Source organism: Caretta caretta, chromosome 10, assembly GCF_965140235.1.
Source record: "Caretta caretta isolate rCarCar2 chromosome 10, rCarCar1.hap1, whole genome shotgun sequence".
Classification (NCBI taxonomy): Eukaryota; Metazoa; Chordata; order Testudines; family Cheloniidae; genus Caretta; species Caretta caretta.
The window spans coordinates 30,817,044-31,065,923 of NC_134215.1; the positions used below are offsets into that span (position 1 = coordinate 30,817,044).

The following is a 248,880-nucleotide window of genomic DNA, read 5'->3' on the forward strand; positions in this document are numbered from 1 at the left end:
AACCCTGACAACTGTGTTACAAACTCTCATGAGTCTTGCAATAGTTGATATTTTTCTTAAGCTGCAACTCATGGGGTCATTTCATTATGTGAGCATCTCAGCTTTCTTTCTTTTCTTTCTTTCTTTCTTTCTTTTTCTTTCTTTCTTTCTTTCTTTCTTTCTTTCTTTCTTTCTTTCTTTCTTTCTTTCTTTCAATTAAGCTTTAAACCCTCATGGTTGAAGAGAAAAGCTTGAAAGTGTGACCCTAAAGATCAAATAAAAAGAATCCCAAATGTATTATTTTTTAAAATCTTGTGACTTTTAAGGCAATCTCATGATTTTCAGGGCCGAATGAGGTTTGAATGCCTGGGGCAGGCTATAACACTCTCAATGGTGACTTGATATGGGATACAGCGCATTGGACCCAACGTAAGGGAATTCCTTAGAATCATAGAATATCAGGGTTGGAAGGGACCTCAGGAGGTCATCGAGTCCACCCCCCATCCAAAGCAGGACCAATCCCCAACAAAATCGTCCAAAAGAACATGTGCTCCAAGTGAGGCACAAACTCACAACTTCAGCATTATAAGTCCTTAAACAATAGGGTCCATGGCAGTGAAAGAGCCCCAGATTGACTGGGAGCATTGCAGACCCATGTGTTGATAGGCGAGGCTGCATGCCAAGCAAGGTCCCAGAGCATTCCCACGGCACAGCCATGCGACCTCATACCTGTTCCCACACTGTCACTGTGTGAGGTCACAGCATGTTCCCATGGCACTGCCAGGTGAGGACACAGGCATGTCAGAGGGGTTATGTCCCTGGCACCCTAGGCTGCATGAGGTTATACCCCTCGGGGCCCCACGCAGCTGGAACCAAGGTCCTGTTCTGCGCCAATGAAAGCACTGGCCAGTCAGTCCAGGGCTCTGGTGCCCGCCTGCGCCAGCAACCAAAATGGCCGCCTGGGCCTCAGCCCCAGCTCAGGAGAGAGGCTCCCCGCCCCCTGCTGCCCACAACAAGCGTGGCGGCTGGAGAGTGGACGAGAGAACACCGTCACGTGCCCTACGGGTCGGGAAAGGGGCGAAGCAAGCGCGGGAGTAGGGACGGTTGCTACGGTTACGGAGGACGCGCCCCTGAAAGGCATCGTGTCACTGACTCGCTCCTCCCCGTCCCAGCCGTACGCGGTGAGCACCCCCCGCTCACGTCCCCGTACACCCGGGACCAGGGGTGGCCCCTTACCCTGCCCTGGGGTCTGCCTCCTTCATGTGCACCCGGCGGGGACCCCCCGGGAACTGCCCCCTCTGGGTATCCCCCTGCCCCGGGAACCGGCCTCCATCGGGTATCCCCGCCCCCACCCCGCCTATCCCCTGCCCTGGGAACTGCCCCCCGTAGCTGTCCCCCGCCCCCTCCTCCCGGGAACTGCCCCCTCTGGGTATCCCCCTGCCCCGGGAACCGGCCTCCACCGGGTATCCCCGCCCCCACCCCGCCTATCCCCTGCCCTAGGAACAGCCCCCCGTAGCTGTCCCCCGCCCCCTCCTCCCGGGAACTGCCCCCTCTGGGTATCCCCCTGCCCCGGGAACCGGCCTCCACCGGGTATCCCCGCCCCCACCCCGCCTATCCCCTGCCCTAGGAACAGCCCCCTCCAGCTGTCCCCTGCCCCCTCCTCCCAGGAACTGCCCCCTCTGGGTATCCCCCTGCCCTGGGAACTGGCCTCTACTGGGTATCCCCACCCCCACCCCGCCTATCCCCTGCCCTGGGAACTGCCCCGCCCCAGCTGTCCCCTGCCCCCTCCTCCCGGGAACTGCCGCCTCTGGGTATCCCCTGACCTGGGAACTGCTCCCCCCCCGCAGCTGTCCCCCACCCCTCTCCTCCTGGGAACTGCCCTCTCTGGGTATCCTCACCCCTCTATCCCCTGCCCTGGGAACTGCGGCCCCCACCAGGTATCCACTCCGCTCCTCCCCTTCCCCCGGGAACTCCCCCCCCCCCCGCTATCCCCATCCCTGGGAACTGCCGCCTTCTTCCCCCCCTCCCTCCGCGGCTGTCCCCTCTCCCCCCCACCCCAGGCCCTGGGAACTGCCTCTGCGTACCCCGTCCCCCCCTGCCTCACTGGCTATCCCCTGCCACAGGAACTTACCCTCCAACACACTCTGGGTATCCCTTTCCCGGGGAACTGCCCTTCTTTGGGGATCCCTTTATCCCACTCTCCCTCCATAGCTAGATCCATCACACAAACGTTTGACATGCTCCCCGTCCTGTACCATACTGGGTTTATGCTTTCCATAAGATGTTTTTCACTTTGAGCTTCACTGAAGGAAACTGAACTGTAAAAAGTGTTTGTGTGATCAGTAAAACTCTGTGCATTTTGTGATGTTTCAACATCCAGGTCTTGAATCTTGTTCGAACGTGTTGCTTCTGTGTATCATTTACATTATTTTGAATTTGATTAGCTGGGAGAGGGGGTACTTTTAGAGAAAGTAGAAGAGCTCACAACACAAGGAATAGTGCCTCTGAGAGCATAGCAAGAGGCTGTGCTGAATTACTGCAAAACAAAGCCCAGAAGAAAGAGTATTGGTATGTTTAATTTTTTTCATTCCTTATTTCTGCAGAGACATGGCTCTTCTTTCTGGACAGGCTAGTAAAAGAGGATCCCTTATACTGGCTCCACCTTTTGCCACTGAGGCATCTCTGTCCCCAATCAAACCGGTACAGATCACAGTGTTCGAGGGATGTGACCTGGTAAAGGCTTTTGAAATGTCTCAGCTTGTTTGTCATTAAATATATCTGCTTTAGTAAATGGGGCAGGCATGAATTTTTATACTGTAAACCCTTCAAAAACTTGGTATGAGAACACAACACTGAGCAATCTGTAATGACACCAGGACCTCAGCATAACCCATAGTTACACAGCATACCTCTCTGTTCCCCTGTAGTGGCTAGTCCATATGTAGAGTAAAGGAGCTTGTTTTTTGGTCCAAAAATCTTGGGTTCAATCCCCATCGACAGCCCATCCAGGAATATTGCATTGCGTGAACATTAATTTGAAACGTGGCCTGCCAAGCCTCCTCCTGTATTACTATCAGTATCTTTACAACAGAGTTTTCTAAGCAATGCACGATTGCTAACATGTTCTTTTCTTTTTTGAGTTCCACACCCTTTTTTGAATTCCACACCCTCACCAACAAAATACAGAGACAAATACTTATAAAAAAATTTTTTTTAAATCCCCTCCATTGTTTCCTGATATGTGGGAAGATTCTGATCTCAGTTACAGTAATGTAAATCTCAAATAACTCAATTGAAATTTGTGCCAGTTTACTAAAATCAAAATCTGACCATTAGTGAACTCTGTGTCACATTACATTCCTGGCTGTCCTTACTCTCGGGTTCTCACAGCGTATTTTTTGGTGGCCTCAGAGTGCAGCCACCAACTCTTGCTGGTGGCAGTACTGACACCTTTTCCTAACCTTATTTATTTTTCCTAAAGTTAGTGAAGTAATATGCACAAATATACATCCAAATCTTTGTAATTTATTTATGTAAGGTTTTGGGGTTTTGTTTTCAGACGCAATAATAAAAATAATGCAGTTATCTCTATTCTTTATTGGACCTAACAGAATAGAAACATAAATAAGGTGCTTTGCACGTTCTTGTCTTTTTATTATTGTTTCTTTTGCTTTTTTGGTAAAAGTGGTTGTCTGTATAACAATTCTGAAGTGAATTTAAAAATGCTTTGACATAATAGAAGTCCAAATAATAATGAAAAACATATTTGCGTGGCTTGGGTCTGAGAAGGGAAGGGAAGGCATGGCTGCGGCTGGCCGGAGCTCCTCTGGGCAGGTGGGGGGACTCGGGGCTTTGGCCAGCCTGGAGCGCCTCTGGATGAGGGTACTCTGGGCAGGTGGGGGGGGGAAGACACTCAGGGCTTCTCCGGGTGGGGGCTTGTGGCTCCAGCTGCAGGGGGCGCAGGGAGTCTTGGGGTTCTGGCTGCCGTGGGGTGGGGGCGCGGTGGAAGGGGTGCAGTCGGCAGCTAGCCTCCACAAAGGGGGGGCTCCACCCGCTGCCCATGCACCCGCCGCTTTCCTCCTCACCCCCCGCTTGCCGCTTGCCTCCTGTGTCCCTCCTCAGTCCCCCACCCGCCACTCACCTCCTCTCACCCCCACACCCGCCACTCACCTCCTTTCTCCCCTGCCACAGACACCCCTCTGCCCGCCGTGAGAATGCCCCACTCACTCATGGCTCATTGCTCACCTCCTCCCTCCACCGCTCGCAGCCAGATTCTCCCCCCACACACACCTGCCTCCTCACCCTGCTGCTGGCTTGCCACTCGCCTCTTTACTCCTCCGCCAGGATCTCCGCAGGCCCGCAGCTCACCTCCTTCCCCCCCCCCCGCCTGCCTCTTGCCTCCTCATTTCCCCCACTCGCAGCCAGCCCCCTCTTCCCCCCTCCGCTGCCCACCTCCTCACCCTGCTGCTGGCTCACTGCTCACCTTCTCACCCCCACCCCTTGCCTCCTCTGCTAGCTCCTTAAGCCTTGTGTGTCCCACCTGTGTCTCTAGAGAGGCGGTGCATGCAGGAGCAACAGGGAGGAAGGGGATGGGGCTGATGCTCTCCCCCTCTCCCCCGAAACTGCCATTGCCACAGGGAAACCCCCCCTGGTGGCCACATGAGGCCATGGTGGCCACAGTTGAGAAACAGTGGTCTAGAGTAATTGTAGGTTTCAGAGTAACAGCCGTGTTAGTCTGTATTCGCAAAAAGAAAAGGAGGACTTGTGGCACCTTAGAGACTAACCAATTTATTTGAGCATAAGCTTTCGTGAGCTACAGCTCACTTCATCGGATGCATACCGTGGAAACTGCAGCAGACTTATAACAACTCAAGAAAAAGACCTGGGTGCCACAGTGAACAGAACAATGAAAATCTCTGCTCATTATGTAGCAGCAGTTAGAAAAGCAAATAAAATGTTGGAATGCATCTAGCTATCTGTCTAAGCATTTATACCATAGTATCAAAATACCTCTCACGCATTCATTGATTTATCCTTGCTAAGTCTTTGTGCAGTAGGGAAGTATAAAAAGGAATGAGATGGGAAATAATACTGAAAATATTATAATGTTATTTTATAAATCAGTGGTACAACCTGAACTGGAATACTTCAGTTCTGGTCACCCCCTCTCAAAAAGAAAATAGCAAGTACAGAGAGGGCTAAGAGATGGACAAAAAAACCCAAAATGTTAAGAGATATGTAAAAACTTCCAGATGAAGGAACATAGAAGAAATTTGGGAATGTGTAATTAGAGAGGAGATGAATAAGAGAGGACATGAGAAAGGAATACAGAATAATGAATGGTATAGAAAAGGTAACTTCTATTTAGGCTTTCTCTTAATGGATTAATAGGGAGACATTTAATGAAACTGAAAAACAGGAAATTTAAAACTGATAAAATGATATATTGATTACACAATACACAATAAAATCATGGAACTCATTACCACGAGGTATCATTAGGCAAAATTGCTTAGCAGGATTCAAATAAAGATTTGGCTTATATGGATAAGCATTAAAGAAAAGTTTGGCGAGGATATCAACTTTTGTGTTTTAGGGCATAAGCCAACCTCTATCTTGAGAGGGTTAGGAAATTTTTTGCCCCTGTGTTGAGGTTATGTCATAATTGCCCACCTCATCATTTCTTGCACTGTCTTTGGAGGCATCTGCTCCTGGCCACTGTCAGAGAAAGGCTAGCAAGGTAGGTGGACTATTGGTCTGATATACTTTAGAATTTCCTATATTCCTGTGTTTAAGAACACTGGTAAACACATGCTAAAAACTGTACCCTTCTTGAAAGCTACTAAGGTAGAGTTAATGAATCCATAGAATCCAAATATTTCCAAAAAGCTTGCTAAAATTCTCACTAGATTTCAAGGAGTTCTTTAGCTATACAGTATTCTAGAATTTCATATTAACACAGCCATGCCATTTGTGAGCTACCTCCTCAGTTGTTTACAAAAATCAGAACCTTTCTTGAAATTATTATTATTATGTTGCCCCTTTGGATGAAAGTCAGTGTAGTTATGCTTATCTCTCTTCATCCATGTTGATGAAGACTATTACTTCTAAATGCCCCTTCCACAGCTGGGTGCTAGTAACCTCTGGGGCGCTGCAGAGGGATAGAATGGAGAAAAGAGGGTGAAATCTCAGTGAGATTAGAACTTTTCCTCATAAACCCATTCTTGTATGTGGAGTAACTGAAAAAAAACCTTTCCCAAAAAAGCATTCCTTAGCTCAACCACCTTCTGTGGACAGCTCTGGTTGTGAGCAGTTTGAAATCTGCCTTTTGCTTTAGAATAAAATAATTAACCTATTGTCGGTTTGTGTTTGACAGAAAGGTGTCAAAGGAGACACTCCAGTGACCTATGTGCGTGCAGAGTATAACGGTGTTATCCTGGGTGACTCCCTGAAAATTGATGTTTCTTCAGATGGGACAGTGAAATATAACTTCACCACTAGCTTTGAATACAACTCTGATGGGCCAAACTCTCTAGATGACATCGCACACAAACCCTTATTCTGTAAGTAACTGTCACTCTAACTATCCATTCATATTTTCCCAGAATGAATCACTAGAGAATTGAAAGGAGCTCTGGCCGTGGGGAGCTCTCACTATTCCATCCCATCTGCTCCTAGCAGGAGTCACTCATTAGAGAATGACAGGTTTCAGAGTAACAGCTGTGTTAGTCTGTATTCGCAAAAAGAAAAGGAGTACTTGTGGCACCTTAGAGACTAACCAATTTATTTGCGCATGAGCTATCACCAGCAGGAGAGTGAATTTGTGTGGGGGGGTGGAGGGTGAGAAAACCTGGATTTGTGCTGGAAATGGCCCAACCTGATGATCACTTTAGATAAGCTATTACCAGCAGGACAGTGGGGTGGGAGGAGGTATTGTTTCATATTCTCTGTGTGTATATAAAGTCTGCTGCAGTTTCCACGGTATGCATCCGATGAAGTGAGCTGTAGCTCACGAAAGCTCATGCTCAAATAAATTGGTTAGTCTCTAAGGTGCCACAAGTACTCCTTTTCTTTTTTCATTAGAGAATGGAGTAGAAGCATTGCTGTGGGAAACTCTCAGCGACAGTACTCTATTCTCATCCTCGTCCAGCAGGACTTGCTTGAGAATGAAGTCTGAGCACTGGCTGTGGGAAACGCTCAGCTACTCTATCCCCGTCAGTCACTGGGGAATCAAGTAGGAGTTCTGGTTAAGAGCTAATACACTTTTTAAGCATCCTGAATTATCTCACTGTTTCCAGCTGCTGTTTTAAGGGTGATTGAGAAACATCTCCAGATTCTATGTTTTTCCCCCCCCAGTGACTGTGATTGAAGTTTTACCAAAGGAGAAGAAGCAGAAGGAGGAAAAGACTGTGGCTCTTGGTCAGGCTGTTGTGGACCTTCTACCTCTGCTGGAAGGTGCAATGTAGAATTCATACTGTGTCCACATCCACCTCTTGCTCTCACAAAGCTTCTTCATCGTAGCTTCACTTCTGTTGACAAATAATATCTAGTGCTGTCTTTAGAAAGTTGGATTATATGGGGGGCAGATAGCACAGTTTTTCCATTCAGGGAGTGATTTCACTACAGGAAGGCTTCAGACTTTATGCTGATTCTGTCTTTGTTTCTTCACAGGACAGTGTTCATTTAGAGCAACAGTTCCACTGCATCCAATTCCTGGCTCTCCACTAGAGAGCTTTCACCCAGATGCCAAGGTATTTGGAATTTCCCAGGGCCATTCACTCAATAATTCAACTATGCAGCTATATGGTGCAATTTAAATCAAAAGCTATGAATATTTCTGGAACTATGACTCAGCCATATTGCAAATTATGTATACATTATGGCAATACATATAAAAATTTGGGGCCCTGTCCTTCTCCCATTGATTACAATAGGAGCAGGATTGGGTCCATAAACCCTAATATATGCTGTACAAAAAACTACATTGAAAGAGCATTAATGTTGCAAAGTGAAGCACTGACAAATCAGAAAATGGCCTCATTTAAGATGCCTGCATAACCTTAACTCTGTCCCTTTGTGCAAACAAAATATTACATGGTCTTTTATTATTTTATCGTATACTATTTTTACTACAGGATCCCTGCCTTATTCAGCACACTGGTTGAACAGTGTTCAGTGAATGAAGCAATGATACATAGTGATATAGGAAGTGTGTTTAATTTTAATCCAAATTCTGTTTACAATTACCAGTGTAAATTCATTGAAATCAATGGACTTTAAATTTACACTGGTGTATCTAAAAACATATTTCTGCCATCAGTAGACAGGTCAATTGGTATGTAATAAATGAGGCAAGTGCCAATCACACTGAACAGTGAAGATAACAAATATTCAAAAGTTACTTCAAGTTACTGAATGCCATCCATCCTATATGTGATCTTGTGATTAAATACTGTGTAATAATGTATATAGATAAAGGGCTCAGTTGAGGTTGCTTGTGTTAACTGTGGCATCTCCTGAATATTGAGTGATTCATTTTGCATCCTTAATGATCTTTCAACACAGCTAAGTTTTATTTAACTTTTCATTTGTTTATTAAGCAGTGACTGTGAGAGACATGGTCCCTGTCCTGAGAAGCTTACATTCTAAATAGAGAAACATTACAATTTGGACACAAATCATTTAATTGCCATAAGATTCATTTAGCACACAGTAATGCCCATTTTTTCATTTGAATCAATGAATAAAATAATATTATAGATTTCTAGCTTAGGCAGACCTCTACTCATTTCCTCTGCAAAGACAGATGCATGTAACTGTTTAATAACTTCGCTGTTTCCAGTGGAATGTCACTTCAGTTTGCTCTTGTTTTGCAGTGTAGCCTTGAAGTGTCAGTGTCCATCCAAGAGCCCCTGCTTTCTGTATCGAAACTTTCAGGTGGCAACCTCCTCAGGGTTACATTGGAGGCTGCTTATTCTGTCCCTGAAGTGTTTGTTCCCACAGGACCCCAGCAAAACTACATGGTTTGCTTGCAAGTACCAACTGTTGGAGAGGTGGGGAACTGTCAATGAACTCTTTGTACATGTCCCAGATAGATCTTTGCTTCTGTGGTTGTGGTTTCTAAGATGTTAATCTGCATGAGTAATGAATGCCTATGCCTATTATGTGAGTATGTCCAACCGTTTCTGTGGCCACATAACTATATTGATATTTGTCAATGATTTTTCAGCTGTTTGTGTATGTATATTTCTGTGACTTAGATCAAGCCCATTGCTGCCTGGTCTATGCGTCTCCATGGCAACTCCCATGTGCATGTGTGTTGAAATGGGTGGGATTTTCCTGTCTCTGTCAGTTCATGCAGTTTGATGCTTATACTTTGTAGCTTCTATACCTGTGTGGGCTGGAGCATGTTTTCCCAGCTGTGTTGCTATAATGCTGCTTTTTACTTGTTGGTCACACTTCACTATAGTGTTTACTTGCTTTTGCTCAGACCTCTGAATGAAAATCCTCTTCCTCTCTATCTCTCTAGAAAGAGTACCCCTTGATGTTCAAGAACGGTATCCTGAAGCTTGGTGGGGAAAAAGAGCCAATACCCCGGCCAAAAAAATGGCCCATTAGCAACATCCTGGCACCAGGAGCTCAAAACATTCCAGGCTCTTTTATTGTTGGTGGCCCCTATGAGGAGGAGGATGGAGAGCTCAACAAAACAGAGGTGAGGAAGAAATGACCTTGAAGCAGCCGGGAGAGAGCCGGAGTGCGTAGCAAAACTAATGACTGAAGACCTACTTTAAAAGATACAAAACAGGAGAAATGGGAAGCAAGGTCTGGAGGAGGAGACCTGGTGCTTGTCCAAGCACCATCACAAGCCAGGCTGCTGGTGACACAAATAAATCTAACTTTAATTGGCCCCAGAATTGTAGTAACCGTTACTAACTCATTTTGTTCACCTGCTGATTGTTTCTGAGTGGAGTCGAATTCTGCAATAAGTTCTCCCCTTGGAGGAGATAAGCATTTCACTGCTAGGCTAGGCACTGCCCATCCGTTGGAACACAGTGTACTCTGTCAGGGTGTGATCTGAACATCTGACTCTTTCTCCTAGGACAGGGAATTTAGGATTCAGGCAGAGAGCATAAAAAAGAGAATTGTTTGGGACTTGGAAAGACGCTGTTACCTGGACCCTCCAGCAGTACTCAGGTAAGAAAACAAAGGAAAATTCCCTGGGCAAAAAGTGATGGGGATGGGGAAGAACATATGAATTTCCAGACTGTGTGAGCCCTATGATTCATCTATTTCAGTATCTGTCTCTGGCAGTGACCAGCACCAAGTGCTTTTGAGGAAGGCACAATAGACCCCACTATAGATGTGGGGTAATCTGCCTAATCCCTCATAGAGCTTGTTTTAAATCCTGAAGCATGAGGTTTTATATCCCTTTCAGTACTTATAATAGTGAATGCTAAAAAAATTAAAAGTCTGGATATTTCTGTTTATCCATATAAATATCCAGTCCCACTGAATCTTGCTAAGTTTTTGACCTCAGTGTCATACTGTCACAATGAGTTCCATAGTCCAGTTATACATTATGTGTAGAAGTATTTTCTTGTATCTGTTTTGAATTTGCTACTTTTCAATTTCATTGAATGTTCCCTTTGTTTTTGAGCTATAAGACAGGAAGAATGGACATGCTTACTCTACCTTCTCTATAATTCATTATTTTAAACTTTTGTCATGTCTGCTCTTATTAATCTATTTTCTAAAGTAAAGGGGAGAAAAGAAAGAAAAACTCCAACATGTTTCAGACTGATTTGACAGTTAATAATAGATCTATATCAAATGTGCCATAGATGCAGATGGCATTGTACAGTGAATAAAATGTGCCAAACAAATGAGAGTCACAGCCCCAAAATGCTTATTTTCTAAAGTCACAAAATGGTTTGTTCTGTCCAGTGCAAAGGGTCCCGAACAAACAGAGAGGAGTTTGATCTTTATAGTTGGATGCTTTTCAGGAGGGGGAAGGTGGTTATATTCAGGAGTGTTTTGAAAGAGAGGGAGGACTTGGCTCACATTAAATGGAAGGCTATTCCAGGCATAACAAATAGCATTAAAGAAGAATGATCTGTTATAATGAACTTTCCTCTTTAAACCTGACTAGCTCTCTCCCTGCCCTAAGTGATCATCCTAGCTTATCAACAGAAAACTATCCTGATGCAAAGATAGGAGGAATAGCAAGAGGCCATCATGGCTGCATTGGGAGTTCTTTAATGACCTGAAAATCAAAAAGGAATCCTAAAAAGTGGAAACCTGGACCAATTGCTAAAGATGAGTGTAAAAGAATAGCAGAAGCATGTAGGGACAAAATCAGAAAGGCTAAGGCACAAATTGAGTTATGCCTAGCAAAGGTCATAAAAGGCAAGAAGAGGTTCTATAATACATTAGAGGCAAAAGAAAGGTGAAGGAAAGTGTAGGTCCACTACTTGGTGGGGAAGGAGAGCTAATGGACAACACAAAAAAAGCTGAGGTGTTTAATGTTTTTTTGCTTCAGTCTTCCCTAAAACATTAATTATGACCAGATGCTTAACACAGTTAATATTAACAACAAGGTGGAAGGAACACAAGACAGAATAGGGAAAGAACAGGTTAAAGAATATTTAGGTAAATTAGATCTATTCAAATCATCAGGGCCTGACAAAATGCACCCCTAGGGTACTCAAGGAACTAGGTGGAGCCATATGCACCGACTTCCCCTCTGCCCCGTGAGTGCTTGACACCCCCCTCGCCTCAGCCCCATCCCTGCCGCCCCTGCACCACCCTTGCCCCGCCCCAATTCCACCCCCTTCCCCCAAGTCCCCACCCCTGCCCCACCTCTTTACCACTTCCTCCCCTGAGCATGCCACATCCCCACTTCTCCTCCTCCCTCCTGGAAAGTCCTAAGCGCCGCCAAACAACTGTTAAGTGGTGGGCGGGAAGTGCTGGGAGGGGAAGGGGGAAGGGTGGGGATGCGGCGCGCTTGGGGGAGGAAGAGGCGAGGAGAGGGTGGAGGCGGGGAGAGCTTGGCTGCTGGTGGGTACGGAGCCCCTGCTAATTTTTCCCCATGGGTGCTGCAGCCCCACAGCACCCATGGAGTCGGCGCCTATGGATGAAGCAGTCTCGGAACCATTAACAATTATCCTCAAGAACTCATGGAGAATGTGTGAGATCCCAGAGGAGTAGAGAAGAACAAACAAAGTACCGATCTTTAAAAAGAGGAAGAAAAAGGACCCAGGGAATTATAAACCAGTCAGCCTAACTTTGATACCAGGAAAGATACTGGAACAAATTATTAAATAATCCATTTGTAAGCACCTAGAATTTGTGGATGACACTAGGCTGGCAGGGGTTGCAAGCACTTTGGAGGACAGGACTAGACTTAAAAACAGTCTTGAGAATTGTTCAGAATCAACAAGATGAAATTCAGTAAAGACAAGTGCAAGGTGCTACACTTACACACAACTACAAAATGGGGAATAGCTGGCTAGGCAGTAGTGCTGCTGAAAAGGATCTGGGGGTTATACTGGGTCACGTTGACTGTGAGCCAACTATAGATGCAGTTGTAAAAAAACTTAATATCATGCTGGGCTGTATTAACCAGAGTGTCATAAGTATGACCTGGGAAGTAACTGTTCTATTCTACTCAATGCTGGTGAGGCCTCTCTTGGAGTACTGTGGCCAATTCTGGGTGCCACACTTTAAGAAGGACATGGACAAGTTGGAGAAGGTCCAGAGGACAGTAACAAAAATGATAAAAGGTTTAGAAAACCTGACCTGTGAGGAACAGTTTAAAAAAACCTGGGCATGTTTAGTCTTAAGAAAAGAAGACTGAGAGGGAGCCTGATAACAGTCTTCAAGTATATTAAGGACTGGTGTAAAGAGGCCAGTGAGCAATTGTTCTCCATATCCATTTGAAGGTAGGACAAGAAGTAATGGGCTTAATCTGCAACAAAGGAGATTTAGATTAGATATTAGCAAAAACTTTCAACTATAAGGATAGTTAAGTACAGGAATAGGCTACCAAGAGAGTTTGTGGAATCCCTAGAAGTTAGACAAACACCTTTCAGGGATGGCTTAGGTATACTTGGTCCTGCCTCAGCTCGGGATGATGGACTAGGTGACCTCTCAAGGTCCCTTCCAGCCCTACATTTCTGCGATTCTATCCTGTGATTCTATTCTTTGTGATTTTTACAGCTGAATGCTGTGATATCACAGCCAAAGCACTGCAATTTACGATGGAGAATGAGCCATAAGAGCTGATGAACTCTTAAGGAATAACATTCCTGTTTTCATGCAGCTGTCCCTGCTAATAAAAACTGAAAGTTAGAATAGAACATTTCACTGGGGGCATTGGTAGATTTTTTTTTTTAAAGAAAAGTATTCTACCAGTTTTTCTTTCCATAGAGCTTACTGTAAATGTGTAGCCTCACTTTCCCTAAGTGGCACAAGCTAATCTCTGGACTGTTTTTCTATGTCTCAATTGTCTCCTTTGGTGTGGCAGCTTACAGAAGCGCATTGCAGAATGCCGGTACTGGCCAGTGGAGATTACCAGGGTCCCTATGGTTACTTCCACCAAAGGGAAATCTAGCAAATTAGACAAGGTAAATATGCCTAGAGATTTGTGTATGTGCGTATGATTGTATTTTGGTGCTATTTTCCATCAGAGGTTCTGCTAAGCTAAGAACAGTTTCCAAATGGCAGAGGTGAGTTAGGGAGGGCTAGAGGCTTTGGTAATGGAGTAATAAGCCTTACAGAGCTGTCAAACAAATAGCAAGGTTTCAAGTTACAACACAGAACTATCTTGTTAGTGCTCTTTAGTGACAGGTTTCAGAGTAGCAGCTGTGTTAGTCTGTATCCACAAAAAGAAAAGGAGTACTTGTGGCACCTTAGAGACTAACAAATTTAATTGAGCATAAGCTTTCATGAGCTACAGCTCACTTCATCAGATGCATTCACTGGAAAATACAGTGGGGAGATTTATATACATAGGGTATGTCTACACTACGGAATAAGGTCGAATTTATAGAAGTCGGTTTTTTAGAAATCGGTTTTATATATTTGAGTGTGTGTGTCCCCACAGAAAATGCTCTAAGTGCATTAAGTGCATTAACTCGGCGGAGCGCTTCCACAGTACCGAGGCTAGAGTCGACTTCCGGAGCGTTGCACTGTGGGTAGCTATCCCACAGTTCCCGCAGTCTCCGCTGCCCATTGGAATTCTGGGTTGAGATCCCAATGCCTGATGGGGCTAAAACATTGTCGCGGGTGGTTCTGGGTACATATCGTCAGGCCCCCGTTCCCTCCCTCCCTCCGTGAAAGCAAGGGCAGACAATCATTTCGCGCCTTTTTTCCTGAGTTACCTGTGCAGACACCATACCACGGCAAGCATGGAGCCCGCTCAGGTAACCGTCACCCTATGTCTCCTGGGTGCTGGCAGACGCAGTACGGCTTTGCTGCACAGTAGCAGCAACCCATTGCCTTCTGGCAGCAGACGGTGCAATACGACTGGTAGTCGTCCTCGTCCTGTCCGAGGTGCTCCTGGCCACGTCGGCTGGGAGCGCCTGGGCAGACATGGGCGCAGGGACTAAATTTGGAGTGACTTGACCAGGTCATTCTCTTTAGTCCTGCAGTCAGTCCTATTGAACCGTCTTATGGTGAGCGGGCAGGCGATACGGACTGCTAGCAGTCGTACTGTACCATCTTCTGCCAGGCAGGCAAGAGATGAGGATTGCTAGCAGTCGTATTGTACCATCTTCTGCCAGGCAGGCAAGAGATGAGGATGGCTAGCAGTCGTACTGTACCATCTTCTGCCGAGCAGCCATGAGATGTGGATGGCATGCAGTCCTTCTGCACCGTCTGCTGCCAGCCAAAGATGTAAAAGATAGATGGAGTGGGTCAAAACAAGAAATAGACCAGATTTGTTTTGTACTCATTTGCCTCCTCCCCTGTCTAGGGGACTCATTCCTCTAGGTCACACTGCAGTCACTCACAGAGAAGGTGCAGCGAGGTAAATCTAGCCATGTATCAATCAGAGGCCAGGCTAACCTCCTTGTTCCAATAAGAACGATAACTTAGGTGCACCATTTCTTATTGGAACCCTCCGTGCAGTCCTGCCTGAAATACTCCTTGATGTACAGGCACCCCCTTTGTTGATTTTAGCTCCCTGAAGCCAACCCTGTAAGCCGTGTCGTCAGTTGCCCCTCCCTCCGTCAGAGCAACGTCAGACAATCGTTCCGTGCCTTTTTTCTGTGCGGACGCCATACCAAGGCAAGCATGGAGCCATACCAAGGCAAGCTCACTTTGGCAATTAGGAGCACATTAAACACCACACGCATTATCCAGCAGTATATGCAGCACCAGAACCTGGCAAAGCGATACCGGGCGAGGAGGCGACGTCAGCGCGGTCACGTGAGTGATCAGGACATGGACACAGATTTCTCTGAAAGCATGGGCCCTGACAATGCATGCATCATGGTGCTAATGGGGCAGGTTCATGCTGTGGAACACCGATTCTGGGCTCGGGAAACAAGCACAGACTGGTGGGACCGCATAGTGTTGCAGGTCTGGGACGATTCCCAGTGGCTGCGAAACTTTCGCATGCGTAAGGGCACTTTCATGGAACTTTGTGACTTGCTTTCCCCTGCCCTGAGGCGCATGAATACCAAGATGAGAGCAGCCCTCACAGTTGAGAAGCGAGTGGCGATAGCCCTGTGGAAGCTTGCAACGCCAGACAGCTACCGGTCAGTTGGGAATCAATTTGGAGTGGGCAAATCTACTGTGGGGGCTGCTGTGATGCAAGTAGCCCACGCAATCAAAGATCTGCTGATATCAAGGGTAGTGACCCTGGGAAATGTGCAGGTCATAGTGGATGGCTTTGCTGCAATGGGATTCCCTAACTGTGGTGGGGCTATAGACGGAACCCATATCCCTATCTTGGCACCGGAGCACCAAGCCGCCGAGTACATAAACCGCAAGGGGTACTTTTCGATAGTGCTGCAAGCTCTGGTGGATCACAAGGGACGTTTCACCAACATCAACGTGGGATGGCCGGGAAAGGTGCATGATGCTCGCATCTTCAGGAACTCTGGTCTGTTTCAAAAGCTGCAGGAAGGGACTTTATTCCCAGACCAGAAAATAACTGTTGGGGATGTTGAAAAGGCCTATATGTATCCTTGGGGACCCAGCCTACCCCTTAATGCCATGGCTCATGAAGCCGTACACAGGCAGCCTGGACAGTAGTCAGGAGCTGTTCAACTACAGGCTGAGCAAGTGCAGAATGGTGGTAGAATGTGCATTTGGACGTTTAAAGGCGCGCTGGCGCAGTTTACTGACTCGCTTAGACCTCAGCGAAACCAATATTCCCACTGTTATTACTGCTTGCTGTGTGCTCCACAATATCTGTGAGAGTAAGGGGGAGACGTTTATGGCGGGGTGGGAGGTTGAGGCAAATCGCCTGTCTGCTGGTTACGCGCAGCCAGACACCAGGGCGGTTAGAAGAGCACAGGAGGGCGCGGTACGCATCAGAGAAGCTTTGAAAACCAGTTTCATGACTGGCCAGGCTACGGTGTGAAAGTTCTGTTTGTTTCTCCTTGATGAAACCCCCCGCCCCTTGGTTCACTCTACTTCCCTGTAAGCTAACCACCCTCCCCTCCTCCCTTCAATCACCGCTTGCAGAGGCAATAAAGTCATTGTTGCTTCACATTCATGCATTCTTTATTCATTCATCACACAAATAGGGGGATGACTACCAAGGTATCCCAGGAGGGGTGGTGGAGGAGGGAAGGAAAATGCCACACAGCACTTGAAGCACAGCACTTTAAAAGTTTACAACTTTAAAATTTATTGAATGACAGCCTTCTTTTTTTGGGGCAATCCTCTGTGGTGGAGTGGCTGGTTGGCCGGAGGCCCCTCCACCGCGTTCTTGGGCGTCTGGGTGTGGAGGCTATGGAACTTGGGGAGGAGGGCGGTTGGTTACAGAGGGGCTGCAGTGGCAGTCTGTGCTCCAGCTGCCTTTGCTGCAGCTCAACCATACACTGGAGCATACTGGTTTGGTCCTGCAGCAGCCTCAGCATTGAATCCTGCCTCCTCTCATCACGCTGCCGCCACATTTGAGCTTCAGCCCTGTCTTCAGCCCGCCACTTACTCTCTTCAGCCCGCCACCTCTCGTCCCGGTCATTTTGTGCTTTCCTGCACTCTGACATTATTTGCCTCCACGCATTCGTCTGTGCTCTGTCAGTGTGGGAGGACAGCATGAGCTCGGAGAACATTTCATCGCGAGTGCGTTTTTTTTTCTTTCTAAGCTTCACTAGCCTCTGGGAAGGAGAAGATCCTGTGATCATTGAAACACATGCAGCTGGTGGAGAAAAAAAAAGGGACAGCGATATTTAAAAAGACACATTTTATAAAACAGTGGCTACACTCTTTCAGGGTAAACCTTGCTGTTAACATTACATACATAGCACATGTGCTTTCGTTACAAGGTCGCATTTTGCCTCCTCCCACCGCGTGACTACCCCCTCAACCTTCCCCCCTCCCTGTGGCTAACAGCGGGGAACATTTCTGTTTAGCCACAGGCAAACAGCCCAGCAGGAATGGGCTCCTCTGAGTGTCCCCTGAAGAAAACCACTCTATTTCAACCAGGTGACCATGAATTAGATCTCACTCTCCTGAGGATAACACAGAGAGATAAAGAACGGATGTTGTTTGAATGCCAGCAAATATACACTGCAATGCTTTGTTCTACAATGATTCCCGAGTACGTGTTACTGGCCTGGAGTGGTAAAGTGTCCTACCATGAAGGACGCAATAAGGCTGCCCACCCCAGAAACCTTTTGCAAAGGCTTTAGGACTACATCTAGGAGAACCGCAAATGCCAGGGCAAAGTAATCCTTTCACATGCTTGCTTTTAAACCTTGTATAGTATTTTAAAAGGTACACTCACCAGAGGTCCCTTCTCCGCCTGCTGGGTCCAGGAGGCAGCCTTGGGTGGGTTCGGGGGGTACTGGCTCCAGGTCTAGGGTGAGAAACAGTTCCTGGCTGTCGGGAAAACCGGTTTCTCCACTTGCTTGCTGTGAGCTATCTACAACCTCCTCCTCATCATCATCTTCTTCGTCCCCAAAACCTGCTTCCGTATTGCCTCCATCTCCATTGAAGGAGTCAAACAACACGGCTGGGGTAGTGGTGGCTGAACCCCCTAAAATGGCATGCAGCTCATCATAGAAGCGGCATGTTTGGGGCTCTGACCCAGAGCGGCTGTTCGCCTCTCTGGTTTTCTGGTAGGCTTGCCTCAGCTCCTTCAGTTTCACGCGGCACTGCTTCGGGTCCCTGTTATGGCCTCTGTCCTTCATGCCCTGGGAGATTTTCACAAAGGTTTTGGCATTTCGAAAACTGGAACGGAGTTCTGATAGCACGGATTCCTCTCCCCAAACAGCGATCAGATCCCGTACCTCCCGTTCGGTCCATGCTGGAGCTCTTTTGCGATTCTGGGACTCCATCATGGTCACCTGTGCTGATGAGCTCTGCATGGTCACCTGCAGCTTGCCACGCTGGCCAAACAGGAAATGAGATTCAAAAGTTCGCGGTTCTTTTCCTGTCTACCTGGCCAGTGCATCTGAGTTGAGAGTGCTGTCCAGAGCGGTCATAATGGAGCACTCTGGGATAGCTCCCGGAGGCCAATACCATCGAATTGTGTCCACAGTACCCCAAATTCGAGCCGGCAACGTCGATTTAAGCGCTAATCCACTTGTCAGGGGTGGAGTAAGGAAATCGATTTTAAGAGCCCTTTAAGTCGAAATAAAGGGCTTCATTGTGTGGACGGGTGCAGGTTTACATCGATTTAACGCTGCTAAATTCGACCTAAAGTCCTAGTGTAGACCAGGGCATAGAGAACATGAAACAATGGGTGTTACCATATACACTGTAACGAGAGTGATCAGGTAAGATGAGCTATTTTACCAGCAGGAGAGCGGGGGTGGGGGTGGGGGTGGGGAAGTAACCTTTTGTAGTGATAATCAAGATGGGCCATTTCCAGCAGTTGACAAGAACGCAGACGTCCTCCTTTTCTTTTTTTAGTACCATGGCAACTGAAGAGGGATTACTTGAGAAAGTAACTGCTTGGGAAAGTGATTAGCTGATCTTTCCTTTGGCCAAGATGTTCCTTGAGCACCTCTCAGATGTTCAGGATCCTAAACTGGCCATATGATTTTGCAGCAATGACTATGTTCTCCTTGCCCCATAGAGGACACTAAGCTCCTCATAACTCTAGCAAGACATTCTGTTTCCTAATCAGATGGTGAGTGCCTTTAGAGGCTTATATTTTTGAGTGCCACGGTACAGCCCACCAGGAACAGAGCACTTGGCTTCACTAAGAAAATGTGTCCTTGACCTGCAGAGATTGGAATAATATTGGGTATGGAAGGACTACAGCATATTCTTTCAAGCTGACATAGCTTTATGCCAGCTGGGGAAACTTCATAGACAGGACACCATTGATATAACTTTATTTTATTAGCAATTGGTGCAGTACGCAGAAGCCTGCAGTGATGGCCTAAAAACCTTGCAAAGAACAGTCCTGATAAGTCATTTAGCTAACTCATGCCTGGTCTTGTTTGCCTTTCCAGGGAGATGATGATGGACAGATTTTCTTCCATGGCGTGGCATACGTCAACATGGTGCCTTTGCTGTACCCTGGTGTGAAGCGCATACGAGGAGCTTTCCGTGTATTTGCATATCAAGACAGTGAGGTGTTTGGGAAGGTGAGAATGGGCTTGTACTGTACACTGCAGTACAATCTCCTCGTCCATCTATGTTCATGCGTCACATGTTTGGCAGCAGTCAGGGCTATCAGAATGGTACTTTAGGTTTGCCTTTACAATAAAGCTGGCTCTGAGACTTCACTGGATTTGCAAGTGCTCCAGGGAGAAGTAATAAGACAAGCTTATTGGAGCAGTTTCCTAAAAGAGCAGATTTATTTCCTAAGCCATAGTATGAGGCAAACATCCTGAGCAATGGGTTTTGGGGATTGAAGGGACCCTTAGGACATGACTTTTCTGCGCTCCTTTCTCTGGCAGCAGCTAATCAGTGTTGTAAAAATCCTCCTTCCCCCTTATGGTAGGTGTTTTCCCACCACTTCCTAGTGAGGCAGGTCCTCCCTAGGAAAATATAGTGGTTACTGGATCAGTGTAGTTACCAATAGGGATGCTCAAAAGGTTTTAATTTAAATAAAAGGACCACATTGAGGTTGTAATTCATACAGTTTTTTCTGTTTTAGTTTCTCTTCTCCCCTTCACCCCAACCATGTTATTTAGGCAAATATTAACATTCATGTTTCCCACAGTAATAATAGAATGTTGAACTTGTTTCCATCTTTGTCCCAAGGCAGGAGAGACGCACACACACAGGAAAGTAATTTGGTTTTACTGGTCCCCTCGTTCACCTTAACTGTTGACTGAGGATCATAAATATCCCAGGTGCAGTCTAGTAGCTGGACCTGGATGAAAACACCAGCCCTTTCCTGTGTGAGTCACACAAACTTTGTCCTTCTAGGAGATGTATTATTGAAAAGCAGGTCCAGGCAGACAGCTTTCCTTTAGTCTCTGCTCTCCACAATATCCCAGCAGTGCTTTGGTGATGTCTTCTTTCCCATATGGTACTCCTCCCCGGGTCACAATTATAAAAATACATTGTAACTTGCAAATAAAACAACACATGCTCTCTCTGTCTCTCACATTCTCATTTCCTGGTCTCCTTAATGCCATGGGCTGGACCTTATGCTTGATGAGAGCTGTTGTCCAGATGATGTAGCTAATTCAAACCAACCTAAGTTATTGCACTAACCATAGCTTTTAAATAGGTGCTAAATTGCACGTGATGTAACCCTCCTATGCAGAGATAAAGTGTTATTTGAAAAGGCAACCTCTGAAAAATGTTTAGTGATAATTTAATGATTCATTGCTGTGCTCTAGCATGTGAAGGGTTGAGGCAAGAAAGGTGATGTCCAGTCCATCAATCTGCATTTCTTTTTTTGCCTCAATTTTATAATTTCCTTCTTTTTCAGACTAAGTGTCTATTCAGCATTTTACGTGATCTTGGGCATCAAGCCAATCTGAACAAATTAGGGCCAGTGATCGCAGCAGCCAGCTCCCCTCATTCAAAAGCTATTCCCAGTAGGAACCAGAAAGAGGATAAAATGACCAAAGAGAAGGATGTTCTAAGAAAGGTAAGTGTAAGTTCAGACCTCACTGAAAATGCCAAGGTCAGGGCAAGCTGCAAAAGGGAGAGCAAATACACCCAAAGCTGGTGTTTAACACTGAAGTTAAGCTCATCAACCAGTCACAAACTGTGCTTCTGATCCCCCGACACTGGTTATCAAGAAGCTAAAAAAGAAATCACACAGCCCCTTTAGTGCATTCCAGTTCTCTGGCTCCCAATCAGCACCTAAGTCCAGTATAGTGAGAAGTTATTTAAAAAACTCCACTCACGATATAAAATGTTCTTCTGACCCCAAAGGGTCAGCCACGTTACCAGGTCAGTATAGGTTTGGTTCTTAACCGAAATACTACGCTGCCAGCCAACCCTTTAGTGTCTAAAACTAAAAGTTTGTCATAAAGAAAAAAAAAAGAACAAGAAGAGAGTTGTTAAATGGTAAAGCACTCAGATACATACAAAGACTTCAAAGTCCATATATCAGGTTCTTAGCAATATTGATGAGATTGCTGGCTTGAAAGTCCCTCTGGAACACATCCACAGCTGGATGGGTCATTCAGTCCTTTGTTCAGAGCTTCATTTGTAGAAAAGTTACTCGAGGGTAAGAAGCAGGAATGAAGACAAAATGGAGAAGATGCAGCTGCCTTTTATATTCTTTTGCCATGTGGCTTGTACTTCTTGTGTCCCAAACACAAGCTTCACAGCACATGGCATGGAAAAGCCTCAGCGTTTTCTGTCTACCGGCGTGCCCCTACATGCCTTGCTATCTCATAAGGTGTATCCCTTGCCTGCTTTCAATGAGTCAGTTGTATAGCTGATGACCCTTGATGGGCCATTGAACAAGCTGGGCAGTGCTGATGCCAATCTGTCTGGGGGTGTTACCCAGATACACAGCACAAGTTTGGAAATAACAGATATACCCTACATATCTATAACTCACCATACAAAGGTGATGCAAACATATAAACAAGATTATCTACTTGGCAAATTATAGTATTTTCACAGATACCTTTAATTGCATATCTGGTCAGATTCCTTGCAATTTTATAATATGGTATCAGTAATAATCAGTAATACATTAATCTTGAGCACTACACATTTGAGAATTATTAGATTCAAGATGCTTTGTCATTTCCAGTGTATGCAGCAGATAAATCTGCGGCAAAATATTACCACTTTTAAATCACATCTTTGTTCATTGTTTTTATATTCTGTGCTAAAAGTAAACCCTATGATGACTGTTACAGGGTAATCATTTTCGTGCATTTGGTAGCACATTGTGTAAAGTCAGTTTAATGGTTTTTCCCATTAAAAAGACGCTGCAAACTGTATGGTCTGCTGTGCTGGGTGCTGCTGAATCTAGGCTATCTGGCACAGTAGACCACTGAGTAAAGGGGTCAAGGTGGGAGGGGGACACCCTGACATAAGCCATCCTCTAGGTCTCTGCAGGCATTTTGTATGCTCTTGTGCTAGTCTTCAGAGAACTAAAATCTCAAAATATGTAAAGAATATGATTTTTTTTTCATGTATTGAGCCTTGCATATCGCAGGGACACTTGTCTTGCAGGCTGTTGTCTCCACCGCTGGGCAATGAAGTTAAAGCAAATTTCTCTTTCATCTCAGGCCACAAATACAGTGTTTGTTGTCAAAAATGTCCATTTGGGGTCTCTTGCTTGTCCATCTATAAACACAGTGTTTGACTAACAAATAAAAAAAACCCCAAATAAAAAAATTTGATTTAGTTGGGGATTGGTCCTGCTTTGAGCAGGGGGTTGGACTAGATGACCTGAGGTCCCTTCCAACCCTGATATTCTATGATATCACAAAGCGTCCCACATATTAGATGCTGCGTCACAGTTTGTATAAGAGAAAGCAGGTTTGCGGAGCTCAGAAACTTGGAAACGTTGCATGTTATAGGACAGAAGGGAGGCAGGGGGCCAGCTAGTATTCCTTCTTCCTGAATGAAAAATCGTCATCACTTTGAATTTCCTAATACATGATGCATGAACCAAATCTAACATTGAGAATGGCATGGCTATTTAATATTTATGGCTTTCAAAACTGTAGCATGGTAAGCAGGTAATAAACCTCTGTTTTACTGCTCTCTTGGTGTCACAGGGACTGGATTAATTTTGGGAAGTGTGAGGATCTTTGAATACTGAACAATATAGGCCTTCTTTCTCTTGCTAGATGTCCACTACGCTAAAATCTCAGACGTCAGAGAGTGCTATAGAAACTGAAGCAACAGTGTGTCAGAACCTGGAAGGACAGGTAAGTGTGTGCTTTAAACAGATGGAAAGAATATGTAGACTGTCATTGTGTAAGTTCCCATAGCCCAGATTCCAACATCATCTACATAATTGACTTCTGCTAGGAGAGCTGAGGACTGGGGACTTTCATCTCTTTTGCAGCTACCACAGTGAGATCTCTCCAGTGACATCTGTGCACACATTATCGTTCAAGTGGGTCAAAAATATCGGGGACTGAATTTAGGAGGGTTCTTCAATAGCTTTCATATTTTGGCTTCCTTCTCAATAAATAAATAAATAAACTGGTTGCACACACTAAATCTCAGAGGAGATTTTCTCCAGACCTGTGCATTTCTCTAACTGGATTTTGCTGTGATATAAAATCTTGAGGGCAGATAAGAAAACGAGCTGTTACTCTATGATTCCAGCAGGGTCCTTGGTAAACATCTGACATTGAGCTAAGGGTTTAGTCATGGCAGCAGTGACACTGAAAAATGTGACACTGAGAGAGCAATGTCTGTCTTCACAGCAATATGTAGATGCAGGGACATTCCTGGTGATGGAAATAGAGCTGGCCAAGGCCTTGGTACCAAAACGATTGCCGGAGGAGCTCGCCAGCCGGTACGTAAAGGCGTGACTGTAACATTGGAGTCAGTGGTTTGACTGTAAGCTCCTCAGGCCAGGGACTGTTTTGTAATGTATCTGTTAAATGTCACGCACACTTGTGGTGCTGTGTAAATAATAATGGGCCTGATCCAAAGTCCACTGAAATCAACAGAAAGAATTGCCTTGACTTCATTGGGCTTTGGATCAGGCTCATTAAGAACAGGGAACTGGTGTAGGCTTGGAAGTCAGGAAGATAGATTCACATTTCACCCAGCCGCGTATGGTTCTTTTTAATGTATAATTTATTGAATAGGAAAGAGAGAATACTGAAAACAGATAAAATCCAACATGTGTGGAAGAAGAGTCTCACAAACTCTCTCGTTGCACAATTGAATCAACAGACCTAAGGGAACAGCACGGGGGGCAGAGAGATAGGAGAGGATGTGAGAGGAGCCACTTAGACTTGGCTGAGGGGGTGGCAGCCCACTTCAGGCTGGGAAGGGTGGTCCCAGCAGTTCCTACCTACTCTCCAGGCCTCTGGGTCCCACTGTTGCTTCCACCGCTCTCACTTCCACCACCCCATGCCCCCTTGTCCCCCCATCTCCATGCACAAGGTTACATGGGGGCAGAGCCCATGCAATAATTCCTTTGCAGGGGCACTACGCCCCACTGCCCCTGGAACAACACAGGAATTGCCACAATTCAGTAGGTCATTGGCCTACATAAACTGGTATGCTGTAGCAATGGTCTATGTCTGGTGAATGAGAGGAAGTTGAAACCCCTTTTTAATAGTCTTCAGTGTAACTTTGTTTACACCAGTTCTACTTCTGGGCAATTTGCTGAATTTGGTGTAATTGGTCCTGATTTATACTGGGGTAAGAGAGATTGGAATTGGGCTGAGGAAGCGCAGCCAGTTGTATAATGCTGAATGTTGGGCAGGAGGTCAGACTAGGTGACCACAGTGGCCTTGGGATCTGGGAATCTGGATTTTGGGTTTGAAATCTGAATCTATTCTGGCCCTGGATGGTAATCAGGTTACACCCAGAAGCGTGCTCATCTAATTGCAAATGTTATTCCTGTGTATGTCAATACTGAATCCTTTCTGGACTCATGTTTAAAATACTGTGAGTTCCACAGTCAGCTTCTGTGGGCTGAGTTAAAGATTCTCTAGCAGTCTAAACTTGTATTTCCAGCTTTCTTTGCCTGATCGTTGACCCTTAACAATATTTTCACAATGTTCTCTAATAATAAAGTAGATAATGCTGTACAGTTTTCATTCCTGTCAGTAGTCATGGATTCCATGAGACTGGTATTGACAAACATACAAGATCTGACCTGTGGGGGTTTCATAGGACAGCAGGTGGGTAGGTAAGTGGGGTAGGGGATATACTTTGAATATTTGTACTGATGCTGAGCATTTTCAGAGACCAGCCCATGGCAATGCACAGAGGTGGGTGCTAGAGATCAGTTAACCCATTGCAGGAATAGAAAGGGCCAAGAACTAGACACTAGACTAGATAGTACAGGACAGTCAGGTTTGTGAAAAGAGCCTAGGGACTTTATTCGCATTCATACTAAGCCCCCTCTACACCCTTTAATGTAAATGAAAATCAGGCCTTGGGCCTTTAGTGAGGTGTGAGACAAGAACTAGTTAGCCAAGAAGTCATCATGAGCCACACACACTGAATGTAGAGATTTTTGTCTGCAGCAAGTTGTTCTTGGTCTATGGTATGTCTACCCGGCAGCTGGCAGGGTAATTTCCAATTCTACTTGAGCTGGCACACTGAAAATAGCAATGTGGCTGTGATGGCACGGCAGCAGCTCAGACTAGCTGTCCAAGAATTTACCCAGGAGGTCAGGCAGGATTGTACTTGGGCAATTAGCCCAAGCCACCACCCGTGCCATCACGGACACACTACTGCTTTTAGCATGATAGCTCAAGTGCATGTGTGTCTGGCTGAGTTGGGAATTGCCCTTCCAGCTGCTGTCTGGACATTTCCTGTGAGGCTTCATAATTTCTCCCATGATCTGATTGTTTCTGTGCCTTATCCCCATAACTGTAACAGGCCGATAACCCTAGAAATACTTGGGTCCAGGACAGATTGGGGCTGCTTTCTGCACATTGAATAGCTTCCTTCTGCTCCCTCTCACACAGAGTTAAGGAGATGATTCCTCCACGCCCTCAGCTACCACGCCGGAGTGCAGGAGCTAAGAAGGTAGGTCCTTTCTGTGACTGTTTTCCACTCCACAGGTGTCTAGTAACCCTCCATGATCCTCGTTTTCAGATCAACACTACCAAGAAGTCAGTAGTAGAATGAGCTAATAGGGCTATGTCTATACTACAGCCTGTGTCAACATAATGAATAAACCACCCCTCTGAGTGACATAGGTTACACCGACATAAGCGCTTTTGTGCACAGCGCTATCCGACATAGCTTTGGCTGTTCACAGAGGTGGTTTTATTATGCTGACGGGAGAGCTCTCTCCTGTTGGCATAGAGTGTCTTCACCAGATGTGCTGCTGCAGCAGCACTGTACATGTAGTCATGCCCTAAGATTTGCAGGGAACACGTTCCTTTCTAGAGGAGAAACAGAATGAAGAAAGCGTTTAGGGATGTATTTTGTATATGGTACTTGCATCACACCTTTAAGGAGCTCCTCCCCTAATCTGTGTTAGCTAGACTCATGGAAAATCAGAGAGGGAGGAAACAGCAGTAATTGGGTTTTAAGTGAATTTAATGCTGGTGAAAGGTGTCAAATTGACAGCTCTAGATACTGACACCTTCTGTTTATCCCCAGAACAGTCACAGCCTGGGAGAGGCAGGGCCAGCTTCACCTTTCCAACAAACCAGTGTGCCTCAGCTCAGACCTGGAGGGTCCCACTTCTACCAACAAGAACTGAGTTCAGTTTCACTAAACCCACTCAATCCATGGCCTCTCTGAGATTGCCAACGAGTCCAAGTTTTGTGGGGTTTTGTGTGAGATATGGCCACTTGTTTTCTGGAAACTGGACTGAGACCACTGACTCATTTCCCATAGGTCACCAAACAACCTTCAGAAAAAATGGCTTTTGATCATGGTTAGCTAGGATTGAGTTTGAACGTATGCCCTAGAAATGAAAGATGTAAGATAACTGATGCCAAGTGCTGCTATTGAATCGACTTGTACTATTGTGTCTGGTGTAGACAGAATGATATGTTTTGATAACAGCAGTAGTTGGAAGCTTCTGCCTTTTATATGCTAGAGATTACAGACTATGCTGCAGAGTCCATGACTTTAAAGTGGTCCTGACAAACAAAATATATTTTATGTAAAGCCTATTATACTACCATGGAAGAGATGATAATGTCTGATATACTAGATTATGCTGGAAAAATAAAACAGGAGGAATATCTAATTATAAAGGAGAAAGCTTCTATTTATACACAGACACCTTAGTAGTTATCAATCACTGATGGGAAGGATACGACAGGTTAATTGAGTCTGAGTCAGTCGTACTTAGCAGGAGGAGTGGTCTCTGTAACATAAGTCAATTTCAAGCTTTGTACTAGAAGTTACCTTTAAAGTCTGAATCCCAAGGCCGGATTCCTGTTTCAGCTCCAGCTTCTCTGTTTTCTAGGCCGTGGAAGATTACCACAATCAGATCACTAGTATTGCTGGAGCCATCCTGGATGAGTACCATGAGCTGTTTGGGAAGCAGATGGTTGATGGTGGTGTAATAGATCATCACACCCTGGAGGAACAGAAATGTCAACTGAACTATGAGCTCAACAGCTCAGGAAAATACTTTGCTTTTAAGGAACAGCTGAAGGCAAATCCTCCATTTGTATCTCTTTGATTGCCTTGTCATTTCCTTCCTGACTCTTTCTCTTCAGCAGAGAGCTTCTGTACTTCAATAGGAACTTTAAATGACAGGTGCCACCTTACTGCAACTGAGGAATCCCTTTCAAATAGTCAGTACCTGTTCCAGCAGGAGCATAAATTCTGAGGTTTCTGTTCTAATGGGGCAGGCAGTTGTCCAAACTTTGGCTGCATGTCAGGAGAATCTTTTCTGTCAGTGAGGTACAGCTCCAAGCCTGGACTCACAAAGGGCATGTGTTTGCACCACATTTCTAGGCAGGTTTAGTTTAGTTTCGAGCTAAAGAAAGGAATGGATAATCAGCTTTCCACATGCAGTAATCCTCTGTGTACAATTCTGGACCTGAACCATCCTACTAAGATGAAAAAAAGAGTTCACTTCTTTGATTTAGTTAGTCCTGGCCTATGCTTGTACCGCTCTGCCAACTGACCCCAGCTGTTGGAGGAACTGCCCTTTCTTGGGGTAAGAGCAGAATTCAGTCTCCATGTGTATTTATCCAATGCTCCACCATGGACTGCTCCACCAGTGGACTTGGGTCTGTCCAAGAGGGACCATAGTCTGGTAGGCTGAAAGTGGAATTCAGCTGCATCCCCTTAATCAGTGCTATACATGGCCTTCTTTCATTAAATATGTGTTATGGGTTCACGCTAAATGAACTTGGTGTTTTTTGGCTCTCTGCTGCTGCCACAGGGGAAAGTGGTAGGTTGAAGGGTGGGGCCCTATTGTTAAGTAGTTGTTTTATGTTCTCTGCAGCATGCAGTGGTGAAGATTGTGAGAGAGAAGTACTTGAGGACAACAGCATTCAACAACTTGGAGCAGCTACAAGCTTTCCTGAGTGAGCTGTATGTGTACCTGGTGGATCAGATGCACATTGCTCTAAACCAGGTAGGAAGACACCCCAGTCACATAGTAAGAACATTGTCAAGTGTGACTTGGAATGTATTTATTTCACTATGGAGCTGAGGCCTGACATGGCTTTCTTAGAAATCAGTGGGGGCAGGATCAAGCCCTGAATATGCAGCTACTACAATTAGCCTAACATGCAGACCCTGAGACATTTTTAATCTACATTATCTAGGTACTTCTATGGTCCCTGAAGGAACAAAATATGGACACCGTGTAGAATCAAGCACGTGGGTTTATTACGCACAGCGCTGGCGGAGTGTCACCTTGCTTATTAGGCTCAGAGACACTGCCAAACAATTGATTACAATGGATTATATGGATTTTCCATGGGCAGAGGGAAATGACGGGGTAGGCAGTCCCAAACCCCTGGATAGGTCTAGCAGCAAGACAAGATAAGCACAGTAGCCAATAGTCAAAGATTACATGATGTCTCCCCCCATGGTTTCAGGTTAACACATGACACATAATTAGTACACAGGTGTTTTCCTTTAAACAATGTATAGAGTGTGTTAGTATAATATATATGTTGAATTCTGATTTGGGGTCCATAGGAATGAAGTAGCTCCTCTGATTGTCCAACAGGTACATACCTAGGGGTTAAAGCAAAGAAACATTGAAAAGTATATGGCAATAGAAATTGTCTTTCAAGTTGCTCATTTGTGCTTCTAAGGCAGGGACTGGTATCTGGGGTGGGGAAGAGGATGCCATATCTCATACTGACATGTTTGAACCTTTTCCATAAACTCAAGGTTGGTATGTGGGGAGAGCATGGTTACCTCCTTGCAGAGGAGTATACACACAGATCCAGACATAGGGCCTCTTTCATTCCTTTGGTCTGTTTGCAGCTTTTAGATAAAGCCACCAATTTACAGCTCCCACCTGGCTTTTGCTGACCAAGCTTATTTTAGCAAAAAGCATGGTTGTCTTTCGTTTGTTCTGCTCTCTTAGCTAATATTGTCCACTATTTGCTAGGCCTCTGTCCTCTTGACCAAACTCTGGACTTTGGGCCTGTAAAAAGAACTGACACAGCCTATATCAGATTTTTACATAAACAGCATATGGATTTCGGCCCTTCAGTCCCATAGCCATAGAGTATGTATGCGTATGAGGTGTCTTTGGGTTGATGTATTTTAGGGGTGGATGAGGAGATGTCAGCTAGCAGACTCCTATATATGATACAGATCTTTCATTGTGTATCAAAGACCCACACTGGTGACATTACACAAATTACTAAAGTAGGAAGCTTGCAATATTCTTGGTCCATATGGAAGTCCTTAGATGTTTCTTCGGTTTTTAAGATTGTGACCTTCTGATACCACTAGACCACAGGTGTAAATAATGGGGAAGACACCTGGCTTATATGGTGAAGATAGCTTGAAGTCCGACATGATTTTACATACCTGATAGTGAAGTACAGATGAGAGAGATGCAGGAGTGAGTCCCATTTGCCATCAAAAGTCGGAATGATTTATAATTTGTCACCCCGCCTGTAATGTATTGCATTTTGTATCACACTGGATTTGTACAGTGATGCCACAGAGTGACCTAGTTCATCCTTGCCAAACTTCTGTGTGCTGATTTGACTTAATTTTATCTCCTGTGTCCTTGTCTCTTAACAGATACTGTCACAAGAGAGTACTGTCGTTGCCTCACCCACCTTCACAAGCTGTGAGCAGCTCCGACTCTTTGCTCATGAAGCCGAAGTCAATGAGGACTATGCTCTGGCATCTGTCTACTATCACGAGGTAAGGGAGCTTCTCCCTTCCCTTCCTTCTCTCCAGGCATATTGTTTGGCACACAGTGTGTTATAGGGATGACAGTGGGGCTGAAATCAATGAAGACCTCAAGTTTCTTACTGTAAATCCACTGTAGGCTGGGCACAGTGAAGGAAGAAAGATGCTGCTCAGTAGGCGTAGCACTTAGCATTGTGAGTTGTTTGTCAGGATAATGTTTATCTCAGGCTGAACCATAACAGAGGCTGACCATGTCATTGTGGGCTTTCATCCTGATGGGGAGGGGAAAAGAAAGGATCTGATGAGCTGTCACAAAAGGCAGCTAGAGTGAGAACTGGAAGATTATGTCATCTAACAAGAGGGGAAGGAGAGCTAGAAGGAAAAGCAACAAGACTGGCTAAAGATGGAGAAGTCTTTGCTCCTTACTGCCAGGTGAAGGAGGCAAAAAGACTGAAAGTGGGTAGACTGAAAATTGATACTGGTCATGATCCCTGCTTAGGAGAAACTCTAGCTCATAGCAAATAAAGGCTGACAGTTGGCAACCAAATGTTGGGGTGAAGGTACAGAAAGGGAAATTAGCATAAAACTGGAACCCCTCATTCTAAACTTCTTCTGCATCAGCTAAAACTCCAGGAATCCTAACTGTAGCAATGATATCTTATACCTAGAGGCTGGCTCGTGACCGCCAGATTGTCCAGCACTGGCTAGATTATGGGGCATTCTGCCTCCTGATGGAGGAAAATATCAAAGCCCAGGAGTGTTTTCGTGAAGCTCTTTCTCTGAACCCAAGTCACCTGCACAGGTACTGCTGGTTCCGGCTAGGAGGGATGGCAGGGAGAGGGGTCTGTTTAATGTCACTGATTTAATCAGTTGTGGATCTTTATGGATAACCTGTTTGACACCGTCTCTAGCTTGCTGCTGTGTGGTATCTTAGCTGTCATGATGGAGCACTATGAAGAGGCAGAAATCTTCTTTGAGGATGCCACCTGCTTGGAGCCATCCAGCATCGTGTCCTGGACTCTCTTAGGTATGAGATCAACTGAATATGTACTTTTGATAAACTCTGTAGACCTTATGTTTTGCTCCTTATTTTGGTCCTGATCCCCATTGCTAGCTCTGGTGCTGTAAGAGCAGGAGTATGGAACCCAGCAGAACAGAGGGAAATAGCTGCAACAACTCCTCATTGTGCAATTTTTTTGTCTCCTCTCAGGTTTGTTCTATGAAATACAGGAAAATGATATTCGGGTGGAGATGGCCTTCCATGAGGCTAACAAACTACTGAAGGCACAACTGGCCAAAGAGAAAAATATCGCTGAAGCTGCTGAAGAAGGAGGAAAAAAGCTACACTCTCTTTCTGCCACAGTTCTAAGACCTGTCACTTCTCCCCAGGAAGACACCCTACCAGGTAAGTCAGCAGTGTAGCCAGCAGCCAATCAGAGACTAGCGAGAAGGGCACTCAGATTTAATGTGGAGGGATGGTGTCCAGTGAAACACATGAGAGGAAAATTAGTGTTGGCTCTTTTGACCCAAGCAGTCAATCAAAGTGGGGGCACTGGGGATGTTCCAGTTGGAAGAAGAAATTGATGGAGTCTGGTATATTCTTTATTGTAATCTTGTTTATTTAAAAAGAATATGCAAAGTCCTGTTTCTCTGACTGCAGAAGGAACCAAGAACAAAAGGAGCAGCTTCTTAGCTTACCACCCCCAAGTCTACCAGCACCAGATCTGAAAGTTCTAGCTTTCTCTTTTAAGGGCATATCTACACTTGCAAAGTTACAGCACCACTCAGAGAGCGCAGAAGGGAAACCGCTGTTGTGTGTTCACACTGACAGCTGCCTAAGCAATAGCGTGTTCACACTTGCAGCACTATTCAGAGTGGTGCACTCTGGGCAGGTATCCCACAGAGCACCTCTTTCTCTTCTGCCGCTAAGACTTGTGGGAAGGCGGAGGGGGTCACAGAGCATCCTGGGTCCAGTCCCAATGCCCCGTGATTCATTGCTTTGCATTCCATCAATCCCTGTGCTTCCGTCCGCATTTGGCGCCATCTTTCAACCGTTTGTGTACTGCGCGCCCTGCCTCTTTCAGGGTGCATGAATGGATCCCGAACTGCTGACCAGTATGCTGCTCGCTCTTACCAACATGTCATGGGTGGTAGTGGAGTTATTCCTTACACTCCTCTTGCCTTTGTAGTTTAACATGGATTTCGCCACATGTAGTAGCTACGACACAAGATTGCTTCTGGCATTCACAGAGGTGCCGACCACAGTGGAATGCCGCTTTTGGGCTCGGGAAACAAGCACTGAGTGGTGGGATCAAATTGTGATGCATCTGGGATAACGAGCAGTGGCTGCAGAACTTTCGCAGGAGGAAAGCCACATTCATGGGACTGTGTGATGAGCTCGCCCCAGCCCTGCGGCGCAAGGACACGAGAATGAGAGCTGCCCTGTCACTGGAGAAGTATGTGGTGATAGCACTGTGGAAGCTAGCTACTCCAGACTGCTACCGATCAGTCGCTAAGTAGTTTGGAGTGGGAAAGTCGACCATTGGAGTCGTGTTGATAGAAGTGTGCAGGACCATTAATCGCATCCTGCTCCGAAAGACTGTGACTCTGGGCAACGTGTGCGACATTGTGGATGGCTTTGCACAAATAGGCTTCCCTAATTGTGGCACGCACATTCCAATTCTGGCACCAGACCACCTAGCCACCGAGTACATTAATTGCCAGGGGTATTTCTCAATGGTTCTCCAGGCGCTTGTGAATCATTACAGACATTAACGCAGGCTGGTCCAGAAAGGTGCATGACGCACGCATCTTTCGGAACACTGGCCTGTTCAAGAAGCTGCAAGCAGGGACTTTCTTCCCGGACCAGAAGGCCACCATAGGGGAAGTCGAAAGCCCATTGTGATTCTGGGAGACCCCGCCTACCCCTTAATGCCATGGCTCATGAAGCCATACACGGGGCAATTTGACAGCAGCAAGGAGCAGTTCAACAACAGGCTGAGCAAGTGCAGAATGGAGTGTGCATTTGGCTGTTTAAAAGCCCACTGACGCTGCCTTGATGGGAAGCTGGACCTGGCCGATGACAATATTCCTATGCTTATAGCTGCATGCTGTACACTTCATAATATTTGTGAAGGAAAGGGTGAAAGTTTCACTCAGGGTTGGACCGCTGAGATCAGCGCCTGGAGGCTGAGTTTGGACAGCCAGAGACCAGGGCTATTAGAGGGGTGCACTGCGGGGCCATAAGGATCAGGGATGCCTTGAGGCAGCAATTTGAAGCTGAAAGCCACTAATATTTGTTGCTATGCACAGGAGTGCAGTGCTTGTAATGCTAGGAGGTGATTGTGATTGGTACAGACAATGCAATATGAAGGTTTAACATAATTGTCTGTTGCTTTGCAGGGCTCTGTTTGCTTTCAATTAATAGAATAAAGATTGCTTTCAAACCAACACAATTCTTTTATTAAAAAATAACAACCAGAGGACAGAGTCAAACAAAGAAACCATCAGCAGTGAGGGGGATGAGGGAAGGAAAGGTCACAGGAGGAGGTGGGATCCTGGAATGGCTAAAGATTTCTATATGTCCAGGGATCATATCCAGTCTTCTCCTTTGGAGTACAATGCAGCGGGTACTGTACTTCAGCAGGGCCAAACTGCAGAGGGATGGGTGTTGAATGCAGTGGGTAGTGGGAGTCCGGAGTGCTGGACTGTGACGGGAGAGGAGTGGAATGCCGCGGGTATAGACTGGAGCCAGGAGGTAGATAAGAGCGTGTTGGCAGTGTCTGCAGGGAGCATGGGAAAGAGTTTTGTAACAGTGGCTTTAGGAGAGGGCGGGCGCGGAGCTGCTCGGTTTGCAGTGCTAGTATCGCCTGGAGAATGAGCCGCTCCGTGGCTTCCTTCTGGCTTGCTGCGTTCTCCTTTCAGTCCCCTTCTCGCTGTCCTGCCACTCCTTCAATTCCTGTTTCTCAGCGGTGGAACGCATCATAACATCATGCAGAAAGTCCTCAGTTCTTTGTGGCCACTTTCTAATTCTGCGTAGCCATTCAGCCGCCGATAACAAAGAGGGAGGCTGGGCTCCCAAGGTAAAATGCAACATTTTACAGAAGCAGTATTGTTTGCAACACACAGACAACAGTGATTCAGTGATTTAAAACACAGCCAGTACTCACACCTGTCACTAACTGGCTGACCCCAGGCAAGCACACATGAGCCACAAGACCCCCAAAATGGTGAGTAGCCACAGGGGCAGGGTAAATCACTCTTCCCGGACCCTGCTGTACACTGGGCACGTGTCTCTTGGGGAGAGCCGGTACTGTAGGGGAGCCTGATAATCATTTCTGTCCCCACATTTTCCACAGGATGTGATCGTTATGGAAGATATTTCACTGCAGAGGGTGAGCAGGGAATCAAGGGAGGGTCTTCTCCAAGACTGTGGCTTCTGCCCTGGCACTTATGCAGCTTGCCTGTGTGCAGCAATGGTGTCCCCCATCCCCCTCTGGTGATGGCACAGTGGCGCGGGAAAGTTACTGTTAATGGGGCAAGAAACAAAGCAACTCTGCCGAAGAACCTGCGGCAGCGGATTGTCCAGTATCTCCATGAGAGTTTCCTGGAGATCTCTGAGACAGATTCCTGTGAGGTGAGGGAGTCAATCAACAGCCTGTTCTGCAGCTCAGACTAGGCATGCAGTGGAAGACAAACCTGCTTTCTGCAACCCTCTTGCCCCCAACAACTCGCTTTAGTGAGTCCCAAAATCAAACCCACTCACCAGGGGCCTCCTCTCTTGTTTGCGTTTCGCCAACATCCAACAGCTGTGACTGGCTAGCCTCCTCTGGGGTAGAAAAGAGCTCCTGGCTGCATGCATCTCTGGCCTCCAAGTCTTCCTCTGCCTCTGGGTCCCCCTCCCCGTCCATATCCTTGTCCAAGATTTCCTCCTCCTGGCTCGGTCCACTCTTGACTGACCCGCGAGCCACCAAAGTATCCGCAGTGGTCTTTGCAGTGGAGGTGGGGTCACCGCCGAGTATCGCGACCAGCTCTTTGTAGAACCGGCAGCTCGTGGGCACAGCACTGGAGCGGCGGTTTGCCTCCCATGCCTTGTGGTAGGCGTTCCGCAACTCCTTCACTTTGACCCTGCACTGCAGTGTGTCCTGGTCACGGCCCCTTTCTGTCATGCATTGTGAAATCTGTCTGTAGGTATCATATTTCCTATGGCTGGAGTGAAGCTGGGACGGGACAGCCTCCTCTCCCCAAACGCTGCAGAGGTCCAGCAGCTCGGCATTGCTCCAAGCGGGGGATCACCTGATGCATGGAGCAGGCATGGCCACCTAGAAAGACGCGCTGAGACCACTGTGCGCATCACCAAGAAAACAGGAAGGGGACTTTCAAAATTCCAAAGGAATTTATGGGGTGGGGGGTGACGGTTGGTCACCTAAGGGCAGGGCAGTAGAGTTCAAACCGATGACAAGAGAAGTGAGAAGAGGCATTGTGGGACACCTCCCGGAGGCCGATCACAGCACTGTAATCGACCAGGGTGTGTGTGCTGGCACTGCAGTGCTGTAGTCCCGGCGCAGAAAACTCAACGCCTCTTGTTGGGGTGGTTTTTTTACAGCGCTGCAACTGCGCAATTTCTGCGCACTAAGTGGCTTGGCCGTGTGTACACAACTTCGGAGTAACAATGCAGAAAGCTGCTTTACTGTGCAGAAACTTGTCAGTGTAGACAGGGCCTTACTGATACTTCATTATAGCTTTGCAAGGTATTAATGTAACGAAAAATCCATTCCCAGTGATTTGCATCCAGGGCAGTATTTTCCCAGCAGACCTGGAACTGAGCTAGTTCTGCAATTTTCTGAGTTCTCTCGGGTACAGCATCTTGCTAAGAAGTGACCAGTTTATGGAGAACTTTTCATTGCACTTAATCCATTGTGGGGTTTAGTTTCAGATGAGGTTCCAGATGGCTCCCTGAAAGTACAGCCAGATTCTGTAGAGCCTGTTGTAACTATCCACCTGCCAGAAGATGACCCTGCAGTTAAACTGACCAAGAAGCTTTCTCCCACTCTCAATAAGAACAGGGAGACGTCCCAGAAAGGTTAGAAAGTGGGGTCCGTGGCTTAGAGTACCGGGGCAGAGGGTTGGGACTTCACAGCAACCAGTGGCAAAGATGTGGTGAGATTAAGTACAGATAATATTGGAGATAGTCAGTAAAAGCTAATTTACTTGCCGTTCAGTTCATCCAGATAGGGTACAAAGCAGCAGGGTTTGCTCTCCAACCCAGGTTAGGAATCTTCAGCAAAGTGGATTATCTTGTAAACGGTCCAGCCAGAGCCCCGCAATTAAACAGCGCCTGAACCAAGCCCCGCAAGCCTGAGTGAACTGTCACGGGCCAGCCCTGGGTTTTTAATTGTACTATAGATGCACCCTTTGTGACAATAGTGTAGCTTCCTTTTGCATCATTTATCAAAACTTAAGCACTTAAAAAATCAAAGAAATGACTAGTTAAGGTCAGCTGAGGCCTATCTGGCTCACATAATAAACAAATACTTGATTTGGTTTTGGATTATCACTGTTATTCTGAACCTCTGGTCTTTACAGCACCCATGAGCCTCTCTCTCTTGCTGTTATTTCAGTAATGAAGAAACCTAGTGGAGGAGCACTTGATCCATCACATGCGGTGGCTCCTGTCCCCATTTCTGGACTTTCACAGCCCTCCCACACAATCTTCATGGAGACCATACACTTCTTGATGGAGGTCAATGCTCTACAGGTCTGTGCAGCATGAACTGGGGAAGGAAGGTGGCATTAGGATTTTGAACTCATTTCAATGGGTGACATTTACTTCCCTGTGGTATTAAAATAGTGAGATCATGGCAGCTTCCAGTAGGATGTTCTTATGGGTTTAAAGAGTGGGCTATGCAGACTCAACTCATCGAATATCAGTCAAGTCAACATTACTGTCAAGTGCTGATAAGATATGGCTGTTTAGAGAATTCAGAACTGAAATGATCCTAAGATGCATCAAAATAACCTTAGCTAGGCAAAGTAATAGGAGTGTTCAAACCCACCACTGGCTTGTTGCAGGAAGAACAAGTAATCCAATTTTTGTCCATAACACGGCCTCTTTCAAGGATAGTTTTGAGAGGAAACACCTATTATTTTGATGCATCCTACAGACCAGGTGGTCACTTCTTGGATCAGAATAGCCATCCAGGCACTTCTGTGTGCATCTGAGTAACCTTTCACATGCATCTGGAGTAGGCCCTTCCAAAACAATGGCTCCCTGTGGGTTTCATCAGCTGGAACTCCCCCTGTGACCTTGGATTTCACAATAGCCAACATATGTTGCATTTAATCGTAGCGGTACAGAATAACTAAAAGAGTTGTGAAGAGGACTCCTGGCACATATATTGTTCCATAGACTTTCACCTGTCCACATCATTCTGATGTATAAGCATATACTTTTGACCTTAGTGCTCCTCTATCACTGATGCTCTGGGCAGTCTAGTTCCTCCTTTGATTACGGTCACTCACTACTTGTAGTATTTCTTCCCAGGTGATGCCAGCGCATTCACTATCTTCTGACACTGTCTTCTGCCGTTCTTCCTTTGCCTTCCTCATTTTCGCTTTCCTCTCTCAGGCACCCAATTCAATGCTTTCTTATCATATTGCCTCATGCATTAAAACCATGCAATTTTAATATCCCAAAGGAGCAAAAAACACTTTCCAAACCAATATACAATAAAAACAGCAGCTCTAGGAAAGGGTGTGCAGTGGGAGGCCATGCAGGTACCTGGGAGACTCACTGCCCAGACCTCCTCCTCAGTCCCAGTGCCAACTTGTATGTGCCCCACATCCCCTAATCCACATTCTGTCTCTTACACATTCATCCTCCCTTCAAGTTAAAACCAGCAGCACCAGTATCAGTCTATTGGACAACCCTTGTCCATTAGACCAGAGACACTCTGAGCAACCACTGGGGGTTTGTCAGAGGAACCAGACATAACAGCACTCCAAGCTCCTCTTGTCTGGCAACTTGTCTTTCAGTTCTGTCCTCACTATCTCCTAGCCTGTATTGACAGGGACCTCCTCGAATGCCGTGACTTCCACATTGTGCTGTATGACGTTAACCTGACAGAGAAGGGATAGAAAATCTTCTGAGTGTTAACAGCAAACAAAGAAAACTAAAAGCAACTGAAACTAAAATTTCAAAGGAAAAAATGTATCTGTCCAGGGTTTGAACTGCTAATGAGACACCCTATCATTAAATCAGAGGGTGCCTTGAGGGAACATGTAAAGTCATCTTGAAACATTACCTGTGTGTTCCGAAATGTACAGTGCATGGTGAGCATTCAGATTGTCTGTCACAGAGGAAGCTGCCCGTTTTCCCTTTGCTCCATGCTGGGAGCAGAACAGTGGTTGGGATGTCCATGGCTGGGGTTAGTTTCATTACAATGCCCGTGTGTGGCTTTCTCTTTCAGTTTGTTCACAGGGCGCTAGCACATGAGCTACTCTGCCAGCAGGAAGGACCCAGCTGTGAGTATTACCTAGTGCTGGCACAAACACACTTGCTCAGGAAGGACTTCTCTAAGGCTGAAGAATGTCTGCGAGAGGCTATCCAGACTGACTACCTGGTAACTATGTTTTGTAGCGCTGTGCTGCCCTGAGCAGTCACCATGCTCTCTCAGAACACAATGAGCTTTGCAGAACAATACAGTCTGTCCCCTGCTATGTTCGTTCCAATGGGTCAGATCCTGAGGTCTTGACTCAATCTTTATTCAATCAAATTCCCATTACAGTCAGTAGGAGTTTGCCTAAGCAAGGATTACATGAAAGTTGAGTCAAGTATCAGGGTGTAGCCGTGTTAGTCTGTATCCCCCAAAACAACAAGGAGTCCGGTGGCACCTTAAAGACTAACAGATTTATTTGGGCATAAGCTTTTGTGGGTAAAAAAACCACTTCTTCGGATGCACCATAAAAGTTGATTAAGAACATCAGGATTTGGCCTGTTTCACTTCTCTCCCCCTTTATTTAGTTCATTATTTTGCATTCTAGTTGATCTTCTAAAGGCACCACAGCAGGGTGAAGACGCATATCTCTGTCTTTCTTTCCCCTCGGTGTATATGTTACTCTTGGGGGAATTCTGTGCCACTATGCAATGCAGAATTTTGCAGAAATTAACATTGTGCATGCAGAATTTCCTCTCCCCCACAGAAATGGGCTGCAGTGCTGCTGGCCGCAGAGCCCAGCTTGCATGTTGAAGGTGGGGGGGAGGGAAGGGGGGGAGCTAAAGGGTTCCTGACAGCTGCAGTTCCCAGCATGCCCTGTGGGAAGGAAAGGGCAGCACACAGCAAAGGCTATGCAAGCCTGGGATTGAGCATCAGGCTGTTTGTGCCTCTGGATCCCTGTGCTCTGGGGGCCAGGTATCTAGGCCGGATGGGGGGGACGGACCACAGCTGGGCTCTGGTGGGGAGGGGGGCAGATATCTGGGCTAGGGGGAACCCATGTCTGGGCTGGGTGGAGAGGGGGTTCAGGTGTATTGGCTGAGGCCCCCTCCCCAGCTGGGCTGTGGAAGGGAGGGGTTGTGGGTGGCTGAGCTCTGTGGGGTGGGGGGAGAGGGGGAAGGGGACAGAGAAACAGAAGTTGGGTTGTCATAGGGCTTTCTTTAACTCTCTACCCTGGGGGGAATTTTTGTGTGTGTTTGTATTGTTACAGACATACTTGCTGACAGGCATTTTGAAATAAATTACAAAAATAATTGAAACTGGCGTGATTATGCAGTGTTATTTTCACAAATAAAATTTGCAGAATTTTGCAGAATTTAAAATATTGTGTGCAGAATTTTTAATTTTTTGGTGCATGTCCCCAGGAGTAATATGTCTCTTTCTCCCTGTGTGAACACGTGCACTTCTCTATTTCATTCATTATATATATGAATGAAATAGAGAACTGCAGATATTCGGATGAAAGGGAGATGGATCTTTTGTGAATGTCAGGTTGAATGGAGCACGCAGACAGCAGCAGAACTAATATCGCTACATGTTTTTTAATATTTGTATTTGTCACGGATTAGGCCCCCATTGTGCTAGGTACAGTAGTTGTTGTGCAAGTACTCCTTGCTACAAACTCAAACTTGCTTGTATGTAAAATACGTATCTGTAAGCAAATAGCCTTCATCATCTCCCTTACTTCTGGGCTTAGATGCTAGCCAATTAATCTCTTGCCCACTTTGCCCTATCTGTCTCACTTTGTCTAACTACTGGGTTTGTTTACACAGAATCCAAATGTTTGGGCACAGAAAGGGCACCTGTGCTACCTGAGTGGAAATCTTAGTGAGGCAAAGGAATGCTATGAGCGAACCATCAGCTTTGTAACAGATGCTTCTGAGATGCATTTTGTTTACCTGCGATTGGGGTCCATCTATCTGAAAGAGAAAGAGGTGAGGAGCTGAACATGGGATCTAAGAATGGGAGATAAACCAATGCAGGGAAAGTAACTATTCTGGGTGAATAAGGTGAATTACAACTTTTATTTTCCTAGCTGCAGATCAGACAATACAATTAAGTCTTTTAATGAACTCAACTCTTTGGAGCAGAGATCTGTTTTACTTCTCATGGGGGGGAGGGATAGCTCAGTGGTTTGACCATTGGCCTGCTAAACCCAGGGCTGTCAGTTCAATCCTTGAGGGGGCCATTTAGGGATCTGGGGCAAAAATTGGGGATTGGTCCTGCTTTGAGCAGGGGGTTGGACTAGATGATCTCCTGAGGTCCCTTCCAACCCTGATATTCTATGATTCTTTGTGTGTACGTGCCTAGCGCCAATCCTGATCAGGATCTCCAGGTGCTGCTGTAATAATAACCCCAATAATTTTTCTAGTGCTAGATAAACATTTCTTATTAGCTTGTTAATCTGAGGCTCTCAGGGGCTATACAGGCAGAACTGCCTGCTATGGGAAATGTGAGTAGGTTCTTGGACACAACCAACAGCAGTTGGATGGTAGTGTCCCCTCCCATATGAGCCCTGTTGGAAATATGGTGGTTTTAGAGTGCCTGTGGAGGAAGAGCAGCCAGGGTGCAGAGTGAATGGTTACCTTAGAGAGAGCAACTTACTGATCTCTTCTCCTGGCAGTATGATAAGGCAAAGCGCACCTATATGCTGGCCTGTAAGAAGTCCTCATCCTGCCTGACCTGGCTGGGAGTAGGAATCGCTTGCTACAGGGTAAGAGAGTGAAAAGCATCCGTGCTTGTCCAGTCTTTAGATAATTGCATGGATCTTGGGAAGATGAGACTATGACTTGACTTTCCACTGTTCCCCTTTCCTTAGGTAAAAGCTTTTCACCCAAACTATCTGGGGGACCAGAGTTCTCTACAGCTGTTCTTAGGGTAAAGACCACATTGCAGTGAGTGCCATCATGGTTACAAGCATGAGACTCACTGATGCTAGAATGGAAAGTGTGTGAGAGAAAAATTACTCTAACCAGCTGTACAACAGACAATCACTGTATAGCAATTAACTCCTTCTGGGGCTAAAGTCTCTTTTCCCGGTGTGATGTCCTGCTTGGGGTACCCAGATCTGGGAGACACTGTCTTACCCCTCAGCCTCAGCAACTGAGAGCTTTGGTCTCTGACACTAGCTCATCTGCCTTCCCAGCAAACTCTCCAGGATTCTGCCAGTCCAACCTTTGCCTTGCAGGTAACAGTCAATGAACCCCAATTCCCGAGTTCCCCAGAAACATCTCTCTGAGATGTCCAGTCCTTCTCACTGGACACTCACAGAAGTTAAGTTTGCTGCCTCTAAAGAGACAGAACACACACCAGCCTGTTAGGTCACCTCAAGATTTACACTTTACTGTAATACACAGCATACTGAGATGGCTTTGAAATAAAACAAGAATAAGTTTATTAACAAGGAGAAGACATAAGTGTTAATAAATAAGAATAAAAGAAACAGGTATGATTACAATTGAAACCAAACACAGCACACTTTCAAGTGACTAAAACTTAATTTCACAAGTTACTATCTTTGTCTAAGCAAGTTAGACACCTGTAGTTAGTTTCCAGTGACTCTTGCCTTTCAGGCCAAACAAATCCAGCTTTCATAGGCTTGGAAGATGCTGAACACTAAGTCCCCTCAGTGATGGATAACCAAAATGGGATTTTGCTTGTCTTTATATCCCCTAAAGTTCATTGTCTCTGGAGCCAGGAAAGCTTCCTGAGGTGCGGATTCCATCCCCCATCATGATTGTTAAGCAGTTTCCTCCCTTCTTGTTAGCTTGATGGCTTTATTTAGTTTAAATATATATATATTTGCATTGTCCTCTGCTTGTGATCAAGCTGGTGAGACAAATAAATACACATTCCTTTGTCTAGGGAAGGCTGGGCTTACGTGCTGCCTCCCAAACATATCTTAACATATTTCCAGCACACATCTATAACTTTTTGTATACATACATACATACACACACTATGCAATGATTTTGGGGACCAGCATGTTACCAGTTTGCATAAGATACCTTACGTAACACCTATTAGATACAGGTTATGACAACAATGTTTCGGGGCACTGAGTGTGTCAGGCCTGCTGTGAATTACAGTATGACATGCCCTCTACCAGTTGGTATTGAGGGCTCCCAGAGTCACACTCAGTACGTTGTCACATAGGCATGCAATCACTGTGCTGGACTTCATTCTAAATGAGCACCTACCTGTATGCAACCTAAGTGTCAACAGGAAGGATCCTTTTTCTTTTGGCTCACCTTGCTTTCTCCCTTGGAAGGAATGTACGGAAGTCAGCAGATTGGAAGGGCTACCAAGAATATTCCTTTCTTTATTAAAGATGTGAGGATTTTCAGAATAGTTTAATAAAGACAGAGACACAGGCCTGAGATTCCTGCAGACATAAAGAGTGTAGCATCTCCCAAGGGGCTGCTTTGCAAGGTTCCCTCATCTGAAGAAAGTGAATGGGAGGGTCAGGGTGACTCTACTTTCCTCCTCAACCATCGTAAGGGTTCCCCAGTAGTTTCCAAACTCTAGACACATGGAGGTGGAAGAGTGATTGTTGCTTTCTTCGGTGAGAATAGTCCATGGGTAATTTGTAAGAGGACAGGGCTCCATTACTGGCTGGCTAAATCAGTAATGAGGGGCTTGCCCTCCAGTCAGGAGAGCTGGAGAGTCCGACATTGCAGTTGTCTCACTCCCTCTGCTCTAAATTTGTTACACTGTGTCATTATTACTGTATAATTCAAAGGAGCCCAGAGTGAGGATCACTTCTGAAGGTTTTTGTCACACTGATTTCTTTAGCTGTTGTATACCAGGTGCGTGTTAAACTCTGGGCAATATTTCACCTGCTGTTTGGTTTTTGCTCTCATCTCTCCCTCTCTCTGTAAAGCTGAAAGAAATGGCGGAGGCAGAAGATGCCCTCTCTGAGGCCAATGCGCTGAATAACAACAAGGCCGAAGTGTGGGCATATCTAGCGCTAGTCTGCATGCAAGTGAGTGTCCTATCTCAAGATCAAATGTGAGGAAACATGTTCTGCTTTATCTACATCAACATCTGTCTATATGTCTACAAGGTGCCTCATAGATTCCATTGGTAAATATAGATAGGTTTGGGGTTTGTTTTCTGGAAAAACAAAATGTGGAAGCATTTAAATGCCAAAAGAAACAATCTTCCCCTTTGTTTCTCATTACCCTTTCTCCTACTGAATACTGCAGAGCTGAGGTATTCCTGTCACCCAGCCTTGTTAAAATGTGTCTCTTGACAGTAGCTGAAACACCTGATTTTGCCCTGTCAAACAAGCTTCTCACTGACTACTGGTGTTTTTCAGGGAGGAAGGCAGTTGGAGGCAGAGCAGTCTTACAAATATGCATTGAAGGTTTGTATTTTTCTCATCCCTTCTAGTTTGGGGGAAAAAAGCAGGATGCAGAGGTCAGCTCATGGTCTGTCGTCAATTAAAAAGGAAGACATCTATTTTTCTCATCAGAGGGTTCTGAATATTCCTATGGTGAGACGTACTTGCCCTTTTTCAGGTGTGAATTATATTTGAAAACAAGATAATTAAAGGTGACTGAGGCCTCTCCTGTCAGCTGCTATCATCTTGCTGGCATGTGATATCAATTCTGATATCAGCAGTAGGAAAATATTTGGTACAATCACAAAGAGGCTATTTCTATTTCCTTTATAGTCTCTAAGTGGGATTAGTTGGTTGAATCCTCCTTCATGGCCCAGAGTATTCTAGGAAGATGTATCTTAGGTGCTTTAAGACTTGTTCATGTGTCCCTGTTTGAGCCTCTTCTTTTCCATACAGTTAGAGCTGAAGAATGAGGAATTGCTCCAGGAAATCCATGAGGTACAGCGAATGGTTGGCTTTGGTAATCCATCATTCTGAGCACTTCCTGTTCTCTGATCTACGGTCTCTTCTGTTCAGTCAGGGGATGGGTGAACATCATGGTCTTGGCTCTCATTCAGTAATGAAACATTCCAAACTTCCAAACTCCTGCTGCTATAGTGGATCATCAGGTGGTCTGGAGAAATTAAACCCCTCAATGGTGCTGGGGGAAAGGGGGTACCCCTAGATAGAAGACCATGGGAATTAATTCCCCTTTTATGATGTATTGGTTATGTTCAGTTCCTTAATACATTCATCAGCCCAGTTCACATGCTTTATGAAAAATAACTCTCATGTATAAAATAAGAAATAAAATAGCTTAGAAGCAATTAACATGGGGTGAGACTCGGAAAATTAACTCTAAAAATGGTATCATGAGGTTACAAGTGGATAGTTTGTTGTTAATTTCTCAGATCCCATTCTCTTAGTTTAGAAGTAAAAATATTTTCCTCCTAACTGCCAGTTCTATAAACTCCATCTGAGATCCGAAAGTCAAACTGAGTTCTTTCAGGGTTACTCATCTTCACCAGTATTAAAGCTTCTGCAGTTGACATGTAGTTAACAGTTTGGTTGATAATGCATGAGCCAGAATGGATTCCAGCTCTCTCTCCCATAGTTGTGTTGTGTAAGCAGTGGCAGAAAATGTATAAAATAGTAAAAACTTCTTATTGTCGGTAAGCAGATATGACTTGAAATAATTACAGTGAGCAGATTTATTGAGTAAGAAGGTACCATTTTTACAGTCACTTTTCAGAGTAGAACCATATTTTAAGGGCCATTATCAGAAAGGTATCTTAGGAAGTGATTATAGTCAAAAAGTAAGTAAGTGAGTGGTTTTATTATAATACACTGACACCTGACCATTAGATAGCCAACCACCATCGTTTTCTGTTAGGGTGGGGTTGGTAAAAGAAAACTACTCCTAAACCAGCAGTTAACCACTGATATTTCCATCATTCAGAACTGAAGCCTGGTTTCATCAGGATTATACCTTTAAAAATTATTATACATCTTTTCCTTATTTGGAGTCTTGTTCTTATTGTAGCAGTTTTGGCAGCCATATGGAAGGGAGGGTAGGAGAGATTATAATGCTGTGTTAATTTTATTCCTAATAAAATTAAGTTTCTGTACTTGAAAAAATCTTTGTATGCTTCTTGTTTGTAAAGCCTCCAGCTTTGTCCTGATGGGCTTCTGTGCTCATATGCTACCTGCCTTTACCGATATATCACCAGCAGGTCTTAAATCAGCAAGAGGCTGTGCTTTTGTTTTAGGGCCTCCCCAAGGGTGGGATTCTATTTGCACCTGAAATTAATCTTAGTCCATTTTTTATGCATCTAAAAACACCAAAAACCTTTTCCCCAAAGAGTTTATGTGGGTGTTCAAAAAACAAAAGGACACAAGCCCCGTATGTATTATCTTTCCCTCCCATCCCCTTATAAAAAAATCTACTCTCTTGCTTGGGTTTGACTTTTAAAAGGGCTGTTTTTGATTAATTTCTTTGTACTATGTTGTACACCACTTACTGGTATGTTTTACAACCTAGAGGTTGAGATGGCACTTCATAAACAAACATTATTATTATTTGTATTGTTGTAATGGTTGGGGGCCAAGTCATGGACCAGGACCCCATTGTGCTAGGCACTGTACAAAACACAGAACAAAAAAGACAGTCCCTGCCCACAAAGCTTACAATTACTGATTTTTTTTTAATTATTTGAATTCTTGCTATCCTAAGATAGGCAGGACTTTTATACTATTTAATGTCTAAAATGATGATTTTCCATCCTTAGTCAGATTGATACTTCTCAAAAGAGACGTATGTGTGTTTCTTTTTCCCACTTATTTTTGTTTGATTTTTAAAACAGTTCAGTAATTATGAGAACTGCTTATGGTACCAGCACCATAAAAACACAGACCAATGTGTATTGAAGAAGAGTCCACCTCACCTAGAAAATTACCAAAGAAAGATACAAAATCAACACAAAAAACAGAGATGCTTTGTAAGTCAGCTGGTTGGGTGGTGTAGTTCACCTATCAAGCTGAAGAGGGCTTTGCAAACTACAACAGATGCAACAGTGATTGAAACTGCTGGAGGTTTGTCCTCCTGCATTGTTATCATTAATAAACATTTATGTAGTGCCATAATTCTGCCACAAAGAATTTTCCATCTAAATTAGCAAGTATAGACCATGAAGTTAGATAGTGGAAAGGGGGTTAAAGAAAGGAGAGATGAGGGTTAATTATTATACAAAAAGAACGAGGAGTACTTGTGGCACCTTCGAGACTAACAAATTTATTTGAGATTAAGCTTTCGTGGGTTAAAGCCCACTTCATCAGATGCATGCAGTGGAAAATACAGTAGAAAGATAGATAGATATACAGAGAACATGAAAAAATGGGGGTTGCCATTCCAACTCTAATGAGACTAGTCGATTAAGGTGGGCTATTATCGGCAGGAGGAAAAAAAACTTTTTTTTGTAGTGATAATCAGGATGGCCCATTTCAAACAGTTGACAAGAAGGTGTGAGTAACAGTAGGGGGGAAATTAGCATGAGTAAATAGTTTTTAGTCTGTGTAATGACTCATCCACTCCCAGTCTTTATTCAAGCCTAATTTAATGGTGTCCAGTTTGCAAACTAATTCCAGTTCTGCAGTTTCTCATTGGAGTCTGTTTCTGAAGTTTTTCTGTTGAATAATTGTGACTTTTAGGTCTGTAATTGAGTGTCCAGGGAGGTTGAAGCGTTCTCCGACTGGTTTTTGAATGTTATAATTCTTGACATCTGATTTGTGTCCATTTATTCTTTTGCATAGAGACTGTTCGGTTTGGCCAATGTACATGGCAGAGGGGCAATGCTGGCACATGATGGCATATATCACATTGGTAGATATGTGTGTGTGTGTGTGTGTATAATCTAATCTACATCTATCTATATATATATATATCTGATCCCCAATCAGTTGTCATTCTGGGGCAGCGCCCTGCCTCCCGAAAGCGTGCTGAAAGGAACCGAGGAGCTCGAAGCCTACTGTATTTTCCACTGCATGCATCTGATGAAGTGGGCTTTAGCCCATGAAAGCTTATGCTCAAATACATTTGTTAGTCTCTACGGTGCCACAAGTACTCCTCATTCATTTTGCTGATACAGACTAACATGGCTACCACTCTGAAATTATTATACAGCAAGTGAATCTCATAACTTCTGATGCTTTTAAGTAGAGACTGAGTGAGACAGGAGAAAGAGAAGAGTAGAGAGTACAGGAGTAGAGGTCTCTGGTAAAAAGTAAGGCAAATGCTATGTGTTTTGAGGAGGGAGGATGGCAAAGATGCTTGATACACAGGAAGACGGATACTGTATGGGGCAAGGCGGGAAACAATAGCAGGCAAGAGATGAAACATGGGCAGGGCGCAGAGCTGTGCAGAACCATAAGTGAAGATGATTTTGATCTTGACACAAAAAGAGACAGGAACTCGATGAAGGTACTCTGGGGGTGACATTACCAGAGAGGTGGGAAAGCAAGTATATTTGAGCTACTGAATGGCGGATAGATTGATGGGGAGAAAATCAGGGACACTGGAAAGGAGGAGATTAGTTATCCAGGCAAGATGCAACAACGGTGTGAACCAAGATTTTGGCAGCAGGGATAGAAAGGAAAAAGCAGATTTTAGAAATGTTAGTGTGAGAGGTTTGGCAAAAAGCTGGCTCTAAGGACAGAAGGAAAGGGAGGAGTGAAAGATAGGATGTGGTATAAGCAAGTGATCTGTTAGTTCTCTGAATCCTTTTGTGCCACTAATTGTCAGTGAAACATCAGCAGTCTGTTTCCCAGAAGAGCATACAACCTTCCCCACACAGCAGTATTAGCTATTGGACTAAAGATTTACTTCCTGTTTCCAACATTAACCCTATTTTGGAGGAGGATTGTTTTAATCTGCAGTGAATAGGCAGAATTGCCTGTTTAAATAATGGAGGAGTGAATCATGTTGGGAAATTGTAACACATTGAGAACAGAACTGTATTGCTAGGTCCCTACCAAATTCATGGCCCTGAAAAACACATCAGAGACCGTGAAATCTGGTCTTCCCTGGTGAAATCTGGTCTTGTGTGTCCTTTTACCCTATACTATGCAGATTTCACAGGGGAGACCATTGTTTCTCATATTGGGGGTCCTGACCCAAAAGGAAGTTGCAGCGGGATTGCAAGGTTATTTTAGGGGGGGTTGCAGTATTGCCACCATTACTTCTGCACTGCCTTCAGAGCTGGGTGGCGGGAGAGCAGCGGCTATTGTCCAGATGCCCAGCTCTGAAGGCAGCAACCCGCCAGCAGCAGCACAGAAATAAGCTTGGCAATACCATACTATGCCACCCTTATTGCTGCCTTCAGAACTGGGTGGCTGGAGAGTGGCAGCTGCTGAAGGCCTAACTCTGCAGATAGCAGCACAAAAGTAAAGGTGGCAATACCATACCATGTCATCCTTACTTTTGCGCTGCTGCTGGTGGCAGCTCTGCCTTGAGAGCTGGGCTCCCCGCCAGCAGCCACTGCTGCCCAACTCTGAAGGCAGTGCCACCACCAGCGGAAGCGCAGAAGTAAGGGTGGCAATACCGCAATCCCCCCCCCTACAATAACCTTGCAACTCCTCCCCACAACAATACCTTTTTGGGTTAGGATCCCTACAATTACAACACCATGAAATTTCAGATTTAAATAGCTGAAATCATGAAATTTACAATTTTTAAAAGCCTGTGACCGTGAAATTGACCAAAGTGGACCTTGAATTTGGTAGGGCCCTATGTATTACTGATGATCACTTAACAGGCCAGCTGCACTACAAGAGCGATCCTGTGTACATGTGTTCTCTGATGAGAGGGATATACATGGGGCTTTTTTCTCCAAGAATCTATATTTTGCAGATTCTTGATTGAGCACTTTTGCTTTTGTCTCATTCTCTGATTAAATACACTTCAAAGTAGAAGGCAGTAGCACTTCTGTGTAAGAGCAGAGTGATCTGCGCTTCAGGACTATTAAATCTTCTGTGAGTAGCTAAAAAGTGTCTTGACGAATAGGTCTCATGTCCGCTATGTTGATGCTGGTGTGTGTCTCTGGGCAAGCCCTTAAACTCAGCTTCCCCTTGTGAGTGGTGTAGTGAAGCTTAATTCACTAAGTGCTTGGAGATCCTTGGATGGAAGGTATGTTGTTTTATTGTTATAGTGGTGTTCTGGTAGAAAATCCCTACATAATATTCCACCTGTCCCACGAGTTTTTCAGGGTTTGCAGGTGTTCCCTTGGCTCTGATGTAATGGGATGGTTCCTGAGTGTGGGACTTGGGACATACCCCAGTACCCACTGACATTTTTAAGCCCACATGCAGATAGCATTCTGTGCTACACCCCCAATTGCTTGGTGACATTCCCAGGCCCACCCTGAGGTGACCAGCCCGGGCCCACCAATGCCACCCTGTTGTTGCCACAGGCTGATGTGCTGCCAGACCATCCTAGGCACGATGCCCGCAGCCAAGTGTACAAGGATCCTTATGAAGGTGGCGAGCCTTGCAAAGGTGGGCGGGTACAGGGAGCTGGGGGACAAGGTGGGACCCGGACTGCCCAGTGAGGGGTGACACAGGGACTCTGTGCCGCCAGGCTGCCAGCTTGGGGGGAGGGGGGTTGGACCCTGCCAGGGAGGCGGTCACACCGCCAGCCAGAGCATCGGCATCCCCACCTGGAGTGCCCCAAGGCGGCCATGACACTTACCGTGGCAGAAGCGCAACAGTGGCCTTGGAGGGACCCACTCGCCTCCTAAGGGGCGCTCCGTGCGCGCTCGCCTGCAGGCTCGCGGCACATCGGTCACGTGGCTCATGGGTGCGTGCCGCGCTAGCCGAGTGAGCTCTATGGTTACCGGCGGGCCGGCTGGCGCGGGTTGGCGGGGCTGGCAGCAGCGGGGCGGTTGAGCCGCGGGCTGTAGCGGCAGGAGAGAGCGGGGGAGCAATGGCCAAAGGTACCCGGGGCTTCGCCGGGCGGGGCTGGGGCAGTGGGACCCGGTGGCGGGCCGAGGGGTAATGGACTCCCGGTGCGGGGAGGCGGGGCTGAGGGGCCAGGCCCCCGGGCGGGGAGTCCGAGGGAGCTGGGGGGTTCCTGTGGGGGGAGGCGGGGCTGAGGGGCCAGGCCCCCGGGTGGGGAGTCCGAGGGAGCTGGGGGGTTCCTGTGGGGGGAGGCGGGGCTGAGGGGCCAGGCCCCCGGGCGGGGAGTCCGAGGGAGCTGGGGGGTTCTTGTGGGGGGAGGCGGGGCTGAGGGGCCAGGCCCCCGGGCGGGGAGTCCGAGGGAGCTGGGGGGTTCCTGTGGGGGGAGGCGGGGCTGAGAGGCCAGGCCCCCGGGTGGGGTGTCGGAGGGAGCTGGGGGGTTCCTGTGGGGGGAGGCGGGGCTGAGAGGCCAGGCCTCCGGGTGGGGTGTCGGAGGGATCCCTGGGGGGAGTCTGACTGGGGCCCAGTGGGGCGGAGCTGAGGGGTAGGACCTGGAGGAGGGGGCTCTGTGGAGCCATGCGGCTGGGGGCACCTGCTGGTGGGCAGGGATCTCTCTGACACAGGCCCGTCCCCCATCGCAGCCTTGTGCTAGAGCATGAGCGCCTGACAGGCCTTGGGAGCTGGTTATAAACACAGTGAAACTGACTAGTCTGCTCTCCATGTTCCACTGGAGGAAGGGGCAAAAGTCACACCAGCAGCATCACTAGTGGAAAGACCCCTGGCTGGAGGTCTGGGATTTACCTGCCCCCAGGGTATTACACTGGTCTTCTTAAAGGACTGCTTGGCATTGTTTTGTGCTGTGAGGTACCAGCTTCTGCATTTCAGAATAATTTCTGTCCTGGCCTCATGGAACAAATAGTGCATGTGCCAATAAAACAGGCTCAGAGGCCAGTACAGTCTGGCAAGTGTGCCAATGGATTGCTTTAACTCCCTGCTGTGTGCTGATGAATCAGTATAACTGGACACATTGATGGTCATCGATATCCTAGCATCTTCACTCTCTTCTGATTCTCTGCAGTGTGGCAGCATCCATATCTGAATGTCTTCAAGCACTTCAAAGTGGAGGAGTGGAAAAGATCAACTAAGGAGGGAGATGTGACAACATTTATGGTAACACATTGTATTCCTAATGTTTCCTGATTGGACCAGCTATACTGCAGAGAGACAGGCACTCTGTGATGCTGAGAGAGAGAGGGATTTCCCAGTCCCCCTGCTTTGTGATGTCAAAAAAAGAGGAAGATTTCAGATTCCCTTGCTCTGTGTCATCAAAAGAGAAAACAATGAAATCTTTCCATCCTGCCTCCTGCTTGTTGCAACAGAGGTGCCTAAAGAGGTCCAGAGAGCACTTGCTGGTGGTCCCCAGAGAACAATTGGTCAAATGGTGCTGGCTGTCATTTCTCACTTCTACATCACATTCAAGACAACTAAAAAATACATTACATCCCTAATGTTACCTTTCCATTTAGGCAATCACTGTAGTTGCCACAGGGGATGTAATGTAATCACAAATGGGAAGACAGGTGGTCATGGGGTAATGTCTCTGTTAAGATGTGGTCCACCCAGAAAATGTTTGAGAACCTCGATGTATGGCACCAGAACTTTCTACCCCTCATTCTCCAGAGCTTTATTAGACTAATCTTGTCATACACTTGACTTGGAGCCAGTGATGGAATGTGTAATTGCATGAGTCGAGTGAACAAGCAGTAAGACTTCCACAACTGGATCTCATCTCTTACTTTACTGTAGGGCAGAACTTTGCATCAATGCATGTTCTCTTTTTTTAGGACAAGACATTGAAGGGAACAGTATATCGCATCCGTGGCTCCATTCCTGCCAGTAACTACATCCAGCTTCCCAAAACCAGCACACAATCATTGGGGCTCACTGGTCATTACCTCTACCTGCTCTTCAAGCCCATGCCTGGCAAATGTTTTGTGGTGCACCTGGATGTTACCACGGAGGTATGTGAGAGAGTCTGTTGCATGGCCCTTGGTGTAACTGGTTTTCTAATATGAGTAGAGGAGTAGGGATTGAAATACTACTCTGAACATAGTTTGAACATAGAGCTTGAACATAGAGAACTGAACTGTGTCGCCTGAGCGTTCTAGAGCAAGATAATCATCTGCCATAAGTGTCCCATGCTGAAGTCCCATAGACTGCTATAGCAGCTGTTAAATGAAGTTAAAAGAGAGGATTGCTGCCTTTCTTGATCACCTTTGTGCCTCACTTCTTAGAGTTTGAGAGCTCCAGTCATTTCTCCCTTGGCTCTTAATTTACTTACTAGAAGGCTTGCCTCATTATTAGTGGTGATTGCCCTGAACCTCATATGATTCGCATTTTGATCTAACATCTGTGGACTCGAGGTAAAAATCTCAAACCCACTCTTCCATGACCTTACTGTGTGTTTTCTTCTCACTTCACTCTTCCCTGTTTAGGGCCACATTGTGTGGGGTAGACCATATAGAAGGCAAGCTGGCAGTAGTCCCTTAGCCTTGGTGGGTATCCAAGCTCGACAGAGTAGTGTCAACCAAGAAACTATATCCTCCGTTATCTGCAGCATTTCCCTAGTGGTCTACCAGGTGGATAACATTGTGTGTGTCTTTGTTCTCAGGATAGCCAGGTTGTCCGCATCTCTTTCTCCAACCTTTTTAAGGAGTTCAAGTCCACAGCCACTTGGCTTCAATTTCCCTTCATCTGTGGAGCAGCCAAAGGGTCGGTATATGAGTGCACAGCCAGAACTTCAAAGCAAGGTAAAGAAATAGTGTGAATAGTGTGGCTGGTCCCTCAGTGTGGGAATTAGCGCTATAGTAAAGAGAAAATAACGTATCGTACACCAGTATTACTATAGTCACATGTGACCTGAGCTTTGAAGTCATGGATTTAATCAATTAATTTTAGGGGACAACGAGGGGTGGATTATTAAATCCATGTTTCATTAAGTATTTTTAACACTAGACTTTACAGGGTTTTTTCATTTTACACAATGTAGAATTAACCTGTGGAACTCACTGGCTCAGGAGACTGAATTAAAAAAGGATTACACACGTTATGTGAATAACAGTAGCATCAGCAACTGTGCTAGCTAGAATAAAAATTACTAGGATGATCAAGCGACATAAACATCTCAGTCAACCACCAGTTGGCATCAGGAAGAAATTCCCTCAATGTATAGTAAGAAATAGTTATGCATTGTGGTTATTTGACACACAACTCAGAAATCTCAGGCATTGGCTGGCATTGGACACAAGATACCGGATTAGATGGGCTTTTAGTTTGTGATGGAAATTATGTTCCTAAAAGGATGGTCAGTTTGGACAAAAAAATTGACCTGTTTTGGAAGATGTTAAAATGTGAGGAATCGTAACTAGAGTCTAAATGTTCAGGAATGAAGGCCATGGGATCCATGCATAAAAATATTTGTGCAATTAATTGTCTTTATTCACATGCAGCTACCACGGTTTGTGCTGCAAATCAACATACGGACTCAAATGATCACTAGAAATCTAGCTATCCATTTTCCTAGTGTGGCAATTGTCTCTAAATGTGCATGTGCACAAGTGTGCACACACACATCAACCTCATGCCTCCCTTTCTGTAAGGATTTCAGTACGTGTGTAAAGCTGGGTTTCTGACATTTTTAAAGTAACATGTCAGTGTTTAATGCTGGTTTTGACACTGGTTTTTCTGATCCTCAGATTTGGTGGGTGTGGCCCCTGCCAATGTGCGCTGGACCTGCCTGATGCTTGACCTCCACTACATCCTCTCCATGTACCTGAATAGACGTTACAGCCATCTGAAGAGCATCAAACTCTGCTCCAACTTGTTGGTGAAAAACCTCTATACCAGTGACTTACTGTTTGAGCCAGGTAAGGAGTGAAGCTTTGAAGCTTTGTATGATATTTAAATCAGAGCTGGCTGCTAGGATGCGCTAGGCCTAATCCATTCTTACTGCTGCATTTCAAGACATAATTCCACCAGGACCATTTGGCCATGTCTGTTGCTGTCTGACACTGTTTTCAGCCAATAATAACAAGGCACTGTCAACAAAACCATTACCTTAAAAACAACACTAATAATAATGACAGTAATTTTCCCTTGTTTGGTGCCTTCAATCTGAGGATGTCAAAGGGCCTCATAACTTCTCCCATTCTGTAGCTGGAAAAACTGAGGGACAGAGAAAGATTAGGTGACTTGCCCAACATCACACATCAAATCAGTGGCAGACGAGAGAATGGACCCCAAATTTTCTGTGTCTCAGTCCTATCACTAGACCATCCTTTCCGAAAAGCTTCTTTTCCTTGTCACTCTGAAATCCAGATTTCCTCCAGTGTTTCTTTATCCAACTGCTCAGTGCAGCAGAGAAACTTCAGTCAAGACCTTTATTACTAACACATTATCCTTTGTTTGAAATCTGCCCAACTACAGCACATCACAGGAAAGGAATCTTACAGACATCGTAGTGGACCACTAAACAGGTCTCAAATGTGCTGTTGCACACGAAAAGCACTTTAGTTCCATAAAGTTGCATATGCATCAAATGAAAAAAGAAAACAGAAAAACTTAGATCACATAGAACTTCAAAAAGAATCACCAGCTGATCCACTTAGCAACCTGATATGATCATCAATATTAAGTTCCAAATCCTCTTGTAGAGCGTTTAAGCTACATTTTAAGGAAGAAAAAGATAATCTTTCATAACAAAGCTCTAAACTTCCAGGTCTTATTGGAAGCTGAGAGTTTCAAGGATATTCCCACGGAAAGGCTTATGCACTTGCTACAATAATCTTTGTTCTTTTTTCATGTTGTAGCCTTTCTTTTTCAGACTTACAGAAAACTCTGTTCTTAAAGTATTTGTTTGCACGTGGTCTGCTAAGAGTGCATGGTTCCAGCCACCTCTGTAAACATCTTCAGATGTTCTAGGAGTGCTTTATGTCCTTATCTGTCTACTTTTGTGCTTTTAGGGGTGATGTTCTCTGAGGCCCGACAAGCTAAGCTGGCATTTCATGGCATTTCCCCCATGCCACGAGAAATGGCATTTCCTGTGCCAAAGGGAGAGAACTGGCATGACCGCTATGACTATATCAGGTATGTTTACGAATTGCTGCTTTTCAAGGAGGAAACCTGGAGTGCTTTTTGATCTTCCTTAGTCTGATTATTTTGTGTACGTAACATACTTCGTCAAAACACTTCTGTCTGAGAATATGAAGGCTGCAGAATTAAGCATGCAAAAGTAAGGAAATGCAATAGTTTGCATAAAACTGGGATTATAGCGGAAACACTGTGGCCACTTTAATGCTGTAGTTGTAATGATGGGGACCAAGGCACAACTCGCATCTTCAGCACTTAATTGTTGGCAACTAATATTTTGGGTAGGTAAAGGGCTGTTTAAGGTATCAACCATAGAAACTGCCAGTTCCTAATCAACAGGTCAGTAAGAACATACAGTTCACACCATACTTCTAATATCACCGCCATGCCCTGGAAATGATCCAAATTTCCCTCCTCTGTGGGGTTTGCTTGTATTGCTAACTTAACCGCACATGAACCTTTCTCCCAAGCTTGGTTATTCCTAGGGAGTGCTGTGGCCCTGCCCTTAGTTCTCTTTGCCTTAGAGGCTTGGTTTACATTGACTGCTAGTTTGTGGTCAGCATTACGTCAGTTAATGAATGTTCAGACACAGAAAAATTTCATAGTATAAATCAGACCAGAGAGAGACTCCAACCCTTATCCTGAGTTGGAGCTTATAGGACCCACCTATCCAGATGTCAGGTTGAGTCAGCCAAATAATTCTGTTTCTGTGTGAATGAAGCCTTTTAGCACCAACAGTAAGTCAGCAAAATAGAGCCCTGCATACCTGTGAAGGGTCCTAGAACCTGCCACCCGTTTATGAGGTGACTTTCCTCTGATCTTGTTGTTCAGGTTTCCCTCTGATGGATCCAAGCTGCCATATGACTCAATTCAAAAAGGCTGTTCCAATCCTGCAGAAGGTAGGGAGTCTGAAGTAAATGACCATAGGCTGTGATACCCATTTGGTGTCTGACTGAGCAATGTGCCAAGCTGGCTTCCAGATTATCTAAGTTATTGTCCTACTTAAAACAAAGTATGACATGGTACAAAGCCACCTGCACCATTTACTGCTGCTGTTAACCAAATAAAACTCAAAGTACAACTTCGGTACAGCATGGTGTAGAAGATCCATCCGTTCACTCATATGATCAATATGATAAGTTAGCAACTGTTGACTAGTCTTCCCTACATCAGTGTTCTGCTCCTAGCATATGCCATCAATCTGTTGCTGTGTCCTGTTAGAGATCACTCTTGCAGCAATAGGGGATTGGGTGATGAAGGTCCCCTTTTTGATATTCCCCTCCTGCCCTCATTAGAAACACTCAGCCCAAGGAATGTGGAGCATCTACCAAGGATTAGGAAGAACTTGTGAAAGTTCTCCGGTTATTTTGTGGGTGGTAGCTCTCCCAGCTCAGGCTAATTGGCTTTCTGCAGGCTATGGACTACCCAAATGAACTGGATAGTTTTGCAAGGGGAAAATCAGTGTGCATGGGCTGCTGAGAAACAAATGCAGGATCTCTAAAGTGCTGCTGAATTTTTAGAAGGTAACTGTAGTAAATACCTTAGTTGGCAAGTAAACTTCAATCGGCATCTTCAGGAAGCTGCTCCACAGAGCCCTTGTACAGCACAATGGTATAGCAAGCAGACCTGCAGTGATCCTTCTGGGAACTCTCCTCTTCTGCCCTGCTTCATCTACATCTTTGTCAGAGCCATGAGGATTCCCCGTCTGTTGCTTATCTGTTATGACATCTTGTTGCAGCCATTACCCTAGTCAAGGGATCTGATGGAGCTCCCACTGGAGTCCATTAACACCACTTCTTCAAGGGTAGAATGGTTGCTGTTGAGTGTCACAAAGCACTTCCTTCTCCCTGAGCACAGCATGCTGCCTTGGCAGCACATCCGATCCCTGTTGACACAGGGGCAAAAGGAACAGGATTTGAACTTGATCTCCCATGTGACTAGCATCAGGCCAGCCCCTTTGGGTTTTGTGCAGTGTGTGCCCAATAGATAATGTGTCCTTTGTTTTCCTCTGTTGCGACATGGCCTGTGTTTCCAAATTGTTCCTTGAGTTCTTTAAGGAAGGAATAAGTAGTAGAATGAAGTAGCTGTTCAGCTACATCATCTGCAGCTGTGTGATCAGCAGGAGGGGAAGCAGATTGTAGGAAAGAGCCAAACACTTTGCTGTTATAATCTAGGTGTTCAAGTGCTAGAAGACCCAATCCGTCATCTTCCACGGCCAGTGACGCTTACCAAAGCTGTCCGGGACCGAGTGTCACTCATCCAACAGATAACCAGTCCCAAGGATGTGAGTATGGCCTTAGGCTGTAAGTGTAGCTTCCTGTACCACCTCTAGCCAGAGGGTTTCCACATGTCCTGCTTTGTGTTTGGAATGTTTTGGGGTTTTGTAGTGGCTACTTTTTGTGTTCTATGGCCTGGGCTGTGCCCCGTCCTACAGTCAATAAACTCTGCAGTTTAATGACTTTTGGGGGTCAGTCTGTCAGTCTATCCAAGATGCTTATCTGGCCCCCATTACCGTAATATATGAACACCTCACAGTCTTTTAATGTAATTTTGCTCCTGACACCCCTGGGAGATAGGGAAGTGTTATTGTCTGCATTTTACAGATGGGGAACTGAGGCACTGAAGAATAGTGAAGTTCTCAGGGGCATGATGGATCTGTTTCTGGTGGGGTAGGATGGGGGAGGGAGAGTCTGTGTTTTAGATATTTTTGTTTGCTATCATACAGTGGAGAGAGAGAAGTTGCATTGTAAACCTAGTAAAAGCAGTGATTCTGCCATTCCAAATCAGAAAGTCACACAGAGCACTCTATTTTATTCTCCTGCATCACTTGGCATGCCTGAATGTTTTTGACATGTTGGATGTCTTGAGTATTAGGTGACTGAGTAAGAGTCAGTCAAAACGTAAAATTAATTTCTCCCTTTCTCTCCAATCACAGCAATCGTAGGGAGCTGTGGGGCAGGCCTGATCTGTTGTCATTTGTTTACTCTTTCTCAGATGCCTCGCTGGTCTCCCTTAGTTACAAAGAGCATCCCTGAGGTTCACTTAGCAACCTCTGGGCCTCTGGAAGAAGTGTACTCTGGAGATCAGGAGTTCAGCAGGGTAGAAGGACTACAAGCTGCTGGGGATTCCACTGTACCGTTACATGCAACAACTGATGGTGGTATTCATGTGTATGCTCACAGAATGGGTAATGTCGCCATCCATGCTGTTGGCATTAGCTCAGATGAGGTAAGTGAGAGAGCATCGCTGGACTCTGACAACCTGATCTTATTGGCTATCCTCTGTGTAGCTCCACATCCCCCTCTCTAACTTGTACAGAATCTTCTTAACTCTTCCCCCAAGTCTGCCCCTGTGATGGCTCTGAGAACGCATGATGCTGTCATTAGAAGAAAAGTGTGCCTTGCGCTGAACTCTACAGCCTAATGGCTCAGGCTTCCTTTTCCACTACTCCCATAAGTTCCTCACACCAGATCCTCAGCTGGTGTAAATTGTTGTCGCTCTGTTGACTTCAGTGTAACAATGCCAATTTACACCAGCCTCCATCTGTAAATATCTTCTCAAGGAAGAATTCAGGTAGAACAGATCAGTTGCCTTTCAGACCCACATGCTGCTGCCCTGTGCACTGGGATGCGGAAACATGATTATCCCAATTCTTGGGGCTTGACTGGTGGGTTAGAGAGCATTAGGCCAAGACTTCATATGGAAACAGAGCTCCTGAACCCAGACTTCTTGCTCAAACTCTTACTGACCATAGGAGAAGATATATAGAGGTAAGGGACTCCAATGTACTAGGAACAAACAAGTTAAACTGCAAGTTTGTTCCTGTAGGATGGGTCTGGAATGCTTGTTGCTGGTGCTCAATAACTTGGCAGAAAGAGCAACAGGAATACCCACTCCTGGTTGGAGCTGGCAGAGATGATTATTTTATACTAAGGGCAGTTGTGAGCCATCTTACCTGGAATTCTCTCTTGATCTTGTTTCTTTATTTCACGTATACGTTAAGCTTATCCAGGCAGAGCTAATGTGTTTTTTATAGAGATGATCATGCTATTAGCATTTCACAAATAACACCTATGTATTGATTTGCCCAGTCTGTGTACACAAAGATTACTGGACCAGAAGTGCTCTCCAGCAAGAAAGCATCTCCCTGCAGGGTAAGAAGAAAGATTCCCCCCTCTCCAACTTTACAGATGCTCCCTTGAATTTTCAAGGCATTTGTATGTAACCATGGGGAAGACTTGGCTGCCCTCTTGGAAAGGTGATTCAGGTTAACCGAGTCATTCCATTGCTGAGATTATTCCATTTAGCACTATCCACTGTGTGCTTTGGTCCTGGAGGAGATGGAACTCCTGAAAACAAGACTTCAGTCGATTCCTGCTCTTACTTCCTTTTGGATTTGCTGTAATGATGATTTCCTACTGAATAAACTCCTCCCTTAATGTGAAGAAATTGAAGTAGAGAGACAGCCCTCTCACTTCAGGGAGAAACATGAAACCGGTCCAGAGGGACACAGATTAATGTGGGGCAGAGGGAACTTGGTAGATCACTGGGATGTAAGTTGCAGTTAGTGCTGATACAGTTTAGGGCTCACATGCTTTATTCACGCTGGTACTTTTGACAATATCTTCTTCTTTCAGAGACTCTTACCAGATCCAATCCTGAAGCTGAGGACAATTATTGGCTTTGGGGGTTGCAGCACCAAATGGGTCAGTAACGAAGAAGCTTTTCAGAATGTAGTTGCAATAGGGGGAGATTTTCAAAGGCACCGGGGGCAGTTAGGTGCCTAACTCCCATTGACTTTCATGCTTAACTCCCTTTGCCTTTGGAAATCACCCCACACTACCCGGTTTCTTTCGACTACAAATTTTTTGGGGTGAAAAGCTCATTTCCCGACATGGAATTTGCCCCAGTAAAATTCTGAAATTGTGTGCCCCATGCCAGATCTTCTTACAGATTCCAGACTGATTAATGTATCACACATCTAGAATTTCTTTGGAATCCAAAAATGCATTGGTGCCTTAGGCTGGTGTGTCAGTTTGTCCTCCAGTGGTATTGCCTTCGGATCCTTCCAACCGTCCTCTTAATGATCCATGTTACAGTTTAAAAAAAAAAATCCTGTTGGGTCATCTAGTCCATTTCCTGTGAACAAAGGATTGTCCCCTTCTTACATATTGCATATATGATGTTAAACATGACTGGGATGGAAGATCAGCTGAATTAATTGGGATGTACTATAAGCTGACCACTCAGTTTTCCTTTGATAGTTATAAATTTGCATCTGTGTTTGTGTGAAACAGCAATCATCTAGATAACATACACCTGCATATTTTACCAGATATCCAAATATTTCCAAGTGCCTTAATTCTATGCATGTCCATCTGTGTAAGCACAAGAGGGCTCTCCTCTCAGTTTGTAGACTGGGTCACATCTGTAGTATCCTCTCTTCTGCCCTGCTCTGATTCTTGCCTTTGACCTGCAGGCTCTGTGGACTAAGAACAGCTCTGCAGTGGTTTACCCCTGTCATGCTATTATAATAACCATGCAGATTGAAACTGGAGAGCAAAGGTTCTTCATTGGACATACAGATAAGGTAAAAGTGGATTTCTTTGCATGAACAGATATGACAACCCCCCAGAGAATATGCAACAACTGTAAATATCTGATGTGTGAGAGAATACAAAACTACTCCTATCGCAAGCATGGTTCATTCTAGGGAATTGTATCAGCTCACTGGCTGGGGGGAAGTTACAAGAACTCCAGCTCCTAGCAAGAGTCATTCTAAGGAACGATATTGGATCGACAACAGTGGGAGTTTCAGCTACTCCAGTGCTAGCCTCTCCCAGCAGCTGGGGGTTATTTTTGCTAACATGATGTTTCCTGCAGGTATCCGCATTGACATTTAATGGAAACAGCGCATTGCTGGCTTCTGCACAGATGGGTCACCTGAGCATGGTGCGGCTTTGGGATTTTCAGAAGGGGAAATGCCTATCCATGTTTAAAACCCATGTCCATTCAGTCTCATCCCTCAGGTACATTGCAGGCATGTTCTGGGCAGTGTGTGTTGGGGAGGAGTTGAGAGTGGGCTTTTAATTTTTCCCATTGAGATCCAGGCAGTGTGTAGGATACTTCATTTCACCCTGGGTTTTCTCCTCTTGTAGCCTTTCCTACAGTGGAGCTGTTCTCTGTGGCATTGGGAAAGATGGACATGGCAAAACAGTGAGTAATAAAGCTCTTGGGCTATTTGGGTTCCACTTACCCAACAACATGCATGACTTTGGACAAAAACAAGTGAAATAATTGTTTGTTTTTCTTCTGCACATAGAACCAATCATATGTCCTTTCCAAGACACAGTGGCTAAATGCTAGTTTCCTTAAATGTCCTTAGGCAATACCATTCATTGTAAATCACGTAAAATCGTCTTATCACCAAACTGGTTAGAAAATATTTGAATATTTACTTTCTTACTTGATATTTATACATCTGTGAACACACACCTTTGTGAATCACAAATTCTACTGAGTAAATCCTGGTTCTTGTAGCTAGTCACGACTTTTTGTTGGTGTGGAAGCCTGTTCATGCTGAATCTCAAGAACTTCCCTGCTTCACATTGTTTATTAACTAACTTCACAGTTAATGAATGGGTGGGACTGCTTTTAGAGCCTTTTTGGTTCCACTTACATCCTACTGGGGTCACTACAAGTGACACAAGGCATTTCCTTCTGAAGGTGCTGAGCACATTCCTCTACAGTTCTCCTAGCTCCTACTCTTACACACCTTTGCTGCTCTAGCACTCCTTGTAATTAGTTACACACTGGTTTCCATTCTTTCTCAGTTTGCAAGTACTGTATCTTAGTCCCACATTCAAGCCCTCTCCAGCCAACGCTGCAGGTAGGGAAACTGATTATCAGACAGGCTAGCCTATTAAAATGAAAATCACCAGGCTCTCTGGGATTGTCCTGAATCCTCCTTTCTGTGAGAGATTTTTCTCCACTCTGTTCACAGCAATGTGGGTAAAAGCCCCAGTGCACAGTACCAGCATCCTGGCAAATGGGAGCAGTATCTGCAGTTTCACCTGTTGTGAGAAGGCTAGCAATCTTCTCCATTGCTTCTATGGTCTAAGGCCTAAGGTGTTATGTTTTCAGCAGTTCTACTCTTGCTGTCCTGTCTCTGCAGATGGTGGTGGTGTGGAATACTGCTCAGGTGAACCAGGGCGGAGAGGTGGTTGTGCTGGCCAAAGCTCACACAGATGTGGACATCCAAACCTTGAAGATTGCTTTTTTTGATGACACCAGGTAATGTGCGAATTGGTGAATGTGAGAATAAGGTAAAATAACCTAGATCGGGGTGGGCAAACTACGGCTCGCGGGCCGGATCTGGCCCGCAAGCTGTTTTAAGCCGGCCTGCGAGCCACACCATGCGGCTCAGCCTCACTCCAGTGCTCCGGCTGGGGCGCTGGGTCAGGGGCCGCACCACGTGACTCGGCCCAGCCCTGGTGCTCCGGCTGGGGGCTCTGGGTCGGGGGCCACACCACACGGCTCCTGGAAGCCACAGCATGGCCCTGCTCCGACTCCTGCGTGCTCCAGTGGGAGCTCAGGGGGCAGTGCCAGTGAATGGGGCAGCGTGCAGAGCTGCCTGGCCGCGCCTCCGTGTAGGAGCCGGCGAAAGGACATGCCACTGCTTCCAGGAGCCTTGAGGTAAATGGCACTCGGAGCCTGCACCCCCTGAGCCTCTCCCCATGCCCCTACCCCACCCACGCTCCAAACCCCTAGCTCTCAGCCCAGAGCACACTCCTGCACCCCAAACCTCTCATCTCCAGCCCCACCCCAGAGTCCGCACCCCAACCCCAATTTTGTGAGCATTCATGGCCCGCCATACAATTTCTATATCCCCATGTGGCCCTCAGGCCAAAAAGTTTGCCCCCCTGGCCTAGATAAAGGCAGTGGTAGTCAACAGGTGGACCGTGGGCAAAATCCAGATGCCAGACACTTGAACGGACCCCAAAATCTTTTTATTTACTTATCATTATTGTTGTTATTTTTTGATTATTTTCTCTGGAGTCTGGACTTGACTATATCTTGATCAAGAAATTTGAGCCTTGACAAAAAATAATTGACTACCCCGGTATTAAGGCATTGCTGGGAGGAAGCTCACTGCATTGCTGGAATTCCAGTTTGCAGACAAAAGGTACTTTTGGAAGGAAGCTGCTGTTAGCCTTCCTTTTCTCTCCCCTGGTGTCAGTGTGTCCATTTCAGCTGCTTTCAGGGAGCAGGCCTTTTGTCAGTATAGAATGAGTCTTCCCTGGTTCCTTACTCAGCCTCTCGTGTAACAGGATGGTGTCGTGCGGCAGAGATAATGTGAGGCTGTGGCGAGTGCGGAGTGGAGCGCTGCGCTCGTGCCCAGTGAATTTGGGGGAGTACCATTCCTTGGAGTTCACCGACCTGGCCTTCGAGAAAGGGCATTCCGCTGAGCGGGAACCTGAGGACCGGACACTGTAAGGATGGAGCCACTTTTTCTTTCCTTAAATCACTTTCCTTAAGTTAATTTTTTAGGGACACTGTGATTCAGTCTGCCTCTGTTCCTCGGAGCTGTCTACACTAGCATGCTGAGCTTTCGATTAGTAAGCATAAGGAAAAGGTTGAACAGTCATTGTTTTGACTTGCTCATCCCTGTCCTTAACTTGAGCATTCTACAGTCCTTTGTCTGCATTCTCTCTGCAGAAACAAAGGTGTCATACAAAGCCAGCCTACCCTTTAGTCTCCTCCTTTCTAAGATTTCAGATCCTAAAAGAAGCTTAAAATACCTTGTAGAGTTGCACAAGAAATCTGCCCATGGATTTGCTGTTAATGTTCATTTGGCAGTGGGAGGGGTGTGGTGTAATTACATTCCCCGTGACTTTTTTATACTTCAGCTTAATCACGCAACCAAGACTGCTGCCACCGGAGAGATATTACAAAAACAAAGAATTGCCAGGTCTGTTCATTTTCACCTTCCCTCTGTGGTCTGAGCCCTGTGGGTGTAGATTTGCCCAGTATTGCTTCATTTCTGGTTCATGGGTGTGCTGTGGGAAAAATCACTTTCCCCATATGTTTTATTCAGTGCTTTCGATCAAAGGCACTGTATACATAAATAAAATGTAATGTATTTAATCACAAACTAAACTATCTACCAATATTGTGAACAAAAAGTTCAAAACTCAGAAGTGAAAAAGCCTTCCCCAAAATCATGCATTCATCTTATTTGTACATTTTACATCCAGATCTCCTATATGGGGAAAATCTTTGCCTTTCCAGAACAATTTATCTGAAGCAATAATAATTTTCCTGAAATATTGCAATTTATTCCCCTCCAAAAGTTTAACAGTCACTTCCATTAAACATAAGCAAATGTGGCTTTGATTTCCAGGGCTCATTTCTGTGAAGCTTCTCTGGCTCCATTTATTTCAATTCAGTTCAGGATAGCAATTGTGCCAAACTTGCCTGGAACCCCGTTATTTCCCATAGGGTCATGACTTATGGTTACATCCATTTCTCAGTCTGAGCTAGTGAAAGAGTATTGGGCAAAAGTTGCCAGAGATCTTGTTTCTGCGAACTGATCCTAATCTCCTTCTGATACAGGTTAGTAATACTTCCATCTTTAGTCTCCAGCTGGTTTTGGGATGGATACCTGAGAGTCAGCAGTCCTCCTTACTGATTCTTGATGGAGGGGTCTGTGTCGTACAATAATAGAAATAATAATAATCCAGCATTTGTATATTTTCTTTTAAGGTTTGCTACACTTTAGGAAGCAGGTCTCTGCCTCTTTACTTCTATTTTTTCCTCCTAAATTAGAAAAGATGGGGGAAAAATATCTTTCTAATGATTCCTCCATAACAGGCTGGTAGAGTTTACTTTTTTTTATTCCTTCACAAAGGAAAAAATGTGATCTCTTAGTAAGAAGTAGCAATATCCTGATTAAAATTTTCAGTTGTTTCCAGACTTCCGAGTCTGAAGTCTATAGTTTATATAGACATACAGGATAACTGAAGATCATTTTTGAGACTGACTAGGCACTTACAGACTCAAAGCTCACTAGTTTTGCTTTTTCCCTTATCTTTTATATTGGCTGAATTAACTCTTGAGATTTTTCTCTAAATTGCTCTTTCAAAGGGGAAAGGAAAAGAAGGATGGAGAGGTCTAACTCCATCTACCAGTTATAGATTCCCAAGTTAGCTCCTGCTGAAAATCAAATGTTTGAATCCTGTCATCCAGTCAAGCTATCATTCCATTACAAACTAGAATTGCTAAAGTTTTTAGACGAACAGCATATTTAAAGTTATTTCAAGGTTGTTTACAAAAGTGTGGTGTAAAGTTAACATTGAAACAAAATGCAGAATACAGTTCTTCTGCTAAATAATGTCTCTGAAGTTCCTATTGTGGTCATTAGTGTCTAATGGTGGTGTACTTTCCCTTTCAGCTTTGTTTGCAGCAGGAGCGGCCACATCTTGGAAATTGACTACAAGAATGTCACTATCAGAAATGCCCGGCGCCTCCTGCCTTCTCAGATTCAGCACTCTCACCGGCGGGAGAAGCAAACCTTCAACTCGGGTATGGGCTTTGGTGGGGGATGGATAGATGACCAAGAGGAAGTAGGACATGCTACATTATGAACTTTCACTAGAAAAGTTTTTGCTGAAATTTTGCTAAGTTTGAAGGAAGAGCCCTGTGAGGGAACACCAGACAGAAGCAAACCGAGGACCCAAGTTTCATAAGACTAGGTGCAAAATAGGCAGAATTGCAGGGGATCCTCTGTAGGCTGAGATAATCTGACATCACACTAGAAGTAAGGTTTTGGGGAGCACAGGTGGGGCTTCAGCCAGTTTCTTCTCCAGTGAAATCTCCTATGCATTGAAGGGGGAGAAAGCGAGACTATACGTAACCCAAATGTACCCTATTTTGGGGTTAGATTAGATGACCCTTGCAGTCGCTTCTAACCCTATGATTCTATTACCCATATACCCATTACCCATTAATTTACATAATCCCAACTATTGGGCTCAGTGCTGGAGTAACAGGATGTAATTCTCTGGCTGTGTTATACAGCAGGTCAGACTAAGTGATCTGATAGTCCCCCCTGGCCTTAATCTATGAATCTGAATTTGGGAGAAAGGATTGTAACTGTGTATAACTATTTAAAGATTATAATATATTGGGAAATGCTCTTTTTACTGGACAATAGAGTCACATTTTCAGAAGCAGTCTTTAAATGTGTGAGCGTTAGTTTTTGCACATATATTTTTTGAGTCCTAAAGATTTTTGCATATGCAAAATCTCATGTAGATACACAAGCTGTACGTATGTATGCAAACCGAGCAGTTGAGTATCTATATGATTTTTCATTCACATTCATATCTGAGGTTTTGCTCATGTAAAACATCATGCTCCAGAAAGTATATATGCAGAAGTATAGGTGTGCAGATTTGGAGGGCAGATGGAGGCCTTTGAAACTTTGTCCCTAGGGGCTGAATTAAAAACAATGAGTGTAAATAAATTCAGCTGGTAGGGAAAAGTTTTGCTTGTGAAGACAATAAGAATGGAGTGGCCTCATTAAATAATTAAGGTAAAATCTATTAGAGGGATTGAAGTTGAAATAAATAAAGCAAATTCTTTGAAAATAAAGCAATGCTCTGCCTAACACAGATGACTGGTTTCGATCAGATAAGTGGTGACAAACTTCCTACCAAAAATAATCCTACCAAAAAAAATGGCTAAGTACCATTTTAAGAAGAATTTTAGTGTTTTGATTGATGAATGTTTAGAATAAACACCCTTTTTAGTAACATAAAGCAATGTTTTAATCAGCCAAAAGGAATCCTGTGCCCAGTAGCATGTAAAAAGCTAAACATACAAAATGAAACAACTGGCCTGTTCTTTGAAAGATCTCAACAGTATTTAGAATTCTTTAATGCTACAGAAGTCAAAGTATTATGACTTTCAGCAAGTCTTGTATTGCTGATATGACATTAGTTAGAATTTGTTTTCAAGTGCTACTGCTACTCGTATTGTAAGACAGCTCATATCGCTTTATTTTATAGAATTATAGACATGTAGGGCCAGAAGGGACTTCAAGAGGTCATCAAGTCCAGCCCCTTGCACTGAGGCAGGGCCAAGTAAACCTAGGCCATCCCTTACAGGTGTTTATCTAGCCTGGTCTTAAAATCCTCCAAAAATGGTAATTCCACAACCTCCCTTAGAAGCTTTGTCCACAACTTAACTACCCTTATAGTTAGAAAGTTCTTCCTAATATCTAACCTAAATCTCCCTTGCTGCAGATTAAACCCATTTATTTTTGTCCTGCCTTCAGTGCACATAGAGGACAGTTGATCACCATTCTCTTTATAACAGCCCTGAACTTATTTAAAGACTGTTACCAGGTCCCCCCTCAGTCTTCTTTTCTCAAAACTAAATATGCCCAGTTTTTTTAACCTTTCCTCACTGGTGAGGTTTTCTAAACCTTTTATCATTTTTGTTGCTGTCCTCTGGGCTCTCTTCACTTTATCCACATCTTTCCTAAAGTGTGGCATCCAGAATTGGATAAAGTACTTGAGGTAAGGCCTCATCAGTCCCAAGTAGAGCGGGACAGTTACCTACCATGTCTTACATACGACACTCCTGTGACGCAGTTGCAAAAAAGGCTAATATCCTGTTAATATATCTCAGAATGATATTTGACTCTTTTGTAACTGCATCACATTGTTGACTCAAATTCAGTTTGTGATTCACTATAGTCTCCAGATCCTTTACAGCAGTACTACCACCTAGCCAGTTATTCCCCAGTTTGTATTAATGCATTTGATTTTCCCTTCCCACTTGTCTTTATGGACTTTCATCTTGTTGATTTCAGACCAATTCTCTAATTTGTCAAGGTCATTTTGAATTCTAATCCTGACCCTCCATATGCCTCCCAGCTTGTTGTCATCCGCATATGTTATAAGCATACTCTCCACTCTGTTATCCAAGCTGTTAATGAAAATATTGAACAATACCCGACCCAGGACTGGCCCCTTGAGGATCTCACTAGATGTGCCCTCCCAGTTTGACAGTGAACAATTGATACCTACTTTGAGTACAGTCTTTCAACCAGCTGTGCACCCACCTTGATAATAATTTCATCTAGACCACATTTGCCTAGTTTGCTTACGAGAATGTCACGTAGAACTGTGTCAAAAGCCTTAAGAAAATAAAGATATATCACATCTATTGTTTCCCCTCTATTTACTAGGCTAGTAACCCTGTCAAAGAAGGAAATTAGGTTGATTTAGCATGATTTGTTCTTGACAAATCCATGTTGTTATTCCATAACACTGTTATGCTCTAGGTGCTTATAAATTGTTTGTTTTATAATTTGTTCCAGTATCTTTCCATGTATCAAAGTTAGATTGACTGGTATATAATTCCCCAGGTGCTCTTTGACTTTGTTCCCCTTTTTAAAGATAAGTACTCATTGTTCCTTCTCCAGTCCTCTGGGACCTCATCCATCCTCCAGGAGTGTTTGAAGAGACTTGCTAATGGTTCTGAGATTGCTTCAACTAATTCCTTTAATACCTGGCCTAGGTATTTTATCAGGCTCTGCTGACTTGAGTACACCTAACTTAGCTAAATGTTCCTTAACCTGTTCTTTCCCTAGTTAATTTTAATCATGTCGAGTATCTGGTAATCATTAACCTTTTTAGGTTTCAGAGTAGCAGCCGTGTTAGTCTGTATTCGCAAAAAGAAAAGGAGTACTTGTGGCACCTTAGAGACTAACAAATTTATTTGAGCATAAGCTTTTGTGAGCTACAGCTCACTTCATCGGATGCATTCAGTGGAAAATACTGTGGGGAGATTTATATATATAGAGAACATGAAACAATGGGTGTTACCATACACACTGTAACGAGAGTGATCTCTTAAGCTGAGCTATTACCAGCAGGAGAGGAGGGGGGAAAAACCTTTTGTAGTGATAATCAAAGTGGGCCATTTCCAGCAGTTGACAAGAACATCTGAGGAATAGTGGGGAGTGGAGGGGGGGAATAAACATGGGGAAATAGTTTTACTTTGTGTAATGACCCATCCACTCCCAGTCTCTATTCAAGCCTAAGTTAATTGTATCCAGTTTGCAAATTAATTCCAATTCAGCAGTGAAGACTGAAGCAAAATAGGCATTAAACATCTCAGCCTACTTCTTGTCGTCAATTATTAGCTCTCCTTCCCCGCTAAGCAGAGGACCTGCACTTTCCTTCATCTTTCTCTTGCTCCTAACATATTTATAGAACCTCTTCTTTTTTCCTTTTATGTCCCTTGCTAAGTGTAACTCAATTTGTGCCTTAGCCTTTCTGGTTAGTCCCTACATGCTAGTGCTGTTCTTTTGTACTCATGTTTCCACTTTTTGTAGGATTCCTTTTTAAGTTTTAGTTTATTAAATAGCCCCTGATGCAGCCAGATAGGTCTCCTACTATTGTTCCTATCTTTCCTTCAGTTTGGGATACTTTGCGATTGTGCCTTTAATACTGTCTCCTTGAGAAACTGCCAGCACTTGTGAACTCCTTTATCCCTTAGATTTTCTTCCCATGGAACCTTACCTACCACTTCTCTGAGTCTGTTAAAGTCTGCTTTTTTGAAGTTCATTTGTGATGGGTTTGGTCACAGAGACCCTGTTGGGACTGTCACCTGATGTGTTGAAATTACCCCTGAGCCCATTTTCCCTGCCAGCTTGGGACTCCAGAACTCTGCCTTGTTGAGCCAGACATGTTAGCCTGCTGCAATATAGACCCAGGTCTGAACCACACCCCCAAAGCTGCAGGCTTTAACTGAAAACCATTCAACAGGTTACCTATCTCCAGCACCCAGACACCTAGTTCCCAATGGGATCCAAACCCCAAATAAATCCGTTTTACTCTATATAAAGCTTATACAGGGTAAACTCGTAAATTGTCTGCCCTCTATAACACTGAAAGAGAGAGATGCACAGCTGTTTGCTCCCCAGGTATTACTCACTTACTCTGGGTTCATTAATAAACAAAAGTGATTTTATTAAGTATAAAAAGTAGGATTTAAGTGGTTTCAAGTAATAGCAGACAGAACAAAGTAAGTTACCAAGCAAAATAAAACAAAACACGCAAGTCTAAGCCTAATACATTAAGAAACTGAATACAGGTAAATCTCACTCTGAGATGTTCCAATAAGCTTCTTTCACAGACTAGACTCCTTCCTAGTCTGGGCCCAATCCTTTCCTTGTTAGTTCCAGCTCAGGTGGTAACAGGGGATTTCTCATGACTGGCAGCGTCCTTTGTTCTGTTCCACCCCCTTTTATAGCTTTGGCCCAAGGTGGGAATCTTTTGTCTCTCTTGCTCCCTACCCCTCCTTCTAAATGGAAAAGCACCAGGTTTAAGATGGATTCCAGTATCATGTGACATGGTCACATATCCTGTGAGACCCCAGCCTTCATTCTTCCACGGCTGGCCCACACCTACACAGGAAGGTCTGCAAGTAAACATAGCAATTCACAACCAATTGTCCTAGTCAGTGGGAGCCATCAAGATTCCAAGCCACCATTAATGGCCCACACTTTGCATAAGTACAATAGGACTAATAATACTTCATATTCCTAGCTTCAGGTACAAGAATGATACATTCATACAAATAGGTTGAACACACTCAGTAGATTATAAGCTTTGTAATGATACCTTACAAGAGACCTTTTGCATAAAGCATATTCCAGTTACATTATATTTACACTCATAGACATATTTCCATAAAACATATGGAGTGCAACATCACACCATTATCCTTATCCTGCTGCTCTCACTCCTTCCTGTATTTAGAATAATGAAAGCTATCATTTCATGGTCACTTTCATCCAAATTGCATTCTGCCTTCTGATTTGCAATCAGTTCCTCCCTCTTGGTCAGAAATCAAGTCTAAAATGGCTGTCACCCTGGTTACTTCCTCCACTTTCTGAAACAAGAAGTTGTCCCCAGTACATTCCATGAACTCACTGGAAATTGTGTTTTGATGTATTACTTTTCCAACAGATGTCTGGGTAGTTAAAGTCCCACATTAATTCCAGGGGTCTTGTGATTTAGATATTTCTGTTGTCTGTCCTAGAAATGCCTCATCCACCTTCTTTTTCTGTTTTGGTGATCTCTAATAGACCCCACCACTACCATGAACCCTGCCATTTTCACTTTATAAGGCTTTAATATAATGTATATTAATTAAGCTTCCAAACCCCTTTTTGAGGAGGGTAGATATCATTCTCATTTTATATATGAGGAAACTGAGGCATAGAATTTAAGACTTGACCATGGTCACAAGTTGTATTAGGATCAGAGTTTCTGGCTCCCAGTGCTTTTGATTAGACTAGACTTCATTGATATAGTCGTAAGCATTAGATGTCTTAGCCATTTCTTAACGCACACAGTCTCCTTTGCTACATTCCCATCCCCTTTCCCTCTCTCCTCTTTCTCTTTACTCTCTCTTGTTTCTCTCTACATAGATGAACCAATTTGAAAAGATAAAGGAAACACTTTTTCACACCATTAGCCTGTGACTCTCATTACCACGATGTATTGTTAAGGTCAAGAGCATGGCAGTCTTTGAAAAGTGATTGGTCGTTTCTATGGATAACAAGAATACCCATATCAGAAGGGTAGCTGTGTTAGTCTGGATCTGTAAAAGCGGCAGAATCCTGTGGCACCTTATAGACTAACAGACATATTAGAGCATAATTTTCCACTACATGCATCTGACGAAGTAGGTATTCACCTACGAAAGCTTATGCTCCAATACGTTTATTAGTCTATAAGGTGCCACAGGACTCTTTGCCGCTTTTAAGGATACCCATAGTTATAATATTAATATTAAATATGAACAAGAGTTCTGGTTGTAATAAAAACCCTTCTGATTTGGGGCATGATCCGTCATCTAGCAATTGGAGGTTAGGAGGTGTTCAAAAAAGAAGTAGATAAATTCATGGAGGATAGGTCCATCAATGGCTATTAGCCATGATGGGCAGGGATGGTGTCCCTAGCCTCTCTTTGCTAGAGGCTGGGAGTGGACAGCAGGGGATGGATCACTTGGTGATTGCCTGTTCTGTTCATTCCCTCTGGGGTATCTGGCATTGGCCACAGTCGGAAGACGGGATACTGGGCAAGATGGACCTTTGGTCTGACCCAGTATGGATGTTCTTATTTTCCCTGGGGACAACTTATCCCATAACTGATACTGCAGGGTTTCTTGCACCTTCCTCTGAATTGCTCAGCATTGGACTAGATGGGTCATTGGTCTGATCCAGTCTGGTAATTTTTTGGTTCCTTACATTGTGCCAATTGGTAATGTTTGTCCTTTCAGGCCCTGGGATTGCTATAAACAGTATTAGCGTCTCCTCTACCTTCTGTGCCACAGCCTCAGAGGATGGCTACGTGCGGCTGTGGCCTCTGGATTTCTCGGCAATCTTCTTGGAGGCTGGTGAGTAAACCTTGGATCTCTCTCACTCATTCCTCACTCAGTTCTGCATTCATATCAACCTAGCCCTATGGGGCCAAAGCTTTCCTGGAGCAAAAAGGGAATGCAGCCTAGGGTTCCACTACACTGCTCTTCTGATCCATTCCCAAACCTGAGCTCTTGTGAAGAGCAACAGAAATTCATTCTTAGGCTTCTCTTGTGGTGCTCTCTCAGTGGGCTAGACCTTGGTGTGGAGTAACTGCCACCTCCTGCAGTGAAAAGTTAGACAAGTCTGTACAGAATGAATCTTGGGTTTTATCTCTTCAAGAGTTTTCCTTGTTCTTCTGGAATTCTAGAGAAAGACAGGAGTCTTCTGAGTAAGCTAAACATTAGTCCTTAACGCTTATTGCATATCTGTCCAATGAAAATCTATGGGAGAAGCACAGTAGTTCTTCATCCATCCTGGAATGAAATGCAGTGATACTGAAAAATAAAGACTTTTTAGAAATGACACTGGCTTGATTATGTGGCTAGACTAAAACCTGAGAACAGTTAGTCTCATAGCACTCAGGAAAGTACAGGACATAGAAATGAAAGTGCAGAAATAAAAGGGTGGTCACTTAGCTATAGTCTAGATGTACCACTTTTTTGCATCCTGGGATAATTTATTAACTGGTACATCTGTTTCCCCAGAGCATGAAGGTGCAGTGAGTTCTGTCAGCATCAGTCCAGATAGTCTCAAAGTTCTGTGCACCACCTCCACTGGGAACCTGGGTTACCTGGATATACAGTCCCGGGGCTACAATACTCTCATGCGCTCTCACACTGATTCTGTTCTGGCATTCTCTGTGGATGGGCTCCGGAAGCAGATGGCTACGGTGTCCCAGGATAACACCATCCGGATCTGGGACCTTGTGTCCATGCAGCAGGTAGCGTAAGCTCACTTTCTTGATCAAGATAGGGGTAGTAGAAGTCAAAACTCAGCTTTGCTGGCAGAGCTGTAAAAGGAAGTCTGCACAATCTTTGTTTATTCCAACTGACTGCAGCTGGTGCTAACAACATATCTCACTTTAAAATCACTTAAATCTACCTCCAACAACAACAGATCCCTCCAGAACTACTGCATGAAGTTCAAGATTTTTCTGTGTAGTTTGGCTTTAGCTCCAAAAGTCAAATATTTAAAATACCACTTGCTTTTCTTCCATCTACTAAATATTGTAGGTTAATGTTGGGCCATAATGGTGAGGTCTCTGTGGGTATGTGTACGCTGCAATAAAGCACTCATGGCTGGCCCATGTCAGCTGACCTAGGCTCAGGCTGTGGGACTGTAAAATTGCAGTATAAACGTTCAGGCTCAGACTGGAGCCCAGGCTCTGAGACCCAGCAAGGGGGGAAGGTCCCCGGACCTGGGCTTCAGCCCAAGCCTGAATGTCTACAATGCAGTTTTATAGCTCCGCAGCCCAAAAGCCCTTTGAAGTCCATAGAAAGACTCCTACTGATTTCACTGAGCTTTGGATCAGGCCCCAAGGGGTTACACAGCTTCACTGTAATGATAGGCTTGTGACAGGGATTTGGGATATGGGGTTATCTCATTCTGCCACATACTGCTGCCAGGTTTTGCATATCCCCAAGTGGTGCTTCTGTGTGTCCCTTTCCCACAGCTATATGACTTCACTGCCTCAGATGAGATGCCATGTACTGTGGCCTTTCATCCTGCACAACAGATCTTTGCATGTGGGTTCAGCAGTGGAGTGGTGAGAACCTTCAGCCTGGCTGCCTCTGATCTACTAATGGAACACAAGTACGTTTGACAAATGGATATTGTATATTCACATGTACAAATCTAAATGGTGGGAGTCATGGCAGTGGTGTAAGTAAGATGTCCATCCTCGTGAGAGACATATCAGGAGCTAACATTAGTGTTGGGTCATAATGGAAGAGACATTCCTTAGAACTTAGCCCCTCATCAAGTGAGTTACAATGAGCTGGTTTTCAGAGAGGAAAAGCCTAGTGGGGTCATAGCTGTGGGGTGTGTCGTTTTGGGTTTGTTTTAAGAGTCAGGCTTGACTGGGACTCTCCATTGTGGAGGGAGGTGGCCAAGAATAGGGGAGGCAGATCAAGCTTGTTGGGGGTCAACCAGACAGGACGCACTTGAGAACATTTTTGTTGGGGAGTGGAGGATGATCAAAAGTGCATGTCAGTGTGTGGATATGCCATCCTGGAAGCTGTTGGCAGCAAGAGCACTGCACTTGTTGATTAGTCTCCCCCAGCACCCTTGGGAATAAAGACAATCAACCATCCTATACTACGGTAGGGGAAAAATAGGGTGGGCTTCTCACTGTCCCTGACACTGTTTCTGATCTCCTTCCTGATTCAGGGACCCCTCACTGCGCTTCACATCAGTCCGCTCTGCTTTTTTGCCCCACTGTCTCCCGTGTTTTCTGTGTTATGTAGGCAGCACCGTGGTGCAGTCACTGGTCTGACCTTCTCCCCAGATGGCAATTTGATGTTCAGTTCCTGCTCCCATGGGACTCTGGCTCTTTATAACTGTGCAGCCCAGAAGAGTCACGTCCTCAGAGTTCTGGGTAAGGGTTCTGCATCCCTCTTTCTGGTATTTTCTCCAGGGCTAACAGGCTCAAAATTCCATGAAGTAATTTTCAGAGGGCATCCTATGATCCTTTTGAGACAAAAAGAAAAGGAGTATTTGTGGCACCTTAGAGACTAACCAATTTATCTGAGCATAAGCTTTCGTGAGCTACAGCTCACTTCATCGGATGCACAAAGTGGAAAACACAGTGAGGATGTTTTTATACACACAGACCATGAAAAAATGGGTGTTAGAAAACCTTTTGAAGTGATAAACATCTGATGAAGTGAGCTGTAGCTCACAAAAGCTTATGCTCAGATAAATTGGTTAGTCTCTAAGGTGCCACAAGTACTCCTTTTCTTTTTGTGAATACAGACTAACACGGCTGCTACTCTGAAACCTTTTGGGACAAGTTAGCTGTATTTCTCTCATGCCTGTTAACACTGCTGTCACTGAGGGTCTGTTAACACTTCCATTGTAACTCTGGTTTCCAAAGGTTTGTAACTGGATTGATGTATTTTAACATTGCAGATAGGCTCAGATTGCATGTATATCCTCTTTCAGATTTAATGCACACTTATTTTTTTAAAAAAAGAGTGATGATAGAATTACAGTAGCACATAGAGGCCTCAACTGAGGTAGGGGGCCCCATTCTCTTAGGCACCATACAAACGGTGGGAGATGGCACCTGCCCCAAAGAGCCTCCAATCTAAACAGGCAAGACAGACAAAAGCTGGGAGTGAAAGCGGAGGCACAGAGAGAGGATGGGACTTGTACAGGGTCACACAACATGCCAGTGTGAGAACTGGGGATAGCGCCCACAGCTTCTTGACTCTGATCTGAAGCCAATGCCTTAGCCATATTGCCTCCCTTTTTTTCCTGCCCACTCCCAGAAATAACACATGGTCTTAAATCTAGTCTGGCCTTTTTCAGCAATAGGCTAAATATAGAGCAGTCATCTTGATTTTTATGATAAAAGACGTTCTTTGAGTTCATCTACTAGCTAAAAATTACTTCACTGTACTGCAGTTTTTTGCAGCCACTTATCTTTATGGATTTAAGCTGTTTAAACCCTCGCTGAGATCCATGTGCAGTAACTGCTTGTCACAATCCCCTGCCTATGCTAAAAAAAAAAAAAACTACAATAAAATCCAACTTCCTCCACTGATATTGCACTGTGGTACTGTGTGCCTCAAATATAATCCATTTGCTCAAATTGGAACCCCATTTCCAGGCCTCCCCAAATTTGGGGCTGTTCCAGATCTTGGTGTGAATGCTCTGATTCAGATCTGTCTTTAATGTGTGTATAATATCTGTTCAAGTCTGGCACCTTCCACAGCACAGATTGATCCTTAGCACCATGCTGGGGCACTGGTTCAGTGCTGATTCAGAGAGAGGAGCACCCCCTAAAACCTTAATAGCATGAATTTTATCTCAGCTGCAGTATATAATCAGTCATTCTCCCTTTAAGCTTTCTCTCCTTCCCATTTATCTCATTTACCCTGTGTTTTGTCATATCCAGCCAATGTGGTGTCCCAAGATGCTGAGCATGGTCCCAACACTTTGGCCGTTAGCGGGGATGGACGTTTCCTCGCCTTTGTGGGCCCCTCTAAGTACACTGTGACCGTTATGGACGCCCATTCTCTAGATGAGGTAACCAGAAGGAAGTTGCCTTGATCTAAAGGGAGAATAGAGTAGGAGGGAGGGCATTCCTAGCGTCACACACTGCAGAATGCTTTGCAGGAAAAGGAAAATAGATTTCTTCCCAGATGGTTAGAGAACTCCATAGACTCTACCAAATAGGATCTGACATAGCCCCTTTACGTGTCCTTCGCCATGTGGAAAATACTTGATGGTCCTGGGATGCGGTTTTGATTTCCTCCTTTTTGATGCTGCCGTGGGATGGAAACACCAAATCAGACTGTCTTCCTTCCACAATCACATGCAGCCCTTATGAAGCGAGAGGTGAAGTTGCTGAAAAGCAATAGGGAATCTTACAGCATCTGTACCTTTTTGAGGAAATGTCTTCTTGAGTAATGCACTCTTACAATGCCTGCCCAGAGCCACCACTTAATCAGGTAGCTTGAGAAGATTAAAGGGGAAAGAGAGTGAGGTACATTTTCCTCCTCCTCTAGCAGCCTCAGACAATAAAGCAGTGGGGAAAATGGTCTAAAAATATCCTCAGATTGTGTAGAAGTTCCTTAGGATTCCCTGCCATCTGGATGATTTCATGTGGAACTGTTCACTTCAGGAAGCTAGTGTTCAATAGCGTCTTGTTTCACAGCTACTGAGGATAGACGTCAGCATCCTGGACTTGGACAGCACCAACTTGGACTCTGCTCTGAGAATCTGCTTCGCTCCCATGCCTGTTGGTCACCTCTTGGTGTCCACTTCCTCCAACAAGGTCCTTGTTCTTGATGCCAAAACTGGCCGCTTGGTCCGAGAGGTAAGGAATTTGTGAAGCAAATGCTCTGTGGTCTCTGGGATATCATAGAATCATAGACTTTAAGGTCAGAAGGGACCATTATGATCATCTAGTCTGACCTCCTGCACAACGCAGGCCACGGAATATCACCCACTAACTCCTGTAACAAACCCCTAACTTATGTCTGAGCTATTGAAGTCCTCAAATTGTGGTTTAAAGACTTCAAGGTGCAGAGAATCCTCCAGCAAGTGACCTGTGCCCCACGCTTCAGAGGTAGGCGAAAAACCCCCAGGGCCTCTGCCAATCTGCCCTGGGGGAAAATTACTTCCCGACCCCAAATATGGCATTCAGCTAAACCCTGAGCATGTGGGCAAGACTCACCAGCCAGATACCAAGGAAAGCATTCTCTGCAGTAACTCGGATCCCACCCTATCTAACATCCCATCACAGGCCATATCTACCGCTAATAGTCAAAGATCAATTAATTGCCAAAATTAGGCTATCCCATCATATTATCTCCTCCATAAACTTATCAAGCTTTGTCTTAAAGCCAGATATGTCTTTTGCCCCCACTGCTTCCCTTGGAAGGCTGTTCCAGAACTTCACTCCTCTGATGATTAGAAACCTTGTCTAATATAAAGTCTAAACTTCCTGATGGCGAGTTTATATCCATTCGTTCTTGTGTCCATATTGGTACTGAGCTTAAATAATTCTTCTCCCTCCATGGTATTTATCCCTCTGATATATTTATAGATAGCAATCATATTTCCTCTCAGCCTTCTTTTAGTTAGGCTAAACAAGCCAAGCTCCTTGAGTCTCCTTTCATAAGGCAGGTTTTCCATTCCTCGGATCATCCTAGTAGCCCTTCTCTTTACCTGTTCCAGTTTGAATTCATCCTTCTTAAACATGGGAGACCAGAACTGCACACAGTATTCCAGATGAGGTCTCACCAGTGCCTTGTATAACGGTACTAACACCTCCTTATCTCAACTGAAAATACCTCACCTGATGCATCCCAAGACCACATTAGCTTTTTTCAAAGCCATATCACATTGGCGGCTCATAGTCATCCTGTGATCAACCAATACCCTGAGGTACTTCTCCTCCTCTGTTATTTCCAAGTAATGCGTCCCGTTTATAAGAGAAATTCTTGTTATTAATCCCTAAATGCATGACCTTGCACTTTTCACTATTAAATTTCATCCTATTACTATTACTCCAGTTTACAAGGTCATCCTGATCTTCTCTGTATGATATCCCTCAGCTTCCACACCTCTTGACAGTGAACACATGTGGACATGGGACTCCGTGATGAAGTCCTGGCAGTCACAGGCTTCTAAGAAAAACTGAGTCACCTGATGTACGTAGCTAATATGGTTATTCCCCAGATGAGGTTAAATCTGTTCTCTCCTGCTTTGCTCCCTCACACTCCTGTCACCCGGCTGAAGAGTACCACGTTTATCCAGATTCGGTGTGTCTAACAAACTTTGCAGTCTATGCATAGTTACGGAGTGATGTAGAATTGGAAGCAATCACAGACCTTCCATGTCTGGAACAGCTGGGCATCTTTGCCCCCTCTGTCCTACTGTTTGAAACTTTTTTTATCAGAAGAGGGCAAAAGTATTCCCTTGCATAAACCCCTTTTCCTCCCATTTCCAATTGGACACCTTATACAATCTGTCCTTATGTTTCTCTCTCTGATCAAGCTGGAAACAGCCGTTTCAGCTAGCAATGATGATGTCTTGTCTTATTCACAGGTGTCTCGTGTGCACAAGCTGTCCTGTTCTTCATTGGCACTGAGTGAGGATGCCAGGTACCTGCTGACGGCCGGTGACAGGGTTGTCAAAGTGTGGGACTATCAGATGAGGTTCGACATCAACTTTCAGGTACTGGACACAAGGGAAAAATCAGTGGCACCTTACATTTTTCCACTATGAATGCCACTTAGCTGTTCTGAGCAGAAAGCAATAGTGCAGCTAACCTCCTCCACGTGGGTTTGCCAATGGCCCTCAACCTTGATTTGTCCAGTACTGATCCATGGTTTCCCGTCATAACTGTGATAGTTTTGTCCAATGGGGCATGGATGGAGAACACCAAACTCATTTCACTTAATAATAATACTTAGTATTCTATAGCACTTTACCATCATTAAGTAATCCTAATCACACCACTATCCAGGACATAGATAGGTAGGCGTTACGCCTTTTACAGATGGAACAACAGAGAGCAGTGAAGTGGCTTGTTCAAGGTCACACAGGAGTTTGGCAGAGTCAGGATGAGGACTCAGGTTCTTCCAGTTTCCAATCCCATATTCAGTCCTCCAGACCATTGCAACCTCATTAAAGAATGACCCCAGAACTCAGCAGTGCAGGCCTGGTGTATGCACCCTCAGGAGGTACATAAGAGAACCTCTGTTAGGTAGTTTTGGACAGAATTCCCCCATACTGTATATCCAATATGGTACGATAACTATATAGAAAAATACTAAAGAGCCTTTTCTGGGAAGGCCCTTTACCACCTTTTCTGTGCTGAGGGGAACCATGAATGGTCCTGAGAACATGCAAAGGTGTAGCAGTTGAGCATTGGAAGTACAAGACATGCCCCTCCGCTCTTACTTTCTCCCAGGTATATATTGGCCACTCGGAGCCAGTGCGACAGGTGGCCTTCACCCCTGACCAACAGCACGTCATCAGCATTGGAGATGCCATCTTCCTTTGGGACTTCCTAGCTGTGTCCAGAGCAGAGTCACCCAAGGCTGAGTAAGGGCACTACAATCCTTCATCAAATCTCATTGGCTTGGGAACACTTTCCATGGTTCCCCTCTCTCTCCTGTTCTCACCCCCATTGTTGTAATTCTTGTCTCATTACCTTTCCAGCATTCATCCCTATGTTGAGTCCCTTGTGCCTCCGAGAGCTGGTGAGTTTGCCTCTTTCATTTTGTTGCACATTCAGACACATTTTTCCAAATCTGTTTTCAGGACACAGGAGAGCCTTGAATTGGTTATAAATGGGTTTTTACTCTTTGGCCAAGGATGCCAGGGCACTAAGAGCTAATTTCCTGTTAGTGCTAGGGATTAATCTTCAGTTTGAAATCTCCAACTGATTAGTGTTTCCCCTTGTCACAGAGACCACTGCTGGGGAGGGCAAGGGCAAAGTGTGTCAGCCATGGGCTAGCTGATAAACTTCTTCCTCATCTCTTCTATCTCTTACTCTTCTTCCTCCTCTGCTCTGTTACCTTAATTTCTCCTGCGTTTCTCTCTCTCCGCTGTCTCTTGCTTCTCACCTCTCCCTGTCTCCCTTTTCTCTTCTCCTGAGGACAAAAGGATAAGGCATCTGTAAATGACTTCATCTGGGTATGAGGAAGCTGGAGAGCTGAGCATATTGGTACTGTATTGCCATTGCCTCAGCCTGTCTTCAGAGGACATCAGAGGGAATTACCCAGTCCCCTTTTCTGTTCACAGAAACTAGCTCTGAGAAGCTAAAGGATTTTACATCCAGTGCCAATGAGATACCTCGCCAGTCAGCTCCTCTTCCATCTCTGGCCTCACCACCATGTCTGGACATCAGTTCTATCCACCAAGCAGGACGTGATGGTGAGAAGAGGAATCACCTGTAGAGAAGGGGAATTAAAGTTTCGTTGGGGAAAACTCCCTCTATAATTCAACAGTTGCCCTGGCACCTCTTCCCTCCACCTCCATTTCTTCCTGTAGGTTGAGATGAGCAGCTCTGCACCTTTCCTTCCCAGCCTAGTACTGTCTGGTAATTTTTGGTGCCACTTTTTCCCTTGCCCCCTGGTTCCATCTACTGAACTGCTGGCCAAGCATTTCCAGGAGTTCTGTGAATATCTCTGATCTCTGACCTTTGGTGAATGCCCAGATTCTCCCCACAGGCAACAGGAAAATCCTACTTTGTTTTATAACCTCTCTGTAATTGAAGGGTCAGCCACTCATAAAATAAACTCTGAGAAGCACAGAATAACTCTCCCCTCATTTCTACCAATGTTCCTTTGCAGATATTTTCTCTGAGTCAGATGAAGGGGAGGAAGCAGGTCTGAAAGGTAGCAGCAGAGAGGCTTCAGATGGAAACAAAGACCACTCGACCCTTGTCATGGAGGAACCAGTCGAGAATGAGGAAACTCTTGTTGTGAGGCCCAAAGTGAGTCAGGAGTGTTCGAGGTCTCCCAGTCACTCAGGAAATGGTAAATCAAGGGGTATTCTGGGCCTTTGAAGAGCTTCGCTCCTTTGGGGAACAAAAAGAGCATTCACCTGCAAGGCAGTGTGCTTCTAGTAATAAAATAAATGAGGGAAAATCCATGAAAATATAGACACAAGTGGAAAGTGTATGTTGCATTCTGTATGGTGTCTGTAGAAATACTAATGGCCTGCCATGGGTTTCTGGGAGGGATGTGATTTAAGCCACAAGATCAAATGCAGTATGCATTCCTAGAATTCCCAGGTGATATTTTCCTTCTTTTGGATATCATTTGCCGAAAAGAATAGAGTAAGGGAAATTTGTTTTGGTCTCTGTGACCATTTGTTGTTTCTCTGTCTCCCTCCCTGGTCCATCTCCATCTCTGCTGCTGCTGCTTCTAAGCACACAGGAGTCCTTTCCACCATGTAACCTGTCTCTGCTTTGAAGTTGTGCTTTCTGTTAAGGCTTTCAATGTGTCTATTAATAGAAATACAACCTCAACACTGCAGCACCTCATGGCTAGCTGCCAGAGGCATGAAGCTGCCAGTGCACAAAGCCTCAGGCAAGATCTGTGAGAGAGCTTCCGTTTAAAAGTAAGGCTTGTCTCACTATTAAGTCGTGGCTTTCTGTTTGCTTGGCTTGTCTCCTCAGGTACTGAGACCCATAGTGCACAGTGTGATAGTACTTTGAGTTTGTGGAGTATCTGTCACCCTGACAAAATGACAGAAATAGGTTATTGAATTATAGTCTGTTTTTACACCTGGTATGCTGGCATTTTCCAACCAGAGAGGAGATTGTGTAGGAAAATACGTATATGACCCTGCACCTGGTGCAGCCATTTGCACCTGGTGCAGCCATTTGCACCTGGGCAGAGTGGGTGTGAATGTTATATTCTGATTGGGTCATTTTACACCCCCTTTGTACTGGTATAAATGACTACACAAGGTGCAGGACAGTGGAGAATCCAGCCTGTGTGTGTGTCCATGTGTACACACCTCTTCAACATCCAGAAGGCTAATAAACCAGAACATTAACTGGCCTAGTTGCTCAAGATGCACCATTACCATGAGCAAAGTTAGGCTTATTTTATGTTTTGTGCTAGAACCTAGAAAGGAGACCAAGGGTCCTGAACCCCAGCACTATATCCGCCCAGATTCCTACAGGCACTTTACTCCTCGCTTCAAAGCATCCGTGCTCCCCAAGGTAAGAATTGCTGCAGTGCTAAGAGTCTGGCCAGATAAAGAGCAGGAAAGGTGGTTTTGGTTTGGTTCTTTCCTAATGTAGCTTCCTTTTTATACCTCCGGCAGTGCAAAGGATTTTGTGAAATGCACTCCCACGTTTTAGAAACCCTTAGCATTAGTCTCACTTTCTGTTATGACCACAGATGAGTTGACTATGATCTTTCCATAAGTGGTTTTGGGTCACTTATTTTTCTGTGCACATCTGTATATTCTTTGTTCAAAAGATACTGAGAGTGCAAGAGAAGTACTTAGAGTGCTTCAGAGAGTCTGTAGGCACGTGTTTGAGAGCAGATGCCTTTCCCAGTCTGCTGTACCAACACAATTCACACCTTGTAGAAAGTCCAAACTTACCCCTTCCTGGGAGTCAGCTTTATTGGCAAACAAATCAATGAGAACATAAATTTCAGCTCAATCCTTCTTCCCTGGTTTCGCAGCTCCTAGACTTCCTCCCTCGGGACTGCTCACTCACACTCTAGATCCCCTGTTCTGCAGAGAGCTACTCCCACCTCCCTTATCTCCAAGTGGGGTAAATAAGCATCCCTGTCAGTAAGTCAGCAGCATCCATTTAACCCTTTCCCAACAGCACTACCACCTACTCCCCAGGTGGGGTGTTTGGGGAAACCCTGCCAACCTGTTACAGGATGCTGGTGTATATATGTATCTGGAAGAGCATATATATCTAGTCTGGGTTTCACTTTTTGTATGTGTAACTACAGAAATGGGTGGGCATGTGTTTGACTGTTCAACTTTGTGTGTGTGTGTGTGTGTGTGTGTGTGTGTGTGTGGTAGTTCCTGTGCGACTATTTAGAATTGAACTGACATGGAGCATCCTGACAAACGTGGTCTTGAACCAGTGTCTGTTTTCCTTGCAGAGTGTCTTGTATCCCCCAGCTGGTAACGAGGGCCTGAAATTAAAGGCAGTCATTGGCTACAATGGGAATGGAAGGGGGAATATGGTCTGGAACCCAGACACAGGTACTCTAGGGCTTAGTCTTCAGGGAAGTGTGTGTGTGTGTGTATCCCAGCACTTCTGTAATGGTACATTAAATGTGCAAACGTTGCACAGTTAGACGAGTTAAATCAGGGGTTCTCAAACTGGGGGTTGGGACCCCTCAGGGGGTCGCAAGGTTATTACCTGGGGGATCGTGAGCTGTCAGCCTCCACCACAAACCCCGCTTTGCCTCCGGCATTTATAATGTTACATATACTAAAAAGTGTTTTTAATATATAAGGGGGTCGCACTCAGAGGCTTGCTATGTAAAAGGGGTCACCAGTACAAAAGTTTGAGAACTACTGAGTTAAATAGTCTTGTTGCCATCCACATGAGAGCTTCACTCTGCTGCAGTGAGTATATTTTGTACCATAGGGGACCCTTTTTATGTTGGAGCGATACATCAGCAATACAGGCATGTTGGAGAATCCTATTAGCAAAGTAATTTCCAGCTTTTAGTTGTTCATCTCACATGATGGCAGGGAAGAGAGCTTGTTGTTTTATAGGCCGTCTCACCTCTTTGTGTCAGCGCTGAAGATGCAGAAGAGCTTTTCTTTATCAAAGGGGGAGGAACAGAGATTTCTACCTCTGCCCATTCCCTGATTGGAAGGACACCCTATGGCCTGTAATGAAAAGGCAGTTAACTCTAAAGCACTCTAGACAGAAGAGTTAGTTTCACTTCTGTAATTATGCTGTGTAGGTTAGATGCAACAGTGTATGGGCCTGTACACAAGGCCTCCGTGCAGACCTCTCCTGATGTCATATCTCTCGTCTTCACACTGCACCTAGGTTTTTTTGCCTATACCTGTGGGTGCGTGATTGTGGTTGAAGACCTGCACTCAGGATCGCAGCAGCATTGGATTGGCCACCCTGAAGAGATCTCTACTTTAGCAGTCAGCCATGATGCCCAGGTATGAATGTCTCCTGTCCTCCTGGAGAAGCTTTGGTTTGGCTATATGTACTATTTGCCCTTGACTGGATGGACTTTGCTGAATGAGCTCCTATGTGTATCTGTTTCCTCTTCTGCCTGAGCTGCTTCTCTAGCCCACTGCATAGAGACTCTGGTTTTTGGAGTTAAAGCATGCATGTGCTAATCCTCATGCCACATCTGCAACTAGCTCTGGCACTTAATGCTGTGTGTATGTGGCCATGAAGCTTTCACTCTTCTCTTGTGTGTTTTTTCATCAGGTGCCTCCATCCTTATGAATCTGTAGAGCTTTCCTCTTGCCATCTGTATGAGTTCACTTCTGGTTTAATACATAGGGCTTGTTGACTCTCCTAGAACACCCATATAATTTTTTATTGAGTTCCCAATGGTGATATATTACTGTTTTGCCAGGTTCTCGCCTCTGCCTCTGGCCAGGGGAATGGAGACTCACGCTGTCAGATCCGGATCTGGAACGTACAGGATGGGACTTGCCAAAAAGTTATTTTCCATCACGAGACCCAAGTACAGGCCATGGCATACTCTCGTGACGATAGGCTCCTTGTTACACTAGGTTAGTCATCTGAACCTGTAAGCTATGAGCTTGTGTAGGATGTCTCCAGGACAGCCAGCTGGTATAAAGAGGTCACTGAGGGTATGGTATCCACAGGGTATTTAGGTGTAATGAGGTCACTTGGGGCATAGAGTTAGGATGTCAAGTTGCTGTTACACAGTCACCTGGCTCACTGGATGTCTACAGAATGCACACACGATGTGATAGGGTCATTTTTGGTGTCTCTTCTGTATAAGATCACTAGGTTGGTATAGGACTTGACATAAGGGAAGCTGGTAGTACATGTTTAAGCAAAGGGAGTTGAAGTTTAAGTTGTGTCTACGTTAAACTGGGGGGAATTCTGATTAATTTAATATGGAAATGTACAACATGTATATGAAATTAAAGTGATATCCTAAAGTTCTTACTGTCTTTCATGTCATATATAGGGGACTACAGTGACCGGACCCTCGCCCTGTGGAACACCCATACTTATGACCTAATGTCGTCCACCCATTTCTTAGAACCAGTTCACGAGGTGGCCTTTAACCCTCTTTTTGATGGTGAACTTGCCTGTGTAGGCAGGGGAGCAGTGGCTTTCTGGCTAATTGAGCAGCGGGGAGCTGACATCAGCCTCAAGGTACATAGAATCATAGAAGTGTAGGACTGGAAGGGACCTCAAGAGGTCATCTAGTCCAGTCCCCTGCACTCAAGGCAGGACTAAGTATTATCTAGACCATCTCTGACAGGTGTTTGTCCAACCTGCTCTTAAAAATCTCCAATGATGGAGATTCCACAGCCTCCCTAGGCTATTTGTTCCAGTGCTTAACCACCCTGACAGGAAGTTTTTCCCAATGTCCAACCTAAAACTCTCTTGCTGCAGTTTAACCCCATTGCTTCTTGTCTTATCCCCAGAACAGGACACAATACTCCAGCTGAGGCCTAATTAGCACAGAGTAGAGCGAAAGAATTACTTCTAGTGTCTTGCTTACAACACTCCTGCTAATAAATCCAAGAATTATGTTTGCTTTTTTTGCAACAGTGTTATGCTGTTGACTCATATTTAGGTTGTGACTCACTGTAACCCCCAGTACTCCTTCCTAAGTAGTCATTTCCCATTTTGTATGTGTACCACTGGTTGTTCCTTCCTAAATGGAGTACTTTGCATTTATCCTTATTGAATTTCATCCTATTTACTTCAGATCATTTCTCCAGTTTGTTCAGATCATTTTGAATTTTGATCTTATCCTCCAAAGCACTTGCAACCCCTCCCAGCTTGGTATCGTTCGCAGACTTTATAAGTGTACTCTCTACGCCATTATCTAAATCATTGATGAAGATATTGAAGAGAACTGGAGCCAGAACTGATCCCTGCAGGACCTCAATTTTGACTGTGAACCACTGATAACTACTCTCTGGGAACGGTTTTCCAGCCGGTTATGCCCCCACCTTATAGTAGCTCCATCTAGGCTTGTATTTCCCTAGTTTATTTATGAGAGGGTCATGCGAGACCGTATCAAAAGCCTTACTAAAGTCAAAATATACCACATCTTCTGCTTCCTCCCATCCACAAGGCTTGTTACCCTGTCAAAGAAAGCTATTACCACAAGGCTTGTTACCCTGTCAAAGAAAGCTATTAGGTTGGTTTGACATGATTTGTTCTTGACAAATCCATACTGACTGTTACTTATCACCCTATTATCTTCTAGGTGTTTGCAGATTGAACATCTGAACTTCTCCTTTCTATTTGTCAGACTTTGCCTTGTCTCCTTTTAAAGCCCACACAGTAATTGATATGAAAGGCTCTGCCATTTCTAGTCTGTGCCAGCGGGTGGGGGCGATTGGTTTCTCTTAGGCTATGTCTACACTACCACGGGATCAAGGCTCTGGCGATCGATGCACCAGGGGTCGATTTAATGGGTCGAGTGAAGACCCGCTTTATCGATGGCAGAGCACTCTCCAGTTGACCCCTGTACTCCATCCAGAATGAGAAGAGTAAGGTAAGTCGACAGGAGAGTGTCTCCTATCGATCCAGCGCGGTTAGACACTGCAGTAGGTTGACCTAAGATATATTGACTCCAGCTACGTTTTTCACGTAGCTGGAGTTGCATAACTTAGGTCGACTTACCATGGTAGTGTACACATAGCCTCAGTGATGCAACACCTACTGATGGTGACTGGTTTTCAGTTAATGCTAAAGTATTGGGTGAATTAACTTAATTTGGGGGTGGTTTTTAAAAATAAACTATCATGATCTCTCTGACCTTGCTGCTTTTTGTTATGTGGCAGGTTCATAGAGCTGCAATCCCTGATACGGTAGGACTGGTGGAACTGACATCTCTCTGCTACAGCACCAACTACCTTCTTTATAGTGGGACCAACACAGGACAGATCTGTGTGTGGGACACACAGACCAATCGCTGTTTCATGACTTGGGAGGCTGATGAGGGTGAGATTGGTAAGTACAGATGCTGCTGGCTTCTGACGGGATTGCGTCTTAAATTCCACAGAGACTTGAGAGGAAAGAAGAATCTTGGCCCTGCTGGACCCTGATTCCAGCTGTTTCTCAGTGCTTAATGCTAAGTCACTGGCAGATGCTAGAATGGATTGGAGCTAGATTCATGCCATATCTGGTGCAAGTATGCATGCATACTTCCTGTGCAATTGCTAAGAGGCCTGGGTTCAGCCTCCAAATTCTAGAAACCTCTGGATAGCAAACCAGAGGCCTTGGGTTCAGACCCCTGCTAGTATAGCCACTCCTCCTCCTCCCAAACATTTACCAGCGAACTTAGTTGGTAGAGTCTATCAATCCCTTTATAATGATCAACAAGTATGGGTATTAACGTTGCATTAAAGCATTTCCTTTCTGTTGTCCTAGGTGTGCTTCTGTGTTGTGGCAACAGGCTGGTCAGTGGCAGCAACACAAAGAGAATTCGACTGTGGTCAGTGGCAGCGGTGCAGGAGCTGAGGCTGAAAGGTTCCGATGCCAGGTGAGGTGGCTTGTGTATGCAGTGTTTAACTCATGTTTGCACAAACCTGAAGAGAGTGGTTTGTGCTGAGATACATAGCTACTCAGTCCACTCTCTGGACATACCTTCTCCTTCCTCTTGTACTCCCTGAACACAGTAGGTGGTATCTTTTCATTGGCAGAGGTAGGCTTTTGACTAGCCTATGCAATTGTTTCTCTTGTCCTTTAATTCTTAGCTCCTCCTCTAAATTCCTGTGACTCTTGGTTCATTGGGTCTGGATTCTCTTGGAATTCAAGGTGGAAATTTCTGGCTGTTCCTTTCTTATCCTTGTCCGAAGGAGTTGGGGTTTAGAACACCTACAATTCTTTTTGTGTATGTCTGTGACAAGCCCAAGTATCACATTTTTTGAACCAGACACAATTTGCATTTTCTTCATTGGCGTATTTTAGCATGTGCAGATAGGTATTTAATCCTGGGCAGGCTTAAAGAATGTTCCATCTCCTTACTGATCATGTCACTAGTGGTAGACATTCTTGGTACTAAAAATATTTGGGTTTACCTCACCTGATCTCTGTCTTGGTGATTTGTAAAACCTCTTTTAGCAGGAAAGAGAACTGAATTTGCTTATTCTGTCTTGGAAAATTGCATCCCTTGCTTCCCCTTTAACAACTGTGACTCCCTCTCTTCTCAGCAAAGTCTATCCCAGCACAATGTGGGGCCACCATCATCTTTCCTACAGGAGTTCAGCCTGTGGAGACTACAGATCTTAGCATGCAATACGCCATCCTGATCTGAGCAGCCTTCTGGTCTCCTTGGGATGTACTTCTGCTTTGTCTTAAGTTTTTATAAGGCACCTGTCACCATGGTATCTAAGCATCCTAAAGGCAAGCTCAGCTTGCAATATGCTATATTGTGTTCAAGTTAAGTGTGGTCTTCGAATGCACTATGAACTGCTAATGTATCCCTTAGCTGAGCCAAGCTTTGATGCCCCACTCTAACTCTGAAATTCCAAGGACAAGGAAATCTTCCCCGAATTCCTTTCCCCAGATTTCCTGTCAAGAATTGTAATTCCTGCAGAATAATTCCAGCTCACTACAGGAAGACCTGCTATTCAGTCAGTCTTTTGCCATGTAGTCATTTGTCCCAGCCTTACATAAAGCTGCTTATTTTACTGTTCCACTTACATGTTACGTTGAACAAGGCAATACTGAGGTAATGTGTCTGCTCTACAATTCAGAACCCTTGCATGTGCTTTTGTCTTGTTGGAAAGCTAAGTCAGCCTTAGTTGTCTTGTTAAACTAAACTATTTAGACAGCTAAGCCTTTTACAGCACAAGTATTTGATAAATATCTTTGTACATGTCAACTCTTCTCTTTTTCTAACTTTTTTTTTTTTTTACCTGTGGAATATATTGGATCAAATTAAGGAGGCATAGTGGGTGATCAAAATAATCCTTTTAGAGCTTCTTTCCTAATTCCCCCAGAAAGATGGTTACACTGTATGGTTAAGGTAGTCACTAGCTGCAGTTCTAATGAGCCCATCACTGTAGTATCTATGTAGTTAAAGATAACCATATTGTCCTTACGACACTCCCAGACAATTTTCCCATGAAGGTGGGATAATGGTTGTCTTCTACCAGCTTGAGGATGTAGCTAGTTATTTTGTATATTCCACTCTGGACTCCACTTTCCTCCAGGTCTAGCTCAGTCCTTTTGGAACACGAGATGACCCTGGATGGGACAATAGTTGGTGCAACCTTTGATGACTCTCTGGATATGGGAATTGTGGGCACCACTGCAGGAACACTGTGGTACATAAACTGGGCAGAGAGCACCAGCATCCGACTAATCAGCGGACATAAGAACAAGGTGAGAGGGATTGGAAGGGGTGTTCCTGTGCTGTAAGGAAGCACGTGTTCCAAGTGCCACCTGAGCCTGAGGTCCAACGCACTTTGAGGATGCTTACATCGCAGACGGGCTGGTTGGCCCTACTGAGAGAAATTGCACTGCTCGAGCCTTGACTAATACTGATAGGGCACTGGTGAAAGAGCTGTCACTGTAATCTAGGCAGTGTTGCCTAATGAATAGAGCACTGCACTGTGACTTGAGAGACTATTCCAGGCTCTGCCACTGGCCTGTTGAGCAAGTCACTTCACTTCTGTGCCTCAGTTTCCCCATCTGTAAAATGTGGATGGTGATACTGACCTCCTTTGTAAAGCACTGTGAGATCTATGGATGAAAAGTGCTATAGAAGAGCTAGGTAATATTATCTCCTCCAAGAGAGAAAGATGGTCTTGTGGCTAAAGCAGAGGACTTGAAAGCCAGGAAATCTGGGTTCTCTTTTCTGTTTTGCCACAGACCTCCTTTATGGCCTTGGTCAAGTCAGTTAACTGCTCTGTGTCTATCTCTTGTAGTAAAAAGAGGGAAATCCTGAGGCATCTCACAGAACCATTGGGGCTTAATTTATGTACAACATTGGGACCTTGGATAAAAGGCACTCTAGAAGTGCAGTGTTACTTATTAGCTAGACTTCTCAAATGGATAAAGTGGTCTTCTGTCCAGAATACTGGAAAATGTGTCTGACAGGTGTCAGTCTTGATGCTACATTGCACTACATTTGTGCCACTAAAAAGGGCTGGAAGAGAGGGTAACTAGATTGGTAATGGGATATGGAGACTTCCCTTCTGAGACCTTCATTATGGAACAAGCAGTCAGAACTTTGCTATTATGGTTCTAAATTTCCATTATAGCCCTCACTAATTTTAATTACCACCATCCCCCGGCATCCTTTTAAAAAAATCTTCCTTTCCTTTCTTCTGTGCTGTCTCCTACCAGAGGAGAACTTGATGGGGGCAGGAGAAGCTATGGGTAAGGAATAGGGGCAGATGTGCAACTTGCTTTGGCATTTGTGGAGTGTCAGTCCCCTTTGTTGCTGCAGGTGAATGAAGTGACCTTCAGCCCTGGTGAGTCTCACTGTGCCACATGTGGGGAGGATGGCAGTGTGAGGGTTTGGTCTCTGGCCAGCATGGAGCTGGTGGTACAGTTTCAAGTGCTGAATCAGGTAATCATTTAGAGTGTGTCAATGTCCTATGTTGTCTTGATAACAGCCACTATCTGTTGTGGATGAGATCTCTTTGTCTTCACTGAATGAACTAGAGTTGGGAGAAATATTTGTAACTGAAGGCTTTAGGTATGAAATCTATGTAGATTAGCAGCATTCTCATGTCTTCATTGTGTGGGAGTGGAGAAGTAACCCACACGCACCTCCTTGGAACATACTGCTCCTTCTTCCCATGTCTCTAATCTTGTTCCTTTGCAGAGCTGCCAGTGTCTGGCCTGGAGCCCTATCCCCATCTCCCGTGGTGGGGCTGAGGGTCAGCATGTTGTGGCAGGGTACAGCGATGGCACCATCCGTGTGTTCAGCATTTCAAGGACAGAGATGGAACTGAAAATGCACCCACACTCGGTTGCGCTGACTGCAATTGCCTACTCTGCAGATGGTGAGATCACATGCTGCTTTTCATAACCAATCCATTGGTGCTGCTTCAAGGAGCATAGTTTGGCCTTGCAGCTCCGTTTCTCTGTGCTTGGAGGAGACCGCTCTAACCTCCAGCCACTCCAAATACTGGTGACCCTCCCAAGGCCCCGGGCCAGATTCTAAGATGGAGAATAGAAGTCAATGAAACTATGCCAGTTCTCACCAGCTATATATCTGGCACCATGCCATGGTACAGTAGCTTTGGTACAGCTCAGGGACTTGGCACATAATGAAGCTTGCTTCTGCTCAAAACTCATGCTAGCTATTTTTCTGAAGCAGTGTTTTAAACTGAAGTAAATGTTCCTGTGTCTTTTCATCTCACTTCTCCTCTCTCACCCCCAGGACCAGATTGTTCCAGCTCCGGCATGCGCTCAGAAAGCTTGAGTCAGGCATTCCTGCAGGCTTCCCCTTTTTGTCTTTTCTCCATCTGCAGGAAGTTGATTAGCTCTCTCCTCTCCCCTATCTGCAGGAGAAATCATCTTGTCTGGAGGCAAGGATGGGCTAATGGCTGTCAGCAGCCCTCGGACTGGAATGACCATTCGTGTGCTCATTGACCACAAAGGATCCCCCATCACAGTCATCCAGTGCACAAGGAAACAGGTGAGGCCTGAGTCCAGCTGCTGTAGCACTCTTATGCTAGAGCAAGGTGTCCATTGTACTGTTAGTCCACAGCCATAGAAAGCTGCAGATACGGGGACAGATGAATTACTGAGCTGCTTCGTTTACTGTCCCTCTACATGATTTCCTTCTCTAGCCTATGCCACCTCCACTGAATCTTGTTTGGTTTGTTTTGGAGTATCTTCAACAGAGTAAAGTCAAGTATGACAGGGTGCAGTAGTAGCATGATGTACACAGAGTGGGTGGGTCCTCAGCTTCCCACCACCCAGGGGAGCTAAATGTCTAATCACCTGCTGCTGTTCCCTTGCTACCAAAAGTAGCACTTGAAGCTCCAAAGAACTTGAGGAGTTCTGCTGCAAGACCAGGAAGTATCCACCACTAACTGTGCCGATGGAGTGGGAGAGGGAATTTGGGACTTTTATATAAAGGAGACCATGACAGCGCTGGCTAGAGCCAGCACAGTGAAGTTAGACGCTACAGTCTCTTGCCACATACTCTCTGCCAGTGAACAGTCTGAAGCAACCCTGTTCCTTCAACCCTGAGCTTAGAGAAAATTATGCCACAAACTGCTGAGTTGTTTTGATGTGTACAGACATCTACTGAGTGCCAGTCTGAGGCACCAAGCCTGTTTCACCTGTGATAAAATAGACTTAAGCACTATTCTCCAGATGGGAAAAGCTTGCGCATTAATCCTCTGTCATTAATCGCCCACTCTCTAAGATTTTAGTGCAGATAAGCTTTTGCCCTGTGATAGCCTATTAGGCCACGTCTACACTACCCGCCAGATTGGTGGGTAGTGATAGATCTATCGGGGATTGATTTATTGCGTCTAGTGTAGACGCGATAAATTGATCCCCGATCGCTCTGCTGTCGACTCCGGAACTCCACCAGGGCGAGAGGCGGAAGCGGAGTCGATGGGGGAGTGGCAGCCGTCGATCCCGCGCCGCGAGGACGTGGAGTAAGTGATTCTAAGTCGATCTAAGATACGTCAACTTCAGCTACGCTATTCTTGTAGCTGAAGTTGCATATCTTAGATCGATCCTCCCCCCCGCCCCGCCCCCCAGTGTAGACCAGGCCTTAGTGTTCAGTTTTATTTGAAAGCTCTGCTGTGTTATTGCTTTATGTCTGTACAATCATAACTGTGCTTTTATATTCTGTAGTACCATGACTTTGGCGTTGAAGGTGGTGAACTCTGGTTGGCTGCAAGTTCAGATCGACGTGTCAGTGTCTGGGTCTCTGCCTGGCTGAAGGATAAATGTGAGCTCATCGATTGGCTAAGCTTCCCAGCTCCTGCAAGCCTGGAGGTAAGATTAAACCTTACTGACTATATAATATGTACATTCAGCATTACAGCCAAAGCCAGGAGTAGAGCAGATCCATCCAACACATGTGCACTATTACCTGTTTCTACTTGCGAAAGGTTTACCTAGGAACCGTTAACAATCAAGGTGTGTGTATATAAACAGAACAGTGTGGGGTTTTGAATCTTCCTTTAAGATGTAGATTTTCAATGTGAATGCAGCACTGCATAATTCCTGAGAGGGTATTTGCTTTGTAAGCATTTCAAGTCAAAACATTAAATTTGCAAATAGTTGGTACCTCTGTGCTATATAAAACACAGGGACAGGATTTTTCTGAGTATATGAACCAGGAGTCAGCAAGGTCGGTATACAAAGAGAGAACTAACTTGGCTGCTCAGAAATAGCATTAATGTTCTGATCGAGTAGCCTCATGGTTACATAGGTTACTGCAGTCCAGGTATATCCATTCCAAATCTGTCTTACGCACGGAACATCCCAAGTGTATGGCATTTCACAGAACACTTAGGCAGGGTCCCTGACCAGAACTTCTGCCCCAAATTAGATACAAGACCTAGAACAACAGTTGAGACATGAGACAGTGAGGAGATTGATGTAAGAAGGCTTTGGGAAAGAAGTGGGTTTTTGGGGGAAGAGGAGGATCCTTACTGCACAGGAAGTGGAGTGGTATGTGGAAGAATGTAAGTGGTAGGTAACTCTTCTGATGTGAAGCAGCGGCTCATCAGATTATCAAGTTTAAGCTTCATTAGTCTTAGATACCGCATTGGCAGATTCAGCAGTAAGTCTGGTGACGCCACTTCAAGTTTTTTCTGTTTGTCCTCAAATGTTAAAGAGGTAGTCGTACTCACTGTGCAGGCAATGGGCTGTCCAGCTGAGTTCTCACCACAATGAATTGGAATGAGTTTTACTGTTTCAACTAGATTGGCATCCAGTACCAGGGATTTGAACTTTTTGAAACTATTTTCACTCCCTGAGAAATTAACCACCCCATCAATATCCATGACTTACTCTAGTATTTTCTCCTAACAGTGTAAATGATGCTGAGTGGTATTTAGTATGTTAAATCCTGCTCATGTCATATGATCCTACTACAGTATACAGTGGAGACTCATGTTACGTGCCCAGGTCGATGTACATTTGTTCTTCATTCGTTAGCAGTGAGCACATCTGTGTTGTAGTGCAGCATAAGAACAGGGGAAAGTTCCTCCATAATATTAGCTGCATAGTGTCGTGGGTCACAAGCTTCTGCTACTGACAGATCCAAAGAAGAAATGCTGACACACCTAACCACTCTCCTTTCTTTTTCCCAGCATGCCTGGCCTTGCTGAAATAAGTGGGGAGAAGTTAGTGCTAATTCTGCTCCTTTTTTGTTTCCCTTCCTAGGCCCCTAGCAGTCTCCCTCCTAGCCTGGCGGCTTTCTGTCCATGGGACAATGGTGTTTTGGTGTACGTAGGCTTTGGGATGCAGAAGGAGATCCTCTTTTACAGCTTGCGCCAGAAACAGGTACACTGTGTCTTCCCTCTCCAATCTGCCATCATCAATGGGGCAAGTTCACGAGAGGAGTTACAAGTTGCTACAAACTCCTCTGTGCTGATATTGGAAAACTGTGTCATTCACCCTGGTCACTGAGTCCAGCTTTAGCTCATGGCGAGTGACACACAACAAAAATAATATAGAGGATAATGTGGTGCTCCTCTGCCATGGCTTTGGAAACCTAAAGGCCAAACAGATGTAGCATGGGAATGCTGCAGTGAAAGATAGCCATGATGCTTGAGTGTCAGTATTCTCTGTGGCACCCCAATATACAGAGCAGCACCCAGTGTAACTGATGTGGGCCAGCAGTCTAGCAGTTGAAATAGAATGAAACATGGTGCATGTGTGTGGTGGGGTTGGGGATGGTAGATTCTGCCTAACAGACAGCTAATGGTACAGCTTTTCACTCCCACAGACCTCTTTAAGTCTGACATGGGTCACCAGTGAATAGCTGGGAGTGCTGAGGCTCAAGGTAGAGCTGCATGCATGAAGCTTGCAAAGCACCTAACTGCTGCCACTGCTCTGCTTTTTGCTTTCATGAACATTAATATTCTCAGAGGTAACATCTTTTATTGGACCAGTTTCTGTTGGTGAAAGAGACAAGCTTGAAACTCTTAAGACTGCTCTGGAAATGAAGAGCTTGGCAACTTCCTGAGCTCAGAGGGGCTGAAGGATAAATGTGCAGCTGTCAGTGCTGGTGACCGTCTGTCAGCTGACCTCCAGCAGAGTATCAGTTAACGGCTCTATTCTGCTGCACATTCATTTTGAGGCACTGGTGTCAGGGTTTCTCTTGCTTTCATGCAGGTAGTTGAGAAGATCCCCTTGTCACACTTCGCCACATCTTTGAGCCTGTCTCCAGCAGCACGCTTCCTGGCTGTAGGCTTCAATGGTAAGTGTCCAGAGGACATGCTCAAGTCAAACACTGCCACACATGGATCCCCTCCTTCCTGGCATACTGTTAGCGGTGGCTGCACCAGGAACAACAGTTCACCTGTGATTCTGGGGGTGTCTTCCATTCCCCATCTCTGCATGAACAGCCAAGTCTTTCTTTCTTTGTTAGCAACCAAAAAAAACCCCTTCTTTGTGTGGAGGTACTGCCTGTGGGGCGCAGGGAGTTTCCTCCAGCTCTGTGAGCAGGATGTGCTTTAATCAGGTAGAAAAAGGCATGAGATCTCATGGTTGGAAGCTGAAGTTAGACAAATTCAGACTAGAAATAAAGCACAATTTTGTTTTCAGTGCAGGTAATTAACCACTGGAACAACTTACCGAGGGATGTGGTGAATTCTCCATCTCTCTAAATCAAGACTGGGTGTCTTTGTGAAACAGATGCTCTAGCTCTGGTTCTCAAACTTCATTGCACTGCAACCCCCTTCTGACAACAAAAATTACTACATGACCCCAGGAGGCAGGACCCAAGCCTGACCCCCATTGCCCCAGGACGGGGGCCAAAGCCCAAGCACGAGCCCTACCGCCCAAAGCCAAAACGCTCCATCCCCAGCCAGGGAGCCTGTAACCTAAGCCCCGATGCCCAGGGCTGAAGCTCTCAGGCTTTGACTTTGGTACCTGGTGGTGGGACTTGGGTTTCAGCCCTGGGCTCAAGCAAGTCTAAGCCAGTCCTGGCAACCCCATTAAAATGAGGCCGTGACCCACTTTGGGGTCCCGACCCACAGTTTGAGAATGGCTGCTCTAGCACAAACAGAAGTTATAAGCTAGATGCAGGAATCACTGGCTGAGGTTTTCTGCCCTGTATTATGCAGGAAGTTGGGCTAGATGAGCATATTGGTTCCTTCTGGCTTTAAAATTTATGTAGCTATGTCCTCCTCCTTTTTGAGAACATTTCATTAAATTGTCTCCTTGTCTATAGGTTTGCCAGGAAAGCTCTAAATGACGCAGTATCTCTACGTGCATGTTCTGCAGCGTATGTTCTGTGGCATGACAGTCTGACACACAGCATGGCACTGCCATTGTCACACCCCCTCATACTGATTACCAGCCACTAATTGCCTGCTTGCTTCTGTTAGCAACTCTTCCACATCTCTCAGCTAATCAAGGAGCAGTTTCAGTGTGTGGGGGAAGGTTTCCTACAAACTCAGGGCAAGATGGTAATTATCAGTAAACAGCTAAACAGAATAAAACGGATGAAGGTGGGAGCTTTTGCTTTATCAGGGGGCTTCAGGCACAAAGAAACTGCCTTCAACTCTTAATCCCGCTGGCTCCCCCATCCCACCAGCATTGTTGTTTCTAGTGCAGAGCTATGGAACAAGAGGCACCCGTGTGTCTTTATGCACGTCCATGGGTGCAAGGAAAGTGACTCATCTCTGCAGTTCTTGAACCCTGAGTCATAGAGTCATAGATACTAAGGTCAGAAGGGACCATTATGATCATCTAGTCCGACCTCCTGCACAATGCTGGCCACAGAATTTCACCCACCACTCCTGTGAAAAACCTCTCACCTATGTCTGAGCTATTGAAGTCCTCAAACTGTGGTTTAAAGACTTCAAGGAGCAGAGAATCCTCCAGCAATTGACCCGTGCCCCATGCTACAGAGGAAGGCAAAAAACCTCCAGGGCCTCTTCCAATCTGCCCTGGAGGAAAATTCCTTCCCGACCCAAAATATGGTGATCAGCCAAACCCTGCGCATATGGGCAAGATTCACCAGCCAGATACCCAGGGGTATCCCAAGGGGGGAGATTTGTCCACGGAATTGTGAAAGAATCTCTTTCCCTTTCCCATCAAGGTGATTGATTCTAATCCTGGCCAGATCAGCAGTGACCTAAAGTCGTTATCATCTGATGTATGTTTGACCCCAGTGAAAGGAACTGGGTGGCTTGTGGGAGAGAAAAACTGTGTCCTGTCAGTTCCTCTCAGACAGGAGCACATAGCACAAAAACTGCAGTTGAGGTGTGACAGGGCAAGGCCAGATGGCTATAGAAAAGTAGTGGGAGATAGATATATTAGCTCCAGGCTAAACAAATCCCTGGTACCAGGATAAGTTAAATGGAAGCTGCTCCAGGTCAATTAAGACACCTGGGGCCAATTAAGAACTTTCCAGAAGGCAGGGAGAATGCTAGGTTGATTGGGATACCTGAAGCCAATCAGGGGCTGGCTGAAACTAGTTAAATGCCTCCCAGTCAGTTAGGTGGGTGTGCATGTCAGGAGCTGTGGGAGGAAGTTGCGCTGTTGGAGAGGCTGAGTAGTACACACCATATCACGCACAAGGAAGGAGGCCCTGAGGTAAGTGAAGTGGAGCTTGAGGAAGTGAGGGCTGCTGTGGGGGAAGTAGCCCAGGGAATTCTACATGTCATGTTTCTAAAAGGTCAGCTACCATAGCTGATACTATTAGGGTCCCTGGGCTGGAGCCGGGAGTAGAGGGTGGGCCTGGGCTCCCCCCCCACCTTTGCCCCCTGATTAATCACTGAGACTGGGAGACAACAGAGACTGTGCAAGGAAGGATAACTTCTCCTCACCTCCCTTGCTGGCTTATGATGAAAATGGCTCAGTAGACTGTGACCTTTGTCTCTAGAGAAAGAAGGGTTACGTGGAGGGTCACAGTGAGCCTCTGAGGCTAGCGAAATCTGCCAGGAAACGCGGGACCCACGGAGGCAAGGACAGATCTTTGTCACAGAGTTGGCTCTAGTTGCCAGCGAGGATGCCAGTCTCTAATGAATAAACATGGAGACTGAATTATCCTTACAGGTGGCCCCTCTCATCTTAGACGAGACGTGACCAGAAGCAGGGGATTGTTGTAAGAGAGGTTGTCCCTGTTCTGTGGATAGAGATATTTGATCTCCATTGCTGTTATGCCCTTCACAAAACGGAATGTACTTTACTTCTAAAACTGGAGAGGGCTGCAAGGGGACTCTGATATACCAAGTAGCATCCCAGAAGTGCTGGCCTTTCTATGTGGCAAAAGGAGTGGGTCGGTTTCTGAGTCTGGTATGTGGCTGTATTTGCTCCACAGAGCGTGTACTGAGGCTGATTGACTGCACGACAAGAACAGAACAAGACTTTGTGGGGCACGATGACTCCATTCACCTCTGCAGATTCACCCCTTCGGGCAAACGCCTCTTCACGGCTTCCTACAATGAAATCCTGGTGTGGGAGATAACGAGCACATGAACTGAGCTAGCTTGGCTCCTATCAGAGTTGAGAGAGGTTTTCTAAACAGCTGTTTTACTCCAGCATGAATTGAGGAGGATAATGTGAGAAGAGAAGCGTTTCTATCTGTCTCAGGCTGTTAGCAACTGAATAAATCTGATCCAGACCCTTTCAATCCTCAGTCACTGCTGGGTAGTAATCCCCTTTCAGAGTCTCTACCAGCCATTGTGTTCCAGTTCACAAGGCACAGCGCCCAAACTAACCAGAAATTGGGGTTGGACAGTATTTAATCATAAATCTAATTCTGCTTTAACAGGCAACCTGACTTACAGGATGTGAAAGGAATTTGGGGTCTTAGTGGGCAGTATCCAAATCAGAAAAGGCACCCCCACAGTTGGTACCTTCTTGGCAGTCTAAGCAGAGGCTGACAATTGAATGGGGGCAAGAAGACTGGATTCCCCTCTCCCCCACTAGAAGTGGTCCACCAGGTCAGGACTAAGGAACACTGTAGTGTCAGGGAAGGGAAGTTTTTCCTGCCACTGCCTGTGCTGTGTTCTGTGGTTAAACAGAGGACAATCTCCAGGGCTGTCAAGCCAGGGTCTTTCACTCACACTAACATCTCTTGCAAAAGAAAACACCCCACACGCTCGCGAAAGACATGGCTGTACCTTGACCTCTTTCTGTTTTCATGCTCCTTTAGGGTTTTCATTCCTAGGCTCTCCATGGGGAAGAGTCTGGCCTGCCCACCTGATGCAGACACGTGGCATTTTTATTTGTAAATTATCAGGACCCAATGGCTCCGGGTGTCATTTTGTATGTAACATAGCATCGATTTTTATTGGGAAGAGTTTTGTATTGCTTTTTATAAGCTGTATAGTTCTTAAATAAAGGTGTTGGGTTGATTTTCTGTCTGGTTGGTTCACCCTAGTTTCTTTAATTGTCAGTAGCATTTCTAGTGGGATCTGAATGTGACAATGTAGAGCTTGTTTCAAAAAGGGTGCCCGTTCAGTCTGCCTGCAGATACGTCTTTCACACCACAGCAAGGAACTGAAATAGGAAGGACCCTTTCCCAGATTCAAATCTAATGAAGTAGAGCCTCTGTCATTCTCTCTCGCTGCTCCTTTGCAGCTGCAGTCTTGGATATTAAGTCTAAATTCTGTTGCTCTGTGTATTGACAGGAGGCATAAGTGTGTTACTTACCTGAAGAAATTAGTTGAATGAGCTATAATTTTGCATTACAATGCTGCTCTGTTTCACCGGAGTTAATAGAGAGTAACTTTATTGTCTCTGGATTTACACTGGTGTAACTGAGATCAGAATCTGGCCTAAAGTCTCCTGCTTTGGTGCAAGGCGTGTTTAGCTGGCTGAGCTGTTTTTAAATCATACAAGTGGTGACTGAGGAGCGTTGAGAACACTAGACAGTAATACTCTGCTTTGGAAGTGTTCCTCTTTAGTGGTCCACTGTGCTCTTCTCTGCACTTACTCACTTGGGCCAGATTCTGCAATGCAGCTCCAGAATTGGACCTCCTGGATCGTTACTGGATCAGTGATACTGGTCTTGCAGTATCTGAGGAGATCATCTTGCTGCTACAAACCATACATGCAGGACAAAAAATAGTACCAGCTTCAAACTTCTGCAGTATAATTCTGGAAACGGGGAGTTTTAGAGAGGCAGTGGGAGCACCAGCTAGGAGGTAGAAAGTGGCATGATGAGCACATCAAGGGACTGCTTTGGCACTTAAACACATCTAAGACAAATGGTGCCTGTCTGAAACTCCAGTTATATGATGAACCTGCTTGGTTTCAGGGGCGGAGCTACTGTCCTGCTTTGGGATATCGGGGTGGAAACTAGAAGGCTGTCTTCTAACTGCACAACATGGCATGTATGTCTTGGCATCTAATCTTAATCAATCAAGCTTAATGTTTCAGGCTGCATGTTGATCAACAGCTGTGATCAAGAGCACCCCTGCCACCTACCAGATTTAAGTAAGTACATAGGTAAGTGTATTTAGTGGGTGAATGTGGAGTTCGCACCCAATACTGGATGCTGTCAGAGATGGGATGTTCGAACAGAAGAACTGCTGGTTTGTTGCAGCATGGCAAACCTTAAGTACCTGAACAAGTGGCAACCATAGCTTTGCCATAACCTGGCAACAAGAAGGGACAATCTTCTGACACCATCATGAGCTGATGGATCAGGAGTATGTGTACTGGCAAAGGAAATATGGTGTTAAAATCAAGCAGCTATTCTAAGGGGCCAAGCTGCCCTACCAGGAAAACCTGCATTATCTCTTTGAGAGAGTACCACTCTGGTCTATGTGTGTAGGTGCTGCATGTTTTAACAGCAGAAATTCTAAAGTAGTTAAACAAATTGTGGGTGTGTACTCCTTTCTGCAGTTTTCCATTAGGTTGGACTGCAAACACTACAAAACAGGCATGTGGGACAAGTAGGTAGTAATGGGGTGGTGTGTAGGGGATGGTGAAGTTCATCAGATTGTGACTGCAAAACGAGCTCAAATTTTAGCAACTGTGCAACACTGAGAGGATTGCATTGGCAACTTCCCAGGGTTCTGAGAGTTGCCCTTAATTTGCATTGGTCCCATTATGCACTGAGTGCTTGACTGCAGTATCAGGATGTTTTAGCTTGCAATGTGCCATCCCTATCTGCATGCAGGAACCTGAGATTCCTATTATCTGCACCCATGTGTTTTGGTTCAGAACAGAGCACTGTCTACTGAGAGCTGTATCTAGGGCCTACGACAGAAGCATGCTGGCCCTCTCGTCATTGTGGACCAGGTTGTGTATGAAAGAGGTGGTTGTATTGCCCAGGGTTTGAACTCAGGCTCAAGCCTAACCCTCCTTCCATCTCCACACAAATCTTGCTAACCCAGGGCTCAGACCCAAGGTCCCAGAGGGTGGAGGGTCTGGGTCTGAGTCAACCGCAGGGTTCAAGTTCAGGTCCTACTGTTTGGTAGTGTAAATGTAGCCCCAGTGGACTTGTGCTCTGGGAATCCACCCCTAGCATCCCACAGGCTGACTTTCTTTGTACTCTGGACAGCCAAGTTAGGTGGCAGTCAAATTTTCTGACAGTGCATCCTGAACAAGGGGCTAGAGTGCCCAAATTTTGAGAGGGTGCTACGAAGTCTGGGATCAGGTGGCTGGAATCGGGCCTAGGTTGGGAGCCAGGTTCAACACTTCCTAACCTGGGGTTCTGTGTAGACGCTCAAGCCAGGGTCTGCCAACTGGAGTTCTCCTACCTGGCCTTTCCTTGCAGGGCAGCCAGACCTGTTGTGCCCTAAATACACCAACCCAGGCTAGGGCTAGTTGTAATTAACCAGGGGGCTATTCCCCCCAACGGCCCCTGGGTGTTGACTCGGGTGTCACCCCCTCCCTGAGAAGCGAGGGCTGGGGCACAGGGAGCCCTGCCCCATGGTACCCTTCTCCCACCGCCCAGGCTAACGTCACTGGCAGCCGGGGTCGGGCGCTATATAAGCACAGCCAAGCCCCGATCTCGCCCCCACCCCAGGAGGGCGGGGCAGCCTCCCCAAGTCGGTCCCTCGCTGTGCGCTGGGCGGGTAGGTGCGGCCGTGCCCCGACTCGCCGTACGGCGGCGCTGCCGGCCCCAGCCCGCACCGTGGCTCGGCCAGCGACGCTCGTGCCCCACGTCCCCGGCCCGCGTGCTCTGTGCCGAGGCGGGCAGGCCGGAAGTGGGGGCGGGACTCGGGAGGGCGGCAGGCTGAGGGGGAGGGGGCAGCGCCGCGGCCTGGCACCCCCGGCGCGGGAGAGGAGGAGGCGGCGGCGGCGGCGATGAAGCGAGACGTGCGCATCCTCCTGGTGGGGGAGGGTAAGAGCCGGGCCCTGGCGGCCGGGGGGGAGGGGATCCCGGGGTACGCTGGGTAAAGGAGGGCAACTGAGAGGAGTGGGAGGGGCCTCGGCTCCCCCTGCAGGGTCAGCTTGGGTAAGGGGGACAGACCCCCCACAGAGAGATCAGCCCCCCCCCGGGGCACGCTGGGTAATGGGGGCAGACCCGCCCCACGCAGAGAGATCAGCCCCCCCCCGGGGCACGCTGGGTAATGGGGGCAGACCCCCCCCACGCAGAGAGATCAGCCCCCCCCGGGGCACGCTGGGTAATGGGGGCAGACCCCCCCCACGCAGAGAGATCAGCCCCCCCGGGGCACGCTGGGTAATGGGGGCAGACCCCCTGCCTGCAGAGAGATCAGCCCCCCCCGGGGCACGCTGGGTAATGGGGGCAGACCCCCTGCCTGCAGAGAGATCAGCCCCCCTGGGGCACGCTGGGTAATGGGGGCAGACCCCCTGCCTGCAGAGAGATCAGCCCCCCCGGGGCACGCTGGGTAATGGGGGCAGAACTCCCTGCAGAGAGATTGGGTAATGGAGAGTGAACCCTTCCCCCCTCGTGCAGAGAGATCAAATCCATGCAGGTCATACTGGGTGCAGGCAATCTCCTCTCCCTCCTCCTACTTCCTGCCAGGCAGGAGGCTGGAATTGAAGAAACGGTGGACTGGCAGGGAGGAAAGAGACCCTCTCTCCTTGGACGGGGGGGAATTGGGTGACTGGGCTCAGGGCTGTTCCTAGCGAGCCCTTCTGCCCCTGTACCACACTCCACACACTGATGAACACTTCCCCTGAGAGTGGGATGTGGGAGTTGTCATCCCTGTTGACCTGTTGGGGAAACTGAGGCAGAGGTAGGGGAGGGGCTCACCCAAGGTCATGCTGCTCATCAGCCCCAGAGCTGGGAGTGGAGCTTGGCTCTCCTGCACCCCAGGCCTGTGTTGTAACCACTAGACCATTCTGCCTACTTTGGCCTATATCTGGAAGGAATTAGCTGATAGAAATTAACTTACCATTGCCTTGTGAATTAGGGCAGAGGAGCCCAGCCTGCCAGGAGCAGAATTTTCTGTAAAATTAGCCCCAGTTATGAAACATAGCAACATCCAAAGTCCCTCCTGTTCCCTCCATGACTGCCAGGGTGTCTGGGATGTCCCATTGACCAGCCCCAAGGAGGGGGCTGCTGCTGTGCTGGGTCTGCATTGCTGAATTCAGTGGGAAAACACTTACAAATTTGGTAACCGGAAAAGTTGGGGGAGCAGATCCTGAGTTAGTGTAAACTGGCCTCATTTCATTGAAATCAGTGGTGTGACACAGACTTACGCTGACGAGGGATCTGGCCCTGGTTTTGCTTTTAACAGTAACTGACACCACATACACTGGATTTTCCATTAATGCTTAGATTACTTAATATGTCCCTTCCCTATCATAACGTGTGGCATGTTTGTGTTCAGCAGAGGTGCTTGAGCAGGGATCCCCCCGCGCTTTTAAAGATGGGAGGCTGGTGGTAGAACGTGCTCTACAAGGCACGTTTCTTTATGCGGTGTCGTGGAGGGTGGCTTTGGATGGAGTTGTTAGATCGCCCACCAGGGCGGGGCAGGTTTTGCGCCACTGGCAGTTTGTATTTACTTTTGTCATGTGGGACAACAGCACTTAGAGCCCTGGACAGGTGCCCCCTTTTTATTGTTATACTGATCCAAAGAAAAGAAAGATCTCTAATGTGTGAAGTGGGGTGGATGGACATGACTTTAAGAACCTTACGTTCCCTGTTTGAAATGTACGTCCGGGGGGTTCCATTGGGTTTTGGCATTGCATTTCCCTTTTTTAGAAAGAGGGGCAAGGAGCAGGGGAAATAATCGCAGCACCTCAGCATTCTGCTTGTACATGTGCTCTTCACAGAGGCAGTATTAACAAGAATGGTTCTTGCTTATAGGGCTTCAGCCATGGGACCCAGTGCCAGCCGGGGAGTGGGTTAGGGAAAGGAATGGCAGAAGGATTCAATCCTTGCCCATAATCCTTGAGCCAGCGTGTTCTAGGATGTAGACTCCTACCACATAGGAGACTTTAAATGGTCAAAAGTCCCTTGTTTTAAAAATATGACCTTAGGTGTGGGGAGACAAGAGGGCTTTGAGGGCCTGGCTGGATGTGAAGGCCAGGAGAAGGCTCGAGCCAAGAGATGTCTTTTAACCTTGGTTTCAGAGATGCACCTCAGGGCTTGTCTACATGGGGGCATTCCCTGGTATAATTGTACTGGTAATACAATTGTACTGCTAGTCAGCTGTAGTTCTACCTGTCTAACTCCCCATGAGGAGACTCTTATTCCAGAAAGAGTGCTTTTCCAGTTTATTTTATGTCACTCTGAAAGTGTTGTAAATTAATTTGTAAATTAATCAGAATAAGTGGGTCCACGTGGGAAGTCAGATCAGTATAACTGGATAACTCTAGGTATAACTCTAGGATAACTCTAGTATAACTCTAGGTCTGCTGGTAAATTCCCCATGCGGACCAGCCCCCAGAGCGGTGTGTACACAGGCATCTCAGCTGGGACGTGTGCAATTACAATGTAGACATTCCTCACTGTTCCGGCTCCATGCAGCTTTTTCCAATATGAATAACTTTATTCCTTTTTTCCACATTTAGCTCTTCAATCTTGCAAGGTGCAGCACTCTGGTTCGGTTTTTATTGTTTGTTCGGAGCTTTTTTTTAAAAAAGTGCGGACTGTTCAGGAGGTGATTGCGTTCTAGTGGTCTAGTGGCACAAAGCTAACTATCAGGAAATCTAGGTTTGATTCCTGACTGCCCCAACTTGCAGTGTAATGTCAGGCAAGTCCCTTGACCTTTTTGTTTCTTGGTGACCCCATTTGTAATCCCCCACCTTTGTAAAGCTCTCTCCCATCTAGTTCTTTCCATCCATATAAATTCCCCTCCTTATTAAGGAGATGAACAAGAAGTGGGACAAAGTAACAGCAAAACAGAGCAGTGAAGCCTGGCTAGGCTACAGGCAGAAGAGAAGGAAGGAGAGGATCACGCCCAGCACATGGAATGTCTTAGAAACCGGACGAGCCCTGAAGAAAAAAGTTTTAGACACAAAATCCCAGAAGGTAAAGGACAAATACCACAAGAAGTATAGCAAGGCACACTGGGAAGTCAAACGCCTTGTGAGAGTGGACCAATGGCATTATATTGATAATCTGGCAACACAAGCAGAGGATGCAGCTGCTTGTGGTGAACTAGGAACTGTCTACAAAATGACACGACTTATCAGTGGTAAACGGCAGACACCAACAACACTCTCATCAGGAACAAACAAGGACATGTACGAACAACCGAAAAAGAACAAGAAATGTGCTGGACAGAGCATTTCAAAGAATTGCTGAACAGGGAGCCACCTAAAGAGGAAGCAAACATCCAGGAGGCAGAAGATCTTGATATCAACACAGACACCCCTAACGAAGAGATCATTCAAGCCATCAAATCCTTAAAAAATGGGAAAGCTCCTGGCAAGGATAACTTGAATGCAGAATTGTTCAAGGTAAATCCTAAATTAGCATCATCTATCCTGGCCCCTCTATTTACATCAGTCTGGGAAAGGGGAAAAGTGCCATATAAGTGGACCAATGGGGTTATAGTGAAGATACCAAAGAAAGGAATTCTCAGTGATTGTAATAACTGGCATGGTATCACACTTTTATCTGTGTATTATCACGGTGAGCTCAGTTTTGAAGTCAGAACAGGAGTATGTCATGTCTGCAATCCTCTTCAACATTGCCATCAACTGGGTAATGCGGCATACAATAGAAGACATGCCAAGAGGCATTAAATGGACACCCTTCTCATTCCTTGAAGACCTGGACTTCACAGATGATGTCACTCTCTTATCACATACCCAACCCCATATATACAAGAAAAAACAACTCGACTCAACGCATTCAGTCAGTAAATTGTACTGAAAATCAACCGCAATAAGACAGGTATCATGACCGTTAATATTGCCTCACCATCACCAGTACAGATAGAGGATTATTATTTTCTCACCAGTGTAGAAACATTCACATACTTGGGCAGCACCATCAGCCAGGACAGTGGAACAAGCCAGGACATCTGGAACAAAATCAGTAAAGCCAGGAACACCTTCAGGAGCTTAAATACAGTCTGGAAATCATCAAAATACACCACCAAAACCAAACTCAAGATTTATCAGAGCTGCGTACTTTCAACACTACTTTATAGTGCAGAATGCTGGGGAATGAGAAAGTAGGACATGTCCAAACTGTCTTCATTCCATACAGCCTGCCTCAGAAAAATCCTCTATGTCTTTTGGCCCAGAACAATCTCAAACCAAGATCTATTGACACAGTGCAGCCAAGAGGATCTGAGCACCGTCATTGCCAGGAGGCGTTGGAGCTGGATTGGTCATGTGCTTTGAATGGAAACTGATTCCATCACCAGAGTAGCAATAAGATGGACATCTGAAGGCAATGGCCGCCCAAAAACAACATGGCGAAGAGCTGTGGAAGCCGAGCTGAAAAACCTGGGGCACAGCTGGGGAACCATTGAAAGACTTGCTAGAAACAGTGAGGAGTTGAGAAGCTTCGTCCCTGCCCTAACCGCCAGAGGCGTAATAGGAACATGATGATGATGATGAAGGAACTACCTTTGTCATGCTCTCAGAACTCAAAAAATAGCTGGTGGGATTGTCCTCAAGCTTTCCAAACAGATTCCCCGTAGACTGAGCTTGAGCAGAGAAAATTGCACCCCAAAGAGCAAATGCTCTGGGAAGTTAGGAGTGTGTGAAAGCGAGGTTAGCTTCTGAACCGTTTACTGATAGGAAGCTATGGCATTTACTGGTGGGGGGCCCTGGTGGTAATGTGGCACTGATTTCCCTCTCTGCTTCACAAAACAGTTGGGACTTCAGGTTTAAGGATGGGTATGAATGTTAAAGGGAGCCTGTGACCTTCAGTGGTTGTAGGAAATTTCACCCTTTAGCCTCTGGGCTTGGAATGAATTTGCCTTCATCTCTTTGCCCCAACCTCCCACCCCTTTGCTTTGCCACCTGGACAGATTTCAGTCCCTAGTATCTGATGGCTCTGCCACCTCCATTCCCAAATGCCAGGCCTGCAAAGGTCCAGCCTGAACCTCTTGCCTTTCTTTCTCTCACAGCCCGGGTGGGGAAGACATCGCTGATTATGGCTCTGGTGGGTGAGGAGTTCCCTGAGGAGGTGAGCGAGGAGTGGTTTGCCTTTCCTGTGTTTTTAATGTGTCCTGGTCTTCCTGGGAGGGTGAATGTCCGTCTGCCTGTCTGTCATGGGCCAAAGACCAGCAGAGCCTCTAGATGTGAGACCAGCGTTAACAGGCTCATTTCTACTATCCAGGGCAGAATGATCTTGGAGCAGCAAAATCTTCATTGCCTTTCTGGGGGTGTGACTGCGTTTGAAAGGCAGGCTTCTCCACTTGGTTTTCTTACCGCAGTCCTGCTTTGGAGAGCAGCCTGCCCTTGTGCTCTAGGGTGCCTGGGCCTTTCTCTGTAGCCTGCTGCTGTTGGGCCTTTGGAATGAGCAGCCCACCTGAACAGCTGTCTGCTCTGTTCCATACATTGGCCACTAGAAGATGCTTCCCTAGTCAGCACAAAGCAGTGTCCCTGTCCCCGCCTCCACCTCCTAGCTGCAATGTGTCCTCTCTAGCAAGGCAGTTCAGGCTGCTGTCTCTGGCCCAGCTGGGAAAGTCCCTTGAAATGGTCAGTGTTCTCTGCTCTTCTGTCTACATGCAGAGATCCCTGAGCTGCAGCCATCTGTGTGAAATGCAGAGTAGCCAGCCTGCCCTCATGCACTGTAGAGCCCTTTCCAGCTCCAGGGCGTGGGCTGTTTTAGAAAGGGAAAACACAATTAGCCCAAATGGCCAGCATCTCCCCCTGTCCTGGAACAGATGGTGTAAGTCCCTCAGCCCCTTGCTGGCCTTCAGTGACACTTGCACTGCTGCAGCTCGGTGGGATAGATCTAAATGCCTGCCCCATTTCCACAGCGAAGCCCAGCTAATCGGCTTAATGCTCTTCCCTGGCTGCTGGAAGGTCAGTGCTTCAAGTCAATGTTTGTGTAAGGTTTAAGGGGTGATGGAAGTGCTTAGGGGTTTATCTGCAGGCCAGGAAGGGGAAGGTTTGCCCTTCCATGTCCCCTCTTCTCCTGGGCAAGAGAAGGTAGAATTGCCCCGTTTGGGGCTCCCCTGGGCATTAAGTGTAATCCCATTTCAGCCTCTCCCTCCACTTTACACCACCAAAGCTGGAGATTATTTTAATGCAGAGCCAGTGGGGTGCACAGTGCAGGCTGATAGTGAGTTGTGCCAGAACATTGACTGGCCCCTGCCCTGGAGCCACAGCAGAACTTGGGCTGAGATGTGAGCACTGGAGTAGCCCTGAGTAAGAAGTCAGGCATTACTCCTGCTAGCTGATCAACAGGCTGGGAAGTAACGCCCACTCTCCATGTCTATTCACTCCTGGGCTAGCTTCCACCTGAGCCTCTCTGTGCTGATGGGCCCAGATCTGCCCAGGAGGGAGCGCCTCCTGGAGGAGAGCAAGGCTGATCCCGTGTCTCCCACTCCTGAGCTGTGGCTGTTTTGAGGCATATGCTGTGGCCTCAGAGGGGATAGTGCTGAGCCTCAAAAGCTCATGTAGTCCCTGACCCCTCCTCTTTTGCGTCTTTAGGGTGACAGAAGTCTTGTGTGTCTCCTCTTTGTTGTATTCAGCATAGATCTGCCTGTCTCCTCCCTCAAACCCTGCATGCTCTGCCCCTGGGGCTTGCTCCTCCTCATGCTGCCCCGCTGACTGTGTCTGTCTGTTTTGAAGGTGCCCCCTCGTGCAGAGGAGATCACAATCCCAGCCGACGTCACACCTGAGAAAGTCCCCACCCACATTGTGGACTACTCAGGTAGGGCCCCCTTCCTCCTGCACGCCATTGCACCTTCACTGCCCCACCTCTAGCTCTTCCTACTCCCTCCGTCCTCACCAAAACCCACACTGTGCACAAGCCCCTTCCCAGCTGTGCCATGCTGCCAGTTCACGTGGGCTGTCATGAAGCAGGTGGCGGCAGCCGGGTGACTCTGCCTTTTTCCCTTTCAGAATCGGAGCAAACAGAGGATGAGCTGCAGGAGGAGATCGCCAAGGTGAGTGAGGAAAGGAGGTTGGGGCAGCTGGGTTTGAGATGGCAAGTCAGGGTGTCTGATTCTTTGCCTGGGCAGCCTGCCCATCAGTGTCGCCGAGCTCTGCGATAGGCCATCTCAAGAGTAGTGTTTTGTTAACAGTTTGCGTAACCTCTTCTCTCTTCTCACTGAGCTAGCTCAAGGTCAGTGCTCTTGCTTTCTGAAGTGATTGCCCGGGGGGGGGGGTTCCTCAGGAGAGGCAGAAGACGGAGCATTGCGGGTGTGGGCAAGGTGGCATGGTTTGATCATCAGAGCAACCTTCTGGTGAGCAATCTGTGATGATCCCCAGAAGAGTGGACAGGACCCAGCTGTTAGCAGTTCTTGGCAGGTCTGGCAGATTGAGTGAGGGCAGGAGGGGGAAGTCCCATTGTTATGTCTCATACAGCTGGACGTCTTTTCTAATCCTTGTTTGAGCTCAGCCTTCTGCCCTCTCCAGCCCGGAGATCCCATGGGGAAGGAACTAGGCTGGAGTGGCTGTGTGAACCTGCTCCCTCAACCCCACCAGAGCAAGGGTGTAAAGAGGCTTAAAGTGGGTTACATTAAACCCTGCCTTAAACCCTTGCGTCTTTCTGGGGTTAGGAATAAACTCTCTCCCAAAAGGGGCAATGATCTGCCCATCTGCTTATTTAAAAGCCATCTGAAGCGGGGGTCATGGTGGGATTGGAGGGGAAGGGCGGAGACCCAGGCAAAACATAACAAGTAGGTGGAAAAGCTGTTAGTGGCTCAGTGCAGTGGCTGGGAGCTATGTGGGGTATATCACATGGTGGTGGTGAGGATTAGGGGTTCTGCCCCAGGTGGGGAAGGTGCTGGTTATGGAGTCTCTCCCCAGTTCAGAGCCAACCCAGGCTAGCGGCAAGCAAGGCAGTGCCATCTGCGGCTGTTTGCTAGGCTGTGGATCAGGGTGTCACCGAAGTTCCCAGAGAGCAAGTTTCCACGCTGTAAAATCCATCCTCATTATTGGCGTTAGCTGGCCGATTTGGCAGTCTGAGCAGAGAGGGCTGGCTGAGGGGTTCGTACGGCTGCCCAGTTGCAGCTGATCTCCTCTCCCGCCTCCTCGAAGGAGCTTTTCCCAGAGAGGAATTGAGTCCCATTATGAGGATGCGGGGGCGGGGAAGCTGCCAGGGCCACGTTCTGGGCTGGACTGTGAGTGACACCGTGTCAGGCTGCTGGGCTGTTGCCTTTCAGCAGCAGCCGGTTCACTGAAGATCAACACGTAATGAAATCGGAGCTCCGGCCTGGTGCCGAGGGTGGATTTTGGCAGCTGGAATTACAGGCGGCATCTGTTCAGTTAAGATCATCTGGCTTCTCAAGAGCTTACGAACGGCCTGCGGGGCAGCCTCTCTTGGTATGGGTGTGGCGGGGTGTGCAGGGAGGGGCGGGCGGGCGTTGGTACAAAGTCCAGGGCAGTGGTGAGCCTGCCTGGCTGTTTGTGGGAGGCCTGTCTGCTTGGTAACAGAGCTGTACCATGCCCGGGCCGGGCCCTGTCTTCTCCACACTGGGAGAGGAGCATTGTCTTGGCACATGCTGGCCTTCGGGTAGAACAACCTCTGCCATGCCTGAGCGATGGGCATTCTGGAGTGCTACCCACGGCTCACCCTGCTGCTCTCTCTGCAGGCCAACGTGGTCTGCGTGGTGTACGATGTCACCGTGGAGGCCACAATTGAGAAGGTAATGGGCTGACTCCAGGCTTGTGTGCTTCTGACCTGCAGAGTCGTGTTTGGCCTCACTCTGCTCTGCTGCCTCCTCCTGTCCCCAAGGGATCTGCCACAGACCATGGCCCCAACACTGCCCTGTTCCATGTTCTCCATGGAGCACTACACGCTTCTCAGATGCAAGCTGGGGCTTCCGGGGGTAATTTGATTGCTCTTGCTTCTTGCTGAAGCTGCTAGCTGGTTGTAGTCTCCAAGACATGCCGCCCCAGCCCCATCTCCCCAGCTCTGTGTGCAAAGGGAATGTACTGCCAAGAGTTGGTCATTAGCCAGGCCACTTTTGCTCAGAGCCATCACTTAGCGCTTCGTCATTATCAGCCACAGGCAGTTCCTAAAGTGATTCAGGGCATGGAGTGCTGGGGATTTCTTCAGACACGATGGGACTCCATCACATCAGACAGAGCAATTCCTGCCCACTCCAGGTGCAACCCACACTGGATCACGGCCAGCCCACCACCCCAGGAATTGGCCTCGGACCCTCTGGGCTGCAGCCTGCATCCTGTTTATTGTCACATGCACTCTGATTATCTGTGGGTTACGTGGAGCAGATGGGCTGTGATGACGAGATTGTTGTATTGCCTCAGCCCCCCGCTGGCTTCTAATTAGTGCACACGCCACATCCCCACCTTCTCTGTCACTCACAGCAGTGGCTAGTCTGTTCTAACAGGGCTTTCTCCTGGTTGCCTTTCAGATTCGGACAAAGTGGATTCCCTTGGTGAATGGGGGAGTTGAAAAGGGTTCCAGGTACTGTACCAAACACAGCTTTTCTGGAGTCCGGTAGGGAAGAGGGCGTGCCAGTGGCACAATGGACCGGCTCTGGGTCCTGCTCCCATATAGCTCAGTGTGTTGGCTGGGCACACAAGCACTTGAGTACAGCCTGATGATTGCTGGCTGTTTGACATGGGCTTGGGAACTGGGAGATCCTGCAGGGAAAATAGCTTGGTGCTGCCTGGGAGCTTCCTGCGAACAGCAGTACACGGTATTAGGGAACGGCCGGCTAGCTCATGGGCCCCACATCTGATAGAGGTGGGGAGACTCTGGAGGCTTTTCCTCCTCTCAGGGTCTTGCTGCCACCGAGGCAAGAGGATCTGCTGGTGAGATGATTCCCGATGTAGGGGAGCAAGTGAGTTGCTGAGTCAGCGCAGGACCACAGAGGCCTAAGCTAACCGTGGGTTGCTTGGACGTAAGGTCGTCTCACGTGCCCAATAGTCTGGTTAGTCCTGCTGATGTATTCATCAGCCTAGGTTGTTCTGGCTGATCCGGTGCCTGGTTCCAGCAGCTGGAGGTGGAAGAGCAGTCAGGGGGCTGGCAGTTCTGTTCCTTTGAGTGCTCTTCTGATCAGCCGCCCTAAGAGCACATATGCAATGTGGGAGCCCAGATGGGAATTGCGTTGGCCTCTGTCTTTCCACTCCATGACACTTCATCTCTTCTCCCTCCTAGAATCCCAATCATCCTAGTGGGAAACAAGTCTGACCTACAGTCTGGGAGCTCCATGGAGATCATCCTGCCCATCATGAACCAGTTCTCTGAGATAGAGACCTGCGTGGAGGTGGGAAACCAGAGCACTGTACTTTGATTAGTGAAAGGGGGCTGTCCGTCCCTGTGAATTTCTAATGTTAATTACTAACGAGAGGCCTTGTCCCTGGTTCCATGGGCTGTCACCACAGTGAGTAGGAGGAACATTCTCCATCCTGATTTGGATCTGCCTTCTCAACACTGATCCCTGAAAGAGCCTTAGCCCAGCCCTGGTGGGATCCAGTCTCCTGAGCCCACAGGGGAACATGACAGAATTCTCATTGGCTTCTGGGAGCATGAAATGGGCCAAGAGAAACCAACATGTAAATGGGGAATTTCCCTTTTCGGTTTGTTTCCTGGTAACTGTCACAGACTTCAGTCCATGCCTTGATCTGATACCTGCCTGGAGCTGAAACTCACACTTCTCTTGTGCCCTCAGCTCCATCTTCCATCTGGCCCCAGGCCATGTCCACTCATGGTCCCTTTCTCTGTCGTTGCACTAGTGTTCGGCCAAGAACTTAAAGAATATCTCTGAATTGTTCTACTATGCCCAGAAAGCGGTTCTGCACCCGACAGCCCCCTTGTACGATCCAGAGGAGAAACAGGTAATCGAAGCCATCCCTGAACCCCAATCAGCCTTGCTCTTCTCCCTCCCAGGCATCCACGCACTTCCCAGTAACCTTCCATATCCTGCCTGTACACCCTCAGTCCTCTGGCATGATTGTGAAGCCTCTTGTTCTTAACTGCTGCCTGATTCTCCTTGTGCTCTGCCAGCCGACAGGCGCCACTCCTCTCAGCGGAGTTAGAGAATAAAGTCTTCCCCCTCTGCTGCTAAACTCGCTGTGTGCGCTCTGCCCTCCTCCGCAGGTGCAGTTCATGGGGTGCTAGACAGCTGTTGTAGGGAAGCTGAAGCACACCCTGGGAGTCTCTCACCCAGAAGTGCCTCTTGTACACATTGAGCCATGCTGCACTGATACAATAGATCCATCACCAGCCCCAGCAGGGGACAGAGTGATTCGGAGCCCTGAGAAGGCTTCCCCAGGGAAGAGTGTGTGGAAAGCATGGGACTGTATAGTGAGGGGTTTGATGGAGGTATCCAGACGAATGACTGGTGTGGAGAAGGGAAACCCGCCACCTCTGTCCACCTGGTTCCAATGGTACAAGAACAAAGGGATGTTCAGTGACACTGAAAGGTGGCAAATCATCTTAATGTTTAGAAAAGGCAATACTTTTTTGTGCAACATATGGCTAGCCAGTGGAACTCTCTGCCACTAGATGTCATTGAGGCCATGAGCATAGGAGGACTCTGAAAAGGACTGGACTTTTACATGGATAACAAGATCATCCACGGTTATGTTAGGGGGTCACATGGAAGGGAGGCATACCTTCATAGTTCAGGGCACAAGCAGCCTCTGACTGAAAGGGGTGAGGAAGAAAATTCCCATGTGGGCTGACTATGGTTCACAACTTACCCCTACCACTGCAGCAGCTCGTACTGGCTATTGTCAGAGCCAGAGTACTGATTTAGGTGGACCGTTGCCCTGAGCCAGTACAGGAAGCCTCGGAAGGTGGGTTTGTGGGAGGGAGCACTGAGCTGAAGACAACCTCTTCGTGTGCTTTTCACTATGACTCATTATATCCACAGCTGAGACCAACGTGTGCACGAGCACTTACACGGATTTTCAACATCTCAGACCAGGATAACAACCAGATCCTAAGTGATGATGAGCTCAACTACTTCCAGGTACAGACTCCTTAGCGCTTGGATTTCCAGGGGGTCCCCTGTCCCTGGGCTGTGATATCACCATGACCACTGCTACTGTTTCACCAGTAGTGTTACCTACAGCAGCTGCACACATCCCCTCCTGCCTGTTCTCTGGAAAGCCTCTCTGATTCCTACTTTCTTCTAACTCCAGGGTAAAGAGAGAGTCCCTTGCATGGCACATTGAGACCTTTTTGGACTCCTGGTCCTTGATGCCAAAGGGGAATGCCAGCAGCTAGTGTTCTGGCACACAGAGATCTGTGTATCTGATCATCTGTCTAGAGAAGGGTTTCATGCCCACACACTGTGAGCAGGGCCAAGCAGAGCTGTGGAAGGGATTGCTCTGTGATGTGTGAAGCAGGATACCCCTAGAGAGTAGCAAGGAGTTCTGCTGCATTGACTGAGGAGTAGGGACTCATGTAACAGGAATAAGACCGAGCTGGCAATCCATGAGGTGAGTGGAGTTTGTCTCCCTGTGATTCAGTGGCAGGTTTTGCTTGGAGTCCCAGGGTGTGCATAGGTACTGGTATAGCAAGAGTCTGGCAGCTCTTGGGAAGCGGCCTTCTAGTTGGAGTAGAGAAATGAAGTAATTAACAGGGGAGAGCTCTGGAGTGGGTTTCAATTCCTTCCCTTCCTTCTGGAGAGCTGGAAAGAGACAGGGAGGCTCTCTGCTGGCAAGGGGCTTTCCTGACCTTGCCCTTGTTTCTCTCGGAGGTAGAAGTCTTGCTTCGGGAATCCCCTGGCCCCCCAGGCCCTGGAAGACGTGAAGACAGTTGTGTGGAAGAACACCACGGATGGGGTGCAGGACAATGGCCTGACGTTAAACGGTAACTGAAGCGGGCAGCTTTTGTGTTGGTGTCACTGTCTCCTTGCTCCGTTCCTGGCCACTCTCCCCTCTGGCACCTGGGAGACGAGCGTTTTGCTGGGCAGAGAAGGACGGCAATAGATCTTCAGGAGCATGGGCCATGGTTTTGTACCCCGGCCCACACACCATAATGAAAAAGCTCATTGGGCATCTTCTCGGATGAGCTGGTGCTTGGCCTAGAGCCCCAGAGCCGCCTGATTCAAGGCCCCGCTTTCCCAGAGGAAGGAAGGCTTCTTTAGGGAACGTCCTGTTCTGACTTTGTGCTGAAGCACCTTGCTGGCTGGGCTGAGCGGAGCTTGCTGCTCCATTGCACCATAGCGCTGTCTGCATGGTGAGACCCTGCCTCTCTGCTCACAGGCTTCCTCTTCCTCAATACCCTCTTCATCCAGAGGGGGCGGCACGAGACCACCTGGACCATCCTGCGCCGCTTTGGCTATGCTGATGAGCTGGAGCTGACGGATGACTATCTCTACCCACTGTGCGTACAGGGCTCATCGTCTCCGATGCTGGGGAGGGATTGGCAGGCTGGGGATGGGATCCCCCAGGGAGACGGCTCAGAGCCATCTCGATGAGCCTTCCTTTTCAACCACCATATTCCTTTCTGAGGAGGCTTGGGGTCTCCCTTCTGTCCTAACTGACCGTCTGCAACGATGTGTGGTCTCTGAGCAGTGAGGTTCTCCTTTACTCCCAGTGGGTCTGGCGCAGCAGGAGCTGAAATCCAACCGGATGACAGCGCACAGCACCCAGTCCAGTTCTCTCGCAAGGGCAGAGTCACGCTCAGTGCCCCTGCACTGGCCTGTCTAGGAAGTCAGGATGTGGGGGCTGACAGACCACTAACCCCAGTGGCACTGTTGATTCCACTGGTGCCCACAGAGGGGAACAAATGGGACCTGGACTGTGACTTTCAAGTGAAATCACTAAGGGGATTTTGAAGTCTGTTCTCTCTCGGCAAAACTGTTTGGAGCAGTAAACTGTCAGCTCAGTATTCAGCTGGATTTTGCAGCTGCCTCCTCTTCTCTGATCCCTGTCATGCCCCCAAACTAACGAAAGGGTTTGTACTCTGAGCTAGAGAATCCTATAGCCAAAGCAGCAGGGCTCGTGGGGGGTATAACAGGGCTCTCACCATTGGAAGGGGAGCTACTGTGACTTAAGCACCATTGTGACATACCAGGGTATAATTCAGGCTAGTGGGAGACTGTGTCATCCCTGCCCTGCAACTTTTGGTGCCTTACAATGTTTTGCTGAAGCAGCTCCCAACTGGGCTGCTCCCAGACAGTCTCCAGCATGCAAGCCATGCCCTGAGTGTCTGTGTATAGCTTCAGCATGCCAGCCACACGTGGGTTACACTCCGGCTCTCACCAGCCTGGGTTATACTGCAGGGTGACCCCAGCACACCCCCAGTCCCAGATTTCTCCAGGAAATGTATGTACAGCCCTCTCCTGGACAGTACACAATATTTTCAGTCCGTTATTTTTTAAAGGGTATCATATGCCAGCTGATTGATTATCTCAAATAGTTACTCAGACACGTCAGTTTAAACACATTGGATTAGATAAAACAGTAAATCAAGTTTATTAACTACAGGTCGAGATTTAAGTGAGTACAGGTAATGAGGCATAAAAGTCAGAAATGGTTACAAGAAAAATCAAGATAAGACATTTCTTAATACCAGATTTAACAAATGATACCAGATTCAAGCAAAGTTTCTCACAACATGCCCTCTGCAGTCTTACTGACCAAACCCTGTAGGGCAGGACCCATCCCGCAGAGCCCAACGAATGCTTCCTTTGTCGCTCCAGGTGCACACCTTGTGGGGGTGTTTGTCCCTCCTTTCTCTAGTTTCAGTCCCTCTCTTGAAAAACATTTCCAGCGGGGCACTAGGAGACTATCTGTGTGGAAGGATGTTCCTCACTGGCTTTTTCTCACCTGTTGGAGCTTTGTTCGTTTTCCGTCCTGCGTGATAACTCTGTTCCCTGCTTAAATGCAAATGAAGCAGAGCACACATTCCTTTGTTGAGGACAGACCTGTTTACCAGCCTCAGTTTGGGTGGGGCTGTGGGGTTTGGAACATGTGTTAAGAACTTCATACAGGGAACTCTTGTAACGTCACATAGTGTTGCTACACATTTTTTAACAGGACAATATTGACCAGCAAACTGAGTTTTCAAATGATACCTCACAAGACATGCCTTGCACAAAAATTATTGCACTAGCGTGTAGGGTGTGAAAATGGGTGTATTCTGTCACGGCCACTCTGTCTCTTGCTGAATACTGCACGTGGAGCTTATGACAGAGCAAAATCAACACAGAAGGGGCTGCAGCAGCATTTCCCCCCCGCCCCCCAACTTAGATAAGCATCCCAGGCCCAGGGAAGAATCCTGTATTCCTGTAAGTCAGGTTTCAGAGTAGCTGCTGTGTTAGTCTGTATCTGCAAAAAGAACAGGAGTACTTGTGGCACCTTAGAGACTAACAAATTTATTTGAGCATAAGCTTCCGTGGGCTACAGCCCACCTCATTGTAGCCCACGAAAGCTTATGCTCAAATAAATTTGTTAGTCTCTAAGGTGTCACAAGTACTCCTGTTCTTTTTTCTGTAAATCAGGGGCACCCAAACATAACCAGCTGAGGGCTGCATTAGCAACTTGCCCACAGACTGCGCCCAGTTGCTTTGAAATGGAGCAGATTGCAGCCAGGCCACTGGGATCAAGATGAGGCATAGTCAGCTGGGAGCTAGTCTCTTAAAACCATAGTAGGGCGCCAGGGGATGCACTCTGGCCTCGCCTGTTGTTGGTGTTTGGGAAGTTGGCTGTTTGGACTCCACTGACCCAGGTCTCCTCTGCCTGCCCATTGGAGCTGTGTGCAGGTGGTTGGCCTGTTTGACTCTGAGGGTGCATGCTGCCAGTGAGAACTACTGCAACAGGCTCTGTTCAGAGGATCCAGACCATGGGCCAGATCCTCCTTTCTCGTGGAATTGTTTTGTGTTGTCCCCCCGCCATGGGCTGTTGGATGGCGTTGGGCAGTCATAGCGATTCCTGTGCTAATCACCAGGTTCAATGAAGAGAAGTCTGAGTGGACGTCCCCAGTGGGGGAGTTAGTGTGTCCCTCAGTGCCTGGTTAACAGGTTGCACTGACTTGTTCTCTCTCCCTCCCTGCAGGTTCCGCGTGCCCCAGGGCTGCTCCACGGAGCTCAATCACTTTGGATACCAATTTCTGCAGCGGATGTTTGAGAAGCACGATAAGGTGAACTGGGCTTCGCAGGGAGTGGGGAGGCAGGTGGCTGTCAGGCTGTCCAATCCCACGGCGAGTACCCTCACAGTCTCGCAGACATGCTTAGCTGACTCTGCGCTCTTGCTCACAGGGGCATCTTTGCAGTTGCTCTTCACGCAGTCCCATCTGCTTATTCTGTTGTCCTTGCATTCTCCTTCCTTGGGGGGATTGGGGTAAGGCAGCCCAGGGCCAGAGAAAGCATCTTCGTCGCATGCATGTGACCTCTGGATACAGAGGATATTTTGCAATGCATCGTAGCTAGAAGTTAAACCAGACTCTCTGGAAACTCCAGCTGGTGCAGAGCATGGCAGCCAGCTGTCTGACCAACACAGCTTGTTGAGAGCACACAACCATAACCTATGATAGTGCCCATCCTCGAACAGTGGAAGTCTTAGTGACAAAGGGGAGGCTACTAGGAATTGGAGACAAAGCCACCTTGGCAGCTGGCCCACAGCAGTGGAACAATTATAAATGACCACATACCAGACAGCCATCAGGGGAGAGCACAAGGCCCAAAGAGGGGAGAAGGAAGAAAGCAGTTTTTGCTCTTTTCTGGCTCTTTGAAGAGTGAGAGAAGAGCATGCCACCTCTGTGCAACTCACTCATCTGGGGCGTGATGCTCCAGTTCCGCAGTGATGTGCGCTGCATAAATACCCAAGCCCCTGTGCGCTCTGAAGCAGGCCAAGCCTCAAATCTGCAGCACTCCAGTGTGGCGAACTGATAACTCTGTGGCAGTTTCCTTTACGTGTTTTAAAAAGGAGGGTTTTCTTGAGTTCAGCCTGAAGGCAAACAGCCCAATCGCTCGTCTCCCCCTTTATTTGGTTATTCAATTCTGTGTTACACTGCTCCTGCATTTTCCATTCTCAGTGTGTTACTGCATCATAGAAGCTGTCTGGGGCAAAGCTGGCAGCTGAGTGATGGGCAGTTAGAGCTTTTGGCCCCTGAGAAAGTGTGGAAGGAAGTTGGGGATTGTAGGGTAAGCACATGGGCTGGGTGTTTCTGCTAAAACAATCAGCAGTGAAACAGCTGTTGACAGTGAAGTTACCATCTCTAGGCTTCAGGGTTTGCACTCTCCTGAAGAATGATGTTCGTTTCACACTGGATAGATGTCAGTTTCAGGCAGATTCAGGCTTTCTGCAGACTCAAGAAGACAATGTTGCATTGTTTACAGGTGGCTCCCCTTGTGGAGGGGCTCTCTGCAGCTCTAAGGATTAGAAATATTTTTTTCAGCGAAAGCTGATCGGGAGCAAAATTCTGCAGCAGCAAGTGATTTCTTCACCCGGGTGTGCTGTTACCGAATCGCAGAGTCTATGGGGCTCTGGCTGTGCCCAGATAAATACATCACTTCAGCATAATTAGCCAGCATGTGGGCATGTATAGCTGTGCACAAGAGTGTATCCATAATGCTCTGGGTCTCCAGGTGGCTCCCGCTTCAAGCATCAACTCTCCCTTTGTGTTCCCAGGACAGAGACGGAGCCCTCTCACCTGTAGAACTACAGAGCTTCTTCAGTGTCTTCCCCTATGTGCCCTGGGGACCTGAACTCTACAACACGGTATGCACCACTGATAAAGGCCTGCTTTCACTGCATGGATTCCTCTGCCAATGGACGTAAGCGCAGTCCCTCTCCATCCCCCTTACTCCAGTTCACTTAGCACATCCCTGGCTCCGTCAGGGTTCTCTGTAACTGGCAGGGTTCTCTTTGCTTGGATCCCCCAGGCTGGTATCCTATCTGGATGTCCATCACTGCCTAGAGTACTTGGGTTACTTGGGCTACCCCGTCTTCTCTGAGCACAACTCTCAGACACAGGCAATCACAGGTACGTCATCCCTCCAGTGTCTCCAGCATTGCCTCTGCTATCCTTGGACCCTTGGTGCCCACCTTTCTAGTGCTAACACAGGGTTCTCTGCATCCCCTACTCCAGTTACCCGGGAGAAGAGAATTGACCTGGAGAAGGGTCAGACCCAGAGGAATGTGTTCCTCTGTAAAGTGATTGGCCCCAGGGGTACGGGCAAATCTGCGTTTCTGCAGGCCTTCCTCGGGAGGAACCTGGCTGTGAGTATGCATGCTTTCCTGCCCCAAAAACCCCTTATCTCTCACCTGGAAGCTTAAAAAGATGAGGCCTTCAAACTCCTTCTGTGTCGCTGTGCATATGTAAAGCAGTCCCGGGCACGTACTGACTAAGGGCTGGGAGCCCAATGCCTGGAGTATCAGTGAGGAGACCGATTAATTCATCTACTTCATCCCTCTGGCCCAGTGCAGGATTGTTCCCTACAGCACATTCCCTCATACTTTATTCCGACTAGTTTGAATGTCCCAAACAGTGAGGCTCCCACCAGTTCTTGTGGGCAGACTGTTCCACCTGAGATCTGGTAGATCTCACTGACGGTGTTTTCCCCTGATATTCAGCCTAAGTTTTCCTTCGTTTCCTGGAGCAGAGCAGCAGGGTCCTTCCTCACACTGCTTCCCGCACTAGGAGGCCCTCTCTGCTGTGGGGTTTTGGGGGAATCGCCCGTTCCCTGGGATGAATGGATGAGGAAGCATCTAGTCTTCATAGCTGCTTACTCAATAAGTCTGTATCCTCTCTGGTTCAGAGAGCAGCTTGCTGTGAATGGCTTTGTTCACGTGCCAGAAGCACAGTGTGCTGGAGCCGCTCCCCTGTAATAGTTTTGCCTCCAGTAACAGGTTGCTGTAGCACTTGGGGACTCTTGGGACAATGTTCACAGGCACCAAGCCATGGTAAACGTTCTCTCTTCCTCATGGCTGTACTGCTGTTGTCCCCTTCCTTGCAGGCACACAGGGAGTCCCTGGGAGAGCTGTCCTTCTATGCAATCAACACTGTCCAAGTCAGTGGCCAGGAAAAGTATTTAATAGTAAGTCCCATGGAGCAGGAGACTGGGGAAGCTCTCGAGGATGGACTAGCCACTTCCTTGGCCATGCGGAGAGCAGAAAGGCTTCATGGGGATCTTAGAGATGTCTCAATGGAAATGGTCATGAGGAGGATGCAAGCAGCATTTAAGACCTCTCCAATATGCAACCCCTGGTCTTAAGAGTCCATTCTGAAGTATCCTCATGGTTTCCAGTGCTGTTTGCTTTGTCCTGTAGTTAAAGATTATTTTCTGCTAGGCAACCACTTTTGGGAGCTCTCTAGAGAGTGGCATATGCACCACCTACAAAGGCATGGAGAAGGTAGTGACTCATCATGGGTCATAGAGCAGGTCGCTGCAGTCCTGACTCCCAGCCCTCTGCTGTAGCAACTAGATCACAGCAGCCTTTGGGGCTTCTGCTTCAGCAGCTGCCCTGACATGCTGTTCCTGCGACAGCCTTGGGTTGGCATGACCTGTGCGCTGGTGGGAGAAGTGCCACAGTCTCCAGACGCCGTGTGATCTTCTGGCTTCATGTCTTGGCTATCTTCTCTTGGGCCACTTTCCTTTTCTTTCCTCTGCTCCAGTTGTATGAGATTGATGTGGACACGGAGTTCATGAAGGCCTCGGACGCGGCGTGCGATGTCGCCTGCTTAATGTACAACGTGAATGATCCCAAATCTTTCAACTATTGCGCCTGTATTTATAAGGTAAGCATCACGTCCTCCCCTGAGCAGCAGCCCCAGTCCCTTGGAAGGAAATCCGCATCCTAATGGGAGGGGCAGGCTGTACCATACCGAGGATTCCTGCTTGCTCTGTCCCATCTGTTAGTGCTGGCATCATGACAGCTACCAGTTCCACCAGGGATCCTGCAGGTGAGCCCCCCTCACAACAGAACTCACTTGCTGTTCTGCAAGGTGACCTTCCCGTCACAGGGGCCACCCCTGCCACATCCCAGCTTTGGATTCTGCTGCTCCCTTTCCCCTCGATGTTTAGTGGGTGATGACCACTTCCCTTTATCTCCCTCTCGTGACCTTTGTGTCTCCTACACAGCAACACTACATGGATGGACAAATTCCCTGCATCTTCGTCGCCTCCAAGTCAGACCTGCCAGAAACAACTCAGCAGCATGGACTCTCGCCTGCTGAGTTCTGTTACAAGCATCGCCTGCCGCCACCATTCTACTTCACCTGCAACAGCCCTGGCCTGCCCAGCACCACCATCTATACCAAACTGGCCACAGCAGCTGCCTTCCCGTCAGTACTCTTTCTGCATCACTAGAGTGCACTCTTCTAGGCATACGGCCTGACCGTGGGCAGGCAGAATGCATGTGAGACTGAGGGGTGTATGTTAACACAGCCTGCAAATGTTACCAGCTCAGGCCCATGTTATGGCACTTAGATGATGGGGAACAGGATCCCTTTTAAGCCAAAAAGCACTTTAAATACATCCGTTTATTTTTATTTTATGGCTTATTGCTGTCAGATCTGAGCTCCTCACCCATTCCTAGCATGCCTGGGAGGTAAGGAAGTATTTCTGTCCTCATCTTACTGAGGCATAGCGTGGTATGCCTGAGAGCACTTTCAGGAAGTCAGTGGCAGAGCCCAGAAAAGATCCCGGATCTGCCTTAGCCATAGGATCAGCCTTCCTGTCCTTTAGTGTGAGTAGGGTCTGCAGAACGAGTCTGTAAAAACAGCACCTTCGTTCCCACTGGCCTGGGAGCAAAGTTTATTTTTAAAAACTGAAATAAGTGTGTAGCCCTGCACAGCCAACTCAGCTCTGGGGGAGAGAGCTGGATTCCATTCCAGCCCATGCACCGCCAACAGAATTGTCAACTATGGTCCCATTGCAGGATCTTTATTGTTGATGCATGAGTTGGAAAGAGCCCAGCGAGAATTTCTAGACCCAGACGAATCGATCTTGTATTTTCCCCCTAAACTGATCAGATTTATACCGAGATCAGTAAAATGGAGCCCCATGAGGCCATTTGTACAGAGTTGCTTTCTGGAGTAGAAATGGGTCGCCCAGTCAAGCAGATTTAGGCTCAATATTTAGGTTTGGCAAAAGAAAGTAACTAGAAAAGTTCCTGGATATACCACTGCCTGCAGTAAGAGCATTGTTTTAGTAGAGGGAAGCTAGAAAATGAAGCTGACCTGTCTAGTTAGGTGCAGGGAGAAAGCTCATACTGGGAGTAAATTAGATTGTTGATACTAGAAGAACAATAAGCAGATATGAGATGTTTTCGTTGGTCTCCATTCAGTAAACATTTTTTCTTTTAGCGCTGCTGCTTTTTTCTTCACAATATTAAAATTTAAATATTCCTAATATATCTAGGAAATTCAGTATAAGTAAATAACATGCATCATGGAGGCCCTGGGATTGGCTGTTCTTTGATTCAGCAGTGTATGAATAATGGATTTTTCTCTCCTTCTTGGGGATGTGCCTGGATTATATAGAATTGGATGATGCAGGCTTGCTCAGGAAGCTGACTCGCATGGGGAGGCTTGGTCCAGTTCTGCTTAACATCCTCGCAACTGCACTGTAATGCACTCCAGACAGGCAGGCTCCACCGACCTGTCCTGTGGGCAACTACTGGCCTTGATCCTCCAGGGCATGGAGTCCCCCGCTTTGAAAATATTTCAGTCTGAGAGGATCCCCCCCACCCTCTAAAAAAATTAAAAGGGGTTAGCAAATTACTGTACATATAGGCTTACCATATTTCAAGTTCCCAAATAGAGGCCACGGGGAAGGCGGGTACAGCAGCTGCCATGCTCAGGCCGTGAGCAACATAGGAGAAGTAAGGTAGCAATACTATACCATGCCACCCTTCAGACCAAAACAGAGGTCATGCCCGGGAAAATCCCAATGTATAGTAACCCTAAATTAAGGGTTAACTGTTTAAGCATTTGGAATGAAATGCAAAGGATCTAAAGATTATTGTAATGTTGTCTGTGATCTCACAACCCCCCTACAGTTGTCTTTTGGGTTGGGACCCCCAGTTTGAGAAACGCTGTTCTAGGGCTTGCCAGTAACTGCCACGTCTCAGCAGCCCTTAGTGGGTTTGATGTATTTTGATCTCAGCGTTGAAAGGTGTAAATGCAGCTTGGCCTAGAAAGGAAGAAGTAGAACTCCTGGTTTGTACCAGTTATTTTGATGATGATGTGCTATTTATACCCTTGCTAAGAAGAAAGCATATTGGTAAAGCCTGTTTCCATCCCACCCATTCATAACTACACTCAGAAGGGCAAAGGAATAGCTTCATTCCATTGTAATCTGATCTGATGAGCTACCAAGGGATCAGTGCACAGATGATGGCGAGGACCAACCTTACAATGCTTCCTTTGGTCCTCCATATCCCTTCTCCTCTTTTCTCCCTAGAGACAGTGAAAGATTTCCAGATTGCAAAATTTCGAGACAATTCTCGGGTTCCCCTTTTGGAGCCAGCTATAGAGCTGGGCACATTTTTTTCTTTAAATTTTGAATTTTCCAAATTAAGAAAAAAAGGGGGGGGGGAATTGTCCTCCACACCCACCCCCGTTCTGCTGCTGCTTTACAGGTTCTCTGCTCTACTCAAGGGGTGAGGCTAGCTCCACCGTCCTCTGGGGAAGTGCTGGCCCTTTGTTGTCAGCTGCGGACTGAAAGGAGCTAGGTCTGGGGCTCTCTGTACATGCACTTTTTGCAGGTATGGCGTTGTCATGCCAGTGCAGAGCGCTTATTCCAGCACTACTGCTCTGTAAGCTGAGGGCTGGCCACAGGAATCTATCCCATGGCCAAGTGCATCCTGTCCTCTTGGGCTGACAGTTTCTCTGTGTGTGTCTGTGTGGTTGTACGACCCTCGTCTGTGCAGTTCGCTGAATGGCTTCTTGTCTGTTTCTTTGCAGTCACCTGAACGACACCGACCTGGGAGCTGCTTCCTTCTGGCTCAGGGTAGCCTTGGGAGCCAGTATCACGGCTGTGGTAGGATTTGCACTTTACAAAGCACTGGCAAAGAGCAAATAAGCAAGAAGAGAACTGACCTTTCCCCCCCTTCCCTTCCCAATGCTTACCTAAGACAGACACCAGCTTCCTTCTCCTACTATAATGCACCCAGATAGGAAGGATCAAACTGGCCCTGCCTGGACCCTCACAAGGAAATTCCTTCCTCCCCCAAACCTGATTACAGCACCAGCAAAGCAGACCCACAAACAGGATCCTCCAGACCTAATGACACCAACCAGAATGATCAAGAATGTCGTTCTCTACACTTCTAACGTACCCATCACTAGGGGTTTGACTCTGAACGCCCCATTGCTCAACGTTACCCTCAGTCCACTCTGCCGTGGGAATGTCATGGTCTCCACTTGCCATGTCTGAGCATCTGCAGAGCCTGGAGTCCAGTCTCCCGGGGCATTGAGGGGGTCACCTGTGTCTCTTTTTATATTGTTTTTAACACCATCTCAGACTTGAAACAAACGACGTGCCCTGGGAAAGCTGTACATATCTTTCAGACCGGGGCGGCAGCAATCACGCCTGTCCAGTCTTTTATTCCCAGGGAAGGTATCATTTTATATCATAGTATGGTTCACGGGGACTTCCTGGAGCCCGCGGGGACTCTGCAAGCACCAGAGTTGGTGCTAACTTGTGTTTTCTCTCCTCTGGGGTGGAGATGTGCAATGAGCTCGCGGCCCTGTCCCTATAGCACAAGGTCTATCAGGAAACAATGGACAAACTGGGACTTAGGAAGCCTAGGCTACCTAAAAGAATGTATTGTAAAAGGTGCCACACAGAGGGGGATTTACCCATCGTGCTCCTTGCCGTCTAGTAGCCATCTAATGTCTCCTGGTATTTATTGGCATATCCTTGAGTTGACTACTGGCCAAACCCTATTGTGAGCAGTTGTCCTGAATACCTCCTTACCTTAGAGGCATTGTGACTCTCCAGGCTGCCGGAGTTTAGCAAAGCTACACTTCTGGAAGCATTGTGACTTACAAGGTATTCCAGGGACCCTTCTGCCCTTTCCACATGTCCAGGGATGCCATCCGGTTCAAGTTAATATCGGAAGCCTTTACAATGGTCACCAACAACCCCCTTAGATTAGTGAAAGGGAGCCTTTGAAAACCTCATCTACTACTTAAGTATTCCTATACTTCACTTGGCTTTGGGCAATGGAAATTGTTTAGTTACTTTCCCTTTCTGGCTTTCCTGCACTAGCTCAAGGCTGCCATTTTGGGGTTGCAAACACTGCAGGGGTAGAGCGGTTTGGTTTGGAATCTGCCTGCCTGTTTTCTGTGACTTTTACATTCAGTGTCATGAAATGACTTTTTAATAGTGGGCTTTTTCAGATGTTTTTTTAAATTTCCATTTGGGTCTAACCTACCGGTGTCCCTGTAAAAGACCCTGCATTGTGACATCACTCCAGTGTCAGCCAAAGGCAGTCACTAGAAAATGATTTCCAGGTGCTCACCGCCTGCCTGCTCAGCCAAGCTTCCTAGCAGCTGCTTTTGTTGTATCTATTCCAGCCAGTCCCACCATGCACAGGTATGGGGGATTGCTGCCTGCCCGATCTGTCATCCGCTTGTCCCATGCCGCCCTTCACAAGACCGTTTCCCCCTTTCCTACCCCATCTCGCTTGGGTCACAAGTATTAATAGGCATCATGGGAGGTGTGTTAACCTGGGCAAGGATGGCGTGTTTGGCAGCGTGGTATACCGGCTGCTTAAGCAAAGGACTGATGTGCCTGAATTCGCCATTAGAAATGTGGGGTTGGTATACTACCTGCACAGTGTCAAACCAATACTGTAATGTTCCTGTGTCAGCCGCAGTCCCTGATGGAATTTGTGCCGTTGATGCGGATGCTCAGTGACGGGTATTGTGCAGCTAAGTAGCCAATGTCCGTACTGCATGGCCATGGTCTGAGCAGGGCTCTCCAGCGGCACACAATACTTCGTATACGTAGCTTTCACTGTTGAGTCTCCTGGAATTTCCTTGAACTGGAAGTTTTGCTTTCTCTGACACCCTGGCTTTTTCTGATCCAAAGTGGTTAACTGGCAGACACAGGGGCTGCCAGCCCCTTGCTGCTCCTTCTCTGGTACAGACACTAGCTCCCATTTCATTGGCCCAGCACAAAGCCCCAGTGGGACTAGCTGAAGACCATCCCAGGAGTAAGGACCGTCTTCTCCACCAGCCAATCCAGGCCTGTCTCTGCTTTCCTCACCTCCCGTCTACATAAAGTTTCCACTCTGTTTATGGCTTTTGCTGGAGAGCTGGAGAAAAACAAAGTGTTGATTCGGGAAATGCCGCGAGCACCTTTGGCACACACTCAGGGCAGGCTTGTGTACAGTATCCTTGTGGGATGACCTGACGGAAGATGTACCTGTTTCCTGTATGCTTGTCTATAGTTTAAACTAGTTTCGGGCTGAAGGCAGGGCTCGTAGCAGGAGCATGCGTTTAAATCCTTTTGTGTAGGGGGTCCTCTGGTGACTGAGTACAACATGTTCCTCCTTAACTGGCGTGCTGGGGTGGGGATTGGGCTGGCTCCCCGGTCTGGGGGCAATGCATCTCAGACTTCTCAGGCTGGGCCTGCTCCAGTGGCCTTCTGAAGGAGCTCAGCACAGCCCTCATCCTCTCTGATTCTTGGTGGCGGGTAACGTGTGTGCTAGTCAGAGTGGCTCCTGCTGCGGAGCCTGTCTCTCCAAGCTGAGGCAGAGAAGGGTGGGGTGGCAAGATTTTGAACTTGTGGCATTGGCTTTGCGGTGTGGAGCCTGTGGCTGTGGGTCTAAGTCTCCTCGCCAGGGGGTGGAGGAAGAGCACCTACCGGCTGACAGACACACCTGTGCTGGGTGCTGTTGCACAGATCAGTGAGTCGCCATGCTTGCATGGCTCTGCAGCACAGAGCTGACTGGCAGTGAGTGCCCTCCCTCGGGCCATGGGGCATTGGCTAAATCAAGGCAAAGGGCTCCAGAGCATTTCTGTTTTTAACCGAGCCACGTTCCCCTTTTTCAGTGAACTTTGAGTGTTCACATGGTGCACAGCCTTTGCCAGAGAGCCTTCCTGTCGTGCTCCAGGCTGCCCCACAACGACAGGGAGCAGAATTCAGCTAGCAGTGCCCAGCTGTCTCTGTCCTTGGGGCTTGCTGCAGCTGAGAGGAGCTGGCTCTTTGTGAGTGTCCGTGTGAGATGCCGACAGCCCACCGGTGGCCTGGGATTGAGCTTTCTCGAAGAGTCACTCTCATGACAGCTGCCGTCCTGGTTGATATGGAGGACACAGTTCTGTGGCTTTTCCCCCCCCTTGTTCCCTTGCCCACCTCTCATTGCTGGTGGGAGTAATGTTGATTCCGTCATACAGTGGAATCTGTACAATCTTCTGGCTGAAGTATTTTTTGGGCCCCCAGAAGCCATGTTGTCTGTGCTGGGGGGGGCCGGGTCCACTTCAAGTTTCCCATTTCACTGGCTGTTCCCTGTCCTGGTTTGAGTCTGTTAAGTCTGTGGTGGCCTGCTGTCACAGCCAAGACCCAAATGTGGCATCTTCTATATGAAAAACACTGTAATGAAGTGCAGAGGCCGGAAGGCTGTCTGCTCTTGACATTGTTCCAGTGACAGTCCGGATCCTATAAAGCCATATGATTTTATCAGATAAATTCTGTAAAAAAGATACATTTTTATGCACCTTCTGACTGCAAATTCCTTGTCTGCTTTTCTTATTGGCGGGGTGGGAGAGGGTGAGTCGTCCTCTGGAGTGTTTCATGCAGATGAAACCACCTTGATCTTGTGCTTGGTATATCAGCCAGGAGCGTACCTGGTCATGTGTCTTGGTAGTAAGTGTCTGGGATATGGTTACATGCTGTTCCCCAGCCAAAGGGCCCTTCTTTCCTATGTTAGCAGCTTGGCAAATACTAAAGGTTATTTCAGGTGCTGGGGGAAGATCCCAGCCAGTGTTAGAGGAAAAGGCAAAGGTGGCAAATCCCATAGGTAGGAATCTCACCCATTCCTGGACACAGCCTCTCCTCTGCTCAACCCAAGCCTGAGGCACCGAATGAGGCTGCTGGGAGCTTAGAAAACAGCTACCACTGCAGCATGGGGAAAGAAAGAGCCACCATGACTGTGTGCGCCAGTGGGCAGCAGGAAAGTTCACACCTCTTTGCACCTGAGTCACTGCAGCTGCTGCAGGGAAGAGCTGGACAAGATCAACATTCTATGCCCCAGAGGACCTGGAAAGTAAAGGGGATTAGCATGGCCCTGCAGATCTCTGGAGGGCAGGGGAAGGCAGACTGTCCAGCCCCAAGCTCTAAAAATCCTGAGACTGCCGTAAAAGTGAGGCGATGTAGCCAATGTTAAATCACTGTTTATTTTTGGTTGCCGTTAGGATGTTCAGGGGGTCACATTTTCAAGCTTTCCTCTGCAGCCATGAGAGCTAGAAACTTATTTTAAAACTAAAGCTGAGCCCCTGGCGATCACATGATTCCAGGAGCTGGCACATTAGGAAACACACCAAGCAACAGGGAAGTTGGCGACAGTGGGAAGGGGAGCTTAAAGGAGCGCCACTGAGGAAGGAAGGAGTTTGATCTTTCTACAGCACTCTGGGTTTGCAGGATATAGGCTGAACAGGGGGCCGATGCTGGTTACCCCCAGGAGCACACAATGAGTACAGAACGGGACAGGTCTGTGTGAAGGAGAGAGCAGAAGCCAGACCGTTAAGATCACGGCTGTGGCTGTTTTGTGTGAAGGGTTTCTCTGCAGGTGAAGCAGTGTGGCAGATGGGACAGGCTGGGCATCCGGGCTCCTCAGTTCCATTCCTGCCTCCGCCATCCCTGTGCCGTGTGACCTGGGGTAAGTTGTTTCCCCATCTGTAAAATGAGCATAGATATATAGTGACATTGTGGCTCTGTTGCAAAGTGCTTTGAGATCTAGGGCTGATATGCAGCCAATGCCAAGGGGTGGTAGCCTGTAGCGTGGGGATGATTCTAGCCCATGTGCTCCCCATTGGCCTGGCTGTTTGCAGCACCATGTGAGGCTGGGATCCCTCAGGCAAGGGGAGACCATAGCGCAGAGCGGGGGATGGGGGGAAAGGATCAGGTTCAGGAGGAATCTGCACCTGCCTCTTTGTAGCATCAGGCGGCCCAGCCCCCTGTGGGAACGTAGCTGGGAGCTGCCTGCAACATGGAAAACAGCTTTTGCCTCTGGAATAAACAATGAGAGTGGGGGATGAGCAGGCAGAGGCTGACTGTAGAGCAGGGGTTTCCTCACAGCTTGATGGGATCTGAGCACTTCAGAGAGCAGAGGGGACTTAAGCCAGGCAGGGGCTGCTGAGTGGCTGGAGCCAGGATACAGGGGCCCCTGGCAAGTGTCCTGCACATGTCAAAACTGATGGGCAGTTCCCTGCTGTTCCAGAGCTGGGCTCCAGCCCCGCCCTGCCCGTGCCCCAGCCCCCCTGCTGTTCCTGTGCTGGGCTCCCCACCCCACAGGTCTGCCAGTGCCCCAGCCCCCCTGCTGTTCCAGTGCTGGGCTCCCTCTCCAGCTCTGCCAGTGTCCCTTGGTCTTGACTCTCAATTCCATTTCCCATTCTAGGACGTTTCCATCGAGATGGATCCTGCATCTTTTCTCCCCCCTTCCCCCCGCGATCTCTCCAGTCGCTGCCTTGGGGAGGGCCTGCAGAGGGGAAGAAAAGGGACACTTCCTCTGGACCTCAACGTGCTGGCCACAGGGGGAAACGCTGCCATTCCCATTGCGTGCGTCTCCTCCGTGGCAGGCTGCCCCGGCGGAGGAGGCAGGTGCTGTATCTGGGCCACACTCTCCTGGGGCAGCTGGTCTCATGGGACAATGCTCTCCAGGCCCGGCCCAGGCAGACCATTGCATGATGTGCAGAGCTATCGGCGGTGTCTCCTCAGCCAGTCAGAGGGGAGTAAACGGAGCCGGAACTCTCCCGCTGGCTCGTTGCCTGCATGGATCTTGGCTCGGGGTGCTGGCACAGGTGTGTCATAGCCCGGGGCAGCGTGATGCTGCTGCAGGTGGGGTGCTCCCTCTCTGTCTCCCTCTCCCGCCCCCCAAGCACTGGCCAGCAGAGCACAGAGGTTTGCACTGCCGCTGCAACATGCCCCCAGGCTCTGCACTGCTTACAAGCTCCCTTGTGGGCCGAGTCTCACGCAGGGCAGAACCATTGACACATCCATTGGAGCAAAGCGAAGGTGAACGGGTGCAAACAGCACCCCAGACTGTGCAGGGCGGTGTGGGATGGAGGGCCACCTTCCAGCCCCAGGACTCACAGGTAGTGCTCTGTGCACCTGAAATGGACTTACCAGCAACTTGCTCTGGGCCCATCATGCACCGTGGTGCAGGGTAACAGGGCTTCTCGGATTGTCTCCTCTCTTCCCCATCCAGTGACTCCTTGTCCCTCCCAGCTCCAGCCTCTGGGTCTCCCTAAGGCTTTCCCCTCTCTCCCCTTCCACTCTCCTCTGCCTGTTGGTTTCTCTCTCCTCCTGGCTCTTGGTTCCCTTACTGGGTTGAGTCCATCCCTGGATTAGATAGGGATCAACTGGACTGCCACACCAGGCAACGTTTCTCAGGGGACATGGGCCTCGCTTGTCCTCTAGTCTACAGTGCTGCTCAAGGAGCTAGCCCCAGTGTTCTCTTTCCCCGGGTGCAGTCAGTGCAGCCAGGGTCCACGCCACCCTTTGCAAAGAGGACATGCTGCTATGTTCCTAACGCCCAGTAGGATGGGCCCTGGACTGAGGAGAAGGAGGACAGAAAGGGGGGGGCCAGGGGGTAGGATGCTAACCAGGGACTCTGGAGAAGCAGGGTTAGTTCCCTGCTCTGCCAGAGCCTTGCTGGGTGACCTTGGGCAAGTGGCTGTTCTCTGCCTGTGGCCTATAATAGTCTAGTCTCCTGTGGATCTCGTTTCTGTTGCTGGGATGGCAGGCTGGGGCTGGGTGCGGGTGGCCTGTGCTATGCAGGGCCTCAGACTGGATGACTTAGCGGTCCCTTCTGGTCTGAAACTCTAGGACTTGCCTCTCTGGGCCTCAGTTTCCCCATCTGTCCAATAGGGATAACAGCCCTGCCCCGCCCCCCAAGGGCGCTGTGAGGATAAATACACCAGAGGCTGTGAGGTGCCCAGATGTTACAGCGACGGTGACAGATATGTCCCTCAGCTGGACGCTTGGTGTCCGGACCAGGGCAGCGATCTGGACGGGGAAAGGATCTAGAGGATCGGTGGGTGTGAGTTAGGGTGGGGGCCTTGCAATGCTGAAGAGGGCGACAGAGGGAATGAAGTGAGAAGAATCCCTTTCCCCTTCCCATGTAATGGGGCCTTGCTGAGAGAAAGCAGCTGGTGGGCGAGTAGCACTGGGAGCCTCCCCGGAGGGAGCTGTCAGTCGAGAAGGCAGTGGGATGTCATTGACCATTCAGCCCCACTAGGAATGGTGCGACCCACTGGTGACGTGCACGCTCCATTTGACAGCGGGCTGTCACTGGATGGTTGTCTCAAGGTAGCTCGTGACTGTGCCGCATGAGTTTGTGTTGCTCAATGTTCAACAGTCCTAGAGTTGAAGGCCAAAGAGATCCCCCTACTCTGAGCTGCAGTGTTCACTTTCTCCCAGTGACCTTTGTCTTGAGCCCTTGGACATGGCTGCATGGTTCCCAGTCAGGCCTCCACTCCTGCTTTGAAGCCATCTCACTCCTTGGTAGTTTGTTCCCGGGGTTAATCACCCGCCCTGTAAAACCCAGGCCTTAGTTCTCACTTGAATTAGTCTGGCTTCAGCTTCAGACACTTGACTGACCTTGGCGTTGCTGGCCACTTCTTACAGTCAATAGGGCTAATTACTATGTGAATATTTACAGCTGCCATGCAAGCAATTAAGCCTGGCAAAATCAGGCGTGGGTACATTAAGGGGAACTGCCGGTTCTGTTGCAGCTGGTATGCGGCGTCAGAAGGGTGCTCTCAGTTTGGTGAGAGTGTGGGCTAGTGGTCAGCACAGGACTGGACTCAGCAGGGGGAGTCAGCTCTGCCAGTGATGTGCAGTGACACCTTGGGCAAGTCATTTAATCTTGCCACGCCTCAATTTCCCCTTGTGTAAGATGAGGCTAATTGGCTTGCCCCACCTGGTTTATGGGGCAGATGCTGACTTCCCCCCAATGGCTGCCATTCAATCTGATGCTGCACCTCGAGCTATGCATGTCAGACCTGCTAGCCCAATGTTTCCTGAATGCGGAGGATGATCAGATGGTGTGGGGGGGCTGGGTTTGCAGAGCCCGGCTGCTCTGGTGGATCACCTTAGAGATGCCAGGGTAGGAAGCACCATGCTGGTACCTGTGACCCTGAGCCGCACCTGCTCGTCTGGGTTCTTGCTGGGCCATTGTGTCGCCGGCAGGGTCCTGGGATGCTCTGGTGCCCTGAGAGCCCAGGCATTGGCCAGGAGTGTGTTTCCATCCCTCCCAGAGGTCAGCACCTGCCTGCATGGGAACAGCTGCCAGGCGCGAATGATCATCTTCCTTCCTCAGGGGCGCTGAAGCAGCCTGCCGTGGTGCCGACAGCAGAGCCCTCAGATCTGCTGTTATGGCTGGTTGCTCCTCAGCTCTCGGGGTCTGAGCAGCCTGAGGCAGGGGCTTTGCCCTATAGCCCCCTGGGGCTTTGTCCTGTGTGTGTGCTGCTGTTTGGACAGGGTGTGTGTTCAGCAAAGGGCTGCCAGGGACTCAGTATGATGTGCTCAGATCTGATCTCTGGAAACCTGGCTAGGGCCTTGGAGACACATTTCAGGAGCCCTTGCCCAGAATCTGTTCTGGGTGTCTGGTTCCAATCTGGATGGGAGGAATCCACAGCCATGAGAAAGATGGTCACTGAGGCCTCCCCCTCTCTCCAGTAAGGGGCTTGAAGGGATTGCAAGGCACCTGACCATCAATGTGTTTTCCCCCTGGACTTCCAGCAGAGCAGCTGAGAGAATCCTTCTTCCTCCCCCTCCCTCCCCAGCAAAACAGTGAGATTAGGGCAATCTGGGATTGAGGTTTCTTGTATAGTGTGTGCATGAGCGCAGCAGGGAGAGGGAGGGTGCATGCACTCAGCAAGGGGGGGGGGATGTGCCTGCAGTGTGTGCATGTGTAACCCACACACCTCCTGGGTGTGGTGCTCTGTCCCCCCTAGTGGCACCGAGACCACTTAGAGCAGGGGTGGCCAACCTGAGCCTGAGAAGGAGCCAGAATTTACCAATGTACATTGCCAAAGAGCCACAATAATACGTCACCAGCAGCGCCCTCCCCCCCCAGCGCCTCCTGCCCACGGGCAGCCCTGCCAATCAGCACCTCCCCCTCCCTCTCCGATCAGCTGCTTCTTGGTGTGCAGGAGGCTCTGGGGAGGAGGGGGAGGAGCACGGGCACCGCAGGCTCAGGAGAGGGGCCGGGAAAGGGTGGAGTGGGGGCAGGGCCTGGGGCAGAGCCAGGGGTTGAGCAGTGAGCACCCCCCGGCACATTGGAAAGTTGGCACCTGTAGCTCCAGCCCTGGAGTCGGTGCCTGTACAAGGAGCCGCAGGTTGGCCACCCCGACTTAGAGATTAGCTCATGCAGTAGCGGCTCATGCATTTAGTTTCAGAGGTCCCAGGTTTGATCTCGTCTGAGCACGACCCGGGTCTGTCGGCGTCACACATGCACTCAGCGCGGGGGGAGGGTATGCAGTGTGTGCATGCACTCAGCCGGGGGGAGTGGGTCTGGGCTGTGTGCTGTGTGTGACCATAGGAGGGACGAGCTGATGTGTGTATCGCCCCCTGTCTTACTGCCCGGGTTATGCAGGTGACACTGAGATCTGCCCCCGACGGCAGCCCTGCTCCTCTCCTGTCATCACTGCTGCCACCCCAAGAACAAATACAGCTCCGGGAAGAGTCCGTTACATCCTCCCAGCTCCCACTGCGATGGCACCAGAGGCACCCTTACCCTGGGGGCACCTGGGCTGCTGGCCCCCTCCCAAGCAGTCCTCCATTCCAGTTACATGCCCTGGCCACAGCTGGTACAAGCTCCACCTCCAACCTACTCCTCAGCCCAGCCACTCAGGCCTCCTTTCCAGCCCTGCGGCCCCGCAAGCAGAGCACGCTCAGTGGGCTCTGCGGGACTGATGGAGCCAGGGCCATGCCCTGAGGCAATGCCAGGGGCCAGCAGGGCTTCCAGCCAAAAGGGTGAGGCGTGGTGCGCTGCCCCACCAACCATCGCTGTGGAGGAGAGCAGCCAGGGCTGGGCAGAGCAGTAGGCTGGAGGTGGGAAATACATGGGAAGAGCAATTAAAGTCCCTTCCAGAAAGTCAGGTTGGAAAGCGTCGGAGCTGCAGCTGTGGAGGCGGGCTGGTTTAGCGGCTAGTGCACTGGGCTGGGGCTCCAGTGACCTGGGTCAGTTCCCTGCTCTGCCACAGACTGCCTGGGTGACCTTGGGTGAGTCCCTTAGGGTCGCCAAGCCTCTGCTTCTGTAACCACAAAATGACTGTAAAGTCCCTGACGTAGGGGAACTGCTCAGATACGGCAGTGGCAGTAGCCTTCCAATGTCATTTGGAATACTGCGTGTGCACCACTGCCCTCTATTGGATAGGATCAGAACTGCTCAGCTGCGTGTCATCGGCCCTCCACTGCTAATGCCAAATGGAGATTCTTCTTTGACTCAGCTGTCAGTGACTGGAGGAGAAGGAGGGTCTGAACGTAGCCTCGGTGCTAGCTGTGAAGTTCTGAGTGGCTGTGGGGGTGCAGCACAGTGACAGCTGTGAAATCTTAGGGGTATCAGAGAGCTGTGGGCCTCACATCTCAGCATTTCCAGCTCCCCTAGTTTCTGACAAGCAGATGTGGGTCCACATGGCAGTCTGAGGCGGTTCCCTGGCCCAGGATCTCGCTGCGCCACAGCAATCCTTGCACAGGATCTGCCAGCTGCTGCACTCCATAAACCACAGGAATAAAGCTGGCTGTTTTACTCCTGTCACATGACAAAGGCCTAGGAAAAATGCAGCAGCCAGAGCTGGGGAATGCAGCAGGAGAGAGAGGAGGCTCGCTGTTAACAGAGCTCTTACACCCTGCCTTCCAGCAGCAGTGCCAGGCCATGTCGGGATGGGACAGACACACCGTTCTCTTGCAAGGTGTATGAAATCCAGGTGTTCTCCCTGTACAGCCCCACTGACGCCCAGTCTGTCTAGGGACGAATGGGATTGTTCACGCTCTTTTCATCCGGCCCCCGCTCCCAGAGTGGCCATGGCATGATTTGGCTAAGCCTGGTGTAAGGGCATCCAGTGCTGGTGCAAGGAAGATCATGGGGCTGCTGGTCTTAGGAGAACAGGCCAGCTACTTCAATCAGCCAGGGTGGGAAAAGCTGACAGCGGCTCGCCTGAACTCATAGAGGCATCCAGCCATCCTGTTGGTACTGAAGCAGCAAACGTGCTCAGGAATGACCCCCTAGTTCTTAGCTCAGCAGGTACAGCCGGCAGGGGACTGTCAGCCCAGCTCCGTGAGCATGTGCCTCTAGCCAGCAAGCTCCACCAGCTCAGCTGAACGGAAACTCATCTGATGTGGGCCTTCCAGCAGACGAAAGGGTGCACCATCCGCCTCGGTGTGCCATGCCTCTGCCACCACCCAGAAACAGAGCCATGGAGAGCCCGTGGGCAGAGACAATGGATATTAAACCCACAGTGCTGCCCAGACCCTTTCTGCCTGCCTTCCCGCCCTGCAGTGAGGCGGAGGAGGGTTTGGTTCTGGTTAACACACACACTCACCCCCCACCCCGGGGTGCTGATGGGCAGGGGGTGGGGTGCATGCCCTAGGGGAAATGTTTCCCTGAATGTCCCCACAGCTTCACACCCTGCACAGACTGCTTAGCAGATGAGTTTGAGAGGCTACCAATGGAGTGTGTGGGGCAGGGCGGTTTCCTGAGCAGGGGCATGCTAAGGCTAAACACGAAGCAAGCTCTTTAAAGAGCCTCATGTGGAAGGAACCTGAAAAATAAATACAGTGGCTGAAGAAGCCAATAGGTGTGGCGGGGGCTCAGCAGGCCTGGAGGCCCCCAGTCAGCTAGGTACTTAAGCTTAGCTTTAAGGGTGTAAGAGATGCCAGTGGGGCTGCACCTGTGCTTAAAGTCCAGCCCGTTTGAGCGTCCTGCTGAATGGGGCTGTGGTCACAGGGAGCTGTAAGCAGGGGTGGTTTTGTTGCTCAGCACTAAACCTTTGCAGTTGCACATAATTTTCTGTGGCTAAAGGTACATGCTGCCCTTGCTGCCCCACCCCTCTGCTTCCTGCCCCTCTTCCTCACCACCCATCACTCTGTTTCCTCTGAGTAGCCCTCCAGCTCCCTCCCTCCCCGACTTCTCTCCGCTTTTCTCCCTTTGGCTCTGTTTTTCCCTCGTGCTGCTCTTGCCTCAGCTATTTCTGCCTCTGCAGGGTCAGCAGGAGCGCACGGCATGGGGCAGGGCTGCCGAGGGAAACTGAATCACCCCCAGGCAACATGCTTTTGCCAGGGCCCATCTGAGCTTGATGTGGGGGGAGACCGATCACCCTAATGAGGGTTCCTCGGGTTCCGTGTGCATCGAGCTGGCTGTGTTGGGGCCCAGCTACAGACGGGCGCTCATTGGGATGCTGTGAGATTCGTCCGTTTCCCTTCTAAACCGGCTCCAGACTGGCGGGCTGATTTGCCAGTATCTGAAAGGCAAGGAACATGCCAGAGCTGCTGGAAGCATTGGTGGTGCTGTATAGGGGAAAGAGTTCAGAAGCAGATGGCCCCTGCCTGGTGCTAGGGGGCGTTGTGCTGCGGGGAGGGTGGTAGTGGTGATTTGCTAGGGGGTGCTGTCCCCTGAGTTGGTGTGGAAGCCCAGACCGCAGCATAGTGGAAAGCTTTTTGCATGAGAAGTAGGATCAAGGCCCTGCCCATTTGCAGTCATTAGAGCTCCTCTGGTACTTTGTGTGAGTGCTGGGGGGTTAATTGAGGTGTTCTGGCCAAATGCTAACTTGGGTCAGTCCATTCTGCCTAGGAAACTGCCCTGTGGTTTCAACTAGCTGCAGGGCTCCTCTCCTCTTCCTGGCCTAAACTGCTGTGCCAAAGATTGTGTGTGCCACCCCAATGATGGCTGCATTCCACTGGGGCTTAATGTCACTGCTACGTTTAGGTTGTGTCAGTTAAGTAGCACCTGGAGGCCTTGATCGTGGTCGCAGGGCTCATTACGTCGGTTGCAGTACACAGAAGTAGACACAGTCTCAGAAGCCAAATGACATTCAAAGGGTGGTGGGGCGAGAGAGGTGTGAGCCAGCCAGTTGGATACCTGTTTAATATACACTGGCTATATTGGTTGATCTTGTGGTCAAGGCGCTTGCCTGGGACCTGGGAGTCCTAGGGTCAGTTCCCAACTCTGTCACGGGTTTTGGGGTGAGTCGCTTCATCTCCCCAGCTGTCAAAGGGGCATAATCCTGCTTTCCTCCTGCCCTCTGTCCCTCTTGTCTTCTTCAGGGGGGCATGGATGGTTTGGGTCTACGTCCACATGCAGCACCTAGCCCAACAGAGCCCTGATCTCGGCTGGGGTCTCTAAGCACTACTGTAATAAACATCATAATAGATATAGTGACTCTCCCCAGACATCCCCTCAGCCTGGTCTTCCTGTACTGGTTGATTGCTAGCAGGCGCCCAGGAAAAGCGGGTCTGCAGAGAGGAGGTGATGGAGGGAGGCTGCTTTACTTCAATTTCATTACTTTTCTGATCTCCCTGTGCCCCCCACAGCTTGGCTAGCTCCTGATCTGGAAGCCAGTGGTTTAATCCTGCTAGACTATTGAAAGGGCCTGTGTCTCCTATTACTAATCCCCTTCGTTTGCAATTTAAACCGATTTTTACCAAAAAAATCCCAGGCTTACAAAAAGTAGTATTCATTTTTTTCCCAATTTTCACCCAACTTTTGTATCATTCAAATATATATAGACAAAAACTTGTTTTATTAGGAAAATACAATCTATTACATGAGATATATGGATTATGATAATACATGAGCCTGTGTGTGTATGCAAAGCTTCCTGTTGAAGCAAGGCTATGTATTAGTCTAAATTAAGACACACACAATAAACAAACAGGGACGCATGCAAGCTCTGATGAATCTCACTCCCACCATGTACGCATTTCAAGCTGTTCGCAGATAACAGTGTAAAGATCTGACATGCTAAAATGGGAAGAAAATGAAACTCTCTCTCTGAATATGTTTCGCAACACAAAGGAGTATTCAACAGTTTTAAAAAAACAAAACCAGGAGAAAAGGGTGAAGCTGAGTGTATGCGCTACAAATGGTAGGGCCCAATTATTAAATGTAAATATTTACAGGCTAATAGTTCTAAGTCTCCAACAGTAAACTGCTTATTCAAATGAACAGTTTTATTGGGGGATTATAGAGATATTATTTTCTTGAATGCCGAGGCAGCATTGTGTTCTGAGTTCTGTTTTAGTTCTGCAGCAAACCACATTGAATTCCATTCATCAAAGCATTAAGCTACAAATACTTCCCCCCGCCCACATCCTTTCGTCCACCAAAATAAACCCCCATCTTGATCTAGAAAAAGTATTAATAGTTTTTTCCACGGATTTTCACCGATTTTTGTTGTGGTAATAAACACAGATAAATTCCCAGGAAAAACTAAATAAAATAAAAAACGAACAAGAAGGGCCCTACCTAGTACTCATGATGAGCTACTGAGGCTCTGGGGCAGGGGTCGGCCACCTTTCCGAAGTGGTGAGCCGGGTCTTCATTTATTCACTTTAATTTAAGGTTTCGCGTGCCAGTAATACATTTTAACGTTTTTAGAAGGTCTCTCTCTATAAGTCTATAAGTCTATATCTTCTATAACTAAACTATTGTCGTATATAAAGTAAACAAGTTTTCAAATTGTTTAAGAAGCTTCATTTAAAATTAAATTAAAATGCTGATCTTATGCCGTTGGCCCGCTCAGCCCGTTGCCGGCCTGGGGTTCTGTTCACCTAGGCCGGCAGCAGTCTGAGCGGGGCCTGCAGCCGGGACCCTGGCTGGCAAGGGGCCAGCAGCCAGAACCCAGACTGGCAGTGGGCTGGGTGGGGCCAGAGGCCGGGACCCCAGACTGGCAGTAGGCTGAGTGGCTCAGCCCATTGCCACTCAGCCCGCTGCCAGTCTGGGATCCCGGCCCTGCCCGTATAGAGTGGGTACCTACCTTCTCCCTGGTTCTAGCCCATTCTCTTCCTCTCTCTTTCTGCATTGAGCTGAGGTGGGAGTGCACTGAGCATAGGGCTGGGGGTGAAGGGCCTCGCCAAGAGCTAGAATGAGGGAGGGGGCTCAGGGTTGGGGCAGGAGGTTTGGGTGTGGAGCACTTACCCGGGCAGCTCCCATTTGGTGCAAGGGGTGCAGGTGGGAATGTGTGTGTGTGTGTGTGTGCAGGAACTCCCGTTTGGTGCTCAAGGTGGGGATGGGAATGTGGGGGGTGCAAGAGTCAGGGCATGGGGTGTGAGGGTGCTGGGTATGTGTGGGGGGTGCAGGAGTCAGGGTAGAGGGCTGGGAGCATGTGAGGGGGGTGCAGGGGTCAGGGCAGAGGGCTGGGAGTGTGTGGGGGGGTGTAGGGGTCAGGGCAGAGGGCTGGGGGTGTGGGCTGGGGTTGTGGCGGTGCTCCCAGCCCCCTGTCCAGAGCGGCTCACGACGGGGCTGGAGGGGATATGCCCTGATTCCACCCCTCTTCCCCAAGGCCCGTCCCCCCCCCTTCTCTGCCTCCTCCCTGGAGCAGCAAGCACGCTGCTGCTCCGCTTCTCCCCCTCCCTCGCAAGGGCCATCAGCTGATGGGCGGCAGGGAGGGAGAGGAGGAGGGGCAGGAACCCCGCATGCGTGGGACGGGGGAGCTCCCCTGCCCTGCAGCAGCAGCTGGCAGGACCAAGCTTCTTCACCCTGCCCCTGCAAGGTGGGGCGGAGAAGAGCGGGCCGGGGCCGGCAGGATTTTTAATGGCACGCTGCTGCCTGCCGGGGTCCGGGCCCCCGCCCCGCTCAGCCCGTTGCCGGCCTGGGTTTGGCAGCGGGCTGAGCGGGGCCAGCGCCTGGGACCCGGCAGGCAGCAGCGTGCCATTAAAAATCGGCTCGTGTGCCATAGGTTGCCGACCCCTGCTCTAGTGTACTGCTGTCGGTTTAGTGGGCTGTGTGTTGCACCTAAGCAGACTAGCAATTGCTTTGGGCCCCAAGCAGCTGGAGGGAGCACCTGTTCACTTTTTATTATAAGAACTTGCCTGTTTTAGTGTTGGGGCAGGGGGGTTACTCAGGGCTCCCAGTGGGCTGGCACCAGCCCAGCCTCTGGCCTTTCTGTGCTATTCCCCCGGAGGGGGCAGGAAGGGAAGAAAGAGCCCATCTCCTCTCTCTAGGCCCCATCTCTGCTGAGAATTACTCTGCTGTCTCTTTCTGCCTCTCAGCACCTCTGCTGAGCAATGGCTCCCCTGAGGACAAAATAAGTTAATCGCTTGGGCTTTTATGGCCTCCCCTTTAACAGGGGCTCTCAGCACATCTGGGAGGAGAGGAGACTATGCAGAATGAACATTGGCTCAGAGGGCAGGCAGGGCTGTTGGGAGACAGCACCAGGCCCTGAGCACCTCCTGCTGGTAGTGCTAGGCCCTGCAGTAGCTGTGTTCACCCCCTAGATCCAGCATGCCGACACTAGTCCAGCCAGCAGACCCTGCAGTCGCTGTGACTCCCTGCTTTGCTAGTGCTCCTTCCCCATTCCCTCTCTGGATGGGAGCGGCAGGCCCTCGAGCATTCAATTTCCACTCTTGGCTTCTCCATCTCTCTCTTGATGAGGTGAGCTAATTACAGAGGACAGCCCAAGGTCCTTGCTCCCAGCAGGAGATTGCAGGATGGTGCAGAGCAGGGGAGCCAGCGCAGCGGGGCCCTCACTTATCTGCTGCTTAGGAGATGGGCTTGGTGTCACACTGAGCTGGCCCTCCAGGTCTGCAGCGAAGCGTGGAAACTGCAAGCTCAGGGCTCCCTCCAGGGGTCAGCCAATATTGTCCACGTGCTCGGTCCTGGACTCCTGGCAGCTGAGGTATCCCAACCGCCTGCCCTCCTTGTGCTGTGGAGCCCCATAGACTAGAATGGGGAGGGGAAACTCTCCAGCCTTCAAGAAGCAGAGCAGCCCCCCACCCCTTCCGGTAAGGGTCTCTCTCTAACCCTGCTGTCTCCCCAGAGCTGGGCACATCTGCCCTTTACTCCCAACAGCAGCAGGCTGGGCTGCAAACCTCTTCCTGTGTGAGCTGGGGTGAGGGAGAGTCTGAGCCCCCTTCCCCCGGACAGGGAGCAATGTGCATCCGCTCATTGCTCCAGCTAATGGCTGCGAGGAAGCCCAGCCAGCAGAGGCTCCTTGGCGCCCCCTGTGGTGCCCTAGAGTCACAGCCCCAGCCTTGCAGCACATGGGCTCAGCTCACCGCGAGGCCAGGGAAGCCCCTTCCACAGGTGGGCATCGGCCTGACTTAGCACTTTGCTCTGCCTAAATGTGATTTCAGTTCCTCAGCCCGGACTTATGCTCTCCTGGCCGGAAGGGCTGTGGGAACAGCTTATTCCTCCTGTGGCTTGTGCTGCTCCTAACTGCCCCATTCCCTAACCAGGGCAGCAGCAGGCTCCAAAGGAGGTCCCACGTGGCCCTTCTTAGCATGGACCTGGCCTCACATAGCCTAGGACCAGCTATCCTGGAGGGGAAGTGGGGACAGGGGCCTGGGGCTCTCTGGATGAGGAAGGACTGTCAATCTGGGAATGCTGAGCAATTGGCTAACAGATCCATGTGTGGGGGACCTGGTTCTCCTCTCACCCCGGTGTCAGCCAGTTCACTGCAGTGGGGGTACTGGCTGGTGGTATGTGGGAGGGGAGGGTGAGGCCAGGGGCTGTGCGGTGCCCTGGGATCCTTCAGTGATTAATGCAGCATAAACGTGCCCCTTGGCGTTGCCCAGCCTGTGTCTCTCTGGCTGGTCCTCCCTTTCCACAGGACACTGAGCAGTGCCAGGGGAGTGGGTACACTGCGTATGCCTAGCGCTCCCTGGCCCCCCACTGCTCACAGCTACTCTGGGCCCCCAAAGGGGCAGATGGCAGTGAGTTAGGGATCTGGGCAGTGTGGCTAAGACTGAACATGATCCTGCTTTGGAACTGGTCCTGGATTGGAGCCCCTATAATCCAGCCTGGCTCTCTGTCCCCATCTAATGGCTGGGCCACAAGAAGGTAATGAGTCTTTTTTAGGGGACTCGGGGCCTGATCCCTTCCAGTCATAGAAGTGTAAGAGCGGCAGGGCCAATGAAGGCAATGGGTATCTTTTCATTAACTCCCATGGGCTTTCGGCTCAGTCCTGTAGAGGCTTATGCTTTGAAGTGAGGGGCCTTGGGGGCAAGCCCTGTTGATACCCCACCCCGGGGGTCATTACCTGCCAGAATCATGCTGCCCAATACCTGGCCAGCTCAGCACCAGTCCAAAATACTTGTTGAAACCGCCCCCTGGCCCTGCCCCCACATAGCATCTCTGTGAAGTGGTCTGGTATGCCCAAGTCTGTGGGCTAAGGCAGCTCAGGTTAGGGCTTTGACCCATCTACAGGGGGCTGGGGAAGGCCTAGCCTTTGAGTGACATGGCCAGCTTTGCTCAGTACTGGTGCTGGGAGGCTCAAGGGCAGTGGAAGGTGGAGGCAGCCCAGCTCCATGCTGTCTGCCATTGCTAGTGAGCCCCTTTGATGGGGAGGCTGTGGATGAAGGAGTTTCCAGTTCATCCAAGTGAGAGCAGGACATGTGGAACAATCAGCTGCCAGCCAATGCGGGGGAAGTCCTGCCCGTTGCAGATAAGTTGCAGGAGGCTTTAATTAACCAGGTTGAATTAGTTCTGTCTCTCCCAGGGATCTGTGTTAGCAATCAGCGTGGGGCAGGCAGCGCTCGAAGCGGAGCGGGATTGCTACTGTAACCAGCCTTTGCCCTTTGCGTGCACCAAGGGGTCAAAAGCACCTGCCAGACCTGGCTAGCTTCAGCCTCTCAGCTCCTCAGGAAAGTGTCCTCATCCCCTGGGGAGGCAGACAGAGGGGAGGGGCTCACGGCATCAGTGACTAGCCCAAGGTGTGCAGCGTACAAGGCCAGTGCCTGAGGCAGGAAACCACCCCTTCCTGACACACACCCTCGTGTGTGTGTGAGTTAGAGTGAGGGCTGGGGTCAGAACTGCTGGGATCTATCTGAGTTGGGTGAGCCCCTTCCCTGTGCCTCAGTTTCCTTTGTAAAATGCAACATTGCATCCTCCGGGGGGGAGGGGGGGGCTCTGACGGTTAGAAAAGCAGCTGAATGGTGCTCGCTACTGTAAGTGTGCAGCACTCCTCCAGAGGGCGACCTCGAGCTACCCTGCTGTATTGCTGGGATCCCTGGGACATTCCAAGCATTAACCCCCAGCGCAGGACATTGGCTGGCAGATTGAGAGGCTGAGTGTAGTGCAGCTGCAGCTTCATGTGGGAGCAGGGTTGGCGGTTGTGATTAAAGCAACAGGACCATGCTCCCTTCAGATGGGGTTACCTGTGGGGAGTGGGGGGGAGTTCTCCCTCCTTGAGCCTGCCTGTCCGGGCTCCCTGTGCACTCAGAGCCCAGCTGCTCCGCTCACTGACCAAACCCAGCTCCTCCACTTGCCAGCCCTAGTGCAGAGCCCTCTAGCCGTGCCCTGCCCTGTGCGTCACCAGGGCCCTGCGCAGTTCACCCCAGAGCCAGGCCTCAGAATGGTGCAAGAAGCAGAAAGAACCCAGCTGCCTCTCCGGTCCCAGGCCCAGCTCGCAGGGAGGGGAGTATGACCTAGAAACTGAGGACGTGTGAGGCTTGAATAGACGGGGGCAGCGGCAAAAATGGCCCTTCACAAACTGTCATTGCACTTTAAACATGCTGAGCCCCATCTGCCCCCTCCAGAGAAACAGGGAGTGGCTAGAAACTGGAGCAGCCCACTTATCTGAGAGACAGAGAGAGCTGGGGGGAGAAAGGTATATGGGGCTGTGAAGGGGAGAAAGGAGTGGTCCCTGCCACTTGAGCTACAGGAGAGTGCTCTTCAGGTGTTAGTAGGGGAACTGCACCACAGAGCTGAGCAGTTCTGCTTCCAGGCACTCGAGAGCAGTGACAGACCCTCCCAGTCCAGAGGCAGCTGTGGCTGGGTGGGAGGGGAAAGGTCGTCCCCTTGACCCACTACCTGGTGATGGAGGCTTTATGTGGTATCCAGAGTAACTGTTAGATGATCGTCTTCATAGTTAATTGTGGAAGGTGCTCAGATACCAAGGTGATGGGCACAGCACATAATAGTGGGGGGTGGGAGGGAGCCTCAGGATAAGGGGTGTAAGCTGTACAGGGAGAAGCCTCTGGCCAAGGAGGTGAGTGCGATGCCAGTGTGGGACTTGTCCTTGGTGCGCAGTGTTCTCTAATGAAGAGCTAAATTCGACTTCGCTGCCCGAAGGCAGAGTGCAGCAACATGCTAAAAGAAGCGCGGTGCTGGATATTAGCAACGCTGGAATCCCCAGGCAGGCTGGCTGCGAGGCTGCACCGTCGAAATGCCCAGATGGGAGGGGGGCAGAGGGAGCCCTGAGATTGCAGAGGAGAGATTTATCCCAGAGAACCCCAGGGCCCCATCCCACCCATATCAGAGGGGTTGGAGTGATGAGGACAACACTGTCTCCCAGGGATGAGTCTGCATGGCCCATCGGGCCCCCCTAGCAGGGCAGAGGAAGGGACAGAGGACAAGGCAGCCCCGGCCAGCAAGCAGACCGGCTCCTCAGCTCACTATTGCCGCTGTAGCTGAATTGCACCAGAGCTAGCAAGGCCTGAAAGCGCAAGTGCAAATGCATGTCCTCAGGCCCAGCCCAGTGGCAGGACCTCCTCTGGCAGCTTTGTCCCACAGCCACAGCTGGGATCAGCCAGGAGGAGCCCAGCACCAAAGGAACTTGCAGCCTGGCATCCTTCCACTGCCCAAGTGAAGCCCCTCCACCCGGGTCGGGCTCTAGCAGGCATGTGCCCTGGGCTGCCCCCTCTCTTGCAGGGCTGGAGCAGAGCTGGCATCTTGCCTCCAGTTGCGCGCCCTATGGAACGCGCGGGTACAGCTGGGAAGTGGATGAATATTCACAGCACAAGGATCTGAGGATTCCACAGTTTATTAACCTGCCTCCTTGCTGCCAGCATCCCCTATCTCCGCCGTGCAGCTCCATGGCAGTTATTGAGGGGTGAAGTTATTGAGGGGTCTCAGGGCGGAGGATCACACTGGGGAAGGAAGCTCCAAAGAGCCAGGAGCTCAAACTCATGCAGCCATCACAATGAAACTACATCTCAAATACCTGTCCACCCCCTCTACCATGGACGTGGCTCACTCACCCAACAGCTAGTCATGTACCCTGCACCTCCTATGCCCACAGCTGTGCACATCTGCAGGCCAGGCCAGAGCTTACAGTTCACTTGAGACACCAGCAGGGGGAGCAATTTGGTCTGGCTCAGGGGACTCGTGGAGAGACAGATAATGGCTTAGTGCAGTGGTACCACCCTGGATGCAGGGGGCCAGGGGGTGCTGTGCCCGGGTATCACCCTGGATGCAGGGGGTTGGGGGCGCTGTCCCTGGATACCACTCTGGTTATGGGGGGGCAGGGGGTGCTGTGTCCAGGTACCATCCTGGTTATAGGAGGCAGGGGGCCCTGTGCCCGAGTACTGCCCTGGATGCAGGGGGCTAGGGGTGCTGTGCCCAGGTCGGGTACCACCCTGGAGGTAGGGGGCAGGGTGCCCTGTGCCCTGGTACTGCCCTGGAAGCAGGGGCTGGGAGGGCTGTGCCCAGGCCGGGTACCACCCTGGATGTAGGAGGCAGGGTGCCCTGTGCCCAGGTACTGGCCTGGATGCAGGGAAGGGGGGGCGCTGTGCCACCCTGGACTTAGGGGGCAGGGGGTGCTGGGCCCAGGCCAGGTACTACCCTAGAGGCAGGGGGGCAGCGAGCACTGTGCCCCGGTACCACCCTGGATGCAAGGGGGGGCACTGTGCCTGGGCCGGGTACCACTCACGGGGCAGGGGGTGCTGTGCCCGGGCCAGGTACTTCCTTGGATGCAGGGGGCGCTGTGCGCGGGTACAGGGGAGGGGGGCGCTGTGCAGGGGGAGCGGGCGCTGTGCCCGGGCCGGGTGTCACTCGGGATGCAGGGGCAGCGGGCGCTGCGCCCGGGCCGGGTGTCACCCGGGATGCAGGGGCAGGGGGCGCTGCGCCCGGGCCGGGTGTCACCCGGGATGCAGGGGCAGGGGGCGCTGCGCCCGGGCCGGGTGTCACCCGGGATGCAGGGGCAGGGGGCGCTGCGCCCGGGCCGGGTGTCACCCGGGATGCAGGGGGAGGAGGCGCTGCGCCCGGGCCGGGTGTCACCCGGGATGCAGGGGCAGGGGGCGCTGCGCCCGGGCCGGGTGTCACCCGGGATGCAGGGGCAGGGGGCGCTGCGCCCGGGCCGGGTGTCACCCGGGATGCAGGGGGAGGAGGCGCTGCGCCCGGGCCGGGTGTCACCCGGGATGCAGGGGCAGGGGGCGCTGCGCCCGGGCCGGGTGTCACTCGGGATGCAGGGGGGAGGTGCCCAGAGCATCCCGGTGACCGCCCGGCGTTTGCTGCGTGCCCGCCGCGCACCCCGCCCCGTGCGCTCCCCGGCGGCCGGGCCCGCAGGTGTCTCGCCAGCGCCAGAGGCGGCTGCAGCGTCGCTCCCGGCTCCGGCGGGCTCGGCGCTCCGCGGCTGCCCCCTGCCCCCGCCCCCTCTGGGCTGCCATTGGCTCCCGGCCCCGCGTCTCCCGCAGCCCCTCTCGCTGGCACCCGCCCCCGGAGCCCGGCTGTGCGGGAGCGGAGCGGCGCTCGCTCTCCGATCGCTCCGCAGCGACGCGGGGCTGGCTGGCTGGCTCGGCGGCTGCAGCGCGGCTCCCCCCCGCCATCGCTCCCGGCGCCCTGGGAGGCGAGCAGCAAACCCGCCCCGCGCCGCCTCGTGCCTCCGATGAGCCCCGCAGCCGGCCGCCCCTGCAGCCAGCCAGCCCCGGCAGGTATATGGATAGGAGCTCCTTGCTGCAGCTCATCCAGGAGCAGGTGAGTGCTGGTTTCCAAGGCAGCGGCTGCTGCTCCTCTCCAGCTCGGAAGGGGTGGGTGCCAGCCCATCTCTGGCATGCAGGCTGGGGAGGGGGCTAACTTTCCATGGGGGGGGGCGGTGGAACAGGGGCTCTCTGCAGATGTGCCATCCCGGCTCTGTGCCCATCCCCTTGGTATCTCCCTGGTGGGTTCCCCCCACGCCGTGTGGTTAGCTCGTGGCTTCGAGCAGACCAGGCCACGTGCACCTCTGGGGTCTGTCTTCCCCTCCTGGTGGCGTCCAGGCAGGGAGCCCTGGTGTCCTCAGCCAGCACCGTCTCTGTCGTGCCTCTGAAATAGAACGGATGCGCTCGTGAGCGTGGATGTGGTGCCTGCTGGCAGCGAGGGGGCGGCTTACACTAGTGAGAGCCAAGCATCCTCCCCCCCCCCCCCACCAGCTCTGTCAGAGGCACTCTGAAGCTGGCCTGCCGTGACCCTGCTATTCCAGCTCCGGGGGCACCTCCTGAACCACCGGCTGCCAAGGGTGTTGGATCGGGGCACCTGCTCGAGCAGCAGAGGGGTAAATACGTGCTGTAGCTAGCAGCCTCAGTGGCCATGCAGCTCCTCTCACTTCTGACCTCCTCATTCATCCCAGCCCAGAGCTCTCTAGCTCAGAGTTTGAGGCTAAGGACCTGATTCAGTGCAGCGCTGAGCAGCAGCAGCTGCCCTCAGACTGGGCAAAGAGTGGGTGAGGGGTGTCCAGCACCTGGAAACACTGAGCTCTAATTCATTAACACATGGTGGCACTGAGCCCTGTAACCTGACTACAGGATTGGGCCCTAGTGCATTAATACATGGTGGTCTGACTGCAGGATCGGGCCCTAATGTGTTAACACTGTGTTGCATTGAGCTCTCTGCTCTGGTTGCAGGATTGGGCCCTAATACATTAACCCTTGGTGGCACCGAGCGGCACTCTGTTCTGATTGCTTCCCGGCTGGAACCCCTTCATCTACTCTGGCAGCCAAATTCAGTCTCTTTAGCCGGTCCCCTGCACTGCCAGGGATTCTGATGTGGGGGAGATTGGTCGTTAATTTCAGTTAGGAATTTAGACTCCAAGTTCCCCTTTCAATAATTATCCCTATGACTCACTGCATAACCTTGGGCAAGTCCCACAACCTCGTTGGAGGGGGGAGCTGGGTTACCAGGCGTCTCACTGGCAATCGGATGTGGGATCTGAGCTGAACCTCCAGGAGTTGAGGGGTACAAATGTGTCTAAATATCTCTGTAAGGAAAGGGAGAGAGCTTGGGCCTGTTACACTCCTGGGGGAAGGGGAGCAGCAATGCCAGTCAGCCTAGAGCAGTGGTTCTCAACTTGCAGCCCGTGGGCCACTTGCAGCCCAATCAGCACATAGCTGTAGCCCAGGTGACCTCCTCAGGGCCATACAGGCAGTATATATATTGTGTGGATGCAGCCCACACAACACACAGAGAGCTGCATATGCAGCCCACAGTGGTAAATAGGCTGAGAACCACTGGCCTATAGATGATCGTTCAAAGGTTAGAGAGCTTCTTAGGGGAGGACATTGGCTTCAGATCCTGTCACCTCCATGTCCAACCTTTCTCAGCAGCTAGAGATTGAATAAACTTCCCAGGCCTCGTGCCCTGTGGGAGTTGTGGTGCTGCAGCCTTAGGTGCAGGGGATATGAGCATCGGTGATGACAGTTTGATCTGGGAGGGTGCAGGCCACAGGCGCTGGAGTGTGGCTGGAGATGGGATCTCTGCAGGCCACTGAGTGGGGAATGACTTTGCTGCTGCTGCTTTGGACTGTTATGGACTGGCCAATTTGCACTGAAATGCACAAGGCAAGAGAGAAGCTGGGCAAGTGTGTGTTTGAGCACATGTATGTACTTGTGCATGCATGGTAGGTGTGCATCTCCGTGTGTATTGTGCAAGCATGGAGCAAGTGTGCATGCTCATATGTGGGTATGTGTGTGCTTCTAAGTGTGCACTGTGTGTATGAGATGCCTATGTGCACATTCAGGTGGGTGGGTGTGCTTCACATGGGGTGTGTGCCTGTGTATACTATGTGCATGCACGTGTGTGTGTGGTGGGGAGGGTGCAGGCATACATATTTATCGTGTGTATCGTGTGCGTACAGGTATACATATGTGTGAGGCATGTGTATACGGTGCATCTCCATGTGTATGTGCGGGTGGGCATGTGTGTACACGAGATGTGGAGGTGTAGTATGTGTGCATCTCCGTGTGTACGTGTGGGTGGGCATTCGTGTACATGACAATTTGGAGGTATAGTATGTGTGCATCTCCGTGTGTACGTGCGGTGGGCATGCATGTACACGAGATGTGGAGGTATACTATGTGTGCATCTCCGTGTGTATGTGTGCCTATGCAGAACAAGTGTGTGATCCTAAGTGTGGACATACTGTAGTGTCTCTATATGCGTGTAGATGGGTGTGCATTCACATAGGGCATGCATGCATGTGCCGTGTGTATGCGTGCATGCAGACGGGGTTTGTGTGTGCTTGGGTCTGCATTTGTGTGTGGTGTGCATGGGTGAGAGCATGTGCATTTGCTGTGGTACACGGTGGTGCTAGGGGGCAGCGATGGCAATGGTATTGGCCATAGGAAGAGCAAGTGAATAGCTATTGACTCTAGTGAGCTGAATGGAGGCCCAGCTTTCATACCCAGGGAGAGGGGGCAAGTGGCTGCCTGGTGGAAGTGGGTCGTTTACTGGAGGCCAAACCCAGTGGTACTGGAAAGTACCCTAGGGATTATTATTCCTGGTATATGTATTATAGTCATACCTAGAGGCCACAAGTGTGGTGGGAGCCCCTGTGCGCTAGGCGCTGTACGTACAATAGTAAGAGACAGGCGCTAGAGCTTACAACCTAGAGAGACAAAGAAGGGGAGGCACAGGGAGGCACTGAGTGGTGAAGTGACATGGGCAGGGCCACCCAGCCAGTCTGTGTCTGAGCTGGGAATAGAGCCCAAGTTTCCTGAGTCCCAGTCCAGCACCGTAGCTATTTATCCATTAGCCCACACTTGGATGTGGCTGCTTATGCTGGGGGGTTGCCTACCTAAGATGCTGTTCAGTGAACACGGGTGTCACAGCTTCCTTGGAGCCCCCAGTTCCCTGCTAGGCCCAGTGTGCAGGGAACTGGGGGCTCCAAGGAGAAAGTAAAAGTGGAATTGGTACCCGACGTGGGGTTTATTGTGGGGGGGGGGGGTGCAATGTCCTACACTGCCCCCACACAGCCCCTTCCTGACTGCTTCCTGGAGCACTGCCCCACCCCTCCTACAGCAGAGCTGTCCTAGGCTCACTGGGCTCTGGAAATGTAGCCCAGGGCACATGGCCAGCCACATGAAGGATCAGGAGCAAGCGCTGTGGAGAGGCAGTAACCCCTAGAGCAGTGGTTCTCAAACCTTTTTTTTTCACAGACCACTTGAAAGTTGCAGGGGGTCTCGGCGGACCACTTAATGACCTTTCCAAATGTTGTTTGCACCGTTAGCTAACTAGTGTAAGCGCGTTGGATAAAAGCGCTATATAAAAAAACCTTTATAATAATATTTTTTGTTCTACAAAGAAAAGCACACAACTCATATTTTTATATCAGTAGTTTTACCTTCCTAATGCGATGGATGTGCCCTCTCTCCCCTGCCACGGCAGCCCCTGAGCTGGGGCTGGGAAGGAGGGGGGGGTCTCTCCCCCACCACAGCAGCCTGGAGCTGGGGAAAGTCGTCCCTTTCTCTGGCTGCCACAGCCCTGCACGTCCCAAATTCCCCCCGCCCCTCTTCTCACCCCACTGCCCCCTCCCACTTACCCCCATTCCCCCCAAGGCCCCACCTCACCTTACACATGCATCTTCTCCAGGGTCCAGGCACCTAATTAGTGAAGTTGAGCCTGCGTGGCTCCTAATTAGGTGGGTGGCCCTTTGTTCTGTTGTGTGCAGCCACCCAGGTGCGCACCTTAGAGGGAACTATCTGTGGACCACCTGAGTGGAGCTTGGTCTGCGGGCCACAGTTTGAGAACCTCTGCCCTAGAGAGCTCTGCTTGTAACTTGCTTTCCTTGTCTAGAGCAAGGTCTAGGTGCTGTGATCAGCCTCCAAAGGGTTAATTTGGCCATATGCTGCATCCCCCCTCCTTGTAATCCCCTTTCTCATGCTCTTGCGGGGAGGAGGGTCCCTTCCCCTTCCCTGGATTGGGCCCTCTCTGCAGCTGCTGCGCCCTCCAGGGCGAGATGCGAAGTCTCCACTAGATCTGTCAGTAGCCCCAGGGAGCAGTAGATTCTTTGGGCTGGAGAGGCTGCAGTCTCCCTCAGCTCAAACCAGAATAGCGTGTCCGTGTCCCACAGCGTTCTCCGTCCTGCCCATTCCACAAGGACATTGTCAGGGAGCTCTGTGTTTTGCATTTTGTTCCCTGGAGAATAAGATGACAGAGACAATATTATTTGCAGAATAATTCTGTTTTACTGGCTTTGCCTCCCCGGGGCAGAACCCAGCCTCTGTCATGCCCTCGGCAGGGCCCTTAGCCACACTCTGACTTTTCTTCTTGACCTTCCAGCGTGGTGTTTTTTTGTTTTTTTTAAAGACTAGCCCTTCCCCCACATTATTCAAAGTACTTTTCAAGGAGGAAATTGGATACAAACCTTCCTGGTAAATCCAGCATGACTGTGGCTTTGCTCTGGGTGAGTGAGGACGTGACACTTCTGGAAGAGCTGAAGGTGGTGCTTGGGGAATTCGATAGGGTTCTGTCCACCTGTGTCATAACAGTGTGAGTCTGGCTCCCTGTTCTGAAGTGGGAGCAGGAGATGGGAGTGTGAGGGAAAGGATGGGAAGTGCAAAGGAGAACTTGCAAAAGGCCCGCTCATCAGCCCATCAGAATCCCTCCATTTGCACACCGAAGGGGCATTGCATCTCAAAGAGTTTGGAGCTGAGAGGAGGGTGCAGATGTGGACACGTTGAAATGGAATGGGCGACACAGCATGGATCACTTGATAACTGTCCTGTTCTGTTCATTCCTTCTGGGGCATCTGGCATTGGCCGCTGTTGGAAGACAGGATCCTGGGCTAAATGGGCCATTGGTCTGACCCAGTGTGGCCTTTCTTGTGTTCTTAAACTGCATGGGAAGCTCAGAAGAAGTTGGGAAATGGGGCGACATTGGGCTGCGTGTCCTGATTCAGGTTCAAGGTCTTCAGAGTTGATCCGTTGCTCATACTGCAGCTGGAATTGCTGGGACTTGCGGTATGAATCTGGGAAGTTTCTGAAAGGACTCAGGGTTTGGACACCTTGGTTCTGAACTCCGTAATCACAGCTGGTTATTGATTCCAGCCATGCTCTCCCAGTAAATGTAGGGCAGGTTGAAGGGGTCACCCACCTGGGGAACATTGTCCTTTGTAGAGCTAGAAGAACATCCTAAACCCCCTTCCCCAAGCCTTTTGAAGGCCTGTGAGTTTTGCTCCTTTTCCAGGGCCCTCGTATTACGTGCAGCTTCTGCTTTCTGGAAGTTGACCTGCAAAGAATTCGGGGGCTTATTGGTGAAGGAGGAAGAGGCAGGAGTGTCATAAACAAAGGTGCTAGGGTTAGGGGTTCCTGCGCGTGCCGACTTACCTCTCTGTGTCCTTCCAGAGCTCCAATTGCCTGAGCTCCGTGCATGTTAGTGAGTGTGCCCAGTGAGACAGGGCAGCATTAGCCCCATTTTATAGACTGTGATCAAGTCACCCCATAACTTTCTCTCCTGCCTTTAGCAGAGCCCACTCTCCCATCTTAGGAGCTGTGTAGGAGGGATGGAGTGGAAGGATTCTGTGGTCTGGACTGAGTCTCAGGAGCTCTTGGTTCATGTCCTAGACTTCCTTGGCTGCACTCATGTGGGAGAGTGAGAGAGACAGAGCAGCTGGGCTGAGGGTTTCCAGGGTTAGTAAAACCCATTGTTGAAATCCTTTGCTTTAAAAATCTCCCTCCATGACTGTGCCAGGCATTGTAGCAGAGTGAGGACTGTGGGCAGCGCCCAGCCACTCCACTCCCCACAAGTTGACAGCTACTCCAGTGCCAGTCTCTCCTAGAAGAAGTGACCTTAGGGAATAGTGTAAGAGTCCTAGTGTAGGGAAGCTCCCATCTACTCCAGCCGCAGTGCCATCTGCCCAATGCTTGGAGCTGACCCGCTTCGGCCTTGGGTTCTCTGACTCTGGTTTCTTTTGCAGCTTGATCCAGACAACACCGGTTTCATTGGCGTAGAGACCTTCGCCAGCCTGGTGCACAGCCATGAGCTGCCCCTGGATCCTGCCAAGCTGGAGATGCTGGTGGCTCTGGCCCAGAGCAACGATGAAGGGCAGATCTGCTATCAGGAGCTGGTAGACCTGGTCAGTAACGTGAGTACTAGTAACAGCCCTGAGGCGCTGTGCAAGCGCTGTAGATCTGTGTGCTGCCGGGGAATGCTTTGCCCAGGAAACATGGCAGCTGGAACAACCCACCTGGCAGTTCTAATCCTGCAGCCCCCAAGAGGACAGGCTCAGGGTGGCAACTGAAGGACAGATGGGCATCGCTCATATGCATGGACCTGCCACTCAAAGGCAGGAGTTTTAGGGAGGGGAAGTGCAAAACCCAGCCCTCCGTTTAGTTCGGTGTTAGAGACCATGGGGCAAATTCATCCCTGGTGTAAGCAAGCCCTGCTCCTGCTGATGTCAATGCCCTCTGCCCCCGCTTACGCCAGGCTTGAACGTGGCCCTGAGACTCAAAGGTGGCCCTGGGACTCAAAGACTCAAAGACACCACTCTCCCAGGGTGCCCGCTGCACAGAATGGAATGAAGCCCATTTGGTGGGATCCCTCAGGCCGGCCCAGTGCCCACTGTGGGCAGCTGGGCTGGGGTGCTGGAGAAGGAACTCCAAGTCAGCACTCCCTGCTGGCTGGCCTGTGTTAAATGAATTGGGGAGGTCTCAGCTCAGCTCCCAGGGGACAAGAGGCTGTTCCACGCAAGCCAGCATTGTTGAGCATGGCACGGGCCACAGAAGCAGAGCCGCTCCCTCCCTGAACTGAGACATGGTGGGGATGGTTTGTGTCGCTGATTGCTGTTCTCGGGAGGCCTCCCCAGGGCTGGCCATGTGGTGCCAACACTGGGTGAGAGGAAAAGACAGTTGTGAGCAAAAGGAGGGGAACTCATGTGACTCCCCCATCGAGAGCCACCCTTATCACTGACTGCTGCAGGGAGCTCCTACAGCTCCTTCTCCAGGGTGATGGTGGGACAGCTTACAGCTAGGGGCTCCCGCGCAGCCAGGGCTGCTGCCCCATTCTGTTCTAGCAGCTGCAACCGGGGAGGTAGGGCTTTGTCTGTAGCTGGCGCTCTGACCTAAGTTGCTGGTTCAGGACCCGTGTGAGAGGCCTCCAAGAGGGAAGCAAACAGGGAGGTGGAAAATAAAGAATATTTTCCCCCTTTTTTGCTGAGCTCTCGACTAAAGCAGGCAGCACCGCTGGCTATGCAGAAAGAAATCCTTAATTCTCCATAGATTATTCCTGATTGCCTTGGCCGAGCGAGGAAATGATCCGGCAAGAGAGAGACATTGGCATGCTGTCCCCATCCCTGCTGTGTGCTCAGAATCCCAAACCCGCCACGGCCCCAGCAAAAGCCCTTCCTCCCCCTCTCCTCAGCTGAGGATGGAGAAGGCCTGGGTCACAGTGCTTCCCTGATGATGGCAGGAACTGGAAGGAATGGGACGAGGAATCACTGCCCTGGGCTGACCCCTGCTGGCAGAGGCTGGGAGTGGAGTAGCTGGGCGGGCTGTGTACCTCACAGTCTCTCTTTGCAGATTAGCAGTAAACGTTCCAGTAGCTTCAAACGAGCTATTGCCAATGGGCAGAGGGCACTGCCCCGGGACGTGCTGCTGGACGAGACCGGCCTGGGCTTCTACAAGCGCTTTGTCCGCTACGTGGCCTATGAGATCCTGCCCTGCGAGATGGACCGGCGCTGGTACTTCTACCAGCACCGCACCTGCCCTCCGCCCATCTTCATGGCAGCCATCACGCTGACCCAGGTATGCTGACTGCTCCGGGGGATCACATTGTCCTGCCCTTGTATCTGCTGTGGGAGAAGGGGAGTCCTAGCAACCAGTCACTGGGGTAGGGCTCCCTGGCACCTGCATGTGATCCAAGGAAATAATCCACCCTGGGCACCTTCCTGGGGGATGCTGAGCTCCAAAGCCAGGGCAGGAGGAGGATGTCACAGCGTCACCCAGCCTGGCAGCAGGCAGGGGTATCACAGGCTCAGCTCGGCCTAGCATCGCGGCGGGGAATTCCTTCTGGTTATAACTGACAACTAGCCCCTTCCCTTCTGCAGATCATCGTGTTCCTCTGCTATGGGGCCCGGCTGAACCGGTGGGTCCTGCAGACCTACCACCCAGAGTACATGAAGAGCCCGCTGGTGTACCACCCGGGGCACCGAGCCCGGGCCTGGAGATTTTTCACCTACATGTTCATGCACGTCGGGTAAGGACATACCACTCCCATGCCCCCTGCGGGTAGGCAGCTCAGCTGGTGTGGAGAGACTGTGTTCCTGTCTCTCTGCAGCAGGTGGGGTGGTGGGGACTGTCACTGAAGCAGGGTGGGCCAGCCCAGGGCTGGATGAACTTGGAATATGAATTCCTATCTCCCCCCCCGGAGATCACAGAGCCTGCAGATCATGGCTAAGGTTGAGGTATGGGCGACAGCTCGCTCTGCTTGCTCTGAACTGCGGACTAGAACCGTTTATTTAACTCTTGGGGCACTGAATGGCTCCTGGGAACCGGTCACCTCTAGGCTGCCTCCTTGTCTCTAGCTCAGATCAGGAATGGCTGAAAGGTATTCCCACCCGATGGGCCTTTTGTTGGCCTATGTGGAGTGAGGTGGGCGGGTCTCAGTGCGTTCCTAGTGCACAACAGCCCCCAGCGCCTCCCTGGCAGTATCAGAAGAGAGGCCAAGGGCTGAATGGACTTTGAGGCTGGCCTATCCTCTCCCCCGTACGTGTGGTCCCTCCAGGTCAGGGCTCAGGTACCGCTGGGGGTCTGTCTACACTGTCTACATGGCAGCTGGGGAGACAGGCTCGTGGTAGCTCTGCTTGAGTAAGACACTAAAAATAGCAGGGTGGACACTGTTGTACAGGCGGTGGCCTGGGCTGGCCACCCAACCCCCTGGGCTCAGCCTGGAACCTCCCCCATGCCACATCACCTGTGCTGCTAGTCGGAGAGGCCTAGCTCAAGCAAAGTTAGTATGCGTCTGTCTCTACCCACGCTGGGAGGGAGGAAGGCTCCCAGCTGCAGTGTAGACATCCCCTAAGAGGGCACAGGGTGGGCGGTACCTTGTATTGCAGCTGCCAGCATGGTGCCTTGCTTTGTGGGTAATAAAGGACATCAGACTCCAGGAGGGGGATTTGAGCTGGATGAATAGTGAGACAGTTACATTTTGGGGACTAGAATTTAGCCTCAATTGGGTTTGCAGCCCTTCTTTGTTATTAATTATGATAATTATTATTACTCTTTGTATGATCGTAGCATCTAGAACCCCCTTGTCAGAGGACCCCACAGTCCTAGGTGCTGTACAGACAGAACAGAAAGACAGTCAGCTTGCAATCTAAGTAAAAGACAAGGGATGCCAGACAGAAACGGACAGAAAAATGGGGGCGGAACAGTGAGACAAGTCTAGTCACCATGGTAGGCAGTGATCTCAGTGCACCTGCAGCCCAACCATTGTCCAGTTTTTTGTAGGCCTCATGCCAAGGGAGAGTTGGAAAGAGGGGTTTGAAGGAGGAAAATGACGTGGCTTTGCAACTGTGCACAGGGAGCTTCTCTCAAGTGCGAGGGAGAAAGCACAAAAGTGCTTGTTTGAAAATGTAAGAAGTGGGCGACAGAGGGGCCGAGTTCCTGGGCCGAGCGGGGGCGGGAGTTGACCTACAGATGCCGAATGAGAGAGGACAGGTCGGGTGGGGCTAGGACATGAAGGATCTAGAAAGTGAAGACAAGAAACTTATGTTAGAGGCAATAGAGAAGGCGGAACCAGTGGAGGGACGCAGAGAGAGGGGTGGCAGGGTCAAAGCAATGGGCTGGGAGAATGATCTGATTTGCTGTTCGAATACCTGGACGGGCAGTTTGGTTTGGTCGAATTTCACAGAAAGCAAATTTGGGCCAGTGGTCAAGACTTGACTCAATACATTTGTCTTGTGATGAAGTGACATTCCTTATGGGCAGAGGCAGATAATAAAGGGGAGGTCATCCAATCAGGAAGCAAAAGCAATACCAGGTGACTTGGAAGGAAGGATACAGTTGTGGATAAGACTTGGAGTCAGAAGACCTGGGTTCTAGTCCCGGCTCTTCTATTTTCTCACTATGTGACCTTGAGGCAAATGGCTCTCCGTGCCTCAGTTTCCCCACCTGTAAAACAGGGTGCATCACAGTTGTGAGGCTTAATTCATTAACACTTGTAAGCACATCAACTGGGATGGAAATGAGCCCCACTGAAAAGCCTATAAATACACAGAGTTTTAGCATCAAATGGTTGCTGGGACAGTGGGTGAGCAGCCCACCGTCTGCAATTCATTCGCACACAACGCTGATCAAACTATATTGAAGAGGGTCAGATTTGTGGAGCAGACAGTTCCCCAACAGGAAAAAGGGATAAAGTCACTGGTGGCCTAGCATTACTGACAGTCCAGGCCCTTCCACCTCTGCCAACCGTTCCCTGGTACTACTCCCCACATCCAAGCTGCCAGGATTTGTGAAAGAAAAGCTGTGTCCTGGCAGCTAAATCCTGGCACCAAGACCGAATCCCAAGGTTGCTCACCTCCCAGTCTGTCATCATGGAAAGAGCTGCGATGTCATGAATCCAGCCTTATGATGTTGCTGTGGGAGGCAGGATAAGGGGGGCTATGATGGGGTGGGAAACACCTTGTCGATTCTTGAGGTATTTGCATGCTGGCCAAGCAGTGTCACGAGAGATGAGAGGTGGCAGGTGACAGCGTAGGGCTGGAAAGCTTTTCCGCAGGACTGAAGTTCCTCTTGAGCTACTTGGAGGTGCTCTCTTGCACCTGGCTCCTGCTTGTGCCTGCCCAGAATTGGGGCACATTGAGGGTGAGCTCAGATGCATTATCCATGTTTAAATGTATTTCATGCCAAAGTTGCCGGGTTTCTCTTCCTTTTCCCCCTTCTCCATCTGTGTCAGGGCACAAGCATTCACCTCAAATGCCTGGAGAATGAAGCAAGTGACCAGTGTCTCAGAATAGGCCGGACCCCAGGGGCCCTCCCAATACATTTTGCATGAGAACGGCTCCAGACCCACACACACTGATGCTCAAAGGCAGAGTAAGGGGGAAGAGGGATCACACAAAGGGGCCAACGGCCAGCAATGGCCACGAATAGCAGCAGAAAAGCAAGCCGCTCTGTTACGTGGCTCTGTGTCCCAGCACGGGAGAGACATGGCTTTGACTCCTTCCCAAGCTAGTGTCTAACGGGGATGACAGCCATCTCCCTCCCTCATAGATGCTCTCAGCGCAGAGACCACGGCTTTGTGGGGCTCACCAGCGCGGTAACAGCAAAGAATGTCAATTAGGGATGATACAAATAATTATCATTGAAAGGAACGACAAAGGTCTGATCACGGGAGTGCAGCCCGTTCCCCCGATTGGTGGGATTAGCTGCAGTTAACGCTTATCATGGCCTCTTGATTGGTGGGATTAACAACAGACCGCCCTCTAATTGGAGGCTGTTTGGTGAAATGTCGCCCGTTTAGCACTGGGGTGGTGTTATCTTGAAATAGATCCCCGATGCCAATGTCAGTGGGATCCTAGAGGCTGCCTGGCATTTCAGGGCTCGGCCAGGACTCATTGCTATGTACCCAGGGCATTCCCGGGAACAGGCCCCATGGCAGGAGGCTGCAGTCGGGTCTTCCTATCTCAGACCTTCCACCCTCGGCCCTGGGAGGTCTCAGCTCAGTGAGTGAATTTGGCCACTGGCTCTCAAGACTCCAAGTGAAAACAAATTCAGCTGGAAGTGGGGTTTACACAAGCTGCAATGGGATGGACTGTCTCAGGGAGCGGATCTTGGAAGAGGGATCTTTTTGGTCTCCGTTTCCAATCCTGCCCAGGTTAGGTGGGCTCAATTCAGTTCCCTCCTGGGTGGATATCCACAGGTGTGGCTGGGAGCAGCCATCACAGTGAGGCTTGCAGGAGAAGGGTCTGGGCTACACAAGGAAGCATGGGAGGCAGGAGGTTTTATTTGCGACTAGCTTAGTCTGTGCCCTTGGGCAAGTCACTGCCCCTCTGTTTCGACTCCTGCTCAGTAAAGCGGGGGTGCTGGAAGGACTCATTGGTGTGTATAAAGTGCCAAGAGACGAGGTGCTGCAGATGTGCAGAGCTGGGCCATGAAGAGCGGCCTTCCCTTCCCCCCGTACAGAGGCCCTCCCTGCTCAGGGTTGTGGCACACTGGCTGGGCTGGGAGGCTCTTGAGAGGCAGCAGGTATCCCACTGAAGCCAGTGGGAATTTCAGGTGCTCACCAGCATCTCCCACGGTTGGGCCTAGTTGCTCTGTGCTGAGGCCAGCATGGGATCCTAAAGCCTTCAGAAGGGAAGGGTTGGGCCACAGTCTCAATTTGCATTTGTTATTCCCAGAAACTCCCTGATCCATCCTGGGCCTGGGTTTAACCCGCTGCCTTCCTGCACAGGGCACCGTGTACCCTCCCTCCCCTGCCCTGTGTGCGCAGCTGGCCAGCGCCCTCTGCTTGCCTAGTCCGTACCGAGTTACTGCTGGATGAATGTTTCCTTGTCTCTCTGTCTAGGCTGGAACAGCTGGGATTCAACGCCCTCCTTCAGCTGATGATTGGGGTCCCCTTGGAGATGGTCCATGGCATCTTACGCATCAGCTTCCTCTACCTGGCGGGAGTGCTGGCAGGTGGGTGGGGAGCACCTGGCTGGAGGCTGCCTCCTGCAGGAATTCCCTTCCCCTGCACTGGTGGCGAAGGCTCATTCAAGACCCCGTCCCGCTGCCAACCCAGCCGTTAGCTCCTCCTTATTCCCATGGTATCCTCCTAGAACCGAGTCCTCAGCTGTCCCTTGGGCCCCTCCTGAGATGGCTGCAAAAGCCCAGGTGTGTGCCTACACTGTGGCAGTCAGCCTGAGAGCTCACCACTGTCTTCTCCCGCCAGCTTCTTTTCTCCTTTGCTCCTCTCTTGGCCTGTCTTTCCCTTCCCATGTTCTCTCCGCCTTCCCCTCTTCCCCCTGGCGGTGCAGGCCGCTCCTGGGCTCTCCCCACACCCACCCGCTAAGCTGTCAGAGCTCTGCATTTCCATCTCCCTTATTCCCAGAAGGCGGGTCAGCACCGCCAGCTGAGATCGATAAAGAATTAGAGCTGCTCGTGATACATTACGTGTCCTTAGGTCAGGCGGAGCCCCACTGCAATGGCTGAGGACAGCAGGGCTGGGAGAAAGATTGCCCTTCAGGGGCAATTTCCAGGAGAGCTGGGCTTTGTTGGGCTTGTAGAGATGGTGACCCAGATCTCTGCTGAGCTTCAGTTGGTTACTGACTTGCTCCCGGAGGTCCCCTTCCTACGGCTCTCTTTTCTTCTCCTGTAAACCAGATCTGGGTTCCACAGGCACAGATAATGATTGCAGTGGGTTGGCTCCCTTTAACAGGGGTTCAGAGCTCCTCCAGTGGGTCTTGATATTGTCCCTGTGATATCTGGAGTGCATGGGGAGAGTGGAGCCCCGTACTGTAACCCTGCTGTGGGGGAACGCAGCTGCAGCCAGCCCTGGGACACTGGGGAAGGGCTATTATCCCATCTCATCTGCCCAGGACAGCCATGTAGTAAAGTGCCTGTGTGTGTGATACCGCTGCCCTCTATTGGATGGAAGCAGAACTTCTCAGCTCTGCATCACATGCCCCACAGCGAATGGAGATTCTCCTCTAGCTCGGATGATGCTACCCTGGGAAGTACATGCAGGAGGGTCCCCAGCTTTGGGTTTTATATTCAGCTGGTGGAAATTGGCCATGGCCTTGTAAGCCACGTTCACTCTGCAGCTGCAGAAGAGGTAGCAGGAGCAGTGCCAACTCCCCTGGTCTGCCCAGCCTGACCTGGAGGGACCTGAGGCTGGAGGGAAGGCCAGGATCCACAGCACATTCCATGCAAGGCCCCTCTGCTGCCAAAAATGGGAGCAAATCAGGGCCAGGCACGATGGGTTTGTGCCCCCCAGGAGCAGCACTGAGACTCCAAAGTAGCCTTCACATGACCCTGACTTTCGCTCATAGCTGAGTTGGGTTTGAACCAGTGACCTAGAATTGAGGGGCTCAGTGTCCCCGCACCAACTTTTTGCAATAGCTTCGTTTCAAACCCTTGGATTTGTGTGGCCGTGAGGCGGGAACTAGCTGGCATCGGGGTGGAGGGTGGAATCCCCAGCCACCCCGACATCCTCATTTCAGGGACCTCTGTTTCTCTTGCAGTCCCGCACCATGGTTTTTGCCGTGGCCTGTCCTGCATCCATGGAGACGGGAGCGGGGGCCCTCGGGAAGTATCGGAACCAGACTTTTCCCCCACCCCACTGTCGCCAACCCCCTAGCACCTTGCGCTGTGATCGCATTAGACTTCGTCATGGATGGGAAAGCCCACCCAAGAGCGCAGGAAGTGGTGGTGGCGGCTCTGGCTACCTGAGTCAGTACCAGATCAATGCTGCAGGGGGCACTGTGCTGCTGGAGTCTTTTGGGTGAAGCCTGAGTCCCCAGAACTGATACCTAGATACTATAGTGATAGGCATTCCCCTGTTCCCTCGTCATTGGGAGCAGCATGAGAAGTGCTGTCTGATTTCCCCAAAGCCATGGTGGCGTAGCTGGGAGAGGCGGCACACAGTGCAGTGTGGGGCAGGGCTCCATTCCCCAAACACCTCTTCCCTGTGTGGCAGGGAGATCTTGTCTCCCACCTGGCAGGATGCAGTCCCAGATCCTGTTGTTGCCACGCCCAGTGGCCTTAGATGGATTTGCTCTGCCAAGTCCTTCGGGGAGTCAGCTCCAGCATGGCTGTCCAGGGCAGCAGTGGATGGGGTGTGCAGGGAGCTGTGTCCCTCCTCTACTCTGAACCTCCACTCCTTCTAGAGCAGCACAAAAAGCCAGGAAGAGCCCTGCGGGGCTGTCGCCCACCAGTCATCCTAATGGGCCAAGTTAATCCCTGGTGTAACCCTGTTGGTTTCAGGGATCAAGCAGGGATGAATTCAGCCCAATGCATGTTTGTGCACTGCATGTATTTTGAGGTGTCAAATCAGCTGGGTGTACCTTGACTTTAGCAAAGCTTTTGATATAGTCTCCCACAATATTCTTGCCAGCAAGTTAAAGTAGTATGGATTGGATAAATGAAAGGTGGATAGAAAGCTGGCTAGATTGTCGGGCTCAACGGGTAGTGATCAACAGCTCGATGTCTAGTTGGCAACTGGTATCAAGCGGAGTGCCCCAGGGGTCGATCTTGGAGCCGGTTTTGTTCAACATCTTCATTAATGATCTGGATGGGGGGGTGGTTTGCACCCTCAGCAAGTTCACGGATGACACTAAGCTGGGGGGAGAGGTAGATACACTGGAGGGTAGGGATAGGGTCCAGAGTGACCTAGTCAAATTGGAGGATTGGGCCAAAAGAAATCTGATGAGGTTCAACAAGGATAAGTGCAGAGTCCTGCACTTAGAACGGAAGAATCCCATGCACTGCTACAGGCTGAGGACCAACTGGCTAAGCAGCAGTTCTGCAGAAAAGGACCTAGGAGTTACAGTAGATGAGAAGTTGAATATGAGTCAGCAGTGTGCCCTTGTTGCCAAGAAGGCTAACGGCATATTGGGCTGCATTAGTAGTAGCATTGCCAGGAGATTGAGGGAAGTGATTATTCCCCTCTATTCGGCACTGGTGAGGCCACATCTGGAGTATTACGACCAGTTTTGGGCCCCCCACTACAGAAAGTATGTGGACAAATTGGAGAGAGTCCAGCGGAGGGTAATGAAAATTATTAGGGGGCTGGGGCACATGACTTATGAGGGGAGGCTGAGGGAACTGGTCTTGTTTAGTCTGCAGAAGAGAAGAGTGAGGGGGGGATTTGATAGCAGCCTTCAACTACCTGAAGGGGGATAATGCCAGGTGCCCCAGAGGGAGTGAACCTAACAGGTAATGATCAAGTGATCTCTCTCCTGCCATCCATCTCCACCTTCTGACAAACAGAGGCTAGGGACACCATTCCTTACCCATCCTGGACTTAACCTCCATGAATTTATCCAGTTCTCTTTTAAACCTTGTTATAGTCCTAGCCTTCAAAGCTCCTCAGGCAAGGAGTTCCACAGGTTGACTGTGCGCTGAGAGAAGAAGAATTTCCTTTTATTTGTTTTAAACCTGCTACCCATTAATTTCATTTGGTGGCCCCTAGTTCTTATATTATGGGAACAAGTAAATAACTTTTCCTTATTCACTTTCTCCACACCACTCATGATTTTATAGACCTCTATCATATCCCCCCTTAGTCTCCTCTTTTCCAAGCTGAAAAGTCCTAGCCTCTTTAATCTCTCCTCATATGGGACCCATTCCAAACCCCTATTCATTTTAGTTTCCCTTTTCTGAACCTTTTCTAATGCCAGTATATCTTTTTTGAGATGATGGGACCACATCTGTATGCAGTATTCAAGATGTGGGCGTATCATGGATTTATATAAGGGCAATAAGATATTCTCCATCTTATTCTCCATCCCTTTTTTAATGATTCCTAACATCCTGTTTGCTTTTTTGACTGCCGCTGCACACTGTGTGGACCTCTACAGAGAACTATCCACGATGACTCCAAGATCTTTTTCCTGATTAGTTGTAGCTAAATTAGCCCCCATCATATTGTATGTATAGTTGGGGTTATTTTTTCCAATGTGCATTACTTTACATTTATCCACATTACATTTCATATGCCATTTTCTTGCCCAATCACTTTGTTTTGTGAGATCTTTTTGAAGTTCTTCACAGTCTGCTTTGGTCTTAACTATCTTGAGCAGTTTAGTATCACCTGCAAACTTTACCACCCCACTGTTTACCCCTTTCTCCAGATCATTTATGAATAGGTTGAATAGGATTGTTCCTAGGACTGACCCTTGGGGAACACCACTAGTTACCCTCTCCATTCTGAAAATTTACCATTTATTCCTACCCTTTGTTCCCTGTCTTTTAACCAGTTCTCAGTCCATGAAAGGATCTTCCCTCTTATCCCATGACAACTTAATTTACGTAAGAGCCTTTGGTGAGGGACCTTGTCAAAGGCTTTCTGGAAATCTAAGTACACTATGTCCATCGGATCCCCCTTGTCCACATGTTTGTTGACCCCTTCAAAGAACTCCAATAGGATTAGTAAGACATGATCTCCCTTTACAGAAACCATGTTGACTTTTGCGCAACAATTTATGTTTTTCTATGTGTCTGACAATTTTATTCTTTACTATTGTTTCAGCTAATTTGCCCGGTACTGACATTAGACTTACCGGTCTGTAATTGCCAGGATCACCTCTAGAGCCCTTCTTAAATATTGGCGTTACATTCACTATCTTCCAGTCATTGGGTACAGCAGCTGATTTAAAGGATAGGTTACAAACCATAGTTAATATGAGTTCTTTCAGAACTCTTGGGTGACTGCCATCTGGTTACTGTTAAGTTTCTCAATTAATTCCAAAACGTCCTCTAGTGACACTTCAGTCTGTGACAATTCCTCAGATTTGTCACCCACAAAAGATGGCTCAGGTTTGGGAATCTCCCTAACATCCTCAGCCGTGAAGACTGAAGCAAAGAATTCATTTAGTTTCTCTGCGATGACTTTATCGTCTTTAAGTGCTCCTTTTGTATCTCGATCATCCACGGGCCCCACTGGTTGTTTAGCAGGCTTCCTGCTTCTGATGTACTTAAAAAAACATTTTGTTATTACCTTTTGAGCAGGGGGTTTGACGAGATGACCTCCTGAGGTCTCTTCCAATCCTAATCTTCTATGATCCTATGGTTCTACCAGCGTAAAGTCCAGTAACTTCTTTCTAGTATGTGGAGTGTGCCTATTGTAGGCGGTGTGTGTGTGTTGTGTTAGCTAGCGTGTATATACGGCATGGGTAAGATGTGGAGTGTGCCAATTGTAGGCGGGGTGCGTGTGTTTTGTTAGCCCGTGTGTATATATGGCCTGGGTAAGGTGTGGAGTGTGCTGATTGTAGGCGGGGTGCGTGTGTTTTGTTAGCCCGTGTGTATATATGGCCTGGGTAAGGTGTGGAGTGTGCCGATTGTAGGCGGGGTGCGTGTGTTTTGTTAGCCCGTGTGTATATATGGCCTGGGTAAGGTGTGGCATGTGTGCTGCGAGGTGTGAGCTCCTGGGATGCGGTTGGGGCCTATGGGGTGCGTGTGGAGTGTGGGCTCCGGGGGTGAGTGCTGTGTGTTCTGGGTGGTGTGGGGGGTGGTGTGCTGGCTGTGCCGAGAGTTACCGTGCCGTGTGAGGGGTGAGTGCGCTGGGGCAGGGGGTGGGGGAGATAGGTGGAGAGTGTGTAACTGAGTTTGTCACGTGGGCAGATGGAGAGGAAAAGCCCGAGTATGGAAACCTCCCATTCAAATTGGATGCTGAGCGAGTGAACGACTGACGCCCCGGAGCACCTGTTTGCCCTGCCCCCCCACATTTTCCTTTGTCAGGAGAGGGGTCTAGTCCTGCCTAGGGTGATCCTCTCTCCCCCACTCTGTAACCCCCTTTCCTCTCTCCCCCGCAGGCTCCCTGACTGTCTCCATCACAGACATGAGGGCCCCTCTGGTCGGAGGCTCGGGGGGTGTCTACGCCCTCTGCTCCGCTCACCTGGCCAACGTTGTCATGGTAGGTACCTGGCTCTGCAGCCAGACCAGCCCTGGGGAAGGACAGACTGAGAGGTCGCTGATCTGCTTCTCCTCCCTGGCACTGGAGATCTGGTGTCCCTTAGGGTCACAGGCAGCAGAGAGGATGTCCCTGGGCCAGGAGCCCCCAGTGAGACGAGGCTAGAGGGGATTTGGCCAGGTACTGGGGAGAGTAGCATGGCAGGCCAGGGGTGTGTCTGGGCCTGCAGGGTTACTGTAAGTCGCCATTCTGCTCACGTTCCAACAAACAGCTTTGGTCTGTGTCTTTTGATACATAACCAGCCGGGGGACTAGCACTGCAGGAGGGACCGGTTCATTCCTGATCTCCTGTCCAGCACCAACTGGGGCACTGCACTGGCAGGGGAGGCAATGCTGAGTGGGAGAGGTCTGATAGGTACCCGGAGAAGCCTTTGCCTCTGCCTCTGTCTCTGTCATTACCAGTGACAGCTGGGCAGCTCTGGTAGGCTCAGTGTGGGGTATCTGCCTCCCGCAGGCTGTCCTATCTCTGTGCTTATGCCCATTGATGGGCCCAGCACAGGCCCCCTGCTTTCCAGGTCCTGTAAGCCGGCTCTGGTCACCATGTCTTGTTCCATGGGATGCGGCTGTGGGCAGGCGGTGGGCTCCCTGCGCACACGGAGCGCCACTCACTCCCGCTGCCATTTTGAATGATGAGCAACAGCCTGGCCGGCCACCCTCAGGTCCCTCCCCACTTTGAAATGGTCCAAAAGGGATCCCAGACCACAGCTCTCATGCCGCCGTAACTTGGGGTCTCTGTCCACAGAACTGGGCGGGGATGCGTTGCCCGTACAAGCTGCTCCGGATGGTCCTGGCTCTGGTGTGCAGTAAGTACATGTCAGATGTGGTCAGGCAGTGGAGAGCAGGGCCTGTGGGAGCCTAGCTGGGTGAGGCTGCTGGCAGCGCTGTGGTGTCTTGAGATTTCAAGGGCAGAAGGGACCAATCTAATCACCTAGTCCAGTTGCCGGTCTCACGCAAGCCAGAGAACCTCACCCAATAGGGTTGCCAACTTTCTAATCGCACAAAAGGGCACACCTTGCCCCTCCTCTTCTCTGAGGCCCCGCCCCTGCCCCGCCCCTTCAATGGCCCTGACTCCGCTCACTCCATCCCCGCTCCCGCTGTTGCTTGCTCTCCCCCACCCTCACTCACTTTTACTGGGCTTGAGCAGGGGCTTGGGGTGTGGGAGGGGGTGAGGGCTCCAGGTGGTGGTGTGGACTCTTGGAGGCAGTTAGGGTGCAGGAGAGAGTGCAGGACTGGGGCAGGGGGTTGGAGTGCAGGAAGGGGTGAGGGATCTTGCTGGGGGTGTGGGGTCTGGGGTGGGGCCAGAAATTAGGGGTTCAGGGTGCAAGAGGAGGTTCTGGGTTGAGGCAGGGAGTTGGGGTGTGGGAGGGGGATCGGGGTGCAGGCTCCAGCCAGGCAGTGCTTACCTCAGGCAGCTCCTGGTCGATGGCACAGTGGGGCTAAGGCAGGCTCCCTGCCTGCCCTGCCTCTGTGCAGCTCCTGGAAGTGGTGGCATGTCCCTGTGGCCTCTAGGTGGAGGGGCCAGGGGGCTCTGCGTGCTGCCCATGCCTGCAAGCGCCACCCCCACAGCTCCCATTGGCTGTGGTTCCCAGGAGCTGCACAGAGCTAGGGATCTAGGGGCCACAGGGACAAGCCAGCTGCCTCCGGGAGCTGAGCAGAGCCGAGCCAGGGCAGGTAGGGAGCCTGCCTTAGCCCCACTGTGTCACCGACCAGACTTTTAATGGCCTGGTCCATGGGGCTGACCGGAACTTCCAGGATCCCTTTTCAACAGGGCGTTCCAGTCCAAAAGATGATTTAACTGGGAATTGGTCCTGCTTCGAGCAGGGGGTTGGACTAGATGACCTTCTGGGGTCCCTTCCAACCCTTATATTCTATGATTCTATGAAAACCGGATGCCTGGAACCCTGCCCCCCAGGGATTCCTGCCCTGGGGGGAATTATCTTCCTTACTCTGTAAGCGACTGCTCCCAAGTGCAGTATGTTGTGATTGAACTAGCTCTCACTCTCTTCCATGCCAGGACCCCATGTTACCCCCTTCCCATGTGCCAAAAGGAAGGGCAGGTGGTTGTTACCCCCATAGGCCTGTATGACTGCCGCTAAGGGATGAGTTAAATTAGAGCATATCTTTTAGAGAGGCATCTGGGCTCAGTGTAGGGACTCGCAGGGATGGAGAGCCCACCACTTCCTATGGCTTGTCACCCCCACTGATACGCAGATGCTGATGGTGAAGAATTGCACAACCTTCCACCGGGAACCCCCTGTCTGCGTCTGGGAGAAGGGAGGCCTGGCACAGTGGGCAGGATTGCTGGGGATCAGCAGGGTCCTATGGGATAGACTTGCAGGGGAGGTGACTGGGGCATGAGAAGGGAAGACTCTCTAGGGCAGCGGTGGCTCTTAGCCAATAGCCTCCTCAGCAGAGTTGTGGCGAACATTCTCACTCTTCGTCCTCCCCCTTGCAGTGAGCTCCGAGGTGGGCCGTGCCGTATGGCTCCGTTTCTCTCCACCCCTGGTGGCCTCTGGCCCCCAACCCAGCTTCATGGCCCATCTGGCAGGCGCCATCGTGGGCATCAGCATGGGGCTGACCATCCTGCGCAGCTACGAGGAGAACCTGCAGGACCAGTGTGTCTGGTGGGTGGTACTGCTCTCCTACGCCACCTTCCTTGTCTTCGCCGTCTTCTGGAACATATTCGCCTATGACCTGCTGGGGACACACATCCCTCCTCCGCCATAGCATCCCCCCCGGGCCTTCCACACCCACCCTGAAAGTGCCAAAACCCAGATGATGCGGGTGCCAACCTCCCAGCCGGAGCCCTGCCTGTTACCAGCCACACACTTCTTCTATCAGTGTGTTATTTCAGCCGGATGCCGGACTGGATCTTCCTCGGCCCCTGCCTGAGGCTGGGAGGCAACAGACGCGTGACACGGAAACAAGGAACGCTGCCCGCTCGCAAATCCCGAGGCAACCCCCCCTTCCTTCCCTGCGCAGCCGAGCTCGGCCAGAAAGCTATTCCGCCCTCGTGCGTGTGAGCGAATGAGTGTGCCCCCCGGGCGAGCATGAGCGGGAGTGAATCGGCTGACCTGCCCCCCTGTGCCAGGCTGGGTATGCCAATGCTCCCTACTGAATGTACAGTCTTCCTGCCCCTACCTCTTCCCTGCCCCTACTTCTCCTTAGCTCTCTTGGGGGCGGGGGCAGCCCAGCTACTCTGCTTTGGGCAGCACCAGTACAGCAGGGACCCCAGTAAAAGACTGCTCCCCTGTGAAGGTGGTTCTCTCGTTCACTCTCATGCCCTCTGTTCCTCCTTTCCTGCTTCTCCCCATCCCTGCACCCCATTCTCCGTGCAGTCCCTTATGGCAGAGCCCTGCGGGGGCAGCACGGTAAGGGTGGAAAAGCTCCCTGCATGAAATCTCTGCTCCTTGCTTCCAGGCCCAGTAGAGAGTAGCGAGGGGACTCCATTTGCCCATGGCCAGCAGAGACCCGGCAGACAGCAGCAGCCACGGGTGCCCCCTGACTCTGCAGAAGATAGGGCCAATACAGTTGGGTGCAGGGACTGATGGAATCTCAGTGTAGCCACAGGCCAGGAAGCAGGTCAGGAGGGAGCCCATCTTTCCTTTATCCCTAGGAAACAGCCATGTCAAGCTCTGGTCTCTGTACCAAGGGCAGTTACAGTGCTCCCTGGCTTATTTAACCTTTTAAGAGCTCACATGGCACACAGTTCAGGGTTAGTTTGAGCACCCACCCACTGTGCAGGGGCCAGGGCCTCCCAACACAAATTGCTCTTTTACATGACGGACTCTGGTGCCAACAAGATTTTTTCTGCGCCAAATCAGAGCTTGAGACCAGCCAGACTCGTTTCAGCTGTGACCCCGAGTTTGGCTCTCCAGGTCCCAAAGCCTGCACACCCTGGAGCTTTCAATAGCTGGTGTGAAACACCTCCTGGAGTCGCTCCACGGCAGCAGGCATTGCTGGGAGCTTTCCCGAGCAATGGGTTGGTGCCTCATGCTGAGAGGGGCAGGGATGGCCGAGGGAAAGAGGCAGGACCCGCATTTGAAGTCTGACCCTTTTTGGAGTATAAATAAATATTTTGCACACCATGTGGCTCTGCTCTCTGTCTGTCTCCACTGCAGTGTTGCATCCATTCCCTGGCTCCTCCTAGCGGAGGACTAGATTTCCCCGTCTTGGGCAAAGAACCAGAAGCCAGGCTTGCTTATTCACTGCTGAATGGGACATAATCCTCATCTGCTGTGGCCCAAATGGAAAATTGCTCATCCACATAGAGCCACTTGTGACATCCAGGTTTGTGGCTGATGATGAGGGAGGACTGGCAAAGGACTGGGTATTTGAAGTGGGGCTGCCTTCCACCAATGGCCCATACATTGAGTGCTGCTGTAGTTTGTCCCACATGCCAAGATTCTGGGAGCGTGGCTACAAGGGGAGTTATTCCTGATTCACTCCCTCTGTGGACACTCTTATTCTGTATTAAGAGTGTTCTGTTCTAACAAAATCCATTTTGGATGTGGATTTAGCTAATCTGCAAGAAGGCACTCTGATTCTGGAATAAGAGTGAATCAGGAATAGTTCATCTGCTTTCCAGTCACACCCTACTTTATCCAGTTTAACAGTCACGTGTAGACAAGATGATTTGCACCAGCTGAGTGTGGGGCCAGCTCCTCGGCTACAGTAAATCACCGTAGCTCTGATTTTAGTGGAGTGATGGTTGTTCACAGTAGCTGAGGAGCTGGGCCTTTAACTTGGCAGTACCACACCCCATTCTGAGGTGTGTCAGGCTCACTTCCAGTCCCAGCCCCTCTGAAAATCCGGCCCCAGAGCCACGGGTTGACGGTGTTGCCCTTTTCTCTCTTTACGCTTACTGGCCATTGGTAACTATTCTGGTTTCTAACTGGAGGAAGCTGCAGATGAAATGGGCAGGAGAAGAGAGGTGGGAGGCCGGAGTGGCTGTCTTGGGGGTGGGAGCTGGTGATGAGATGCATGGCACCACCCCAAGGTGCCAGCTCGAATCCAGCCCAGCACTGAAGCTGCTATCATCTCATGGCTGGTTGTGAGGCTGTGTGGAATGCAATGGGGCTCTCAGCAGGCAGCTGTCTGCATCACAGAAAGCCCCTTGATTGGCAGTCCTAGTAGGCCAAGCACTAAGCTGTGGAGACTGAATTCCTGCAGGTGAGCCACATTGTGGTATGGAGTTTACCCTGTTGCTACCTGCTCTGTGTTGAGGGACTGCAGCCCTCAGCCAAGCCAGCGCTATGGTCAAAGTGTATCTAATGCCCCAAGTCCATCCAGCTCTCCTAAGGTGCTGTTGGGCAGCCGCTTGGCTCTCTGACGGATCGTCATACCATGATTTCGTGAGTGTTTGTACCTGTGACTTTAGCGCCAGGGAAAGGGGCCCAATGGCTAGGCCTGGAGACTGAGGTCATCGTCATGCCCAGAGCAGGTACAGTTTGGGTAGCACCAGTGCACGCTTCCCCACACTGCCCCTCTGGGGTTCCCCACTGATCAGAAGGGCTCTTTCTCTGCAGGGAGAAGACAACATGCAGAGATTCCTGATGCCATATGTCATTTGTTTGGGAGGTCGTCTGGTGAAAGCACCATGGCCCAGCTTCTCAAAGGGATTTAGGTACCTACCGCACATCGAAATTCATGGGAAGTGCCTTGGAGGCTCAAGTCAGAGATCTGGGCTCCATTCCTGGCTGTGCTGCTGACTCCCTGGGGGATCCCAGGCAAGTGCTTTAGCCTTTCTGTGCCTTGGTTTCCCCAGCTGTAGCATGAGGACGAGGCTTTTCCTGACCTGCTTCCGTGAGGTCCTTCACGGGTTAATTCAGTGACACCTATAAAGGATTTGAGCTCCTCAGGCTACATCTATGCTGCAAACTTGGGGTGTGATGCCATTGCTCGTAGACACATACTCGGGCGAGCGCTCAGCACCTGAGTATAGCTCTGTAGCACTGGTAGCACCCACAACAAGCAGAGGCGACATGCCTTAGCTAGAGGATATGTTCTCAGAATGGCTCAGCTGTGTCTTCTCTGCTGCCACCTCTGCTACCTTGGCCACACTACTACTTGTGCTCACGTTAGTGCGATGTGCGCTAATGCCAGTAGGCATTCACAAGCAGGGGAAATCACACCCCCTCATGCACATGTAGCCTCGGCGGGGAGGGCAAAATATTACTATGCATTATGAATTTTACATCGCATCAGATCCCTTCTCCCACCACTCATGCACTTTGGCATTCATCAGTAGCTTCTCATCCAGTGCCTCCATTGGGCCGAAAGTGGCACAGTTCACCTGGGTGTGACAGAGATGGCAATTTCTCCACTCTCTTTGGGAGAGCTTCTCATATTCAGGGCATGTATCATTGTGGGCCAGGGATTGGATGAAAGTCCATGGGAGAGGGGGAACCACAGCTCCTTCAGGAACTAAGAACAGTGCAGCGTGAGTAGGCAAATTCACTCTGGTCCTAAGATGCCAGGGCAGTACCGCCTGCTGGGCAGGCTGGCCAGTATATTGATTCAAACTGGATTCTCCAGAGACCAACAGACAAAGAAAGGCCTTTTGGATAGATCAACTGAGTTTGAACTGACTCGGGGGGAACCTTCTTTCTGATTCATCAAATGGACAGAACCTTCTGTCTGGGGGGAACGGATGGCAATCATTGTGGAAGGGTTCCACAAGGAACCCTGGGGCTCCATAAGACTGATGGGTGGCCCCTGGTAAGCTTTTAGCCTGCTTGTAGGAACTTTTATTGTTTTTATGTTTTCTCGGTAATGCTTAGGAATAAATGTGCTTGCTTAGAAAGAGCTGGGTGGTAACTTATAACTGTGAGCAATTATGCTGCTTATAGCCTTTGAAGAGCTAGAGCAAAGTGTAGGCCTGTCTAGGCAATCTGACTTGCTGGGGATATCAAGGATGTCAGCAAGGAATTGTGAAGCCTGGAAAAACCCCAGCCAGGAGGGAACAAGACGCATGTCTCTGCCCAAGACAGGTGGCAGCAGAGGTCCAAGGAACCTAAAGTGGGTGCACTTGGTGGCCCAGGAGGAGGAAATACAGGTACAGTTGTGCTGAACTGTGATATATATTGTGGGAACGTGTGTGGAATCTGTAACAGCCTGAATTGCCATAAGTGCAGTGACAGCAAGTAGCATAGATGGGAAAAGCCCAGAGGAAGGGCTCATGGTCTTTTGAGGAATGGAAGAGCGAAAAGAGAGACAGGTCAACATGAGTTATGGATGGCTGAAGAAAGGTCAGCTGGTTGAACTATGGAGAGAAAGGTAACTCTGCACTAAGGAGTGAAGAAAGACAAAGCTAGTTGACTTACTGTATTCTCATGACCAGAAGAGGAATGATAGTCCAGGTTCACAGGGAACATCTGGCCCACCGGCAGAGGGTCCAGCAGGCAGAGACAATCTTGGAGCCAACTCCATGGAGTGAGGTTGGGAGGAGGCTACCAGACTGAATGCGTCGCTGCAAGTGGGATCATGGTCAGATGCGCAGGTGGACCAAGAGATGATACACCTGACTGCGTATGGAAACCCAGCTGCTTGCAGACCAGGAGCGCCAGCACAAGGAGAACTAGCACCAGCATAAGGAATGAGAGAAGGACAAGGAGCATCAATAGCAGCTGAAGATGGAGAGACTGCACCAGCAGGACCAGCTTCAACAACATCACCTTGAGATGGAGAGACATAGTCTGGTATGTGGAGCCAGTCCCAGTGTGCCTGTCCTAGTGAGTGGCCTAGGTACCACATGACTTTAGGGAGGGGCTGTTTCTAGATGTTTTTGAACTGGGATGTCAGTTGAACAAGGTGGGGCTGGAGGACAGTATCTGGCTCCACCTTGTCAGGAGCCAAGGCTTTGGAAATTTCCAACCTTATGGGCAGAGAGGAAAATACTATGTGCCATGCAAACAAGCTTTGTTGCACAAGTTTAACTGACCCGTGAAGCATGTAGGAGAAGATTGGGGGGGGGGTCAGAAAAAGGGGACATGACCTCTGCTGAGGTTTCAACTCAAGTTAGGGGTTATGTAAAAAAAGGGGAAACTGGAGGGGGGAATACCACGATCAATGAGGCCTACAAATTAATGGGCATAGAATGTTTCTGTTAACTCTGCTACCCTGACCTGAAATCATGGCTAACAGAAAAATCCAGAGATGTAACCATAGTTGGGAAATAAGCAGACTATTATGTGGCTAGTCAGCCTGGGTTTGATAGAAAACCTAACAGGAATGGAATGAGATCAGAAGACAGGGATTGGGTCCAAGCAGAGGGAAGCCACCTCTGAGAAGCCCGGAGGTGAGTGGGGAAAAGCAGTGGCCCATATGTGGCCAGTGGGGTCACTTTGCCAGGGATACCCAGTGCACTGCTGGGAAGGCCAGCTGTACCCTAACCTCACAGAGTTAACTGTGTGGCTGAATCTCCGGAGGGAGAAAGTTGCACAACCAGTCCCCTGATGACATCTAATGCTCATACTGAGACATCCACACCCCAAAGCACCACCCACGTGTCCAGCTGAACCTGCCTGGGTGCTGATCTGTGGAATCACCAGTGGGAGTGACTTTGGGGCTGCTAAGACTAGAGTTAAGCTGTATGTTATGAAATTTGGGTTAAAGTCCCTGGTGTAGACACCATCATAGATTTCTGTAGAGACCCAGGAAGGGTCAGGTGTCTGGGTGTAGATATTCCATATTACTTGCTTTTGGAGAAATTATGTTAAGGCTTTAAAAGCAGGAGGGCAGACCCACAGTGATCTCCCGATAGGCAAGGGACTGTCAGACAAAATGCAAACAGGGTAACTGACAAGGAGGAGGGCGGTGGCTCCCCCCTCCAGTATCCAAGAGGAATCTGGTTCCCTTCCCAGTGTATGCAGATTTAAGCAGAGTCAGGATGAGCTCTACTCTGACATCTGGTGGTGAGTTGTGGCGGGTTGTGGAAAAGAACTTCAGGGGCTGATCTCATTTGCATAGGCACACCCACCCTGCATAGATGGTCACTTTGGCTGCTGTAGGAGCCCCAATTTCTCTGTTATTGGATAAGAATAAATTATTATTATCCTTATTATGTGAATCTAGGACAGTGGAACTGTACTTGGCCTTTTGTTATGATGGAGGGACTCGCCATCAACTAAGCAGCACTTGCTAGGCAAGGGATGTGGGTTCCAAAACCTAGTGAATTGAGAGAGGTTGGGAGATAGGTATTAGTAAAATTGTTAAATCTTGGGGGGTATGAGCTCCCTGGTGAGGGCCTGAAACAGTAATTGCACTTTCTCCATTGTGGAATATCAGAGCTAATTTTGATTCTATTAGGAGTCTAGTTACAGGATGCTAAGCTGAATTCACTTTGGGCTAATGGTTGTACCAGCACTGAGGCTCCCCTACTACAAGCTGAAATTACTAAAGAGCTAAAATTACTAAGAGCTGAAGTCACTGAGCGCTGTGTTAAGTAGGGGGAGGGGGCTGACAATATATCATGGGATGGCTGGAGCAGTTCATGGGACGGCTGGTGGAGCGGAGTGGCTGGTGGAGCAGAGTGACTCGTGGGATGGCTGGCGGAGCAGAGCAGAGCCCCACGGAGAGGCAGAGCAGTTGGCTTTGGACCATGTAAGGTGCCCCTTAACCCCCCTACATTTCCACCCAAGCTGGGAGGTAAAATTCTGCAGATAAACTTTCAAACTCTGGGGCTGCACTGACCAGGGACAGAGACTTTTGGGTTGTTGGACTTTTGGGACCTTGGGTGATTTTTGGGGTTGCTGGACTCAAGGACCAAAGGGAAAGGACACGGCCCAATTTGCTGGGGTGGGTTTTGCTCATGGTTTGTGTTACAAATCCTGTTTGTGGTGTTTCCCCAACATAATGCCACATTGTTTCTCTCTGTTATTAAAAGGCTTTTGCTATACTCAGACTCTGTGCTTGCCACAGGGGAAGTATTGCCTCTTGGAGGTGCCCAGGGAGGGTGGTATGTAGTTATCCCAGGTCACTGGGTGGGGGCTCGAGCCGGTTTTGCATTGTGTTGTTGGAACAGAACCCCTAGATGCTGAACCTGGTCCTTGTTGCTGCCAACTCTGACGGGCAGAAGGGTTACACAGACGAATACCTGAGGAGAGAAGGGGTGAGAGAGCCGCCTGCTCCAGGGGAGGGATGAGACCAACTGACTTAAAGGGAAATTCTCTGAATCCTGAAGCCCAGGCCAGGGAAATAAGCTCTCTGCCTGCCCTTGCCAGGGACCCAGAGACAGCACAGAGCATGGGGATGGCAGTGTCTCCAGCCAAACGTAGGGAGACTGAAGCAGCTGCGGTGCACTGCCCAGCCTATGGCAGAATTACGACATGCTGTCCAGAGAATAAACCTCTGGGTTCTCCTAGGATACAGGTCAAGCACCTTAGTTACACCCACTCCTTTAGTGGGGAGAGGTGACAGAGATGGCAAGTTCCTACAATCTCTTTGGGTGACCTCACTGTATTAATGTATGTATCATTGTGGGCCAGGTTTGTATATGATTCCATTGGGGGTAGGGGGAACCACAGCCCCCCCCGGAACTAAGAACAGGGAGGGGTAACTAGGCAAATTCACTCAGGCTGTAACACTCCAGAGAGGTGCCACCCCCTGGGGAGGCTCCTCTGTACTGGGTTAAACTGGATTCTCCAGAGACCGACAGACAAAGAATGGACTTTTGTATAAATAGCCTGAGTTTAAAATGACTCGGGGCCTTCTTTCTGATCCACTAAATGGACAGAACCTTCTGTCCAGGGGGGTCCCCAATCCTGCCTGGGAAGGGTTGGAAGGACCTCGGCGTACTATGGCCCCGTATGACTAATGGGTGACCTCTGAAAGAGTTAGCATGCATATAAGAACTTTTGTTGTTTTTATGTGCGTTCTTGGGAATGCTTTCACCCGAAGAATAAGTGTGCCTGCTTGGAGAGAGCTGTGCGGTGACTCGTAACTGCTGCCAATTACCTTGTTTTAGCCTTCATAGAAAAAGCAAAGTGCAGACATTGGTCTGGCTAGGCAGTCTGTCTCGCTGGGGATATCACAGTGTAGGCAAGGCACTGTGCAGCCTGGAAAACCCTCCGTTAGGAGGGACAGAGATGCAGGTCTCTACCCAGAGGGTTGAGGGGTGGGTGCTCGGAACTAGAGTGGGTGCCCTGAACTGTGACTCCAAGTCCCTGGAGAATCTCTCCAGAAGGCCCTCTCTGAGCCTGCGTTCTCTGCCTGCAGGGAAGTTTGATGGAATTCCAGTGTCTCAGGCACCTTCTCCAGCTGTGTTATTGTCTGTCGGGATGAATTCTGAGGCGTCCGCAATGTAGGCACCAGCTGTACAGCCTACATACTCGCAGCAGCGCGCTGAACACCCACTCACAGACAGAGCAGTGCGCTGTCCATCCACCCACCCAAACTCACAGCAGTGTATATGGGTCTGTGCCCCCATCCACACACAAGTATACTGCACCACCCACACACAGTCTTACTCCCCTTGATCAACTTTCCTATCTCCCCCCCACCCCCCCGCAATGGATTCACTCCCCTTTTTCCAGAATCTCATTCAGTGATTTCCAACACCTCTGCTCCACTGAATTATCATTCCCCCTTCTCGCTCTGTTTGCATCGTGTTGTCTGCTAATTCTGTGTCAGCTGCTAAATTAATTAGCGTGCTGTTTACTTCTGCAGCCAGAGCGTTAACAATGAAATCAGGCCTACCCTGCTCCCTGCAGGGATTGATTTCTCCCCCGCCCCAACTCAGTACATTGCCATTTTGCATGTCTTTTGTTCACAGACCTGCAGCCTGCATGTCCCAGCCACTTTGAACTGATTTTCCTCATAAGATTTGGTGCCACAAGTACTCCTTTTCTTTTTGCAAATACAGACTAACACGGCTGCTACTCTGAAACCATGAGTCACTGTATCAAATGCTTTACATCCAGCCAGAGTTATACAGCATGTCAGCTGCATGCCCTTCCTTTGGGAATAGGGAAAAAATAAAAAGGGCCTGCTAATCATTATGGAATACATAGAACCCTCATGGCATTTCCCTCCCTCAATCTCAAGCACATTACAAAGGTGTGGCTAATTACCCTCATTTTATTGATGGGGAAACAGGGTCAGAAAAAGAAAAGGAGAACTTGTGGCACCTTATGCTCAGATAAATTTGTTTGTCTCTAAGCTTTCGTGAGCTACAGCTCACTTCATCATAGCTCATGAAAGCTTATGCTCAAATAAATTTGTTCGTCTCTAAGGTGCCACTAGTTCTCCTTTTCTTTTTGTGAATACAGACTAACACGCTGCTACTCTGAAGGGTCAGAAAGAGAGCAAGTGACTTGCCCAAGGTCATGAATTAGCAAGTCAAAGATGGGGCCAACAGCTGGCTGTGCTAACTTCCAGACTGGTACCTTATCCACTAAGCCAGGCTGACAAGCTGTTTATTGTTCAGAGTCCTGTGATCCTATAGGGGCTTTGCCTTTTATTATTGTTCAAAGGCACAGGAATATCACAATGATTGTGGAGGGTGAAACCTCAGCAGAGACTAGTTCCCTGATTGCAATCCCCATCTGGGGAAATTGTATTTGGCTTCATCTTCTAGCTCCCTAATCAATTTGGGGGTTCTCACAAGAGGCTATAAAGTGAAGCCCCCAAACAAACAGGGAATATAACAACCACCTCTGCAATCAGTGGTTGCTGATCCTTGTCCTTTTCTAACCCAGCCCTATATCAGGTGACTGGGATCAGGAAACTGGAGGAGGTGGTTGCAGTGCTTAGAAGTTTTTCTGGAAGCAAGGGAATTGTAGAGAAACTGGAGGAAGTGAAATTTCTTACTCTGCTACATGCAGCAGGTTTGAAGAGCTGTTGCATGTGTTAGTAGGAGCATGAAGGGGATTGCAAACAGCAAGATAGGATCATTCATGAATTCCAAGACTACTATAATCCCGGCAAGAGTGTTACCTGGGAAAATCATGTTCTCTTTGCAAGACTCTAGCTGCCAGGTGAGACCATTGATTGTCATGTTGCAGTCCTATGTATTAAAGCTGTTATGTGAATTTGGGCAGATGGACAAAGTGGAACCCAAGGCATTGATAGTATAATTGATAGCCAGGCCAAGGTTCGTGAGAAACATGGACTTTGCATTGTAAAGAACAGTGGTTATTTGCAGGGCTATGAAAACTACACTTCTCAAATTAAAGTATGCAGACCTTTTGACTGCTTTTCTAGAATGCAAAGTCTACCCTTAGAGAGAATACAGTGATAAACACCAGGTAGAGACCAGCTCTGATTAATAGTATGGTTACTGTAATAAAATCAAACAAGCTCAGGAGTAGTATAGATCCAAGTAAGGGTATCTAATGTGAGTCCACCTCCCTGAGAACACTTGAGGAGGTCATGACTAGACTTTGAAATACAAGAATATTTTTGGTTTTGGGTACAAGCCAAGGGTTTTTGGCAGGTTTGACTCAACACCTTCAACTCCCCTCCAGGCAGATATTTTTAAGCAACTTTCCCTTGGAATTGCCTCTGCCAAAGGTGTACAAAAACATCATGTCCTGGATCTTTGAGGATCTGGCTCGGGTGGAATTGACAGTCTCCTCACATGGGGTGAAAACGATCAAGAGCACAATAAGAAACTACAGTGTTCTCCAGCATGAAAAATAATAAAGCCTTAAATTGAACAGGAACCGCTGCCAAACTAGGCTGAGGAATATTAGTTATGTAGGACACCTACTTGGTGACAAAGGCGTCTGACCCAGCTCCAGAAAGGTGGAAGTAACTGCATAGTTGAAAAGGACCTAAAATAAAAGTTATTATGGAGATGAATGAGTTCATTAACGTATCTAAACAGATTCACCCGTCACTTGTTACTTAAGTCTCCTCAGAATTTTGGTTGTGGATGGTACAGGATAGCAGAGTCATGACTAGCAAAAGCCAGCTATTTACAAACAAGCTGTCACAGAAGCACTGGTATTGAAATACTTTGGGTTAAGAACTGAGGATCTCAGTGAATGCATGTTCATACGGGTTGGGGGTTGTCCTGCAAGATGATTGTCTGGTGGCATATGCTTCTAAAACCCAACAGAGCTACAATCAGCCTATGTGAGCAGAGATGACAAGGAAAACAAGGCCTCTCTCCTCTCCTGAGAGGAGAGGCTGCAGAGCCCAGAAATCAGTTAAATGGGGGGAGGGGAAGGAAGGAGAGAGCAAAGAATACAAACAGAGTGGGGCAAAACAAGGAATCCAGAGGGTGACACCAAGCTGAGAACCTGAGAGCACTCACTATGTGAGAAAGTATCCCAAGAGTTAGTGGATGCTGCCCAAAAGGAACTCCATGGAGATCTGTAAATAGTTAATGGCTATAAATTGGCCCCCAGGGTTCCAAAGGACCAGCCCATCCAGCTTCTTCCTCTGGGACTGCTGGTTGGTCATCTTGGCCAGTGGCAGGAGAAGACTGAGGAGGAGGTCTCAGTACTTTCTGTGGCCATGGACAGGGAATGTGTAAATGAAAAAGTGTGGGGAGAAGTGCACCCAGAACATCTTTGAAACTGTCATGGGTCTCTGCCCAAGAGAGGTGATGGCTGAGGAACTAGGAGCCTAGAGTGGGAGCCCTCGAGGAACCATGGAGCAGGAACCCAGGTGCAGTGTGCCCTGAACCTTGAAGCTAATTTTACAGGAAACTGAAGCACAGAGAGACTAAGGGCTGGATTTGTAAAGTTGTTTAGGCACCCAGCTCCCACAGATTTCAGTACCCTTACAAATCTGAGCTTAAGTGATTTGCCCAAGGTCTGTGGCAGAACAGGTAATTAAACCTCGGTCTCTGGAATCCCAGGCAAATGCCCTCATGAGTGGACCTTCCTTCCTCTGTGGATGTAATAGTTGCAAATAACTAAGTGCCAGGAAATTGGACAAGAAGCAATACTACAGGCATGCCAAACAGTTGACCCATAAGTGGGAGGGAGCAGTAAGATTTCAGACACAGTAATAACTCTGCCCCAAGATGATACATTGGCATAGCTTCTTTTGAGGATTGGTCCTTCAGGAGTGACAGAAAAACTCCAAGCAAAGTGAGGACACTGGCTCTCTGGTTCTTGAGGACAGTATGTTGTTTAGAACCGTGCTCCTGAGCTGGGAGAACTCATAGGCACCCACCCAATCACTGACGACAAGAAATGCCAGCAGGCGTAGCAAACTGAGGCTCCAGTGACAGATCCAAAATGCTGGCACTTCTATCCCCATTCCGCCTCCTCTGAGCTTCCTTCCTCTGGAAATGGCCAGCTGTACCTGCTCCCCATGATGTTCCACAATTCCCATTCGCTTAAATAAACCAAGGTTGGCTTGATCAAGAAATTAGAGAGAAAATCCAAGTAAATGACTTGAGCAACAGACTAGCCTGTTCTACTCCTGCTTAGTCAATAGACTGAGTATTTTAATTACAGCACAAGTCTCACATCTCAGTGATGGACTGAGCAAGCCAATCAATTCACATCTCCTCCTTCCACAGGTTCAGTAGGTATCTCCTTTGACTTGTGTCAGCTCAATAGATCTCAGAGCCTTTGTGATTTAAGGGTTAGATATCTTTATTGACATGCATTGTGCCACTAATACTCTCAGTGAATTACAATGTGATTAATGGTTTCTGATCCCCCAAACTGTGGGAGCTGCTCCCCAATTAGTGTTTATGGTTGTAATTGGCATATCAGCATTCAGAAGTTTTTTTGATCTGCTACAAAGACTCAATAAGAATTTCTCAAGTGTGTTTCCTATGTGTTGCGTGGCATTTCCCCAGAAGATAGCCACTAGTTATGAATAAACATCTCCTCTCCGTTCTTTAAAAAACAAGGCCTATTAATGGCACCCTCATCTCAGTCAATCTTTTTCTTTGTTCGGTGACCGCTTTCTCAGATATCTCCTAGACAAAAGCTTAAATATGTCATCCTTCTATAATAATTACAATCTGTATTGGCCACTCAAAGCTCTGAGTGTCTCATGCTCCTCTCCAAGCACGGCTGGATGATGGGGTGTCAAGCACAGCGGGGGGTGCCTGGAGTCTCACCATTGCTATCACTAGTGGAACTGCACTACTGTTGGATAGAGTGGGACACATTTCAGAAAACAGACTAGTGTAGACATAACCTTAGGAATGCCTTTGATTTCCCAGGCTTATTGATCCACCAGTGTCTGGTTAGTTGATCCTTCAGGAGCAGATGATCCTGTGGTTCCAAACTCCCCAGAAGTCAGGGCAAGGATTTGTCGTCTCCTTTTCTTCCAATCCGTGTGGCCTTCAGCAGAGCCCTGCCAACACGCAGGGGGACAGAAACAACCTGCCAAGTGACCTGGAAAGACTAGAGCAGCAGAAGCCTCAGGCAAGGAGGGGATAGTCACTATTAATAAATGTTAAGTCCTACCCCACAGAGGGGAAATAAACAGTAGAGATCCACAAACAGGGGCGGGGTGGGGGAGAAGTATAAAAGTAGTGATGCTCAGCTCTTTAAAGTTAGTTCATTTTCATATGGTCTCCAAAGGTGACTTGCAAAGTGGAAGGGAACGGGTATGTTTCATGCTCTCATTTTTTCGATGTATAAAGAAGATCTCAAAGATGGTAGTGGCAGAGCACTCTCTGGATGACCCCTGTACTCCAGCTCTCTGAGAAGAGTGAGGGAAGTTGACCAGAGAGCGTCTTGTTTTTCAAGCCTTGTTTTTTTGCATTAGATCTTAATCTCCCCTCCCCTGGAGGACTATATGGATGACTAGGGAACTAGTAGGTTTATCCTTGAGAAATGAAAGAAGTCAAACCTGACTGAGAAAGGAAGCGATTTTTATTCAGACTGTTTAACTCTCTAGTCAAAATGTTCAAAGTTAGGCACTGTGTGAAAGAGATTTTTAATGGCACTGTAGCCCTCTAAATGTGCCTTTAGACACCTAAATGAGATCTTGTTTAGCGCACCTGCCATTCCCATTGACTTCACTGGACTTTGCAGCTGCTCAGCACCTCTGAAAATCAGGGCACTTTTCAGGAGGTGCCTAATGTTGGGCACTTATATTGGCAAACTTGCTGAGCCCAAGCAATCAAAGATCCTGCGACTGGTTTAACATAGCTGAGACTTCAAAAAGAATACACGTTGGGTTCATTGTGTTCATCTTTTGCTATCTTAATCTTGAGTGTTTGTATTTCAGAGGTTTTTTTTTCTTCTCCCTCTGAAACCATACCAGGAAGTCTAGAAGTGTGTTTTTGTTTTTGTTCAAATGAAAGGCAACGTTCTCATGCAATGGTCAGAAGCTGGGGCTTAGAGGAAAAACTCCAGCTACCCTGAGAGTTGGCACTGCTGAATTGTTTCAACATCTGTTTGGCTAAAACACTTGAGAGAAAAGGCTCTTCATTTTAGGAATCAGCCCCTCCCCTTGTTTCAGGCCACATCTCTGGCCTCATCCAAACACATACTTGCACCGAAATAACAGAATTGGCTTTAATTCACCTCTTGTTGTTGTTTTTGGTATGAGTTCGCATGTGGCCATTAATTATTTCTGAGTAAGTTTGATTTTGCTGATCAGAAATCACAGAATGCTCACTCTGACACTTGATAGGGCAGATCATCAGCTAGTGTAAACGCTCCAGAGTCCTAGCTCTATTGACTTACAAAACCTTTGATTAGAATCCCCAGTTCAGAGATCTATTGTATCAGGACCTCCTGGAGATCCGAAACCCCTTACATTGGGATTCTTCTGCTACGGTGCAAAGGAATAACTGCCATTAGTTAGATATCTTCAATTTACACCATCTGAAGTTTGATCCCTTAGGTGTTTCTGAGCTTCCCTGCAAAAGATCAGTGGGGAAATGGTTGCCAAATATCAAGGGTGAGGTTGTGTAACCCTTACACTGGGCTAATGTAACTACTTGTTTAAGTGTTCACGAACATGAGTAAGTAAAGGTTGTGCAATCTAGCCTTAAATTACTACCATAGACATCTCTTTAGTACTGGCTTCGTGGATGAGTTAGAGACAGATAGCCAAGGATACAAATAGACAAGAACAGGAAGTCCTAAATAGTGCTGAAACCTTTATATGGTAATTCACCAAATGAGTATCTGTAGGTTGCTAGCACAACAGGTTTTACTATAAAACTTTGAGGGCTAGACCTGGTTCATTGTATTTTTGGATACACTTGAGCCAAATGCAGAGATAATGTGAAAGATGGAAAAGAACTTCCTTAGACCTACTTAGACCCACTTACCTATGGTAAGTGTATGGTAATCTGTTAGTATGAATTATTGTCTGAGGAGTCATGAGAAGGTGTAAATTAGTCTTTAACCTACACCTTCTGATCCCCCTGCTCTTAGATGCCCTTTTTCTACCATGCATCTCTGTCCCCTAAAACTTAGGTTAACTTAGCTACATCGCTCAGGACTGTGAAAAATTTCATGCCCCATGCAACATAATTAGGTCGACCTAAACTCTGGTGGAGTGGCAGCCAGCTCAATGGAAGACCTAGCCTCAGCCTCTCGGAGAGGTAGATTACCTACATCAATGGAAAAACTCTTCAGTCTGTGCAGGAAGCATCTACAAGACAGAGGCATAGCTGCCGGGCTGTAGCTGTGAGACTGTAGTGTAGGCATACTCTAGTGAGAATCTAACTTAAGGGCATGCTTAACGCTACAGTCTGTCGAGTGGCAAAGCTACAGCACTGCAATTATAGTGCTGTAGTGTAGATGCTTCGTACGTCGACGGACAGGTTGTTTCCACTGATGTAATTAATCCATCTCTACAAGAGGTGGTAACTAGGTCAACAGAAGAATTCCTCTGCTGACCTAGTCACGGTGGCCAAGGTGAGAAATTTTTCACATTCTTGAGTGACATACCTAGGTCAATCTAATTTTTAAGCATAGACCAGGCCTACCACTCTCATACGCTCTGGCTCAGTGGGCCAAATTCAGATATGAGATGCCAATTGGTGTAAATTACCTGTTAGCACTGGCTCATACCCAATTACTGAACAGTTGGCCCAGAGGCTTATGGGAGACTCACACATTCATGTCAGGCTGCATTTGGCCCCTCATGCTGAGGACTCTGAGTCCCTGTCTACATTCTATACAACACACCTAGAGGTCTTTGACCAATGCTTAGTCCTGATCTACATTTAAAAATGTGGTAGACATACCTACATTGCTCACGGGTGTGAAAAATCCACAGGTCGGAATGATGTCGATATGCTGACTTAACCCTCAGTGTAGACACAGCGAGGTGTCTAGCTAGCATTCTTCTGTCAACCTAGCGGCCATCAGTTAGGGAGGTGGTGTTCCTACAGTAAAGGGAAAACCCCTTCCACTGAGGCTGAGTTACGCTACAGGGTTATGGCACCATAGCTGTGGATAGCTATGCCAGTTTAGTCACCATAGTGTAGCCATACTCTTTTATACTTTGATTTTTAAACACCAAGTCAATGGAAGATTTGCAATTGACTACAAAGGGAGGAAGCTCAGGCTCTCACTGGGCCAAGAAGATCCTCCCTGCTATTCAGCCAGCCACTTTGCTTCTTGAATGAAAGGAAGCGAGACCCCGTCGAGCTTCCAGAAAGAGGAAATATGGAAACAAGTGGGAGGGGGAAAAGCCCAAGGGAAAATTGCTAGAGTGGAAAACTCCAGGCAGCATGAAACGATCCTGATTGATAACAAATCCTGATCACTGCAGTAGGTTTTCTGAACCATGCCAGAGATACAAGGGGTTCCATGCTGTGCACACTGCGGCCATGAGCCTCTGGGAGCTGACGAGGAGCTGGACTGAGTGCTGTCTGTTGCCCTCAAGGCTGCCTCACTGCTTGGCTGGGGAAACAGTCTTATTTTCTGTCTCTTGCTTTGCTTTCTTGATGGCTTCTGGTTCCTGACTCTGCTCTTTATTGACCCTCCAAATCCAAAATAACCATCTCCCATTCACCTCCATTCCCTTCCCACTCCGGGGCAGGTCAGCCAGTGTCATTGACTGTCTAATAAACTCATTCATTTTTGGATGTGAGGCAGTTTGGATTCTGCAGAGTCCGCTAACGCAGCAGCTGTCCTCTCGCATCAGGAGACAGGTCCCTTGGTTCCACAGCGTTAGTAACATAGGCTCCAGCAGCAAAAAACATATTAGGGGAAATGTATAGGCACTGTCTAGACTGAGCAAGGCTCAGGTAATAGGAAATCCTGAGTTCTAATCCCAGCTGCTTTGGACAACTTGCTTCAACTTTCTGTGCCTCAGTTTCTCCATCTCTTAAAGAGTAATAACTTAGCTGCAGCCCAGGAAGGCTAAACTGAGCCCTGCATATAATTCAGCAATGCAGTTGTGCGAGGGGCTGCATGATTTCCCTTTTTACTGAGATGTCATCCCAATCTATTGATGTTGCATTCCTGTTTTCCTGCAGTATTCCAGCTCCACTTGTCTGCCTTTTCCATGCCTGTGTATCCTAGGAGCTGCCATGGCACAGCTCTCAACCCTGCAACTGTAGATCCCTGTTCCTGTACAGCTTAAGAGGCATAGATGGTAGCACCCTCCTTCTTCAAGCCCCTGCTCCTCTCTCAAAGAGGACGTCAGCAGCTTTATCTGGGTTCTGTCACACCAAGTATAGATCCAGCTGGCTAACAACCCAGTCCAAGAAGGCTCCTGCAGAGCCATGGGTTGGGATTTTTCTCCTACAATGCAAATAGCCCTCAGATATTTTCAATTTGTTGTACACTTGTTTTTAAACAATCCCATAAAACTGCTGAACAATTTTGTGATCTGCTATCACTGCACATAATTACTAGTCTGCCTCCATATCCCATGCTGCTCAGAGATGTAAGTCATTGGTGCCTTACTGCATAGTCTAGGTCCATAGTATCTCATAATACACGGGGCCACCCCAGAATGGATTTGTTAATATTGGTACAGTAATTTGAAAATATAAAGGGCTATAACTTTAGTGGTATTATCTAGTAACCTAAAGGATACACCAAATAGCTGATGGGATAGGTTGCACATGGGATGCTGGCAGAGCAGATACCAGCTCATGCCAAGGTCCCCATGTCTCAACCAAACATTATAAACATACAGCTGGAATCGGTCTGGCTCACCTGTATGTTAATATTGTTAAAATAGGTATGAGACTTAAAAGACGGTGTTAAAACTTTATGGAATGCTTGTGAGCTGCTGCAAGCATCAATCTCCTTACAATAAGTGACACAGCCGTTATAAGATAATATTTGAAAGTTTGCATTGTGAGCGCCTCTGTGTAAATCACCTGTCAGGTGTGAGACATTAACTAGTGTGAAATGCTGGTCTCCAACCAAATGTCCTGCCCAAAAGAGAAGACCCATCAATACCAAACAAACTACTGTGGAGAGTAGAGGACAAAAGACTCTGTTGCTGGCTCTCTTCTCCCCCTCCTCCCTGCCCCATGAAGATAAATCACGCAAGTGAATTCCCCCCTTCAGCTGAGTTCCCCCTCTAAGTGCAAGGGGGAGCGGGAATAAAACTCCCTAACAAGAAGGAATTCTATCTCTATGCTGCTTGGAGTCTGAAGGCAAGGTTTTCTAGGCATAAGTAAGGGTATGTCTTCAATCAGCAGCAATCGATTTATCGTGTCTCCCCCGAGCGCTCTCCCGTCGACTCCTGTACTCCAGCACCGCGAGAGGCACAGGCATAGTTATTCATGTAGCTGAAGTTGCGTAACTTAGATTGACCCCCCCTCCCCCGCTTAGTGCAGACCAGGGCTAAAAGAACCCTAGTGCTTAGCCCTAAAGGGCGTATAGGGCTTGTTTATTACAGAAGCATCCATTACATTTTGAAACTTAAGATTGGAACTCATTTGTGTGTGTATGTTCACGTGCTTTAACCTTGTAAACAACTCTTATTTACTTTTCCTATATAAATTTAGGTAGCTTATTATAGGACTGGCCAGAAGCATTGTCTTTAGTGTGAGATCTACAGTGCAATTGATCTGGGGGTAAGTGACTTGTCCTTTGGGATTTGAAGTAACCTGAATATTGCTGTGATTCTTGGTGTAAGGGACCATCTATCACAAAGGTAGACTTACCTGGGTGGCAAAACAGATTGGAGTACCCAAGGTGACTGACTGTGACAAGGCAGTTATAATGCATGATGAATTTACACTTGATAATTGGTGGTGAAATCTAAGTAGAACTCTCAGCCATTTTGGGGTTTGTGCCCTGGTTCTTAACAGGCTGCCCCGAGGTTGATATTCATACTCTCCTGAGCCACTGAAAGACTGTTTGACCACATACAACCTTCATCTTTGTTTCATCCATGGGGTACAAGACATGGATTGCACCAAGAGTCATCCACAGATGTGCTAGGAAGGGGGAAGATACACATAAACCAGACATTGCACCTCACTCCTTATCTGCAGCAGCAACCCTTCATATCCTAGTCTTGGGGACTCCCCATGCTTGCACTGCACCCCACCCCTCTGGGCTTTTCCAATCCTGGAGTGCCCACAGCTTTGACAATGTGCCAAGGGCCTGACCTGCAGCACCTCTTTATTCCAGTACACTGCCAATACACTTCAGCACCTGGAATGTGCAGTCATGCCCATTACGCCAACAGTGTTAGCCTCATCCTTTCTTTTTTGCCTTCGTTCATGATGCCTCCTATGCCTGGAATGATCTCCTGATTCCCATCTGTCAGGTCTCCAGTCCCCTTTCAAGTCCCTACTAAAGACACCCCTCTTCTGTAGGGTGTACCCATGGAAAAACTGAATAGACTGGGGAGAGGAACAGAAGGAAGGGGGAAATAAAACCCATGGTGACTTTCTCTCTGGATGTCCCAATGCATCTTGTTGGTCATGCAGAGCATAAGCTCTCCAGAGCAGAGACTTTCATGATGTCTGATTATTGTTCACAGCTGAGCACATTACTAGCTCTGTTAATGATCATGACGTGCAGCTATTCTGATGGAAGAACTCTGATGATCCAGTTGGAGGAATCTTCAATCAATGGGTTTTTTGGAGATGAAGGAGGTAAATACTGCAGGAAGCCAGAGCTGGGGCCAGGATGGTATCCTGAAAGATCCGTTCATGTTTAGCAGGTAGGTGGGATACGACGAGAGATACAATTTCCATCCCACCATCAACCTCAGCCTGGACCAGTCCACACAAGAGATCCACTTCCTGGACACTACGGTGCTAATAAGCGATGGTCACATAAACACCACCCTATACCAGAAACCTACTATTCCTACCTACATGCCTCCAGCTTTCATCCAGAACACACCACACGATCCATTGTCTACAGCCAAGCTCTACGATACAACCGCATTTGCTCCAACCCCTCAGACAGAGACAAACACCCACAAGATCTCTATCAAGCATTCTTACAACTACAATACCCACCTGCTGAAGTGAAGAAACAGATTGACGGAGCCAGAACAGTACCCAGAAGTCACCTACTACAGGACAGGCCCAACAAAGAAAATAACAGAACGCCACGAGCCATCACTTTCAGCCCCCAACTAAAACCTCTCCAACGCATCATCAAGGATCTACAACCTATCTTGAAGGACGACCCATCACTCTCACAGATCTTGGGAGACAGGCCAGTCCTTGCTTACAGACAGCCCCCCAACCTGAAGCAAATACTCACCAGCAACCACACAACAGAACCACTAACCCAGGAACCTATCCTTGCAACAAAGCCCGTTGCCGCTATGTCCACAGATCTATTCAGGGGACACCATCATAGGGCCTAATCACATCAGCCACACGATCAGAGGCTCGTTCACCTGCACATCTACCAATGTGATATATGCCATCACGTGCCAGCAATGCCCCTCTGCCATGTACATTGGCCAAACTGGACAGTCCCTACGTAAAAGAATAAATAGACACAAAACAGATGTCAAGAATTATAACATTCAAAAACCAGATGGCGAACACTTCAATCTCTCTGGTCGCTCGATTTACAGACCTAAAAGTGGCAATACTTCAACAAAAAAAACTTCAAAAACAGACTCCAGCGAGAGACTGCTGAATTGGAATTAATTGGCAAACTGGAGACAATTAACTTAGGCTTGAATAGAGACTGGGAGTGGATGTGTCATTACACAAAGTAAAACAATTTCCCCATGTTTATTCCACCCCCCCAGCCCCCACTGTTCCTCAGACATTCTTGTCAACTGCTGGAAATGGCCCACCTTGATTATCACTACAAAAGGTTTCTTCCCCCCCCCCCCCCTTGCTGGTAATAGCTCACCTTAAGTGATCACTCTCCTTACAGTGTGTATTGTAACACCCATTGTTTCATGTTCTCTATGTATATAAATCTCCCCACTGTATTTTCCACTGAATACATCCGATGAAGTGAGCTGTAGCTCACGAAAGCTTATGCTCCAATAAATTTGTTAGTCTCTAAGGTGCCACAAGTACTCCTTTTCTTTTTGCGAATACAGACTAACACGGCTGCTACTCTGAAAAGAGAGATACAGTGTGAGAGGGCACTTCCTGTTGGCACCTCATTATCCTATTGGAAACCAAGCAAACACCAACTATGTGGTACTATGAAAACCATCAAAAGTTTATTAAGGAATTATTGTAAAAATCAGTGCACACACCAAGCAGAGAGCTGGAGGAGTTAGGGTCTCAGAAATATAACCTACAGGATAGGGCTCTGTTTGAAAGATCAGCTTTGGCTTGAAATGGGGAGTGATTCAAACAGAAGAGCTTCCCTTTATTTCTTCCCACACCCGATCAATTTGACCCATTCCCTGAATGACCCCAGAAAAAGGGCAATATTTGGATTACCAGGAAGTCCTGCTTTGGCATTTAGTTGAACTGTGCATTGGATAACAGGCAGCAAACACTGAGTGACGCTTGTTAGGTTCCTGGCTGATAATGTTTTCACCTGGTTTTCCCTTTCTTTGTGGGTCTCACATCCTCATCTGCCTCATCAGCTGCCTTCTCTCCTAAGCTGAGAGTCTGCAGCAGTGAAGGACACAATTTCTGTGCCACGGCCCAGGCCCAGAGACACATCTCCACACGATGAGGAGTCCATGCTTTCTCTGTATCCACTAGAAAAGATCAGAAGGGAGCAATTAAACTCTGCAACAGTAGAGGAACCAGATGTAGATTGATTCCTACCCTGTCTCCCCCATCTCCCAAATGAATTTTTGGTAAGATATGTGGCCCAGTAAGTGAAAGGCTGATAGTACAGATTAGAATGAGAGACTTCCCTCACACTGCTCTGCCAATGCACGTTGATCCAGATCTGCAGCATCTCTCCTGAGCTGCCACCCAACTTTGGCAATACCTCACTCCGGCCCTGCAAACATCCCTCCTGCTATTCCAGTTCTGAGCCTCTTCTGAGTGGAGAATGTCAGTCATACCAGACTGGGAGGGAGGGAAAGATCAAAAGCTGCTGCTGTTTCACTGATGTGCATGTGGGCTGGGGCAGGAGAGCATCTCCGCAATCCTGGCCTACAATCGCCCTACTGCTGCTATGGTTATATAGTACAGCAGGGCAGGAAAACTTAGTGGACAAAATCATTGCCACAATGAAACCTTTGGAAATCCAGAAGGAAGACACAGTGCAGGGGAGGGAGACGGAGCTGGCCACAACGTCAAGCAAAAATTGAAGGGAGAATGAAAAGGCAATGCAAATTCATGGTGGGCACAGAAGGCTAGGAAAGGTTAATAAGGGAAATCTTGCAGAGCAGCTGTTTCAATACAAAAACAATGAGGAGTCCTTGTGGCGCCTTAGAGACGAACATTTATTTGGGCATAAGCTTTCCTGGGCTCGAACCCCCTTCCTCGGATGCACGGAGTGAAAATACAGGAGCAGGTATAAATACATGAAAGGATGGGGGGTTGCTTTACCAAGTGTGAGGTCAGTCTAACGAGATAAATCAATTAACAGCAGGGCACCAAGGGAGGAAAAAAAACTTTTGAAGTGGTAAGAGTGGCCCGTTACAGACAGTTGACAAGAAGGTGTGAGTAACGGGCCACTCTTACCACTTCAAAAGTTTTTTTTCCTCCCTTGGTGCCCTGCTGTTAATTGATTTATCTCGTTAGACTGACCTCACACTTGGTAAAGCAACCCCCCATCCTTTCATGTATTTATACCTGCTCCTGTATTTTCACTCCGTGCATCCGAGGAAGGGGGTTCGAGCCCAGGAAAGCTTATGCCCAAATAAATGTGTTAGTCTCTAAGGCGCCACAAGGACTCCTCGCTGTTCTTGCTGATACAGACTAACACGGCTACCACTCTGAAACCTGTTTCAATACAGGCTCTAATGAGAGAGGCTCTACAGTGACTGCAAGGTTCAGGTCTAAGAAACCAGGAAATTCTGTTTCCTGAATTTGACTACCAATTAATTTGCTTTTCAATTAATCACTTGAGGCAGAAACACCAGATATCAACAATGTTGTACTTACGGCAACTTTCAGGTGAGGATCTCAATGCACTGAGCAGAGGTGAGTAAATGTTACTTTCATTTTACAGATGGGGGAAGCTGAAGCACAGAAAAACTAGGGCCCAGATCCTCAAAGGTATTTAAGAGCTTAACTCCCATTGATGGGAGTTAAGTGCTTAAATACCTTTGAGGCTCCAGGCCTATGTGAATCAGCCAAGGTCATGCAATCAATGACAGAGACAAGAATAGAATCCAGGGTCCTGACTCCCAGTCATTTGTGCTAACAACTGTTTTCTTGTATCATAATGACAACCTTACTGTAAGCACTAAAGGGTTCGTTGCAATTCAAATAATTTCTGAAATTCAGACCATAAACCCTTAACTAAAGCAGAGAGATACAATCCTCCCTCCCCTACCCACTATGAGGTCTGTGGCAGTGACCCTACCTACCCTTACCTTGGTTTAGTTTCTTGACACAGAGCTGGATCTTGCCCAGGTAGAGGATATAGTGCTTGAGGGTATACTGAATTGGGGTGAGGCCAGGGATAGACTCCATTGCTTCATCTGCCATAAATGCCGCAGACTCTGGGGCTCCTGCAGCTAGAATTGCTAAGTGGGAAGAGCGTAAGGGTCTGAGCAGAGAAAAGGAAGGGGTTGGGGTTAGGAAGAGATGACATGGGGCAGCCTACGTGACAGTGATTGCCCAGTGTCTTGGAGAAACCTGCGGCTTCCCCCACCCTGTTCTGGTTCTCAAAACGCCTGGAATCAGACTCGGGATCCCACCTTCCAGGACACATCATGGAAACTGAACCCAAAAGTATGTGTCTGCACCTGTATTCCCAGCAGAGATGTGACTGAACCAAAACCCTGGGTGTTTGAACAGTCTTGAATTTGAGAGGAGAGGGGGACTGAAATAAGAATTACAATTTTCCAGTTTGAGCTAGTCTCTAATTCCCCCACATGTGAATGTGCCCCTGCTTTTTACACACACACACTCTCTCTCTCTCTCTCTCTGAGCCAGAGACCTAGCCACACCTTCATATGCAGGCGCCATCCCATGCAAGTCCAGATGCCTTTGATTGGCAGCTTCTGCCAGCCACAGCACTAAGCACATGCGAATGTCTTCTCTCTAAGAACTGGCCATTGGAAACAAGTTTGGCTACTTGCTGGATTGGGAAGAACTGAGACCAGGTTGCAGATGTAGGTGCTTCCCCTCTCCTTTCCCCAGCGCTCAGTTGTAGGGCCAATACTGTCTCCTATAAGTGTTTATCATCCAGGAAAGATAAGCATTTCAGATCCCACTCTAACTAGCACCATTTGGGTGGTGCTATTTCCACAGTGCTGTGGAAAACCTGAACAATCTTCCCATGTGTTAGCTAACGGTATAGCCAGGTCCTGGCCCTCTTGGATTTATCCCCTCCCTCCCACAACTCCTTACCCGAAGCTGTGGCTGGTCCCACAGCCTTTAGCTGGCTCAGCTCAGTGATGGCAGCTGCCACATCTGGAAGGAGCTGGAAAGCTTTCCTTGTACAGATCTCCACCGTTTCACTGGAGTTAGTGGCCACCAGCTGCTGCAGACGAGGACGAAACTTTCCCCGCTAGACGGGAGGAGAGAGTAGAGCATGGTAAGGACATCCCAACCTGAGGGGCTCAGCTTCTTTGCTCTACAAGTGAGTACAGCTCATTGCTACAGGAAAAAGTCTATACTTTATGGGCACCAGCAATTAAAAGTGGCCTTTATAATAAGAGATTCAATACTGTGGGGCCATGAGTTCCATTCCAACACATGGGAAAAGTATAATGAGTCCTTCCAGAGATATTTCTTTTTAGCAGAGGTTCCCAAGCTATGGTCTGTGGGCCACTAGTGATCCAGAGGCAGAGCCCTTCCTGGCATTCTCCAGGTTGAGATGTTTTGTGATTGGAGGGAAGACACCTCAGGTGGGGATCTTTATCCTCAAGCATGGTCCAGAAAATGAAAAAGCTGTGTGAGTATTTTAAAAGGAGAATGCCAAGTGAGCTGAGGCTCAGAACTGAGGCTCTGTTTGGGGGGAAAAGGTGTTTTTAAAACCCTAGGTGTGCACGATTTTATGAAACAAAAGACTTCTAGCAATATTTTGTTTTGCTGGAGGGTGGGATTTGAAGCTTCATCACCCACACTCTGAGCACATCACTCCCAACTCCTCACATCACTTCAGGGGCTTCATCTACTTTTCCTCTTTCCCAGTGTAGATAAAGCCTAAGCATGGGCTTCTCTGACCGCACCTTCAAGCCTCTGTCTTATTACAATGCCACTAGTTTCTTACCTTAGTTTCCACCATCTCCCCTCACTTTATCCCCTATGCTCCTCCTGCTCCTCTCTCCTAAATACTCCCTTTGACTTTTCCACCCTGTCCATTATACTTGGACTAACCACCCTCTTCCTGTGAGTCAACAGCCCATGATAATTTAATTTGATTATTATGCAGCAGGGATCCTACCTCCTTGTTTGTAAAGAATTGTGTACCATATTAATGTTTCATAAATAAGTGACTGAAGAATAATTCCCCTATTGTTGGGAAAGCCACACACAGCTCTGTTGTGCTTGTCAGAAGAAACTTACCAAGCTGTGTGAAATGCAAAAAGTTAAATTCAAGGTATGCTATTTGTTTAAAAATATTCCTGCTCTGATATTCTAAGGTATTATTAATGCAAACAGAGGATAAACTTTTAAATAAGGGGCCAAATCCTCAGCCTCAGAAGGTGAGGCGGCTGCTACCTGGCACAGTGGCTCTATGCCATCCCCATTATAGGATCCTATGTAGGGGTCATAGCCTGGGCACCTGCATGTGGCAGAAAAGCCATATGCCCCTGTGATCACTGACTGCTGGGAAAATCCCTTGGGGCTATGGCAGCTGACTGCAATTTACAGCAAGCCTGAGGCTTCTATAAGTTGTGTTGGGGGGCTACACTAACCCCTCAATTAAGGAGCCAGGAGCCACAAAGGTAGCATAAAGACACCATTGCTCCTCCCACAGTTGTGCATCAAGCATGGTTCAGACAGACCGGAGGATTTGGCTGGATTGTTTTCCTTGACTGCAGTACCTTAACAATATTAACAGAATTAAATAGATATTAACTATAGAGGCTTTAAGACTGGCAACATCAGCCTCTTATCACACGGGTTAAAAAAAAAAAAAAGTAAATATAACCAGCAGAGTTCCAAACCACCAGCAATTGAAAATGTTATAGACCCCAAGGCTCTGAGCCCATGCCTACACTAGAGAGTTTACAGCAGCACCGATGCAGCTGCCCCACTGTAAGATCTCTAATATAGTCACTCTATGAATCGTGAGTCTAATTACCCCAAACCCTGCAAGTAGCAGTAGCAGCCTTCTCACTGACACCGCGCTTTCCACACTGATGCTTAAATTGGCATAAATTATGTTGTTCAAGGGGATGGCTAATTCACACACTTGAGCAACATAATTTATGTCGACTTAAGCTGTAATGTAGCCTTAGACCTTCCCTGCCACTATACACACACTTTGATTATATGGCTGAGCTGTTACATGTAGCAATTCATCTGGGGAAATCTACTTACAGCAAGTTTCCATTCCATCAGTTTCACCACTTCACCCTGTGTCAGATATTTTTCTTTCCTTCCTGCAATAGCACCTGGCAGCTCCTCCTGATACCTGAAACAAAGTCCCATTGGCAGACAAGGAGTCAAAATATATTCTTGAACCTACCTGTTCATGCAGCTGGAGTTGCAGCTCGTACTGAGTGGGCACTGCTGTGAGGAAGCTCATACTATTGAAGACCCAGCTGCTACTAAGAACAGTTGGCAGGGATTTCACACTGAAAGACAGTGGACAGGACAGCTACAATGGACAGGACTCATAGCTGTATGCCTCCTCAACAGGTGACAAGGTGGTGTTCCTTGACAGACCAGTGCTTCAGAAAAGAAACCATTTTAAATGCTAGAGGGTTTACCATTTATCCAGCTCAGAAAGGTTTTTCTTCTTGCCTCCTTTGGCTTTGAGTACATCCCAGTAGACATCAAACACTGTCCTCCAGTAGCTGGGGTCTTCACAACCATACAGCTCTCCACTTAATGGCATGTTTCAGGGTTCCAGGACACTGAGGACAAAGAACATCTAAAAGAGGAGGACAAACAGACCTGATGCTGGTGGAACTACAGAGCAGCGACCTTGTGGGGAGAAAATGCTGATACTTAACTCCCCTCCCTGCAAACCCCAAACCCTTCCTTGCATCATTCACCTTCTACTTGCCCTGTCAGCATTCTCTCTTCTCTCTCTACCCCCAGTCCTTCACCCCACCCTGTTCTCCAGCAGGCCTCTCTACCTCTTAGCACCTTTGGTCCTTATGGCCCCCCTCAAGGCGCTGCCTCTAAGCCTGGCTATCCCTGCACCCCAGAAAGCTGCAGCTCTCCTTGCCCGACTAGCCCCTCGCTGCGCTGGTCTTTATTTCTGTGCAGCGCTCTGTGCCTGCTTTTACCACCCAGCCCCCTACTCCATCTCCCTGGCCCCCACTCCAACACCCTCAGCTTCCTGACCCTCCCAGGCCTCCTCCAAGCCCCCCATTCCAGCCCCCTGAACCCCCATAGACCCCTCAGCCCTGACCCTCCTAGCCCCACCCTTCAGCCCCCTAACCCCTACTCTATCTCCCACCCCATCCTCCTCAGCTCCCTAACTCTCCCAGCCCTGACCTTCCCCCACTCCATCCTCCTGACCCTCCCAGCCCCTTCCTCCCACCCCTGCCTCCCTCAGCCCTAACTCTTCCTTCCTCCCTCAGCCCTGACCCTCCTAGCCCCACCCTTCAGCCCCCTGACCCCCACTCTATCTCCCCACCCCATCCTCAGCTCCCTAACTCTCTCAGCCCCCTCAGCCCTAACCTCCCCAAGTCATCCTCCTGATCCTCCCTCCCCCCATTATTCCCCTAACTCCCTCTCTCCCAGCCCCCAACTCCAGCCTCCTGACCCCCCTCAGCCCTGACCCCCATCCATCCTCCCTCCCCCCCATTATCCCCGTAGCTCCCTCCCTCCCGCCTCCCGACCCCCTCAGCCCTGACCCACCCCGTCCATCCTCCTGATCCTCCCACTCCTCCCTCCTCCCATTATCCCCGTAGCTCCCTCCCTCTCCCAGCCCCCCACTCCAGCCTCCTCCCACTCCTCCCTCCCCCCCCTATTATCCCCGTAGCTCCCTCCCTCCCCCAGCCCCCCACTCCAGCCTCCTGACCCCCCCCGTCCATCCTCCTGATCCTCCCACTACCCCCATCGCTCCCTCACTCTGCCTCCCCCAGCACCGACTCCGTCTCCCTCTCACCTCCCCGTCCCCGTCCCCGTCCCGCCAGGCCCGGCCCCGCCCCGCCCCGCCGGAAGTCCCGCTGGCTGCGGGCGGGGCGGAGGCGGGCTCGGGCAGGGCCGGCCGGGCTGTCGCAGTGCGAGGCCGCAGGGATCCGGCCGGGCCCCGCAGGGGAGCGCTGGGCTGCGGCATGAAGGGGAAGGAGGAGAAGGAGAGCGGCGGCCTGGGGCTGGGGGGCGGCCCCGGCGGTGGGGGGCCGTGCGGGGGGCCCCGCGGCAGCGCGGCGGCCGGGCTCGGGGGCGGCCCGGGCGGGGGCAGCCCCGAGAAGAGCCACAGCGCCCAGGAGCACAAGGAGCAGGGCAACCGGCTCTTCGTCAGCCGCAAGTACCCCGAGGCGGCCGCCTGCTACGGCCGGGCCATCGTGAGTGCGGGCTGGGGGGCCTGGGGGCCTGACGTGGGCTGGAGGGACGGGGGAGCCGTGCGGCCTACAGGACCAAGCTGAGGCCTAGGTGGGGGCCTGGGGGGAGGGGGAATACTGCGAATTAGCTGTTACAGCCTGGCTGGGGGGGATGTGGGGAGCTGGGGAGGAGGGGCCGGAACCCAATGAGGGGTAGGGGGGCCGAGCCGTGCCGTCTGGGGGGGAGGGGCTGGCACCCACTGCGGGGGGCCGAGCCGAGCCGAGCCGTGCCGTCTGGGGGGGAGGGGCTGGCACCCACTGCGGGGGGCCGAGCCGAGCCGTGCCGTCTGGGGGGGAGGGGCTGGCACCCACTGCGGGGGGCCGAGCCGAACTGTCTGGGGGAGGTAGAGCTGAGCTGTGTAGGGTGAGGGCCAGTTCACGCATTGGGGCTGAGCTGTTTGAGGCAGAGGCCAGTATCCCTTGTGTGTCCCTGGAAAGGCGGTACTGCAGGACTCAGTTCCTGCTTGAAAACACACGGGTGCACACACCCCACCCCACACTGCTTGGGAAGAATCTAGGCTAAGGTCCCTGCTTCTTTGGAGGCCTAGTCCCTCCTTCAGTGCAGTGTTGGTAACAAGAGCCCCTTGGGAACAGGAGGCCTGGAAAAACGTTTCACACTCAGGTGTACACACCCTATGGATTTAGGCCCAGACAATGTTTTTAGCATTCCAGTTATTGCTTTGCTTGGGATGCTGATCTTGGCTGGTCAGACTTGGGATATCAATCTTTTACAAAAAGGTGAGTTGAGACTTGTTAGTGGCAATGGCAGTAAACAGGTTTCAGAGTAGCAGCCGTGTTAGTCTGTATCCGCAAAAAGAAAAGGAGTACTTGTGGCACCTTAGAGACTAACAAATTTATTTGAGCATAAGCTTTTGTGAGCTATAGCTCGATGAAGTGAGCCGAAGCACACGAAAGCTTATGCTCAAATAAATTTGTTAGTCTCTAAGGTGCCACAAGTACTCCTTTTCTTTTAATGGCAGTAAAGGCAAACAGCTGGGGATGTTGGAATTTATGATGCTGAAAGGGTTTGGACAGGACACTGTTTATCTCCTAGTCTCTCTACAAAGTACTATATGGGACCTTTAGCCCTGTAATTGAAGTATTTATTGATAGGGCCTTAGTTTCTACTTCAGTATCCACTGGTTATGGGCAGGAAGGATCTTAGTTTAAAATATCGTCCAAAGGACCCATTCTATATAATGCTGCACTGCAGTGCTTGTGAGCTCTGTCTAGTGCAGCACTTGAACCTTTGATGTGGTCCAGATTCCAGGTTTACTATCAGAACCATAATCTAGAGCTCATACTGACATGGCTCTTGGGGATTTGTGTTCCTAAGCATATGTCTTGGGAATAAAACTCTTTGCTTGTATCATGCCTGTCACAAGGGGATTTTTTCTCTCTCTGACTCTGCAGACTGAGATGCACAGTTTGAGATTGAAGGAAATTTCTTTAAACACTCTTCGCTGCTAATGTTAGGAGATTACTGATGGGGATGCTTTTCTCCTAGGTCTGGAATAGTCTCTGTGCCCCGCCTGGTATTTAGCTGAGTCTAGTATTTCCTCTGTTTCATTAGGAACATAGCATTACAAAAGCCAGTTTGTGTAGTCTGTCTATTCTGTGTTTACTCACACACCCTCAACAAATCGCCTCTGCTCTGTGTTGTCTAATCTGATATTCTATGATTAATACACTTCTTGATTTGGGTGACTGTCACCATCTAGCATGTCTCAATGTAGCATTCATGGTTTTCCTAGTTTGCCTATCCTGGTACTGCTCTTTAAGTGTGTTTTCGTGTATCAACCTGCCTGCTGGTTCATGGTAACTGCTAAAGCTTGTTAGTTGGGTCCATGATGATGAACTTGTAAACAACATACAAAACATTCCTTTGAGAAATAAATGATGGGCCAAGATTATACAGCTTTAGACTCTTCATTGTTGTCTCCTGTTTAGAAAGACAGGAGTGATAACTTAGCTCTAAGGACATGCTGGTTAACATCACTTGTATCCATTTACTGAACAAGTTGTGGTCTGAGAGCTAGAGCCTTTTGTCTTTGGAGACTTGGGTTCAAATTTTCTTGAGTCACTCACAAGTGAAAATGTGTATTGGTCTCTTCAGAGTCCTCTGTGGATCTTAGTCCACATCATCAAATCACTGCAGAGTGGAGAAATCCAAAACTTGAGTAGCTAGGAGAGGGTACGGGTCGGGATTGAGATACATCAATGGAGCTGTGCCAGAGTTCCCAGGACTAGAATAGCCGGTGCTGCAGGTCAGGACTGTAGTGCATTGGCAGAGTAAGTGGAGGTCCAGAGCTAGAATACCAAGGGTCTCGTGTTAAGGAATGTGGTGAACTGGGAGGAGGTTAGGCAGGACTGGAACTGTCCAGGGTGTAGCAGATCAAGAAGTGCACTGGTGTTTGTTATTTGGAGGCCCAGGGTTTGGGATAGCAGAGGCTGCATTAGGTCAGGATTGTATTGCACTGGCAGAGCTCTGCAGGGGAAGCATGCACAGTTCCTGCCTGACTGGCTCTAGCAAAATATTTATGTAATTTAAAATAATTCAGGTCAAGGATCAGGTCTCTCCCACAAAGCAAACCTCTGGATCCAACTATACTTTGCAGGATTTCTGAGCAAAACTATCCTATCTCACCTTGTCTACTGGATAATGAGGAGTCTGTGGAGCATCTCAGTGGTGTATCTTTTCTCTGGCCCAGTGAAGGAAAGGCACACTCCTGCCTGGTGGGCCTTGTCAAGGCTTAAATGAGAGAGAAAAGCAGAATTCTGCATTTGCACTTCTGGAAACATGAGGCAGGATTCAGTAGCCTGCCCAGATAGAAAGCTTTTAATGCTAATTTCCATCCTAGTACCTAAATTGTGGCTCCATATTGTAAAGGGTAATGTGCAGTAGGCCAAGCAGGTTAAATACTAGAGCACAGCAGTCCAGAGCTTGCATGCTTCGGCACTGCTTGTGACTGTTAGTATTACGTTGAGCAAACAACCTGAACAGTGAGGACCAATCCAGTAATATTTAGATTTCACAGATACTAAGAGCAGGAAAAAGACTTGAATCCTTCTGTCCCTTCCCATCCATGTGCAGTTATGAAAGTCTCATATGCTTTGTAAAAAGAAAAGGAGTACTTGTGGCACCTTAGAGACTAACCAATTTATTTGAGCATGAGCTTTCGTGAGCTACAGCTCACTTCATCGGATGCATACCGTGGAAACTGCACGAAAGCTCATGCTCAAATAAATTGGTTAGTCTCTAAGGTGCCACAAGTACTCCTTTTCTTTTTGCGAATACAGACTAACACGGCTGTTACTCTGAAACCTGTCATATGCTTTGTGTTATCCTTGGCAGACCTTTAATGTGTCTGACTTTTCTTCCAGAACCGGAACCCCTTAGTGGCAGTATACTACACCAACCGAGCCTTGTGTTACCTGAAGATGCAGCAACATGAGAAGGCCCTGGCAGATTGTAAGCATGCCCTGGAACTAGACAGCCAGTCAGTGAAGGCCCATTTCTTTCTGGGGCAGTGCCAGATGGAGATGGAGAACTATGATGAGGCCATCGCTAACTTGCAGAGAGGTGAGCAGTGTCTTCCTATTAAATGTTCAGACCTGGAACAAGCTGTCACCAACCTATAGAGGTGGCCAGGACCTCCAATATTAACAGGATACCAGGGCCTATCTTGGGCTGTTGCTAACATACAGAGAATTGAGCGATACAAAACATTCACCGTGACGAGGGCCATGGCTGCAGAGAAGTGAATGGGCCTCTCTTACAAAACAGACACCAGTATATGGCACAAGTCACAATTTGTCGAAATACAAAATATGATTTTAAGCTAGAAAAGACTGGTGTTTAGTTCTGTATAGTCACTTCAGACTGCCAATATCCAATTCCTCTCAGTTTAAATGCCACTCCCTGTATCTTGGTTCTGCACTTGACAACAGGCTGATATTTGATTGGGGACGAAGCCCTAAACAGGAGTCAGTTTCTTCTTAAACTGTGTAGAAATCAGTGATTTGATCAGCTTCTATATGGAGATGGTCCAATGGAGTCCAAGTCATTGTGTGCAGCTCTTGGCCCAAGGATTTATTCCCCATTTGCTGCTTTGTACTGAGGGAGTGATGTAGCACTCAAAGGCACAGGTGTTGTCTCTCACTGTTCCCTCCTTCAGGGAGAGGGGCAAAACCAGACTTACCTGGCTAAAGCAAAGGAGGTGGGAGCCATAATCCACTGTCCCAAATCCCACCTCTTATTAGATATACCTACTAACTAGATTTAGCAAAGCATCGGCTTCTTCCACCCTGCCCCCAACCTTGAGAGCACTTCTTGTCTCCCCAGCCTATAACCTAGCCAAGGAACAGCGACTGAATTTTGGGGATGATATTCCAAGTGCATTGCGGATTGCCAAGAAGAAGCGCTGGAACAACATTGAAGAGAAAAGGATCAACCAGGAAAATGAGTTGCACTCCTATCTAACCAAACTCATCATGGCTGAGAAGGAGAGGTAATGCAGATAGAAATCTCTGAGCTTTTCTACACTTGGCATTAGTCCACACTAGTGGGGTGTGAATTCTAGTGCACACTAGGGAGTCACACTAACTGACCTGTGTGAACCCTACTAGTGTCCACTAAAGTTCCTTAGTGCACCTTAGTCATAGAACCACAGAAAAGTAGGATGGGAAGGGACTTTGAGACATCATCAAATCCAGCCCCCTGCCCTGAAGCAGGACCAGGTAAACCTAGTTCATCCCTGACAGGTGTTAGCTAACCTGTTCTTAAAAACCTCCAATAATGGAGATTCTACAACCTCCCTTGGAAGCCTATTTCAGTGCTTAACTACTCTTATAGTTAGGTTAGATATTAGGAAAAACTTTCTAAGTCTCCCTTGCTACCTATTAAGCTCATTACTACTTGTCCTACATCCAGTGGATGCAAAGAACAATTGATCACAGTTCTCTTTGTAACCGTCCTTAGCAGATTTGAAGACTGTTATCAAAGCCTCCCTCACTCAAGTCACTTTTCTCAAGACTAAACATGCCCAGTTTTTTCAGCCTTTCCTCATAGGTCAGGTTTTCTAAACCTTTTACCAGTTTTGTTGCTCTCAAATTTGTCCATTTCAAACAATACTACGTTAATGTGCAGTAGGGCGGTTCTAGTGTGTGCTAGCAGGACCCACATGGATCCGTCACTGCATGACACTCCAGTGTGCACTGGGATTTACACCCGTCTACACTGGATTAATGCACAGGGTAGACAAGCCCTCTCCGCAGCCTGGAGGGATGAGGGGAATCTTGAAGACCACTAGAGCTGTGTAAGCAGAAGGGAGGGACCGTGTCCCAGACAACACTGGTCTCAGGCAGGGAAGGGCAGAATCCCACAGGATGACCCTCCCATGTGCGAAGGGAGGAGGGGAAAACATAAGCTTTTGTAAACATTTCCCAGTACCCTGAAATTGGTGACAGGATACTGGCCTTCTACCAGAGCTTACCCTGGCACTTAGAAGGCACTGCCCTAAGGAAGCTCACACTATTGAAATGGTGGAGAGTCCCTGCTTATCTGGCTTTCTGGGAAAGCCAGAGTCCTTGCACTAAGAAGGTGAAGAAAGGGAAATTAAGAGCGTGTTCATTCAGAGCTGAACATTCCTTCTCCTCCATTGTGGCATTTCAAGTTCCTTTGCTGATCATTTGCTCTGGACTGTAATCATAGAAATGTAGGGCTGGAAAGGACCTTGAGAGGTCAAGTCCAGCCCCCTGTGCTGAAGCAGGACTAAGTAAATCTAGACTATCCCAGCAGGTGTTTGTTCGTATAAACCTCCACTGACAGGGATTCCACAACCTCCCTAGATAACTTGTTCCAGTGCTTAACTATCCGTATAGTTAGAAAGTTATCCCCCTGGTTCTTCCCTAGAGAGCTGGATGAATACCGAAGGACACAACAAGAGGAGAACGTGGATGAGAGCCGGAGCCGTGCCCAACTGGCTAACGTTGAAGCCAAACATGTGAGGCAACCTCATGAATCCATCCCCTCAGTGTGGATTTGGGCCTCCTGGGTAGTGTTGGGCATGTGTCCCGACTTGGTGTGAGCAGCAAGCCCAAGGGGATGTTCTTCTCCAGGGCCACCACGCCACAGCTCCTGCTTGTGGAGCAGATCTGCGGGGTATGAACACAGTCCAGCTGGGGTTCTTTCCCAGCACAGAAGATGGTAGTCCTGTGTGAGCTGTGGAGGATAACAGTGCTGCTTTGGGTTCATTGCAGTTGAGTAGGGATCAGGCACCAAGGAAGAGCATCACTGAGGGAATAGTTGTTGGAATAGACCATAGTAGAATCTTTGTGGGGATTCTGGAGCATCCTATTAGAGTACGACTAGAGGGGACATGCCTGTAGCAATTTCCTGACTTTCAGGGGTGCTGTGATGAGTCAGAAGAATACGTGGGGTGGCCGTGGGGGATGATGGAGGGGTTTTGTGTGAGCAGAGTGCATACTGTTCCTGGTGCTCTTACTGCCCTGCAGTAGGTGTTAAAGATGAGTTGAATGTTGTTGCTTTTACCGTCTAAATTCTGTGCCCAACCCACAAACAGTTGCTGCGCATTAAGTGGACAGTGGGCTTTTTGTATGCCCACTTTACAGCCATGAAGATCTTTATTCCTGTGCCCATGTTCTTCTGGCAAAATCAGACTGACTCTTTTTGGAAGCTGTCAGCACTGCTGCTTTATCAACCACATGAGCCACTACTGATTGACATGCAAGACCGTTCCCATCCCCTCTGTTATGGCTGACACTGTTAACAACACATAGCCAGCCCCAGTTGTCTAGGTAGTGAGTCTGAGCGTTAAATCCAAGTCTCCTGTACAGCAGTGTAGAGCAGTAACTACTCAGCAGGTCGGAAGATGTGTTCCTGCCTGTATGTGACTGACACTCTGAAATCAGCAGATAGAGGCTGGCAAGGGGACACACCAAATCCTGTTCCTCAGGATCCTTGAGAGACCAAGATCCTTATCAACTTTTGCTGTGAGCCAGCCAGTTTGTTCTCTGTAAAAGTGGTTCTGCCAAGTGACTCCCGTGCTGTTGGGGTGGCTGAGGGAACAATTCCCCATCAATGGCTGCAGTGTTTGTGCCAAAGTCTCTGCAGCCTGAGAGACACTGAAGAGGCAACAAAGTCCTGCAGGGCCCTTTCCCCACCCCTCTCATTAAAGGGGTTATTTCTCTTTCAGGACAAGTACCTAGCAGATATGGATGAGCTGTTCTCTCAGGTGGATGAGAAGAGGAAGGTGAGGATGGGCTTAAATAGGTGTGGCAGCTGTGACCAGACAAGGAGTGCGCAGAGGGAGGGCATCAAACATGACTGATAAGGGTGCCAAAGATAAGGTGGCTTATCCCATCCTTCATGTTCTCCCCACCACCACCCTGCTGTTGGACTAATTTAAAACTCTCCTGAGTACCAGGTCTCTCTCAGATGAGAGCTGGACCAGAAGGCCAGATGCCACATGGGAGGGAACGGAGCCCCAGATTTGAGGATGAGCTTGGGACTCCAGCTGCAATGGCTGGTGGAGATGGGGCATTTCATAGCAGAAAAGGTTGTGAACTGTTCACTGTCAGTCAGGTGTTCTCCTGGATGTGGTAGCCCTGGAGAAGGCCAGGTATCTATCTGGATGGAATATAAACCATATAGTAGAAGCTTCAGCTGGTGGTGGATTTAATGGTTAGTTGGAGTGCAAATATGGCCTGTGTGTTTGTGGGAAGAGAGAGAGAGAGAAAACCAATGCCCCCTCATTCCCCAGCTGTGTTTTCTGATATGCAATGCAGGGATCTCCATCGTGTGCCTGACTTGGCAATGGAATCTGTGCTTCTTGCACCCATGCTGAGGTCCTGTCCCTGGGTCACCTGTTCATTGGTTTGCTGCATTAGACCGGAGATGGGCCTGTTGTATGATGGCTCCCTAATGCTGAACTTTTGTTCTCTCGAGTCAGAAGCGAGACATCCCTGATTACCTCTGTGGGAAGATCAGTTTTGAACTGATGCGAGAGCCCTGTATCACACCCAGTGGGATTACCTACGACAGGAAAGATATAGAAGAACATCTTCAGGTAATGGGAGAACCAGAGTGTTGGGCATCTGAGTGGGAGGGCAGGAGGAAAGGAAGAGTGTGGGTGCCCATGTGAGGGAGAGAAACCCAGGGCAATTTTTAGGAGATAGCAACTTAAAATCAAATCAGTCTCCAAACATGAGTTAATGTAGGTCCAGATGCTTCGCCTGCAGCTGAGGCCCCCTGGCTGATTGTGTAAGTTTGCACCCCCTTTGGGGGGTGAAAAACCCACCCAAAGATTGGAAACTGACTGTACTGGGGAAGGGCGACACAGACTAAACTCTCAGTGGTCAGGTGCTTCCCTGTGATGTTTCCTTCCTCCCGCATCCTAGAGCAGCTGCAGCCCTTGCAAGCACTGTGGTGTGTTAGTGGGCCCTGGCCCCTGGAAATCTACCTGGGGATAGGGGTGGGGCCTGCAGAAAAAGCAGTGGGGTTTCAGAGACCATCTAAATATTAAATACCGAAGTATCTTGTTTTAAAGCTTGAGCTCCATTCTGTCCCTTAGCCCATCTTTGTTTAGAGGACGGGGCATCAGTGAGAGGAGCCACACTTACGGAATTGAATGCTTCATCTTGTGAAGTTTTGCATGGGTTGAGTCCCAGTTACCTCAACCTGCCATTCCCTTGCATGGTGCCAGGGCAATGGAGAATGTCTGAAGTGTTGGAGCTACCAGGCCCCTGCTTTAATTGCGGGGCTGCTGGCTAGGCACTCTCAGCGAAGCTACATCCACTTTGGATCTCACCTCACGGCCAGGGTTTTCCAGCCCTGACTGAGCCAGTCTGGCCTCCCGGGCATGCTGTAAAGCCTCTGTTCTCTCAGGCTTTTTCGGGGGGGGGGGGGGGGGGAGAATGTGGTGAGAGGGCTTTAGTTTTGGAGGAATTCGGAGGAGTCTTATGTTTAGATGGGGGCCTTGAATACTAGTCACTGGATCTATTTATAACATAAGAACGGCCATGCTGGGTCATACCAAAGGTCCATCTAGCCCAGTGTCCTGTCTTCAGGAAGTGGCCAGTATAAAGATGGTCTGTGCACCCAGAGCAATGTTAAATTGCTAAGCTAAGTTACATCTCAGCTCTCTCCTTTGTGTGTGCTCTGTGCCATTGGATTGCCAGCCCGCTCCCAGTTGTGGGTGGTGGTTTTTTCTGAAACCCCCACAGCTGTGGTTATGACTGAAAAGATGTTTCTGCTAGGGTAAGTAACACACTAAAGTAAGAAGTGTCTTGTCTCTTCCCCTCCTGTCTCCAGTGTAGATTAAATTGTCCAGCTGTGGCATCCTGTCTGTGGGGAGCATCCCTCAGGTAGCAAGGGGGCACATGGGGCTAGCTATACCCGGGGAACCGAGACTGACTGAGTGGCTGGGAGGTCTCTGGCAGGCCTAGGGGATGCAGATGCAGCAACAGGGTAAGGGGCTGGTTACTCAGGTTTTTGCTCTATTTCCATCCTCCTTATGGTCTCTTTTCCCTTTCAGCGTGTTGGTCACTTTGACCCTGTGACCCGAAGTCCTTTGACCCAAGACCAGCTGATCCCAAACCTTGCTATGAAGGAGGTGATAGATGCATTCATATCAGAAAATGGCTGGGTAGAAGAGTACTGATGGCTGAGCAGGCACAGTTCTGTGGATCCTCACCGCAGCCCCAGCTATGGCAGCGCACTCTGCTATGGACTGCTCTCTGAGCATGCTGGGCTGGCCCCAAGCCTTACTCACTTTCAGTCTCTCTCTCTCTCCCTCCCCTCTTGGATGCCCAGAGATCCATTGGCAGTGCTGGACTAGAATGCATTATCATCTCATCTCCCAGAAACCACAGCTGGGCCAGACTGACTGAGCAGGGCCATGAAGGGTCCTTCCATCTCCTTGCTCACCTGGGCTCCTGGTAACTTCTCAACATAATAGACAGAAGCAAGATTGCCTTAGGCAGGCAGAGAGGGAGCGCCTGTCGAGGACCCAGCACTGGAGGCAACCCACAGAAGCACTTTTGGAAGAGCGGTGTTACTCTGTACTAGCCAGCATCACTGCTTTTCATACCCCACCTCAAACCTTCCTCCACAAAAACATCTGCCGACTCCCTTTCCCCACAGCACAAGCTCTGCTCCTGGGGAGATGTGGGAGCCGTGCCTACGGTGAGGAGCTGGCTCGGAAGGGCTCTCCTGCTGTCCATGCTGAACTGCATTCTCCACTCCCTCCCTCTGTACATAGTTTGTTTCTTTCTTCCTACATCTCCTGTCTGTCCAATGTAGTTCTCTTCGTGTTTTCCTGTAAATAGCCACTTGCTGGGGGAGGGAAATGAAATATATATTATACAGACGTTGACTGGTATGTGAGATTGTACTGGGAAACCACTGTCCTGTAGGATGGAAGCCGTGACCCATGGGAGGCCACTCTCCAGCCCCAGGGACAGTAGTTCCCTGCTAACCACTTGGATCAAAGTTCATATTTGTTTTAATTAAACCCTTAAAAAAAGAAAAAGAAAAACAGTCGGCCGAAAGCGTTTTGGTTGTTGAAAGTCTTGATGTCTGATTGGCCTGCAGACTGCCTGGCTTCATGAGTGCGCTCTCCAGAAGTTTGCCAGTGTTAATAAATATTTCAGCAATAAGTGTTAAATAGTCTGAATGTTTCATGACTGAAGGGATTTTTCCTTTGAAAAGGCTGGTGGAGGCTGGGCAGAGGCAGCCCCCAGTGGCACATGGGCGCAGAAGTGGAGGGCATGTGAATAGCACTTGCACAGAAGATGACATCTCTCTTAGTAAGGAGTGCAGGAAGGCTGCTCACATTAAGATGCAGCATGGCATGCTGGGCCTGTAGTCTCCAGAGGCTGTACCTCCATGTTAAAGATGAGGGTAGCTGCAATCTTCACATGCAAGGCAGCATGTGAATGTCTGCACATGGGGGATCTAAGTGTTCTTTTTGTTGTATGTTATCTATGCCATGTTGCATCAATTGCATCACATGGGCAGGCCTGTTCTCTAACAGGAAGCACTGTCTAGTTTTTGCTTTGTTGATTTCTAAACCTGTTCTGTTGCTGCTTGAAGTTCTGTCCCCTTCAGATCAGATTTTTCCTAGGGAGAACGCTGATATATATTTTGGAGAAGTTCAGGGTTTGGAGAAACCCTCTGGTGCATGATGCAATTACTGTGTTGATGTTTTGTGGGGTGTTTCCTCCCGTTTCTGTGGGTGCGAAGCTTCTCAGATTATAGCTGTGAGGGGGCAAAGTTGCTAGCATCAGTATCTTTGCTCTGTTGTGCAATCTCAAGGCCAGGAAGGGGCTTTCAGACTGATGCCAAGCAAAACCTGTTTGTTGGGTGGGTTATTACATATTGTAAGAGAAGAAATGCTTGTAGCTTCTTGTGCGTCCCTGGAGAAGGCAGTCAAGGTGTAGCCTCTGTCCCTCCCCACAAGGAAGGAGGAGGTGGCGGAACAGTGTTGCTGCCAGTTGGAGGAATCTCTAGCTGAACTCATTAGCCCACCTGGTCAGGTATTTGCCAGGATATTTATAGGGAGTTGGGGGAGGGAAAGGAAACTGGCCTTTATGAAGACTGGGGTCTAAGTCTCCTGCTCACTTAGCCACTGGCAAGCATATTAGACAGAGCTTTTGTTGCGGGAGGATATACATAGCAAGATACTTGAATATAACGATGTCTCAGCAGACCACTCGTCTAGCCAGTCTGCTGTCCTATTTTGAGTCAAGGTTTCCTCTGTTCCCCGGGTACCTTGCTGTTCTGTTGATCTCAGTTGGTGATCATTGTACTGTGTTGTGAAGTGGAAAGACTGGTGCCCTTTGTCATTTTATCCTGGTTAATGTAACTGTAGATTCTGTTTTTTCTTTTGAAGTGCCCAGTGATTTTTTTTCAGTCATACTAAGAGCTTTCTGGCTGATATCTGTGGCAAAGAGTTCTCCAGGTTAGTGACAGGCTGCAAAGGAGAGGATTGCCTGTTGTTGGTAAATGGGGTATCTTTTTAATTCCATCAAGTGTCCTTTCGTTCTTGCATCAGGCTCGGGGGAGAAGTCAGTACCTGCCTGGCTTTCTAGCCATGAATTATTCATGGAGTGCATCGGTAGCACTTTATGAACCAATTCATCCTTCTTGCCATCCTCTCTCGGCTAACTCCTCTCCAAACTCAAGAGCAATTACTGAGAGAGGAAGGGAAGCAGGTGCTTTGCCCTGCGTGGAGACCGTTTGTTCAGATTTGTTTTCAAGGTCCCAGTGTTCAGTCTTGACTGCTTCCAGAGTCAGTCGGACAGGGGCCTCGTGCCATTTCAGAACTTCTGGACAGGGCCAAGCCTTGCCTGCAAGGTGACAGCTGCACTTGTGACCTACCTACTGGCTGACGGAGCCAAATGCCATGCAGAGCTGTCTGGGTCTGTCGACCAACACCCTAGCTTCCATCGGTGAACCCTTCACAGAATTGTCCTTTAGTGCGGACTAGCTCAAGAAGACCTATTCTAAGGGTGCATTACTGGGAGGCAGTGTGGTCTGTGCTCATTACAATGGAAGGGACTCTGGGTTGGGGGCAGGAATCTATTTCTAGTCTTGCCCTGGATCGGCAACTCCCTGCCTCAGTTTCCCCACCTGCAGAACCAGGATAAGGCTATTTGGGTCTGTGCGCTGCAGTCAGGAGCGGTGATTGCAGCATCTGTAGACATAGCTGAGCTAGATTTGATCTAGCTTGAGGAATGATAGTGGCAGCGTCCGCAATGGCTACTTGATTAGGTATTGGAGGTTCAGGGTGGGTGTGGCTTCACTACTGTTGTTACTTAAGCTCGCTTTGCTCTAGCTAGACCAAAGCTAGCTCCTGTCTACATATGCGGCACTTGCACCTATCTCCCAGTTGCAGTGTAGTCAGATTCTGTGTGTGAGGTGCTGGCTGAAAAGCACTAAAAGCTCTGCATCGGGGGGGCCGCATGTGTGAAAACAACCCCTATGCCAGATTCAGTCCAGGAGTAATCCTGCTCATGTCAGAGCAGGGATTTGCCACAATCCCTGGGGGCCAAGAGTAAATGAGAGGAAAAGTAGCAGCTGCTTTTGTCAGAGGCTGGCTATGGTGTGGTAGGATTCAGTGCTAAGGCAGTCATGACAAGTGCAGAGATAAGGCAGTTATATTTTAATCCAGATTTGAAATAGGGAAATCCCAATAAATAACCTAAACACTTATTTCAAGTATCCTTTGCTGCTTGTACATTAACATTCAAGTGAAAGCCAGCCCAACCACCCCAAGCCACAGGGGATTCCTGGGTAACACAAACTGGTCCTTCAGTTTTCCCCTGCACCCATGAATGAGCACCAGGAAATGAGCTCTCAGCACAGATGCTGGGCGAGGGTCACCAAGGGTGGACGCAAGGGCATCTGAGGCTAGATTAAGCCCCATGCCTGGCGGTTTAGCTCTAGAGCGGCTGGTTCTGTGCTACTGACCAATGGTCCATTTAAAGAAGAGCCTACATAGTAATGTCACTCCTGCCTAGAGACCAGGGTTGAGCCAGAAGCTGCCTTCTGCCATGGACTCTGTTCCTCAGATGTTCGAAACACAAAGAGAATGTGAAGGAAGGGGGTGGGGTGGGCGGGCGGGCAGGCAGGAGGAGGAGCTCTGCCCATGGAGCTGAGGAACAGAAAGCACAAAATTGTAAGTACAGCAGAAACTGCCACCAGCTGCCCAGAGCTCCCACCCTGCATGGGAGAAAGGGGACAGATTCTCTCCTCCAACCCAACCTCAGCAGCTGCTGAGTCACAGAATGGTGGGGGTGCTCACATAGACCAGGATAAATCCTAGATGGATTAGAGCTGTATCAGCCCTACAGCCAGAGTCCAGCTCTGCATGCAGGGTTATGGAGGAGAGAGAGCTGGCTACAATTCACCAGCAGAATCCCAGGGCTTTGGTGGGAGGGAAGTGAACAATTCAGCTCCTGAGGAACCACCAGGAATGGCAGGCAGGCAAAGTCCTGAGCTTCTACCCCAGGAAGGTGGAGATGAAAACACTCGTGTCCAAATTGAGGGTGGCGTGCCACCAGCGATCAGGAAAATACAGGACCTGCAGAGGAGACAGAAGCAGGGGAGGGGGAGCTGCTTGCCTGGTCCTTCACTGGCCACGCAGCCTTGATACAGCTGCCCTCTTGTGTGGGCTCTACCTGTAGAAAGCGGCGGGCAGCCTGGGCTTTCAACTGTGACCTGAGCTTCCAGTGAGAGCTTCTCCGAGGCTGACTGGCCACTTGCCTACATTGTAATGCCTCTGAATAGGCTTGTCCACTCCATAGCTAATTTGTGGGACAGTGGCAGGCTGAGTCAGAGGGAGCTGTGCTGTGTGTCCATGTGGACTCTAGCTCCCCCAGGCATTGTGGTTTAGCCTCTGCGTATGTTCTAGGCAAGGGCCACATGCTCTGTTTAGTGCTCAGAACTAGAGGGTCATAGTTAAAGCAAAGGCAGGGCTCAGTGTGTCATTTCTCTGAGCAGATGCTGGGCCTTAATCAGGAGCCCAGTCTCCCTATTCATTCACCAGCTGGCTCATGTACTTTACCCCCCTCCTACCATTGCAGGGCCCCTCCTTTCTGAAAATCCCTGCTGGGAGTGGCATTCAAGCTGCAGCTAGGGCTGTCTGGATGCTGCGACTCATGCTTGTCCTGCATCAGACTAGGACCCTCTACTGGCAGGGTTTGGCACTCCCAAGCTCCTTTCAATTGCTGGTGCTTCATGCAGGCCTCAGCCCTGCCCTGCGAGAAGGATCATCAGATCCTGTGCTGCAGAAACCTGCTGCCTGCTCCCACATGTAAGCTAGCTTCTATAGCTAGGCTAGGCCAAAATCACCGATACTGACCTCCTTCCTGAGCTAGAGCGTGTGGCTGAATTCTTAAGAGTGTGCGCACATGTATTTATAGATAGAGTGCTTTGAGATCCTCTGACAGATGAGACTAAAGAGGGCCATGTCACATTCAGGGTTCTTTAGAACACCCATCTCCCTAGTATTTGAGCCCCTCAGCATTGCCAAGTGAGCCCTACCACAGTCCCAGAGGGTAGGAAGTGCTGTCCACATTTCCCAGCTGAGGCCCAGACAGACTGGTTATCTGTGTAACATCAGATAGCCAGCTAGGAACAGATGCCAGCCCTGACATGTACCTGTTGGGCCCCCATCAAGGCAATATCTGAGCGCCTTGCAATCTCTAATGTATTCCCCCTGCCCCCCAAGAGGCTACAGGACTTGCCCAGGTTCACACAGGATGCCTAGAGCAGAGCAGGAAATCAAACCCCAATCTCCCAAATCCTGGGTTAGTGCCCAATCCACTGGCCCATCCTTCCTCTCTCTGCTGAGCTTTAATCTAACACTTCTCTCTGCACATTTACCGGCTGGCTCTTGAGCTCTGCTCCCCCTTCTGGCCTGGCTGGGCACTGCCTGTAACGCTACGTGGTTTTCTCCCCTGTCCCACCCGTTACACCTCCCAGTTGGCCTCCTGCATGGTAATGCCAGCATCAGGGGACGTGGCCCCTTCCAGTCCAGCCCCAGCACCTAATCCTGTGACAGCTGGCCTTCTGTCTGGAAAGCAACAGTGTCAGGAATCTTACAGCTGCTTGTGCTGGTGTGCGTGCCTGGTCACTGCGTGGCCTGGCTCTGGTGCAGAAGTGCTGGCGTTGGGATTCCTGGTCCTCTGACAGCCCAGCTTCAGCACTGGGGTTCCCAGACACTGTTGCGTCAGGGTCCCTGCTGCTTGTGCAGCACCAGCGAATCTCCCCTCTCTCTCCAGACACAAAGCCCCTGGCGTTCCAAGCTGATGCACTCTACAGGTCCCTTGAGCAGCTGCAGCAGGGGGTGGGCTGGCTGGCTCACTGGGCCCTGGGGTGCAGGACTGACCTCACCAGGGTGAATGGTGCACTCCACAGGGCGGTCCTCTGGTGGCAGGAATGGGTATGTGTCCAGCAGCCAGGATAGAGTTGTCTTGTTGGGGTGGAACTTGGGGGTTTTCTCGGGGGGATACAGAAACCAGCGCTGCAAAGAGAGGGGCTCTTAGCAAACACCCCGCTCTGCCTATCATGGGGTCCCCTTTCACTGGAGACCTGCAAATCTCTACTTCCCTGCAGGGTGGGCTCCCCCTTCCTCCCCAGAGCTCAGCAGTTCCCCTTCTGCCCTCCTCTCTTGGAAAGGATGTGTGGGGTGGCCTGTCTAAGGGGAACTGCTAGGGCTCTTCCAGCTGCCCCCATAAGGGTCAGACCTGAACGGGAACCTCACTGCCTGATTGCAAGGTCTCTGGGGTATGGGCTGTTGTCTTGTTCTGTGTGTGTACACACCCTTTTGCCACAGGGGCCACTAAGGAACCTCCATCGCTGGTCCTCAGTGTGTGCAAGTGGCCAGGTGCATTATGGGGAAATTTCCCATTTCTCCAAAGCCTCAGCCACTTGCAGCAGACAGCACCCCAAGGCTGAGGGGATCACGGATCCTCTCTGGACAGGCACAGTCTGTGCTCTGCTGCCTGGATCAAATCCCCACTTTGCTAGGAGGGTGCTCCGCTCCACAGCGGGGCTGTGGATGGGGAAACACCTGGTTTTTCCAGGGTCCGTAAATCAGTCCACTCCCCACCCAGCTCTCACCTTTCTGCCGAAGATCACCTCTGAGTAACCCGGGCCGTGCCAGTGAAAGGGAACCCCAGAACCGGAGCCTGCGGGCAGACAGACAAGAGATGGGATCAGATGGACCAAGCCTGGTTAGGCCATCGCTTCTGGGCAACATGTTTCCATCTAAGCCTGGGAAGGATTCCCCTACAGCCCATTCCTTCCCCCTGCCATCATCTTTTCCCAGGGTGGTACTGACCAGCGATCCCAAAACTGTAGGCCCCGCTGGTGCCTGGAATCCGGAATGGAGGTGGCATGTATTTCTGGAAGAGGGAGCCCCACTCTGTGAAGTTATTGTCTCCAAAGAAATACAGTGTGTCTGGTGAGGAGAGAAAGAGACATCGGTAACCCCCAGAGAGCACGAGCTCTGGTCTGTCTGGGCATGCAGGCTGGAGAGGGAAGCACAACCCTGGCCAGGAGGCGGCCCCTAGGAATCCATCCAGAACTGGATTTCTCAGCCACACGGTTGAATCCGAGGCAGAGCACTAAAGAGGGTGCAGGGAGAGCCTGAACAGAAGAGCCCTCTACTCACCACTGCCCAGGGAGGCCAGGTCCTGAGGCTCCAGCAGGTGCTCCACGTATTCCTGGAATGGCACATCCACTGCGAGGGAGGAGAGAGTTCACGGCTGTCCTTCCCCAAGGTGTGTGACCTATCTACCCAGGCAGGGCTGAGGGGGCACAGCAGGGCTCTCACACTCCACCCTCCTCCAGCTTATTCCCTCTGCGGAGCCCACAGCCCAGCAGCCTGGAAATCCTTGTTGTCCTGCCAATGAGCAACACTGAAACCCTCCCTCCTAGGCCAAGTGCAATGTGTCCAGTTCACAGCTGGAGAAACCGATGCACAGTGAGGGCCAGTGACTTGCCCAAGAGCACAGAGTGGGGTTTTGGCCCAGGAAGAGGGAGGAGGCAAAGGAGCAAGCCTGGCTTACTGTGCTCCCTGGACAATGAAATCCAGAGCCTCAGGCAAGATCTTCTGTCATCAACCAGCCATGACAGCAGGAAGGGAGGCATTGGCTGAGGCCAAGCAGAGTTGTGTTTCTGACCCCTCTTTGCCCCCCACGTCTGTCTGGAGCAGCTTCCCACCACACAGCCAGCCCAGTGAGAGTGCAGCTCAGCGCATGTGCCCTGGAGCCAAGCCCCGCACCTTTACGGTAGGAATAGGTGTTAGCAGTGCTGAGACGCACCAGGCGGTCCCCGAACTCTGCCAGCAGCTTGTTCCTTGTGCAGAGCGCCTGGAATTCCTGCAAGTACAGAGCAGAGGTGACAAGGGCCCTGGGAAGGCAGAGGTGCTTGGAACGTGGCCTGGGGTGCCAGGCCAGGCTGGGAGGACCATGCCCTACTCTCGCTGGCAGCTCGAAAGCCAGATCTAGAGAAAGAGGACAGCCCTTCTTGTTCCCAAATCCAATTGGACACAGACCAACACAGAGATGCCCTGGGGCTGGTTCAGTTGCCACCGTGGGATGGAGCTTCTGGCTGCTCCAGAATCCATCATGTGGGGAGGGGAACTCCCCTCCCAAATGGATTCCCTGGGTTACTCTGATGGTCTCCACTCAGAACCCCCCAGCTCAACTCTCTCACTGCTTCCCATCACCCTGCAGCCATATGACTGAGAAGGGAGTGTCAGTATCAATAGAAATCACGCTGTCCCCTACTGTCAATCCCCCCTTTTGGCAGAAGTTACTCCCAGCCAGATATGGAGCATGTGCCTGGCTGCCAGGAGGGCAAACATGGCTACTAAGCCTGGCCCTGGGGAAAGGCTGGAGAGGCTCCAAGGGGCTGTTTCCCTACATACAATGAGATGGCTCAGGCTGGAGGGGCATATCACAGCCAGGAGCATGTAGCACTTACCGCGTTGTCCGTGATTCCCTGGATAACAACAGGCCTGGAAAAGGCATATCTGGAAAACACAGAGGGAAATTAAACACTTTCCTGGCCCCTTGGGACCTGGCACATTCTACATACCCAGCTCACTCCCATCAGAGCCCCTGGTTAACAGTACTAGTGTTAGCTGTATTGAAAACCAGCTGTAACCACCTCTGGAACAGATTTATGTACTGATACATGGGCCGAGCTGTTCAGTGCTCAGACTCAAATTCTTTGCACCTTCAGTGGCAGTGGGTGGGCAAGCTGAGGACAGACACATTCACAGACCATCTCAAGGGCAGATCTAGGTTATGGGACCTCTGGGGGCAAAGAGAGAGAGCTGTGCAGGCAGCATGGGGATGCATGCTCTGTGCTGGCACACTACCAGGTCTGCAAGGGGCTAATGGAGAAGTTGGGCTTGTGGCACTCATTATGGGAGTCACTTCTCTTCCTAGCAGTGGATGGAAAACTCTGATCAGATTCTATTGAATGGTCACTGATCTGCAAGTTGCCTGCTGACAGAGAACCCCATCTCCTAACTGGTCCCAAGGTAAACAGCACCCCTCTGGGTGCCATGAGATTTCCACAATGACCTGTGCACAGCCAGGACCCTGTGGAGTCATGTCAAGGGGAAGACCTCAGAGAATCCCCCTCCCTCCCCCAGTAATAACCATGCTGATTTCATGCAGTGCTGGGTACAGGAAAGGGGCTGGTTGAGCCCTGGAGAGCAAAGAGAGCAGCACACCTACTGGTCTATGAACTGGGAGTAGGTCAGGGAAGCATCTCTCCTCTCCACCGTGCAGTGGTCTTCTTCCATCAGAGCCAAATACTTGTTCGTCAGCCTGGGGTGGGGAAAGGGACAGAGCCCTCGGCATCAATCACTGCCAGCCTGAGCATTTCCCAGCAGGTGACATCATCCCCAGAGGATCAGCAACCCCCGCAGTGGGAGATCGGACCTGGTCACTGCCAGCTCCCTTTCCCTCTAACCCAGAGACAGTAACTCCAACATCAGGGTCGGTGCCAAGGGTTGCAACAGCAATGGAAAGAGGCCTGGGGAATCTGTCAGATTTCTCAGCGGGAAGCGTCAAGGAACTGATGCCATGACTGCTCCATAGAGGCAGCCGCTTCAAGGGAGGAACAAAATATTCTAGTCAGCCCCTTGCAGATGACAGGAGGGGCACTTATTGGCCCACTGGCCCGTTGTGATAAGTAACAAGGCTGCAAGCCCAGTTCTCTCTCCATGGTAACTCCAGGCTAGGTCTGCTCTCCCCCAGGGAATGCCTGGTCTGAGTCTGTTCGTGGGAGGTTGCTGACCCTCCAAGCATCTGCTCCTTCAATCAACTGGCTAAGAACTAGGCTAGCAGAAGTAGCAACAGTTCTACCCCGCTGCTGTGTCTAGGGCATTAGATACTGCCAATGTGCGGGGATGGACTGTGTTCTTAGGGGCCTTTTCAATCTTAGATCTGTTCAAACTAAACCAAGCTCCATGGTTGGGGAGAAGAAGAAAGAGTTCAAGAGCCACACCTAATATATAAGAACATAAGAACGGCCACACTGGGTCAGACCAAAGGTCCATCTAGCCCAGTATCCTGTCTTCCGACACTGGCCAATGCCAGGTGCTTCAGAGGGAATGAACAGAACAGGTAATCATCAAGAGATCCATCCCTTGTTGCCCATTCCCAGCTTCTGGCAAACATTCCCTGCCCATCCTGGCTAATAGCTATTGATGGACCTATCCTCCATGAACCTATCTAGTTCTTTTGTGAACTCTGTTATAGTCTTGGCCTTCACAATATCTTCTGGCAAGGAGTTCCACAGGTTCACAGTGCGTTGTGTGAAGAAATGCCTTGTTTGTTTTAAACCTGCTGCCTATTAATTTCATTTGGTGACCCCTAGTTCTTGTGTTATGAGGAGTAAATAACACTTATTTACTTTCTCCACACCAGTCATGATTTTATAGACCTCTATCATATCCCCCCTTAGTCATCTCTTTTCCAAGCTGAAAAGTCCCAGTCTTATTAATCTCTCCTCATACGGAAGCCGTTCCATACCCTTAATCATTTTGGTTGCCCTTTTCTGTACCTTTTCCAATTCCAACATATCTTTTTTGAGATGGGGCAATCACATCTGCACCCAGTATTCAAGACGTAAGCATGCCATGGATTTATATAGAGGCAATATGATATTTTCTGTCTTATTAGCTAACCCTTTCCTAATGATTCCCAACATTCTGTTTGCTTGAGTGCCACTGCACACTGAGTGTGGGCTAGGGGGATATGGAGAAATCCTTCCCCACATAAGCCATTTCAAAATGCCATCATTCCCAAGTTTGTTAAGCACTGACCAGATTTCCCCCTTTTATTTCTAAATCTAACCTTCTCTCTGCCTTTGGCATCTCCACAAGAGCACTCAGAGTTATACGCTCAATAACGCTTTGAGTTTCTCCAGTGCCTTGCTGCCAGCCACTTCACAAACATTCATGAAATGATCCTCACAATCCCCTGAAGGCAGGGAAATGCCATCATCATGACTCGAGAAACTGAGGCACGGAAAGGATAAGCGACCTGGCCATGGTTACAGTGCGAATCAGTGGCAGAACCAAGAATATAGCGCAGGTTTCCAGATCCTTAGTACTTCACTCTACTCCCTAGGCAACTCTGCCTCTAGCTGGGCCATCTAGGCAGAGCTAGTTCTCCTGACAGTAGCCAAAACCATGCCTGGGGGAAAGGTGATCAACAGCCTGCTTACAAAACGCTAAGCAGTCAACAATAGGCTAACAGGTCCTCCTTTTGGGATACAAACCTCAAGGTAATATATAATTTTCCAGCTGTCAGGAGACAAGCAGAATGCAGTAAAGATCAGAGTGGAGAGAGTGGCAAGGTACTGACGTTGTGATAAGCAGGAACCTGGTTCTTTCAGCAATGGAGGTTTCCCTGACCACCTCTCATGAGTCAACATAGCATTCTGCATGGCAGCACGTCCACTGGGGGGAATGTGGACCAGACCTGATGCTTTAAATCCCAGAAGAGACTGAGACAATACTTGAGTGCATGGGTTGTCTACTTACCAGCCCCCATTTCCTTCCAGGTAATCTAAGTCTCCAGGCAGCGACAATGGGATGGATAGGAGAAGGAATTGCCACCACGATCCCATTTGCCCCCAGCAGCCCTCTGCTGTCTGGGGTGTCAGATTCTCTCAGAGAAGCAGGCTGGAAAAGCTAGGGAGAGACCAGGGCAGGACAGGGTGTTAAAGGCTGTAATACACCCTAATGCCAGCAGGGGAATCAATCCAGCTGTTCGCTCGCTTCTGGCTCTTTCCCTTCCCTCCCCTCTCTGAATTTACCCCCCACTCCAGCTCTAGGCTAATACCTGCTACCCCTACCCGACCCTCTACCCCAACTCCCTCGCGCTGCATGTGTCGCCTCCCACGTCCGCGGGCCCCTCCAGCCCCTACCGCCACGCGCCGCAGGTGGAGCGCTCTGTCTGCGTGCGGCTGCTGATGCCGGCAAGTCTCAGCCCAGAGCCCCCCCACCTCCATTGCATTCTGGGAGCTGTATTCCAGGCATGTCACAGCCGCCGCCACCCCGGGCACCCGCGCGCACTGACGCCTTTCAACACGGCCTGGCAGGATGGCCACGTGCTGCTGCGTGGGCTCGTGGCCTGCGGACTACATTACCCAGCAGGCAGCTGGGAGACACTTCCATTCGTGGTCCCTCAAAGGGGTGAAAGGGGAGGAAAGGCTGATGCCACATGCTGCTATTGGACTGCTGGCCTGGTGACTACATTACCCAGCAGCCATTGACAAACGTCACCAGCCACTAACCCACAGCTAGTCCCAGAGCAGGAAATGGGCTGAACCAAGAGCCCTTCCTCCCACAGGCCAAACACCCCTGCTCAGCGGGGGAATTTCATGGTTCAGGCCTAGCTCCACCTGTTTTGTACCTCTGCAGCCTGTGTTCTGCCCCATTGATTCCTCCCCTCCTATGTGCTTGTGTTCCCGCCTTTTCCACCAGGTTTCCTCAGACTGATGCCAGCCGGGATCAGTACAAGGGTGACCAGATGTCCCGATTTAATAGGGACAGTCCCGATTTTTGGGTCTTTTTCTTATATAGGCTCCTATTACCTTCCACCCAAGTCCTGATTTTTCACATTTGCTGTCTGGTCACCCTAATCAGTACAAGCAAAAGCTAGCTGGTTGCTGCTGCTGCTTCCCTCCTATGCTGGGCCAGTATGGCAAGGGGCTATAGGAAGGATGTCAAGAACTTGTGGCTGTGAAAGTATTTAGGGGGCCCAAGGATAGAGGATTCTGTTCAACAAGAGCAGGAGCCTAGGAGGTGTTCCTGCCAGCATCCACCCTAAAGGGGGAGGTGGTGCAGTTGTGCAGGAGGATCAAGAAGCACAGATAACTTGAAAGTTGGTACAACATGGGTCATGCTAATCAGCATTTCAAGCCAGGTGCTCGTTGGGCAGGTGGTACAAGTTTATGACCGTGAGGACAGGATGGTAGGATCTGCTCCAAAGGGGCGCCTCCCCCCACATTCTAGCCAATTTGGGGACCTTTGTAGCTGTATAGTTGTCATTTTCAAAGCACTATATAAACACTGACTCTCAACTGATTCCCTCTGAAAGTAGTTTGATGCTTAGGCCCATTTAACAGATAAGGAAAACGGAGGCTTGGAGAAGTTAAGTGACTTGTTTAAGCACATACACCAGGGTGGTGACTCCAGACTCCTAGCTCTGGGACTAAGTAGATTCTGCTCACCCCAAGGCATCTGTCTCAGTTCTACAGATTCTCCAGGAACAAGAGGATGTTCAGCTGAAATCACAAGTGAATTGGTGAATTAATCAGAACTTTTCCCTAAGTCTCCAGAGGCTATGCCCTATTCAATATGAAGCATGCAATCTATCCGATTTTCTTTTTCCAGAGGCAATTGCAGGTTACCTTATGCTCAGCATTTAGGGGCTGGGCTGGAGAATCAGGTTAATAACTCCCCTTTCCCAAGAATTGTTGGCTATTAGACTGTGGTCAGGATTGATCATTAGACTCCTTTCCACAAGGAGAATCAGCGAAGATGCTATGCACATGCAGCCAGAGCTGGACAAAGCAGCGTTCTTGGATGTATTCACATGTGGCAGCTGCATACAAACAAGTGACTCACTGAGGCTACTTTGTTCTTTTTTTATTCAGTATAAAAGTCAAGTTGTAGCTCAGAGTCCGGCTCAGACTTTCTTGCTCATTAGATTGGTTTATAAAGAACTATGTTTACACAATATTCCGGTACCTTTAATACAAAATTATTTACACTCCAGTCAAAAAATAAATAGAAGACAATGACTAGGAAAAGCTGTCCAGGAAGGCTCTTGGATGTTGCAGGCTTTACTGTATTTCAAGCATTGTGGAGGAACCTTCCCTACACAAAGTCAGCCTCACTTTCAATCCTGTTCAAGGATAGCATCCTGCAAGTGGTGCCGCCTCTGTAAAATCCAACAGCCTCTCCTGGCAAGTGGCTGTAACTCCAAAACCTCCACCCAAGCAGAGGCTCCAGCGATCAGTCTCCTGTGGGTTCCATTCAGGTCAGGGACTGAATCCCACCTCTCGTCAGCTGCGGGTTGGTTCCTTTCAGTTCAAGTGTATTCGCAGAGGTGGCCACAGCCCGCTGGACAGTGTGAACTGGTCTCTAGCCATTTCATGATGTGCTGCAGGTGGCCACCGTGACTGCAGCCCTGGCACCACACAAACAGGCCCTTCACCACATGGTGGCACACCGCACACATGCTGGCACACTGCCGACACCTGGCCCAGAGAGAGAAGATTACACTTGAATCAGCTGCAAAGAAAGCACCCTGGGGTGAGCGGCCAGCTCAGGCAGTGAAACCGTGGCATGTACCACGCAGCTCCCAGCTGGATCAAGGAACCCTTCCAATCAATGCAGACTCCTCAGGGCGTGAGCTCAGTCAATCCCTGCCCACACCTCAAAACTGTAACTCCTTCAGTATCATCTTGAGCTCTTGCTGGCACACGGCAGGGAGTTTATAAACCAGAAACCCAAGAGAGCAGGAAAAACATAACATTGGGGCCCGACACTGGATGCCTCACAGCAATGAAATCAACTACAAATCGAACAGCATATAAAGAAGCAACAGAACCTTGGGGAGGAAGCTTTAACCCAGGTCAGGCTGGGAACATGCATGGGAGACTGTTTACCATTCAGAAGCAGCACAGATCGTTAGTGATCCCAAGGGACCCCCGCAACAGCAGATTGTATTTCTCTGCTGCAGTGTGGTTCAGTGGTTAGGACAGTGCTCTGAGAGGGACGTGGGTTTTATTCCCAGTGCTGCCATTGGCCAGCTGTGTAACCTTGAGCAAGTCACTTCACCTCTCTCTGCCTCTGTTTTCCCGCCACTTGTGTCTGGTGTATTTAGAGTAAGCTCTTCAGGGCAGGACCTCTCTTTGTGGGTGTATGCACAATAGGGTGAGCTCCACGGGGGCCTCTAGGTACTACTGAAGTACAAACAAATAATAATGGAAACTGAACTGGGTAGGAGATCACATCACATCAAGATAATGCATTAGCTACCTCCAGACAAACCCTTGCAAAATGAAGGTGCCCACCCCACTCCCCCTCCACCCTAAAGCATCTCACCTGTCGCAGATCCAGCCCTTGTTGCTCATCGGCCGCTTGCAGTTGCTGCAGTTGATGTGCAGGGTGGTGGAGGCCTGGTTGAGGCAGTTGATGGCTCTGCACGTGCTCAGTTTGATCACCTCATTGGAGATATTCCAGAGCTGGAAGCGCTGCAGCAGGTCGATATAGGAAGTGTACCAGTGCTCCTGGGGCGGGGTGGGGGGGCAAACACCTAAGTTAGCCTTGGTTCACATCAGGGTCTGTGGGCAAAATTACTGAACCCAAACCCCCTCCCTGTGACTCCAGCCTCAGGTTAAATCACCTTTAGAAGGGGCTATCAAATGTTAGACCAAACAAGGAGGGGTGCAGAAGGGTATACCATCTAGCTACTTCATGCATTGGTTATTCTACAGTACACACAGTTAGCTGGGATGGTAACACGCCAAAGGAGATCTGATCTCTGCAGCTTTCTCTCTCTGACAATGCAAAGGCAGAAAATAAAGCCAAAAGCATGATTCACTCTGCTCCCAAGAAATTCTTAACTAACAGTCCGTAAGACCGATGGCCTAACTGGACTCCTTGCTCAGTGGTACCTTTCCAGCTGGAAACATTATTTCTTATTCATTTAGAGTGGCTTGGTCTTACTATATAGTCTGTGACAATTCTCCAGCACAGTGCTCCCAAGCTGTGTGGGAACAGGTTACCAGACTAGGCCCTCGACCAACACCCACCAACCTCTCTTTCAGTTAGTGTATCAGGAATGCCTTCCCCAATCTGTGCTTGGAGTTTCATGCTTGATGTGGGCTTCCTTACAACTGTCCATGCCTTTGTCACTTCCAGACTGAGTTACTGAAATGTGCTCCAATGCAGGCTACACCTGAGGCTCTCACACTTTGGCTGGGGTCTGTCTGTTTAGCATCTCTGACAGTGTGCCAAAATCAGCACCGGCTTCCAGATACCATTCAAGGTGTTGGGTTTGATCTGTAAAGGCATCGTAGGGCCACATTCTCTCCAACTCGAGATTAGCTGGGGCATTACAGCTGAGAGCCAATAGATACATCTGGCTGTTATCTGTGGACAGCCCTCGACTCTGGGATTTCCCCCCACCAGTCCAGCAGAGCCTGAGTTTGCTCAATGCAAAGTCTGCCCAGGGCTCTCCATGGGGGACAACTGGATGAAAGGAGAAGATCTGAGCACTGACAATGAGTCAACCGCAGTTATTTGTATGCCCTGGTATAGGGCAAACTGTTCTGCACTTAGAGCTCTGGAGAGCTGTGTTTTCACAAGCCCAAATAAATATACCAAGCTAGTCTGGAGCAACGACACATGCCTGCAGCCATGCTGCTCCCTTATGTCTTGTAAGACAAAAGGGTCAGTGCTCAGAAGGGAGAAGAGTCTCCAAGGAAAACCTCATGGTGCTGGTGATGCTGCAGGTGTCTATCCTCCCTTCAAGTTGGTGCTATGCCAGGGTGCCAGGAAGCAGGTACTGTGCTCCTAGTGAGACTGCCTTTCAGACCAGAGGCAGTACTGAGACATTAGACACCCTGGCATTTTCTGCAGAAGTGGGTTGTTAGCCCCAGTGATTGGGCCAGCTCCACTCCAGAGAATTACATCTACCGTTTCAACTGGATACAGCATTTGCTTTCACTGTTGTGGGACTTTGCTGTGCACTATTAACCACGTTCCCTACCCCAGAGGTGGCTGCATTTTGCAAATAGATAAGAGGTTCTTGTATTTTACAGGGAAAGTGTGCAAAGCACTCTGGGGTCTTCTGGATGAAATACGAGGGATTATTATGAGAGTCTCCAAACCCTGTTTGCTGGGAGAGGGTATGCAGCAGCTTTGCTGAAGAAGCCTCTCTCTGGGAAGTGCCTCCTCCCTACAGCGCTATACCTGGGTTTGCTCATCGATCTCTTTCCTGATCCGGTCGCCCAGCACGATGAGCACGGACACCGCCATCTGTACATCCCCCTGCTCGGCGTAGAAGAGGAGCATGTCCCGGACGATGGGGTTGAAAAAGTCGGGTGGCAGGCGGTTCTCGTAGAGCGAGTGAGAGATTGAAATGAGGGAGAAGGACTCCACAGGCGTCAGGGACACAGTCTCGGCCTCGTTGCCACTGACGTGAGGAGAGTCTGCCTTGTCCTGCAGGTGGTCCAGGGCCGAGGGGTTGTCCACTATTTCATGGCGCAGGGGAAAGGCTTCCTGGGGGAGGATGTATTCCTGTTCTTCGGCTGCAAAAAAACATGCCCTCTTCAGTGAGCAGGGTTAGTGCCACAGATAAAGGAGACACAATGTGGGTGTGGTAATATCACTCACTTTGTTCTTTAATATCCTGGGACAGACACAGCTACACCACCACCAGAGAAAGGGGTCAAGGAGGGATCTGGCATCCTCTCTAGTGCAGTGAGTACATACAAGCACCTCCTGCTGATATCCAGCTGCACTGCAGTCATGCGTGTGCACTCACAGAACAAAGAACTCACCATGGGGATTCTCATGGTCCATCATGTACAGCTCATCCTCATCCCCCTCCACATCCCCCAGGAGATAGTCTGCAGGGACGTCACTGCCCTCTGTCTCCTCATTCTCTGGATGAGCATGGAAAGGGGAGGAAGAGCAGAGAGAGAGAAGACAAGTCAGGGTACCCCTACAGCAGCAGAGCTTGTCAGACTTTCCCTGTGCCGCTCTGGCGGAAAATGCAGGCTGTTTACAAACCCACAACCCAGCTGCCAACTCGGCATGACCTCTGCTCTCACCATCAGCAAACTGACCTAGGGGCTGGAGCTGGGGGTGGGTCACACAGGCACAGTGCTCTGCATGGGTAAAGCACCCTCTATGCAATGACCTCAAAGCGCTTTATAGAAGGAGGGCAGCAGCACTGTCCCTTCCATAGATGGGGAAACTGAGACACAGAGGTGTGGAAAATGGTATGTCAAGGGTCACACAGCATGTCACAGTGCAGTCCTGCCTCCCAGTTCTCTGCTCTTACCACTATCCCATCCCAAGGGACGGGCTCCAGCCTCAAGAGACTTGGGCCAATGATCTGCAGACAATTTGCACGTTCACTGATCAAAATGCCTGAGGTTCTGCAACCATGATTTGGCTGGTCTTGCTGGGACAGAGTTCTCTGGGATGGGGGATGCTAACTGGAACTAGAACTGCATCCTAACAGGATGATGGCATCACGGTGCAATGCAGACCAGTGAGAGGTTGTGTCACCTGCTAACAATAACCAAGACAAAAAGAGTGTCTGATAATTGCTGGCTGGCAGTTGGGTTCAAAAGGACCAGAGCAGTACCTGAGAGCGGAGAAACACTGGTATAGTTAAGGGTAGCTGTGGGCCAGCATTCTGCTAGGAGCAGGGAAGATGACTGGGAGTGTGCCAGGGTTACCCTGCGAGTAGTAACCAAGGCTGCTAGAGACCATGGAGCGTGACTGGTGTGTTGCTGGCAGGCTGCTGGGATCATGCTTGTTGCCGACTGTGAATGTCGGAAGCAGGGAGTTACAGTAGCAAAGCATTTGAGGCATCCAGGGTTACAGGCAGGCGGTGACTTAACCCCACACTGTCTGGATTGCACTCCAAACAGTGAGCACTTTGGACTCCTATTACTGAGCCAGCCACTGGCATGCTCCATTGGCCCACCCGTTGAAATGTTACCATCGTTGTTGATTAAGGTGGAGGAAGAATCCATGAGGATGTTTTCGGACCGGCTCTCTCCTTTGCTGCGCTCCAATCTGGACTCGTTGCCTATCCCTGATGGTATGTCCTTCAGGTTAAAGCTAGGAAGGAAGCCAAGCCCACATTAGCCCGTTTCTTTCTCACACTGAAAGAGGCCGCAGCAGCAGCTGCCGCTCTGCTTTCAACTGATGGGAATGAAGGAGCTGGCCCATCTGACTTAGATCAGTGGGAAGTAAACAGCTCCTCCGCAGTGACTCTAACTTGGTTTAAGTAGCCATCTCTAGAGTGGTTCCCCCTTTCCTATCAGCCAGTGAAGTTCCCACATATCCCCAGTATGCCTGTGCGGGCCTCCCCATCCACTTCCCCCTAACAGGGCCATGTCAGGGGATGCAGTGATTAGACTGCTCACCTGTTCATGAGTGGGAGGGAGGTACTGCCCTTCCCCAGGCTGTGGTTCAGGTTAGCAGAGGGCACAGTGCCAGGGCTGGAGTAAATAATTCGGAGCATCGTCCACGTCTGGGCAACCTGCCCCCAGGGAGAGAGAGAAGGGAGGAGGGGAAGGGTTAGATTGTTACCACTGTCTGTCAACCAAAGCAACATCATCAGAAAGTTGGTTTCTGGAGCATAGTTCAGGGCCCAAGCTGAAAGCATGGGGCAGGACATGCATCGTCCCTTACCAGTGGTGTCTGTGGGAAGGGGACCTGCTGCAATGTAGAGTTTCTATCCACCTTGCAATGTTCCCTAGATCTTTCCTGCCCTCTCAGGTAACAGAACTGGCAGCAACCCAGGACAACACCAGAAGTGCAGGTACACTGGCAGAGCTACGCGGGGAGGAACAAGGTCAAGTCTGGCCCTGGATCTGAACAGCCACAGGGTGCTGGGATCTGGGCTCTACTTTGGGTTAGTTTCTTGTCACAAACAGTGCTTGGTTGGGCTCTACGCTATTTTAAAATCTCTTTGCACATGAGTGAATTTGTGCCCAGTCCAGACAATACTACCTCTGCTCCTTATCTGTTTCATTCTGCTCCTCCTGGTGTCCTCCTGTGCAGGAGCAAGGTAAGACCCACTGCACCAAGGGGCACTCTGTAGTAGAGGGGATGGCAGGAGAGAGACATCTAAAGGGGAAGTAGATGTGACAGAGACAAAGGGAGAGGAGAAAAGACAGAACAGCTCTGACTACAGGTCAGCCCACAACTAGCAGGTGTTAGGTGCACGCTGACGACAGTGCATTTCTGCCCCTGGCCTTAGCAGGGAGAGGAGCACATCTCATCTCACAGCAACAACTCTTGAGGAAAGAAAGGAAAAGAGAAACAACAGAAAGAGCTTAACCCTCGGGCAACCTACATTTCCAGGTCACTTCCCAGCTCTAACACTGCTTCCATACTAGGGCTTTAAACAAACTTCTGAATGTAGAACATTGATTCATAGAAACGTAGGGCTCAAGAGGTCAGCTAGTCCAGCCTCCTGCACTGAGAGACAGGACCAAGTAAACCTAGATCATCCCTGACAGGTGTCTGTCCGACCTGATCTTAAAAACTTCCAGTGATAGGAATTCCACAAGCTCCCTTGGTAACCTATTCCAGTACTTACCTATCCTTAGGAAAAACCTTCGAATATCGAACCTAAATCTCCCTTACTGCAGATTAAGCCCATTATTTCTTGTTCTGCCTTGAGTGGACATGGATAACAGTTGTTTACTGGTCTCTTTGTAACAGCCCTTAACATATTTGAAGATTGTTATCAGGTCCCCCCTCATTCTTTTCTCAAGACTCTAAACACACCCAGCTTTTTAACCTTTCCTCCTGGGTCAGGTTTTCTGAACCATTCATCATTTTTGTTGTTTTCCTCTGGACTGGACTCTCAATTTGCCCAAAACTTTCTCAAAGTGTGATGCTCAAAACTGGACACAGTACTCCAGCTAAGGCCTCATGAGTGTGGAATAGAGCAGGACAAATACCTCCCATGTGTTGCAAATGATACTCCTGTTAATACACTCCAGAATAATATTTGCATTTTTCACAAAATATTGTTGGCTCATATTCAATGTGATCCACTGTAACTCCCAGATCTTTTTCTGCATTACTGCTGCCTAACCAGTTGTTCCCCTTCTGTATTTGTGCCCGTGATTTATCTTGCACTTGTTTTTATTGAATTTCATCTTGCTAATTTCAGACCAAATCTCTTATCTAGGTCATTTTGAATTCTAATGCTGTCTTCCAAAGTGCTTGCAACACCTCCCAGCCTAGTGTCATCTGTAAATTTTATACGCATGCTCTCCATTCCATCCTCCAAGTCATTAATGAAAATATTGAATCGTACTAGACTCACTAGGTCTAGCATATCAAAAAGAGACCTTTCTCCCTTCCTCTGGAGCAGGGATCAGTTTTGAGGATCTGGTGGTGTTGTAGCCCATCTAACACCTTTTCTGCATTTTGTTAGGTTCCCCTCCACCCTCACTGAATCTGTATGGGGAGGATCATTCTTCACCCCCTGCCCCCACCACCATTTGCCTAACGGGGAGGTCACTGTATTGTTTTCTCCCTACATTTCTGATCTAAATCCAGTTTAGCATCATTTCCCTGTCCTCACAACTCTTCCCAGTTTAGCACCACCTACAAATTTCATGAAAGTGCAGGTTACTCTCTGTTCCAGAGCAAAGATAGTAAATAAGGACAGAGCTGACACAGAGGCCTGCAGCACTCCACCTCTGCTCTCCCCATCTCAGTGCTCTGTGGTTTGCCATTGCTCCCTGTTTGCTGTCCATCAGGGAGCATGCACAGTCCTTCTGACAGGACTCCAATCCAAACCAATCTGCATTAATCTGGCCAATGAGATTGCATGAGACACCTTGTCAAATCAAACATTAGCAGCCAGATATAGCTCGGAAATCACTGTGTTTACTGTATTATGCTAAGAGAGCAGAGATGCAATAAATGTATGTAAATTTACACTATGCACAGCTGTTCCCATTAGAGGGCAGCAGACAACCAAACATTCTCTGCAGCCCGCACGACCTGTCTCCACAGTTTGTGTCTATGGTATCTGGCTATACATACGATCAAATCTTCCTGTGCCAGCCACTTTGGCTTGTAGGCTCAGCTAATAAAAAGCAGAGCCTGCCTCTCCCTTTCCACAGGCTGTTAGAGGGTTGCATGTACCTGGTCGCGGTCGAGCTCTTTGGCTACCTTGGCGTTGTGGTCACACAGCTCTGCCAGGGGCCTCCCCGCCAGCGCATACTGCTTGGCTGTTCTTACAAACCAATCCATGCTGCCGCTCTCCAGGTCTGTCTCAAAGACACTCAGGGCACTGGAAGAAGAGATGTACTCGAACTGCTCCGTGGGGTCCAGCTTGCGCTTGAAGAAGATGGGATGCCGCCTATCACCGATGTAGGGCTTGCGGTTGGAGTCGGAGGAGATCAGGCTCTCTTTGGCTGCAAAGGCCAGGTCCCCAAAGAGGCTGTAGCACAGACCCTCAGGGTTGGCCCTGTCAATGGGCTGGCTGGCGTCCTTGAAGATGTGCTGGTAAAGTGTGCTGTCCTTGGAGCCTGAGAGGAGGAAGTAGGGATCGTGCAGGTGGCGCCACACAATACCCGTGGTGACGTCCTTGTGCTCTTCGAACATGGCAGACGGGATGAAGGGGCGCCGCACATCCCACACGTAGATGTTGTGGTCCACCATCATGGAGCAGGTGGCGATGTGGTACTTGCACTCAGGCCGCCACTTGACCCTTGCCACAGAGGCTATGGTTTGCACGCAGTAGATCTCTTTGGCCCTGTTGGTGTTCATGTCCCAGACCTTCACCATCTTATCTCGGCCTCCTGTCGCCAGCCAGCCCCTGGCAGCAGGGAGAAAGGAACAAGCAGAAACATTAACTGGAGAAATGTCCTGGAAGTTGATCTTGGATTACTGGCTTTTATGCAAGCCTTTTAAGCCAAAGGTGGTCAGAGTGCTGCCTGCCAGCCACATGGCACTAACCAAGCACAAGCCTTGGGCACCCTCTCTTTTAGCATGGAGGCATAGCTCACCAAAACTACAGGTCCCCGTGTGCAGATATTTAAAGGGAACTGCGCATGGTGGGACCTGTAGTTCCCACAGACTACACCTGCATATTAAACAAAAGGGAGGATGCAATATCTTCCATTTTATTCAGATTAGGTGTGGCCCTACAGCCCCTGGCTGAGAAAATTTGGTTCCCCTGATTTAAGGCAAACTGTCCTTTCCATTTCAGTCAGTGAAAATGAGAGGGGCTTCCAGCCCCCTCCTCCTCCTCCCACAAATGAAAGCAGAGGACAAAAAGGCTAATTTTAGGTACTTTGTGCTTCTCTCAGCTTGTGAAGATAGCTCCCCAGCGTGAGATGGACAAGGAGTTCTAGGAGGCTCTACAGGGTCCAGGAGTTGCATGCAACATTTTTCAGTATAAATTAATTATTTACTGGGAAATCTGACATTTCCTCCCTGTGAATCTCAGTTGATACCTGATGGCAAATGTGCCTAAGACACAAGCAAGCTGTGTTTTAAAGCAGCTCTCTCAATCCCAGAGCTGATCAAGTTGGTGAAACATGATGGACATACCTGATATTGCCTAGTTCCAGCAGCTCACTTCTGGTTTACTAGTTACTGCTTGCTATCCCACAGAACAGCAAGAGTGACTTGTTTTATAAGACATGCTGCTCCTTCCGATATTCAGGAGAGAGCTGTGTAACCATCAAGTTCTCAGCACCCCACCACACAGTTTTCATAGAACCACTGTGTGAAGGCATCACCTTCAGGAATTTTTTGACAAGACAGGGTGATTGCCATGGGCAGAGCGGGGCTCAACCGGGGCGGTCAGTTAGCACATACCTGTCCTCTAGATGCCAGTCACAGCAGAAGACAGGCCCATTGTGAGCTGTGAACATCCTCTCGTAGCGGTCTGGCCGGCGGATGTCCCACAGCTGCACATTCCCATTCTCAAAGGTTGCAGCAAAGGTGAAGTAATCACGGATGCTAAACTGCACATCGCGCACACTTTCCGACTGGCCTGAGGGACAATAGGAACGTAGACCAGATCCGACAGGGCCCCAGCAAAGTCATTCCCCCTGGTAGTGTTAACGCTCATGTTTGCTAGACAGGGTCTACAATAAGCTGCAATGGCAGGCCAGCCTGATTCACTCCTGGACTCAACTCAGTGCACCCTGGGTGTAGGAAAAACAAAAATCACCTCTACTAATGCTCCAAAGGAAACCAGTGGCCACCCTGGTTCAGAACAGTTTCCTTTGCAAAGCTGGCACTGCCTCTGCCCTACATAGTCCCTAAATAGAGAACTTCAGAGCTGTCAATCCAGCACCTGTCCATCATACTTTTTTTTGTCCTAGTCTCCCTCCAAATCCCTGTGCATCTCCCTTACCCAGGCAGTAACTGTGTCATGAAAACCGCTGCTTTCCTAAGGTACCAGACTTCAAGGCACCAGATATGGGCAACTGCATTGGGATGTGGGTGGGAAGAGGGTATGATTCAGGGACAATGGGAAGCAGATCCACCCTCCCCCAACAGCTCTACCACCACCCTAACAACTGACACAGATAATGCAGCTCTAGACATCGGCTACACACAATTTCCAAATCAGACCAAAAAGCTGCATGTCATGAGCCTGAGATCCCAGATAATAATGACATAGGCTTACATCACTGGCCGCTATGGACTAGAAGTCCCACCAGCAGGGACTCTGTCCCCCAGTCCCTTGCTTGCATCATCATTGCCCCAGAATGGGGAAATCTTTACCACAATGAAGCACAAAAAAATGAGAGGGACAAAGGCCTGGAACATAGGGGATTATCTGGTATTTCCCCTTATTTAAGGTGATAACTGACAACTCCAGCCTGCAGCATATGCTATGAGCATCCTAATGCACAGAACACTGGCCAAGTGGGCCCAAGATTGGGGCTTGATCTAAACTTAAAACTTATACTAGCATAGCTATGTTGGTTAGGAGTGTGAAAAAACCACAGCCCTAGCAACATAGCTATGCCGACAAAACCCACAGTGGAGACACTACTATGCCGAGAGACGCACTCTCCTGACACATTAGCTAAACACTGTATGGGAAGATGGCTTTACTACATCGGAAGAACTCCTCCTCCTGTCGGCTTACACTGTGTCTACACTATGCAGCCTATCCCAGCATAGGCTCTGCAGTGTAGACATGGCCAGAGCCCTTACCAGAGAAGGTGCTGACAGAGTCTTTCTTGCGTAGGTCAAAGCATTTCATATAGCCGTCCTGGGAGCCACTGAGGAGCATATACACCTCAGTGGGATGGAAGCACACTTTGTTAACTGTCCTCTTGTGTTCAGTGAACAGCTGGTCCTGTTTGTTACGGGATGGCTTCCCGAGGTTCCAGGTCACAACCACACCATTGGTAGCTGCTGTGGCCAACAGGTTCTCATCCATCTGATGCCACACCACGTCAGCACAGCTGAAGTTCAGGGATGGCTTACGGCCAACACGTAAGTTTAGCTTCTCCACAAACTGATCTTCATCTATTGAATAGATCTTGAAGATGTTGCGACCAGCTACCACCACCTGAGCGGCATCACGACACACACTGATGGCATTAGCAGGGGCATCCAGGTGACAGAACATGGTACGTCCAGTGATGGTGTTGCCACCAAGGGCAGTGGTAACCCGGGCCATTTTCTCCATGGTTGTCCTCTGTGTGACTTCCTCTTTTTAGACACCACTGGATGCCCTGCCCAAAGAGAAGGCTTTGAGACTCACAGCTCCACATGCAGCATTCTCACAGGTGAATCCATTTCCACCAACTGTTTACAGACCTCATTAAAACTTTCTTGAAAGCAAATGAATTGATTTATGCTGCATCTAGGATTCTCTTCCTACTGTTCCAACCGGACTTGCATACCACTTTCCCTGATCACATTAATCAATCAGTCTTTAACTACAGAAACTACTGCACAGCCACTTACTTAAAAGAGTAGCTCAGATTCAGCCTTGGTGTCTCTTTGGTCACCCCCTGCATGTACTTTCCAGTAAGTCCATGTTAACCTTTCAGAGATTTCAGTTTCCTTCTTAATTCAAATATCTGAGAAAAAAAACCCATTTGCAGGAACAACTCTCGCTGTCAGTATGGGCCTGTAAAGCAAGAGAAGAATCCCTCAGAAGGCAAAATGCAGTGATGAGGACAGATGTGAGCCAATGAACTGTTCAGTAATACAAGATATACAAGACTTCATCATAAAGGTCATAATGCCCAAAGTGGTTGCAAGCACCAGAGAAAATTTTATTTTTGTTTTAATAGTGAATTTAGAGCTGAAGAGTGACTGCAGTAGAGAGGGAGGTAGTTTTTGTTATCCAGACAACTATAACACAGGCAGGAATGGGGCAAGCTCTCCATACAGACTGCGTACCTCAACCATGGGGGGGCCACAAACACAACTCTCTGCCCCCTAATGTTCCTCAAGGTGCCCCAAATCATACAGCAAAGTAATGAGATAATGGCTCTCCAGCCAACCACAGCGACCACAACCCCTTACCCACAGCCTTGGACATTGGAACCCCCTGTTGAGAGGGAGCCAAAACAACGAAGCAGTTGGTTGCCTATCCTTCCAGCCATGGGTCTGGTTGCTCCCTACAAAGAAGGGCAGAGCCACCATGGGTTACTGATTAGCAGAACAGTGGACAGTTTGGGGTGATGGGGCTCTTTACAAGGGGGCCAGAAGCCTGGGTCTCCCTGCTTAGAACAGCTCCTCCCAATCCCTTTCTTAATCCTCATCTCCTCCCTGGCAGCCCATGGCCCCCCCTTCCTTACCCCTGCCCCCTCCCCTCAGGCCCCCTCCTCTCAGTCCTCCTGCCCCTCCTCCTTACCCCCCCACAACCCCCTGCCCTTGGTCTCCCCCACTTCTCTTCCTTACCCCCCTTCTCCCCTACTCCTGTACCTTAACCCCCACCCATGGTCCTTCTCACCTCCCTTCCTCCCCCACCCCGTCCCCTCGAACTCTCTTCCTTCCCCCCCGGCCCCCCGGTCTCCCCCGACTCTCTTCCTTCCCCCCTGGCCCCCCCGGCCCCTCTTCCTTACCCCCCCTCGCCCGGCCCCCTCGGTCTCCCCCGGCAGCCCATGGCCCCCCTTCCTTCCCCCCGCCCCCTCTCCCTCTCCCTCTCCTCAGTCCCCCCGCCGGGCCGGGAGTGGCTCGGGCAAGGGCAGCAGGCCCAGCGATCACGGGGGAAGCGGGCCCGGGCTGGGGGCCGAGCCCGGCACCTACCGCGCGGAGCAGAACAACTTCGGGCCCGTCCGCCTCCTCCGCCGCGGCACGGAAACGCCGCTGGGCTCCGCTCCGCCCTTCCGCCGCCGGTAGCGCCCCGCCCCCAGGCCCGGCCGGAGCCCAGCAGAGGGAGAGGTGGAGGGGAGAAGGGAGCGGGGGGCTTAGGGGTACTAAGGGGAGGGCTCCCCGGCTAGATTTAGGGGTACTAAGCACAGGGATTCCCAGGCTAGGGCTAGGCCAGGGGCTTGTTGGGGTCCCCCAGCTGGGGTTACTCGGGCTCCCCGGGCCAGGGTCAGGGTTACTCTGGGTAGTGATTTCAGGACTAGGGTTACACTTGGTGCCCGTTGGGTCCCCCAGCTAGGGTTACTAAAGGCTAGGGGAAGCTAAAGGCTCCCTGGGCTAGGATTAGGGTTACTAAGGGTAGAGATTCCCGCACTAGACTTAGGCCTGAGGCTCAATGGGTTCTCCTAGTTAGTTTTCCTATAGGTAGGGCTCCCCTTGCTAATGTTAGGGTGTGAGATCCTGTACCCCATATAAAAAGAAAAGGAGTACTTGTGGCACCCCATATGACACCCTGTACCCCCTGTTCACCACTTTTATATGGTTATGATATTGTATGCCTTGTGAGGTATCATTTGAAAACTCATAATCTGCTGAACATCATTGGTCTGTTAAAATGTGTGTAACAGCACTGTGTGTAAAGCTAGGAGATTTTACTATGTTTGTTACTTTGAAATATGTTATAATTCTGGGGAAGGCCTGCAGAGTAGCTCCTCAGAGATGCCAAAGGACTGACATGGGTGTTAGAAAATTATTAACTGCTGAAACAATCATTCGCCAGCAAGGGAGACTGTAAATAAAGAATTTACATATATCCAAGAGGAATCAAACTGCACGTACACAGAAGCAAGATGTCAAGGTTCCTTCCCTGCTCTGAACGCTAGGGTACAGATGTGGGGATCTGCATGAAAACCTCCTAAGCTTACTTTTACCAGCTTAGGTTAAAACTTCCCCAAGGTACAAACTATTTTACCCTTTGCCCTTGGACTTTTGCTGCCACCATCAAACGTCTTACACCGCTTACTGGGAAAGAGTTCATTTGGAAACGTCTTTCCCCCCAAAATCCTCCCAAATCTTACCCCCTTTTTTCTGGGGAAGGTTTGATAAAAATCCTCACCAATTTGCATAGGTGACCACAGACCCAAACCCTTGGATCTTAAGAACAATGAAAAAAAGCATTCAGTTTCTTAAAAGAAGAATTTTAATAGAAGAAAAAGTAAAAAGAATCACCACTGTAAAATCAGGATTCTAAATACCTTACAGGGTAATTAGATTCAAAACATAGAGAATCCCTCTAGGCAAAACCTTAAGTTACAAAAAGACACAAAAACAGGAATATCCATTCCATTCAGCACAGCTTATTTTTTCTGCCATTTAAAGAAATCATAATCTAACGCATATCTAGCTAGATTACTTACTAAATTCTAAGACTCCATTCCTGTTCTGTCCCCGGCAAAAGCATCACCCAGACAGACCGACCCAGACCCTTTGTTTCTCCCCCCTCCAGCTTTGAAAGTATCTTGTCTCCTCATTGGTCATTGTGGTCAGGTGCCAGCGAGGTTATCCTAGCTTCTTAACCCTTTACAGGTGAAAGGGTTTTTCCTCTGGCCAGAAGGGATTTTAAAGGTTTTTACCCTTCCCTTTATATTTATGACACAAGAAATTTACAATTCACCTAAAAGATGGTTCGAATCTCACGTACACAGGAGACTGTTTTGTCTACACTCCATCTGGGGGGTAATCCTTAAAAAGGTGGGGGAGTTATAAGAATGGAGAACTCACAACACAGAAATTATCTCTTTGACCCTCATGTCTGCTTACAGTAACTACAATACTTGAAAGAACAAAGGAAGCTTTTGGAACTAGGGGGAGAGGTCCCCGCTGGAAGGCTTTCCAGCTAGTATGAACTTATGTAAGCTTTTGGGTGAGAAAAAACCATTTTTGTTTGTTTGTTTCCAACATCCCTTTGTGATGTTCCACTCCCTGTACTCTATGGAAATATGCTTATGAATATGACATAACTGGAATATTCTTTACGCTAAATACCCCTTGTAGGGTGTCATTAGAAAGCTTGTAATCTAGTAAGTGTGTTCATCCTATTTGTTTGCATGTATTATTTCTATATCTGGAGTTAGGAGAATAAGATATAAACTTGTATCACTGATGTAAACATATTAAGTGGAGGCCATTAAGGATGCTCCAGAAACAATCAGTTGTAAATGGCCTTATTTACTTGAATGCCTTCCTGTGTATGTGTGGGTCAGCCCATGGGGAATGGAGATTAGGGGTCTTACAGTGACATGTGACCATGTCACTTGCTAATGAAATCCATCTTAAATCTGGTACTTCTCCATTTAGAAGGAGGAGTGGGGACCCAGAGAGACAAAAGATTCCCACCTTGTGCCAAAGCTATAAAATGGGGTGGGGCAGGACAAAAGGGCCAGCCAGTCATGAGAAAACCCCTGCTTACCACCTGAGATGTCTGCTGGAACTAACAAGGACTGTACCAGGGGAAAGGATTGGGGCCTAGGAAGGAGTCTAGTCTGTGAAAGAAGTTTATTGGAACATCTCTGAGGGTGAGATTTACTTGTTATCAGTTTCTTAATGTATTAGGCTTAGACTTGCGTGTTTTTGCTTTATTTTGCTTGGTGACTTTCTTTGTTCTGTTATTACTTGAAACCACTTAAATCCTACGTTTTATACTTAATAAAATCACTTCTGTTTATTAATAAACGCAGAGTAAGTGATTAATACCTGGGGGAGCAAACAGCAGTGCATCTCTCTCTATCAGTGATATAGCGGGCGAACAATTAACCAATTTACCCTGTATAAGCTTTATACAGAGTAAAACGGATGAATTTGTGGTTCAGGCTCCGAGGAAAGTCCCTGTTAACTGAGAAGCCCCAGGGCTGAGTGAATCTCAGTTTCAGTGAACTGCAGAGAGGCGTGGCCCAACCTCTGGGTCCGTGCTGGAGCTGACTGGAGTGTCTAACTCAGCAAGACAGGAGTGGAGGGGTGCCAGTTCTGGCAGGAGGGTTGTTCTCAGTGGTATCCCAGTTTATCAAGTGACAGTCTCGAGGGGAGTCTCTGTGACCAAACCCGTCACAGTGGATGGAGTGCAACAACACACCCTCCTCCTGAATTTACTGCCAAAGACTTGGACACTGTCCATGATGGAGGCACTATACCTGTCACTCGATTTAAGATGGATTTTATTATCAGGTGACATGGTCACATGTCTAGACCCCTAGTCTCCATTCCCCATGGGCTGGCCCACACAGACACAGGAAGGCTTTCAAGTAACTAAGGCCATTTACAGCTGATTGTTTCTGGAGCACCCTTAATGGCCTCCACTTAATATGTTTACATAGGAGAATAAGATATACACTTGTATCTCCTAACTCCAGATATAGAAATAATACATGCAAACAAATAGGATGAACACACTTAGTAGATTACAAGCTTTCTAATGACACCCTACAAGGGGTATTTAGCGTAAAGCATATTCCAGTTATGTCATATTCATAAGCATATTTCCATAAAGCATATGGAGTGCAACATCACACCTTTAGCTTGGTAAAATTTACGAATTAGCTTGTGTGCTTATCTTTTTATTTCTTTTGTAACTAATTCTGATTTTTCAGCCTTACCACTTATAATTACTTAAAATCTATCTTTCTCTAGTTAATAGAGACAAATTCAGACTTTCAGTAGAATGCAGTGAGATAGCTGCTTTGCTGCACATGAAACCCTGACCCATAATCAGGTCATCTACACATGATTTAGCACCAGGATCCTCATGAACATGTGGTGCACTATGGGTGAGAGGCGGTTCCCTTCTGTCCACACTCCAGTCCTGACACTATTGGCTCTCTGCACTATGCCCTGCTTCCACAGAAAGGGTGGTCGGCTGTCCAGGGCTTACCAAGGCTCCATGTTACTGCTATATCTTTGTGTTTAGGGGGAATTCTGATTTAGAGGGGTTCAGTCATAATCTCACAGATGGCAGCTTTGCCCCATTAGCTCTTCAGACAACACACACACCAAATTTCTGAACCTGTGGTTCCTCTTGTACAAAGCAGGATTACTATTGCAATGACACATCATCAGTACGCTAAAACTAACCTGTTTCATGGCAGTCTAAACCCAACTCGCATTCCCTATTAGTGGGTGAATAATCCAATAGTTGGTAAATTCTGCTTCACAGTGTATGGAAGAGCCAACACTGAAGGTTCAAAATCATAGGCGCCAACTCTGTGGGTGCTCCGGGGCTGGAGCACCCACAGGGAAAAATTAGTGGGTGCTCTGCACCCATTGGCAGCCAAGCTCCCCTCCTCCCACCCCTCCTCCTTTTCCTCCTCCCCCCCCCCCATAGTGTGCTGCTTCCTGCTCCTCCGCTTACCTCCCAGCATTTCCCACCCAGCCGCTGCCAAACAGCTGTTTGCACGCTCTGGGAGGGAGGGGGAGGAGCAGGAACGTGGCACACTCAGGGGAGGAGGCGGGGAAGAGGCGGGGCCGGGATTTGGGGAAGGAGTTGGAATACAGGCAGGGAGGGGGCGGAGTTGGGGTGGGGACTTTGGGGAAGGAGTTGGAATGGGAGTGGAGCAGGGGTGGGAAGAGGTGGGGCGGGCCTCATGGAAGGGGTGGAGTGGGGGCAGGGGCGGGGCCGGGGCAGAGCGGGGGTCGAGCACCCAGGGGAAAGCGGGGAAGTCGCTGCCTATGCTCAAAATATCATGTTGCTATGAATGCCTGGTATTATCCCTGTGGTAACTTTTCTGACACCTCCTGCTTAAAACACAAAAAGTCAGCAGAATCATGAGGCCCTGCTTTCACAGTCTGTATTCATACTTAAAATCAAGATCAAGTGAGTTTTTTTGCCCTTTCGGTCTACAGGAGGGGTCTGTCCTTCCTCACCTCACTTTAGGACATCAGTGTTATAGTTTGACAGGTGCATTGGCCCAGTCAAACTCCCCAGCTGACACTGCCCCTGGAGTGCTTTGTGCCCAGCACATACCGGACATTTGGAGCCAGGAGCAAGAGCACTTCGGGGCTTGCCCCACCTCACCTCACCAGGTAAAGTGAAAAAAATGATTAGTAGTGGTATTTCACCAGCAGCCCAGAGGCCTCTCACTTATTTTACACCTCTCCTGTCTCCTCACAGTGCCAGATTAGAATCAAGCTCAACAAACTCTTGTTTCCTGGCTAATTCTGCCAAGCCTGTTCCCTTGGCTGTGGTTTCGCTGGACAGTAGCTGGGTAGAGTGGGAGTCTCATTCATCCATTCATGTGCATCTCTAATTAGATGGTGAGGCATTTGACTATTTGAACCCCTCTCCACTGGTTTCTTTTTCAGGTTATTTGGGGAGTGCCATACTCCAGATGGCCCATCCAACCCAGTTTGCCATGTTCAGTGAACGCAGTCATGAATTAAGGGGTATAGTTGTTAGGAAATTTCTGCATGTCGCCTTGGAGTACCATCGAGCTTGGTATCAGCAGGGTTGCCAGCACCCTTCCTTATGCTGGCAAAGATGTTGATGATATCTGTGGAGTACAGCAGGGCTCTCTGATTGAACAGTCTAGTTGTTTGTCCTTGCCTGTAGTTCAACATCCCAAGATGTGATAAAAGCTTGTCATTGATCTTACGCCATTCCCTCTCACACCGGTGGGGAAACCATCATAGGTGACCTGTTTGGCCCCTGTCAATTTTTTGAATTGTTCAGTCACAGAATGATAATATTGTACTTTCTCTGCCACTACCTTCATGAATGCTTTCTCCCTATATTCAAAACAAACAATGACATCAACCATATGGGCTGTTCCATCTTTGGCAAATAAAAGGTCTGTTTTTCTCAGTTCGCCATCATCAGTATGTAGTTTTGGTTCCTGATATAAAACTCACTCAAGTTTCCTTGCCTCTTTTACCAAAATCTCACACAGCTTATTATGCCTCCTTATGCAGGCATGTTGGACAGCCAGCCATTGTCCCAAAATGTGAGATAACGATTCATAGCAGAACAACGTGTCAGGATCCCAACACATGCAGTCAGGACCAAGGGTCAGAGCAGGGGCAAATCTGAGGCAGGGAGTAGCGGAGAAATGCACAGTCAGATTCCAGGCCAGGGATGATACCAACAGTCAGAGTCCAAGTCAGGTTTCAGGGTCTGAGTCAGAAGGCGAAGTCCTAATCAAACTGAGGTCAAAGCCAGGAGTTCAGGAGTTGATCAAGTCCTGGCAGCTACAGGAAATCCACACTGTGGCCTGGACATTTCCAGAACCGCTCCTGAGGTTTGCATAGGGTGAGGAGCCAGACAGAAGCTGTGGGGCTGCTGCCTGTCAGACCCCTGGAGGTGGGATGTTCCATGGTCTGTGTCCATAGCAGGGCATGGGCAGTGGAGTGCAGACTCAATGCAGATATTGCTAGGTGGCAGCATGGAGCTGCTAACTACCTAGAAGCTCTGCAGTTCTAGACCCCCACACCATTATGCAGTGTCTATATCTCACTAATGGATCGTCTTTCTTATGCCTTAGGTATTCCTGGGTGGAATACACATTCATTCTCAACTTTAAGGCTGTTGGGAATTGGCACTCTGAAATGCATGTGGTTCCTGATCCAATCATAGCTGACTGGATCATTATGGAAATGTTTGACCCAGCTTCCTTGGCATGGTAGTTCTTTCCATTAGAGAAGTCTGCATCTCTCCAGCTACAGGAGATGGGGTATTTGACCCTGGAAGCCAGCATCTCCCACTCATTGAATGGGTAAAAAACACTATATTGATATTCTAATATCGTCAAAGAACAGAACTTGGTCTGTTCTCGCAGGTGCCACCTTTTCATTCTCACATGCTGCCAGCCACAGTCTGCTGAACTCCTCCTCAGTATACTAGCCCAGGGGTCAGCAACCTATGGCATGAGTGATAAAGGCGGCACGCAAGATGATTTTGAGGGGTACTCATACTGCCTGGGTCCTGGCTGACGGTCCCGGGGGCTCTGCTGCTGGCCTGTAAGTTGAGGGGTACATTTTACAAAATGTCAGCTCCTAAGAAAGCAAAGTTAGATGTCCGTTCATTTCACTTAACAGCAACATTTGGTGGCTAAGTCATGGCAAGGTTCTGGTGTGCTTTGTAAACTGTTTTGATGCAATTAAGGTCTTTTTGTCGGAAAAAGGACAAAACTACCCTGAACTGGATGATGAATAATGGCTGTGTAAGCTCATGTTTCTAACTGACATCACCGCTCACCTAAACAACTCAACCTCCGTCTCCAGGGCGCAGGGCAAACAGTTCTGGATCTTTATGAAACCTGGAAGGCATTTGTTGTAAAACTAGAAGTTTTTTCTTGGGATATTCAAACTTTGACTTTCTGCTACTTCCAACACATAAAAGAGCTATCGACACATTGCACTGTCAGTGTTGATGAGATTGGAATGTACATGCAAGAACTGAAATCAGAATTTTCTGACAGATTTCAAGATTTCCAGCGATTTGGCCCAATGCTTTCTTTTCTAATTAAACCTGAGAAGTTCAACAAAAGCGACTTGGATTTGTCTGTATTTCAGTGGATGGGTGTTGAAGATTTCAAAATGCAGCTCATTCAGTTAAAAAGCTCAGAACTGTGGGCATCAAAGTTTTGAGATCTGTGGAGTGCACTTAAAGCTACCGAGAGAGATCATGGGGCCTCTATTCTGACCTGCTGAATGTCCCTGCCAGTGAAATTTAACTGTCTGAAGAAAACTGTATTTGCAATGCTTTCAGCATTTGGATCCACATACCTGTGTGAACAGGTATTTTCACACATGAAATCTGTCCTCTGTCCCTCTTGGAGCCGGTTAACAACTGATCACTCAGAAGCCTGTGTGTAGCTTAAACTATCCAAATATATGCCAGACATTGGAAAACTCAGCAAGGAGAAGCAAGGGCAAGGATCACACTAAAGTGATAAGATCTGCATTTTAATTTAATTTTAAATGAAGGCTTCTTAAACATTTTAAAAACCTTATTTACTTTACATACAACAATAGTTTAGTTATATATTATACAGAGAGACCTTCTAAAAACGTTAAAATGTATTACTGGCATGCGAAACCTTAAATTAGAGTGAATAAATGAAGACTTGGCACACCATTTCTGAAAGCTTGCAGACCCCTGTACTAGTGAATGCAATGCTCAGAAATGTCTCATCTCTGGAACATGCAATTCTCTATGCAATCACCCTGTCTGAATAACTAGAATGAGGCTAGCGAGTCTCATCACTCCTGACCTCCATCCCTGGATCTGGCATGAATACAGGCGTTGGCCAGTGGAGAAAGCCACTCCTTAATGACCCTCCTCATGCTGTTATTGAGGGAAGATAGCAGAGTTCTCTTGCAATCGGTATGGATCTGCCAGATAGATAACCTGAGGGCCAGTGAAGCCATTCAGCATGTCAGTTTTTGCAAAGGCTTGAGATGGATCCTATCAATCCTCTCAAGCCAGGTGTCAAGTTTATTGGACAGTGCAGCTTTGAAGAACTCATTTCATAGATCAACCTTCACACCAAGACTTGCCCGGTATTATCATATTCAGCCCATCTGTACTTATCTTCCAGGCTGCACAGTTGTTGACAGTGTATGAGTTGTGAGTTGGGCTCAGGAAGAATTTGTGGCATTTTCTAGCTTGCACCTTCAGGCTGGATAGCCTGAAAAAGGACTCCGGAATGTCAGTGATCTCATTCATGCCTTCCCACAAGTCACTGAACAAGACCAAATCATCTGCAAAGGCAAGAGCTGTCACTTTCTGTGCCCCATACAAGAATCCTCTACCAGACTTTTCTAGCACTGATATCAGAGGATCAAGAGCTAGGTTAATTAGCAGTGGTAACATGGGGTTCCCTTGTTTGACCTTGACTTTGATACCAATGGGGAGGTGTGAGCTCCTTCCCCACTTCCATAAGGGTATGGATGTTCCCATAGGAGTCATTAACTCTCTGGGGCTTTTTGTCCTTCTTTGCCTGCTTCACTATGATGTGAAGAACATTCAGGTTTTCTGAGCAGCCAGGTGCCACAATAAACCCTTGTGTTTCTCATTTAATGGGCACACTTTAGCCAGCCTGTTTTCAACATTCTCAAAAAACCACAGCAAATGATGATAAGAGGCCTCCAATTCGCTATATCCTTGAGCTGCTCTTGGTCCATCATTTTTGGGATCAGTAGTGATGGACCTTCCTTAATACCATCAGGTATTATACCTGTAATCAGCCATTTGTTGAATAGCCCCTCCAACGTATCTCTGTTAGGGTCCAAAAGGACAAGATATTTCAAACTGATACCATCAGGACCTGGAGCCATTCTTCTCTTTTATGTTCCTTATACTTCCTTAGCTGATATTAATTAGGATGTTAAATGCCAAATCTTCAGCCCTGACATGAGATCTAAACTGGCCCAACCCATCAAAGGATGTTTTGGTCTCCCACTTATCCCTGTACACATGGTGGACATATTTGAGTGAGACTTGGTGCTGGAGGTGTTCAATGCCATCAAAGATGATAGAGGCAAGTTTACACCTGTCTTTGTCATGTAGCAGTTGGTACCTCAGTTAAGTACCTCTTTTAGCTTCTCTTTTTCTCATCCAAGATTTTTCCTTTCCCCTCTTGTTGGTCTTGGCTTTCTTTTTGATCTCTTTTCTGGCTTTGTCTCTTTCATTAGGAAGCAGGAGAGAACTCCAATGAAAGTTGTTTCCACTAGAGAGCTGACATTATGGTCTCCCTCAACCCATGCACTGTGGCTGTTGGTCTCAAAGTCCTCATGGCTGTGATCCTTCAGGCCTTCCTTAATTTTGAGCCCCATTGTGGTTTTGGGCTTATCACTCCCGAGGGGCCAGAGCGATTTCCCGCCCCGGGACCAGCCTGGCAGACAGTTGCCTCCCAGCAGGGCCTGTGAGTGTGGCTGGAAGGCAGGGCGTGGGGAAGGGGGTATCTGGAGCGGGGGTGGTGCTGGGCTATGAGGGGGCAGGAAAGATCTGTGTGTTGGGGCACTAGGGAGTGGGGGTTCTGTGTGGGGTGCTGGGCAGTTGTGGTGGGGCTGTGGGCAGGGGAGCTCTGGGCAGGGGTGGTGTGTGCATGGCACTGGGCATTTGTGGCAGGGTCTGGTGGGGGCGCTGGGCATAGTGAGTCGGGGGGGGGATGACTCTGGCCATAGGGAATCGGAGGGGCATTCCAGTGTTGGGTGGGGGGGCTGTGTGGTGCGGCATGGGCCCACACCCGAGGGGAAGTGGCA

At 48.8% G+C, this 248,880-nt stretch overlaps 7 protein-coding genes across 23 annotated transcripts; 4 read left to right on the top strand and 3 right to left on the bottom strand.

Annotated features, from left to right (window-relative positions):
• The first annotated feature begins 1,023 nt into the window (after positions 1-1,023).
• On the top strand, positions 1,024-101,379 carry WDR90 (WD repeat domain 90). Of its 5 annotated transcripts, XM_048866177.2 has the most exons (70): positions 1,027-1,160; positions 2,583-2,712; positions 6,356-6,542; positions 7,336-7,434; positions 7,651-7,730; positions 8,856-9,032; positions 9,509-9,691; positions 10,079-10,173; positions 13,505-13,604; positions 19,620-19,754; positions 21,056-21,217; positions 23,394-23,474; positions 23,982-24,073; positions 26,214-26,274; positions 27,677-27,868; positions 28,670-28,801; positions 30,442-30,567; positions 31,224-31,357; positions 31,467-31,582; positions 31,766-31,960; positions 36,485-36,637; positions 37,176-37,312; positions 39,024-39,176; positions 40,820-40,981; positions 41,671-41,760; positions 43,930-44,031; positions 44,368-44,415; positions 44,848-44,911; positions 51,956-52,047; positions 52,722-52,898; positions 53,549-53,687; positions 54,633-54,803; positions 55,899-56,022; positions 56,857-56,924; positions 58,200-58,309; positions 59,020-59,253; positions 60,117-60,179; positions 60,663-60,731; positions 61,505-61,615; positions 61,909-62,054; positions 62,184-62,241; positions 63,200-63,318; positions 64,356-64,517; positions 66,479-66,609; positions 73,393-73,509; positions 74,179-74,414; positions 75,147-75,286; positions 75,940-76,070; positions 77,595-77,725; positions 78,357-78,518; positions 80,255-80,383; positions 81,123-81,256; positions 81,374-81,414; positions 81,959-82,090; positions 82,510-82,695; positions 83,791-83,891; positions 84,802-84,904; positions 85,710-85,831; positions 86,260-86,419; positions 86,848-87,038; positions 88,688-88,856; positions 89,277-89,388; positions 91,064-91,235; positions 92,305-92,427; positions 92,686-92,866; positions 93,374-93,504; positions 94,683-94,826; positions 96,225-96,344; positions 97,179-97,263; positions 100,336-101,379. In XM_048866177.2, exons 2-70 carry the CDS (start codon positions 2,587-2,589, stop codon positions 100,491-100,493), a joined length of 8,967 nt encoding a protein of 2,988 aa, XP_048722134.2. In that variant the 5' UTR covers positions 1,027-1,160; positions 2,583-2,586; the 3' UTR covers positions 100,494-101,379. The 5 variants fall into 5 exon arrangements, with proteins under 5 accessions (XP_048722132.1, XP_048722134.2, XP_074988918.1 ...); XM_075132817.1 differs by lacking the exons at positions 1,027-1,160; positions 2,583-2,712; positions 6,356-6,542; ... (23 more) ...; positions 44,368-44,415; positions 44,848-44,911 and adding an exon at positions 50,715-50,779; XM_048866173.2 differs by lacking the exons at positions 1,027-1,160; positions 2,583-2,712; positions 6,356-6,542; ... (23 more) ...; positions 44,368-44,415; positions 44,848-44,911 and adding an exon at positions 50,794-50,915.
• Positions 101,380-104,200: 2,821 nt separating this feature from the next.
• RHOT2 (ras homolog family member T2) lies at positions 104,201-131,141 on the top strand. Of its 2 annotated transcripts, XM_048866800.2 has the most exons (19): positions 104,201-104,316; positions 109,478-109,536; positions 111,153-111,234; positions 111,426-111,469; positions 113,120-113,173; positions 113,906-113,958; positions 114,655-114,763; positions 115,233-115,334; positions 116,375-116,473; positions 117,210-117,318; positions 117,714-117,834; positions 120,510-120,594; positions 122,085-122,230; positions 122,339-122,439; positions 122,545-122,675; positions 123,413-123,493; positions 124,072-124,194; positions 124,538-124,740; positions 127,366-131,141. In XM_048866800.2, exons 1-19 carry the CDS (start codon positions 104,280-104,282, stop codon positions 127,481-127,483), a joined length of 1,857 nt encoding a protein of 618 aa, XP_048722757.2. In that variant the 5' UTR covers positions 104,201-104,279; the 3' UTR covers positions 127,484-131,141. The 2 variants fall into 2 exon arrangements, with proteins under 2 accessions (XP_048722757.2, XP_048722758.2); XM_048866801.2 differs by lacking the exon at positions 113,120-113,173.
• Positions 131,142-150,144: 19,003 nt separating this feature from the next.
• RHBDL1 (rhomboid like 1) lies at positions 150,145-173,460 on the top strand. 2 transcript variants are annotated; one of them, XM_048867513.2, is made up of 8 exons: positions 150,145-150,485; positions 156,679-156,846; positions 158,279-158,503; positions 158,806-158,954; positions 163,269-163,381; positions 169,216-169,316; positions 170,115-170,175; positions 171,828-173,460. In XM_048867513.2, the coding sequence occupies exons 1-8, from the start codon at positions 150,447-150,449 to the stop codon at positions 172,097-172,099; spliced, it is 1,128 nt and encodes a 375-aa protein (XP_048723470.1). In that variant the 5' UTR covers positions 150,145-150,446; the 3' UTR covers positions 172,100-173,460. The 2 variants fall into 2 exon arrangements, with proteins under 2 accessions (XP_048723470.1, XP_048723471.1); XM_048867514.2 differs by having other exon boundaries at positions 150,148-150,485; positions 156,679-156,837.
• Positions 173,461-193,866: 20,406 nt separating this feature from the next.
• LOC125643513 (uncharacterized) lies at positions 193,867-201,142 on the bottom strand. 5 transcript variants are annotated; one of them, XM_048866235.2, is made up of 6 exons: positions 201,046-201,142; positions 199,694-199,857; positions 199,450-199,558; positions 197,160-197,319; positions 196,178-196,330; positions 193,867-194,380 (listed from the first exon to the last, which is right to left on the bottom strand). In XM_048866235.2, exons 2-6 carry the CDS (start codon positions 199,819-199,821, stop codon positions 194,211-194,213), a joined length of 720 nt encoding a protein of 239 aa, XP_048722192.2. In that variant the 5' UTR covers positions 199,822-199,857; positions 201,046-201,142; the 3' UTR covers positions 193,867-194,210. The 5 variants fall into 5 exon arrangements, with proteins under 5 accessions (XP_048722192.2, XP_048722193.2, XP_048722194.2 ...); XM_048866236.2 differs by having other exon boundaries at positions 201,009-201,052; XM_048866237.2 differs by lacking the exon at positions 201,046-201,142 and adding an exon at positions 199,982-200,238.
• A 72-nt stretch (positions 201,143-201,214) lies between these two features.
• STUB1 (STIP1 homology and U-box containing protein 1) lies at positions 201,215-212,169 on the top strand. The gene is made up of 7 exons (XM_048866227.2): positions 201,215-201,445; positions 204,866-205,064; positions 205,827-205,992; positions 207,396-207,486; positions 208,699-208,755; positions 209,455-209,571; positions 211,039-212,169. The coding sequence occupies exons 1-7, from the start codon at positions 201,215-201,217 to the stop codon at positions 211,162-211,164; spliced, it is 987 nt and encodes a 328-aa protein (XP_048722184.1). The 3' UTR covers positions 211,165-212,169.
• Positions 212,170-215,374: 3,205 nt separating this feature from the next.
• Positions 215,375-223,649, bottom strand: JMJD8 (jumonji domain containing 8). 5 transcript variants are annotated; one of them, XM_048866230.2, is made up of 10 exons: positions 223,548-223,649; positions 223,084-223,233; positions 220,766-220,858; positions 220,002-220,050; positions 219,298-219,394; positions 218,686-218,754; positions 218,353-218,472; positions 218,133-218,200; positions 217,399-217,533; positions 215,375-215,589 (listed from the first exon to the last, which is right to left on the bottom strand). In XM_048866230.2, exons 2-10 carry the CDS (start codon positions 223,167-223,169, stop codon positions 215,509-215,511), a joined length of 798 nt encoding a protein of 265 aa, XP_048722187.2. In that variant the 5' UTR covers positions 223,170-223,233; positions 223,548-223,649; the 3' UTR covers positions 215,375-215,508. The 5 variants fall into 5 exon arrangements, with proteins under 5 accessions (XP_048722187.2, XP_048722186.2, XP_074988920.1 ...); XM_048866229.2 differs by having other exon boundaries at positions 223,470-223,562; XM_075132819.1 differs by having other exon boundaries at positions 219,338-219,394; positions 223,470-223,556.
• Positions 223,650-225,180: 1,531 nt separating this feature from the next.
• On the bottom strand, positions 225,181-238,587 carry WDR24 (WD repeat domain 24). Of its 3 annotated transcripts, none has more exons than XM_075132822.1 (10): positions 238,570-238,587; positions 236,515-237,041; positions 235,159-235,336; positions 233,476-234,151; positions 230,727-230,842; positions 230,297-230,418; positions 229,122-229,226; positions 228,532-228,869; positions 226,660-226,844; positions 225,181-225,809 (listed from the first exon to the last, which is right to left on the bottom strand). In XM_075132822.1, the coding sequence occupies exons 2-10, from the start codon at positions 236,993-236,995 to the stop codon at positions 225,641-225,643; spliced, it is 2,370 nt and encodes a 789-aa protein (XP_074988923.1). In that variant the 5' UTR covers positions 236,996-237,041; positions 238,570-238,587; the 3' UTR covers positions 225,181-225,640. The 3 variants fall into 3 exon arrangements, with proteins under 3 accessions (XP_074988923.1, XP_048723051.1, XP_074988922.1); XM_048867094.2 differs by lacking the exon at positions 238,570-238,587 and adding an exon at positions 237,277-237,442; XM_075132821.1 differs by lacking the exon at positions 238,570-238,587 and having other exon boundaries at positions 236,515-237,442.
• Positions 238,588-248,880: the final 10,293 nt, after the last annotated feature.

Coding starts and splice junctions, on each gene's coding strand:
- WDR90 (XM_048866177.2), top strand. CDS start 2,587: ATGGCTCTTCTTTCTGGACAGGCTAGTAAAAGAGGATCCCTTATACTG. Junction 7,435..7,650: donor CCTTCTACCTCTGCTGGAAG/GTGCAATGTAGA, acceptor GTTTCTTCACAG/GACAGTGTTCATTTAGAGCA. Junction 84,905..85,709: donor GGTCTGGAACCCAGACACAG/GTACTCTAGGGC, acceptor CACTGCACCTAG/GTTTTTTTGCCTATACCTGT.
- RHOT2 (XM_048866800.2), top strand. CDS start 104,280: ATGAAGCGAGACGTGCGCATCCTCCTGGTGGGGGAGG. Junction 115,335..116,374: donor ACGATCCAGAGGAGAAACAG/GTAATCGAAGCC, acceptor TTATATCCACAG/CTGAGACCAACGTGTGCACG. Junction 123,494..124,071: donor GCCAGGAAAAGTATTTAATA/GTAAGTCCCATG, acceptor CCTCTGCTCCAG/TTGTATGAGATTGATGTGGA.
- RHBDL1 (XM_048867513.2), top strand. CDS start 150,447: ATGGATAGGAGCTCCTTGCTGCAGCTCATCCAGGAGCAG. Junction 158,955..163,268: donor TACATGTTCATGCACGTCGG/GTAAGGACATAC, acceptor CTCTCTGTCTAG/GCTGGAACAGCTGGGATTCA. Junction 169,317..170,114: donor ACCTGGCCAACGTTGTCATG/GTAGGTACCTGG, acceptor CTCTGTCCACAG/AACTGGGCGGGGATGCGTTG.
- LOC125643513 (XM_048866235.2), bottom strand. CDS start 199,821: ATGCCATTAAGTGGAGAGCTGTATGGTTGTGAAGACCCCAGCTACTGG. Junction 199,559..199,693: donor CTTTCTGAGCTGGATAAATG/GTAAACCCTCTA, acceptor ACTGTCTTTCAG/TGTGAAATCCCTGCCAACTG. Junction 196,331..197,159: donor GGGACCAGCCACAGCTTCGG/GTAAGGAGTTGT, acceptor CTTCCCACTTAG/CAATTCTAGCTGCAGGAGCC.
- STUB1 (XM_048866227.2), top strand. CDS start 201,215: ATGAAGGGGAAGGAGGAGAAGGAGAGCGGCGGCCTGGGGCTGGGGGGC. Junction 205,993..207,395: donor ATCATGGCTGAGAAGGAGAG/GTAATGCAGATA, acceptor GTTCTTCCCTAG/AGAGCTGGATGAATACCGAA. Junction 209,572..211,038: donor ATATAGAAGAACATCTTCAG/GTAATGGGAGAA, acceptor TTTCCCTTTCAG/CGTGTTGGTCACTTTGACCC.
- JMJD8 (XM_075132819.1), bottom strand. CDS start 223,553: ATGGAGGTGGGGGGGCTCTGGGCTGAGACTTGCCGGCATCAGCAGCCG. Junction 219,395..220,001: donor AGGGAATCACGGACAACGCG/GTAAGTGCTACA, acceptor CTGTACTTGCAG/GAATTCCAGGCGCTCTGCAC. Junction 217,534..218,132: donor AGGTGATCTTCGGCAGAAAG/GTGAGAGCTGGG, acceptor CTCTCTTTGCAG/CGCTGGTTTCTGTATCCCCC.
- WDR24 (XM_075132822.1), bottom strand. CDS start 236,995: ATGGAGAAAATGGCCCGGGTTACCACTGCCCTTGGTGGCAACACCATC. Junction 234,152..235,158: donor GACTGGCATCTAGAGGACAG/GTATGTGCTAAC, acceptor CCCTGCTGCCAG/GGGCTGGCTGGCGACAGGAG. Junction 226,845..228,531: donor AGATCGATGAGCAAACCCAG/GTATAGCGCTGT, acceptor ACCCCGCCCCAG/GAGCACTGGTACACTTCCTA.